The following is a 288,358-nucleotide window of genomic DNA, read 5'->3' as shown; positions in this document are numbered from 1 at the left end:
AGAATCTGACCCTAAATGTCTACAGTGTGTGGCAACGTGACAATCATAAAGCTCTAGATGTCGATGGATCTATTACAACATTAAAACTAAATCCTTCACCCCTCTGCCTTTTATATTCTATTAATGTTATTTTTAAGTACCTGGGTTATATTGCGTTTATTTTTTTCTTTGCATCACAAGCTGTGAAGACAATCAAACAACTAGTATTCTCATGTAAAGAATGGATTCTAACTCTTGGTTGTACAATTTCAACTCCTCTCTTTACCAGCATACCTGAGTTGGGTTTTTGTGTATGTGTTTTTTGCCTTAGCAAGCGAATGTACGGAGAGTTTAACAATTTCGCACACTGCAATTGTGTCTCTATAGCAAGACATCATCAAAATAAAATTAGTATCTTAAATCCTATTATTGCAATAACACTATTTTAAAATTTCTGCTGGTCACTGCTAATTGTAGGGTTGGCATTGAACACAAGAGGCCTGAATTTCTTCACACTGTTGTATTTGTGGATGGGTGTTGAAATGAATGGAGTTGCACTGCTGTAAAATTACTGTTAGTGAAATCAGAATTAGGCCCCTAAGGAGTTTGAAAAGCAGTAAATATGAAAGAGCCATGCACCTCCACAGGTAGGAGGTTAGATTACAGGACTACAATTAAGTGAATGATGTAAGGAACAGTCAAGTTCATGATGAAACAATGGCTAAAAAAAACCCAGGAACTCGTCTTCCAGATTTTGTTGTCACTAAATTTTCAAGGTCCTGGTCAATTTTATGGATTTGCAAACAAAATAAAATTTTAAGAAAATTTAATATCTCATTCTGGGATTATTAGTGGTGAGATTTCTTTGAAATTGAAGTGGAGTTTCCTAAAACACACACACACACAGGTGTGAGGAGCCCAGTCACTTCAGGATTAGCTGTTCCTCAGACAACTCCGTAATGATCTGAAATCTGAAGCTCCATTTGAACTTTTCTACTAATTCAGTAATTACTGCTGTGTCTGAAATTGGCCCCTTTCCTGCAATTACTCAACATGCACTTTCAGTCAAAGAGGTTAACACCTGAATTTAGATTCTAATTAACACCTAAGGTAGACTTTTTGTTTAAAGCTTAATAAAATGGGGACTTTTCCCAGCATAAGATTTTACTAGCTTACACAGGTAAACACACGTTACACCAGTCATTCTTTTTCTGGTTGTCTTGAAAAGCCGCAGAGGGCAGTGGTCAGACAAAGATCAACGTATCACAATTTAAGGGGCTAATTAACATGAGAGCCAGATTTTCAAAGGAGCTCAAGTTGCTTCCATTTGTGCATGCAAATACTTGTGCGCACATTTTACTTTCACCTGTTTCCAAGATAATGGTGCTCTTGTGTAAATTGCACGGAGATGATACACAAAAATTTGTGCATGGAAAGCTGTGTTTAAAATCTGGCCCCAAATATAAAGAGCCTAATTATTCTTAACACTGAACAAATACCTGAGCCATACAAATATCACATTGTTTTTAACCACCTATTTTAGAAGTGGTCTTGGAAGAGAGGGGCGGGGAGAAGAGTGCAGGTGAGGCAGTCAAGGTTGTCTGATAAATAAAATGTATGTGTCTGTACAAATTATCAGTAGAATATGACCACCACATATGGTGTGCCTATGCAATATACGCTCACCTAAAGAAAAGAGGCAGAGCAAAATATTATGGAGACAAACCCTGGGACTCAAGTCCTTCCCCACAGGATACCAGGGATTCCAATTGTAGTAAATTACCCTCAAAGTCTTCATGCAGGCAAACGGTCATTGAAGTCAATTGCTGCTTGCAGTGTTGTGGTAACTGTGCTGGCCCCAGAATATTAGAAACACAAAATGGGTGAGATAATATCTTTTATTGGACCAACTTCTGTTGGTGAAAGAGACCAGCTTTCATGCTCCACTGGGAAGTCAACGGGAGTTTTGCCTGAGTAAGAACTGAGTTAAAAACTAAAGGAGGACTTCAAGATTTGGCCACATGTTAACTACTTCGTTTTGTTTCATGATCATGAATTTGAGAAGACATGATTATGTTATGTGCGTTTTCCAAAACAATCATACAAAAAGTATCACGTCTCCTCTTTTTATGTTCCTTTTAAAGTACATTAGTTACCACAGAAAGCGTTCTCTCAGTGGTATGTATGGAGCTTAGGAGCATCCAAAGGAGACGTATACAGTTAATTCATATGGGCCAGATTTCCCAGAGTCAGCATGTTGGGTGTTTTTAAAAGCTGGCCTTTATTTAGGAGCCTCGATAAGGGCTGAGCTCTTTTGAAAGTCTGGTTCCAACTAGGGTTGCCAATCCTCCAGGATTGGCCTGGAGTCTCCTGGAACCAGCATTGATCTCTATTGAAAGCAATCCGGGAGATTTTAACAGGACATTTTAAGAAAATGACATTATGTCATGTTGGGGAAAAAAATATCCCAGAATAGCTTCAGTCAGAGTTGGCAACCCTAGTCCCAACTGGGGGTGCTGAGTACTAGACAATCTGGCAGGAGAGCGAGGCCAAATTTGTTCAACAAGTTGTTATTTTGCACACACAAAAATAAAAATAAAAATTTTCAGAGCTCAGAACTATTTGCTAAATTGAGATTCCAAGTTTTGGTTGGGGAACAAGAATAGAAATGGGTTTTTTGGACCATTTCAAAATGTGTGATCTCTTTTATTTCAAACCCCTTCATTTCAACTTTCTGATTCAAAACAGCATTTTGATTTCAAGTTTGGCCAGTTTAAACACACACACACCCCAAAAAGCCAAAACTGAAACAAACAAAAAAATGTTTAAAGTTGACTCCGCACATTTCAGTTGATCACACATGAATTTTTTCTAGTTTTTTTTATACGAAGAAAAAAAATTAAATTCAAATCGAACCAGATATTTCACCCCAGATTTCTTGATTCAGCCCTCGAGCCAAAAAAATCCGTTGATCGCTCCATTCTTGTCCTTACTGCTTTGAAATGTATAGCATGATGTGAGAAACAAGAGTTCACAGTGTTTGATAATCATGTCTTTGTACAAAGCCCATATCAAGTATCTTAATATAAATAAAATACAGTTAGCCTATACACCAGCACCAAAAGTGTACAATAAGATTCTAAAGAAAAATGGAGACATTGCAGTGTAATTACCCCTTTGACCACAGAGCAAACCACAGCACAATGTCACTTTATACTCACTGTTTACCCGCAAGTATTTAGACAAAAATCTTATCATCTTATAAAAATATTTTCATTTTTAACCAAGTAATTGAGATACCGCCTTGCAGATAAATTAGAAAATCAGGGCCAGCTCAGGACTGCTGCTTGCATGGGTGGAGAGGAAACGACACAAGACTTCCGCCTTTTTGTCCCGCATAAGTCTCAACTGCACTCAGCAAAGTACAGGGCTATCTCCTTCTGTTGGTATGTCTACACTGCAGTTGGGAGGCACAGTTGCAGCACTTGTCGATGTACCCAAGCTAGCTTTGATTGAGGTAAATCACTAAAAACAGCAGTGTAGCCATGAAGGCACAGGCTAACTGCCCAAGTAAAATCCTCCTGGGACTCTATGTACATAATCAGGCAGCTAGCCCATGTTGCCTCATGTGCTTGCACTGCTATTTTTAAGTGCGCTAGCTTGATCAAAGCTAGCTCAGTTATGTCTACACGTGCTGTCCTGATTGCAGTGTAGACATACCCTTTGCATCCCCAGTATTGCACATCCTACCAAAGAGGGCAACAAATAAAAAAAAGGTGGGGGGGAGATTATGAAAAAGACAGTATTGGACCTGCCTCCCTTCTGCAGAGCAAGCTGTGTGCACTGGTGTGGGGAAAGGCAGGGCCGGCGCTTCCATTTAGGTGACCTAGGCGGTCGCCTAGGGCACCAAGATTTGGGGGGGGCGGCAATTCGGCGGCAGGGGGTCCTTCCGCGCTCCGGGTCTTTGGCGGCAATTCTGCAGTGGGTCCTTTGCTCGCTCCGGGACCCACCGCCGAAGTGCCCCCAAGACCGGTAGCACGGAAGGACCCCCCTGCTGCAGAATTGATGACGACGACCGGGAGCGCGGAAGGACCCCCACCTAGGGCGCCAAAAACCCTGGCGCCGCTCCTGGGGAAAGGGATGCCAACCCCGCCCCAAACTTCTCCTGAGGTGGGCTGGTTTTGTGCTGCCTCCTACTCAATGTGTTTCTCAGGCTACATCTACTCTGCAAGCTAGGGGTATGATTGCCCGGCATGTGTACATCTACTTGCACTAGCTTTCAGTGAGCTAGCACACATATAAATAGCAGCATTGCTATAGTACCATGGGTAGCATCAGCGGAAGTACCACTTAGCCATGCTGCGTACCCACCCACTAGTTTCAATGAGAGCTAGTGTGTACGTGAGCAGGGGGATCGTGCCCCTAGTTCACAGTGTAGATGTAGCCTTAACGGCACAATCTCGCTCTATTGTAATATAAGGGGTGGTCCCCAAGGCTTAGAATTACTCCAGCTTCTAATTTGTATCCTGATCTATATCTATTTGGGCCCAATGCTCAGTTACCCCGTGTCGTGTGTAGTCATTTACAGCTGTGCAAAGTGGGTGTACAATGCTACCAAATCAGAAGGAGGAGAAGAACTGATTGACAGCTTGCTCGTTGTAGGCAGCAGAAAAGGAGAGGGTTTTCAGCTGCATTATAAAAAGGGAGGGGGGAAATGCGTGTGATAGAAGGAGGTGGGCAAACAGCTCCAGACAGCTGATGTGGTGGCAGCAGAGGATGGAATTGAAACTCGCTTTGGTACTAATTGTCAGGAAAGGATGAGATCAGTTTATGAACTAAGAGTTCTGTGCAGTCAAAGTTACAAGCCTGAGTTGTTGCCACAAAGTAGCTGAAAGGCTTTTCTTTTGACAAGATTAAACTTCAAAGAATTGCAGAAGAAGATACACAAGAAGTGGCATGTGCTTTCACTTGATAATGTTTGATCCCCCCTTCTCCTTCTCCTCCCCTCCCCCCAACTCTATCGCACTAGAAATTCTTAACACTGAAGTTGCAACTAAGTAGCTGTGTTATAAGATAAATGACTTGGAGTATCAAAGTCTTTGACCAAAGAAATAGGGCTGCAGAAAATGGATTGAAATAAATGTGAATAGCAGAAAACATTAACCAGTGTTGGAGGCCAAGGTTTTGCAGACTACTTGACCAAAGGACGTGAATACAAAGTATGAGATCAGTTTGTATCTGACAGGGTAGCCCAGTGGGACGGTGTCAGCCTTGCAGAAAACACAGGGTACCAGTGACAAATAGGTGGATTGACCTAGATCGTGTGCATGGCTTAAGCGGTCAGACTTAAGCAGTGCCCTGCATAAACCGCTCCCTGCTGAAAAGGAAGGGGAGGCGAGGCTGAAGAGTCAGTGAATGCAGGATGAGGGAGAGGACAACTGAAGCAGTCTCTTGTTGTATAAGGAGCCCTGTTAAGACGTGCTTGTGTTTAAACAAAATGCTTTTTGCTGATTTACCTAGCAACTGCAAGTTTGGCTCAGCAGACCCCAGCGCTCTTTATCCTGGTATTTCCACTTGTTTGGGAGTTGGCACAAAGATAATTGCTGTTTGATAACTGATGACATTTTCCCCTTGGCTTTTGTTTTAGCATGTCCTCCTGATGGCACACGCTGTTAAAGGACTTCTGTGTAGTGCTTCTGCAAGGGTAGAGAGCAACAGACTCAAGGGATGGGGTGGACTGGATAAAGGAAGGTAAGCGAGATAAACGATTATATTTTCCTTTGGAGATAGTGAATGCAGTCAATAGTCTCACCGTGATCCACCCCTACGTTTAGTGACAAAGGCTAACGTACTTTTACCAGACTGGGGAGCAGTTTGCCGCTTTTCTGACTGCTGTTGTTGGTATCAGTATCCTCTCTTCTCCAGGTGGCAGTAAGCATTCCCAATATAGGAACGAACACAGAACCCCTGAAAAACGCCAAGCAGTACAGAACACCGCAGACAGGCTGCTAAACAACATTAATAAAAGAGAGCATATCATCTCAGCACTCTAGGCTCCATGTTGGCTCTCCATTGATCCTGTTGACGGTCAACGGTCTAAATCTTTAAAGCTTTTTATGGGCTGGGACTGACCTGACTGAGGAAACTCTTCTCCATTCACAGTCAGAACCTTGCATGACAACTGAGCTCCACAGGAACAATGAAGCTCTTTACAAGAGCTTGTGAGTAACCAGGTACAAGGCATTTCTGGCAATCAGATCACTGCATAGAACTCCCTTCCTGAAAAGACCAAGGTGATCATGAACTTCACTGCAAAATCCGTCTCTGTGCCCTACCCTTCCTTGAGCAATTAATTAATAAATGAAGAATTAATACTAGCACTTTCCGTGAGCACTTTGGGACAATATATGAGAGAGAGACACCCTCCCAACAAGAATGATTTTGTTACTTTATTTCCACGTGAGGCACTCTGAAGAGCATGGTATAAAGACCTACATAAACAGATAACTTTGAATCATCCAGTGACAATTATGAACGAGAGAATGCATGTTAGAGGAGGGATGAAAGAAAATTAAGAAAGATTAACTGGAAATAGAAGGTTTTAATTAGACATAGATATCTGTTTCCTACCTGCTTATGCCCATGGGGAACTTGGAAGATAAATACTCCTATTTCACAAAATTCTTACAATCGACAAAAATCATGGTAACTCTCTAAAAGCTATAATAAAATGTGCCAGATGGGTTGTGTTGCAATGGGTTTACACATCATCATGGAACGGATTGTAAGTGAACACAGCCTGCCACAGCACGTTTTGGCACAATGACCAAAAAGGGGAGGGGGGAAGTCATGCAGATGAGAAAACAATATGATGCCCCAAAACTCAGACAGTCTGCAACAGCTCCCATGCATGAAGGTACAGAATTTCCCAACAGCTAATTCAGAATGTTTTTATGTTTTAAGATATCAGAGCTATAGAGAGACACTGCTAATGGCAAATCTGTAAGCTCAGCAGGTCCGGTGCTACTATTAAGGCAAACTAGGCGGTTGCCTAGGGCGCCAAGATTTGGGGGCACTAAAAAGCGGTGCCCCCAAATTTTTTTTTTTACAGCGTTCCTGGGCTGGGCTGCCGGCAGCGCACTGACATGTGCAGCTCAGACTCCCTCTCCCAGCGTAGCGGCCGCTCCATGCAATTATTGTCATTGCTGGTGGGGACAGCGTGCTCGGGGAGGGGGCGTAGCAGAGGTGAGCTGGGGTGGGGAGCCCTGCGGCAGCTCCCTCCCCCCACAGCAGCTTCCCACCCCCCGGCCTGGGGAGCCATGCGGCAGTTCCCCACCCCAGCTCATCTCTGCTACGCCCCCTCCCCGAGCATGCCGTCGCTGCTCCACTTCTCCCGCCTCCCAGGTTTGCGGCACCAATCAGCTGTTTGGTGCCGCAAGCCTGGGAGGGAAGGAGAATTAGAGCGGGGGCGGCGTGCTCGGGGAGGAGGCGGAGCAGAGGTGAGCTGGGGTAGGGAGCTGCTGCACGGCTCCCCGGTGGGGGGAGCTGCCGCAGGGGGAGGGCGCCTTAGGGCGGGGGGAGGAAGCTGCTACAGGGCTGGCGGGGGGGCGCAAGGTGGAAGTTTCACCTATGGCGTGATACTTCCTTGCACCGGTCCTGAAGCTCAGTCATGTATCTCATAGAAGCCAATTCAGCGATTTAAAGGTAACTGCTCTACTCTGGCAGCCAAGGGAACCAGATTCCAATCCCAAACTTGGTCCTTTCCTTCCCTTCCTGGCAACTATTTGGAATGCTGTACAGGTGGTTTTGGGAAGCTGACAACCTGGCTGTCCTTGAAGACAAGACTGGATACCAACCCAGGAAAATCAAGTCACTCTGGAGGAGAAGACTGAATGCTGACCTTCTAGAGGGTCTACTAATATTATTATTTATATTGCAGTAGTGCCTACGAGCCCTTGTCATGGACCAGGAACCCAGTGGACTAGGTGCTGAACCAACACAAGACAAAATATGGTACCTGCCCCAAAGAACTTACAATCTAAGTATAAAACAAGAGACAACAGACAGATAGGGTCAGGGAAGATGGACACAATTCTGCTCTCAATTTGCTTGTATTACCACCATTGACCATAACAGGATTTATGAACCCAAAGATCCAATGAAACCTTGGATTTTTCTCTGAGCTGAAGGCTTTTTTGAGTTTCATCCAGTACAACCCCAAACCCCATTCAGTGTAATAGGCCTTCCTACCTATTTTTTAAATGTACCATTTTGTGTGATGATGAAGAATTCAGTGGGAGTTTTGCCTGAACAAGAATTGAGAATTCCCATAGCCTTTGATTTGCAGATGCATGTACAAGCTTCCCCCCGCCCAGTTTGGATTCACAGAAAAAAGTTTCCACACCCTGAGATTTGCTTTTCATGTCAGGTTCAGCTGAACCCAAAAGACTCAAAGCAAATACATTCCGAACAACTGGCATTTCAATCTGGTTTCATGAGGAAGCCTTACTGATCAGCAAATTCTGCTTGGTTAAACCATAAATGCATATGGTTAGACTACACTGAGAACCTGATACTGCACCATTGAACTCAATAGGAGCTTGGACATTAACTTCAGCGGTTGCAAGATAAAGTGAAAAATAATTTGCACGGTTACCTCACAGAGCAGCCAAGTCTGCCTAAAATCTAGGCCCAGGCTCATAATCCCAGCTGAACATTTTATTGTACCAGGGCTGAGAGTTTTGAGTCTGTAATGTGAAAAAATTCAGGTTTCCTGATAGAAGCTTCTCATAGCCCTCTTAACACAGTGCCAACTCCTGAGTCCTGGCTTGGTTTTCACTCAGTCCTTTCTCAAGAAGAATTCCCACTGAACCCTTGGAAATTCTTATTGACTGTCAGCAGGAGTTTTGCCAGAGTAAAAGCTGAGTAAGCACTTCAGCATCTGGCCTTTTGTCATCACCCTGGGGGAAAAGGTGTTTTCTGAATGTTACAGCTAATAAAGTTATCCCTAAGAAATAAGTGATTGTCACTCATTACTGGGTTGCAGGCCCTTGCATATCTCTGAAATTCAGAAAAAAACAGCATCTCATGAATGAGGAAAATGAATGATTAAGCAATAGGAAAATAATTCTACAATTATTAAGTTATGTTTGGTTACCATTAGTCAGAGTTGAAGATGGAATATAGCCAAGTTTTAAAAGTGTATTACTCATACAGAATTGTGTGCGTAGAAAGTCTTTTCTCCACCAGGACCCATACTATAAACACTGATTTTGGAGACAGGGCCGGCTCTTGGCACCAGCAAAACAAGCTGGTGCTTGGGGCGGCACATTTTTAGGGGTGGCATGGCTGGCGCCAGAATGCCGCCCCTAAAAATGTGCCCCGGCCGCCCTAGCTCACCTCCGCTGCTGCTGCCACGGTGCTCTCAAGCCTGGGAGGGAGGGGGAGCAGCGGCGCGCGAATCAGCTGTTTCGCACGCCGCGGCGGCTCGAGGTCTCCCCCTCCCTCCCAGGCTCTCAAACCTGAGAGGGAGGGGGAGATCCCGAGCGGCTGTTTCGCGCGCCACTGCTCCCCCTCCCTCCCAGGCTTGGGAGCCTGAGAGGGAGGGGGAGAAGCGGCGCCCGCGCCGCGGCCACTCGGAGTCTCTCCCTCCCTCCCAGGCTCTCAAACCTGGGAGGGAGGGGGAGATCCCGAGCGGCCGCGGTGCGCCAAACAGCTGTTTCGCGCGCCACTGCTCCCCCTCCCTCCCAGACTTGAGAGCCTGGGGGGAGGAGGCAGGGCTGGGGATTTGGGGAAGGGGTGGAGTTGAGGCGGGGCCGGGGGTGGGGTAATTAAAGAAGGGGCGGGGGCGGCCAAAATTGTTTTTGCTTTGGGCGGCAAAAATCCTAGAGCCGGCCCTGTTTGGAGACTTAAAGGAGGAGCGGATGAGTGGTTTGTGGTTACAGCACAAGACTTGAAGTCAGGTAGTCTGGATTCTCCTATTCCTGACCAGTGGACTTCCTGTGAGTGAGTGAACCAGTCACAACCAGTGAAAAGCCTAAACTGGTGTAAATTGTGACAGGTCCACTGAAGTTTATGGAGCTGTGCAATTTACATCAGTTGAGGCATTGGCCCTCAGTATCACATGTTAGTTAGAGTAATGCTTACTTAACTCATCAAAGTTTTATGAGGATGTTTTTAAAGTGCTTTAAGATCCTTGGGTGGAAGGCGCTGTAGAAGTGCAAAGAACTAGGCCTTGAATTGAGTGGTGTGGTGCCAGGGTGGTGGCCTAGTGTTTTTCCGAGGCTGCGCTCTTGTTCTCCACTTGAAAACGTGAAATGAATGTAAACTGATACAGTAATGTCTGCCTGAATCTGCAGAGAGCCTGAAACACTCTCTCTAAGAGGTGTGAACTATCCCATTCATTTCAATGTCAGGTGATGGGAGACAAAGAAGTTCAATGATGATGCTTAAATGTTAACATTGTTAACTATTTCACTGCTGTCAAAACACAAAAGAAAGGAGAGGGAGGTTTGCAGATCTGCACAACGTACTCTGAGTGGCATCTCATATTGGTGCCAGGCATGTGTAGTATTTAGGAGGTGACTGCCACTGTTTACGCCAAATCTTAACAATGGAGTCAGAAGGCCAGAGGGGTGGCGCACCACCCAACAGGACATTTCAGACCCACCAATGAGAACCAATCAGGGCCGACTCCAGGCACCAGACAAGAAAGCACGTGCCTGGGGCGGCACATTGTAAGGGACGGCACTCCGGCCAATCTTGGGGCGGCACATTCTGGCCACCCTGCCATGGTTCTTTTTTTTTTTTTGCTTTGGCAGCCTGGTCTGCAGCTCCGCCAGTCCCAGTCCAGCCCTGCAGGGGCATGGACCCTGGCCCGGGGGGGCAGGAACTAGCGATCCCCGCCGCTCACCATGCCACCGGGCTCCCCGGGACACGCCACTCCCAGCCACCTGCACCAGCCTCTGCCTCCCGCGTGGCTCTGAGCCCGTCCCAGCCGAGCCGCCTTTAAAGGAGCAGCTGAGCCAGCAGCTCCTGCAGCCCCCGGGGGCTCCGCCTGCCCGGCCAGGAGAGACACCCCAAGGCCGGAGGGGGGAGCCCCTCTCACCCAGCTGAGAGGCGCCGCCCTTCACCCCCCTGTGAACTGCCTTGAGGGCGCGCTCCCTGCGGCTGCCGGTTTTTGTTGGTTTTTTTTGCTTGGGGTGGCAAAAAAGCTAGAGCCGGCCCTGGAATCAATCTCACAGACACTAATAGGGTATTCAAATCCCCCCAGATAATTCGTTCCACCCCTTCCCTGGAATAGTACAGGCCAGGCCTGCTTTGGAAGTGGGAGTGGGGCCAGGTAACTACCTCCCTGGCTCTAGAAGCTGCTGCTTCTCGCTCAGTTGAGTCAGTAATCACTGAATCAGTTACATTCGTATCATGTTTCCAGGTTTTTCTCCGCCATCAGGAGGGCTAGAAACACATTGTTTTAAAATGAAAGTTTAGATTCTGTTATCGTCTGACTCTGGGAGCTGGGGTCCTAGGCACGTTCCTGTTGTGCCAATGGTGGATCTGAACTCCACTGAGTTGCAGCCAAGCCTACGGGGCCCAAGCAGGGTCTAACCAATCATATTGTGAACATCTACGCCACATGGGTAGCGTCTTATTTTGGCATCACCAGCGGCCAAAGCTCAGCTTGTGGGTGGAGATTTCCTCCCTGCCAGTCAAGCCCTGCAAAATACAGTAGCATTTAATATTACAGAATCTTTTGATAGTATCTTTCCTGTGCTTAGATTATCTCAAATCATTAGACACATCTCTTATAAGAAATGTCCATGAATTACTATTGCTATCCAGATTCTAGAAGGAAGCTGTGCCCAGATTTTGCCCAACATTATAAATTGCCAGAATATAAAGGCTAGGTTTAATTTGTATTAAAAATTACCAGGTTTTACTTCCTCCTCCTCCTCCAATTGCACCCAGCAGAGGCTGTTCGGATCAGAATGGAGCGTCATATGTCAGGAGTCATATTCTCTGCAGACCACACCTCTTTGTTAAAGATTAGGGTGGCCTTGGCTACATTTTTAGAACCCTGTGGGTTGCTCTTGGTTTCCCCGTGCTGCAACACAGCCTCTTAACGCAGTTTTCATTCTGATTTGTTACGTTCTGTGGTTATCCTCGCTGCTTCTATGTTCCAAAAGCAGTTCAAGTTCATTCTTGTCCAAGCATTAAATGCTTCATCCAGGTGTGGCCTCAGCAAAGCTGATAATAATTACGCACTTTCCCTGACCTTTTCCCCAACCTTCTTGTAAACAGGCCCAATATCCACACACACACACAAAAGAGTAGTTTTGTAATATAATACTGAATCTCAAACTCTGTTGAGGCTGCTGTTCTGCACCATTGTGTCTCTAGGAATGCTTTTGACTGCCGCTTTAATGGAGTAAATGAAAGGGTGCAATGCTAGAGATGTAACAGACAAGATTGCAAATTGCATCTTCTTTTCATAAGCCGAAGCTGAGTGTTATAACAACAAACATCTATTTGCACATTGTTTGCTGCGTATCAGGATGTCTGGGGATGTAGGAAATGTTATGGTCCAAAAAAAAAAAAAAAAAAAAAAAAAAAATGATTGGTGATCCAGTCCAAGTCACATCAGCTCTCTTGACTTACAAGAGGCTACCTAGCCACTGTATGTAGCCAATACTTGATTTGATTTTCCCCTTTCACTTCCTTGCCAAATGAACAACATAGCAGAAGTCTGTTTCCCTCTTACCCCATAATGGTTATTCCACATATTAGACGTCTCAGTGAACTATTTGAAGCAGGATGTCTATTTTCAGTGATAGCTCAGTGGTTTGAGCATTAGCCTGCTAAACCCAGGGTTGTGAGTTCAATCCTCGAGGGGGGCATTTAGGGATCTGGAACCAAAAAAAAAAAAAAAATCTGTCAGGGATAGTATTTGGTCCTGCTTAGTGAAGGCAGGAGACTGGATTCAATAACCCTCCGAGGTCCCTTCCAGCTCTAGGAGATAGGTATATCTCCATACAAGGTGTTAATGAATCCCAAAATTGTTTGTGTATGGTCTGTGATGCTATTTAAAAAAAAAAAACATTAGCTACAGAACATTAGAGCTGGGTCTTTAGAGGAGGCCACATTAAAACCCTGAATCCAAACTTCTCTATTGAGTGGAATTTTGCAACACAGACCTATGTTTACGGAGCTTACTGTGCCCTTGAAGTCACAGGCTGCACTGGGGTAGAGGTGTATCGCCATGGCAGGATGGACAAATGGTGAGCATACACAGCAGCTGTACCCCTTTAACATGATACCCCAATCACTCCCTTCCCCCACTGCCATCTCTGTTCTGCTAACTAGTGAAGGAGGAGGAGGCAGGTATATGGGTCCTCTCCTGCCCCTCCCACTCTCAGGTTCCTAGTGCTGGTAATAGCACCAGTCACACTCGCTCTGGCTCATCCTTGGGAAGGACAATGATGAGACTGAGAGCTGGCACCTTTGCATAGGTGACAGAATCACAGGGATAACTGCTTGCTCCCTCTCTGCCCACCGGTACCTCCTTATGATGCTAGGCCCACTCTCGCACTTAATGTATAGAGATATTAAATGCAGTAAACACCATTCCCCAAATACAGAGGCTTGTGTTTTGCAAAGAAAGCTGGTGATTAGTCAGAGTTTGGAATCTGGACTTATAAATTGCATATTCTGAGCCAGATCCTCAACTGGTGTAAATCAGTGTGACTCCATTGCCTTTAATTGGAGCTGGAAATCAGCATAACTCCATTGACTTCAGTGGAGCTCTGCCAATTTCCTGCAACTGAGGATCTGTCCCTATAAGTGCCTAGCTCATAGATAATTTGCATTGGGAAATAACACCAGTAGTCAAAATATTTACAGAAGCCACTTTAAGTTGCGCCATTTGGAAGTTCATTAATAAATGTGTATTTAGATAAGCTGACATCTCCGAGGCCGCAGAATAAATGAGGAGGTCCAGCACAAAGTTAGAACTGAAGGTTAGCAAAACAACTCTGCACACACACAAATGAAATATATAAATGAATGAATGAAAAAAAAAAATCTCCCCATTGAACCTCAGGGGTTCACATTATACACCACAGATCAGGCCACCTGCAGTTCCCTTATGATTAGTACGGCTGGATGCTGCAAGCTACGCTGGAGAAAAGGTTCTCTTGTATTGTAAGAAAGTAATAGGGCCTAGCCCAAGTAGGCCACAGAAACGAACAAATCAAAAGCAGACATTGCACAAAAATCAGCTTCTGATGTGTTCATTTTTTCTGGATCTATGTGGCAAGTTGCCAGGCAGAATCACTTTGCCTTCGCTGATCACGGATGGCTTGCCGGTAAGGTGAGAGGCACGTGGAACATCCAATTCTAAAGAAACATCAAACACTATGTGAAACAAACTCAAGAAAATCATTTTATTTTTGTATTTCTCCCCTAAGCTTATGTGAAAGGTACTGGATTGGAAAGGCCCTCTATCCAGGACCATGTACAGCTTAGACTGTGGCAATTCAAGTTTCCACCACACTGCCCCTCGCCGCTTTGCTTCTGGAAGGGGGCATCTCTGGGTGAGAGGGTGACTCAGTCACCATGCCCATGCAATCCTTGGTCCCTGGTACGTTCCTAAGCCCTATTTTAACTACACAGGAAGTTGGGTCAAGGAGTGGCTTTTGGAGTGCTGTAAACCCATCTTATTTTGATGTGAAAACCTCACAACTTTTACTCAGTAGAGGAGACAGGGAAAAATAAGCAGACAATCCTTTTACAATTTAATCCAAGTAGCTCCAGCCACTCCAGCCATTTACAGCAGTGGGCTGTGACAAAGAAAGAAAAAGATTCAGAAACACTAGATAGACCAACAGCCAGAGATAGAGTATGATTCTTTTGTTCTTCCTCCTCCCTTGGCTCTTGCAGTTGTTGCAAAGACTGGCATCCATTCTGAGTTTATGGATACTTCCACGAATATTAAGTCCAGTCTTTCAGTTTAAGTACAGCACAGAATGCTGTGGGACAATTCTCCTTTGCCTGCACCTTTTGCAGTGGTTTAGGCCCCATTTGTGTGAAGAACTCAAGTCAAGTGGGTAAGTCCCACAGACAGCACAATGAGCGGTATTTGATGGGACTTAAGCATATGCTTGAAGTTAAGCATGTGCCCAGTGCTTTGCTGAACTGTGATCTTGCCCCAGTACAAAGCGTGTGTAAAACGCTCAGAATGACAGCATTTTTGTTTTGTTACAAGTCTGCAGATTGGTGTCTTTGCCAAGAAAGTGCCAGTGATATGCATTACACTTCCTATCTGGGGTCAAATTCTGCTCTTAGATATGCTGGTGTAACCATTACAATACCCTTACACTGCGGGGGAGCCATTTCTTTCATAAGGGCAATAATAATTCTGAGATACCACCACCTGACAGAGCCACCCAACCCTGCCCTCCAATATCCATGATTATCATCAGAAAGAGCATTGGCGCACTGGACACTAGCTGACTTTCTAAAGCATATGCTGGTGCACGGTGAATAAGAAGGAGGTGCTGGGAGATACTCAGTGGAAAAAATATTTAGATTAGATTAAGATATGAGAGAGAGAGAGAGAGAGAGAGAGAGAGAGAGAGAGAGAGGAATGAGCCCTTTGCCTTTCCAACATCCCTTTGATTTATTGTGCACAATGGTATGTTTGTATAGTCTGCAAGTCAGAGCATCCAACACCCATTTAATAGAGGCCACACAGCTATAAATCTCTTCCAAGTCCACACTTTAATAGAATAAAATTAGGTGATCTAAGTTTTGTCACATACTAACTCCCAAGCTCCTCACCAAGAGCTGGAAGCCTGGCAATCTGCCACGTAGGCAGCCCAGGGTCCCTGGGAGACTAGCAGCCCACCAGGTAGGCATCTGAACAGTCCAGAGAGCCTCTTATCTTACCTGCCCTGCTGGCAGGCAGGCAGATGACAGGAAGCTCCGCTGAAAGTTTTGACAGAATTGACACATGCCCACAGAACATTCCAGTTGTTGAACCAGCATTTTCTGACAGAACACAGTTCTCTGAGGAAAATTTTCAATAGCTCTACTGCACATAATCTTCCCAGTGAGCCCACACCGTTGATTTTTATAATGGCAGTAGTGGCTATTTTGTACTTTTCACAATCGCCTGCTTCCTTAGATGTCACATTTCGACGATGCAACAAAATTAAGGAGTTGCAAAGAGTAGATGGGGTTGTCAAAACTGAGAGAAGAGTTCAGAATAGAAGTGCACCAGGAAGTACCTTGAAAAACTGTCCTAGTGCCAAAAGAAAAGTGTTTCCCAGCACACTGTCTTCTGATGTTGATTTTTCTATGCAAACAATGCAAAGCATCCGACGAAGTGGGCATTCACCCACAAAAGCTTATGCTCCTATACATCTGTTAGTCTTAAAGGTGCCACAGGACTCTCTGTTGCTTAATGCAAAGCATGTGAACTGGCAGCAGGGATCTTGTTGTTTAATTTTTTTTTTTTTAAGAGAATTATTTTTAACCTGAGTTTTCCTTAGAAGCTGATGGCTCAATAGAACAACCCGTAGCTGGTGGTCGAGGGAGAAAGAGCACATGTAAGGAATTAATGAACTCCGTGGTCTGGGCTCTCCATCTGTTACAGCACATATATCCCACTCAGGTAGTGCGAAGGGGCACAAACCTGGCAAAGACAGAGCGCAGGTAACATCATCTCTACGAAAAAATTTCTTGAAAGGCTCAGGACTGGCAGAATGGCCCTGTGCTACCCCTCTCACAGGTAGGAAGTATGCTTGGGGGCAGGAGGAGAAAAGGCCATGGCTCAAGCATGCTGCACTCCTACTATTCTCAGACCCAGAATGGACCCTTGGGACTAATGCACCTGAGTATAATGTAGAGCAGCCTTGAGACTGCTCTAATTTATATCGGGATCTGGGTAGGCCCTTGACAGGGCTGAAGATACTGGAAAAGCAAAAAGTGAAAAGCCACCTCCAGACCCACCCTCTATACCCCATTCTTGCATTAAGCGTAACTCAACTGGACCAGAAAATCCAGCCCTATACGTTTGTTGTTAGGATGCCAATGTTTGGTATCCTACATGGGGATAGCCAGCCCCTGAAATGTCTCACTATTCAAACCATCTGCAATAAATACATTTTCTTCCCTAGCAAATTAGTTAGGAGAAAAACATCCTGCCTTCCAGCCCATAGCTCCGGCTGACAGTACCTGTCAGAAAGATAAAATCTTTCAATGAATTAAAGGAGGGGAAAGGCCAATCCCTCCTAGTTATCTTGCTGTGATTTACATCAGTATAATTATATCTTCATTGCTGTGGGAAATTGCCTACACCTCCAGGGAAATGCTACTAGTACATAAGAAGTTTTCTTTTTTAATTACCATAGATCTGCTGCTGTATCTCCGGACCAATTACCACATACTGGGACAAGCCTCGATTAATACAAATATAAGACTATATTGTAGTTTGAGTTCTTTAAATGTTATATTAATTGTGCTAAATTCATCCTAATTACTTCAATGGAGTTACAGTAAGGGCTAGATCATGACATTAAATCACTGGCTTAACCTTATATAACTCTTCCTTTTTCTCTCTAGGATTCTCTTCTGGAAAAATCTAGTGCTTACAGCAGATCTGTGGATTGCACCAAGTGTAATTCTTGTATGATACCTGCTGCCCTTTTAGTTCAAATACTATCACCCAGTTTTGTTTATGTTACTTAGTGCAATCACTCTCATTTCTCTATTAAAAATGTCCTAGGAAGAATATATTATTTATTCAATGAACGTGGCTGTTCTATGTGCCTCATTTTCTTTTCACTGAAGGAGTGAATCTAGTCCTTTTCTGCACCAGCCCTCATGCTGTCCTCAGATTAAAGAATGTCGAATACATGAAGAATATGCAGTAGGGTCATGCGGTTTACTGTCTTGGACATAAGCTGAAAAAGTAAACCGAAGTCTAGCATGATAGGAATGTAACACTCTACCTCTTTGCGATCAGATGACCCAATTATAGCAGCTGTGGTATCTAATTTTGAAAGGTCCTTTCTTTGAATCTAATTTCGTGGCCTAAAGCAATTTGTTTCAGACCAGATATAATTGGCTCCTATGTATAAGGAAGAAAATTTGGGTCATCAGAGTAAACCCCCCATTTAGCAAAATGCTTCAACAGGGCTACACACGTGCTTAAAGTTAAGCACATGCGTACCTTGGCAAACTGGGGATAAACACTGTTTTTTCATTTCCGAAGCCTGACCTGCAATGCACTAAATATGGCAGAAACTGTTTCTATAATGGAAATATTTTTACCTAAGAAACCTCCAGACTGGTCAACTTTTGTGACCTTTGCAGAAACAATTCTTACGGAGAATAATTCTTCTAACAATGCATAATACTGTATAGGAAAATGATGGAAATCCTCAGCTGTTTAAATATTGACTGAATACAACTGAGTGCACTAGTTAATTAAAGGCCCCCCCCTGCAAACCCACAATTTTACTCAAGTGAGCTATCTCAGAGATGCAGTGTTAAGGCTAAATATCACTTTACCTTTTCAATCTTTGATTTATGACAATGTCGCTATAAACAGCATGACCCTTACAGTATTTTTAAATTATTTCTTTGTGTGTGAGATGTTCATATGCATGTGTACCAGACCAAACCATTAGCGAAGGTACTTTATTGTTGGAAAGATGCAATGGGTTTTTGATGCAATCTAACTTGGTAAATGTAATAAGAGGATTGTCTTTTAACATACTGTAATCCAATTTCCAGAAATGGCGTGTGTCTACAGTACAGTGCAAGTATCTCACTCTTTTCCTCACCTATGAAAATGAAAGACACAAAGAAAATTAAACATAGGAAAACATCGTTCAAGCAGCAAAAACAAGACTCTTCCAGATTAAAACTTGCAAGAGCTTAATTTATCCAAAGATGGCACAGACATTGCAATGCAGGGCCTAATCCTGCATTCCTTCTGTACCCATCACTCCCATTTGACTTAAGAAAGGTTTTCTTTAGGCTACTGAGGATATGTCTACACTGCAATGAAATACCCATGGCTGGCCCATGTCACCTGACCCGAACTCATGGGGCTCAGGCTGTGGGGCTATAAAATTGCAGTGTGACCCAGAGTGTCCCAGAGCTCAGACTCCAGCCCGAGCCCAGATGTCTTTACTGTAGTTTTATAGCCCCACAGCTCGAGCCCAAGTCAACAGACATGGGCCAGCCAAGTGTAAACATACCCTGAGTGCCCCACACCTCCCAGGACACAAGGAGCCTCCTAGGTACATGCATTCACAAGTGTCTTTCAGGCTCCTACAGTATCCACCCAATCATAACAAGTGAATTACAAACATACAGGCAGGATTTAACTCTGAATAGATTTGCTTTTGCTGATATAACTTCGACCCTTAATGATACTTAATGTCAGGAGGGTTTTTTTGTATTCAATTAATTTAACGGTCCAGATTTTTAATTTGCATTTCATTTAACTTTTCAGATTTTTAATTTGCCAGATATTGTTTATCAAATATTCATTTTGGAGCCTTTCACTGTATGTACAGTGCACACTCCTAAGTAATTAGTGTGCAGTAAATTAATTCTCTCCTTGTTCCTTCATCAGATATTGGATTAAGAAAACTCCACTCTACCAACATAGTGAGCTAGATTAGGAAATTCCCATCCATAATACCTTTGTTTAATATTTGTCTTGTATATGTTATGCTGCCTTAATGTGATAAGAAATGTTATAGTTAACGCAGAAATCTGTACTAACTCAGGTCGAGTCACATGTATGTTTGAAACTACTGGACCTGAATAAAATTTGTGTTCTCTTAAGGGATCACAGATTTCCTTTTCAAAATATAAAAGGCCTGATCTAAAGCCCACTGAAGTCAATGGGCATCTTTCCATTGATTGTTATGGGCATTAGATTGGGTCAAAAATAAATAACTGGTTATAAATTTGTCCATACTAATATAATGCAAAAGATAAATGAACCATTAAGATTGAGTCTTACAAATCCAGGAACTGTAGCACATGCATATGCACACACATAATGTACAGCCTACTCCTGCAACAGACTATTCACAGTAATAAGTGGAGCTGACCAAATAATGGGGAAAAAATTCCACACACAAAAATCCCATTTTCCCCCGCAATCAAAAAAAGGTTTAGGTTCAAAATTTTTCATCCAGCTCTAGTAAGAAGCAGTGTGCTCAGAAGCAAGTGTTTGGCCCTACCATGAGGATAAGTCAACATGTTATGTCCAAAATTTGGTCTCTGCTTCTTTCTAAAAGTGTGTCTGGTCTATTGGACACGATTAACACTCTTCTTTCACGTGCAATAGCTTCCATGATTATTCTTGATTTCTAGTATCTTTATATTGAACCACATGACCCATTTAATAACCCTGCTAGCTTAATCTACCCGTATCATAAGAACATAAGAACGGCCATACTGGGTTAGACCAAAGATCCATCCAACCCAGTATCCTGTCTACCAACAGTGGCCAATGCCAGGTGCCCCAGAGGGAGAGAACCTAACAGGTAATGATCAAGTGATCTCTCTCCTGCCATCCATCTCCACCCTCTGACAGAGGTTAGGGACACCATTCCTTACCCATCCTGGCTAATATCTACTAATGAACTTAATCTCCATGAATTTATCTAGTTCTCTTGTAAACCCTGTTATAGTCCTAGCCTTCACTAGGCAAGGAGTTCCACAGGTTGACTGTACGCTGTGTGAAGAAGAACTTCCTATTATTTGTTTTAAACCTGCTGCCAATTAATTTCATTTGGTGGCCCCTAGTTCTTATATTATGGGAACAAGTAAATAACTTTTCCTTATTCACTTTCTCCATACCACTCATGATTTTATATACCTCTATCATATTCCCCCCCTTAGTCTCTTCTTTTCCAAGCTGAAAAGTCCTAGCCTCTTTAATCTCTCCTCATATGGGACCCATTCCAAACCCCTAATCATTTTAGTTGCCCTTCTCTGAACTTTTTCTAATGCCAGTATATCTTTTTAGAGATGAGGAGACCACATCTGTACGCAGTATTCAAGATGTGGGCGTACCATGGATTTATATAAGGGCAATAAGATATTCTCTGTCTTATTCTCTATCCCTTTTTGAATGATTCCTAACATCCTGTTTGCTTTTTTGACTGCCGGTGCACACTGCATGGACGTCTTCAGAGAACTATCCACGATGACTCAAAGATCTCTTTCCTGATTAGTTGTAGCTAAATTAGCCCCCATCATATTGTATGGATAGTTGGGGTTATTTTTTCCAATATGCATTACTTTATATTTATCCACATTAAATTTCATTTGCCATTTTGTTGCCCCATCACTTAGTTTTGTGAGATCTTTTTGAAGTTCTTCACAGTCTGCTTTGGTCTTAACTATCTTGTGCAGTTTAGTATCATCTTCAAACTTTGCCACCTCACTGTTTACCCCTTTCTCCAGATCATTTATGAATAAGTTGAATAGGATTGGTCCTAGGACTGACCCTTGCGGACCACCACTAGTTATCCCCCTCCATTCTGAAATTTACCATTTATTCCTACCCTTTGTTCCCTGACTTTTAACCAGTTCTCAATCCATGAAAGGATCTTCCCTCTTATCCCATGACAAAATTTACATAAGAGCCTTTAGTGAGGGATCTTGTCAAAGGCTTTCTGGAAATCTAAGTACACTATGTCCACTAGATCCCCCTTGTCCACATGTTTGTTGACCCCTTCAAAGATCTCTAATAGATTAGTAAGACATGATTTCCCTTTACAGAAACCATGTTGACTTTTTCCCAACAAGATATGTTCTTCTATGTGTCTGACAATTTTAGTTTTTACTATTGTTTCATCTAATTTGCCCGGTACTGACGTTAGACTTACCAGTCTGAAATTGCGGGGATCACCTCTAGAGCCGTTTTTAAATATTGGCGTTACATTAACTATCTTCCAGTCATTGGGTATAGAAGCTGATTTAAAGGACAGGTTACAAACCATAGTTAATAGTTCTGCAATTTCACATTTGAGTTCTTTCAGAACTCTTGGGTGAGTGCCATCTGGTCCCGGTGACTTGTTACTGTTAAATTTATCAATTAATTCCAAAACCTCCTCTAGTGATACTTCAATCTGTGACAATTCCTCAGATTTGTCACCTACAAAGGATGGCTCAGGTTTGGGAATCTCCCTAATATCCTCAGCCATGAAGACTGAAGCAAAGATTTCATTTTGAATTCATTTTGAAATTGAAGCCAGGTTGTCCGAAACATTAGAAAACATCTTGTAGGGAATAATCCTGCCTTCTCAAAGGGATGAATGGGATGATGTAATGGTTGTTTTCCATCTTTAAACTTCTATGATTTTATTAATTTGCTGGTTTCCCTCAGTTACATGTCCTCAACTAGAGCTATGTAGCAAGAAACACCACCCCTTGTTGCAGTGGAATCTGGAATCACAATGTAGAGAGGTAAATAGCAGGATGCGCCAAAGATCTGTACTGGAACCTGTGCTGTTCAACATATTCATCAATTATCTGAAAAAGGGGGTGAACAGTGAGGTGACCAAATTTGAAGATAATGCAAAATTACTCAAGATAGCTGACTGTGAAGATTTACAAAGGGATCTCACAACACTGGGTGACTGGGCAACAAAAATTGCAGATAAAATTCAGTGTTGATAAATACAAAGTAATGCACACTGGAAAAAATTATCCCAACTACACATACAAAATGATGTAGTTTAAATTAGCTGTTACCTCTCAAGAAAGAGATCTTGGGGTCATCGTAAATAGTTGTTTGAAAACATCCACTAAACGTGCAGCGGCAATAGAAAAAGCTAACAGAATGTTAGGAATTTATAGGAAAGTGATAAGAAAATATCATAATGCCACTACATAAATCCATGGTATTCCCACATCTTGAATACTGCATGCAGTTCTGGTCATCCCAGCTCAAAAAAAGATATATTAGAATTGGAAAAGGTGCAAAGATCAGCAATGAAAATGATTAGCGGTATGGAACAGCTTCTATAAAAGGAGAGATTAAAAAGAAAGTTCAGCATAGAAAAGAGAAGACTAAGGGGGGATATGAAAGAGGTCTATAAAATCGTGAAAGGCATGGAGAACATGAATAGGGAAGTGCTATTTACCCCTTTACATAATACAAGAACCAGGGATCATCCAATGAAATTAATAGACAGCAGTTTTAACAAAGCAAACATAAGGAAGCACTTCTTCATCAAAGTACAGTCAACCTGTGGAACTCATTTTCATGGGATGTTGTGAACGCCAAAAGTATTGCTGGATTCAAAAAATAACTAGATAAATTCATGGAGGATAAGTCCACCAATAGCTAAAATGATCAGGGATGCAACCCCGTGTTCCAGGTGTCCCTAAACCTCCATCAGCCTCAAGCAGGGGCTTGATGTCAGGGAATGGATCACTCGATAGTTGTCTTGTTCTGTTTATTTCCCCTGAAGTATCCAGCACACTGTTCACTGTCAGAAGACAGGATACTCGGCTAGCTGGACCATTGGTCTAATCTAGTATGGTCATTCTTATGAGTCTCAGCAGCCTGCTCCCAAAGTGAGGCAAACTGAATTATTTTTATTTAAAGATTCCATAACTCTACACACAATAGAAACCAGAAGATTGATTTTCACTGCAGCCCACTACCTATCCCTGCAGTCCAGGTCCTGCCTTAGGTGACCCCTGAGACCTCTGCAGCCACAACTTATATAAGAACAGCTCCTTACAGCAGTTGTGGGGAACAGGATCAAAACTAGCCTTGGGAACAGCCCACGTCTTCACTGACTGTTTGTACCCTGGCTAGAGTTTCACAGGAACTTAGGAAAGCGTCAGGGTTTGATACAAAGCCACCATAACCTTCACTAAGGAAGATTTTTTTAAGCCACCATATTTTTGCCTTTAATAATAGGGCTTTCACCCAGGAGAATGTGTCAAAGCAGATTTTCAGTATCCAAAAAAAAAAAAAAGCACCTATTGTACCCAACTCTCAATACTATACCCTATCTCAGTCTCTGCTATTTCACACAATATGCTGTGTTTGAATACAACATTCTCCCTCACACCTCAGCTGCTGTCCCTACTTGATCCTGCGGTAAACAAAACTGAGAGAAATGACCTATTTTCTCTTCACTAAGCTTCTGAGACAAAATTTCATTTTTTCCACTAGAAAGTACAGAGTTTTTGTTGTTGCTCTCCCTCTCTGAAATGATGGACTTTCACACTGGGGGTGCGGAGGGCAGGACAGGAGCATGACGTCCCACAAATTTACCCTATGACAAGCTGTTCTCAACATTTCCATAGTAAGAATAGCTTTTTACAACAAAATGAGACACAGCCAAAGCATAAAGCCTCTTTTGGTAGAGAAGAAAGTTGGGAAAAAAAGTTTGAGATTTTAAAAAGCAGAATGCCTCATTGGAGAAGCTTCCTCTCACATTGGTAGCAGCCTCTGGCATCCAAGCATATCATTGCAGTCTAGCACCCTCTATTGACCACATCTTTGGCCCTACAATGGCCTGTCTCTGTCTATATCTTCTGTGGCCTAGCCCACTGGCAAGGACACCTCTTTCCAGTTCTGTCCCCTTCTAGGGTACCAAAAGGCCAACATCCTTACGCTGGAGTTCCCTGCTCCTCTCTCTTAGTCTCGGGGACTGCAGAGCTCTCTTTCTTTAGCACTGCTTCCCAGGGCTTTTTTCCTGGGGGTGCTCCTTCCTAGTAGGTTTCCCCAGGGACTCTGGCAGCATCTCCCATGGATCTCCTTGCTTCTTACAGGCCTTATCTCAAGGCTCCCCCCAGGAGCCTGCCCTGCTCCCTGCTCTCCAACCACCCTTCAACAAGTTTGTCCCATCAAAAGGGAACTTCCCTCACTGAGTTCTCTTCCCTCTCTGGGTAGTCTATCCTGACCCTTTCACAGCTGAGGTCACTAATAGTAATTAAGCCACACGGTAAGAATCAGTGGGAGAGATCTACTACATCACAAACAAGGCTGAACCTGACTCCTTTAAAGGGTCATCCAGCCTGTGACACTCCCTTTCCCCTCTGTCTTCCCCCACTCCCCGTCCAAAAAACCTGGTGCGAATAAGACCCTCCACACAATTCTAGCTGTGAAGTCATAATTAGCTGTTGCAACATTACTGTCTCTCAAAGTACTTCACATAGACTGACATCAACACAGATAGATAAGGATGTCTCATCTCCATCTCTAGATGGCAAACTAAGTACAGAGCAGTCAAATGACTTGCCCAACAGTGTACAGTAGGCAGTTAGGTAAAGAACCCAGGTCTCCAAATTCGCCATCATGTGCCCCATTCACTCTCATGTAGAGTCACAAAAGGGAGAAAAGATGGCTTTGAAGCTAAGGTGCAGGCCTGGGACATAAGATTAGTACTGGTCAGAAAACAGTCTCCCCCTCAACCCCACACTGAAAATTTAAAGCTTTCGGCAAAAAGTTTAAATCCAAAATATTTTGGCTGAAAACTGAAACATTTTGATTCTGAAATGTTGCCTCAGTTCCTCGTGGAATATTAAATATTTTGGGTTTTAGACAAAACCAAAAAATGTTTTAGTTTTGGGGGCATTCAGGGTTTTTGTTTGTTTTTTTAAGAAAAATCAAAAGATTCTATGGAAAGCAGACACTTCTTGTGAGGAAATTTTGTTGAACCAAAAACCCAATCAAAGATAGAAAATTTACAACCAGCCCTATTCAAGAAACATTGGCTTCATTCCTGGTATATGTTGACAGTTAATAAAAACATTATACCTTCTCCCTAACAAACTCGATTCTCCCAAGTGCTTAAACATTGCACAGATGCTACCATACAGTGGTCACTATGTTGCTCAGTATTTTCTCTACTAAGGGTACGTCTATACTTACCTCCGGGTCCGGCGGTAAGCAATCGATCTTCTGGGATCGATCCCGGAAGTGCTCGCCGTCGACGCCGGTACTCCTGCTCCACGAGAGGAGTACGCGGAGTCGACGGGGAGCCTGCCTGCCGCGTGTGGACCCAAGGTAAGTTCGAACTAAGATACTTCGACTTCAGCTACGTTATTCACGTAGCTGAAGTTGCGTATCTTAGTTCGAAGTGGGGGGTTAGTGTGGACCAGCCCTAAGTATATGGCACTCCATGGTGATGCTAGCTACTTACATAGGCAAAATTGTAGCGATCTAAGGGATGACCACGCTGCATTCATAGCGTGCTTTTATTGCAGTTAAAACTGGCATGCAAACATTGCAATGATGCCTAGACACCACAAAGGTTGGGGTTATAAGTAAGCTAACCAAAACTGCAACATGAGATTAAAAAACAACTAACCGCTCTTCTGTCAAAATTATAATACTTATAAACGGCTCCCAAAGTGGTGACCAGATTTTACAAACATGCTTAAGTGAGTTACTCAAGTAAATACGTTACTCAAATCAAGAGCAACTGAGAAGGCTGGTCTCAGTGACACAGATGAGGAAGCTCCTCGGTTTCATTATGTAGAATTCATCTTCATGTCAAGATGTTAAACATATAATGAAAGTGTACGGTCTGTATTTTATCCCGCCATAGGTTCCCTTATCATGTCTTAGGGGAATGCCATATGCCCAGTGTGTCTTGCAGCAGACAGACAAAATATGCTCCTCTCACGCCCCTGCCATGCTCCTTCTTTGAGGCCCCACCCACTGCTTACTCCAGCCCCCCTCCCTCTCTCCATCACTCGCTCTCCCCCACCCTCACTCACTTTCACCAGACTGGAGCGCAGGAGGGGGTACAGGCTCTGGGCTTGGGCGGTGGTGCCAAGGGGTTTGGAATGTGGGAAGGGGCTCTGGGCTGAGCCTGGGGCAGGGGGTTGAGATGCAGAAGGGGGTGTGGGCTCTGGGAGGGAGTAATGCTGCCCCTGCCTGCAGGCTCCACCCCCACAGCTCCCATTGGCTGCAGTTACGTGCTGGCCACTTCCGGGAGTGGCGGGGAGGGCCAGGGTAGGCAGGGAACCTGCCTTAGCCCAGCTGCGCCCCTGGACTCTTAGCACCTAAAATCTCCCAGTTTGGAGTCAGTAGCCTCTGGGAGATGGAGTCTCCTGGAATCAGGCCTCAGTGAAAGTGGGAGGATTAGCTACCCTAGCTAGAGGTCAGGACCCCTAGGTTCAGTTCCCTGCTCTACCACAGACTTCCTGTGTGACCTTTGGCAAGTCACTTAGTCTCTTTGTGTCTTAGTTCCCCATCAGTAAAATGGGATAACAGCACTGCTCTACCTCACTGGACTGTAGTGAGGCTCAATACATTAAAGTTTGTGAGTCATTCAGTTATTACGATAAAAGAGCCATATAAATACCTGAAAGAGATAAGAAGCAACCACTGCACTACTGTTTTCAACTGTATTAATGGACACAGAAAGACCTATGTTGGCCACATATTAGTTCTATGTTTCAGAGCACGTATTCAACAGGAGTTGATATAGTGTGGAATGTGTGCAGCACCATGTGCTGTATATATTACATACATGGGTACATGAGAACTTTTATATTATCGAAGATAACTTGGCACATATCTTTATGGACAAATTATGACCTCCTGGGGAAGGATAAGAAGCAGTGCTGAGCTGTAAGAGGCAGGTGGAGGGCTCTGCAGAAAGTTCCAGAAATCTGGGGTAGTGGGGAACATACCGTATAGCACACCACCTGCCATGCTCAGCGTGTGCCTGACATCCTTTGAACCATGCAGGAACGTTATTCAATATCTTATTTAAGCAGACATGCAAGTACATGCCCTTAATCCCCATCTCCCCTTCTCCTGTGGAGCAGAAGAGCTGGCAACCTCATGAGAAAACATCATTCCTTGGGATTTTGAGCCCAATCCCTTGCCCAAAGAAAAGCATCTGAACTTTTAGAGTCTCCTTCTCAAATTCAATCTCCAGAGATTTTTAGGTTCATCTATCCCTAAAGTGAGGTCTTCTTAGGTATGTGTGACCTGGTGAGTTGCGGATAACTTGAACTGGAGAGGACCTGTAAGAGTCACCGGTGATTAAAATGGATTTCCTTTTAGCTGAGATTCAGTAAAGGCCTGACTCTGAGCCCATTGAAGTCAATGGCATATCCCCAGCTGACTGGAATCACGATGCAGGACCCAAGTGTTGGACATTAATTCTTTGTAACTTTAAAGAGAGTAAGCAAGAAAGAGGCTTTTTACACAGTCCACAACATATGTATAAGCAGCTGCTAAACCTTATTTAATACATTTCTATACCTTCTGAAGGGCTCCATACTTTTGCTGGTGAGCAGAGATCAGCGCAACTGATTGTCAAGATAGACAGAAAAAATAAAGAAGATGAACAAAGGAAGTTGCACAGTCCTTCTGTTAAAATGATAAAAACTAACTATTGATTATGAAGGACCAGATTGTGACTGCCTGGTGGTGAGCAGTTACTCACAGAAGTAACACAAATACATGCAGTATGAGTTACTGCTAACTGGCATAAGGGGGACAGAACCTGCCCCCAAACCACTCAATTAAATCAAGCAACAACACGTCTGTTACTATGGAAATGAGCCTTGTAATACTTAAAACACTGAATGAAGCAACTCACTGTCAACGAATATTGTTTGGCACAACCAATTCAAGCAGCCCAAAAATGAACGCTCTGCTAAAAGTGAAAATCTTCCATGCCGCAATCAGGCAAAGAGAAATAGGTCTGCAGTATCTTACAAGGACAGGACTATGTTTGCTTCTGTGTGTTTTGAAAGAGATGATCAAAAAGTTTAGGCTTGTTTTTTAACTAAAATGTTCAGTTTATTCAGAAAATAGCTGAACAGGATGAAGGGTCACTGAGTATGCCAGTGGAAAGTATATCTTTTGAATTAAAGGATCGAAAACTCACTCAGGCAGAATACTGGTTGCTCTCAAGAACATTATGGGAACTAATGAAAGAACCTGATTTCCTGCCTTAAACAATTAAGTAATCAGCTGCCTTTGGTTACCCCTAACAACTTACACAGACAAGGAGATTACTAAGCAAACAAGCTGCAGCATTGCAGAACCCACAGCCAACGGGAATGCTGAAATGACATGCATTCCCAGCGGAGTCACTACCTTTTCAATTTGAAAGAGAAGGAAGTGGGATTATTGAAAATCTAGGACTTGGCAGGCATTTACAGAGGTGCTCTCACTGATGCAATGTGTTCTTTTAAAACAAAACACAGAAATAACCCTTGTAGTCCGAAGAACATTTCTCCCCCTCCTCCTTTTTCCAGGATGCAGCCCACTGAGTTTGTGATTTCACCATAAATAGGAAGATGCTTATATACCATAATTACATCTCAGGCCCCGAAGAGATATATAGTGGTTCTAAACTCATACAGCATTACATTTCATATTTTAAAATGTTGCAGTCAATCAATACGTTCACGCTGCAGTGGAAATGGATTGTCTTAACCAGTTGGGCCCAGCTTCATCCACAGGATAACACCCATTTTTAAAATGTTTTTTTTAGGGAAAACAGTTTTTAGTTTCCTATGAATTAATGATTCTCACTGGAAGAGATTGTACAATGTGCCATATTTCCTATCAATAACCAAAAAAACCCTTCATGCGTTAGCCAAAAAACAAATAAAAACTTGGCGCGCACAGTGTCTTTACTTGAACCATGTGACTGAGTGCAAAAGAATGTCATATCTGTACCAAATATTCCAAGGTTCAGTGTGTTTCCAAGACAGAGAAGCCAAAAATAAACTAAAAAAGGACAAAACTCTGACATTTCTCAATTAAACGCACGGTCCCATTTGCAAATGGAATCTTTCTATGGGAGCAAAGCGTGGAATCTCCGGGTCCTTTTCTTCAGAATTTACATTTTGCTCCTTCAATTAAGCTTTATGTTATATGTGCAATGGTATCACTTCATCTTCAATGCCAAATCTCACATTTATATCAAGGATTTGCAACTATGTGTTCTTATCCCAAAATAATGGCATGTCCTATGTGAAAATTAGACACGAGTCAAAACTCTGACTCCAAACACCCTTACACTTTATTAAAGTTCTGATTGGATCCTCCTCTAAACTTTGAATCGCCTTGCTCTATAATGGGCGGATCCTAAAGTCAGTTTCCAAACATCCCTGAATGTTAAGAAAGTTCTGTTTGGGATCAGAATGCTGAGTCTCAGACCTATGCCTATTGAAAATGTGACCCTGTGATAAATGAAGCTCCATTTATCCCAGACCCACTATGAAAATCTTCCATAGTAAACAATATTTTCATAAGGGGGGAAAAATCCTTTCAAATATGCAGGATGGCACTAGAATCCAATATATTAGAGGATATATGGGGGGAGGGATAGCTCAGTGGTTTGAGCATTGGCCTGCTTAAACCCAGAGTTGTGAGTTCAATCCTTGAGGGGGCCACTTAGGGATCTAGGGCAAAATCAGTACTTGGTCCTGCTAGTGAAGGCAGGGGGCTGGACTCAATGACCTTTCAAGGTCCTTTCCAGTTCTAGGAGATAGGATATCTCCATTAATTTTATTTTTTTTTATTTATATTGCTCTTCCCACATAAGATGGTACATATTGGGAGGAAGGGGGAGAATACTAGAGACAAGGTCTATGTTGTACCTGTGAATTATATCCTCTCTTATCTCAGTTTGCATGTACATGAGTCAAGGCAAGAATATACATTATATGAATCTATTTAAGGGGGCATTTTCAAAAGTGTTCTCTATTGGGCTAAGTCTGCTCCCACTGAAGTCAATGAGAACTTTACCATTGACCTCAATGGAAGCAGACTTTGGCCAGTGATAGGGGCTTTTGAAAATCCCATCCTAAAACAACTCCGTGATGAACTTTGGCCCACGAAAGCTTATGCTCAAATAAATGTGTTAGTCTCTAAGGTGCCAGATGTACTCCTTGGTTTTTTTTGTAAAATAAATCTCACTTATAAGAAGACCATATAACTCTTTAAGGGCGGGGGAGTGGTATTGTGTGTTTCCATTCATGTTAACAGGCTCTGCTGCCCACTTTTCAGACAACAGATATTGCTGGTAATGGGAACAAGAGCCTGAGAACTGTATTGAGAGCTCGTGAATAAAAGTGTTGTAACAACACTCTGAGGTACAGCAAATACTTTCCTGGGCTTTACTGAGCACTCTGTATCCCCATCTGTGTGTGTTTGGTGATATTTTTATGTAGTCAGTAGAACCTGTCAAACAAAAATTTGAAAGTCAGCCAGTGAAAAAAGGTAACAAAGGTATTCACAATTTGATGAGGGAGAAGAGGAGGTGAAAGAAAGAACAAGTTCTAGTCTCACCCCAAATTGACTGAACACCTAAAGTAAAGAAAAATTAAAATGATCCACTGCTCACTTGAAATCAGAGAATGGAGCATTAGAAGTGTAGAAGGGAATAGTGCTTGAGAAATAAGGTAAATATTCACTCTGACTTACAATTATCTACTAGTGCTCTAGAGACACATTAAACAAACAGCTGTGCAATGTTGAAAATACTTCCAAGAGAATATGAAAAACTGTCAGCATTGCCAAACAATAATATAAAATGAGGGAAATCTTGTAGGTAGGAGACTTGGAAAGTGAAATTTACCGTAAAAATGTATTACCCTCTCTCGTTTTTTTCACAGTATCTATTCTCCTACACCATCTGCCCACCACAGGACAATTCAGTTATTGGGGAAATATTTGCTAACAACAACACCTGGCTCTAATGTTGTTGTTTTGTGGTTAACTTTCCTTTAGCGCTCTGCAATCTCATCCGCGTGGCTCATGCATATCTACAGGATCACTCACGGCTATAATCATATTTTGTTTGGCCAAGGGTTTCAAAAGCAGCTAATGATTTTAGATGCCTTGTTTTTGGATGCCCAGCCTGAGATGTCTAAAAGGGGTCTGATTTTCTGAAAATCCAGCACCTTTAAGGCATTTTGAAGTTGGTCCCTCAAAAATGGAGGCTCCCAAAAATCATTAGTTATTTTATTTGCCCTTTTTCTCGGATGTTTTGTGAGCACTGAGCATCACCACACATGCGTACTGCACTCTGTTAAATAGGAGAGGCCCATAAGGTCCTATATTAGAAAGGGGATACAACTAGTCTTGAATCCAAACTCTGATCTTCTGTTCTTGGCTGTGGGTCAGATTCAACGGATGGGGATAATTTTCCACTTCCATTATGGAATTAGCCAAAAAAGCCACCAAGCCATCTCTCCTCAAGACATTTTGCATGACATCAGCTGCTCTTATGAGATTTCTGATGTTTGGGAGGCCAAACCTCATGAGAGCTCATCTGGCACCACTGGATCCAAATCCAGATCCAAACCCAAACCCACAGTCAGCCTCAAACCTAACCTCAGGCCTGAGCCTAATCAAGATGCAGAACTAGCTCCAAACACAACCTGCTTGCCCCATATAACAAACAACAAACCCATCTCCTAACTTTTATAAACCACAAATCATGATGGAACATCACAGGGACAACACATTGCTTTTAGGACAAGCTGCTGAGTGATATTTTCCTGCACAATATTTTAGGGAGCTGACAATCTCAGTAAGATGTAGTTTTGCTTTCGGCTTTGACAGGTTTGTATCCTGCCACTCAGGATTGTCCTATGCCATACCACTTGTTCGTGAACCTCCTCGATAATTAGTCATAAAGACTGCATTAGCAACTCGTCATGACCAGATCTGGACCCTCGGGCAATAAGTGGTGATATATAGTTGATGACAGTTGTATGAGATTAGGGAAATTTTTGATTTTTCCAAAAAAAAAAATAAAAAATGCAAAGATCTTGAAATTTGACGCATCTTCAGTTTTGCTGGAAAATTTTGTACAGCTCTAGTAAAGACGCATAACCCTTCCCTTTACTTTCCGAAGCATGACAGGAGACTAGTTAGCATACAGATTGGTGCACCTGATTGGAGGCGACTCTGGGTGGAGTTGTTAAGAGATGGAGTAATGTTCTTGTGTCATAGTGCTGAGCATTTGTCTCTCAGCTGTGTTAGCCACTTTTGTTCCCAGTCACTTGGACAGGTTCTTGCTAGAATTTCATCAGTTTTGCTCAGTTTTTCCTTGTTGTGGTTGGGTTTTGTTGGCTGGTTGGTTGGTTTTTTGCTTCTTTGGAGGTGGGGGTTATGTCATGTCATTTAGGCCCAGTTCAGCAAAGCAAAGCACTTCAGCACATGCTTATGCATATTGCAATTCAGCACAGCACTTAAGCATGTGCATTGCTGAATTGGCTGGAATCCCACAAGGCAATAGTCTTTAAGAACATCAGCAATTCTCACTCACACTGAAGAGGGAGAGAGGGAGGAATAGAGGGAGAGTGAGAGATCTTTTACTGTCCAATAGAAAGGGTATCCCCACAGGTCTTACTAACATCCACACCCCAATTCCAAACTGTGGCAGACAATCATTATTACAGGCAACCTCTTGGTCAGACAACGCTTTGATACTAGAATGGTTCTACAAATGAAAAATCAGTAACAAGCTGTGCTGATAGCATAATTGAGATTGGACATCCATGCATGAAGTGTGGAGCCTATGGGAGGGATTTAGGGCTGGAGTACTGTAATACCTGGCTAACAAGTACAGTAGACTGCAATATTAGGTCGTTCAGTCGGAGGAATAGCACTATATCTATCAAAACAATCCATGCAATCTAGTGTCAGAATTCTGAGTGGGGATGACCATATAGCAAAATTGGTATCCATAAAGATTCATAACGACCTAAATATACTAGGAAGGCTAAATTATTGGCTTCTCACAGCAGGAAAAGGCTATTTAATGCACAAGGATGAGAGAGATCAAAGAGGAAAGTAAAAGTAGCAAACAATAATAATGGATATCTTCTGCTACCTGCATATAAACTGATTAAATGCCACAATGTGACAAAAGGTAGAGAAGTAATTTCTCGACATGTTAAAACGATAGCTTTTCGTAACAGAGAAGAGACAAATAGGAAGACACGTATTAGAAGTATACCAGGTAATGAATGGTATAGATTTAAAATGGGTGCTCCTTATCCGCTCTTATTATACAAGGAAAAGGAAACATGCAATGAGATTGAAGGACAACAAATTTAAATCTCATAAAAGGAAAATTAACATACTACACTCTTGTGGCCCTCCTTGCCACAAGAGATCACTGAGATCAAGAGCTTATAAGGTTTTTTAAAAGGATAAGACATTCATATGGATGAATATCCACAACTATCTTAAAGGGGATACTTATCTGAAGTGGTAAAAGCCTTCATAATTCAGGCAGAAGACAATAACTAACTAACTGACAGGAGATAGGAAGAAACTTTCCCCTTTAGGCTAGGTTAGCCAAAATTGTTCACTATAAGTTTTATTGCACTTTCTTTTGAAGTATGTGGTACTGCCCATTGTCAGACAGGACACTAGACTAGACAGACTACTGGTCTCCCCTGGTACGGTGATTCCTAAGTTCCTATGCGGCCTGGTAAAGGAGCCAGTAAACTCCAACGCCATTGAGTTGGACGTCTCAATTACTATTATTAGTAAAGTGCCGACAAAAGGCTTGGTGCCGTGTAAGTTGAAGATACCAAGAAGAGTGCTCAATAATAACGTTCAAGAGCAGGTCATGTGGAAAAGGTAGGGAGGATGACTGGAAACAATAGGAAGGGAGACATTACTCTTGGGGAGCAGAGCTCATGTACATTGTTTTGCCTATTGTCTTTACGTGGTTCATTGCTGATGAAAGGCTTCATTGAAGAAGCATGTAGTGGAGAGGAATTTGGATAAGAGAGGGTGGAGGGATGGCATGCCAGGAGGAGAAGACTAGTTCAAGCGTGGAAGAAGGCACAAAGATGAGAGAGGGATAGGAAAGGAAGGGTTGATGCTCAAGCAGAGAAAAAAGAAGTTTTGAGACAAACAATTACATTTAATTGTGTCCATGGTAAAAGAATAACTAAAGATGAAGAGGTAGAACAATGCCAGACCATTCACAACACTTTCATTTCCATGCCAAACAAAATAGAAGATAATCATGGGGAAAGCATCTTACCTGAGGTCATTCATTATGGGTTGAAACTCACCCTGTGCAGAAGACCTGCACTGCTTAGGTCTTCAAAACATGGCTTCGGAGGTACTCGAGTGTTGCCTTGTACTGACCCTGAACAGGGCTGAATTTCACCCTATAATGAATAATCCGAAGCAAGTTGGGTCTCACACTTCTTCTGCTTATCCAAGAATGGTTATTGACGCTAGATGCTTTAACACAGCCCAGGTGGGTCCATGGATTGCCCAGGGAAGGAATATTTGATAACTAAATCAACTACGCAGCCCGAGGCTTAATCTTCTCAAGAAGGTTTGCCGATATAGCTATACAGTACCGACAAGCCTTCCTAGTATAGATACAGCTTATAGCGCAAGGGTGCTTTTGCATTATAGTTTATACTGGTTCCCCTAACAAGATAAGCTATAACCATCAAAAGCATGTTTGCCAGTGTAACTGCAAACTAGAGCGTCTGCCAGTTAGAAATGTCACCAGAAAACCAAAAGAAAAACACACCCCTCACCAACATTTTATGCCGGCAAAAGCTTTAGTCCTGACCTTAGACTTTCAAAACAAACTTCAACGGTTGCCTGCTCAAAACATATCCAGGTACAAACAGTGTTGAAAATGACTGATCGGTCATATGCGATTCATTTGACAAGAATGGGGGCGTTGAGCAGGGGGAAAGAAGCAGAAAACTTTACCAGAGCCACGTAACCTGAGTTAATGAAATCATATTTAACTAAGGGTGTGTATTTAGACTTGATCTTACCTTGGTGACTTAGCCATTAGTAGGAATTCATTGTTTACCTTCAGGATTCTTATCAGTACTTAGGCAGCGTTTGCACGTGATTTTCAACTGATTGAGCAATGTGCTCTGTGTTATACTGTTTTGAAATAAATGAAACCACAGCAAGATCACAGAGGACTAATCTCAATTATCTAATCTGTTAAAACTGCATGGTTTCTTTTCTACCTGATGCTGCATTAAGGCTTCATCGGTGGGTCTGCTGATGTCAAACTAGATCCCTCTTTCCAGTTCTGTAAAACTAAACCTCCATTATCAATGCATTTGAAAAATTATTTTTCCAAATTGCTTATTCTTAGTTCTTTTAGAGATTGATTCCCAAGAGGTGATGAATAGCTATGATGTCCATGCACTTCCATTGACTTTAATGGGAGTTGTGCATGCTCAGTCTAGACCCATGAATCTCTCTCAGGATCAGATCCTGCGGGTGAATGATGTGATTTAGGCCACCGTTAGAGAGAGCTGGATAGTTGCTAATGTTTAATGATAAGGGAAATAACCATCTGAAGATTTTAACTTTCAGTTGTTCTCTGTTCTTGTTAGATTGTGAATCAAGATTAATCCAATAATTCATAAAGAGAATGTGCAGTGCAAATACAGCTCTTGGTAAAACACTGGGCTAAGTGGCCATTCACAAAGTTCAGGCTAGGAGGGGAAACTTGCAGGCATGCCTCTAGCTTTTGATTTGTACGTCTTCACTGAATATGGAGGGTAACAGCCAAAATGTCTTCACAAAAGTGAACACGCTTCAACTCTGTATATCCATTTTGGAGGTTTTCAAAGAGATGTTAGGGGAAATCTTAGCAGCGTAAGACCTGTTAGATCATTAAAAAGATTATACATTTTTCACTAGGATCTGATGCCTTGTTGCCTGCTTTTTAGCACACGAGCCAGCCCTCCATCTGCATCTTTAAAGTGGCTGGGGCCTTCTGAGTAATCCACATGGGAGATGGGCTTAAATGAACTCTTTTGTGTAAATTAACATGCATGACAATAATTTGTATCACCATAGAACCTAGAAGACCTTGTCATGGACCCAGGCCCAATTGTGCTAGGCACTGTACAAACATAGATAAACCGATCCAAAGCACAACCAGAGATCCATGAGAATGATGTAGCTCACTAAACGGGATTTGGGTTACAAAGAAATTATGACTAGATGCAAGGGGAAATATGCACCACCAACAAAATCCATGCGTACTAACTGGAAATACTGGAATATGGTTCTTACTGCAGATAACATGTATTTAAAGATTAATTGAAAGGTTGGTTTTGGTTTTTTTTTTTTTCCAAATACATGACTAAACTGAGCTATTCTCCCTTTCCTATCTTCAAAGTTTCCTATGACATGTACCATTGATACTAAGTGCCAATTGCTGCTCTAATTAGGCTCAGTAACCTTTATCATTAAGATTCTCTACTACCCAGTGCTTCTCTGAGGCACTACACAATGTATTGCATACCTAGGGAACCAGTACTGAATGAATAATTCAGGAGTAAGTCTCCAATAGAAATATATTAGAGCAGCAGGAGTTACAACAGCTATGGAATTTTCCTTACTGTGTGCATTGGTGGTGGAGAAAGTGGTTCAAGATGGAGCAGATGAACGGTAAGGCAGCTCCATGAGTTTAGGTAGGTCTTCCTGAAGTCTCTGTACTTGCCTGGTGCTCTCCATTTTGAAGAAAGAGCTTTATTGTATCTTTACTGCCAGGAAGTGGTGCAAGTAGTGATGAAAAATAAGGCTTGGTCTACTTCATTAAAAGTTAGGCCGGAATATTTACGTCAGTCATGGGTGTGAAAAAAAATCACACTCTGACTGACATAACTGCCAATCTAACCTCCGTGTAGATGCAGTTATGTCAACAGAAGAATGTTTCTGTCAACGTAGCTACCGTCATTTGGGGAAATAGTGTCCCTACACCACAGAAAAAAAACCTTCCATCAGCGTAGGCTCTGTCGACACTACAGGGTTATACCAGCATAGCTACACCAACACAGTTGTGCTTGTATAGTCTCCATAGCATAGACATGCACCAACCAAAGATAATTCCTCTCCACTTCCCACGTCATAGCCTTCCACAGTGGATATGAATTAGCTGGCACCATTTTCTTCTCTATTCAAAGACATGAATACTCAGTCAAGAATTAGCAGTGGGCAAAAATATGCCTACTGTCGGAGTTATCTGAACATCTTCAGTGTGCAAAATGAGACTCAGAATCTCCCAAGAGCTTGCTGGCTGATTAAATTTTCAGTACTTTACTGCTTCCAGTAAAGCTAGGAATACTTTGTCTGAAGTATTCCAGCACTTCTTTTCCCCAATCTGGCTGGAAACCAGGACGAAAACCACACAAAAATGGAAAACAACAAGGAGAGTAAAAAAAGATGCATTTTTTTTTTTTTTTATTATTCGAAAAGGTTGTTTTGGCTCAAATTTTTGGCAGGGTTAAAATTTTAATCAAAATATGTTCCACTTCCCTAGAAGACAATATATGAATGTGGAAATCCAGAAACCAAACCCCTAAAAGAGACAAAGTTACTGTAGGTTTCGGCTATAATACCTACACAACAGCCGCAACGCCTTTACTGTAATTTTTGAGAGAGAGAGAGCGCGCAAATGTTGCACTTCAAATGTGTTGCACAGAACTGGCGAATGAGTATTCATTCCATTGCCTTGCATCGGTTGGAGTAAGAATTGCTCATCTGGGTGTCAAATACCCTCTAGTGCTAACAGCAAATGGAGATTTTCCTTTTGTGCTAATGGTAGGGACCTTTCCTTTTGTAGCAGGAGGATTTGAGTTCCATCCCTGCTGTTACCATGAAATTCCATATTGGCCGCAATGGACAAAACATCAGATATGCAATCCTACAGATTTGTTACAATATATTATTTCCAGCTGGAATCATTTGCTAATACACCTCTACCCCGATATAACACTGTCCTCGGGAGCCAAAAAATCTTAACGCGTTATAGGTGAAACTGTTATATTGAACTTGCTTTGATCCGCCGGAGTGCGCAGCCCCGCCCCCTCAGAGCACTGCTTTATCGCATTATATTCGAGTTCGTGTTATATCGGGGTAGAGTGTACATAATTAAAGGAAAATGTGTTTGGAGTTTTAGAAATTCATGCTGCCTTGATGCATACCTTTTCAATAAACATATTTGTATTTTTGGCATATAACCTCATAAAAACGGTGATAATCTCTTTGATATGCTCTTATTTTGCCATACTAATTTTACATTTAGTAATACAACAAAGCAATTAGTTAAACCATAAAAGATACAAACTCAGAATAAAAATTCATTTTTTAAAATCTATCAACCCAAGAACGCATCCTGCAATTGTAAAGCAGCATGCCTCACCAGTGTTGTCATGACTCTTGTGTTATTTGGTGTTTTTCATAAAGCCCCAGCTCCTGGAATCCTGTGATTGCATGTCAATCTCTGTTTTCATTTAAACTGAAAGTAAGTTTTTCTAGCCCTCATGGTTGTAGAGAAAAGCTTTAAAATGTGAACCTCGTACCATAAATGCTCCAAACCCCAAAGGCATGTAAAAATAAGAAAAAGAACCCCAAATTATTTTTTTCAATCTCATGATTTTTAAGCTGATCTCAGGATTTGGGTGGGTGAGGCTGACGATTTTTAAACATCTGGAGCTAACAATAATGCAACCTACCATTGACGGCTCCTTTCCTCAGAGCACGTGTCCTATGCACTCAGCAACAAACAGGGTCGGCTCTAACTTTTTTGCCGCCCCAGGCAGAAAAGGAGAGCACCACCCCGCCATAACACCCCTCCCAGCGCCGTACCACCAAACCCCCACCCCCAGCGCTGCGCCGGGCCACTGAAACCCTCAGAGCGCTGCGCTGCCCAAACCCCCGCCTCCCCCCCAGCGTCTCGCTGGGCCATCCAAACCCCCGCCCCAAGCACCGCCCCGCCCAACCCCCTGGAGCACCGCGCCGGCCAAACCCCCGCCCTCCCGAGTGCCGTGCCAGGCTGCCCAAACCCCCTGAGCACCGCGCCGGCCAAACCCCTGCCCCCCACCCTCCCCAAGTGTCGCGCCGGGCTGGCCAAACCCCCGAGCGTCACGCTGGGCCGGCCAACCCCTCCCCCCCCAAGCGCCGCGCCTTGCCGGGCTGGCCAAAACCCCGCCCCAAGCGCCGCGCCTCACCTCGCCGGGCCAGCCAAACCCCCACCCCCCGAGCGCGGGGCCGGCCAAACCCCCACCCCCCCAGCGCCGCCCCGCCCAACCCCCGGAGCGCCGTGCTGCCGAATCCGCCCCCTTTCCCCCCCCAGAGTCGCGCCGCCGAAACACCCCCCACACTGCCCGGCTGGAAAAAAAAAAAAAAGAAAAACCCCTCGAGCGCCCCCCACCACCCCAACATTGGCCGCCCCTTCTCAGGTGCCGCCCCAAGCACATGCTTGGTCGGCTGGTGCCTGGAGCCGGCCCTGTCAACAAACATGTCACCTGGTTGCCATGGGGCCTGATCTGGCACTCAGTGAAGTCAACGGGAGTCTTTCCATTGACTTCAGAGGACTTTGGAACAGTCCCTTTGCGCATAAACCAACAACACAGATTAGTCTGTTGAACATTTGGAGGGCTCATGCCATACTGCCTGCACAGGAGGAAAATTTTCTCTATGCCCTTTTCACCCTCCAGGGATCAGTTTACAAGCCAGGATTTACCCACAAGGAAATAACTGACACTGGCAGACCAGGTGGCAGTCCCTGCCAAGGTCCCCATGTCTCAGCTGAACGCTGACAAATATATAGTCTGGCTCATCCTGTGTGTTAGTATTGTTAAAACAGGTAGTAGGACTATAACAGTGTGTTCTAGACTTTACTGAATGCTTGTGAGTTGCTGAATGTATTAATCTCACTTATAACATCTGTATCCCAGATTGTAAGGCAGTATTTAAGCATTTGTACAGTAAGCCTCTGTGACTGTAAATCGGCAGACAGGAGAGGGACATGAACTATTGTAAAGTGCTGGTCCCCAACAGAAGATGTTATGTCCTCGCCAACAAGGCAGGTCCATCAATGCCAGACAGACTGACTAGTGTGTACCATTAAAGACGACAAAAGACTTTGTTGCTCTGCTTCCCTCCATCCCATTAAGATGAATCATGCAAGTGGATTCCTCCCATCAGATGAGTTTTCTGCTCAGAGCATCTGGGAGGAGGGGAATAAAAAATCCTAACAAAAAGTAACTGTATGTCTGTGCTGCTTGGACTCTGGGGGTCAAGGTTTCTAGGCCTAAGCAAGGGATCCGCAGTTGCTTAGACTGGATTAGCCCTAAAGGACATATAGAGCTTGCTTATTACAGAAGCTTCTGCTACCTTTTGAAACTTAAGATTGTAACTTATTTGCATATCTCTGTTTACCTGTTTAACCTTGTAAATAACTTTCGTTTTCTTTTCCTATTTAATAAATACGCATATCATTTATTATAGGATTGGTCACAATCCTTGTTATTGGAATGAGATCTAACGGGCAATTGACCTGGAGTGACTGGTCCTTTGGGTCTGGGAGTAACCTGAATATTGCTGTGATTCTTGGTATAAGGGACCAGCTATCACAAAAGTAGACTAACCTGTGTGGCAAGACAGATCAGAGTACCCAAGGGGGCTGTCTATGATTCCATGTTAAGGATGTTATAGTGCCTGAGGAGTTTTCACTTGGTAATTGGTTGGTGAAATCTAACTACAGAACTCACAACCAATTTGGGGTTTGTGCCCTGGTTCTTAACTGTCTGCCCTGAGGTTGGTACTTACACTCAAGTCAGTGCAGGACAGCTTGACAATAACTTCTTATGAATCCCTTTTATGAAGAGGGCAAATTGCAATTACACATGAGACTATAACGTAAGTTTTTGTCACGCTGCTTCTTCATTTCTGCATGTTTTATGTATACGTGTCTGCGTATAAACATGCTTATTTTATTTTCATGTAACTAGTAAATAAGTAATTCCAATGCTTGACCTATTAACTTGCCCATAGTATCTAATAGTCTTTCTTCCTCTCTCACAAAATGATATTGCAGGACAATTCTTCATGTATTTCTTTGCAAATGAGGCAGATGAGTGCTGTGTCATGTGCAAGAGCAAACTATACAAATAAAAACATAGGACAGCACAAACACATAGACACACCGAGAATGAAAAAACCAACTTAGAACAGGTCTCTCTGCACAGAGGATAATTAATTAATTGACTGACAGTGCAAGACAAAATATGCCCTATTCATCCCAAGGAAAGCAAATGGGCCAAGAAAAATGGAATGCTCAAACAGAGGAACATTGTTGACAGCAAGGTGAATTTTCTTATTCTAAAAATTGCATTCTAGGCACCAGTCTCAGGGGGTGAGTTCAGGACTCAACTCTAATCTTGATTCTGCTACTGAGTCATTCATTGCATTACCTTGAAAAAAAATAATTTAATGACATAGTGCCTCAGTTTGTCTACTGTAAAATGGGTATAAAAATACAAGAACAATTCTTTCCAATATTGCAGGGGGGGCAGAGAGGCTTAAGTATTTAAATATTATATCCCTGGTCCACTTAAAGACAGTTTGAGTCTTAGTGATGCAACAGAGATCTTTGCAAAAGTTATATAACATTTGCGAAGATCAAATAACTGTTATGCAAGACCCAGCCACTATGGTGATGGAGGCAGATAAGAACCTAGCACCTGGTCCTGCAAAGACTTGCACGTGATTCATTTACTGTGAGTAGCCCCATGAACTTCAGTGGAACTACTCACAGGGTGACACAATGATTTAAGCCGAAGGGAGTTTTGCCACTGAACTTCAGCAGGGGCCAGGATTTCACCCGCCGCACTTAAAATTAAGCCTGTGCTTAAGTCTTTGCAGGATCAGAGTCCTAAATAGAACAAAATGTAAATAAACAAACTAACTGTGGGAAACAGGAAATTAATAATAGATACTGTAGCAGAATTCACTGAATGAAGCAGGTGCAAAACAAAAAATAGAAATCAAAGAGGCAGATGACTTCACTTTCTATTTTTAGATATACTGCAGTTCCTTTAGGAGCCTTACAGTAAGAAGAGCTGGTGGAAATGCATATACTAGCTTCAATGTAAGAGCTTTTGACCACAAAAAGCAATATGTTGAGTGCAATAAAGCTAGGTAACTATGTTGTCTGTCAGAGAGAGAGAGAGAGAACACTGTCACAGGCAGTCACACCTTATCTGTTATTATTACACCATAATTCATAACAGAATTCAAATGTATTTTATGCTTGAAACTGTCAGTCAATGACAAGGCAAATGTGATTGTAAATTGCCAAGTGATATCCAGCGCAATGACTCATAGACTCATAGACTTTCAGGTCAGAAGGGACCAGTATGATCATCTAGTCTGACCTCCCGCATGATGCAGGCCACAATAGCTGACCCGCCCCCTGCCCTTGACTCAGCTGTTGAAGTCCCCAAATCCTGTGATTTAAGGACTTCAAGACGCAGAGAATCCTCCAGCTAGCGACCCCCGCCCCATGCTGCGGAGGAAGGCGAAAAACCTCCAGGGCCTCTGCCAATCTACCCTGGAGGAAAATTCCTTCCCGACCCCAAATATGGCGATCAGTAGAACCCCGAGCATGCAGGCAAGATTCTCCAGCCCGACCCTCTTTGAATGGGGCAATGGGTATAGCCACCATGAAAAAAAAAAGTCTACACTCAGTTTCTTTACAAATGCCCCAATTTAGCGATCAAGCAGCTATTAAATGCGCCAGGATAAACAAATTGTTGGGTCATTGATCAGCCCGACTTTGTGAAACATCTAAGGTGGTGTGTTTGGAAAAGGATACACCACTGAGGAGCATTTTGAAGTAACTCGCGAATCAGCTAACCCCGTGAAAAGATAACTCACTTGAGAATGATATAATTACTTTCAGTTTGCTTAAAGCCAAGGAAAAGTTGACACAGCGATTAAAAGGAAAAAAAAAATGAGTGAAGGAAAAAAATAGAGTTACTTTATAATGCCCGAATCCAGGCTATTTTGAGGCCTAGGCTCTGAGCTTATTTGAAGAAAGATTATCTTGACAAATTGGATAAACATTTTATGCATGACAGGACGCTGATGGAGAGTCTGTTCTGCAAGCACACCTGGTGATAGTTTGCTTAGTGTGTGACCAAGGTGTTCAGCTAACCCTGAGTCCTCCCAGGGTGCTTTGTTTACTATTTGACAGGTATAGGCAGATCCAACGTCTAGGCCTTAGTAACAATTGCTGCAGTTTTAGCAGATGCCTTCTTTCCCCCCACCCCCATGGATAAAATAACTCTTGGCTAGACTAGTCCACAAAAGGTTCCACCAGACTTTAACAAACAGTTTGTACTTAAGGACTGTACTGCAGTCTAATGTGCCTCAGGCCAATAAAAATGGCAAATGCAAATAAAGGCATTATGTCCCACTCCTCTATTGGTTCACTCGTGCATTCAAGTGTGCGCTGGAGAGAACTGCTCTGGCATAAAACATTTTCACAGAACTGAGTGCTCAAAAATAAAATAAATAATAATAATAATAATCAGGGGCGGCTCTATGTTTTTTGCCGCCCCAAGCACGGCAGTCAGGCAGCCTTCAGTCACGCGGATTCGGCGGTGTTTCTGCGGGTGATCTGCTGGTTCCGCGGTTTCGGCGTACCCGCCACTGAATTGCCACTGAAGCCACGGGACCGGAGGACCTCTCGCAGGCATGCCGCCAAAGGCTGCCTGACTGCCACCCTCACAGCGACCGGCAGGCCGCCCTTCACGGCTTGCCGCCCCAGGCACGCGCTTGCTGCGCTGGTGCCTGGAGCCGCCCCTGATAATAATAATAATAAATACCCCACAAACCAGCTAACGAATTAACAGAAAAACAAGTGATCTTTTTGCAGATTGTCGGCCTGATTCTCTATTTCCTTGCATCATGCATAATTTTTTGCATCAGTGCAAAGTTGATGCAAAATGCTAACAGATCAGGTCAGTGCAATTTTGCACTGACTTTGAGTTGGTGCAAATGACTCTGCGTGATGTAGGGCAATGGAGAATCAAGCCCTAGGCAACCAGAATGTGTGTTGTTAGGGAACTTTGTTAGCTGAACTATTGAAATACGCATTTGCCTTGGTGGACACCTAGGAAATATCTTGTGTTCTGCAGAAATGCGTAGATCAGTAAATGAGAAGTAGTTAGGTTCCAAATTGCCCCTGATTTCAACTGCCGAACTACAATTATTTGCAGGTACCTTATCTATCTTCTCAAACTGCAGGCATTCTGAACTAGTACATCTGCCCAATACATTTTCATCACTACTGAACGTATAGTTTCCAGAAGGCAGTAATATAGGAAGCAGCATCCTAGCATCACCCATTTGTCATTCATAAGAACAGCCATACTGGACCACACCTATGGTCCATCTAATCCAATATCCCGTCTCTGACACTGGCCAGTACCAGATGCTTCAGAAAATGGTGCAAGAAACCCTGCATTAGGCAAATGTAGTATAATCTGCCTCTCACATTAGTTCTCCTCCCAGTGCCTTATAGTTAGTAACTGACGTGAGCACTGAAGCAGGAGGCTTTATCTCTCCCAAAATTTATGTTTCCATTAACTATGATATTCTGGACATTCTTGTAATCCATATAAACATCTAATCCTTTTTTTTATCTTGCTAAATTTTTAGCCTCAATCACATCTTGTGGCAAGGAGTTCCACAGTTTAATTATGCATTCTGAGAAGAGTATTTCCTTTTAGCAGTTTTGAATTTACCAATTTAAGTTTAATTGAATGTCTCCTTGTTCTTGTGTTATGTGACAGGGAGAACAGAAGTTTTCAATCTACCTTCTCCAAGTCATTCTTTCAGAGTCAGAAAAAATGCAGTTTTAGTGGGGAGTGAGGAGTAAACCCATAAATTCTTGAAAACGACACAGTGACTTTTATGGAGTTCAGCAGCAGAATTGACCCATTCAGAGCACTAAAGCCTGTTTGGAATTACTTCCCATTTGACTTGTCTCAGGTGCTTTTTGTTAATGAGACTGCACTTCTCCCTTTCCCCTCAAGCATAATGTGTAGCCCATCAAGTAAGACACAAGTAGCAGACAAAAGCCCTGGATTTGAGAGTGACATTGAGATTACAGCTGTTCAGACTGGCAAATAATAAAGCATAGAAAAAGGATCATATAAGAATCTATCCTTTCCAAATCAGATGAGCATTTTAGGTCAAAATCTCCCAAGAAGACTATGTCAAATCCAAAACCAACCCCTAGCTCTGATTTGGCAACGATCCAAAGCCCTAGTCTAAACTTAACCCAGATGCAAACACTACCTCCTTGGCCCATCTCTACAACCAAACCAATGAACGGAGTAGAGCAAGCAGATAATTTAGCATTAAAAAAAAAAAAATGAGGGATACATGGAGAAATTCAGTCATTTAGTGACCTGTAACAAAGTAACCCAAAATGAGTTTTCAGAGAAGAAGACAGAACATTGGTTGAAGTTTTGCCAGTTCATTGCAGAACTTTTGATAGACCAGTGATATGAAAATACGTATAACAAGTACCAACAAAGATAAAAAAGGAGGGCACACTTCATCTGTAGGCAGCATGGTATAGTTGATAGTGCACTAGACTGGGACTCAATAGACCTGGTTTCTAATCCCACTACAACCGCTAGCTTATTGTGTGACCTTAGGAAAATCACTTCCTCTTTGTCTCCATTTCCTTTCCCACCCTGTCTTGTCTATTTAGGGGGAGATTTTCAAAGGCATAGATGGGAGTTAGGCACACAAATACCAACTCTTCTGAAAATCCCAACCACAGACTGTAAATTCTTTGGGGCGGGGGACTGTTTCTTACACTGCTTATGTACAGTAGCACCGTGGGACTCTGAGTTCAGTAGGAGTCCATAGATGCTGCCGTGTGAAACAAATAATTACTAAATTCTTATTGAAATCAAATTAGAGAGACAACTGTCAAAAAGTCGACATATTACATAAGACTGTTAATATCATTTACTAGACTGAGACATGACCAGAAGAGTGGTGTATGAGGATACGGATCTGCAAGACTAAAGAAAGAGCAGACTGCATAAATCAACCATCAAGCACACTCATATTAACGATTCTTCCCATCTGATCAATAATGAGGAACCGATCGCTGCAAGCAGAAGGTGTCCTGCAGCAAAGCAGGGCACGTAATGCAAGATTCAATCTCAAAATGATCATAGAAAAGGCTAAGAAGCACAACCAACATCATGGAAATGTTTTAGAGAGAGACTATTAAAAACCAACAAATTAATTAGTCTCACAAAGCTACTCTAGCGGAATTGCTTTCCTGCACCACCTCTATCAGAACCAGAAAGCAGCAGTCAGGACAACAAAAGGACATAACATAATGGCTTTCCATCAAGAAAGACGCTTTGTCAGGGCTGCATTATGTCACTACATCTGTTCAGCCTGGAGACTCAGATGGTAATACACATTTCCCTTGCAGCTTAGAATGGTAGAACTCAAAGTAGAGGAGGCAGATGCTGTCATCTTAGATACCATGGTCCTAATTTACCCCATATATATGCACATATTATTCCCATTGACTTCAATGGGAGATGCACACTCATAGTTGAAGGCAGAATTGGGCCCAGTATAGGAAGGCTGTCATTAGAAAGTGACATAGAAACAAAGAATAATCAAATAATGGAAACAAATATAATCAAGGTTGTAGCACTTATAGCGGACACAAACAAGAAGGTAAATCTGCCCTCAGAAGTAGTTAGGTATCTACATCGTGCCCTCAAGGTATAGTTAGCTGATGAGAGTTGTTCTTGTGATGTAATCCTTTTAGCTTGTGTTTCATTAGCTGAGTGTGTTGTCACTCAACATCCAACCCTCGGTGGCTTTTCTTTTCAAAGTGACTAAAATGGGATTAGAACACTAGTTATTTTCCTTAGCTAGATTAAATCAGTTAATAAAAAGCAGTTATTTTTGTATTTACCTTTGATTCTGGTCCTCCATACACAACAACGGTAGCATTTATTGATATCAATAAAGCTAGTGTACTGTGGATTTACTGTGTATTGCGACGTCTGCTATTATCTACCTACTTATACGGCCACCATGCAATTTGAGTGCTTCAGAATCATAACTGAATGGATCTTTCTAATACCCCGTGAAGTAGGAAAGCATTATTAAGACATTTTACAGATAGGGTATACAGCCATAGGGAGACTGAGTGACTTTCCCAAGGTCATACTGAAACCCTTGACTACAGCTGGGCAGTGAATCCAGATCTCACCAGTGCACAAGACCTAGTACAAGAAAAGGCCACTGGATCATCTAGTCTCAAATCCTCTCTTTTCCAGAGTCACTCTACACAAACAACATGGAAACCTTTTGGCTGCCCTGATCATGAATATCCCCAACGATGGCATCTCATCCAGTGGGCACTTGCTGTTACTGTTGGAACCTGTCTTTAATATCCCACTGGATACACTACTTTTTCTTGCCATTTGTTCATTCATTCTCTCGCCTCAAATTTCACTCGATTCACAGTTGCAGCCAGAGGGTTAACTTCATATAGCGAACACGCAAAAATCACAGACTTCCACATTTCCCATGCAAAAGCCATCTTTGCACAGAAAATAGGCCCATTCTCAATCAGAACCCCCCCTTTTGCTCAAATATTCAAGTATTATATAGCAAAATTTCCCAAGAGAATGGTTCCAGTTTTGAGGTCAGAGTGAAATGCAAAAAAACAAACAAAAAAACCTGTGCCCTTGAATTAGTTGTGCATTTCATTACAAATGTTTCTCATACTTCAGGGGAGCATGTACTCCAGCACTGAGAGATGGAATTCAGGCCATGATATTGAAGAATGACATTGTAAACATATTTAGCTTATACTTCTCTGTAATAAAATTTTTAAGTAGCATGAACTATTAAACAGAGTAGATTTAGGGTAAAAGTGTCAAAAGCACCTACATTTTCAAAAGTCACTTAGGAGGCTGTCTCATTGAAAGTCAATGGGACTTAGGCTCCTATGTTCCTAGTGACTTTTGAAAATTTTACCCATAGTAATGTTGTCCTGTCATAGAAAAAAAAAAAAAAATGGACTATACTGTATAATTTTTAGCCACATAAAGAGTGTTAATGAAGGCTGGAATTGCCACCCTCTCTCATTCCATGGTATTTAAGGATGTATCTTCTCAGCACATCTATCATAGGCAGTTAACCCAAAGACAACCAGTCCTTTATAAACAAACGGTCTGATCCCCATTAGCTGGGCAGACACAAGTATTTGAATCAGATCCCAGAATAAAGGAAAGCCATTGTCTCATTCCAATACATGCCATGAAGAGTGCCTCACACGTGGATGTTCCTTAGATTTAGAGGGTGAAATCTAATGAAGGCATTTTGCAGGATGGTTTCTGCCAAGCAGCATAAACTTTTCCTGGCTATAGGAAAGGGGAGACCACGTGAAGAAACCAAATGCAGATGAGGCAGCTATGGACATTGCCAAGGTGAAAAAAGGGGTAATCTTCATTACAGAAAGATGGAGCTACGTAGTCGCATTCAGCATAAACACACACACTGTACATCTAACTATAGGAGATGACTGGCTGATCATATGAAGTGACACTTACTCTCACTGATAAAGACAGCACAAAATAAGAACGAAATGCAGTCAGTAAATATATCTCTCTATACACCTCTACAACGCGACCCGATAGAACACGAATTCGGATAGAACGCGGGCGGGGCTGCACACTCCGGCAGATCAAAGCAAGTTCGATATAACGCGGTTTCACCTATAACGCAGTAAGATTTTTTTTGGCTCCCAAGGACAGCGTTATATGGGGGTAGAGGTGTATATCAATATGTTTGGAGTCAGGGTTTCTCATGCAAGGGACATTGTGAGCATCTTCTCCCCTCCACCCCCCAGACTTGTGTTGAGGTCACTGGCAGCAAAGACACCAGAGAGTAAAGGCCTGTTGTCCTCCATGCCACACCAGACTGAATATGAGACAATCACACCCTGCCCTATTTGTAATTTAAGGAGAGATGAGACAGAGCCACACAGTTTTGGATCCAGATCTGAACTTCCCCAAAGTTGAGTGGTGTTCTATTGAGGGGTTTGATTTGGCTCATTATAGAGGCAGGATGCCAGCCAGAAAATTCAGAACCAGGTCCAGATAGAAAAAGCCTACTACATTTTGTGTGTGTTAAGATCTAAAGCCTCTCTCCTACTTTTAACTTACCTCCCTGAAAATGGTGCTTTTTTCATCGCAAAGTGCTTTATAAAGACAAGAAAGAACTATAACCCACATTTCACAGCTAGAGGAACTCGGACACTGTTTCAAATGGAGAATTTGTTCTTCGCTACTACTGTATTCTTAAAATCTACTATGTAGCTTTGTGGCACAGAATGCCTTCGGCCACATCCCACTTCAGAAGTGGCTGCATTTTAGTGATAAGAGAACAGATCCCTGCATAATCACTCTGTGATTTTAGGAATGAAAGCTGCTATTAAACATAAGTCTATACTCATCTTTTGAGGGTACCATTTAAAGTGGAGATACAAGCCAAGCATATACCATAAGCTGGTTGTGTTCTCAGAGACCAATATCTCCACTGAGATCGCAAAGAGAGAGGAGTGAGAAAACAACACTGGGGACTCTTTCACAAACATCTGCGAGTCAAGCCATTGGCACACATTTTAACCTTACTTGTTCAGCACGGTGTTTGCAGTTAGACACTCGCCCCCATGTTCTTTCTCCTACATGATTGCAGACGTTCTAACACCAATGCAGTATAGTAATATTTATTTTCTTTGAATGTGAATATAAGCAGTGTGAGGAGAATTAGAGCACTTTCTGTCTCGGATTAATATGAATATCGAACAAGCGGTCAGTTCAGGTTGTGGTGAACAGAGAGTGCACATCCTTGATTAACTGCAGACAACATGAGTGTTAACCTATACTTGACAGCTGGTACTTACTTCTGAAATAATAAGAAGCACCCATGACTGATTAGCTTGGCACTAACCAACCAACCAACCAATGTATAACCCAAAACTGAAAGCAATCATTTTCTCCAAAAATTATGCTTTGCCATACACAAGTGAGTCCGTTTTTAATATCCCTTGAAAAAGCCATATACACATCCAGGAGGCATTCACATATCATTCAGTTTTAGGCTTTTATAAGCATCTATCAGAAGGCACTGCACCTAGCAATGGTGAAGCCCATTCCTCCTTCGCACCTAAATTTTACCCACCTCGTACTAAATAACTTAAGAGATGCAAATGTTGATCTTTTTTGTTTTTCTGTTTCATTCATGGGAGCCAAATTTTACCCTCAAGAATAATCTGCCTCCTTCTTATCCCCTCATTCACTCAAATTCCCTGTTGTCTCGCTGCTTGGTGGTTGTTGTAGTGTATTTGCACAGGAAGAACAATAAGAGTTTATTACAAGCCTGAACATCGCAGGGCCGGCAGACAACACTTCAGGGATCAAGAATTCTTGTACGTCTGACATTGCTACTCACCCACCAGCGAAAGTATGTTATTGAGTGGTCTGATGGAAACAAATAACAATATCCTGATAGAACTCCATGTGAAATGTTGACCCAGGGAATATAAATTGTACTTCCTTGGTGTACGTCTGTCTACGCTGCATGGCCGATAGCAAGAGTCCTGCTACAGGTGGTAAGGAGAGGGGTTTAAGCAGGCTTCCAAAGTTCAAATTGATAAGTACTAAGCATATCACACCAGCCATCTGCACACACCTAGTCAGATCTGCAGGCCCTACAGATGCCAGGTGAGGAGCTGAGGGAGGTTTTAAGTTTCACTGTGCCAACTCTCCAGTGTTCCATTCCCATTGGAGTACTTGGATCATTCTCTACAGTTTGGTCACTTGGAGCTGGCCAAGAAAGAAATCTCTTTGAATTTCACAAACGCCTCCAAGGGAACTCCCCTGCCCCACTTCCCCAACAACCCCCCCCTTTTTGCCCCCTTTCCAGCCACAAGCAGCCCTGGAACCTTCCTACTTACTACTGCTGTCTTACCATGGCTGGTGCCCTCCTTTTTCTCCCTACGGCTGAGCGGCCTCCTCCCTAAGGTCTTCTGGCTCAGTCCAATGGCAACTCCCTGTATCGCATCTGCAGTGGAATCCCAGGATTCATTAGGGAGAGGGAAGAAGGACTAAGGAAGTCTTTTAAGTGGCATTATCAAATATTCCTGTTGTGGGAACAGCCTCTTCCCAGGTCTGTAGAAGATAACATACTGCAAACCCAGGCTCAGCCTAAGTGAATTTGAAGACCAACGTGAATACCTAGCACAGTGCTCTTTGTTTAAACATCAGTTCTCCATTTCAGTGGAGGCTCAGACTTCCCCAAACGGTCAAACAGAAATCACTGTATTTTTATCTATCTATCTATCTATCTGTGTGTGTGTGTGTGTGTATATATATATATATATATACATATACACACACACACACACACACACACAGATAGATAGATAGATAGACACACACACACACAGACACACACACACACACACACACACACAGAGAGAGAGAGAGAGAGTCCAATGTGTCATTTTCGTCAACAGGAAGAGAGTTGCTATTTGTGAATGTAATAGGCATGTTTATAGCATGTGACGAATATAACCCCATGAATTTAACTCCCTCCCTACTAACCAAAGCACTTAAGCAACTTCCTAAAGTTGTTTAAGGACATGCTTAAAATTAAGCATGTGCTTAAGTGCTTTGCTTAATTAAGACCAGAAAGCTGAAGTATCAAAAAAGAATGACTAAGCAGTTATTTCTTTCACACATCTAGATTCAATGCTCCTTTAAATTGTATCTCCCTTTAAGACAAAAATCACCTATAAGAAGGTTTGACTTTAGTCAACTAAAATCATTCCACATTCAGATGATTTTGTTTTTCTTTTGCATATGCCAGTGTCTTTCACATAATCCACGAGCAAATAGCTCTATTCTATAGATGAGAAATTATAAAAGACCACGTAATCAGCTGACAAAAGAACTGAAAACAACCCCAGAGGAAATGCATAGCTGTTCTTACCAAAAAAAAAAAAAAATCACAATGTGCTGTTCTGTTTGCCTCCCACTCTTTGAGCGTATACTCCTGACATTTCTTGTCTCATAACTGGACTTTATGAATGAGATCCGTAGGTTGTTTTCTGGTGAATAATCATAAAGGGAAGGGGCATAGTATTACTGAAGAGTGAGCCTTTTGCTCACTTTTACTGTTTGCTGACCAGATCTGAGTGATTAGGACATTGCTTTCCCTCAGCAGCAAATATGAATCACAGGTCACCACTGTATTAAAGACTGAATTGTTACTCAGTCTTGAACAAGGATGCCTACTAAATTAAGAAGCTATTGTAACCTGAAGTAAATGGCACAGGGTTGTGTTTAGGGGTGGTTTTATGCAGTTCACTTACACAACTGAATGTTTGTGTACTTATCCAAAGGCTAGCCAAATATCTTTGGGTCTACACATTGGTCTAGAAGTCTCATTAAAGGAGGTTGCCCATGAAAGCTATCATGTGTCCTGGTTCCAGATGCACCCAAAAATACTTTATGAACAGCCTCTCCTATGGAATTTTGCTGCTCCCACTTAGAGTGTATTTTCATACACATCATATACAATCCACACATACATCAGACAGACGAACACACTGTATATCCTAGAGAGAAGGCATACGTGATGGTGTGATATACAGAATTCACCAGTATAAGTTTGAGATTTCCATATTACTCATAAGTAACAGAGCTACGAGTGAGTCATGTAAGTTTTCCCAAATGAGAACTAACACAAGCTATATGTTGGACTGTATTTGAAGTGAAATAGAAACTTCCAAAATATATTAAAACATTTATTTAGTCACAAAGGCCTGCAACTTCCTAGCTTTAACTTTTGTAACTCACATCTCCCACAATGACATATGGTGAATGCAACTGCAGAAAGATGCAGATGAACATTTTGGCAGAGAGCAGTTGTAAACTTAATATGATATTCAACTTTCAGCTTGTGTAACTTAGTAAAAGAAACCAATAAACAAAGTAACAGCTCTTCTGATAAATATAAAAATTAGCAGGAATATTCTACAGCAGGGTTACTGTAATGTTTTGGAACATTACTGTAGAACACTGCCTTTTAAAAAAAAAAAAAAGAAGCAAGTTTTTATTGCATTTATTTGCCTTTTTAAAAAGGTAATGCAGATATTTCTGTGCATCATGAAAATATTTCCCAGAGTCATCCAATACACATTTAAATATGATCATTTGAAGACAAGTTTTCTAATATCTGTTAAACAGAGTTAAAACAGGGTCTGTGTCCTATTATCACTGAAAGACATTAATGGTTGCATGATGAATTAAAAAATGCATTAACAAAATTAAGACACAACCTTTTAAAAAAGGAGCAATTTATCACGGCAGTTCCATGTTAAGAATACTAGATTAAATCCTGGCCCCACAGAAGTCAATTGATTTTGATTTCAGTGGAGCCAGAATTTCACCCACTGTATTTAACTTGCTTGAATTTGGGTTGAGAAGTGGAGTCTTGCTATGTTTTAGGTGAGAGATGCTTTAACCATAGCACCTGCTGCCGAATGCAATTGACTACACTTCTCCATGGGACCAGAACACAAACTTCTTGTGTTTGTTCTGAGTGGGGGAGGGATAGCTCAGTGGTTTGAGCAGTGGGCTGCTAAACCCAGGGTTGTGAGCTCAATCCTTGAGGGGGCCATTTAGGGATCTGAGGCAAAAATCTGTCTGGGGATTGGTCCTGCTTTGAGCAGGGGGTTGGATTAGATGACCTCCTGAGGTCCCTTCCAACCCTGATATTCTATGATTCTTCTGCCATTGCCACATGGGAGTTAGAATTTACAAAAAGATGTGGTTGAGGTACTGGACCTCACATGATCAGGAGGAAATCATAAACAAGGCCACACCTTTCACCTACAAGACAATATTTTTTTAAACTATTTACTTTTTGTTCCATTGGATGCCAAATCCTGGCTCATCCAGAGAAACATTTGACCAAACACCAACATGCTGATTCTGGGTATCTTCCTAGGTACCAAGGTTCTTTCCTTAGCCACTAATGATTACACTGGTTATTCTTGATGTAACACCAATTTGGGGTGTGTTCTTGACCTTTTCTACCTAATGGTCCTCCATCATCACCCTCCACAACTTTCTAAAATCTCTGTGACTTTGAAGGAAGTTTAGCTACCTTTGAGAGCTTAATATTTATGCAAGGACTGCAGCTGCATCTCTCAGGTAAAGAGTAAGAATATAGAGACAGCTGGCTGGTTCTATATCCTGTTGATCAATAATATAGCCTTGCTATAGTAGCTAAACAGGGATGTTTTTGATAATAAATGGGAGACACCCCAGGAAAAACTGGGGTGCTATTGGTAATTATTCTGGTGATTCAATAGTTGGCACTCTTTCTGCTGAATCCTTATGGAACCAAAGCTCTGATTCAGCTAAGCATGTGCTGAAGGGCTCTGTTGAATTGGGGCCCACAGTCCTAGCATGGAGACACTATGCACCAAAGGGGATGTCTTTTAGATGAGCTGTCAAACTGAAGTCCTGACCACCACTGATCATCAGAAGTCCCATGGAACTTTTGCAAGAGAAGAGGTGCTTGCTAAGCTCCAGGTTATATACCAAGCAAATTTCTTTGTAAGGTAAATAGGAGATGCTTATCACCTCAGAGCTGAGCAAACAGAGGAAAAATTATTCACAAATATTTGTTCAAATTCAAAAGCAAATTTTGATCCAACTGTATTTGTGACCCTTTTGTGTTCACTTTCTGCAAACATCTGAGCTTTTAAACTTCACTAGCACAAATATTCATGAAAAGTGAATTTTAAGCTTCAATGCTTGAACATTCACCAAAAGTGAATTTCAAAATTCTATATTTTATTGTGAAAATTTCAATTGATGAGGCACTGGCTGACTTATGTAACTCACCAGTCAGGGAAAAGAAACAACACAGGACTTAAAAACCAGCATAGTGCAAATTCCTTCCCTGGGGATGGCACCTTGACGCAGTAGGAAGGTTTGTGTATTCTAATAACCTGGAGAGCTATGCCAGTGGGAAGTTTAACTCCTGGTAGGGCTACCCATGCTGGATAGACCAAGGCGTAGGGATGAGACAAAAAGCAGTGCACTGGTCCTCCAGGTTGGGAGTTCAGCGATTGGCCAACAACGTAACCACATAAAACAGTTAAGTTATAGAAACACAACGAGGTCTCCATTCCAGCAAACGGCAGGATAGTTGGAGATGAAGGAGCCTTGTTTGTACCCTAAGTGACATCTGACAGCGCAAGGAGTATTCCAATTGTGCAAATTGTGAATATTTGCCATTGATCAACAGTCTGCAAACTATGGCTTCTTGCTGAACTGTGAATAACTCTCGCAATGAATAAATGTAAGAATTGTGTGTTCTGTTTGCAAAAAGAGAAAAAAGGCAAAATTAGTTACATAAAATTAGCTACAAGTTATTTCCCCAGCTCTATGTCCTAGATGTGTCCCATAGAGAAAGAAATACATTAACTACCTTGACTGTAGAAATGTATAATTACCATTTGCTTTTTCAGCTGCTGATTATAGTTGCAGAGTTTACAAAATCATATAAGCCTTTCCAAACAGTAGCATATATTTTTAATTGTGCCGGCATACTTTTAAAAAGCAAGGAAATGGGGTGGGGGGAGGAAAAGCCAAGGAGGAGGAAAAAGGAAACATGGGATAAGAAGTGATGTCAGAGAAGATTCAGCCACCTCATAACCTGGTGTAATTAATAGGTATGATCTGATCTATATATTACTAGAAGAGTTATGGTCTTAGCTAGTTATTTTCTGATTTGTTTATTCTCATATGGTCAAACCAAGTTACCATTACCAGCAACTAAATACAATAAAATAATGTTGTGCCATTTTTTCTGCTGAGAGATCAGCTGGAAAACAAAATAGATCCATCTTGCCCGTGTTTCTGCCTTATCCTGATCTGGACTGATGTGTCCTCACAAATATATATTTCCACCAAAAGTGGAGCTGAAAACTGTGTGCTGGTCCCACCATAGGCCAATCATTAGCTGTCTGACCGACTGTGGAAGCAAAACTTTACTTAATCTGATGGCAAATAACGTGTATTTCTCAAGCAATTCCTACTTTGACTAATCAGTCAGGCTGATGGATGTTTAGCACTTACCTTAATGCATATTTTTGCCTTAGCTAACATTTGTTAAAACCGAATCAATTACAAACTAGAGATTACTGGGCTGACGGGGCTTTCATACTATTGCAGTTGACCGTGCAATTGGGTTCCTAGGTGACAGACACTGCAGGGCAATCACTTTTCTACACAGTCAGGCAGGGTACTCCATTCTTCAGCGTTTACCCAATGTACTCTCTTTAGGACCCTTTTTTTTTTTAATTATTCCTTTAAGTTGTTTTTTAACCATCTGAAGAGAGAGTGTGTTTTTCCCTTTCCTGGTGAAGGAATACCTGCGTGCACACCTGGGTACCTTCACTGAAGCAGGTGAGCCCTTTCAAGTGTCTGGCACAGCAATGGGGAAGATTATAACTATTATCTTCATGACCTACGTTCAAACGCTGAAGCTTTGTGTGCCTCCACAAAGGGCTGTTAGTCAACATGAAACAGAACGTGTGGCTGTAGTCAAGAATACACTGGAAGTGTTCACAATTACTGCTTTTAATCAAAATGATCCCACGCCAAGAGCATTGTTGCAGTTAAGTATTTTATGAAGACATAGGTGACTAGTTCTTCAATGGATTGTTTTCTTCCAGAGGCTCTGCTAAGCAGCATCGTTTTGCTAGCAATTATTAGGAGGCTGTTTTCGCTGACTCCTCTGCTAGAGAAACATCTGCATGATCTTTGCTGCGTTCATAAAAAGTTGTTCTAATACAGCTCTGATTCTGCAAGATACTGAGCACCTATTGGAGTCAATGGCAGCTGAAGGTGCTCAGCATGTTGCAGAATCAGGCCCCTGGTGTGACCAGAAATATAGGTAAGAAGAAATCAAATGCTTCTGAAAGGTCTAAAACATACAGCAAATGAATGTCTTTAGGGGAGAAATCCTATTAAACTTTAACCAGGTAAGTGGCATAGGAAAGTAGGAGTTTTTCAATTAGCTAACTGTCTCTTGCCTGGAGCTTGAGTTTCAAATGTTACAACGCAGCGATGTTACACTCCACATCTGTCAACTAGAATATTTACAGCTTTCCAATTATTATATTGCCAAAACTCCAGCGGTAAAAGTTGGAGTGTATGCAAACAATGAAGATAGTCTGACATGATGTACCAAAATAAGGACACTTCAATCTGGAGGCGGTGTAGGGGAGGGTTGGTGTTGGTTTTACCTTTGCTTCAGATAAAAAGGAAAACTGTGTATTTGGGGATTTAACAACGGAGAGCGAAATCCACAGCTGGGGTAAAACAGTGGGGCACCATGGAAATCAGTGGAGCTACACTGATTAACACCAGTTGAGGATCAGTCAGGGAGTACTTCAACTGGAAAGAAGGATTTTGTGTCCTTTCTGCACTAGGTGGTCATTCACAAAAGTTCAACGGTCCCAGAGCACTCTAAGTTGTGCCAGTTGCTCATAGCACCAGGGGACTGTTCCAGTAGCCCGGAACTGCCCCGGCACCTGAGCACTTTAGCCAAAACCCCTACCCCAGGCACTGGCAGAGGTAGGCATAGGAGTCCAGGTCTTACGCCACCAGGGATTCACCCATGCTGGGAGAACTTTAGATCCTCAGCCCACTTTAGACTCCCACCTCTAATCAGACCATGCTGCTAGCCTCCATCACCCCCTTGTTACTTTTTCAAATAAGTACCTTTGGTCTTTTTTCCCATGCTGCCCCTCACACTTCAGAGGAGTTCCACCTACAAAACTCAATCGCTATCCTATTTCAAGCTTTTCCTTAAAACGTTCCTCTGCTGTGATGCCTACAAAAAAAAATTGAGAACAGTCAGGCAGATGGTGTGATGAGACTACTGCCTCATCATGCTGACCAGTACTGTCTCATTGTATTGTCCCATCAGCCTGTCTGTATCCATCTGTTGTCTCTTGTTTAAAATACTTAGACTGTGAGCTCTTTGGGGCAGACACCGTCTTGTGTTCTGGATTTGTACAGCACCTAGCACAATGGAATTTTGGGCCTTGACTCGGGCTCTTGGGCACTATGGTAATACAAGAAATAAAAATAAATAATAGGCAGCTGAACCCATCAACTGTATGATCACTTTGCACAGACAGACTGGAACAAAGTATCTATAGTATAAGCCAAAATATGGGCCAATACGTCTGGATGAACTAAAGATGTCCTATACTTCAGACAAAGTTTATCCAGAACGATAGTGAATGGACGCTTATTCTCAAAGAGAACAGTGCAATTCATTTAACTGATTGGCACACACACTTTCTGGCCTCCTCTGTTTTAATAAGGTAAATGAAAACTTTACCCAAGATATTATTTATGGAAATCTAGGATGGAAGGGGTATTATACTGAGCGCGGATATTTTCCATCACTTTGTTCCAACAACAGAATTTCACGTTCTCTAGGTGTACAGCTGAGACATCCAACACTGATGGCTATAACAAGTCACAAAGAACAGTTGCCATGTGACGAAATAGAGTAAACTAAAAATCATACTGCAGTGGGTGAAATCATGCTTTATGCAGCGAATCCTTCAAATGATATTTACATTTACATTTAAAGTGTAAGATGTTTACTTGTGTCTTCTCCTCAGAAGAGCACAGATTTTTTTTTCCAGACACACTTGGCTCAATGCAAACACATCTCTTTTGTAATCAGCCCATGCTGACCCTGTTTAGCTTGAGGTCAGCGACCAGTGGCATCTGACCTGCAGAAGTTAATGCTACAGAACAATAGATTGGGGTTGGCAAGGCCTTATCCTATTACCTTTTGATACCAAATTAATTGTTTTTCTCTCTCACAATGATTCTCTGACCCTTTCAGCTATATGTGTGTTGCCAGCAAAGAGTGATGGATTAAATTTAAGAGAGTACATTTCCTAACATTGTTTTGCAGATTTAAAGTTATTTAGATCTTCCTTTCTGTGCTAAGAGGTTTAAGAAGATGCTTCTGAGTGCAGACCATTAGATGGGTAAAGAGAAAGAGGAATTTGAAAATATAATTTACCTTGGGAGTTTCACAAGGCATTGCATAATAAAACTCAAAAGAAAGGCATCTTCACCACACAACTGATTACAAAGAAAAACAGGAATTGGGGCAGAGAAAGAGAGAGAGATTTTGAGATAATCTATGGGAGGAAATTCGAAAGAGTGCCATACAGTAGGCCTCTCAATTTATTTGGTACTCAAAGAAAATATTTCATTTATGGAATAAACTCAATTAGTCAGAATGGTGCTGTCTGTGGAGAAGGTAATAGGGAAGTTCTATAGGATAATGGAGGTGTTGGAATGGGATGCAGGAATAGCTTACCTTGTGAGCCCTATGGCTTGCTATACTTTAAAAAAAAAAATCAGCGCTGGAATCCTCTACAAGACAGTCATTTGCTATTCTGTGGTTTGATGGGCTTAGTCCCCTTGCTAAGCAATCCCCACCACCCCCTTCCAGTACCCAATTCACCTCTTCTCTCTTCCAAGTCTTTTAATGTTAACTTAGTTATTGTAAGAAACAGATTTATTTTCTGTTGTTTGATGGTTACATTTTTAAGCTGCTGTAAGGAAAAGCATTGCACAATACCTCAGGTGTGGATATGTGGATCTTTAGAAAGCATGGACCAAACCCTGAAGTTCTTAGTCAATTTTTACTCATCCTTATCCAATTGATTCTGGTTGACTTAATTTGGTGTCTGGAGCTAGGACTTCTGAATTTGGCCCTATATCCTTTTCTCTCATTGTTAAGTCTTTGCTGTATTGTGTTCTAATTTGCGTATGAATCCTGACCTGGAATTAAAAAAAAAAAAGTAGGTTCATGTGACTTAACATATCAATGGTCTCACTCTCTGCAGCTCCAGGGAAGCTATTCTATCATATTTTTAGAGAGAAGTTTTGCATCTGGCTCTGGGTTTGACTGGGAGTATATGGCAATTAATAAATGCTAAGGGGGAAATCAGGTCTTTGCCTGAGAGTGACCACAGGTAAACACTCCTTCTATGAAAAAAGGAATAAAGCTGACAGAATATTGGTCCGACAATTAAGAAAGAAAGACCTGAAAAGAACTATTTGCCTGACCAAAACTGAAGGACAAGCACGTAGAGTCCCAAAAAGATCCTAGATCTCTTTCACTATTTCTGTACAAACTCATATGCCCCACAGTATCAAAATGTGAAGGAAATTGTTCAATAATAAAATTTCCTGCCTAGGCCAATTGAAATAGAGAACTTTAGAGGAACCTATTCAGCAGAAGAGGTTGGAAATATAATTATAAGTCTTAAACTCAGAAAGTGTCAGGTCCAGATGGCTTCTCCTACAATTTGTTCATGTTCTTTATAAAAGAACGGTCTCTCTGATCTGTAGAGGTTTTAATAATATGATAGGCAAATGAAAACTTCCTGACAGCATGTGACATACCACACCACAAAGGTCAAAACAATGCCTCCTATCAGCTAGTCTTGCTCCTAAATACAGATAAAGGGCCAGATCCTCAACTCAGGTAAATTGGCAGAGCTCCATTGATTTCAACTGAGCTATTACAATTTGCACAAACTGGAGATCTAGTCCCAATTCCACCCCCCACCCCACCACCCCCTGAGTCTTGGTTGAATGCATAGCCAAAGATTTTCAAAGCAGCCTAAGAGAATTAAGTGAAATTCAATGGGATTTGGGTGCCTAACTCCCTTGGGCCACTTTGAAATCCTAGCAATAATTTCTAAGACTCTGAGCCTACAAACATTTATGCACATGCTTTATATTAAACACGAATAGCCCATTAAGCATGTGATTAGTCACGTTGAAGTCAGTGGGACTACTCAATGTGCTTAAAGTTTCATGGCCTAAAGTTAGTTTATTTCCTGCAGATATTAATCAGACAACCTTCAATACACCTTAAATTGTATATGCTTGACCTAGTCAAAACCACAGGAACTTGTATTTATTATCTCTACATGCAGAGAAAGATTTTGACTGGGTTGAGTGGGCATCTCTCATTGGGTACTTAGACAACTATAAATGACCTCTTGAGGTCCCTTCCTGTCCTAAGATTCTATGATTCTACAATTCTATGAAAAGGGATATTTAAGAAAGAATAGAGGTTCATCTAGAAACAAGAGAGAGTCAGTGAAACAAATGGTTACAATACAAAGAAAATCATAATACGTGAACTAGTGCCTACCTTTATCAATAGTTATCTTTTCTATCTAATAAAGTAGGTTCCCTCCAACCCCCAAGCTCAGTCTGTTGCAGAGCTGACTGGCTTCAGAGGAACCAGGATCCAAACTTGCATGAAAACACCCCTGCTCCACAAGCATTCTGTGTTCTACTGAAACTGTTTTTTGTTTCTACTCATAGACAGGGCAATCCCCTGTCTTTTGTAGTGATCCTTTTTTCACCTCTAAGTGGTTTTGATTGTTTGCAGTGTCTCAGGTGATTTTTCATTGAATGTCTTGGGATGGCGCAAGGCTACACAACTGAACCTTGTATTACACAACCAGCTAACTAGGGTGGGGTGACAACTCCCTCCTACTTGAACGATCATCAGTGAGACATATCCCCTGGTGACTAACTTTTACTTCAAGTCCAAAAAAGCATACATTCAATATAGTTATATTATTTTTAAATATTACCCGTACATATGTCTCACAATGATTATGAGTTTTGATAAGATAAGAGCTTTTAGTAGTTATCCATAAAGGGTAACATGTAAGGTAAGTGCCATGCAAGACATGTATTTGATGTAGCGAGCTTATCAGGACTGAGACAAGAGTTGTTTGCAAAGAACAGGGAACTCTTTGCCAGGGAGCATCTCTGTCACAGTTACCCTAGAGAAAACTTGTAATAAACACCTCCTTTTATCATTTCCAAATTATATATACTTTCAGTTAGACACTATGCCTCCAAAAACAGAAAATAATTTTTTGTGTACTGAGAGAACTGGACATACTTTGTTTAAATCCAAACAGTAGAAAAGGGTTTAGAGGAAAATATGCAGAAAGTTAAATTTTCTAAATAAAATTTATTTGAAAGACATAACTGATAAACGGGAAACAGAATTTCATAAGAACCTAAAGAATGGACATCTAGACATTTAGGTACATTAGAAGCAATACAAGAGAAATATGGACTCAATTCTGCTATTTACATCAACAGAAAAACTCCTATTGACTTCAGTGGTCTGGGAGTAAGCGCATAAAATTCTCCATTGATATAATTGCACTCTTTCCAAATTATCTGCAATGAAGCTGATAAAACTCCAACCACTACTGGAGGAAGTGCAAGCATGCAATTCGGTTCTGTGCTAACTTGTGCCTTCCTACGACAAAATTCTTAACGTAGTCAAAGCCATAATAGACAAACCAGATGGTTAATTTCAACCACATGAAGTCATTTTGGGCACCAACAACCCTGCCATAACTAGCTACAAAAACCAAAAGCTGGTAACAACTGTCCTTTTATGGAAGGTTATAAATTTCTAGTAGTTCAAGGCCCCCACTGTTGCATGGGTGAGACAGTGGGGCCAAATAATCCACCAGTCTCCCTCATTCAGCAATGGAATTGTTGTAAGCAAATTAGCTGTAGAGTAAAGGTGGTGATTGGGTGAGTTACCACTGATATCACAATGGTCTAGCACACTTGGCATGGCATCAATATTTGTCTTTTTGTAGCTATACACAATCAAAATGGCTGTGAATTTAAGAACTGGATGGTAACAGACCGTGAAACCCAGCGATGATCCAACCTGGTGATATTATGAACAAAAAGAGCTCTCAGCCACACTTGCAGCTGTTGCTATCACTTCTCACTGACTCAACGGACCTTCTACGCTTCAGAATGACACAGAGACAGGTGACAATCCTAGAATCTTATCATACAGACAGACTGACAGACATTGGAAAAATTCAACGCCATTGTCTTTTATTGTCGACCTAGAATATTAATGAAATACTGTAAACATGGGCAGATTAACACCGGTGTTTAAGAAAATTGAGGATTTTAATATATGCCTTATTGCCAAGCCAAAGTGTTAAAAAAAATTGTGAGTCAGGCCCCGAAAAACCATGAACTGGGGCTTGAAGAGAAAACGCCAAAAATCACAAGTGTTGCAATCACACTGCGACAATGGCAACACTGGCCTTTCTGAAGCATGCCTGGGACTATCCAGGGTGAAATCCTGACACCACTGAAGCAACTAGTAGTTTTGCCATTGGTTTTGATGGGGGCCAAGATTTCAACCTCAGAACGTATGGACTAAAAACCCTGATCCATTTCCATTGATTTCAGTGAGTTCTAGATCAGGGTGCGGAGAGTCACCACATAACCTGTGCAAGAGTTAAGTCCCACATGAGACCTATTTTAACAGCTTAAAGGCTGCACAGACCTTTATGGGTGCAGAAAATAGGGGTGAATTGCACCCACCATTCATTATGGAGTGAACTTCCACAGCATACATGGATTGAAACTCACCATCCAGATTGAAATGGATTATGAAAGCAACTTTCAGACACATTCCACATTCCAGACACATCCCACATTACCACACTGTACAATTGTAGGCACAACCTGCTGTGGCTTAATAGAAGGTTAACATTTGATTTCTTTTTAAAATTAAAAAGTAAAGAATGTATCAGACAAAAGGATCTAGGCATTTACCTAGTCGAGGTGCAACTGTGTAGCAGGCAGATCCCGGTGTCCATATTTGTGGACTTACTATAGGATATTCCCTGAGTTATAATTTTCTCATTTTAAAAAAAATGAAAATAAAGAATCCTTGATAAAATGACAATAAAAAAATATTGATATCAGTGTAGCCATAACCCTGAGGTTACAATTTCCTAGTTTGCCAGTCAAATTAATGTATGTACAGTAGATACTAACAGTTAAAGTGTTAAATAAACATCCCTTTATTTTAAGGTATTCTCTCACAGGGCCGGATCTAGTTTCCACCAAAGTCTTTGGGAGTCTTTCTATTGACTTTAATGGGTGTTCAAGCCCTCAGAGAGAGAGAGACTCATTTACTTTTCTGGAGATTGGATCAGGCCCTAAATCAGGTGTGATAAAAAAAATAATTGGTAATTAGAAAGTTATATAAAGAAGATCCAAGTCTCTGATCCCAACGATTGCCTCTCCATCTCTAAACAAGCAGTATCAACATGTCGCTGTGACATCCTTATTAATCCCACAGAAATAGCTCATGATATCACAGAGGGTTTATTATCACCGGCCCAAATGAACAAAGGGCAAGGCTAGAGGGAAAGATGCATTTATAGGAAAAAATCTCCAGCTCCTGACAAATTGACCTCGAAAACAGCCCTGCTTGTGTGGCAACCTGCCAGGAACTTGGAGGGAGGAGCATAGGTCACAGGAGGGAAGATGTTGGAGGATCCAGTTTGTATGCATGGTGATAGAATACTAACTGCAGCAGTTGCAGCACCTCTGTGAATAGTTCTCTTAATAAAGAGCCAATTTAATTTTAAGGATAGAGTCCTTTCATATTATTACCCAGCATGTTGTACATGAAACAGCTTGAAAAATTAAGGAAGCCTGCTATTGTCTCACTGAGCATGAGCCACCAAAATTAAGGTAGTAAGGGAATGCTGTGTCATCACAGGCCTCTAGCTGTTCCTGAAGCAGTGTGGCCTACTGGACAGCATACTAGAGTAGGGCCACGTCTACACTACCTGCCAGATCGGCGGGTAGTAATCGATCTATCAGGGATCGATTTATCGCGTCTCATCTAGACGCGATAAATAGATCCCCAAATTGACGCCCGTACTCCACCTCGGCAGGAGGAGTAAGCGGAGTCGACGGGGGAGCCAGGGCTGTTGACTTGCCGCCGTGAGGATGGCCAGGTAAGTCGAACTAAGATACTTGGACTTCAGCTACGCAAATAGCGTAGCTGAAGTTGCGTATCTTACATCGATTCCACCACCACCCCCCCCCGCCCAGTGTAGACCAGCCCCAAGAGTCACAAGACCTAGGTTCTGTCCTAGGCTCTGTTGTTGGCCTGCTGGGTGACCTTGGCAAATCACTTCCCCCTTTTGTGCTTCAGTTTCTCTAATGGGGATAACAATACTGACTTCCGTTGTAAAGCAATTTAGATCTATTGATGAAAAAAGGTGCTATGTAAGAGGGAGGTATTATGAGTACTGCAATAGGCTTTCAAGGGAGGTTGTGGAATCTCCATCACTGGAGGTTTTTAAGAACAGGTTGGACAAATACCTGTCAGGGATGGTCTAGGTATACTTGGCCCTGCCTCAGTGCATTGGGCTGGACCAGATAACCTTCCAGCCCTGTATTTCTATTATTACTCAGCATAAACTCGGTGATATTGTCATTTTCTACAGATCAGTTTCAGAAATTTGGTTCTGATTTCCACTCATATATCCACTTTCCTTATAACTAAAGGATTCACGCAAAATCTTTTGCTGAAGTTCTTGGTTTGACAGGCAGGGTTTGATCCTGATCTTTCCGTTGATGAACACATTTGTACGTTTCCACCAGTGTAAGAACAGCAATATAATTTTGGCAAATGCTGCGTGCGCCCTCTCTCTCTCTTACACACACACACACACACAGATCCTTCATCTAATCCAGTCCTCACTTTTCCTGCTGACTTGCCCAATGCCGTTTTATTAAAACTCCAGCTCTTCTAGCATTCAGCTGCATGACTTCTTACATGCTTCAAAATAAATCACTACATTGCTCCTATCCTAGCTCCCTTGCCCTCCGCTTTCAATTAAATTTAGAATTGACTTTAAAGATACAACCTTAATGTATGTGGTTCAAAATGACCTTGCTACACCTTTTCTCACCACCTGTGACTTCCTGAGCAGGGCTCTTGTACTCCAGTGCATTGTTTAAAACCCAGAAACATGAATTTGCTGTAAGCTCCTGTGGCAAACTACAAGTCTCAAGCTGTTTAAAGTCTTTAAAGGTATGTCCAAAGCTAAAGTGTACTCTGCAGAGAGAAATCTGGGAGCCTGAATCTGTCAGCATTCAGAAAGAGATTTAAAACCTTCATGTGAGTTAAACGCTTCCTAATTTAATTCCTGCACTAACAGTGCAGTAATCAGTATGTTTTTATTACAGCATCACATTAATCATTATTAAAGTCATTACACAAATTAATAAGGATAAGTTATGCTCAGATCTGAAGCCACCGAAAGCAGTTTGTACATAGAACTTATATTTTGCTGCTGCTTTAAAAAAAAATGAACAAAAATACAAGCTACATTATTTATTTGGGCCTTTAGTAAATTTCTGGCTCTACAACATACTAAGAGACCATCAGTGCTCCCCAAAAGGTTACCGTACTAGTGACAGACTAAGAAACTCTGATTCCTCAGCACTTCTGAAAATCAGACCCTAAAGGTCATATATTGGCATGAACATCACTGTGAGTTGGGTAGAAGGATCAAAGGTGGTACATTTGGCCCTAACTATCAATTCAAATGCAGGTGCCTATACTTTTAGAACACCCCAAAATTAAAATTGGTTACTCTTGCAGTTTGGTTTTACAGAGCAGAGTAGCACTGATCCTTTCATCCACTATTGTGGAACATGCCTGGTCAGTACTGTGATGGGAGACTTCAGATGATCCAAGATGCTTGAGGAAGTGATGCTGAGGTGACGAGTCAATGAACCATGCCCCAGCATGGTGGCCGGAGGCACACTTTGACAAAGCACACACACAAAAGAGGCACTTTGGGGATTAAATGGAAATAGAGGTTTAACTCAGCGATCGGTAAAGTTACCCATATTGTCCAGCGTCTCAGCTCAAGTCCACCTCAAATAATTACATTCTGACCTCTCTGTCCCTGAGAACCAGTAGCTAATGCACTGGCATGAGAGTCAGGGGACCTGGGTTCTATTCCCAGCTCTGCCACTGACCTGCTGGGTGACCTTGGGCATGTCAAGGTCAAGATCTCGCTCCCTCTGTTTCCCCAGAACGTACATACACCTTTTGTCTTGACTATTTAGAATGTAAACTCTGCAGGGCAGGGATGCAGTGTTGACAACTCATGATTTTATCACGAGTCTCACAATCTTTGCTATTTTTCTTAAAGCCCCACCTCCTGGAGTCTTATAACGGTAGCTACGGCTACACTAGGAGCTAGGGTAGGATTCCCAGCTCGCATACATATACTCGCACCAGCTCTCATTGAGCTAGCAGGAGTATAATTAGCAGTGGAACTTTGGAAGGATGGGTAGAATGCAGCAGCACAGCTTAGCTCTGCCTAGAACAAACCCACCTGAATGTCAGTACATACCCCGCTGCCCATGCTACCATGGCTACACTACTACGTATATCTACGCTACCTCAAAGGGAGCTGGTGTGAATATGTGTAAGTGAGCTGGGAACCATGTAGACATACCCTGTGGGATCACTTCAGCTTTCATTTAAAAATAAGAAAGTTTCTAGCACTTGTGGTTGTGGAGAAGAGCTTGAAAATATGACCCTAAATCAGGGGCAGGCAAACTTTTTGGCCTGAGGGCCGTATCGGGTTTCGTAAATTGTATGGAGGGCCGGTTAGGGGAGGGATTGTGGCCCGGCCCCCACATCCTATCTGCCCCACCCCCCCCCGGACTCCCGCCCCGTCCAACCCACCCTGTTCCCTGACGGGACCCCTGCCCCATCCAACCACCCCTTCTCCCTGTCCCCTGACTGCCCCTGGAACCCCTGCCCCTGCACCCCATTCAACCCCCCCTCCTTCCTGACTGCCTCCCCGGACCCCTGCCCCCATTCAACCCCCTGTCCCCCCCTGACCACCCTGACCTCTATCCACACACACACTCCCCCGCTCCCTGCCCCCTTACCATGCTGCCTGGACCACCGGTGGCTGGCGGCGCTAGAGCTGCACTACCTGGCTGGAGCCGGGCCCAGGGCCGGTTCCAGGCACCAGCCCAGCAAGCAGGTGCTTGGGGCGGCCAACGGAGAGGGGCGGCACATCCGGCTCTTCGGCGGCGGGTCCCTCGGTCCCTCTCGGAGCAAAGGACCCGCCGCTGAATTGCCGCCGAAGACTGAAGTGGCAGCGGTAGAGCTGATTGCGATGGCGGCTTTTTCTTTTCCTTTTTTTTTTGCACTGCTTGGGGCAGCAAAAACCCTGGAGCCAGCCCTGGCCGGGCCACGCCGCCGCCGCCACCACACAGCTCAGAGCACCAGTTCAGGCCAGACTCTGCAGCTGTGCTGCCCCAGGAGCTCACAGCCCCGCCACCCAGAGCATTGCGCCGCTGGCGGAGCGAGCGAGCTGAGGCTGCGAGGAAGGGGGAACAGCGGGGGAGGAGCCGGAGGCTAGCCTCCCGGGCCAGGAGCTCGGGTGCCGGGCAGGACTGTCCCACAGGCCGTAGTTTGCCCACCTCTGCCCTAAATGCTCAACCCATAAAAGCAAATAACCTAAAATTCATTAATTTAAAATCTCACCATTTTTAAGCCAAGATCATGATTTTGGGGGGGAGAGGGCGGACTCATTATTTTTGATTGCTTGGAGTTGGCCACAATGAAGACTGTTCTTACCATACATTTGTATAACACCTAATACAGTGGGGACCCCACTCTTTGTTGGGGGCCAATAGATTCTACCATAATAAACCCTGGAGTTTCATTTAAAGACCTTATTCCTCAGGGTCTTTCTTAAAGTGTTGCTGGTCCCTACTGAAATAATTCATTGAATTTCTGGGGTGAGTGAGGTCATCTATACAAAGAGTAGAGATGAGCATGTGGACAGAATTTTGTTCTGGATAATATTTAGCACTAAAGCAGCTACGTAGTTTGTGTATATTCAGTGTATCCTCACCAAACTTACAATGCTCATTCTTTGAGTACAGAATTAATTTCACAACCATTTACAAGTAAATCCATTCATTAATTTGAGCTCAAATTAGTTTTAAAATTAACTTACCACATTAAGCTAAACCAGTTTAAATTGTGTTTACACTGATTTAAGTGCCTCTATATAAGTTCAAGTAGGTCAATATTAAATCAGTTTAGTTACACCAGTGAAGGTTTACTGATATAGATCAGGCCTTGCTGTCTTTTCAACCCTTTCCCAGAATACAAAGGGATTTATTTTTACCTCTGCTTAAAGAGTTTTCTAGTTAACCCCATAATGCAGTGAACAGCTGAAGTTCTAAGGAAAGACTAATGGATCCCAATGAAGTTAAGAGACTCTTACCTGAAGGACGAATTCATGGCTGTGTCTTCTACTGCTCTCAGATAGATAGTTGTTGTTAGGCCCCAGTCAGCCTAACTGTAGCTAACTGAAGACAGTTGCAGGTAGAAAGTGAAGCACTATGGGAGTTCTGTTAATAGCCCTACAACAGAGAGACCTACCAAGCTGGTTTAGCTGTATTCTTCCGTGAGGAAAAGCTTCATTCATGTGATGGGCATCATCCTGGTTGACAAACCAGGGACCTCCAGAGCTAGAGACATAACTCTACAGCTTGAGCTAAAGTACCGAACTAATCTCTATAGCTAGAGGTTGTACCACCTTCATATCCCCTGTGGAGGAAGCACAGAAGAGGACACACAACACACACTGATCAGTGGGTTACACTATCACTTACTCATGTTAATTTTTAAGCACCTGAGTAGTCACAATGAAGTCAATGGAACAATTTGCTGCTTAAAGTTAAGCATGCCTGTAAATGTTTTTAGGACTGGGGCCCCTCCCTGTCTCTACTGGATGTTACAGGAGTGTGCTAAATCTGTAGATATGGAAATAGCTAAAATATGAAGTAGATGGCGCTTAAGAAAATGTAGCACAATTCCTGGGTTTTGTAGGACTGCTTGTGCTAACACTTCTTCTTGTGCCTTGCAAATAGCAGCTCCTTACAGCAGCTCTTCACACTGGGGTTTTTCCACTGGTGGGAGCTCCGCTAATGCACAGCCCCAGTGTAGATGCATTGAACTTGTGAAAAAATTACACAATGTGGTGTGTCTCTACTAGGGGTTTGCACTAGTGACACTGCTGAGAATTCTAGTCCAGACAGGCCCTTAATCACCAATTACTAATTATGGCCCCAAATCTATAATCAGATTTGTTAGCATGGCTTCCTGGGAGCTCTGCCCAGGGGGAAGTGCTAGCAGATCCAATTGCAGAATCGAGGCCATAGCATAGTGCTGTATGTAGCTATAAATTAGAAAACGGGTGATGCATTTGAAAGGATTTGCATTCAAAACAACTTCCTTCTCAATGGTATAAACATTTCTACAAAGGACTGTTTAAAGACCTGAGATTCATGAGGGTCATATTAGCTTTGTCCTCCATTTTAGGGTATTTCAGATTATATTTGTAATTTTATTTCCCAGTCTAAAATATTAATATTTTAGTCCAATGGAGCATAGCAAAGAAGTTTAGTTCCAAGGGATCTATCAAATGCAACACTTACAATCTCTAAAGTGAGGTTAGATAAAAAACACAAGAAGTCCTCAAGATTTTGGATTGAAATAAACCACCAAACATTTCTCTTTGGCTGGCAACAGGTGTATTCACAGTATGGGTTTCCTTATCCACAGGCATTTCTTTTATAACAAATTCAAGGGTATTTTTCCCCCTAAGAAAACTTTTTCTTGCAAAATGTTTAAAATGTTATCAGCTTAAAAAAAAAAACTGTTGTAAACTGATGGGAAAGGAGCCCACTGGCTCTAAAGTTACCATCCCTAAGTCCTGCACTCAGTTCTGTTTGGGGCCATTGTTCTGAGTAAATCATCCATTGAAAATCAAGCCCTCCAGCTCATTATGTATTCTGCATCTGAGATGACCAGAACTATTTCCTGCAGCTTGGTTTGGGTGCTAATTACCTGCTCAAACACCTTGTAAATACCTCTGTAAACCTGTCACAGGAGGGAGAGAGCCCACCTTTTCAGGCTGCACACTTATTACATGTTCTCCTTTCAACTTCCTGGTTTATGTTGTTTAAAGCAGGCAGATAGCTCAGCTCATGGCCTCTTGTTGTTATGAAGTGACATTTCTCCCCCTCCCTCTCACCCCCCTCTTCCACCCCTCCGGCCCCAAAGGCTAGTCTGCTACTGGCTGGATTGCAAAGAAATGTTTACCAAAAGAAGAGGAGCCATTTATTCCCACAGAGGGACATGAGCAGCTTCTTTCTTTCCAGATTTGGATTGAAGATATCTTCACACTCCCAGCAAATAATATCCAAAACCCATTTTGAAAATCCAAGAACTGATGGTGAAAGAAACTCTAGCAAACTCTCTGTCTCTCAAAGTGTAAAAGCCCAAGAAAGGGGCGGGGTGTGGGGGGAGAACACACTTTGGATCTGTGGATTAGACTCAACATTTAAGTACTGTAATTATTTTAACCATCCTGGCAAGAAAGAGATCCCCAAAGTTGCTACTGACAGATAGGATGAGATCCCAGACTAATAGTGTAATTATGCAGAGAGCGGATTCTGAAGCTGCAAGGGAATGTTTTTTTCAGAAACGCTGTTGGAAATGTATAAACACTGAAGCTGTGGAACATTCCTCTTTTTCTCACCCACCACCAAATAAATAAAAAAAACACTGAGCCCTTACAAAAAGAGTTTTTAAAACACTGGGCCAGATTTCCAGCAGGTGCAATCCATGGAGTGGTACCGATTTATACCAGCAGATGATCTGGCCCATTATATCAGTATTTTAGCTACAACCGAGATGGCCTGTCTATGCCTATGCACTTATACCATGCTCACCATCAGAGCACAGAAGTAAACTCCACTTACAGGACATAAAGTAAAGGTTTCATTTTTAACAAGATAGCATCTAGCCCAGTCTCTTTAAAGTTGCAAGAGGCGGCCATGTGATGGTTTGGTTTTGTACCCAGCATATCCAGAGCGGCAGGGCTATTTTTCCCTTGAGGAGCTAAAGGTGAGGTCTGTCTGTATGTGGCACTGTGGTATAAGTGACCGCTGTTGTGGAGCAAAAGGAAAAAGGACCGTGAAGCTTAAAAATTTTGCAAAGAAAAAACAATCCTCCTGCAGACTGCAGTAAATAAAATAACAGCAGTGGGGTGATTTGCAACCATGTAACGGGCTTTTGTCTAGGTCTATTTCTCTCTGCCTTGAGGGTTTCTGTGTTCCTTCTCCGCAGGATCTCAGTGTTTCGCCCCTCAGCTACAAAGGCCCAGGGCTTGAGCCCCTCCTCCAACTGTTCACCCCCAATTTTGCCCATGCTGAGGCTTACTTACAGCAGACTGAAGAGTTTCGGTGGGGTGCAGGGCACTGCAATTTAGGATTTCTGTGGTACAGGTTGAATTTGCAAGAGTGCATCTGTAGGACTCACTGGAATTAAAAACAGCCTTTGCTCAGCTTTTTAACTCTTTCATAACTGATGTGGTTTAGAGTCTCTTGGGACTTTGTTCCCTAACAAATACAGATGTGTTTAATATACGCCAATATAATCTTACCTTTTTTTTTTTTTAAGCTGCTGGCTAGCGTGTGTGTGTGTGTGTGTGTGTGTGTATGTCCACACAATGTCCCAGGTTTATAATTTCACTCCAGTGGGCCTGATACTGAAAAGTGCTGAGTGCCCCCAACTCCCACTGAAGTTGATGGGAGGTAAGGGTGCTCATTGACTCTTAGCAGGGGTTGAGCACATCATGCGAGGACCAGATCCATCGCGCTGGGCACCTCCTGCATCCAGAAGTGTGGATTGCACGGTCTGTTTCTTTTCACTCTTATACAGGGAAGTGGGATCAAGAGGTTAAATGGATATGAAAAAAGGGTGCACTACACCGATAAAGGTGTCTGAACAGCTTTCTAGCACCCTGCCTCCCTGACTCACCTTATTTCAAATCTGATCTGAAAACATCGTTTCCTCCCTCTTCCTTTGCTGTCATTTATTGTTTAATTCTGCAACTGTCTTATTTAAGGCAGTAGAGCATTCAGAGGGCTACAGATTTGCATGTGGAGCACTTCTACAAAAGCTGTAGTACTGGTCTAGGCAGGCAGGGCGGTAAAGTGTGTTGGATGGAGCAGGCTGTGTACATCCTCGTTGTGGGGAGTGTGTACGAGAGAGACAAGTATGGGAACAGGCATACAGTGATAACTTCAGCTTGCGGGCCCCAGGGGAGATTCAACAAACAAACAATCAAACAACCCTTCAATTGTTGATGCTTCTGGTACTTAATCATGCAGCTTGATGGTAATCAGGCCCCAATATCAGTGATGGGGAACTTACAGGTGCCTTAGTCTTACCTTCCCCAGTTCAGGTTACTGCCGAACAAACAGATGAGCAAGCCTATAAAGCAGGTTGCAAACTCAGGCCCGGATGTGCAAAGATTATGTGCAAATGCCTGCTTAACTTTTTTCACTGTAGTGACGTAGAAGTGAATCACAGAATGCAAATTAAGCCAGTGCATAGGATAGGTGCCTTTGGCCCCCATAACACACTGGTACCAGCTAGGAAGGGTTCCTGTGCCCATTCAGAGTCTCTTTTCAGTGAATAGGCCTTGTCACTGATGCAGGGGGTCCGTGTTAGTGGATTATGAAGCAGGGCTGGGGTCTCAAGTAAGAGCTTAAAATTATTACTATTTATTTATATGCTGTAGCACCGAGAAGCCCAAGTCACGGACCAGTGTCCCATTGTGCTAGATTCTGTTCAAACACAGAATAAAAAGATCCGCCCTGGCCAAGGCTTCCAATAGTCGCTAATTTGAATTGTTTAAAAAAGTCAGGAAAGTAGGTAACATTTTTAAGGCTATATTTCTCCTAGGAAACTGAGGTCTGACCATCAGAGATAAGATCTAAAAAAGGAACTTGACTTCTCTTTGCAACAAACATTGAGGACCTACCTAGCCTGGTCTCACAGCGGTGTTTAAAACTGTTTCTCCCAAACCAGTTTATAACACCGTTTTGCTGGCAGCTGTAGATGGTCTTATAATTATTTTAAAGAGACACTGAAATCTAGTCAGTTTCACAAAAAGAGCTACAAACTCCTTCCCTGAGTTCCTGTGTGTGTGTGTGTGTGTGTGTGAGAGAGAGAGAGAGAGAGAGAGAATTGTTTTCTCTTCCCATGTTGCTATGTGGTTAAACCCCCACAAACTGGAAAAAGTAAGTCAAGTGAGTGCACAGGGGGAAACTGACTTTACACAAAGTGCTAATAAATGCACAAGTTAAGCAATGTAAAAACAGAGAAAGTTTTTCTCTAATTTCTCAATTTCAGTGAGACTAAGTGTCACTCGTAGCACTAGGTAAAAATCACACAACTCCAAAAAACTTCTGTGTCCCTTGAAAAACATTCCAGACTAGAACTCCTTGAACTGGGGCTGAAACGTGGTTTTTAATCATAGTTCTAACTACAGCCAGTTGAAATTTTGTTGTCAGAACAGGTTTCCATCTGAAAATGCAATTTCATTGAAATTGAAACATTTCGCGGGAATGTGTAAATTTCGACAAAATTCTCCAAGCCAAAGTGTCAAAACAAATCATTTAGACTTTCTTGTTTTGAAAACGTCAAAATGTTTCATTTTGGTAAGGTAAAATCATTTCATTTCAACTTTGATTTGTTTAATTTCATTTTTGAATTTTGTATTATGTTACACAATAAATTTTAACATTATATGTATAGCTATTAAATTGAATATTTAGATATATTTTGTATTGTATATTATATTGTGTTTTGATATCAAAACTAAACATTTTGACTTCAGTGACAATGAATATGACAATGACAATCTACACCAGTTGAGCATCTGTCCCTTCGTGTTCTGCACCAGACACGTAAGCAAAAGGAAGAGACACAACTTACAGAATGACCTCAACCTGGATGCTAAAATTATCCCACCAATTTTGTGCACCAAGTTTTTGTGTATGCAAAAAGCTTGAAGTGCAGCTGTGTGTCCAAAATTGAGTGGCTAACGACCCTGTTTGCACAAGCACATCCATTATTGTTTTGCACAGGACTTGAGCTTCAAAAATACACTTGCAACGGCTTCATTGTCCAAATCTCGGCACATCATTTTGAAGGCAAATTTGGAAATGCTGGCATAAGAACTTGAGTTTCCTCTTCAAGTCAGCTACTGTTGGAGTATCATTTATATGCATCCTCTGAAATAAACAGTTTTTCTCTCCCTTGTCTTTGAGCCAGGCATGAATCGCTAAAATGTTTTGGAATGTACGGTCTATCTAAGGATAAGAGTACATGTATAGCAGGGCATCTAACTCGGGGGATGAGGGAACAGCAGTTCAAATACAAGGCTATGTGGTGGGAAGAATATTGGGCTAACAGTAGGTGTACAGAAAAACAAAACATGAGGAACTGATTAAATCAAAAGTCCTGATCCTGCTCTTCTTAATCAGGGACTACTGCCATTGACAGCAATACAGGAGCAGGCTCCATATACAAATCTATCAATTTCATAAAAACACAAAAAGACTAAGACAAGAAAATCTTTTTAATATTATTTGATCCATTTTTTAGAACACTCAAGAAGGACAAATGCCACCTGATATTTTTATTCTGAAAATATCTTTGCTTTAGTCCTTTACAACATGAAAACAGATAAGATACAGATTTACAAACAAAACAAGATAGGGAAAAATACAGATATGCTTTAAAAAGTCAAATGCAGTTTTAAAAGTGGTTGATTCGATCAGAAGAGGATGTGAATGTACAACTGTAGACATTCGGAAAAGTTGTACTTTTCTGACTATAATAGTCTTGTCATTTGCACAGCAGGCAAAATGAGGCAAATGGGAATGAAAGATCTTTTTGTACCATTCTTCATTATTTTCAATTATTAGTTTGATCACCACTAAGTAACAAGCGTGGGGCTCTTTTGTCTTTTTCTTTTTTTTCATTCTGCCCTAATATTCAGAATGGTGCAAGTTCTGACAATTTTCTTTCTGATATTTAAAAGACATTATCAGGATTACAGGATGTGATCCTGCTCACCCTCACTCATGTCAGTAATCCTTACTTAGCCAAATTGTCCCATGGAATAAGAGCTGGAAGACTGAGTCCCAGTTTTGGGCAGTTGTGACTATTGGGTGAGTCAAATGTGTCATTTGCTCACTGTCGATGTTTTCTTCTACAAAGAGGCTGTCAAGTTTGAAAGCAAATTAAATACACATTTATAAGCAACCTTATTATCATTACGCACTATTTTCCAAAGGCCAGAGAAATGTCACAAGCAGTACAGATTGGTTATATTCCAGTGAACTCTGACCAGCAAAACTGTTTTGTTGGAGACCTTCTATCAGCAGTTCTGGTCACTACATGTCAGTCAGCCAAACAAACAAACACTACGGTCACATGCTCAAATGCACATGACAGCAGCAGATGTGAAGCTGTGAAAGGACCCTTTGCAGTTTAAGCACCTGCAGGAATTTCAGAACCATTGGAATGCCTTCCACTCTAATGCATCTGAACCTCCTGATACAAAGAGCCCGATCCTGAATGTCACCCCAGCTCCCACTAAGGTCAGCTTGGCCCCAGGTTGGCAGTGAGAAAATAGCTCCTGGAATTTACAATATTCCATCCCTATAGTGACAGACAGTGGGGGTGCTTCAGGGAATAAGGACAGTGCTGGCAGCACAATGCCTCACACTTGCTTAGGCGGTGAAAGAGGGATTCATGAAATAAGCAACAGGCCAGGCTAAAAAAAATAAATACATCCCCATTATGTATTTAAAGTTTGTGTTACCATTAAACCATCCACCATTAAAACTTTAATTTGAAAGTGCAGACACCAGCTATAGTCCACATATATGTATGGCGTTGTCAAATTACTTCCTACATTTAAGAGTGCACAAAAGCGCATGTGATTTACTATTCATAATGTTTTCCATCAGATAGTTTGTAACTGATCAACAAAAAGAAACTATAACCCTCTGATAATCTTTCTGCCCATTTTAAAAATTCTGATTATAAGCCTCCACATTATTTTGCCTTTCATGTCTCACATCTGAATTTCTTTACTTTAAAAAAGGTTACAGAAGAGATTTATTTTATTGGCAAGAAACACTCAGTTAGATCATCCATTAAGAGTCATTGTCAATGAATCAGCCTGAGATGGAATGCCAGCCAAGGGTTAAAAATATCTTCAGACCCTGATTCTCCTCTCGCTTTCACTGGTATAAATCAGGAGTATCCCAATGAAGTCAACAGCTTTACTGGGGTAAAACAAGTGTCAGAGGAGAATCAGGTCCTTAAAGTTTACTGTAGTCAAATATGAGTTGGAACGCCGCTCTGCTGACACAATGCTTTAAAACTACTAAAATAGTAAATAGTTTCCATGAGAATTCAGATGTTGAATGTCTCTTAAGGTTTGAGGTGTTTATTGTTTAGGCAAATTATTATTATTTACTTTCTTTACTTTCCAGCCTTGGGGGAGCCTTTTCTATCTTATTTAATTGCCCCCTGTGTCAGTACTATGGTCAGGGGGTTATTTTGTAGTTCCAACTGTGAGGCGAGTGGCCACATAACTTTGTCTGACTTATTTAGGTGTGTTTGTGCCCGGATTCTCATCTAAGTTTGAGGGAACATGGTCCCTCCCACGATGTCATATCTATCTAGAGTATTCAATCAATTTTCTGGGCTCAGATATTTGGTAACCAAGAACCATTTGTCACCATCATTGTCACTAACAAATTAGTAATTGTGGCATGGGTGTGTGATTGCAGCCTTGGGTCAGGGCTCTGGCCAGTGGACTAAGTCTGTCAATAGAGTGATTTGTTTGTGTTAATTAGTGTCCAATGTTACAACATTATTTCATGTGAAATATATGAACGCTTTTGGAACATCCAGTTTTCTGTCATCCGTTATCATTCACCTTGGTTATGCAGACAGCACATTTGCATTGATATAGACACAGTAATTTCAGCATGTGTGTGTATGTTCGCAGTTCTAGTTGGGAAGAGAGCAGTCAGATGCCAATAAATGCCTCCTTAACAGGACTCTAGCCAAAGACCTGGGAATATTTCAGCAACTCTCTTCCTCTCTGGTAATTAAGCACAAAATTAATGTAATTCTATTCCTTTACTGGTCATGGGAGCTGACAGCAGAAAGAAATGGGCCTCCGTGCTAAAAAAATACTTATTAGGGTCTATGCAGGTGCCAGTCCTACCATGGGCACCATTTTCACAACCTGGCACTTCCACTAGAGGCAGATCTTAGCGATTTCCTAGAGAGATCCAGCAGTCCTTTGGTGGCTAGTTGATTGGGATATGGTTTTGTCCAAAATGAATTTCATTTAGTCATAAAACCACAGCACTTGGCATAACGGGGTCTGGATCCATGACTGGGGCTCCACAATATAAATAATAAGTAACCATCATTTTTGTTCCAGGCCTGAAATTCATTTTCCATGATCCAAAGCAAATACATCAAGGGGGTGAACATGGCAAATCCAAATTCAGCGACTAATACCCCAAAATAGTCATGAGTATCTTTTCTCCACTAATGGTCCAGCTCCTAATATATGCAGTGCTATACATTCCACTTATTAGACCCATCTTAAATGGGTGCGTATATATACTTTTAAACGGGAAGATAATGGTGAAATTAGATATTTATTAGAGGTGATTAAACATAGAGGAAAAAATCCAAATAACTTTGCCATATTTTTTTCAGTTTTGGGTAGTATTTTTTTTTAAACTAATAAAACACTTTTTAAATCTTCTAGCCAGCTCTACATCCATAAACATCATTTTGTCCACTCGTGAATATGCTATTCTCTTACCCCTCGTGTTTAAATAAAGTATAGATCCATTACATTTCTCTATCTTCTTGCAGTCCATGTGACACTTTGTTTACACGCTGCTCCTTGAGATATGTGTAACGGCCATTCCACAGCAGGACAACTTCTTTCAGAACCCACCACATTCTTATGCGGGAGTCTACAGTCGCTGAGTGGCTGCTTTTCTTTTCCTATTCAGCTAGTGTCTACATTTTTGGTTCAAAGTGAAACTGTCCCGGACCTCAGAACCTCCAGAAAGCAAAACTAGGGAAAAAAAATCAAGAAACAGACACTGAGGGCACTAGTGTATTATCAGAAAGAATTTCTATGTGCTGGGCTGCCCAGCAGCAAATTAGAAAGTTTTGGCTCCTAAGAATGAGTTGTGTTGTTTGCTCCTGCACACTGCAGCTGCTCTCCCCCTCCCCCCTTTTTTTGGTGGTTTATTACACACAAGCTACTAATGAATGGGAGCCGCTGTTTTACAGTACACCACGCTTACAGGACTTATCTCTAGGCCTACCACAGATTTGACTGATCAACAGCAGGGCTCCGCCATCATAATTCTTCCTAGAAACAGGAGGATAAAAAGGGGTTTGTTGGAGGTTGGCTGGGTCTGCAGAGAATCCTGCCTGCAGGGCCTGCTGATGCCATCGTTCGCTGCTATGGTCTTTGGCCTAATAAGGTACAGAAACAAAGATTGTTCACTTGTTCAAAAATACTAAAGTGCCCGAGTGACGGAAAGTGGAGAAAGCAGGGCACTCATCCAAGTGGGATTAAGGAGGCAAGTGCAACTTTATAGGGCTGACTGGGTGGCACGGTGAATATCTGCCACTGAAAAATCTAGTCCAAACATAATTTATGACATGTCATTCACAGTCAGAGGTGGCTGTCATTAAGAGTTAAGTGTTGCATTGTGTTCAACTGATTCTGATAAGAATTCTGTAAGCTGCTTATATGTTATCATAACTCATGAGGAACGAGCGAGAGTGAGCGGGGACACACGGCAGAGCAGAAATTGAAATGATTCGCCACTCTGCCGCAGGAGCAAGCTGGATTGCTGCGGCCTTGGTGTAAGGTAGATTGCACACATCTAAGGGATGCTACAGTGGAGTAGGATCTAAGAGCCTGATCCTGCAAATATTTACTGCCAGGCATAGGAGCCGAGTCAATATTGGTGTTGCAGCCCCTTTGCACCAGCTAGCCTGGCACAAAAGGACCAAAGAGCAGGCATAACTTACTAACACCCCCGCCCCTCCCAGTATAGGGAGCCTATGCCTGGTGCAGAGCTGGCACCCCCAGCTCTGCATCGCCTCCACAGGAACCCTGGGCAGTATGGAGGTGGAGTGAGGGCCTGGCCAGGGTGGACCTGTGCTTCAGAAATTCTGCACCCCCTACAGTGGCCCATAATGGTCATCGTAGCAAAGGGGCAACTTAGGGCTGCCTTAGCATATGCTGAGGGCCAAACTGGCCCCTCTAGCTCCTGACAAGGGGAGGCACAAACTGCCATTCCTCAGTCCTGTGCCGTGGTAGTATGCACTACGCCCAGCAGTAAGTGTTTGCCGGACTCGGCCCTTAAGGGTATGGCTACACTGCAATAACATTCCCGCAGCTAGCCCATGAGAGCGGACTTGGGCTTGCAGGGTTTGGGCTGACGAGCTGTAACACTGCACTGTAGATGTCCAGGCCTGGGCCGGCGCCTGGGCTTTGGGACCCCGCAAACGAGTTGATCCCGGCAGGTGTCATAATGAGATGAGGCTAAAATGTTTCTCTGACGCTTCATGCAAGTGGCCACAAGGGTACTGTAAGCGTAGAGCTGGGGGAAATAGCCATATTTAGAGTCGGTACATTCATGTTTGTGAGGCTTGACAAAACTGGAGGAGAAAGTGGCTGTGCCCCCCAAAGCCACATGTTCCAGCTGGTTGAGCACCCCCTTACATAGCTCACAACTGAATGGAAAGGCACGCAAACAACTTGCTTTGCTGCCAACAATACTACTGAATGGTTTAACCAGCAGAGCTTTGAAGAGACGTATGACCATCTGCTCCATCCCAGAGAACCCCTGGATGTCAAAGGCAAAGCCCCGTTGAACTAAATGGATCCGTCCCAGTCCAATTCAACCGTATAGCCACATTAAAAAAAAAGTAAATTTATTCCTAAACCCAAGTCTTTCTATATGTGGGTAGAGCACGGATGTAATAAGAACAATTCGCACTTACATGGTGCTGTCCATTTTCATACATGCTCCTTCAACAACAACACGTCCTTCAGGTCCCAAAGCTCAATTGTAATTCCCTCGTAGTAGGGCTTCTTCAGTGTAACTTGTTCAGATACAGCACGGCTAGAACGACCATGATCATATTATGCTCACCGAGGCTGCCTGTCAAAAGGGTGGAAGTGGTTTGATTTTTAAACTGGAATAGCTGCTTTTTAAAGCCCTTAATGGATCAGGCCCTGGCTATGTTCAGGACCTCACCCATCAGGCCAAGGCTTAAGGAAATGTGTGCTCAGACACCATTGCTTTGAATTCCCACCATTATTTAAGTCAGTCAAGGATCACAACTTTGCTACGCTGTGGCCACCTCCATTTCAGTATCTCCTATTCACATTTATATTCATAGTTATTCCCTCCCCTTTACCCTGTCTTTACCCCTCACTTTTTCAGCCCTTCCTGTTTTTATATTCTTACAGAGTGGTCTTTTGACTTCCCTCTGTATTTTATATTATTCTGCTGTGCCTTGCTCTGAGAGCTCTGGCACAGGGGGCGGGGATGCCTTAGAATTAAAAGTATTATTGTAAAGTGCTTTCCAACTAGTAATTAATCATCATAATACCCTGGTGTGGTAGGTGAGCATTATTATCCCTGTTTTACAGAAGGAAGCAGTGAGGGTCAGTGCAGCAAGGGCAAAGAGTTAGTCAAATATAGGATTAGAACTCAGGAGGTCTGATTCCTAGGTTTGTGCTCATATGCTAAAGCATCATTAGAGGGTTCGGCCAAATCCCACTTTTAGCCAAAGGAGGAGGAACCTGTAAACATCATTGTTGCAACATATTGTTACAGGGGAACAATAGTGTGTACTTCCCCAAAATGCAACTTTGTCATGCTATATGACTGGTGATCAAGGGTCGCCTATCTGCTCATAAGCCACTTAGGATATCGTCTTAAAGAATACTACTTCCTGTGTTCCTTGTCGAAATGCAAATACCTGCCTTTGAGGCGACAGGTCAGGGGGGATGCAGGGTTGCGTCCCACCCCTTCCCCAGATTTGCTGCTTGGCTTGTACTGAGCATGCTCACACGGACTGAGCATGCTCAGTAACACTGCTGAAGTTGGCTGCCCTCACGCTGCCCCCACACCATCAGCAGGCACAGATCATCTCTCTCTCCGTGCTGCCCTCATTGTGCTAATGTGTGTGCATGGCCCAACCCTCAACCCGCTGTTTGAGGTGTGCAGCACTTACAGCAGGTGACAACAGCAAACCCTATGAACTCAGGAAGTGCAAACAATTACATGATGGCTGCTTCTTTCATGAGAGTGCTGGAGGATAACATGAGAATCTCCTGGCGGCACCCCTGTGCTCCCAGCACACCTACACAGAGGCAGCCATAACTTGCCCCAGTGTGTAGGAACGCACATAGACAATTACACCATAACTTGACCCAGTGTGTAGGAATGCACATAGACAATTACACATCCAAGCATGCTTATGTACACAAAATAATTAATTATATATAGAAAGACATCTGTGCATGCATTTATCTATTGTGCATTCAAAACTGTGTGTGCGTTTGTGTGCATGTGTGGGCACGTGCATTTATCTGGATCAGAGTTAAGGTGAATGTAAATTAGGTGCCATTTTTTCAAAAATGAATATTTTTATCACTGATTCCTAAGCCCCTAAAAAGATTCTTGGTTTTGCCACTCTGACTTCTACCTGAGAACCTGAAATATAGATAGAATAGGAAATTGATTGTGCTTCTATACATAAGGGAATATGGAAGATCAAAGCTAGTCCAGAACTTGCATTTTGTAAAACTGAAGCTTTTGCAAAATGTAAGATTAATTGCAGTTATTTCTCTTTTAAATCCAGTGCCAACTGTTTTCTTTAAGTAAATATTCCACCTTAGTGTTTGTAGTATTGTGTTTGTGCATGAGAACCTGAAAATGAAACTGACTAAAATATCATGATAAAAAACTGAAATTCACTAGACTATTTCCAGTGTCCAAACAGAGAGCAATGTAAAAAATAAATAGTAAAAATAGTACAATAAATATTTAAAAAAGTAATATGAAAATTTAATACACATAATCCAAGTTATTTGTAACATAAGAGACTGTTTCTTTAGTTTGACCCACCAGTGACACTTTCAGTTATGAGATCACAGTTTACTAGCATTCTTATCCATTGTGTTCATAATCTAAAATGCCAGTTGCAAAAGAAAATGCAGCTACAACAAATCATTTTTGATAATGCACAGTTTAAATTTTACAAAGAAATAGGATCTCCCTGAAAGACTGCAGTATAATTCACTTGAAACAATACTATTTAAAAGAACAGCTAGTATTTTATTCTTTCTTGTATGCCAGAACCACTCTCCAAAGGACAGTTTCATCGTTTAATCTGGACATCAAGAGATTAAAAGAAAAATCACATTTTCAGTTATGTCTCTTTTTTTCTAGGCAGCGAATTTCTTAATAAAACAATCTTTTTCAACATGTAAAGCAGCAGCAAATTAAGAAAGGAACTTGAATCAATTTTCCAGGCAGTGACACTACCACTTTAACAGATTCCCACTGTATTTGGTTTTAGTTGCCAGAGAAGCCTTGTTCAGCCTATTTGGGGGCCCCATGAAATGCTGCAAGCACTACTGAAATGAGTACTTGTCTTTTGTTGTGCTGCATGCTAGCACCATACAGTGCTGAGCTGATAAATCCACTTTTTCTAACACAAGCATTTTTCAAACAAAACTACCATGAGACTGATGAGTAATGCCAGCTTGCCAAAAACCCACACACACCACCTCTGTTGACAATGACAGCTGTTAAATTCACATATTCACAAAATGAGATTTGTTACATAACTAGAAACTACAAGACTGTGCAAGAGCAACTAAACAGCAAGAGAAATTGCTAACCAACAATTAGATTACTAGGAAAATAAATAATACGATTTGGAGGTATATTAGCTTGCTAGTTACCATTATAAAAGTAGCACTCTGCTTGGTATATACAAAGGTTATTGGGCCCTTGAGAACATGCATCATCAATCGCTTTGTAGTTTTGTTTAAACAAAGCTGGTGTGAAGGGGGAAGGGAGCATATCAGCACTGCCTTATAAGATGTGAATACAAGGGAAACAAAAAGCCAAATGACAATATCTCTATGGAAGAAGTGGTGTCCTAAACCTAAAAGACTAACAATGTGTCTGAAGAACTAAAACAAAGTAGAGGGGAGATTTAGGTTGATTTCATTCTAACAAAATAACAATGACAATGACTTTTCTCTTACATAGCACCTTTTATTCAATGATCTCAAAGCACTCTATAAAGGTGAGCATTATTATTCCCATTTTACAGATATGGAAACTGAGTTACAGAGAAGTTAAGTAACTTGCCCAAGGCCAAACCCAAGGTCAAACAGGAAATCCGAGGCAGAATGCGGAACAACACCCATTGTCTCTTGACTCTCCACCGTCTGATCTAATCATTGGCTCACACTGCCTCTTACTACAATCAATATTTCTATAATTGTTTTGAAAAAATGTAATCAAGAAATATGGGTCTGAGGCAGGATTCAGGTTGGGAGAAGAAGAGTCACTGAAAGATTCCAAACAATGGCACACTGTGGAGTTGGTGCTACAATCCAGAAAAAATATCAGTGCTGAGAAGATGGAAATGCCTATAAGATCCTGCCAACCCACACATGTTGCTGCGAATGCCAGAAAAGGGGTACTGAATATGGTTGATCTGGAGGTAAATCAAAGGGGGGAAAACACTGGCTTTTTTTATTAACAGCAATTTTTTAAAAAAATCCTGTAATTAAACCACTAACCTCAAGTTCAGTAGAACTTTTATATATCTAAAATAATCTACACTTCCATTGTATATGCCCAAAGCATAATTTACTTGTGTCACATTATAATGGGGATTGTAAAGATTTGTTTCCTAATCAGGATTTAACATAATGGGGAAAGAGCACACAGAAGCTTTGCATCAGAAAGTGTGTGTATAACGGCTATACTTCAAATGAGGGCTAAGATTATATGATATGCCCTCTCTGACTCAAACTCTCCAACAAGTTGCAGAGGGAACATATCCTTTATAATCTTATGCACCATCAGGATACACAGCTAAATCACAGACCATCAAGAAAAACAGAAGTTAAAGTTTCAAGGGCCGTGTCAATTGGGTTAGGTTGTATATAATGACTACTTCATGGTATACCTTTGACAACTTAAACGGAACATTAAACTGCACATCTAACCACAACCAGAAATAGAAAACACTTCCAATGTGAAACGTGGCCAAGTTAATGTTGCTCTTTGGAACCTTAACTTTGTGTTTCCTGACTCTGGGCTAGATAGTAGCAGGCTCTGAAATGTAACACAGTAGGTAGGGAGGAGTACCGAACCTCCCACAATTTGGGATGGCATGAAGGAGGTTAAAAATTCTCACCTTTGCTGCTGCTAATGTTTGGTTGGAGACAATCTATCATTTGTATACATGATGGCTGAATCTTCACTATGGAAAAAGATAAAGGGCTTTTTTCTCCACTTCCTGTGTTTTCATTTGCATCTGTGCATTTTATATCCACTTTGCTCAGGTGCAGATGACTGCATGACATGAACAGACAGACGATAATCAGGCCCCAACCCGATTTTGTTTTAAGGAAATGTCCAATTTTTCAGGTTATTCTAAAATGCAAGTAAAATTGCAGAGAACCAAAGATCTTGGGATTCACTTCTTTATTTCCGATGCCAATTATTTTTGCCTGTTCTTGATGGTAAGGCTGGGGCAGGGGCTGGGAGAATTTTGATCTGCGTCCCAGGGAAATACTTACATTCTCCATCATGCAGACTGTCTTAGTGGCAGCCCATGTGCTTGTTAGGCAGGACGGGGGAAATGTAGAATCATGCCCCAAAGGAGATGAGGATATAGTAAGCTCTGCTAAAAATCATTTGACTGCTCATAACTCGCATTTTTAAATATGTTTTCTGTAAACCAAGCAAAGGCACTAGTCCTCATTGAAGAGTATGAGCCAGATTCTGCCAGTCTTATTCCCACAAGGAGTGCCTCTGAAGTCAATGGGCCTTCTCATGTCATTAAGTTGTTTTTGCTGTAGCCCTGTTTTAAAAAAAATGTGTGATTAGTATTCACTAAGAAAACCATGAAAGCATTTACCCCGGACTACAACAGGTGCAGGATCAGGCCCTAGCTTATTTGGGGCCCATCTCTGCCACCCTTACTCACCCTAAGTAGTACCTTACGTCACACCAAGCCCCACTGGGCCAGATTCTGCCACCCTTATGCAGATTGACTAATATCTTATTCCACAAATGTTCCACTGATTTCAATGAGACTTTTTGCAGAGTAAGGTACTATTCAATGTGAGTAAAGGCAACAGAATCTGAGTCACAGTAACCAAAAGGAGCATTCGCAGAGTAAAGCACTATTTGTTGTGAGAACCAGTCTCAGAACTGAGCCTTTGGGTCAGACTCTGCCACGCTTATTTGTGTTTAATATCTCACTCTTTTGGCATCTCCAGTGGTTTCAATGGGGCCACTCGAGGGGGAAGGTACTAACCGAACGTGAGCAAGGATATTGGAACCTACTTCTTATTTACTAGGCATAGTAAGAATGATTTGGGAAAACATTCCTGCTGGGGTGAGTTTACTTAATTTTTCCTAAGAATGGGACAAAATAGTTACACAATTGACTTTCTTCACAGCAGTTTTAAGGTCACATATGAAATTTTAAGAACATTGTTCGACTTGGTAACTGTACTTTTCCTATTCCACATAGCCCCATTTCTGCAACTGAATAAGGATTACTCAAGTGAGTAGGGGTGCAGAATAGGTTCCTTAAAATAGTAATAAAATAGGACAATCTCAGTAGGAACCCAAAGCAAAAAGCTACTTGCTGAGAAGCTCAGGATTATATACTTTGTTACCTCTGCACAATAATAGCCCCAAGAAAATTCTGCATTTCTTACAATGGTCAAGAGTATTTCTTCTTGTGTATAGGTATGATCTTAGCATTGTTAGAATTCACATGTAACCAAATTTGTGGCTTGGCTATTTGTTTTACAAAACAGCAATGGACATAGCCTGTGAAACCAGCAGGCCTTTATTACAGGCTATTTTTGCATGTTATTTAATTTCCTTCTTTAAATAAAAAATTGCATCTATTAAGATTATTTTGAATCTAAAAAGGCTGCCCATATTAAAGAAGTTACTTCCTTAAATAAACAACCTGCTGTTTCTGTGGTGTTAAGAAAATATCCAGTCTTTATAGACAGTGCCTATTTGGCTACAAATCAGCCAGCCTTATTTACATATTTGAAATCCAGATGCAGAGGAAATACTAGGTTTGGTTTGGAATATACAAAGGGCTTATTTTTCACATGTTAACATTCAGAATATTTAATATAAAATAGCACTGGGGAGGGGGGAAAGGGCTTTGCTGAAAAGGTTTATAACGGAGGTACTCAATGCTAATAAAAACTTTTCACCAACAAGGTTATTTTAAAAAATAGTTTTTTAATATGCTTTTAATGACCTCTACTCCTCATACCTACCTCCTTGCTTCCAAAATTGTTTGTACTGTCCCCAATAACACTCAGTGGAAAGCTGTCATTCCTGGCTAAATCCTTACTTAGGTTGGATGCTATGCCTCCGTTAGACAGGGTCAGAAGGTCACAATCGATTTTGGAGACCACCTGGAGAGTCCAGGCCGTGAACTGACTCAAAAAATTTATATCAGAGCTGGAATGGTCCACCTCCCAGGGCTAGGCCTGGCCTACCACTCCAACTGCAGGATGGGGCCTGCCAGGCCCAGCTCAGAAAGAGGCCAGAGTTGTTGACCCTGTTAGCTGACCTCTTCAAACTTCAGGAGAATTTTTCTGGCAGTTACCACGGTGACTGGGCGCTCCAAGCTTATCCTTCTTACTGAAAAAAAATTAAGAAGAAAAAAAAAATGTTAAAACCTACCTTGTAGAGATGCCTATCAAGAATCAAATACATAAATGTTTTAATTGTTTGCTTCTTACTTGGACGACTCTAACATTAATTGTTACAGTCAAACTCATCAAGAAGGCAGTTAAGCTAAATAAAGTTTTAATGTGCATAAAAAAGTAATGTTCAATATATCAAATGAGCGGCATTTCCAAAGCCAGTATGCCATAAATGATACCCCAAGGATTTAGTGTGGAAGTATAACATTTGTTTTCCTTTTTATATCTGCCTTCAACCTACCAATATTTCTTATTGATATCAGAACAAATTGAGAAAAAGATCAGCAGAGGAATCTAGTCTCTCTTTGGCTGCTATTCCCTTTGCAAACCAATTGTTTGATTAAAACATTATTGACTATTAAACAATGCATTGTTTTAGTCTCTTAAGCAGAAAACATGTGATCCATTTCATCTATAATGAAATATTACTTAGGGAGTGCTAAGAGAAGTTGTCAGCCAGTGTTAATGTTATTTATTTAACATGTCTTTCACACGAACCATTTCTCAATTAAAAATTTACCAGGTAAGCAAAATGTCTTGTTGTTGGGGGAAAATGCTTTAAATGTGATATATTGAAGGGTCAGAGAAGACACTAAGCAAAACAAACTAAGTGTGTTCTTTATTTATAAAATAGTGAGCAAGAAAAATATTGATATTTCTCCATTTTCTGAGCAATATCACATTATACATGAAGCTTATATGTAAATATATGTCTCAGACGTCAACACCAGACACAGAATCTTATTGAAGGGAGCAAAGAATGGTAAACTAGGTTATATCTGCAATAAAATCCTACTTTAGGGCTTCTGGTGGCAAGCTGTCAATCAAAATTCCTACTCCTCATTTCTGGAGTACTGTTAAACAGGTTTAATGATTGCAAATTTAATGTTTTGTCTGGCACCTGGTTTTGAAGTATCTTTTTGTTGTTGTTGTTTGAAGAAAGTAAAATATTAATATTCAAATTGTTGCTCTACGGCGGTTACGCACTCATTTAACTGTCCCCTTCCACCTCTGATAGTAACATGGGACTGGGTGTAACTGAAGAGGTTTCTTCAACATCAGGATATCTTTGGACTCTATGAGCGAAAAAAAAAAAGGAAGGAGATTTGGTTTGAAAAGCAAGAGAGAGTTATATAACAAACTAGAATGTCTTTTGTCCCAGTTTCATTTTTCATCTCCACTGGGGGGAAAACCAGACAGATGTGTAGTAACCTACATTTAAAAAAAAGTGAATACAAGAAATGTAAAGGACTATTTTAACCAAATCCTCTTTCTTTCCTTCATAACCTGATTCAGCTGCTTTAAAATATTCACATGCCTAAAACACCGTATTTTTTTTAATTGTAATAGTTTCAAGTCATTTTAAATTAATAATGAAAACAACACCTCAAGATCCCTTTCCAGGGATAGGTTATAGAAAAGATCAGTCTTTGAGTAACTGATTTTTGTATTGTTTTTTATTGTAGATCTGTAGGGTGGTTTTATTTTAGTTTTTGTTTTTATGTGCCTGCTACAATCAACTGATTGATTAATGTACTAGTGAGAAGAAGGAACAGAGCTACAGGGCTGTTGGGTTTTTGTTTTTTAATCTTTTCTCTCACTTTTTTTTTTTTTTTTTTTTACATTCCTGCTGAATAACACTGTACATGTAAACATGTGGCTTTCAAGGAGGTAGCATGATTTATGAAGTCATGCTCAGGGCCAGCCAGGTTGGTGACTCAGAGGAGACTATGATGCCAACTCATTCCCTGGTGATAAACACTGACTGTCCTTCCCACAGCCAGGCACCCCTGGCAGCCTTATTAAAAGACTTTGTGGTTGGCAGAGCATTGAGTACTAGCGCAGGAAATGAGGTCCTCTCCGGTTTAGTACAGAGATGACTGAAGTTCCAGAAGGCTGTAAGCAAAGCCAACGTATCCTGAGTCACCAACTTTAAACTATAGGGGACTCTACAGTTCTCAGTTTGAGCTGGGCCAAGAATCCTGCTTTCCTTGCAGCCCAGAATCTCTCATTGATTTAACTGAACACTTTGCAGACTGCAGGGATTAATCAAGAGAATAAGTCAGACGTGTTATTTGTAGGGTGGAAGGTCATGGAATTTCTATCTCCCACATTCCTCCCACCGAACTCCCTCAAAAATCTCTGCTCCCTGACTTTATGCTCAGTAACTTTCCAGCCAGGGAATGTATGTCTTTCCCTAGCCCCTACAGAATTTTCTGTATTTTGCATTATGTTTTGCTAACTATATTACAACAAGCCATTTATCTTGGTCTATAGCTTGGGGACCTTTTGTATGGCCTCCCTTCTTCCAGGAATTTCACATATAAATCACAGGAAATAAGGAAATCTTTAAGACCAAGTGGGCAGCGTTTTTTTTTATTGTAGGCATTCAGAAACCATATGAATCTGCAATTGTGGAACCCATTTTTGGTAAAAGGCCCCCAAACGAGCAAATAACCCCCTGGGAAGAAGTTAAAATCTCAGGGTGCATTAGCGAGTGAGGATTCTGATGGTGTGTGTGACATTTTTCCAATCTAAAGTCCCTCCATGCTATTGCAACAATAATATTTAGACCATGTGGGGCTCAGATTATTGCTCTAATAAATTGTTTTTATTGGTTCATTGTGGCAAATAAGCCCCCGATTGATTTGTCTCCTAATCAGCATGGAGAATGCACTCCGCTGTAATTAAATCTTGTGTAACAGGGCACTCTGTGTTCGCTTGTCTCTTAGCTTGCAGTGGTATGAAATACAGTACATCAAACGGTATACTGTACGCGATAGGCACCGTGCCAGCCCAGAGGACGATTATGCTCGCTTGCCTTTAGTGTGGTTACAAATTAGTATAGCTTTACGATGTATGTAACTGCGTGCATCGCATGGGAGCAATATGGAAGTTACTGGAGAAGGGAAATGGCCAAAGATAAGGTCTTGTCTCTCTCTAATTTCTATAAAGGTTTGGCCTTTAAAGACTTTAAGTTTCTTAAAATAGCTCTGTGATCTTGTATTGCATCCCTCTCTCCCTTTCTAGATCACCCGGGGAGAACTTCAGGCGTCCAAGAAGTTTCCTCTCTTTCCATAATCAACTTTTTAGCTGCCAGACAAGCTAAATTCTCGCTCTTGCTGGGCCCTGGATGGTGCTAAGACGCTGGTACAGAAAAAAGGTGAATGCAAAAGACCCTCCGGAAGTGAACCAACTTCGAGATTCAGTTCTCCTGTTCTCTTAGGCTCTGACAACGGATCTGCACAAAAGTTACAGGTGTTATTTGGTAGCGTCACCTGAGGATTCTGCCAGTCGCCATTTGTTTGCTGGTCCTTTCCAACACGCCTCTTCCCTATTTGATTCCCTCCTGGGGATTTCTTTCCACCTCGACACCCAAGTGATTTTTTTTTACCTTCTTAAGCATAGAGAGTAGATGCAATCTCGCAGTAATATAAAATGTAAATCCGGAAAGAGAAATTGGATTTGTTTAAGGGCTGATCTTAAATCAAATTTTTAAAATCCCCTGATTTTGCTTTCACGTTAATACTTTGATCCAGCCTTTTAATGCAACATATTGGATGTAACCGATTCGGAAAGTTCAAACAACATTGACGTGAAGTTTGTTGTCCGATTGGGAACATCCTCTTCGATTTCTAGGCCTTCAAAATAGTTTGGAACTTCTACGGACTCTCACACTCACCCCCGTCCTTGCACACATCCACTTAACACACCTATCGAGACACACACACATACACACACACACACTTTGTACACCTATAGAACTAGCCAATACATCCAAACAGCAGCAGCACACTGGATTCCCCTCGGAATAACACGCTTCATGCTTAGAGACAAAAGTATGCGAATAAGCTGTAAGTGAAATTAACTAAAGCCAAATCATCTCCGGGGCTGGGAGGGGGAACCCCATCCACACGGCCCAAGTCAGTGTCCAAGCTATTGGGAGCGCTCCCCTATTGATTGGAATGGTCACTGCTTTAGGGTGATTGAGGACAGATTAATGCTTCTATACATTAATGCTCCTTTCTTTCTGGCTTCCCTAGCTCTGACTACAGGGAAGCAGGCCAGCGGATAATTACCCCTCAGTGCAACCCTCAGAGCTGGCCTAATCCGAAAGCTCAAGTGCCCGTAAGTAAAACTTCAGGAAAAGTTATTGAAACTGACAAATACAGGGTGACAAATAATCAATAAAAGCCCAGTTCGACATCCTTTATTGTTTTCAGGCACTAACAGCAAGTAATGAAACCTCTGCGAGGACAGAGGGAGGGGGGTAGCCAGGGACTGGGAGCTTGTCTTTTCTGTTGGACAGTCCCCAGTTCAAGAACCCGCAGCATATGCAGGCCGGTCACTCACTTATCAAGCTTAATAAATGACCGCCTCATATGGGCTTCTCCCACGTTTGTATCTGGGTCCCGCAGCTTCCATTTAATTTAATTGGAATCACTTTAATTCTTGTATCTGGCTACCATCCACATTAACTACTAGTTAATATTCTACGTGTACATTCTAGCTACCGCGATATATATAACCATATAGATAAATAGTTGCTTTATAAGTGTATTGGACATACATACGGACAGTTATTCTCTGTGTATATATATAATTCACACACACACACACACACACACACTGTATTGAGAGAGACAGAGAGAGTTGTTTGCCCTGGAAGTTTTACAGAGCTATTGCAACCTAACACATTATATTCCTAATTAAAATTTCAGTCCTTAATCTCCCTAGATTTTCAATGTTGTAATTTCTGAAGGTTTACAAAAGGACAGTGTGAAAGCGGAACTGGTTCTGTCGCCTTCTCTCTCTCTCTCCATGAATTAAGTTCTGATCTATCAGTTTAAAGACTGTACATAAAGTTGGTTCACTTTCAGTGAGGGATTTATTTTTTGTTAAACTGGAGGCTTCTCGTGTCTTTGAGCTTTTGAGCTGTGTAAATGAACTGCAGTGTCACATAATCGATAGGGAAAACTCAGCTGTCACAGATCCTAAAGCAGCCTCTTGCCACAGCAATAACGTGATTTGGCATTTCAAAGTTTGGGAACGTGCTGTCTGGGCGTCTAGGGGTCGGTGAAGAATATCTAAACAGAGAGATGGAGGCTGTCTACCGGTGCAAACCAATAACGAGGAGCTGGAATGACCAGAAATGCCAGTTTCCCATTACTCCCCCGCCCCGACCCTCTCGCACACACACTCATCACTATGTTTTTTATCAAGCTTTTCCTGCCCAGTTTGCTTGCTGCCGTTATTTCACCGGTAAACACTTCCCCGGCAGCTTCCAAACTTTTTGATCCAAATCAAAATCAGGTGCAGTCCTGGGCATCGGAATTTAAACAGCGATTACACCCAAAACAACCCCGAAGCCCTGTAAGAATTTATAGCAGCGCCTTTTGCCCATCTTCCACACAAACCCAGACCACTGAGTTAAAAAGAAAAATCACGAGTGACAAGAAACAACGAATCTCTCGGGGGGCAGTAATACAATGTGGGTGACACTTGGTTAAATCCCAGACTCTCTCCGAATCCTTCAGGAGTTTGAACACGATGAAAATCCAAACCTCTTTTCAAAGCCAACTTTGGCTGACTTTCTATAGAGCTGCTGCTCTGTAGCATATTCTCATATAACGCATAACCTTCTGCGCCCTTGTCATCACACAGTTGTTGGTGTCATTAGTAGGGAGAACATGTTAATTCGACCATGCATATCAGTGTATTTTAATATGACACAGACAGAGAATCGTGACGTGCTAGATTATAGAGCAACTAGAGAATATTTCAGAACCGGTGAAAGGTTGCTCTCGGAAATAATGATCTGGTTAGCCTGCGGCAAAAGATCCATGTAATTCAGAGTTAACGCTCAATGTTCACCGGCCATATCTCCTTGTATCTCAATATGGAACAGCACAAAGGTTTGAAGATAAATTTATGAAAGAAGCAGACCTTTGCAGGCAAAGATTTTCCCACTGAAGATGAGATTTTTAATTGGCTATTTGGTTGAGGAAAGGAAGTGTAGGAATTGAACGTTCTATACTATTGGCTAATTGTTGTCCATAGTTCACTGCCTATACACACACCAACACTTATCTCTGTCTATACACACATAGATGTACCCAAGAAAGTAACTCACACAGTGTGTTCAGATATAAAAGGTTTGAACTTCATATTAGGAAGCTCTCTCAGAGGAGCGATAAACTTCTCTTTGGTCAGGCCACAGTATTTGATCGTATCTTTATTTTATGTTTGTCCCCACCACAATGGAGCCTGGAGGCTGAATCAAGAAATAGGATTCAGATCGTTTGATCTGACACGAGGAAACTTGCGTTTGTAATATTATAACACCCTAGAGGGAAAAAATCAGACCACTGTTGCTGAGACAAGGAGTGTGCTTAAGTACCACTATGTTTCAATCCCCATTTGGATATAATTTAAGTCTCCTCTGGCTCACAGTAATACACTCTCCAACCCTCGAGCTGTCCAAAAAGGGGATTTAATGAGGCCGAGTTTATACACTTATATAATTTAGAGGATTCGCTGTAGCAGTAAAATGACAATTGGTACATGTGTAGTGCAAAAGAGGTGAAATCCCATCCAGGGACCACATTGCTCATTTCTGAAGGAGCTGTCATTTCCAGCAGGGGGGACACAATGAGAAGGCCAGGAGTGATGGAGCTCTGATCTCCATCAAGGAGAGATAACCACCTGATTAAAATAGGCCTCTTGTTCTCTCGTTACTCGATCGTCGTGTGAACTTACCTTATTTACAATTATAGGCAATGAGTGAGTTCCCTAGATTGCAATACACCTATAGCTCTGGTTTATCTTTGTTATCAAGATCATCTCTTGGACAGAATTCTGGACAACTCACAATAAAGGAGCAACACAAATGCTCACAGGGACCCATCTATCTGCCTATACGGAGACATATATACACATGCCAAGGGTCATACAGACACGCATGTATAGTTATATCATTGGAAATGGAACAAGTCAATGCTTATATGAAATAACTGCACAACTGCTCCAACCAATTTAAATTACTATTGTATGAACTGGATCAAAAATAACCAACCCCCAGAAAGCATTCGATTATTTGTTTTTATGAAATACCATATATTTTTTAAAAAAATCCTTTCCCGGTAGATTTGACCATTCTTTTGATAATTTCCTATTTCCGGGTCAATCTGGATCTGGGGCGTTTGAACAATTAAACCGGACAGGGATACACATCTATCCTGAGATGTAATGTACTTGGTTCTCCATTTTACTGTGAAATGGCACAGTGTGTTTGCCGGATTATTATCCCACCACTGCTTGTGCATTTGTCTCTTATGTCTAGTGTCTGTCATTACACAAAGCGTTTTGAAGAGCTAATTTCAAAAGACAGAAAGTATACACTTACTATAAAAGTCATTAAATTAGCATGACAAGCATAAAGTTCCTACGTTATAATTTGGTTATAGATCTGAAATCTTTACTGCAAGGATAAAGACTACAGCGAGGCACTAATACAAAGTTAGGACGATGATCTGCCGTGTACAATATGGGAGGATTTAGGAAGAATGGGGGGAAAGGTTCTTGTTTCATCAGCCTATTGGTTGGTAATTCACTAAGTAGTGAGAAATTATCTTTGTTTTCCCCCCACCCCATCGCGAGGATCCGATCAGAAAGTCTTACAGGGAGGTCTTCTACACAACAGGTGTCTGTGCAGGTGACCAAAAATTATCGATGTCTTTCATGGTCAAGAATATCTAATTTTGAGCAATGTATATCTAGCACCAGCCAGGTAATAGTTAACTCGCACAGGTAGGAAGCAGACGCTAAAATGCAAAGAGTGTCTTAAAAGCTGTCGTTGACTTTTTGTGCAGATTAGAAACTCTAATAAATCCAACTTTTAAAAATAGCTTCCTCTGCGGGAGAAGAAGTGAAAATCCACTCCTAACTAACAGAGACATGTCTCCATATTACTTTATCACACTAGTCTTAGAAAATACACACCGATTTAGTAGTGGCACATTTACTGCCCTGGCATGGTATCGAATATACTCCAACTTCAACATTACACAGCACACGGCAGTTTTGGCAACGTTTGGTTCTCAGACTAGCTGCCTCCCTGAAATAGAACATTTCGACTCGGATCGAATTAAAAGAAAAGAGAAGCCATTCGAAAATCTCTTTTAAAATCGTGCTCCCCAATGGTACTGCCCTGATTGAACCAGCAGGTTTAAAAATCTGTTTTCAGCTTTCATTTTGCATCAGGATCAGGACGTGAACTGATTTGTTTGGTGTTCACGAAGCGCACTACAGTTTGTGGATGCCTTCCATTTCCCTTCTCTTCTTTAACCGTTTTAATGATCATCACTGACCTGTTGGTCATACCTACAGTATCAATGTTCCTTTAGCAGGCACCTCACCGTTGGTTTCTTTTCCCCTGCTATTTAACACTTGCTACCTTTGCCATTAGAGTCCTAGAGTGACCCCCCTGGGTATATCTGAAAGAAAGACCCTCTGCATTCCAACACTGCCTCCTTACCAAAGTAATAGCAAAGGGACCCATTCAGACACATGGACCACACTGAAGCATTAATTAGGCTGATGAAATCCATAGAAATGTATGGATTCAGCATAATCGAGTTTCTTCTGCGGACGATAGTTAAGGAATACGTGAGCAGCTGGGAGAATAGAAAGTACTGTTAGGGTGAAGTCATGCATGTAATTGAGTATATTTAACATAACCATTTTAATGATCGGTGATTAAAAGTGCATCTACTTAAATTGTATACCTCTGCAATTTGTCCATATCAACTTTAGAGCGTTCACAAAGAAAAGGTCGTCATATAAATTTATAAACAAGATCCCTTACTGGCTAAGCATGACTCCAGCAGGACAGATAAACTCTCTGCTTCGGCAAGGGAGGGGAGGGAAGGAGGCCTTTTGCTAGAAAACAGCTACACCAGTGTGATATTAATTAATCACTGTTTTGGCCCTTTTTCTCTCTAATGCAGTCACACTATTAGAAGTGCATAATAAGTGAGTTTTCTTTTCATCCGTAATTATTTATAACAATTAGATCACTCGAAAAATCCTTGGGGTTCTTTCACGTATTAAAAGAGCTGCTTCTCCGTTATTTGACAAGATTTTTAATTTTAAATAGGAGGTTTCCCCGCAAACTCTTGCCAGCCATCAAGCAAAGCAATGATACGGGGTTAAACTTCTCCTTCGGTTTAACTTAATAGTATCAGAGTTTACATACTGGCGGGGGACAGATGGGAAAGACTTGGGGAAGACAGAGATGATGGGCATGTATGTGTCTCTTTGCAGGAGATCCCCACAGCATGGGAAATTAGCAGTTGAAATCTGCCAGTGGGGACTATGCGCCACAAAGCCCACGCGTTTGGAAGGCTGAGTTTCTCTCGCTTTCCTATTCACTCTGTCCAGGCTGGATGCAGCGAATAAATAGACTCATTGTGGAGCCTATACACAAACCAACCCAGCCCACCCCACTCCCCCGCCCTTTATGCTTAAAAAGCATACAAATCTGCAATCGCTTTGCACTAAACTTTCCTTCTCACTGTACAACGCCTGTTAGAAGGAAGCGCGCGGGCACACACACAAATACACATATAACAAGGAGACAGGGTCCATGCTGGGCAAGTTGACCCCAGGAATCTACTAAAGGCAGCACTTTTCGCCTCCTGAGCGCATAGATTCGTGTCCATCTCCTTACCGAAGATAACGGTTTCAAAGTGGCAAGATATATTCAGACTCTTTGCTAAAGGTTGGCTTGGGGGGAGGAGGGGGGAGAGAAAGAGCGGTTCATTTAAGTTTATGGAGGAAAACGTAAATCAATTCCTAATTCCCCCCCTCCAAATATAGCTGTAAGGTGAATTCCATTTGGAGACATTCCATCAAACGCAGCCCTCAGTTTCCCCATCAGAATCTTGCACATCAATGTACGTAACCTATAAATACGGAGGAGACGAGCAGGGCCAGGGCATTATTCCGTGCAAGAGAATTTGCAACCTTGAAAGCATATTTTTCTTCTGGCTATGGTGGCACTTAGACGGTAATGTGGGCAGTGAAACTGGGGAGATTTATATCTTTTGGAAAGTAGGACGAGCCAGATGGTAATAGCGTCATTAACAAACAAACTTGGGATGCGCAAGTGAAGCTTGAAATTGGGAAAGAGATCTGGAGAACAAAGGGGGCTGCTGTTGAGAGAAAAGCCCCTCTTCTGCCGGCCAAAGCTAAGGGCACATTCTGGAGGGGCTGCTCCTACCCGATAAACGAGGGCTTTTTCCTCCCCTGTTGTGACTGAGAAAGGGCAGAGAAAACTTTTGCAATAGGCAAATGTGGCATTTATTTATGTGTAACCCTTTGTCGTCTCAAGTGTCCCAAATGGGCCTTTAATTCAAATCCCCGGTTTGATAGGGAGGGATTGAACCTCCAAGTTTATTTTATAGAAACAAAGCGCCGCTTGTGCCCGTTGAAGTGCCGCGAGTTCAGTAATTATTGGAAAGTTGTTAATAGTATTAAGTAAATATTAAAAGAGTCGCTTTTTCTGAGGTGGGGAGTGGAAATACCTGCCGGATTTCTGCGGTTCTCTCAATTTCTTTCAGCATTCCTGCTATCTGGGGGAGGTCATGAAAGCCAAACACCACAATAAAATACTTGTACATCATGGCGATATACAGTGCACCGGGTAGAGACATAGTCTAGGTTTGTATTTATAGACAGTCTATAGTTGTGTTTCATTCTGCACAATACTTCGAATGCCTCGTTTATTCATACATTCACCCAGCACACCGGACTTCCACTCACGGCTTATCCTAAATTCAGTGGGAGTTTTGCATGAGTAAGGACTTCAGGATTTGTGAATGTCAGTCATACATACCTATATTACTCACCCACAGAGCTCATACCTACACTGACACACGATAGAGTCCATAAGTACGGTATACCCCAGCGAGTACAGCCATCCACAAGGTATATTACATATGGGGGGGGGGGATCTCTATTGAAATATTAACGTTCCCCCCGAAAACAATATAAATACTAAGAGTTCCTTAGGAACCCTCCCCCCCTACGTATTAAAGATTTTTCCCCTGAGTAGAATTGGTGAGTATTAGATGATCAATAGTTTAATAGATGTTAACAGCTCCCAGTTGACAGACATATGCCCAAGCTCTAGATTTTTTTTTTTTAATGTACTGGAGATCTTTAAAAGCCCCGAGGACTTACCCTTAAGGCATTATTCAAAGAAAAAAACCTGAGACTGGCGGTTCGTCACAGGCAATTGTGAAGGGTTTCAAAGGGCCGATCAAACGAGTTGGAGAGTAATCTACATTAAAGTCCGGATGGCAGTGTTACAACATGCACCTGCAGGGTATTTGCTATCCGTGCCCCTTACAGAGCTACAAATCACCATTAGAGAAAGCTGCTTAAGCTTCCTCCTTGCTTCTAGAAAGACTTACTCGGGCTACTTCACTTTGATATTTATACGTCTTGTTATTGATAAGTACGTTAAAAAAAAACCTCCCCCTCGAAGGCACTCGCAGGCATCCTGCAGGACTCTTGTAAATAGGGGTATTTACTGCAGGACTTTAACGTCTCCTGGCCAGGAACATATGCGTCTGACTCTAACAGTACTGTATAGCAAATCGATTCCCTTTCTGATTTGCAGACGCTCCTGGCTCACTTTGGCTAGTGTGGGGCGTTGTTGTCTTTCCACTTGCTTTGCTTTACGTCGAGCTGCACCTTGACTCTGGAGAAACTGGGAAAGGGAGAGATGGTAAATGATAAAAGACAAATCACAGTGAAAAAAACTGTGTGTGTGAGAGAGTGAAAAGTGCGTGGGAAATAATGGCTATAGGAACAATAAAAACGACAAGAGCCTGCTAGATGCTAAGACACGCACATTTGTTCGCGGTTTAATGCAACAGAATCTATCAGTAGATCGGCTCTCTGCTCTCCGCACTCGGGCACCCGGTGTAACCGAGGAGACAAGGCAGCAGAGGACGTATCGGAACGTTAAATGTCCGGCCGGATTTTCTCACAGTTGCGGGAGGCGCAAATATGGAAATTAGCTCATTATGGAGAGGGAGTGGCAGTCAGGAGTCCCCCTCCGCTACCCCCCAGCCCTGGATCATCGAAGTATGAAATAAACCAAATGCACAGAGCACCCACTACAGCCACACAAAAAAAGGGGGGGGGGATTTTAGATTTCAATGAGTATTTAGTCTTGTTTGTATCTTGGTAAGTGATCATTAGTTTTAGCAGTGCCGCAGTGGTTACTGGGCTATTAACCATTTGCACGCTAGCAGGGACCTCATGGCTGTTTACAAGTTATCTGGAGAGCAAAAGGGACTCAGTCAGTACACATTCAAAAACAAAAACAGAGCAAACCGCACTTGGCTCCGCAAGTCTATTTTTAATTTTAAACTCTGCATTCAGCTCCCATTTTCTAGACCTAATCCAAAATTAGCAGCATTTCCCCCCAGTTTATGTCAACTGAGGAAAGCAGAGTTGCGAAACAAAACAAACAAACAAACCAGGGAAGGTGATTAACACGTTAGCAAAAAAAGAGACAACATTCCAAGTGCATCGTGAATCGTGTTAACTGAGCGTTAGAACGCAGGGTGCATCTGAACTTTGGTTCTAGGGAGTCCGAGTGCTTCTATCTTCGTTTGTTTGTTTCCTGTCTTTTTGATACTTTAAACTGAGTGGATTTTTGTGGGGAAATCTGGTGGCAAGCGTGAGGAAGAATAGCACTTTAGTTAACTGTGACGATTTATTTGAAACGTATCCAGCACGCCGATTGGTGTGGCTGGCTTGGTTTTGCTTACAAGCTGGTAGTTTGTTGGAAAAAAACAAAAACAAAATGCGGTGGTACCAAAGACTGTTTGGGAACCCTTCCTACAATGAGCAGGTGACAGCTCCCCTAGGTACGTCGAGTGAGTGGTAAACGTGTGGTGCTGAAATTTAAAAAAGCGAGCTTACTGTCTTGATACGTAAGAGGATTTCGCTGCAGTTATTCTGATCGCTTGTTATGTCAAAATTTGCAAACAAAAGGAGGCAAAATATTCTGGACTCTGGGTCTTTGCTCCCTCTCCTTCCACCCTGGGATGTGGTGCACTGCGAAGAAGAATGCTATACATCACCCTTAATCTCCTGCTGACTGAACTCAATAGGGCATCAAAGCTCGCATTGTTTAAAGCTTGGGATGAACGAACAGGACTAGGCAGAGGATTGCCAACTCCTGTTGGGGGAAAGTTTTCCAAATAAACTATTTTCGGTGGAATTACATTTCGGGGGGGGGGGCGATCTGTCACCCCCGATGAGCTGTTCCCAAACAGGTAGTCGTGCCAAGCACAAAGAAACACACACAGAAAAGCGTTGGATATGCGGCTTAACAACAGTAACCTACAGCAAGTGGAGGGGAGCATGAGGTCGGCATGGGAAGAGAAGCCATCCTCATGCCACTATAAGATGGTGCTGTGCATCTCTCCACGCAGCGCGCAAAAGGACCCCCCTTTTTTACATCTACTTGTCCTGGAAAGGGAATTGGGACCCATCTTGTTCCATGCAGGACTCAGCCGAATTAGGGGTTTCAAAACCAGCCCCTGCTGTGTACTTGCAGTGACCACTTTAAGGGTGGGAACCAAGTTTCCTGGTTTATATGTATTGCCTTTGGGTGACTGGGTTACTGATTTAGGCATTTTAATATCGCGTCTTTGAGGAGCCTGTAACTTTTGCACAAACGAAGCGAGGGTAAGAAAAATCAAACACTGGCACTCGGCCCGTCACCAGAAACGTAACAGGTAACAGAAATGAACACAGACAGGGCTACACACTGCCGGCCTCTCTACCGCAGCTAGAGACAGAACGGGCATCCTGGCAGTTTTCCTGACATTTACAAAATAGTGTCATGTGGAACTTGCAAACTCTCCAAACTGTTACAAAACAAATCTTCCCAGAGGCCGGGGTGCACGTTTCCTTATGGATAAACAAGGTGATATTAAACAAAACCCCAAACCCACCCAAGGCTGGCAGGAGAGAAAACACTGATAACCGGAGCAGAATTATAGCGTCTTGAGCCAGGCACTGATCTGATGTGCGGGCTTATACTTCCCTGTTAAATCTGCCATATAAAGTGCTGTATAGCAACCAAGGGAAAGGGGTGTATTTACTTCTGGAAGATTTAGGTTGTTGCTAGGATGTGAGAACAAAAAATCCTTAATAAGTCTGGGGGGGGTGGGGAGCTGGGGGAAGGGAGGGGGTTATAAGGTTTGTCACAGGGAAAAGTGCAGACATCTGCTGGAACTTCCATATCTAAGCTGTTCATTTACAGGAGCCAACTTCTGAAATCTCCACAATTAGATCTGCATTGTTCTTTCTCAACAACACTGCCTAGAAAGAAAAGGTCTTCTCTGTCGGGGCCAATCCAACGAAGCGTTTGACGTTATTAAATAATAAAGCGATTGTGATTTACATTGTTGTTCAGAAAAAGGGCCAATTATCCACTGTTATGTTGCCATAAAGATCATATTAACTCGAATTAGTAATCAAACAATATGCTAGCGTTAAAAGTATAGGGGGGACAATGCGAGTGTTACTGTTGCCTCCTCACTTTTACTTGTAAAACCATCGGCAAAAATGCACTTGAAAGATGTGCAGAAGCTTCAGACTAAAAATAACAAAAAGCCAGAGAGGGACCAACGTGTGTGATGAATGGTCTCCTGTGTTGATTGTTTCCAATTAATTCAAAGGCACCCAAATCTCATATTGATTTCCAGTTTACAACTGTTTTATGAATTAATTCATCCTCCTAAGTAATATCAAAGGGACGTATTCGACCATGGTTTGTGTGCAGTCTGGCTCTCTGGGTTTTTTTAAGAACTGCAATGACTTTAAAAGACCTTTGTTTTCAAACCAACCATGAGCCCAAATACAACCGAAATGTAAATCCAGACGCCCATCCTTGCACTCGAGTAAATTTACTCTTCCATAATCAAATAATTATTTTTATTAAGGCCGTTATTAGGTTTATAACTCGTTCCCCCACTTAAATTTGTGCAACCAACCAAGGTAATCTAAATAGGTTTGACTTGCCCCATGGGTACAGAATGTAAGCATTAATAAGAAGGATTAATTATGGGTGTGTATCAATAGGACACAAAGGCTATCAAGTAGCACTAGGGGGAAAGAAAGTGGAAAACTATAGACGGGAAGCCTGGATCTTGGAGCAGCAGTAGTTTGCACGTCCTTGTCGCAGATTGTATTTGACACCAGACGCAGACCTAATCCGCAAAAATAATGGCGCCCTAACGCAAATCGACCATTTTTTAACAGCCACGGTTGGGTAAAGTTGATGGTCTAAAGAGCTTCAACTAGTTGGCGGTAAATAAAGCATACATTAGCGGGTGTTTCGGGGAGCAGTCGGGGACCAACAAAACAAAAATCCACCCTGCGATACGATCAGTAATCTGTTTTTAAAAAATCTATACTACCTTTCCTTATACATGTACACAAGATCTATTCCCCGTGATAAGGATGACAAGATTTGACCCCTGAAAACAAATAAGTCACTTATTAGAATCTGATCTTTCCCCTCCCCCCATGCAATTTATTGCAAACACGTTTTGTTATCAGTTTGGGGGTGGAGGGGAGGGAGGGAGGCAGAAGAAAAAACTGGCTTACTTAGAACTCAGTAATATCTGGTTAGCTGTCAAATCCCCTGTTTAACAGTATTCAGCCAAAGAATGGCTTTGCAAAGTGCTCCAGAAGCAGATGCTATTTGTTACCACGATTTAAAAAAAAAAAAAGTTTTACAGTGACATGGTTTTTTTACAAGCAAACACAGAGCAATTTTCCTCAGCGCAATGCATCAGCAAGTATATCCAAAAGGGTCTAATCTACTTCTTGCAGGAGCGGCGCAAAAGAAACCAGCAACACGAACGAAGAAACTGAGTTCCCAGGGATGCTATGAAAATACCGTCTCATTGACTTCCCCCCCGATCGGAGGGCTAATATCATATGTAATAGGAGAGGGAACAAAAGCGATCAGAACCGCTTGCTGCAGAGTTAGCTCTTATTCGTTGCATTATTCGGCGTAGTATTTGAGTAACCAAATGTAACCATCTAGCTTCTTATAAGCAGATTGTCCAAAAAGACAGAAACAAGCCAGGAAAAACCCAGTCCGTGCCGGGTTAGTACGAGGGGAAACTTTTTTATCCTTGCATAAAGATAATTTATTAAACCAAAATAGGAGACAGGTTATCTCTAAACGGGATTAATAGGAGTTGCTGTATAGGATTAGACCATCTCATCCATTTAGAAGGGTGTCTCTTCCCCTCTCCCCCCTCTCTTTTTATTATTATTTTTTAAAAAATCTTTCCCTATTAGAAGCACTTGGAAACCGCGTTTGCTTAATCGAGTTTGATGCTCTGTCTTGCAATAAAAGGGGACCCGTTTTCAACCTGTGATTAAAACATATCTGCCTGCCTAGAGAGCCCAGCAGATTCAAATGTTGGTCCGGAGTCACAAATGTTCATTACAAGAGAACCTAACTAGCGCTACTGTATAGCCACTTTGTGAACTCAGGACTGTGGAAAGGGTTGGGGGGTGGGGGGGAGAGTATGAAAGTGTGAGCTGATGCCATGCTGGCTGGCAGTGTGTGGTCTATTGTAGGGAATGTGCTTTTTCCACTGAACAGAGAGCCCCCCCCCCTCTTCTCCCCCCAGCACTACTGCACCTGCACGGGATCAGGGAGCTGCTGCCATTCACCACATCAACATAGAAGACATCTCTGACAGCACTCAATTCATTACATTTCTTCCTGCTTTTCAAACCAACACACACACACACACAAAATGAGTATTGCCAATCAGGACCAGGGGGGGAAATCTTACCATACTTTATATTTGCCACTCATTTGGGATTTCATTCCTCAAAAAAACTCACTTCTCAGCCAGCTACAACTTTTTAAGGTAAAGGAATCGCCCGACTAAGCATTAGGCACAACTGCGTCACGTTTCTCCTCTCTCCCCGAATGCACAGACTACAACTCCAGGACGTAAAGTAAATTAAAACTTTGGGTCAGAGACTCAGGCGGCAGAAAGTGAATCGAGAAAGCAGGTGATTTATAGTCCGCCCAAGGGAAAGAGTTGCAGATTGATTCATAATTCGTGAAGCAAAGCAGCCTGGTTTGAGAGGGGAGGAAAAACCCACCCAACCAGATGAAAGTGTTCCTAAACATTTCAAACAGTTTTGTCACAGTGCAGAATATTCCCATCTAGTCCTTTGGCCTCCCCCCTACCCCCATACAAGTGTTAAGAATGACTGCGAACTATTTAATACCTGAACCGTCAATAAAAGTATAAAGAAGCTGGGGGCGATAACATTTCATCTGTCCAGTAAGAAAGTTATGCAAGGGGAAAAAACTCTCATGCAGAGACTTAAATTGGGGTGTGTGATTTTCATTTCTTAAAAATCCATTTCCCAAGTGCATTTGGAAGAAAGAAAGAAAAACCCTCAGGATTTTAGCTTCGAGTATTTTAACTCTACTGAATCTGGGCATCAACTGATTGCAGTGACTCCAGCGATTAAAAACCATGATAATTCTTCACTTGCATCTGAAGAAGTGAGGTTCTTACCCACGAAAGCTTATGCTCCCAATACTTCTGTTAGTCTCAAAGGTGCCACAGGACCCTCTGATGATAATTCTGATTATTTCAACCCAATTTAAAATCAAACCAGAAATACTGATTTCAAAGACCTCTTATATCATAGCTTCACCAACCTTTTGTATACTGATTTCCAGTGTTTTTTTATCCCAGAACACGTTTTATTTTAAACTGAAAGGGATATTTTTCTCCCAACACATTTTTATCTATCGCTGGCAAATGCAAACAGCCACGTGTATTTTCCCACAGTTTCGAAGTATCATATGCCCTAGTTGAAATTCTGAATAAAAAATAAGTTAAAAGGAGCTCTGGCCTACCTTATCGGTATGAGAAAATCCGAGTGTCTTGTTTCAGATTTAATATGTCTATATTATAAATAATTAAGATACTGTCATTTCAAAAGTCCCTCAACTGAATATTTATTGGTTTCTTCTGAAAATTGAAATCAAGATGTGTGCCTTTTGATTTACTTTTAATTTGACTGGAGAGTCGGAACTAAATTTGTCTATGTTCCTGTATTTATATAGACCTTCCAGAAGCCCAAACTCGAATTCCGAGAAGGCGAGATTGCTTTTTAAGCTAAAACTAATAATTTCATAACTGATTCCCATTCAATCTGGCGCCGGTGACGTCACGGGGGGTATTAGCATACTAGGAGACGATGAAGCCAGTGTGGCTGCAGTTGATAAGGCCCCTCCTGAGGAATTCGCTGCTTGTTTTAATACATTAATTATTTCTCTGTCTTCCGCGAGTTTTGCAATTTGTAAGAGCTTAAAGGCACCATCATTTCAAGAAATGCCAAAAGGACACGTTTAAGAGCTTCTTACGTGGCAAAAGGCGCCCAGAACAGCAGCACTGGAGCTGGTGATAGCCCAGGGAAGAGTCTATTTCTTGCTGTACTGTTTGTCTAGCATATAGCACAGAGGTTTGTTGTGCATGTGTTATATCGGGCCTAAGTTTACATAGCATAGAATCGATGTGGGGTTTTAAAGCGTTACCAGGTCTATTTCAAATTAACACGCTCAGGGGCCTGACCCTACAAATCCTTACTCACTTGAGTAGGATTTAGTCCCCCGGCCAGCCCTTCTGGACTCTATGGGACTCTTCGCCTATAAAATAGTCACTCCCGTGAATAAGGGTTTTCAGGATCGGGCCCATAAGCTGGAGGATCTCGTGCGCTTGTGTCTCCCCCTCCAGACAACCCTATCAGCCTTCTATCTCCAACACGTGTTAAGATGTCGTTTGCTATCCAATGCCGAGTGGGACGCCATTAATCAAGAATTTATTCAAAGGCGCCCACATTATGTCAGCAGCATTAATGAAGTGAAGCTTAAGAAACTGATAAATGTTCGGCCAATCTGATCAGAGAGTCAGTCAGAACATGTGTGGCTCTTTTCAATACTCACCAGACGGAAATAGACCAGAGGAAGGGGAAAGCCCTGACTGCCAGTGCCAAGCCCTGTTGTTACGTGTGTTTTTTAAAAGCACCGTTCGGGATCCCAAACTCTGTGGATCTGCTGCCTTGGGATGGGGTGGAGGGTCACCTTCCCTGCTTAAGGGGTCACCAGGGAATGGAAAAAACTTCAGCGGGTGTTGTGCACGGCTGGGGAAGAGGTAGCGCACGGGGTGGTTAACTCGACTCGAATGTATAACGATGGATTTCCAATAACGTTGGAAAAAGACTTCACACTTAGTTCAGCAGAATGTAAATTCAAGGATGCTCCGGGCCAGCTCCCAGGCTGTTGCCAGCAGGCACCTGGTGCAGGCATGTGGATCTCGGTGTGCAGGGTTTGCCAGGACACGCTCTGAGTATCGGGCACTTGCTTTGGGCTTTGCCTGGAGTCTCTAACCAGCGGCCCTGCCTAGGCCACTGACGTCAGCTGCAACTGGTCCTACCGACTCTGCAGCTAAACTCACCCCAGCTCCCAGCTGCAGTTTTTGAATAATACCCCCATCCTCGCTGGGAATTACAGACCTACGCGCCCGAATATGTAAGACAGAAAAAAACACACAAACATACGGGTTGAGATCTCTCTCTCTCACACACACACACGTTATGCATATACATCCTATACGCACACCTTAACATGGGTAGGTGGAAAATGCGATTCAGCAGTATTTAGTTATTAATAGACGCTCCAGGAAAGATTCACCCCCTAAAATAGGTGGATTAGGAGCTTTCAAACAATCGCCTTTCAACTCGAAAAGAAATAGAAATCACTCCAAATCTAAAACGTTGCCCTCGCTTATACTTTATTTCATTCGAGGAGAGAAACAGGAAGGCTGGAAAGAACTGTAAGAGCTCTGCCAACTGCGAGTGATTTGAAACGCCATACCTCGCGATTGTTTTTTTCCATTCGCACTTCATGCACTGCAAGATAACTCACTAATATAAAATCCTAACCGGGTCACTTGAGATATGGTTTACTCGAACGATTATCCCCCAAACAGTGATCACACCTTAAACCTCTCCTCGTTTTAAACACGGACATAAAAAGGCCCTTACGATGCAGATTTAAATGTACCGGGAAGAAGAAAAAAAACATCTGTAGAATATAAGAACGCTTCCCACATCAAATAAATGTGGAAATTTGGAAACATCAATAGATGTTTCTAAATTGTAATGAATTGTTTAGCGTGCTGTCTCTCCCCAACACACACATAAAAACGCAAGGTATGTTGAAAAACACTACAGACCTGCGGTATATTCGGAAAGCACACAGCTAAAATTCACTCTGAAAGGTTTTTGCAACGTCTACCCTGTCTACTTGAAGCGTACAGCACCTGCAAGCGAAAATAATCATCTGGTCTCGTGAATTTAGAGCGAGACTGCGACACATGAAATATACAAGGTGAAATTAGCCAGGAATATTCTTCAGGTACAAACCTAACAGTGCGCGATATCAAAAGGAAAGGGGTTAGTTTCTTCCGTGGCATTTTGATTCGCTGTACCACAGAGAAATATGCAATTTCTAGCATTTCATTTTTTTTAAAGGCTGAAAACAACAACTCACTTCTGTGCTGCACCTCGTTGTCAAGTGGACTTGGTTCCTCAAAAGCAAAATATGACCAACTCTTGAAATTCCCCGGGCATCATCAGAAAAGCTGGTTTTAATTACCAAAACTTAAATATCTGTGGTGCTAACTAGCAGGCGATCAAACCGCAATCAAACTTCAATCTCTGAGCAGTTAGCTATAAACTGTCAGCAATTGAAAAATAAACCTGGTGCACACAAAGGCTCTGTTTAATTTTCGTGTTGTAATGGCTCTAAATGAGGACCCCATCACTATGCAGTTAAGCGGTATTGCATGTCCCCCTGAGGCGTTGATCAGTTCTTTTTAATGTGAGAAAACTGGCAGCTCGAAACCCGTCAATGGAGCTCCCACAACAAAAGTCCTGAAAAGCTGAATGAATTGGGTTTGTAATTACTGCTTCCCGCTCCCCCCTTGCAGCTTATCTCATTCATTCAACATATATTATTGTCACCTAATCTCACGCTCAACCTTTTTTAGTATCTACTTCTGCGGACATGTTTGTGGCAGAAATTATACCAAATGAAAGTTTAAAAAAAAAAATCTCTCACAGCAACCAAAATGTGGAAACGAATGTGTCAGGCAAGGCTGGGTCAGCTTTAAAAAATTCACAGGACTCGGATTTCCTGCAGTCTAAATTGCAGCATTTTGAATACATCATTGCAAATCTCCTAGGCTGCTCAGCGTGCTCTAGATTTTAATATTTGAGTTAGATCAGGAGTGAAATAAATGAAGTGTATCTAATCATACCTATCACCATGGGCCTCTTTCTTTCATAATATATAGTGTTTAAATGGCTGAGCGATCTACAGCCTATTCTAAAGATAGCTATACAGGTCTCTTCTTGCATGTTAGACATAAAGAGATATTAATGTTGTGATGCGATACATTGTGATGATCATACGCAGCCCTTGTTCTCTGACAAGAGCAACGGGCACCTTAAAGAAAAATATGTTTTCTGTCAAGAAATGTCATGGAAAAAGACAGCCGTTTTCCCACTTGGCGGACCTTCCCTATTTGTGTATTTAAATCGCAAGGCATTGCTGATGGGAAAGATTCTCCCGAGGGTTCCTACTGTAAGAATTTGTCGGTTGTAGAAATAAGTACAGCTATTACAACCAAATCTACTAACAGTCTAAATAATTAATTGAACCATTGCTCTTTGACCCTTAGAAAGTCCAGTAGGGACCCGTTTGTAGTAATAATACCCCCGAATGAGCCCTTGTCAAATATTCATTTAGTGGTTAATGTGAGCTATTTCCCCCGGGGACAGTCTGTAATACCAGCTTCCCAGCCTTGGCAAGAAACCCTGCTAATCTACTTCTCCAGTTCAGCAAAATATTTTCGCCCCCCTTCCTTAAAATGTTGTAAAAAGAAAAAAAAATCACCGGGGAAACTATAATCTTATCCTGAGGTTCATTTCTGCTCTGTATAAGGTTAGCGAAACATTACAATAACACTCTTTGACCGAGCACCAAGTGTGCTTTAAAGAGCACATACAAATTCAGAGGTGAGTGAATACACTGAGCAACTGAGTATCAAAATATGACTAGTAATCAAAGTAAAAAAAAAAATACCGGTACGACTACTGCACATTTCAGCTAGAATAAATGATAGCCTGGGGTAATATTTTAGTTGAAACAAATCATGTGATTGTTTAATGTGTTGAACTGGAAATTAGCAATGGTCAATGCCATTCTTCTAAGTAGTAATTTAAAAATAAACCCATTTGGCTTTACATACAAAACGGGGTTTTTTTGGTATACACTTATCTATCTGTTTATCTCCAGAATCGTTCAAAGAGAGATCAGACTTTTTTTTTTAAATCTTTACATCATATACCAAAAGATAAGTTTAAGCAATTTGTCAATATAGAAAAAGTTGCTGAATTCACTTAGCATTCATATGTGGCTTAGTGTATTTTGTTTACTTGTATTACCTCGCCTTCTGTGTGTATTTAAAAAAAAAGCACAACATTTCAAACTACCCCCCTCGAATATTGCTGTTAGCACTTCAAAAAGTGCCCATATTGTATTGTTGTTAATTGGCTAAGATTCACAGTGCGTTTTTAAATGAATTGCGATATCGATTGGGTTTTTATTCAAAGTTCTCTTTTATTCAGATGTGTGAGCGAAAGCGGGGAAATGTACTTGTTACCACGTGAATAATCCCTAGATGCATTACAAATGTTGGGCAACTCTGGTAAATTCTTTTAGTCTTTGCATTGAGAAAGAAGAAGGGGTGGGGGGAGTCTTGTAATCTGGAATAATAGCTGTCCCACCAAGTACATCATGGTACAAGAAATATAAGAAAAGGGGGCAAATAGATCTAAAATACATAAACAGTGATCAAAACGCCACATCATCTAGGCTGCAATTTTAGTTTTCATTTGGGCAGGCAGGGAAAGGTGTGGAGGCCAGAATAATTTAAGATATATCACTACCACAAAAAAAAACCAGTCACCCCGGTAACCCCCTTTTCTGAGCTGAAGTGAAATCCAGCAACCAACACTCAAATACGATACCTATAGTTTTAAAAACACCTGACACACAGAGACACAAACACAAATAGAATTATAGCTTGTTCAATGCACTGTCTGCTTAGGTAAGACGTAAAACCCTTTCCTCACAATGTATAACACGTTCTTAGGGGGGGAAATGCATCTACTAATGCATCACTGTAGTTTAAAGAATCCACATTTCTTGGCTCCATTTTTATTTTAATCTTTCTTATTCCTTGTGCGTATCTAAGGGACATCTCCAGTGTTATTAGTTAATATTAAACGCTTGGGCTTTAAAAAAAAACGGACTTAAGTTTTCACGTATGTGCTGCCCTGCATAACATGCCCAGTGCTCTACAGCCCAACTTTACTGCACTTTGCACACGTGAAGTTATCATCCTATTTTGCTCTACAGATAGATTACCCCACACTACTGGGGCCAGAGATTCGTATAGCTCAGAAGCATAATCATGGTCATCTGCAATTGCGAATAGAACGGTACAAAGTAAAAATCTACCTCAGAGAGATGGCTGTGCTCTTCTTTTATTTGGCTGGCGCGAACGCTTCTCTTTGGGGTTTGTTATCATCTGCAGAGATTGTCCGAATTTGGGCTACACCGCGCTGGCAAGTTAAGAAATAGGATTCAAGAAACAGCTGTGATATAGCGTGAAAGTCTTTGGCCTATGAGTTTGTTTTTTAATCTTTCCTCCCCCCACCACACATCACACACCCATTCTACCCTGGAAAAATAGAGGAGTGGAAAGTCGATGAAGCCACAAACAAAGCTTCAAGAAACCCTTGTCAGTGCAACCCTCACAAACTCTAGTTGCAGTTTTCTTGCTATTGTATTATTATCCTCAGACAATTAAAGGAAAATACCCTCCGCCTATATCTACCGTATTCCCAAAAGAAGAACACACGGGTTATAAAATAAATCAAAAGCGCAACGACTCTTTGTTGCCTTTTCAGTCCCTCTAATTATGCTACTACTTTCCATTTAACTTTAAATCGATTACAAGACTCCTGTTCAGACCACAGCCCTTTGATGGCAACAAGTGGTCTGAACCCGCAAAGTGCCCAAACGTTCTTTTGCCCCTTCTTAAAGGGATGGCATTTACATATTGTAAGTTGCAACTTCACATTTTTTAAATCCAAAAGGAGCAGTTCAGTTGGTCAGACCTAGTTATGTAATGAAAGATATTTCATTTTACAAATAAAGGTTTATATTTTCATTTATCTATATTGCTATATTATTTATAATACTAAATTGACCACAGTGACATCTTAAACTGCACGGATCCTTAAAAAAAAAAAAACATTTTGCATTACAAAAATAAATCCAAGACTCAAACGTAACTTCAGTGTCCATATGTTGAAAATTTATTTATCTCAAACTGTGCATAATGGAATAAAAACTTAAGTTGAATATGTACCTGTTATAAGGATGGTATTAGTTCAAATATATACATGGACTGTCGGCAGACTGATTTCAAATAATACAGAGCCGAATCTTTAAAATACAACTACGGAAAATGAGAAAAAAGAACTTAAAATATCATCACAATAAATTTACAGAAATATTACAAACCATAAGAAAATATTTCAAAACACAGTAATTTCAGGGTTTTTTGTTTTTGTTTTTTTGTTTTTTAATCTGAACAGGATGAAGTTTGGAAACAAAAAAGCTATTATAAATTAGCAAATGGTGTGTGAACCTGCATGGCAATTTCTGCTTTTTAACAATAAGTAAAAAACAAAAAACAAAACCAAAAAAAGTACAATCTAAACTCTTGCCCTTTTATAGCAAAACAATTCAGTGGTTTTGCAAGTACTTATCCTACCCTTTTTTGCCTTTTGTACAATTTCTAAAACAATTAAAATGTCCAAATTTTGTAAAATAATATCCACTCTTTCTCCAGCTGCTATAAATTCAGCTGCAGTTATCACAATGCTCCAAGTAGACTGTTTTTATTTTTATGTTTTGTTTGTTTTTATTAATTGGCAAATTCTCAAGTTTTTTTTTCTATCTAAACAATGGACATTCTGATTGCCATGTTTATTTTGATAAATACTGTACAAAAGTTGCTTGCAAATATTAAAACATTTTTTTCTCGTCGCTTTTTGAGACTAGCTCTAAATATTATTGGTAAAGACTTCTGCAAACTTTCTGCAAAGTTCCTACCGTTTCACTAGAACTTTTTAAAAGTTTTGTGTAGTTTCTTCCCCTCCAGAGCTATACAAGTTCCTTGTTGGTTTTATGTATGCCCTCCCCAGTTTTCTCTGTACAAAAATAGTCCAAAAAAAAAAAGTCCAGAATCTCTAATAAAAGTGTTTTGTTTGTTTCTTCGTTTTGTGTAGTTTTCCTCCCCCCCCCCAACCCTTTTGTCTTACATATGTGATAGAGGAAGTGTGCCATTAATGGCTGTACCAGGAACAGGTGCACTCTGGTAGTGTTGGGACATATGAAGTCTGCTTGGGGCAGCTGGTTCTGGTACTTCAGCACCTGGTAGATACATGCTGATCATGTCCCGAAGGTCCCCAGCTTGGCATGGAGCCCTTGAATGGGAAGAAGAAGTGACTACAGGGGGACTCGAGCTGGACTCCGTCTTGACCACCGAGCCCATGGATCCCAGGGCCATCCCCGGGGTCCCTTGCTGGGAGTAAGACATGCTGTAGGTGGGCGATCCGTTCATATAAGTCTGCGAGCTGGTCATGGAGTTGTACTGCAGGGCGCTCACGTCGTAGCGGTGCATGGGCTGCATCTGAGCCGCGTTGTGAGCGTTCAACCCCGGGTGCTGTGGGTAGCCGAGCTGGTCTTGCATCATCCCATAGCCTCCGTTGGTCCAGCCGTTCATGTGAGCATAACTGTCCATCCTCTGGTTCACCCCAGCTCCCAAGGTGGCCCCAACCCCTACCCCAGTGGTCATGGTATTGGTGCCCGGTGCCAGCAAGCCCCCGGGCAACGTGTACTTATCCTTCTTCATGAGGGTCTTGGTTTTCCTCCGGGGTCGGTATTTATAATCCGGGTGTTCCTTCATATGCAGGGCTCGGAGCCGCTTGGCTTCGTCAATGAAAGGTCTCTTCTCCGCCTCGGATAAAAGTTTCCACTCCGCCCCGAGCCGCTTGCTGATCTCGGAGTTGTGCATCTTGGGGTTCTCTTGGGCCATCTTCCGCCGCTGGCCCCGGGACCACACCATGAAAGCGTTCATGGGTCTCTTGACCCGGTCCGGGCTGTTCTTCTGGTTGTTGGCGGCCGAGTTGGAGTTGCCCGTTCCTCCCCCCGAAGTTTGCTGGGGGGCGGGAGGCTTCAGCTCGGTTTCCATCATGTTGTACATTCAAACGGCTCTTGCCTGGAACAAGCCTTCGGCAGAGAAGCGAGAAGCAGCCGCAGCCTCACAAAGTCCCAAGCTGGACTTTTTTTGTTGTTGTTTCTTCCTAGGGAGGGGTGTGGAAGTGGGGAGGGGGACTCCCCAAAAACACACACTTGGCTCAGGATTAGAGTTTTCCTCTTCCTCTTGGCTGATGGATTAATAATAATAATAATTATTATTATTACTGGAGCCTTGGTTAAAAAAAAAACAACAACAAAACTTCTTCCTCCTTTCTCCCTTCTCCTTCTTTCTCTTTCTGTCTCTCCACCTCAGTCTTAAAGAGCCAGCAAACTACTTTCCCCCCTTTTGCAAACACACACACTCTCTCTCTCTCTGCCTTGACAACTCCTGATACTTTTTTGAACAAGTTAATAGACAACCATCCATGTGATGGGGGCTTGTCAGGGAATAAATGTGTTTGCCCTGGCCAATCAGCGCGCGCCGGCTCCTCCACTGAGGACAAGCCTCTACCCCTGGTTTTGCATGAAACGGGGCGGGGGCTCGGAGCCGCCGCCGGGACGGGTCTGCGGGGGGAGGCGGGTCCACGGCCAGGCGAGGCAGCCACTAGGAAGCCTTTGGAGCTCCTCTGACAGCAACAGGTCACGCACGCCTTGGGGAGGAAGTGGGTAAACAGCATTGTTGCTACATTTAAAAAAAACACAACACACAGACAAACTTGGTATTACTCGGGAGTGAGGGGAAACGGGAGGGAGAAAAGCCACTGGACGGAGGCAGCCCGGTCTGGGCACATACAGCGGTGCCAATCTCGCGCTCCTTCCAGAAACCGACCAAAACTCTGTGCACCCCTAGGATGCTCCCCCCAGTCCCCCAACATCAAAGCCCCCCGCTGCAGTGATTAACACACGGATCTCTCTAGTGAGTCTCTCTCTCACACACACACAGTCGTTGCAAAGGTGGATGCTCGCTCGGCAGCACAGATTACATCCCTAGCGCCGGGGCTAGGCTGTTTGTGACTCCATTCCGATCAGTCCCACTCCTGGGGAAGGTGGCGAGGCTGATCTCACGTTTGAAGTCCTTTCTTTTGTTTCTCAACGGCAGGGGAAGTTGGATCGTGTTCCTGGGGCCCAGGGTTTGGCTGTATCCTCCCCCTCCCCCCCAGGTCTCAGGCCTTTCTCCATTCAAACCCTGGAAAACAACACAAAGCGTCCCCCACCCCTACGTTCAAACCTCTCAGCCCCCCCCCGAAAGGTTATTTAAACAAGGGGGGGGACCACGTGAAATAAAGGGTATTTCAACGTATCCATCAGCTCCCAAACTGCAGGATCATCCAAAGAAGAGAGAGACTGAAAAACAAAAAGTACAAGCAACCCCCACCCCCCCAGATCTGTACTGGAAGGGGATCGACCCCCCTCACCCCTTATTTCTCGGATCTAAAGTACTTTCGGTGACTGTCCCCGCCACCACGCTCTGCTCGGAAGTGCCCGACCAGCCTGGCCCAGGTGCTGGGAGGGAGCGTGGAGGTGGGGCTGGGTTGCGGGGAAGTGGGTAGGAGAAAGGGGGCCAGGGAGAAGAGTGGGGCCTGCGCCTTGGACTCGGGAGGGTAATTTTAGACTCTCCCCCATTGTCCCGATGTAAGGATTTCAATAGGTGGGAGCTCAATGCTGGAGAGAGATGGCAGCACGTCCGTTACAAATAGGTAGTTTTGTTTCTCTTGTTGTCACTACACGGCGCCAAACAAAGCCCCGGCTAAGTTTACTTCCACTCTCTTGTTGGGATCTTTGTTGCGAAAATGCACTTGACTACAAAGCAAGAAAGAAAAAAAGAAAAAGAACAAGCCTCATGCCATTTCTGTTCTATGAAGTGCTTAAACGACCAGGGGCTTCCCCCCACCCCTATTCCACCCCACCCCACCCTTCCCCCTCACCCCCGTTTCTTCCTGCGACTGCAAATGTAGCGATTTGTATCGACAGGCACGTTTCGTTTGTTAACTCGGAAAAATAGATGATTTCCCCCCCCCCCCGTCCCTCTGCTCCCACTTCCCCCTTTCACGCCTTTTTTGTACCTGTGCCTGTGTGAACGTTCTGAACTCGGGCTCTCCAAGTCCAGGCGGCTACATCTGCACCCCGCTCATAAACAGACTTCTCCAGCTTTTTAAATAAAGTTTGTTTCAACTAAAAGCATTGGGCGAGCGGAGGGCTGAGGGTAGGAAAGAAAAAGGGGGGCGAGCTCCCCCCATAATAGTAATTGTATTTGACTCTTTAGAGAGACTCACATATTGTAAAATCTTCTATATTTAAACTGTTCATCGGATTAAACCAAATGCTGAAAGAATGACTTGGAAACACACACACACAAAAGGAGACGAGACATATCGAGAGGCTGCCCTGTACTTTCTGAGCTGGGGGTTTCAGAAATGGGGCTGCTGCGCCCCCTACTGGTAGATTTACCTCCCGGAGAATGTCCCTCCTTTTACTTTTAAAAGGAAATGTTTTGAAATAATAAAGGGAAAGGAAAGAAAAAAAACGGAACCAAATAATTATATGTAATCTAAATAATAAATAAAACCCAACAGTACGAATGCATCTTTTTGTGGATTATGCAACTATAACCTATCAGAGTTAATGTGTTTAATTCGAAAACGTACAACTAACCCATAGAGTGATAGGTTCAACCATAGAAAAATAGGTGCACATGCTGAGATTCAAGATATAAACGAATTCTGATTCTCCAGACACTACCGAAGGCACACCAACTATTTACTTTGCTATTGTTTATGCTTTAGTCTGCACTTGATAACATTATTCCAAAAAAGCTTATGGATAATTAAGTTTGAAAAAAAGGGGTGGGGGTGGGTGGCAGTGGTGTTTGTTTATCCTAATAAATTGGTCACTGATGGTTGGTGTTATACAAGCCAGTCTTATTTTTATTCTCTGCTGTAGTTACAGAGGCAGAATCGGTTGTAATTTTGTGTGTGTGAGATCCTCAGCCGAGGCAACGCAAGGAGTGATTTTACACATAACTAGATGCATATATTTGTGCCTGAACTCTATAATAACACAGTGAAGAGGTTAAAGTGGCTGGCTTGGCTCTTTCTTAATTGCATTTACCATATAAATAAGGTATGGAAATACCTAACAATTGTTTTATCATGAGTATTTACAGCTTTATTTTAATTAACGGTGTTTTACTTATCAATGCAATAAACTATCTCTGGCATATATACATAATAATGTGCTATAGAAAATCAGATAAAAGCGATAGCTCTTTCAGAAAAATTCCCCAGTTTCCTGTGTGTGTGTGTGTGTGTATCTCCATATATCGGATTACTGGCTATTCCTCTAAACAATATAAAAAACATGAAATCGGAGTACCTCAATCTTAATTTATTAACAAGAATAACACCACCACCACCACTCTATTGAAGAACACAGACATTTTAAAAGGGAGGCCTGTTTAATCTGAATGGATTTAAAAATCGTTGCCTTTGGTATAATTTATGGAAATGAAAAGTGCTTACGTTAAACAAATAGTCTGCAAATGTTCTCAGCGATGGATTGTAAAGCACAGGCACGTTTATTCCTAGGTTATGAGTGTATTAACAAGAAAATTGATGTTAACTACTTGGATTTTTATTTGTTTACTTTTCTGACACCGGCTCTACCCACCAATTTCTTATAAAAGCCCTGAAGATACAACCTATCGTGTTAACTGTAAAAGAAATAATACCTACATATTATTTTTGTACTGACCCCACTAGTAACAAATTTAAAGCAGTCTTGTGGAGATGGAAGATTGCAGCCCCATTTTTTGTCCTTAGCTGCAAATAGAGGTTTAACTTGCAGTAATTAGGTGAGAACTAGCCAAGCATCTTACTATTATGATGCTTGTTAAAAACGCTTCTTTTCTGCATCTGCATTTGAGTGTGTTCCCCTCCAGTCTTAATCTTCTTATGGAAATGAAGGCGAACGGCAGGGAACCTGCAGAGACTTAGAGAATGTCCTTGTTAACTGGAATTTCTCAGCATTGCTAATTAGCAGAGTTTGACGACCACCAGTATTGGGGAAAGCTCTGTTTAGCCACTCACAAACCCTTCCGAGGAAGAACAGACTAATTTTATTTTGTAATTAAAATCTGAAAAGGCCTATTTGACAGTTAGGGCTATGAGAGTTTTATCTCCCTGTGAAATAATTACTGCCTTGATAACTCAATTTTCTGCAAAATGTCAACTGTGAGCTCCAAAAGTTTTAATTTCATTACGTTAAAAAAAATATGAAGACGAAAATGTACAGAAAGATTTCCCCCCCCCCCCATCCCCTTCTAATTCTGGAACCAGTTAACTAGACAGGAGAAGCTAAAGTTAGCCAATGGAAGTTTTGCCACGTTCACTATAACCCAATCTCCAGTGACTTTAAAATAGCACATGGCAAGTTGTTGTAGTGCTGATGAGTAAAAGGTGCGGGGGGAATACCCTAAAATATTTTTTTTTCCAGAGGAAGGTTCCCAATTAAGAACACCAAGGAAGGTTCAGGCCAATACTGATGGAGTTCTGTTAGGGAAGCTTTGTTCACTTACATCCATTAATAAGGATGGGGGTGGGGGATCATTAACCTGTACTGAAGATATTACAAGTATGAGTTAAGCTGATTAACCATTTTCTTTAAATACCGCGATGTCATGAAATCTTAAAAGTATGATATATTATAAGGAAAACAGACAATTTTTGTGCATTCCTTGAAGCAACGGATTATTAAAACAACAACAACTAAAAAAAGCGTCTAATATTGTATTTACCTTGCTACATTTTCAAGGAGGGGAACCCTCCCAGCCTTAATCACAATGTCTGAGCAATGAAAGGCACCGGAATAAACTTCAAAACTTGCTTTAGAAATGACCTACTTTAGGGTGACATACCAGCACCCTTCTCTCCAGTCTGAGTCCTGCTTTCTAGGAGATTACAAAACCCACCCCATTTTCAAAATTCTACCCCTAGTCCTGTGGGTAGCTTGTTTGTTTCTGGGGGGAATGAGGATGCGTTGAAGGGGAATTATTTGGCGGGGGGGGGGGGAGGAAGAAGGGACACGCTGGAGCAACTTAATCCACCCTGCTTACATTTTAGATATTTTTTTGATTATTTAAAACTGTTTAATCTGCTTTTTGTTCCTGTCTGTCCAGCAAGCAGCCCGATTGTAATGCTCAGAAGTGGTATTATATGTACAAACGAACAAGGGTGTGTGTGTGTGTGTGGGGGGGGGGGGGGGTGACAAATGTTTCATCCAAACCCAATTTCACCCAATAATTTCATTCAAGGACTCTAAGGACCCTTGAAAGCTGCGGAATGCAGAGCAAGCTCCGCATTCCTCCCTTGTCCCCTCTTTCATCCTAATTCTCACTAATGAAATCTAAAAAAGAGCACACGTGCGACCGAGAGGAAAAACTAACTATATTGAAAGTGTTCACTCCTGCGAGCATTCCAGTTGCGACAGCACAAGAATTCGTGATATACAGAGCGATCAGATTGCCTGTGCTGGGAGCCTGGGACTAGAAAGCGATTTAATTTAAATCCACTACCAGAGGTTCCAGTCGCCTCATCTGCCACGGGAATTTATTTCACCGCAATGCAAGTTGCCCATTCCAAACAAACAAACACCCATCACGATTATGATTTGATATTAAACTTGCGTTGGAAACAAACAAGCAAAGCCCTTGAAATTTAAAAAGACCCCTTCAACCAGATTTCTCCCTTCCTCTAGTGGAATAAGAAACAAAATAAAACATCCCAAAGCCTGGATATAATTTAAAATAAATAAAATACAAGATCAATAGACAAGCCTACTCCCTCTCTCTCTCTCTCTCTCTCTCTCTCTCTCTCTCTCTCTCTCACACACACACACACACACACACACACACACACACACACACACACACCTGTGAGAATAATTTTCAAAGGCATCTAAATAAATATCCTACCGGTTGACCAGACACTCCTCTGCTATTTATCATAACTAGCCATCAGATTTTTAAAAATCCTTGAGATTTTCTCCACTCACCTAGGAGATAATATAATATAATATAATATAATATAATATAATATAATATAATATAATATAATATAATATAATATAATATAAACGAGGGAAAGCATAGTTGAGTGTAGGCCCTTTACTGTATATATAGACCCCCATTTAACAGGATCCTTGTTGGCAGTCTATTTAAAGTTATCTTTCCTTCCTGGTTTTATAAGAACAAATGAGTTTTCCTTTCCCCATTGTAACTGAATGAACTCATGTATGTTAAACACAAAAACCCTCTCCTGAAGAACGTTAACTGCTTGATTTAAACCCACAAAAGCAGGAACATTCAGAATGAAAGGTTTCCAATTCCTCTTTAACTCTCCCAGTATTGCAGAAGATGGAGGATGGGGACATTCTCTGAAAATCTCAACCGCTGGACATGGATGAGTCCAATCCAAATATAGTGTCCGTTGCTTAAATGTGGGTTTGCGATTTATTTTATTTTCTACTCTTTCCCCAGGTTTAAGGAAAATGCTTTTAAACACTATGTGTCAGTAGGACCATGCATGGCATCAAAATCAAATGAGGTCTCCTTTGGACTCAGTACAGTTTTGATGGAATTTTTATGGTTCTTCCATTGAAATCATGACTCCCAAAGAAGCTCGTACAATTTCAATGGAAATGTCTGAGGCACAGCCTGAGGTACTTCAAGGTTGCTTTTCTCCTCAGTGCACCTCAGCGCACCCTGGGAGCCTGGGGCATGGTTTGAAAAAGTACATGGTTTAAAAAAAAAAAAAAACTTCCAATGATTCACAGATCACTGACACGATCATCCATAATGCAACCAAGACGGTGCCTTTTATCTCGCTGCGTTCTTCATAGTCCTTAATTTGGGGATCATTGACAGGACAGACGATAATGTCTCTTTCAGAACTGTTATGATCTAGAATGACAATCTCTACATCTAGTGCATGGGTTTATTGACACCATAAGCTCATTGTGTCACGTTATCCTTGTGATTTCAGAACTCTCCAGCGACCGACTAGCGATGGATTTTAATTCACATTATAGACTAGCTGTCTTTTATGTAAACTCATTTTTAAGGAGTATTTAATCTGTAGAGCATACAGACACATTTCCCATTTATAAAGTGCCCTCCATTCAAGGATCTCAAAGAGCTTTAAAAATATTAACTAAGCCTAAGAACCGTATGAAGTAGCATTTCAAAGAGGGGTCCAGAGAGATGAGAAGTAATTTGAACAAGGTCGCCAAGCTGAGGGTAGAATCCAGAAGTCCAGACACTCTCCGTCTCTTGGTCTAACCACTCATCTCTCTACCTTCCTTGTTTGATGAAGAAAAAGTCTATAAAAGTGAGGGCCCTTGTTCCAGAGCGAGGTCACAACTATCGGTGTGTGTGTGTGTGTGTGTGTGTATATATATATATATATATATAACAGACGTAACAAGCGAATTATTTTTGCCAAACAAAATGATCTGGACACGGAGCTTCTCTGATTTCTGTAACTAGAGCGGTCCGATTTAAATAAACAAGTGGGTGAACCACAATACTTATGTGTCGATTTTAAGAGCTTAGCACCTTGAGTCAAGATGCCTTTCAGATTTATAAGGATGCCCTAACTCCCACGGAAGTTAATGGGGGTTTTGCAGTGAACACACAGACTGTATTGTGAAAGGTGTTCCATCTGGAGCGACATACACTGTCCGAGGTCTTTGGGTGATACCGATGAGACTTCCCAGATATGGTCCAAATTGGCAAGGATGAGTGCTCTGTGCATGGTTCTCACACGGGGCCCCGATATTCTATTTGCACTAGCAATGCAGGAGAACAGCAAAGAGTTCCTTGTTATTGAGGGAGGATGCGAAAAAGCCGGATGAAAATAGCGTTAATGCTTGGTCCTTGGGAATTTCTTGCCGTGCCACAAGAAGGCGGCTGAGGGAGAAGGGTTCCAAGGAAAAGTAAGAAAAAACACCCTTGGACATTGGCATTTAAAGTTGGTTTTAGATTGTGTTCTTACATTATGTTTTCAGAAACACTGGAAATCAGGATCCCTTCCTAACTCCAAAGGAAAAGAAATATTTTATCTATAACACCAAGAGGAGACTAATAAATAGAGATTATATTTAAAGCACCATTATTCCCAAAGAGTTTTCCAAATGTAGGGCCCAATCCTAACTCAACGGACCTACTCGCGTGAGTAAAGCTTTGCAAACTCAGGTCCCTCAACTGATACAGACTATGTATAGGAAAATCAAACTCTAAAAAACTAAATTTGGTTAAAGCAATCACTCCTGAGCTGTGACTTTATAAATCAAAATTTTACTGGGGGGGGGGGGGAGAGGGCGAGGCAGTTTATGGCCCAGTTATAAACCCCTTTACAATAGTTCTTTGTAAGAGGAACAGTAACAGCACTTCTCATCGAATTGAGTTAATCATTCACTTTTCAGTGAGAGCTACTAAAATTTTTGTAAACTGTCTCCTGATGTTAAACATTTGGGTATAAACTGCTGTGATTTTTTTTCATTTCCTGTAATAATGGTCATTGACATATAATATCTCTGTTTATAGCTAGCTTGATAGCTCTTGACAGGTTTATATAGATCTATACCCTTATCTTTGCTTAGTTAATTTCAAAGTTACACACTCAGTGCATGCTAACTAAGAAAACAGTTCACAGGAAAAATGAGAATTCCGCTGTACCGTGTCTTTGCTATTGTTTATAGAAAATACAATGTCTTTATTTTAGGCACTCTAACTAGAAAACTGCTTTACTAGGCTTTCAAGCGAAGAGCAAACCGGGAAAAAAATGGAGAAAACATATTCAGTATAATAAACACTCACTTTTTGGGGGAGATGCTATTCATATACAATAGCTAAAGTGAAAAGCTTATTGGGAGACCAACTAATGTAAGACTCATTCAATTTTAAAATTGCTGCCTTATAACTTTGCTCCAAGCTGCCAACTGGCGATACAAAATAATCACAATTTAGCAGAAATAATTTGGTTTCAATTAGTGTTTCTTCTAAAATGCAGTACAAAAAAACCTGAATTGGGGTATTACTGCACCTTGCAAATACAATAGTTAAATGAGTTACATTGAGCTACCCAGAGTCCTATATCAGCCAAAAAGTTGGGAGATAATGTAGCACTTTCCATAGATTTTGGTTAATCTTTTCAAATCATTGAGGATTTTTAATTTGACAAATCAAAAGGAAAAAATCATGTCTCAAATGATACAGTTAAACTAACACTTCTTCCTCAAATGTATACAGAGTGATTGTGGGGGGGAGGGTACGGGGGGGTTTAAAACATGGTCTATTAGGATATATTTTCCAAGTAAAACTGAAGTGTTAAATTCTAAATAAAACTATCTGCCAATACTGGCCTCTTCTAAAATATCTTGAGATGAAAAAGATAGCAAATGCATATGCCTATTAAAGGTTTGAATTTTATATATAATTAGAACTATTGGATGGCAAAATCATTACATAATTATTCATTTGTTTAAAATACTAGCAAATGAATTTGTGTTTTAATCATGATCTGGTATCCTAATATAGAGTATCAATTAGGGTATGTAGTGTTATTGCAACTGCACAGACACTCAGGTTGTCAATATCTAAGTCTGAGTTAAAGTAACACGCAGGAACTAGAAGTGTTAAAACCAGTGTTTACAAATACACAGGGAAACGTCTTTGTTTAATTTACAGTTATTATTAGTTATTATTAATGCATGTGATTAATAATAAGTATGTATATGTATGAGAAAATAAACACAAAGAGTGGGCAATCTCCTCTTAGCGATTTCTGGTTTGGATTATTTGTTCACCTTGAGTTTTCATTGATTTTCCATGTACCTTTTTAAAAAAAGAATCCAAAACTTTTTTCGGACAGTTCTCTAACCTTGACTTCAATCTCTTTCACATCATCTCATTTTAATTGCCAGTGTATTTTATCTTTTTTTTTTCTTTTCTTTTTTTAAGGGAAAGAAAAGCCATATAAGCCCAGATCACAAGGTTCTTGCTGTTCCCATAACGGACACTGCGCAGCTCCCACCGTGTCCAATAGGGGGCGCTGAGATAACCTGCTCAGCGCCGCCTCACATCTGAGTGCAGCAACAGCCCCGGAAGAAGGGGGGACAGCTTGGAAGCTTAGCAGGGTCGAGTACAGATCTTTAGTCTTCATGGATAAAAAGAGATTAAAGGCTAAATTCTTTTTTGTATCAATTTTAACCAACTTCGAAAATGTAGAGCTTTTATCCTTTGATGTTTCCTAGAAAGAAACTGTTATATCAGTTGAGAAATTACATCGTTTCAGAGCCAACAAACCCAGCCATGGAGTGGTAAAATAATTTAATTAAAAAGTAATAATATGAAGACCTGATCTTCTTTAGAGGGACTTAAAAGCTGACACAAGCAGCCTCCCCTTCCCTTCTCCCCACTGTTTCAAATGTTTTCTGAATTGCCATTACATCTGATTAATTATTTTTTAAAAAAATCAAATAACTCTTGATTATGGCTCTTATTTCATGGTTAGCAAGTTTGGGGGTGTTTTTTTCTTCTTCTCCCCCCCCCCCGTCTTTCCTTTATATTATTCCTACATTTCCTACAAATCTACTCTAAAGAGGCAAGGTACCATGGCAAAGCCAAATCATTTAAAAATAATAAATCTACACCCATTTATGGTACCCAGCCTAAATACAATTGTGACTGGCTCCCCATTTCCCCCCCCCACTACAAAAACTCTTCACCTGTATTTAAATAGCATGTCTTTAATTACAGCAGTTGGGGATGTATGAGGCTGAAATGAAATTAGCAGTCATTACCAGTCCTTTAACTCTGTGGTGCTTTTGATCAGCACTAAATTAGCTTCCCAGTCCTAACAAAGGCTCTATAGCAAGCAGTGGGCTGTAAATAAGACAGCTCGACCTGCCCTCAACACCTTTTCTCTTGTCAATCACAGCTCAATCATTCAGCTCGAGATTAACCTTTATCTATCACATTCTGGGGGGAAAAAATAAATAAAAATCTCACAACTTTGCTAGCGGCACCTAAAAAGAGCTTCCCGCGAAATGGTATCATAATTAGCCAACATGTCAAAAATCTGCCCATTCCAAATCAATGTGATGTGTATTAGGAGGCAGGAGAAGATTCAGGTAGTTACATGTATTTCTCACTTCTCCTGAATGGCCACCCCTCATGTAGTGATCTGCTCACGGAGAATCCCCGTTTCTTTCCTGCCTTCCAAGATTTATTTTAGAGCGCCTGTTTTGGAGGACCGGGGATGGGGAGAAATCTTAGCCTTTTTGTAAAGGCGTTACTCTGCTGAAAATAATCAGTTTGCTCTTTGCAAACCAGCAAGGGGGGAAAACAGCTGTCTTCTTGGTATGAGTCAGGTAGAGGCTAATCTTCAAGTTACCATTAGGGGGCGGGAAAGAGCAGGTCCTAGCCTTGTACAGCTGGAAGCTTGCCAACGAAGCTAGCCGCTTCAACATACTATACTTATATATTCTCAGGTAATATCCCCCACCCCACCCCCGTGTATTCCCCTCCACCACACACAACACCCCTTCCATGTAAGAGTCCCCAAACAGCAGCGATTTCCCGGAAACCAAATTAACAGGGCATCAAATGAAGCAGCACGATCTCTAAACCGGTTCCTTCCAGGTAAATGTACATTCTACAGTTTTGATCAAGTTCTAGCCCAGACTTCCTCTCTCCGTATCCTGCAAAGGGGTGACGCCAAATCAACCAGCATCGTTTTAAACATCCAATAGGTGGAAAGCTGACTATCACCTCTCTTTGCTCAGAGATGAATAGGTCACAGAGCCATTTGCGCCACATACGGGGGGGAAGGGGGAGCTTTTGCAAGGCAACTCGTCCTGCCTAGCATTCAGGATGCAGTAAACTAATGCACAATTTCACTTGAGCAAAACTCAGACGTCCACAAGCCATTCCCAACATGTAATGTTTCATCCTCAGATTTGCCATTGGTAAATGGGGATATTTCCAGATTTTTAAAGGTCTCAGGGAAGCGGGGGGGTGGGAGAGGGGAAGAACCGTGAATGTCAAAGTTCTGTTGCAGCTACTTACATGTCCATGCCAGATCAGGGTGTTGTCTAGTAAGCAGTTTGATTGGCAGGATAAAGCGAAAGTCCGCGTGGACTCTTGAGTTCTCTTCAGCCCCGGGGGTTTGATCACTTTTCACCGGACAGGCAGTTGAAGGAACCTTTCACATCCCCTTCTCTTCTCTTCTCCTCCTCCATCCAGGACAGAGAATGAATCCATTTCGGTTTTTCTTCCCCCGGCTCTCCTTCCGTTTGCCTACACATCCTCCAAATCCTAGCCCTAGCTTTTAACTGCAGTCCCTGGAACAAGAAAAAAAAATCGTTTATGGTTTAAAAAATCCAAATGGCTGATTTGTGTGTGTGTGTGTGTATTATAAGAAAGCCCCCACAACAACAAAAAAGTCACTTCTCTGTCCTCCACCGTGAAGCAGAATAATAATAATAATAAAAAAGCTTTATATTTTTGCAGTGGGTATTCAAAGATAATTTGATGCCATTGTTTCTGCTACAGATGGTTCTTTTTAATACAATAACACTGCTCTTTGTGCATACTACACACAATAAAAATCGAAAGCGTTCTCCTGAATAACCATTTTGTTCTCGCTTGTATGGGGCCAACAAAAGCTACCGTGAGGTAATGGGTTCTGTTTATTGAAGCCATAGAATAGGGGTTTGATAAAGATTTTTTTATATAGGGGTGGGGGGAATAAAGACCTCGCAAGGTCGAACTGATCTCTTCATGTTTTTATTATTAGTATTACTAGCATTTTCACCAGGAGATTTATTTCAGTTGCAGCTGCAGGGTTTTCCCCCTCGAGTACTAATCAGCCCAAACATCTGTTTATTTTAATTTGGGAGATCTGCAGTTGTATCCATAGCTAAACATCTAGAGTTTACGAGAGAGTGGGGGCAAAGCAGCACACAGGCGAAGGCATGGCAAAGGAGTGACGGAGAAACCAGGCTAAGGAGAACCTATATCTAATCTTATCTATCTATCTGTGTGTGTGTGTTGTTTTTCAATCTGCTGTCCACGCACACAAAGGCATAAACTGGTCCTAACGGACCTCAGGATTACCATAAAGTATTTTCAATCATGTTAATAGGCAGGCATATATCTATCCCCACACACAAGCATGGTACAGAGCCCCCACTAGTCTGATTAAAACATGACGCATTCACCATCAAAGTTCCTACCGCTTCTCAAATTGTTTCTGTAGATAAGGATAGTTAACTAGTCTCTTCTCCGGTGCCTTAGGGTTACCCTGACGTGTATCTCAACCACCAGAAATGGAAAGTTAAAATGGATCTAGGCTGCTCTGGGATCTACCAGAGTACGTTTCAATTGCTAACTTCTGCTTAGTAATGAATACATTAGCAACACTAAAGCATGATATTAGAGGGAAACACTAGGAGGCAGTTTTTTATTTGCTTGTAAGTTGTTTCATAGGTCAAGAATTCTGCATCCTTAAGTCGCCTCGTCACCTAATTTTTGGATTTGGTTACGGCTGAGGTCTGTATCAAGTGCAAGGAAGCCCCAAAGCAAAAGAAAGTGCTTAGACAATAGGTCTCTGCGGGAAAGTTGTTAGTCAGTGCCTGTGTTTGTCTACCTTTCTATAGGAATTAATGCCACAGCTCTCTGTGCCTCTGTAGCCCGGACTGACAGTAATCCACCTCTGTGACTTCTGCCCTTTGTGTTTTCATAAAACTAGGCTCACTTGTAGCACGACAACAGCCCAGAATAATGACTTTAACCTTCAAACGTTCTTTAATTAGCTTTTTCAGCAAAATAAAAGATGCTCAAATGAGCCCTTTGACAAAAATGACCTGCGCCTTCAAACTCCACTTTCCCTTTTGGAACTAAAACGTTATTGGTTTAGAACTCATCTGAAGTCATCTAATAAGGGATTATTTGCGAACTGTTACTGACACGCCAATTACAACTTTTCCTATGGAATGATGGAAACACACATAAGCATCAAAACGGGAAATGAAACTATTTGCACACGGCTTGTTTTGCAACAATCAGTTTTAGACCTTAGGGTAAACATCTTAGCGCCAGCTTGCTCAGAACTAAGGGGGGAAGACGGAGCGGAGCAGTTTAAAACTGGTTGGATCAGGGCAAACACCTCATGAGAAATGTGGACGGTTTCCCCAATATTTATAAAGATTACTACCTATAATCGTGACTTCAATAGTTCAACAGTTTAAGACAGAAATATAGACACACATCTATATTTATATATTATACAGATTCTCAGAGGGTCTGCGTTGCGAATGCATATGGATAGTTTTTATTTTACCAGCTTAATACCTGTAAGTTCATTTACATCTAGCTTCGATCCGTTCACCTGCAGCTGTATTTCGCTGAATCTTCTGTAATTTTGCAATACTATTTAATACTACAAGAAAAAATAATAAGTGAACACAACACCCCTAAAGTGCACGGGGCTAAGAAAATAGTGTAAATACTTCACTGAATTGTAAAATTCAGGAAGTCATTGACAAACGTTATTTTATTATTCATTCCAGTGAAGGAAGTAGCCTAATGACAAATATGGCATTTTCCCCCTATCTACAATGGTCCTTTCGGTTAACTTTGAATCAGACTCTGAAAGCCTGATCGAGGAAACATGATTCATTCAGACAAAACCTCCTGTGACTCAGATATTCAACGTCGTGGTGAGCTACTGTGTACAAATCTTGGTAGGAGTTAACAGGAAAATTAAAAAGGCACTCCAAATAATTATGACAAAGAGATCACCAGAAAGGTAGGCGGGAAATAGGAAAGCATCTCTTTAGCCTTAAGCACGCATTTGGGTTAAATCTCAATTTGTACATAACCGGAAATGAAACCATTAGTTTGTAGGGACAGGGTTGCTGCAACTGATAGATGTGTATCAATATATAATACTTTCTGGAGAAGAGAACAACCACAAGTTGGATTGGCTTCTAGAAAACAGGTCTCTACATGTATTTTCATTCCCTCCAGCTCAGGTTTCTGGCTCAGACACACAGTGGAAGCATTCACTGCGAACGAAAGTTTGTTTCCCGTCCTCTGCAGTGTTACTAAATAATTTACCAAATCTTGGCTTTTACAGCGCACTCTTAGCTCGTAATAACCCCGCGAGTCCAGGAACGCAGATAAGACAACAGAGCACTCCAAGGCTGCGTAAAAATGTTACACGTGCAAGCCCAAAAGAAACGAAACATCTGTTTCATATTTGTGCTCTTTTCCTTGCTTGAATAGCTGCGAATGAAGAGTATCTGCCCAATACCGCTAAAATGTGCCAAGGGAGTGAATAGAGCCACGGGGGGCTTACCTGGAGTGAAAATACTGATCTCTAAATTAAAGAATGGAGGAATGTGTTTCTGTAACTAGTTCCTTGCACAGTTGCAGGGTTTTTGCACGGCTATCATGGTTTTTTTTTTTTTTTTTTTAGTCTCTCCGTAGTTTAATCGAACTCAAATCCACAGGCAAGACTGTTCTATAAAATCTAGGTCCAAAGCTAATCTTCCCACGGGGAATTAAGTTGGTCGTTAAACGGGACAAACCGGTCATTATTTTTAAATGTGGATCGGTGACAAAGGGGTTGAAGTTTAATACCAGCGGGTTTCTCTTTTAATCGCAAGGTGCACATTGGCTCTCCGCCACCCTGGACATCAGACAGTGCAACCAAATGCAGATTTCCAATAGTGCGGTTTGAAAAAACGCTTTTTTTTTAACTCGTTATGTGCAACCGAGGTGGCAGCGAAATAGCCGGAGGGCACAAAAGTGCAGGGAATTTGGGGCACCCTGTATAGATCTTCCTTCCCGAATTTGAGAATCATCCTAAAGAGTTTTCCAGGCGCCCGCACTCAAAATCAAATCAGCATGATGCAGAAAGATGCCCCAGGTTTTAGTTTTAAAACTTCACATGATATCTCAGAGGGAGACTGCCGAATTACTACGGTACAACTTTAGGGCGAGACAGAAGAATCCAACTGTCCCGAGTCCTCCTCTCCCGCAACTTTCTAAGCACAACGTGGTCCTCCACTCTTATAGGGATAGTATAATCATTTGGACAGCACGTGGGTGTGAGAGTTGCAGCCAAACTATCTGATCTGTTGGTGATCAGATAACATGATTAGTCTTAAAACCCAAGGCACCTAAGACCCGAGGCATTTTGGAGCAGAAAAAAGGGAAGATACATACTTGACGTCCAACCTAACTATAGTGGAAGCCGTTTTAAAATATGTCAGTGATAAATGCTAAGGGAAAAGCATGACCAAGGGCCAGATCCTGCCGCCTATATAGACCCGCGTCATCGATAGTCAGGACAGGGGCTCATTGACTACTTCAGCGAGTAAAGATTACTCAGGTGAGTAAGGGCTACAAGATCGGATCTCCAAAGTATAACCTGCACACGTGTGCGGTAGTAGGATTCAGTACCAGAAATGGGGCGGTTAGCCCAGTTTCTAGGCATTTTTTCCATACTGAAGTTCACACTGCGTTTTAGAATGGTTTTTTACAATATCCACCTTCGGTTGTGTGTTGGAGGGTGGCTTTCAAAATACAGTCATTAGCATGATTATATTTATTTCCTTCACTTTCACAGGAGACCGAGAGATTAAAAGTACTTTTAATGGCATAACCTAAACCTATAACTTCACAAACTGCAGCCGAGTGCCTCAATGCTACTTTCCAATTAATGTCTTGAGGTGCTTAGCGAGACATTTTTTCCATAGATGGAAAATGGGCCCCAAATAATCACTTCCAGTCCTTCTTAGTTCACTTTTCATGAAAGTAGCGCACAGGTTTCCAAAGAACCGCTTTGTGTGTGCGTGTGTGAAAAGACACAACCCTTGGAAAGGTCATAAAAGCCCCCCCACAATCCTATAGTGTTAAAATAATATTTGTGAAACACCGAGAGCGCCCTTTTGTCCTAGAATATGATGGCAAAAATTTCCAACAAGTTAAAGGTAAAGAACAGATACAAAAGCAGCTTTTGTAGGGCTGTCGGTTTGAAGACACAGACATGTCTTTCTCCGTGTAGAAATGCACGGCGCAATTTTAGAAGTGTTGCCCGAAATAAAGCAAAGTGCAGAGTTTTTAAAGGGTTCGGTTTTCCCCCTGATTGCTAGGACATACCTGAGAAGTCTCCTTCTTTTATTACCACAACACATTCTTCGCTACAAAAAGTCTTGCCACCAGTTGCTATGGTTAGCTATAGTGTCAAATGTACCATTAAAGAAATGTAGCCACTTACTACAGCACAGAATTTCTCCTGGTAGAAAGACGAAGAGGTCCAGAAGCCTCACATACTGTTTAAGCCTTTTAGCACATTCATTCCAGGTGCGCGATACCTTTATATACCAGTCTCTTTAGATGTCAGATACTTGTTTCTTTAGATATTTCACTGCGAATGTTTGGGCTTGTTTTGCAAACTAATAATCGGCTAAAGTTTTCAAGTGAGTGAAATATAGCGAATGAATTCCTATAAAGGTCTGCATTAAAGAGATGCTCGTTAATAGACTCCAGAGCTGTGTACCTGTGTGCATAGGTAAACACTCGTTATATATTGTATATATCACATACACAATATTCACTATACATAATCTATTAAGATACATATTATATATAGTATTATACATAGGAAATATATACATATATACATATGATATATGTATATATACACATGTGATATACATATATATGGAGTAGATTATTATATATTAGCCAGGAGGAAACTTCCCCCTAGAATTTGCAGGGAAGGATCACACCTTAGTTGGAAGTGGAAAGCATTTAATTGGTAATGTCCTATTTGGCCCTTTTCTTGATCTGTCCACCTACCTCGGTTAAGAGATAACGACAATGCGTTGAGAGTTCTTTCACAGATGTTTATCTCTGTGGTTTCATATAGTTTCCCATCATCAATATCCCATTATAGGAACATAGATTGATCATTTACATGGATCCCTTAAACCAGGGGTCGGCAACCTTTCAGAAGTGGTGTGCCGAGTCTTCATTTATTCACTCTAATTTAAGGTTTAGAGTGCCACATTTTAATGCTTTTAGAAGGTCTCTTTCTATAAGTCTATAATATATAACTAAACTATTGTTGTATGTAAAGTAAATAAGGTTTTTAAAATGTTTAAGAAACTTCATTTAAAATTAAATTAAAATGCAGAGCCCCCCGGATGGGGGGCCAGGACCTGGGCAGTGTGAGTGCCACTGAAAATCAGCTCACGCGTGTCATAGGTTGCCTGCCCCTGCCCTAAACATTACATGAGCCATGACCGGCTGCTTGTGAAATTCAATTGGAAACGTCATGTACCAAGCCCTGCTTTTGAGAACCTCTCCTCATGCTTGCAGTCAGATTGTTCATTCCCAGTTTTTCAAGGACTGGGTTTTACATCCAGACACTACAAGGCCAAGAATAGCAAATGAGGACTGAGCACGTGTCCAGCATATTGTACACTGCCTCCCTTCCTCTTTCCTTCAAACAGGTGAGACCCCAAATGGGAATCCTGCTTAATGGTTTGAAACCCTCCATCAGTGTTAATCGTACAGTAGCAACTTCCGGGTTCCTGATATGTCATGCTACCTAGATTACAGCTGCTTCAAAGACTATTTGATAATGGAGACTGAACAATGTGCAACCATGAGGAGGCTCTCCAAATCAGGGCATGGTAGGTGAGGTTTCCAATTGAATTTCACAAACGCACCGTCTGGTCAGCAAGTCATGGCTGCATACAATGTGTAGGAGATTCATGTAAAAGATCAATCTATGTTACTATAATGAGTAAATGAGTAAAAACTAAGGGGACCATAGCTGGCACTGAATTAACCAAGTATACAGTGGGTTAGGCATCAGCCACTGCTGTCAAACGCAAGGCACAATAACCTAGGAGGAGGCAGCTATACAAGAGCAGATGACTGGAATCCAGAAAACCCCAATTAACCTCATTACTTATTACAAAACTCTACTATTTATAGTCTGATTTTCCAAAAAGTTAATTTAAAAAAAAAATCTGTTGGACTATTATATCACATGTTTTGCTCAAATCACCCAAATCAGCATTGCCCTTCTTAAGGTCAGAGGAATGTATTTTAAAACATTCATATATTAAATAAATATGTATTGTTATTTTAATAGGCACTGTGGATAGTTTAATTTGTATCTGTATTAAATTAAACATATGGTGAACAGGGTATAATAGATTTTCTATAATTTAGCTGCCAATGTGGCAACAGAAGCCAGTTACTCTCACCAGCAGACTTGTCAGTGGTTTGTTTACTAGCTTATTTGAATTAAAATAAAGCTTCGCTTCTGCTGACTGCACATCATTATCTATGAGACCATAATCCTGCTAGCAAATCCTATATCTTCCAGAACTGGCTCTTTTGTTTGGGATTACTGAGAGCTTAGCCTATAACAAAGAGGAATAAGGCATCCCTCTCATCCTGGTAATTAAGTGTGGGGAGTAATTTAGAAACAAACCCAGAAAGATGTACAATTTGGAGTTATATTTCTATACAGAATTGAGGAACAGGAGAGGCCAAACACTGATTATGTTAACATAATGTTTAAACTATTAAACTACTGTACTACAGGAAGCCAGCTTTTAAAAATTATTAGCAACCATCAATAAAGTATTAAGTTGCTTTACACAAGAATGTATTTTTTTAAACCGATCTAAAGGTATGTTGGAAAACTTGGGTGGAGCTTAAAAACTGCAGACTATTTAAAATCTTATATTTTATATATACACATACACACACCTTTTACAACTTCTCACTGAGCAATTAAAGAACATAAGTTAATGTGTGTTAAGATGGTATTTTATTTTATAAAATTCTGCAGCTGATTAGCTGGTTTTGAATAAGAATATTGTTTAGGAGACATTCTGAGCACACTTATTAAAATGTTGTATTTTCAAACAGCAGAGATATGTATTTTCTTTTGGATAAATAAAGAAGTGGTTCGAAATTGTCGGGATTTTACACCCATCTTGGAAATAACCCCAACATTCAGGAAAGAGAATGGAGTATATTTTAGCCACGGCATAACTAGACAGTCAAAACTAGATCAATAACATAGAGATTGTGCGACTCTGGGTACATTCCTGTAACCCTGTTCTCTCTCTTTCTGAAATGTTATACATAAGTTGTAGAATTTCACAACGAGGTAACAAAAAAAGGGGGGGTACTTGGTACTACATAGATAAACAATGCCTATTTGCAGAAGACAAGTAAAGACGGGTTGATTTATGAAAGTCTTCAACATAATTGTCACAGATGGGAATTCTGAGGACCTCTGTGAGACCAAACCAGGCCCTAGTGAATTATAAAGCAGGTTCTTAGACTTTAAAAACATTTAGGCAAAGTGACAGTTCAGAACATCTGTTAGCCTTCTGTCTGAGTATACACTGGATGTCATGGAGTGCACAGCTGTAGCCATTTTCTGTTTCTTTTTGCCAACATCTGTCACAGCAGTACAGTAATATAGGTAATTATCAACACCTCATATAAACTGCTATTTTAATTTTTTGAATAAGTAAAATTAGCATTATAGCCTTTTGCAAAAATAAATAAATAACATAGAGAAAGAGATATAATATTTCCCCCTTTGAAGACTGAATGACAGATCTGATCACTTGGACGAGTGGAAATTCAGAAAAATTCTTTGCAATAAATAAGGGCCTTAGGGTAACAAAACAGAATTAGGTGAGAACTAGAGAACAAGTTTAAATGCTCTTTCTCTCTCTCTCACGACATCTGAGTCTCATCTGTCATAAACAAAGATCAGTAACAGGAAAAGATAGGAAACCACTAATCATCTATGGTTTTCACCATGCAAAAGCAGCTGTCAAATAATGTATGTTTTACCACAGGAACAAAGTCAAAGGCTCATCAGTACCAAGCAATTTTACTGTCAGTTGGTCATTCCTTTTCTCAACATCTGCAATAAGAAAAAAGATCACCTTGCAATGATGCAGAGGACTTCCATCCCCCTGGCCAGTGATGAACTGGGCAGGGTAATTATCAGCAACACCTATCAGAACTGAAGCACACATTCCAGAAACAATTGAAGAGAGAGTACGGTAAGAGAAAACCTTCAAAAAAGTAACAGGCCATCAAGCTATTTTTTGCAAGATCACATCTGGTAATTTCAAATAAGAAGATATAGAGGTACCATTCTTATGGACCACTGCCAATTACTGAAGACCGTATACTTCATCACAGGCAGCATGGCGAGGCTTTTCAAAAGTGACTAGTGATTTTTGGATGCCTCAATTTTTGGGTGTTCAACCCGAGACACATTACAGAGGGCAGGTGCTCAGAAGTTTTTGAAAATTAGGCCCCTTTCAGGTGTCTCGAGTTGGGCATCCAAAAATCAAGGCACCCTAAGTCACCAGTCACTTTTGAAAATCTTGGCCAACATATCCAATTTTACCCAACATAGTAGACAGTATTTTAGTTGGCAGTACACAGCCTGGTCTTGGAACAATAAGGCAACACAGTCAAGCAACAGTTCTGGAGAATATGTCCGTCTGTAAGTCTATATGTAAAGAACGAGCCTAGTGGTAGAAAATAAAATAATCATGTTGCAGACAGATTTAATTATCTAAGCATGTAACGTTATCTTAACCAACTCATTACGCTTCCTTTGTTCACACAACAAAAGAACAGCACTTTTGTTAGAAGTTGTAATTCCAGAATGTTTTCTAGTATGTTCAAGACTGGGAAAGTGCTGTCATCTCTTTTTAGAAAGATGAAGTGTATGGAACAAAGTGGTCACTAATGTGCTCTATTTAGTTCCTGAAGTATAGTCTAGAAGAAGACCTGCAATTGCTAGATCCTCTGTGCCACGCACATTCTAAAACATCAGCCCTGGATAAGAGGAAGGAAAAGCATTGGGCAGTAAGTTTCTGAAGTCACATAGACTTCACATTTTGAATTTACCCCTAAAAAGGGGGACTTTGAAAGAGATGTAATGTTGTCCAGATTGAGAGAGGGGCTTTGCAAGGAAGTCAAAGAAAGATTTTTTGGAGGGACGGGGGAGAGTGTGTGTTGATCTATGAGAAAAGAAATAGCAAGGGAAAAGAAACCTAGAAAAGAGAGAGGGAGAGAGTGTGTGTATCTGAAGTAGGCAGTCAGGAATTAGCACCAGTGGACAAGTGAGAGAGTGAACCTTTTGAGTGTGTTTGTGTGTTTTTACAGGGGAGTTATTCTTTCCATGTGTTCCTTTTTAGGGAACTCAACATTAATGTAGCTGTAGGAGTTGATATATAAGGCCATGCGCAGGACTTGCTTTAAAATTCTGGACCATCTAGCTAGGTCAGCAGTTCTCAAACTTCATTGCACCATGACCCCCTTCTGACAACAAAAATTACTACACCACCCCAGGAGGGGGGAACGAAGACCGAACCCGCCTGAGCTGGGATGCCTGAGCTCAAGGGCTTCTGCCCTGGGTGGGGGGCATGTAACCTTAGCCCTGGGCGGTGGGGCTCAGGTAGGGTGACCAGATGTCCCATTTTTAAAGGGACAGTCCCGTTTTTTGGGACTTTTTCTTATATAGGCGCCTATTACCCCCACCCTCGTCCCGTTTTTTCACAGTTGCTATCTGGTAACCCTAGGCTCGCGCTTCAGCACCAGGCAGTGGGGCTTGGGCTTCAGCCCTGGGCCCCAACAAGTCTAACACCAGCCTTGGCGACCTCGTTAAAATGGGGTCAGGCTCACTTGGGGGTCCCGACCCGCACTTTAAGAACACCTGAGCTAGGTTGATCTTGCGACCCACAAGCCCAAACCTTATTCTCTCCCCTGGATCCTCAGCCTCCTTCCCTCCCTTCCCCAGTTACTCACATCTCTCCCCCCTCTTCCCAGGTCACTCACCCCTCTGACATCTTCAGGTTCCTCATCTCCCTCTTTTATTGACTCCTCAGCACTCGTTGCTTGGCCCCTGTCCTTCAGCTTTCCCCCTCCTCCTCTGTTGCTTTACACACAGACGCACACACGGCAGCCTTGGCCCCACTTCATACAATCTGGAGCCCTGGAGAACAAAATTCAATGCCAGGGACCTTCTCCAGCCTGGGTTCAAATCCCTGTGTGTGGTTTTGTGGCTCCCCAAACAGCATCCTCAGAGCGCTACCATCCTCCCAATGAATCATTCCCACTGTGGTTTCTCTTGCTCCTCTTTAGTGACTATGCAGATGGATGTTTAAAGGGATTCTGTCAAGTTAAAATTCATATTGTAAACATTTCCTTCCTTATGTTACTACTATCATCTTTGATTTCAATGTAAAGATTTTAAAAATACTAATTTATTTTTCACCACTTATGCTTTTGTTCACTTTTTGCATTCCTCTCCCTTGGATAACGAAAACAGCCCATTTAGTTCTACTTTTCTTTATAGGAATTAAGTTTCTAGTCAATTGCATTTTCAGGTTGTCATCTTCAAGTACAATACTGAAATGTATGGATTATAAATATGGCAGGAAAATATGTTTCTATTTAAAATGCTGCTTCTATTGGTTTTCTTTTAAAGACTGAAATATTTTTAGTGTTCCTGTTTTATTAAATTTAATATTTGAATCAAATTTGATATGACAGCATACCTTCAAAAATCACTGATCTTCTTTTTAAAAAAATTCAGGTGCTAATGTTCTTTGACTAATATTACACACTTTACCCTCCCCTCTCAATAAAATTACTGTATATGGCCCCATTACCTTAGCATCTGAACACCTGATTCAAATGTCTAAGGTTGTGTGAGTTATTGCAGAGCACATAATAGGAGATATGTTTGCCCACATATTCACTATACTACTAGTATTTATTTTAAGAGATTGCTTTGTAAAGAGCTTTGCAACTATAGACTATAAAAAGTGCTATATAAAACACAATTCTATTGAATTCAAGAGAGGTAAAATAGGAAAAAACAAACAAACCAACTTAAATTTGAACCATTCCTCCTCCCCTTAATCAACAATAATAATGGTGGAACAGTCCATTATCACTCTTGCATTCAGCAATGTCTGTCCTTTTAAAAGAGGCAGTGGAATGTTAGGCTAATAGAGTGATCTGATTGGCTGAACATTGTTAGGTATTTTATAATTGATACTTTTCAGCATCAGCACAAAGGTAAGGGCTTTAGCCTTGAATACTGCCTACTAACAATATGCTTGCATCCAAAAAAAAGTGCTAAATGTATTTATTAAAATAAACACTTTAAAATAGTCTTCTTTTCATACAAACTCATTATCTTACAGTATGTGTAAAAGGTACTTTTGTCATCCATGGTATACAATCAGCTTCACACACACACAACACACACAGATACACACAGAGATGCCCATCATATTGCATGAGACTGATTCATCTCATTAGGTTTTGTAGTTTAATTCTCCAATTCTTGTTATTTCAGTTGGAATGCATCCAGATCAACCCTCTTTTCTAAGATGAAATCAAAATATTTCAAGGCCACAGCCACCATGTAATACAATCACATCCAAACATCGAACAGGATGTTTCCTATGTTTTAGAGGCTCATAGTTCATGTTCTAATAGAGCCAGGGCCATAGGGATGGCCCTTTGGCACGTCTAGGCCACTTACAACAGAAAAGACAAGAGAAATATGTTGTGGGTATGAGTGAATTTTGCCACATTCAAAACAGGCAGCAGTAGCCAGATGGAGAATTCCAAGTGCTGTTGCTTTCACAATTCCTGGCCAAAAAGCTGTTCACTAGCCCTTTACCATGTTAATATTTCTGATACACTTGAATATACAGGCATAGATAAGGGAGGAAAAAGGAAGGGGGAACAAGGCATAACACTGCCACAAGTTGTGATTTTTGCACTGAAGCAGAGAAAGGGAGGAAAGTAATCCCACTAGTAGAACGAGGTGACTAATTAAAAGACTTAGAACATTTTAATGAATAAAACTGGTGAGTTTAGTTCTCTATTATTTGTAGGATCCTGTTACTTTTGTTTTGCAAGTATTTGGATGACCACCAATTTATTCATGAAAATGTTAGATGGAGGCTTCACAAACTCTAATGGAAATCAGAGATAGTAGATGATCTCCTTCTGGAGACAGGGGAAGATCAGGTGCCCGTCTTTGACACCATTGATCATGGTGTGTTTTTTTACTTGCCTGGAATGGATAGTGCTGATCTTAAGAGGCTTTGTTTTCACTGGATGACTATTCCCAGATAGTGGTGCAGAGAGGTTGGTCTTTTTTCCTCTAGGGCAGTATCATGTGGAGTCCTTCAAGGACCTATCTTGTCTTCCCTCCTGTTCAATGTGTGTATGGGGACCTTAGATTAGCAAAGGGGTACAGGCTGCCGTGTTTTCAAGAAGCTGATGACATTCAGCTCTGTTTCTCTATTGCAACTGACTCAGCCTGTCCTGTTGAATGCTAGACCTAATGACTCAGGGAAATTGGGAGATGGAAGGGAGTGAGCTGGCTGAAGCTCAATCTGTCTAAGACTGAAGCGATGCTGGTAGTTTTGGGGAAGCAGACAGAAGATTCGATGAAGATGATTTCTCCCTCTTTGACTGAGATACGTTACTCTTATTAATGATGCATGTGTGCAATATTGGATTCGCAGCGGCTGTCAGACTGTCATATTGTGGCAGGGTCCCAGATCACTTTTACGGTCTGCACCTGGCTAGAAGACAGGAGGGGAGTTTTATGCTGGGCTGGCTATTTAATTGTATTTTTTTGTTTGTCTCATTTATGACAGGGAGTCCTACAGCCTTGGTTAGGCAACCTTTTTTACTTTTGGCAAAAATCTAAATAAATAAGTGAGCTTTCACCAGAAACGTTGTACTGGGGGGGTGCTTAAGCAGTGAGTTGAGCCAAGTTAGAAAGGAGAACTCTCTCTGTCCTCTCCAGATGATTAACTCAGCCCTGGTCCTGCAAGCACTTAAGCATGAGTCTAACTTTAAGCATGTAAGTAGTTCCACTGACTTCCATGGGATAATTCATTTGTATATGGTTAAGCACATGTGTGTCTGCAGGACTGGGGCCTTGATGAGTAAATCTGAGGTATTGCTCTGACAGTAGCAAACATCAGAAATTTCTCTGCGTGTGTGTTTTGCCACTGCTTAGCCATTCTAATAATCTAATATCATATACAAAATGTCATGCCATTTTGGATTTAGCAATAGGCAAATTTATAATCCAAATGAAAATTCTTGTTATTGTTCTCACTCATTCTGAAGAAGCAAAACACAGTATATTGAATGTGGAATGTGTATATTTACACCTATAAGATATTCTAAAATGCTGTGTGAATATATTGTTTATGAATGGGGTCAGAAGATAGCCTTGGAGACTGAATTACTTTTCCACAGAACAGTCTCAGTGCCTGGGCAAACTTCTACATGGTGCCCCTGGCAATGTACTTCAGCTCTGGCCTGGAGGGTATATCCTCTGGATAATTCAGTCTCTTATAACCCATTCACTGTTTGGCCTCTAATATGACTACCAACAAGGGTAGTAATTACTATCAGACTCTGTTCCCAGTTATCAATCCCCTACACCATCCATTTTTTCCTTACCTGATTGCCATGACATTTTTCATGTATGAAGATGTTCACATGAACCAGGGAATGCATTCTGTTTCCATTTTTTGTTCTTACATTCCATTTTCCTCCCATTTGCCATATTCCCATTGTATTAATTGAAAATATACATTTCAGTAGATGAGAACTGAAGATTGTGTAGCTTGGTGGACAAAGAATCTACCTAATATCTCAAAGATACTAAATTCAAATACTGTTAAGGAGGTACAAGTTTTAAAATGTCTATTTACTTTTTTAAATCAATAGTTGTAGATTAATGAACTCACCACTTTTCTGGAGGAAAAGTGAAAAAGGAAATTATATTTTATTCTAAACTTTCGCCATTTAAAAAGCCATATTAAAAATAAAAGCCCACATATAAACAGCATGTTAGAAAAAGGTCAGTCACTTACATGGTCAAGTCAAGCAAGACATCATTAGGGCTAACTTGGCCTCCCCTTCTTGTGTTCATTAACCCACAAATGGGAGTATTAAGCTGGGGAGGGAGGGAACCAATTTAGTCATAACTGTGTCTAGCTAAACATAAGCATTTAAGGGAGCTACTCTCAGAAGTGCTGTGCACCCTATTAATTCCAAGGGAAATTGAGGAGCTTGAGACTTCATAGGTGCAGGTTTTAAATGGCTTTAAATTTGGCTGCTTACAGGTACACAGTGCAGACTGAGAAGAGCAGTATGTCCGTGTACTTCAGGCCACGTCTACACAACAAGATATGCTGAAATAGCTATATCAGCAAACCCGCCGAGTGTAGATACAGCTTGTACTGGCAAAAAAGTCCTCTGGCTGGTGTAGATTAGTGGTTTGGTGAGAGAAATGAGATACTGGCAAAAGCATTTTATGCCGGTGTAACAACATCTACACTACAACTTTTATCAGTATAGAAATGCTGCAAAAATACCACATCTCTAAGGGACACTGTTTTACCATACTACCAAACTTCTGCTGTAGACCTGGCCATGGTTTATCAGCATTTCCCTTTTTAAAGGGTATATTATTCAGCCTTAACATGGATTTAAGAAGAAATGTAGCATACAATATCTTAGCAACAGGTATGATTTAAAAAAAAAACACATATCAAACCGTCTCCACTTCTTCTTTCAAGCTATAACCTGCTTTGGTTGGCAGAGGAGGGCACTAGGAGTCAGAACTTCTGGGTCGTTGTACAAATTCTGCTACTACATGGGAAGTAGATGGATTTTTAATAAATCCATTTAAGATGCATTTGTGGAAGCCAAATAATTCAGACTCACTACACAATATAATTTGGTAAATAATGTGCGATTCTAAATGCACACACACACAAATATATAAACTAATAGCTAAAAAAGAGCCATTATTACTAAGCAATAAATATATGTCAGAATGTTACAATTACAAAGTCTCCAAAATTATGTTGAAATAACATTAGAAAATAAGGGACAAGATAGTTCAAGCAGAGGTTGAAATTGAATTTGTAACTGTATATGGTAGAAATTGTAGATATGGTTCCTCTCTGAGATGATCTTACACACCATGGGTGAAATCCTAGTCCTATTGAAGTCAGTGGGAATTTGGCCATTGACTTCAGTGGGATCAGAATTTCACCCCATGTGAACTAATAAATAATAATATATGGAGATATATCTATCTCATAGAACTGGAAGGGACCTTAAAAGGTCATCAAGTCCAGTCCCCTGTCTTCTGCTCCCCCATGCCCAGAAGTGGCTTTATACGGTCTAGCTCTGTTGTACTTTGCTTCTACTTGGGCAGTGAGGATTCCATCTCCCAGTCCCTGCTATAGCTGGGCTTTACCTTACAGATTTAATAGCCCCACAGTGTGGGAACTGGCAAGTGACCATTAAACCTCAAAAAATTGGGCAGCTGAAAGATATATACACAATGGAAATTAATAGCTTCTTCTGCCTGCAATATATAAGATACAAGAGCATGTATTGGAGTCCACTCCTGACTAGCTAGCCAGAGCTATAATGCCTGCATCTACTCTGGTCAGCTGCCAAGAGCCTCTAGCCATAAGGAGTTATGGCAGATGAGCAAAGGAATAGCTATCGTTCATGCAACTGTTACATTCACTATAGAGCCCAGTAGATTATCTGCTGCTAAGAGTGCCCTGCACAATCCATATTGTGCCTGTGTCTGGCCAGAAGTTCATACCCTGGAGTATCATGGCTGGATCAGAGGGACTACAGGGCTTTGTAGGGCAGATAAAGTGAGGGAGAGATGGAAGGAAGGAAAGATGAATGAGGCTAAAGGAATGGGAAAAGATCAATGAAACAGTGCCGTGGGAGGAAGCGGGGGTTGGCGGGGACAGAAATCAAGAGAATGAGATTGAGGCAGGCCAGCAGGGGAAAGACCTCAGGGAATCGAGGAAGGTTGGAGGGGAAGAAAGGCAGAGAATCCATCCCTATTTGCCAGTTTGAAGGTCAGCAGGATGGCGAGGGAGGGAGAGACACACAAACACAGGAAGGCCCTGCAAAATCAGGAAGCCATGAGGAAACAGGCTAAAGGGGACTCTTAGAAATGACGCGTCAAGAGGAGGGTGGAGAGAGAGAGACGCAGTGTCCAGGGGAAAGAAGGAGAGAGAAACGTGAAAGGCCTTAAAGAGAGGGGAGCAGGCCCACTGGCAGCAATTCTGGGCCCCAGGGCAGAACAAACAATGGGCTCCCACACACGCACAAGCCGCGGACACGGTCCGCCTGACATTTGGGTGGTGCCCAGCAACCTGCCGGCTGCACTGCTGGGTGTACTCTTGAATTCCAGCATGGCCAGGGCTTCCGCATGCCCACCCAGTAGGGTTGCCAACTGTCTAATCGTGCAAACCCAAAGACCCTTGCCCTGGCCCCTGCCCCCAGGGCCGACTCCAGGCACCAGCTTAACAAACAGGTGCTTGGGGCGGCCAAGGGAGAGGGGCGGCATCTGCGGCAATTCGGGGATGGCAGGTCCCTCACTCCCTCTAGGAGCGAAGGACCTGACGCTGAACTGCCACCGCCAATCGCGGCTTTTTTTTTTTTTCCAATTGCCGCCGTCAATCACGATCGCGGCTTTTTTTTTTTTGCTTGGGGCGGCAGAAATGCTGGAGCTGGCCCTGCCTGCCCCACCCCTTCCCTGAGACCACACCCCTGTCCCGCCCCTTCTCCGAGGCCCCGCCCTTGCCAACTCCATCCCCCCTCCCTCCATTGCTCGCTCTCCCCCACCCTCACTCACTTTCACCAGGCTGGAGCAGGGGGTTGGGGTGTGGGCTTTGGGAGGGAGTTTGGGTGCAGGAGGGGGTGCAGGCTCTGGGAGGGAGTTTGGGTATGGGGTGCGGGCTCTGGGCTGGTGTAGGGGTTTGGGGTGCAGGAAGGGGTCAGAGGGTCAGCGCTTACCTCGGGCAGCTCCCGAAAGCAACTGGCACACCCCTCTGGCAGAGGTTCCTAGGCAGGATCTCCATGCGCTGCTGCCCGCAGGCACCGCCCCTGCAGCTCCCATTGACCACAGTTCCCAGCCAATGGGAGCTGCGGAGTTGGCGCATGGGGCGGGGGCAACACCCGGAGACCTCCTCCCCGTGGGCCGCAGGGACATGCCGGCCGCTTCTGGGAGTGGTGCGGAGCGAGGGCGGGCAGGAAGCTTGCCTTAGCCCTGCTGTGTTGCCGGCTGTAGCAGCCAGGGGCCCCCGGGCCCTCTTAAATCGCCCAGGCCCTCGGGCAATTGCCCCCTTTGCCCCCTCTCGCCCATTGACAGGCTTAGAGGGGAAGTAGGGGAAAAATTTGGAGAGAGATCTGCAGGAAGAGAAAGAGACTTTTTAGTGCTGAGTTGGGGAGACTCAGAGGAGGTAAACTGAATTTTGGATGAAAGAAATATTATGGGGTGAGTCACTGGAGAGAAAGAAAGTGTGGGGGCCAAAGGGAAATCCATGGCATCTCAGGTGGGGGTGGAGGGCATTCCTGCTGGGGGGCAGGAAAATTGCTCATAATGTTCCCTGGGGTAGCATAACAAGGGAGAAAAACTGGCATCTTTACCTGGAGGTGTGTACTACCTTTCCAACACCATTTGAATATCAAGATCATTTGATCCCTCTAGATATTGTCTGATGTGGGAAACCTTATATTGGAGGGATAAGTCCATTGCTCCTTGATCCAAAACCCAATGAACTTCAGGGTATGCTGCATCACCCAGATATTTACCCAAGTTTTTGGTAAGAGAGGGACAGGATAAGGACTAGCAGTTGTTGATAAAGAGGGGTTTGCTTTGGATTTTATTTATGATACGGTTCATTTTGCGGGGAGCTCTGAGGTGAGATGCTGCTGGGTTTATATTTTATTAGTATCCAATTATATTTCTGATTAACGTTAAAGGCCTACTGACATTTTATGTATAATGTTATTCATGTAATAAATACAGTGAGCAAGGAAGGTGGCATGTGATAAGAATGGAAAAGTGAGAGGGTAGGGTGGACAGCTCAAACAAAGTAACAGCATCACTTGTTCAACCCTTTCTCCCAACTCTGTTTGGACATTTTCCTTTTATTCTTATCTAACACCCTTTCAGCCAGCTTTTTTCTTGCAATTAAGTGATCTCCCACCAGCACCTGCTGTTATTAAAAAGATTTTGAAACAAGAATGTGGTAAAACAATAGTAAAACATTTGTCTTGTGTATTAGTTTTTTTTAATACAATGTTGGGCACATCTGTACATGAACACTCAGGAAAATTAATTCAAATTAACAAAAAGTGTGAGTTTAAAGTATATTCGTTAATGTGAAATAAACACCTGCATGGACACTCTCAGTCAGAAGTAAAGTGGCTTTAATTCACTTTAGTTTAATTCACTTTACTTCCGAGTATGTCTACACTACAGAGATTTATACCGGCATAGCCCCATAATGTAGATGCAGCCTACATCAACAGAATGTGTTTTTCTGTCCATGTAGGAACACTACCTCTGTGGGAAAAGTTAGCTCTGTTAATGGAAGACCTCTTCCGTCAACATAGCTGAGTCTACACTGCTACGCCCTGATCAACATAGCTATAAGGATATAACTTTTCAGTGTAGATCAAGGCTCTGCCTAAGAATGTCGACACAGGGGTTTACTGCAGTTTAATATGTTTTAAATTCATACCTTTAGTTAATTGGGTTTAACTCTCCTAATGTCTCCAAGTAGATGTATTCTTTTGGGGCTTGTCTTCACTACGGAGCTAAATCGGGGCTGCTGCAATCGATGCAGCGACATCAATTTAGCAGGTCTAGAGAAGACATGCTCAATCGATGGGAGAGCGCTCTCCCATTGATTTCTGTACTCCACCTCAATGAAAGGCGGAAGCAATGTCGGCAGGAGAGCATCTCCCGTCAACTGTGGGCCCTGCGGTAAGTAGATCTAAGCTGCATCAACTTGAGTTACGCTACTAATGTAACTCAAATTGCATAGCTTAAATCGACCACCGGCTGTAGTGCAGACCAGGCCCTAATTTCACACCACAACTATTTTGACTTATAGCAATTAGAGATGGAAAATACTTATCAGGCCATCTAGTGTAGTCCTCTTGCATGTGTAAGCAGGGTCTGAATGAGCTCTCCTCTGTCATCTAGTGAAGAACTAGGGGAAAAGACTTCAGGAGCAGACTGTAGTTTCATGGACACACCTACTCTGTCTAGATGTTCTGCAGACAGAGCTGCTTTGCCCAAGTGGGGTCATGACATTTTGTTATCCTTCTTCTTTGAGGAAAGGGCAGCAAAACTGTACTTAGCAGGCCCTGATTGAGGGGATCATCCTAAACTGAGCTTTACTTGTTATGCAGGAGGAAGGGATGCCAAATCCCAATGAAAATCAAAGGGGCTGGAGACAGGTGTTCCTATCTGAAGGTGTGGACTCTGCCAGAAGAATCCTAGACACCATTTGACCCTCCCCCATCCAGTGTTCACAGGAAGAGCTCATTGGACCCAACGGAGAGTCCTTGTTTCTGTTCAGTGATTACTAGAGCTGAAAGCACTGACAAGCAGGTCTAGGACGAAGTGTTAGATCTAGTGTGGGGACAGTACTACAGTGCGAGACAAAGAAGAGGCAGCAGCCTAGAGGCTCCCCATCCCCCGGTGAAAACACTAAGAGCCAGGCTAAACGGTGGAACCTCAGGACGTGGAATCGCAGAAGCGGCAGTGAGCAGGAAGCCACAGCAGTGATAAGGGTGGCAGAGCTGAGCGGTAGCAGAGAGAACAGCAGCAAGTGGCAGCAGAGATAGCAGCAGCAGCAAGCCAGTTGTAGAGGTGGCAGCAGCAGCGGCATTGGTCAACACCCCATCCCCATCTTTCAGGGATGGGAGAGGAACCCACGTGAACACACCTCTGAACTCTGGGTCTTTGCTGATGAAGGACAATCACTGTGAGTGGGGTGCAGCAGATAGACAGGAGTGGCATGGCAAAGGGACAGTCGTTCTTTGGAATTTCACACCACAAAGTGGGAAACTGAGGCACGGGACACTGCCCACCGTACTGTGGGGGTGAGTGTTTGCTTATGGTTACATGCTTTTGAATTGGGGTTGTGGTGTTTTCCCAAATTAATGCTAGGTTCCCTTTTCCTTTTATTAAAAGTTTTCTTTTGTAATACACAACCTCGGTGCTTGCAAGTGGGGAAGTATTGCCTTTGAGAGGTGCCCAGGGCTGGTGCTTACTTTCCCCAGACTTCTGGGTGGGGGCGCAAGCCAGTTCTGTTTTGTATTAAGAGGAACCCCTAGATATGGAACCCGGCCCTTGTTGCTGCCATCTTTACCTGGCATAAGCATTTTTCATCATATTGCCTCTATATAAAGCCATGGTACATCCACATCTTGAATACAGCATGCAGAGGTGGTTGCCCCATCTCAAAAAAGATATATTGGAGTTGGAAAAGGTTCAGAAAAGGGCAACAAAAATTATTAGGCGTATGGAACAGCTTCCATATGAAGAGAGATTAATAAGACTGGGACTTTCCAGCTTGGAAAAGAGACGACTAAGGGGGGATATGATTGAGGTCTATAAAATCATGATTGGTGTGGAAAAAGTAAATAAGGAAGTGTTATTTACTCCTTCTCATAACACAAGAACTAGGGGTCACCAAATTAAATTAATAGGCAGCAGGTTTAAAACAAACAAAAGGAAGTATTTTTTCACACAACACCCAGTCAGCCTGTGGAACTTCTTGCCAGAGGATGTTGTAAAGGCCAAGACTATAACAGGGTTCAAAAAAGAACTAGATAAGTTCATGGAGTATAGGTCCATCAATGGCTATTATCCAGGATGGACAGGGATGGTGTCCCTAGCCTCTGTTTGCCAGAAGCTGGGAATGGGTGACAGGGGATGGATCACTTGATGATTACCGGTTCGGTTCATTCTCTCTGGGGCACCTGGCATTGGCCACTGTCAGAAGACAGGATACTGAGCTAGATGGACCTTTGATCTGCCCCAGTATGGCTGTTCTTATGTTCTTAAGAGTTACATTTTTGGGGGCTCATGCAGGATGCTGTGTCAGTACCCCTTGCAAGCACATCTTGAATAAACCATTAATTTGGGGAAACAATTTGGTTATAATGTTGGAAAATTACAATTTGTATAATGGCTGTATACATCTCAGAGGATTGGTGCAAGGGAATTAATATTGACCCTAAGAACTGTCTTCTAGTAACACGGATATCTGAGGCATTTGATGAGGGCTCAATTGAATCCACTTTTTGGGCAGCCACCGAAGCCTCCGCAAGTGCAGAATCAATGGGCACTTGTTTATGAGGGAGGATGGTGCCTTTGCAGCACTGCGAGCTGCCAGTGCAAGTCCTACAAGATCCACGTGAGATAGCGGTGGTGGGCAGCTTGTGAAAGCTGGTGGCCTCTGAAAGGCAGCCCCCACCACTTCCTGCTTCAGAAGCAGAGTTGTTAAAGAAAATGTCAGCCTTCCTAGGCAAAGAAAGACAGACCCTGGCTGATATGCTGAGTTTGTTGGGCCTTGACCCCGCAGGCCCAAGCTTGGGGCTACAGCCTCACCCTATGTGTGGGCAAAAACACTGGGGCAAGCATGACAAATGGTTGTGCTGTTCCATCCTGAGTCAAGCACCTATCATAAGTTAAAGTTATTCTCCGTCCATTGCAAGGGTAAAGCTATTTTGTGCAGAAGACAGCTTTCTCAGGTGTCTGTCCAACACAGTGGAAAAAATTCCCTTAGGATCTAAAACCCACCTCAAACATCACCATTCTCCATTCCTACTGCTAGGCACACTTCTTTGACCTTGCTTTCAATAACAAATACAGTAGACATACAATAAATAAATAAAAAATACATTAAGAAACCCAACTCACATACTTTTCCCTTAGAGAGAAACTGGAGGAGGGGGAGAAAAAGAATCAGACATGACAAATGCTAGTCGCATCGTTTAATGCATTACTGGAAGGCACTTGGATATTATGGTGATGACATGGTATAAAACCCTGAAGAGAATAGAATCCAACGGGAGAGGCTGAAAGACCAAGCAGGAGGCAGAGCTAGTGATGAGAATGTCTGAAGACATCGCCCTCAGCTCTGGGTCCAAGGAAAAGATGGTTTCTATATTTTTATCAATTTAGATACTTATGTAGGTCCCCATAACTGTGGCATCATAGAGCCTCACAAATATAAATAGTCTATCTTCAGAACATCCCTCTGAGGTAGGGAATTGTTATTATTCCATTTTTTTCAGATAGGGAAATAAGGCAGAGAGAGACTAAGTGACTTGACCACAGTCGCATAGAAAGTCTGTAGCAGAACTAGACACCGAACCCCTTGTTTGCAAATGCAAGACTGTCCTCTCCCCCTTGTAATTGGACAACTCCCTCCTTTTGCCCCTCTAATGCACAATACCACCCTCGCTCATTGAAACAAATATATCTTTAACATATTGCATAATTGTGATTAATAATAGGCAATGACACACTTAATATTATTTCCACTATTACAAAACTCTTCTGAATTACAACACATAATAAATGATTATAAATTCATTTTATCATACACTTCAAATCTACAAATCTGCCCCTTCGGTGTTTTTTGTTAATATGAGCAGCAGAGATTTGGAATATATTTATATAGTGTAACGTTTCTTACATGTAATTGGAAAACAGCGTAACGATTCTATTCAGTTTATTTAATGAAGCATTTCTGAAATAGTATATACACTGTTATATGCATAGCCACACACTATCCTGTATTTACTGTTGATAAAAAGCTTTTATTGATGCAAAAAACATAGCTATACATAAGTGTACATCTATTTTTAATTTTCACTAGAGTCTTTCTTGTTTCTAAATGAAAGGGAAAGAAACCTTTAATAATGTATCAAGCTCTTTTACTCCCTGAGGAACTCAATGACATACAAATACAGACGTTTGTGTCATATGATCATGCCACATATTTGGCACAAATGACTTTTTAGTTTGGTTTTGATACAGCTACCAAAACATTCAAGGTTCAACTTACAAATTGAAAATTCTGCAATATCTGAATCCCTCAAAAATCAAAATAAAAAGTGTGAACAATATTGATTATTTTTTCTTTGATCTGGACACACATCCATGTGGCAGGCAAGCCTATAAAATGGCAATAATAGGCCAGATTCCTTGGTTTGGCTCAGCTTGGCTCAAAAATAGAGGTGGTAGGAGAGGAGGAAGGGAGTGTTAAGCTGCCCTTACATTCTTCCAATCCATAGTCCCAAATGTTTGTTTTGGCAACCAGGGATTACTGAGGTGTAGGGACTTTCTGATAAAATTTCTTTCTCCTGGGAATTCTTGCAACCAGAGAAGAGGTCCCAATATGCCTGATCCACACTACCCAAAGATTACCCTTGCAAAAAGAGAATCCTCAAAGGACCAACTCCACAAACTTTCCTGCTGTTTTGCACTGCAGGAGAATCTGGCCCAAGGATTGCAATACATTTAAGACACATATAAAGTGAACAGCAAGTGGTAAGTGGTGTCCAAAATAACAAGTGGGGCTACAAGAAGCAAGAGCCCCTCCACACTCACCTCCAGGCTCTTACTCTCTCCAAACGACACCATTTTTCAAGACGTCGTGTAAGCAGAAAAATCCAAGAAACCATGTGCCCTGAGAAATAGCAAAATAGTTCTGAATACATTAAATAACATATTTAATCCTGGAAGGTACTGAGCATAGGGCAAGTGAGGCCAAACCATGGCTTGTGAGCTGCATGCGGCTGTTACAGTTAAACCGCAGAACCCCTCCACAGTCCCTCATTCTCTGCCTACAAGACTGAGGGGTGGGGAGCATGGAGCTAGGGGCTTCTGCCCACAGGGAGAGGGAGTCTCGGGGCTTCAAACCTGCGGGGCATGCCTGCCGGGGCTTGGGGCTTCAGTAGGAGCGAGGCTGAAGCCCCGGCAAGCGCCTCCCGCAGGAGGCAGGAGCCCTGAACCCTGGCAAGTGCTTCCTACAGGGGGCAGGTACCCCAGCAGGCACGTCCCGGCTCTTGAACATCTGAAGATTGTCATATGCAGCTTGTAGGGTCAGTAAGTTTGGCCACCCCTGCCATAGGGAGTTGAAGGCACTCCACAACTCAGAGGTGGCACTCAGCAATATGGGGTGGCTAGAGAACAAGAATTCCATCACCGTGAAAGATTTTCAAATTCGTTTTCATTCCACACCTGACAAAACCAAGATCTTTCAAAAAAATTTTTTAAATAAACAGGAGAGAGACACCCACCCAGTGATGAGGGCCTTCAGCTGGTATGTGGGAGACTTAAGTTCAAGTCCCTGCTCTGCCTGATTCAGATTCTCGCTCTCTTTTTTTTTTTCCTTCACAAAACCATTGAAAAGATTTTGGTTTTCTTTTGATTCAGAGCAGGGATTTGAAGCTAGGTCTTCCACATCCCAGGTTCTCCTGACTGAGAGCGTGAGATTGACTCTATAGCCTGGTCGGTAGAGCACTCACCTAAATCAGGTACAGAAGGGACTTCAACTTAGATCTTCCAAATCCCAGGTGAATGCCCTAACCACTGGAGGTGTCTCTTGTTCTCCAGAAATTCCATCCTGGACCTCAGTAAAATTTCATCAAAATGGATACATTTCCATGAAACATTTCTGTTTCAACAAAACAGCAGTTCTTAACAGGAAAAAGTTTGTTGAAGATTTTTCGACCAGCATTTCTCAGCTCCTCACAGAATTGGCCCTGAGCCCTACAGGATGTGTAGCTGAAGTTAGCATGAGAAACTGCCCCCATGTGTTGACAAACATACATTTGATAGGCCCCTCATAGCTGCAGGATACAACTTCACACTGGAATATTCTTAAAGAGAAAGAATTTGTTTTAATATATAATATTTTAAAGGCCATTCAAGGATAATGCTATTTTTAAATATTACAAAAATAACCTAAACACAAACTAAATGCTCTTCATGAGCACCTCTACCCTGATATACAAGTTTAGGCAGGTACAATTTTCAAGTACAATATTTGAATAATTCGCCCTTCTGTTCACAAAAAAAGTCATTGGTAAAATACAGATGAGGTGCTAGTCATATGGGGTGAGTGACAGAATGGAACATGCCTGAGTCCAATTGTGAACTCTATTCTGTATTATAACCTCCATTTTGTACTAGGACCTCTATTTTGTGTTATGTGCTGAACACATCTAACCTTGCCCAAGGCAGGTTATTATGGTGTATTCTAGACAGCTACCCTTTCCAGGAAAGGTGTATGACACCTCAGTGAAGGATCAAAGAGAAAATATCAAATCAGATATAATAGGGGCCATCAACTTGGACTGACTCTCTCAACGACTGACTCTCTCGACTACTGGCCTATCCCCATGGAACGATGTCTTTTCTATACAGCAGCCCCCAGGGAGGTGAAGCCAGACTGGAGGAAAGGACTGGAATTTTCCATCCAATCACATGGGAAAGACTGTTTAAAAGGGGTGCTGTTCAGATTGTGGGGGCATTCATTGCCACATGCAAGAAGAACTGGCTAGAGAAGACAGGAGAGAGATTCTGCCTTGCCTGAAATGCTGACAAAATTTTGGATTCACAGAAGGGATGAGATCAGACTAGGGGAGGACACATCTCAGGACTTTTGTTATTTTGCAAATACCTATAACACACTAATGTTTTTTAAGAGCAAAGTGACTGTGATTAAGAAATTCCTTTGCTAAGTCTATATTCCTTGCATCTCTGCCACACTGTCCCTGAAGAGGCTAAACTACAAACCAGGAGTTCCCACAGCTAGGTGGAACCTTGGAGGAGTGTATAAAATGACAGGAGAGAGGGGGCTTAGGAAGTCTGAGGCATTGGTTTAAGGACTAGGGTGGCTAGACTGTGGAGTCCCACAGGGCTTAGATAAGAGGTCTGTGCCTGGGAGTGCACCTTAGAAACAGTGACTAGACTCTATCCAGACTCGGAAGACTTAGAAGCATGTGGGACCCAATGGCTTGTGACCATCCAGAGGGGGACTGGGACAGGTTGTAACAGGGCTTTGCAATTCTCACCAGCAAACATGTGTCAAGCTACACATTTTAGTGTTAGCAAATATAGTTCCTTCTACTTTCAGTGCATGGCCTGTGGCTTCTAATGGGAAAGATAGTATAATTCTTTCTCCTTGTTACATCAAGTTTACTCCTACTGCTTTGCTTGAACTATGTGGCTGATCCACATGACCACTGGGGTGCATTTCCCAGCTTCCATGGCATATGACAATGTCCACAGGGCTTGATTTTTAAAAGTGAGCATGCAAAGCTGTGCATGTTTACTAGTCTGTGGTTTGTGTACACACAGGCCTGTATGCATGTGCAAATCAGGAGCTGTAGTGCAGAAGATGATAGTGCACGAGCAGTTTGTTACTCTGCCTATAATGTCTAACTCAACTGTGAGTTGCAATCACATTTTAAATCTCTATTTGGGTTGTCTTAGGGCTTTCTTTATTGTCTCATTCAGAAATATTGTTCATATCATCTAATGCCAACTCACTGAATTACCTGTGTAGAGCAATTGAAAACAATTTAAAATATTCTTTTTAAAAACAATCAGTTTGGTTTTAGAGGTTGTGAGCCAATTAAAGAGAGGACTGAATTAACCAGTTACCAAAGGTATTTCACATACATCAAGGTGAAAACAGGTCCATTTATCCTTTTGGGAATCCTTTTGTGCATACGTGGTTGTCCTTTAAATCCTAGCAACAATCATAAACCTTTACCTATGGATCTCAAATTGTTCAGCCTCACCACACCACTGATGAGGTATTTTTATACCAATTTTGCCAATGGGTAAACGGAAGTAGTGAGAGGTAAAGTGACTTGCCCCAGATCATACAGTGAGTCAGTGGCAAAAGCAGGAATAGAGCCCAGCAGTCCCAAGTTTATAGTCACTGAAGCATAACAAGGATTAGAGCAGTGGTCCCCAACGCAGTGCCCACAGGCGTCATGGCGCCTGCCGGGGCATTTATGTGCACCTGCCTACTGACAAGGGAGTGCTTCCGCCGGACAACCCACCGCCGAGGAGCACGGCCGCCGGACAACCAGCTGCCAAGAAGCGGCAACGCCAAGAAGCATCGTCGCTGAAATGCCGCTGCTTCCCGCCACGCTCTTCTGGGAACATGAATATACTATTGCAACAGAAAGGTTGGGGACCACTGGGCTAGAGAGTGGTTGGCAATGTATAGGAAATGGAGCCAACTGCCCATGAAGTCCATGGAAAGAATAACACTGACTTAAATGAGAACTAGATTGGGCCCCAGGTATGCAGAACATGCCCAAGGAGCCTGCCCCACCTTAGGTTGGTCCCAAAAGGCCAGCTGCAATTGCAGCTCTAGTTCTCCCAGATCACAAGGACTGTCCAGGCTGGTATGAGGAGGAGAGGGCATCAACAGAGACAAGAGAATAACCATGTCTCTGCTAGACTATGTTCAAAGCAATGTTGCCAATAAAAAAAGAAAGGCTCTTAGTTTTCTGTTTGTGATTACATTGTTTTGTCACTGCTGTCAGGATGCTCCTATGCAATATGAGCCTCTCTGATGACACCTGCCTGTGTGTGTTTCATTTTTAGTTGAATTGAATGTACAGCAATTAGCCACTCATTCTTCTCGTCTCTTCTCTGGGTTTTGTGCAATCTCTTTTATTTACTAAATGTTGGCAAGCCTTTTAATTTTGGACCTTACCTCCATAAAGACAACACTTATTGCAACTTTTCCTCCCCCAGTCCAAAACCCCTGCATCAATTTTCTTCAGACTGTGCTTTGGAAGATGACAGTTTATATATTTGTACACACAAGCAAATATGCTAATATGTTCCAAATATGGACTGTGCAATCATATTATCATGAGTTTGGTGCAATGCTTTTCTGGGCTATTTCTTCTAAAAATAAAACACTCCAATTGCAAACAATTTATATCCAGCAAAATATTGTTTGAACCAAACATATGGCAGATTTGGGGTTTTTTAATTCAGGCTGGAGAATTTTTGTTCTCAAGTGTTTTTTTCCATTAAGAATTGTTGCCTTTTGGGATTGATTCTCAGCTCTGAACATGACCATTACTCTCATTGCCATTAACGTGACTTACACATGAATATGGCTTGAAGAATAAATTGGCCTTAGGTGCTTCAGACCTATGGAACAATTTCATGAAACAGTTCATGTTGTACAGCTGCTTCGGCTGTTTGTATTTCATCCTTGAACGTCGATGAATTTAGCATCTGATTCCGTGATCTTTACATGAGTACCCACATGATGAGTATTCACATGAGTATGGGATGCAAGATCAGAACCATGGTCCATTAAGGACACTATTTATGTTAAGAAATGGGTTTAATAGGAATAGGTAAAATGTAATGAGACACTTTGCCTAAGAAAAGAGAACTGAACTTCAGTAACCTTTCTTTGTAATAATGCATGAGATCATCTGAACACATACTATGGTTGTTCAACAATTTAGATATAGCGCCCCAGGATTAGAACTCATGATCCTGAGCTGTGAAAACAGAGGTCTCTACTTGTTGAGCAAAAGCAGAAGCTCTGCTTACGCAGCTTAATCATCCGACAGAGTTAGTAGGTTGACTACTTTATTTTATGTCTGAAAGATAATGACATGCATCTTCTTCTATAGTTTATTCCCAGATATGCCAGCAAGGCTGTCTAGATGCTAGAGGATTTTGAACCTTGGGTCCTTGGGGCTTCATGAAGCAGCTCTCACATTTTCACTAATCTCTTTTTTCCTAGTGCTATACATTTGTAAAGAGATGCCATATGGCACTTATACAGAGAAATCATATGGTGTGATGCCCTTTCTTTTTTAATTTCACTGGCTTTCTTTTTACATTTCTCAAGTTGCCTTCACAGTTGATGAACAAAGTCCTTAACCTCTTGAGTGCTCCTGGACATCCACTAGACACCCACCAACATGACACTTAAGTTGACTTTTGATATATACCGGATGTCAAGAATGCTACTCTCATTCAGTTAAGCAGCTGACTGATTAGCATCCAGACACAGTGCTGGGAAACATGTATTGTAGCACCTCAGAGTTTAGTGAATATATAACATAGCTGCTTTCTAACGTCTGAAAGAATGAGTTCTGCATTGGCATCTAGTGCTCAAAAAGATAGAGATCTCAATGCATGGTGTTATATGGTTAAGAGTGCATAAGTAGAATTGAACTCTGTTATACAAACTGCACTTTTTTGTTGATTAAATCCTATTTGCTCTCATTTTTTCAAAGAAAGCTGAGTGACTACCATGTTATGTAAGCCCCTTTTACAAGCTAAGGAACAGAGCTACATTGGTTTTATGCAAGTTAAAAGTTTTTTATTAATGTTATGAATTTGTTTTTCATGAATGTGCATTAGCTCCTGCCAGAAGTAGTGTAGGGATTCGGACAGGCATTTAATTAATTGGGAATTTCATATGTGATCATGGTCCCTTTCATAAGACCACATGAGATACATGAGATGACTGTTAAGTGGAAGAGGTGGAATTTACAATCTCCCCTACTGTATTTATTATTTTTTATTTTCCCAAAGTATAAAAATGTTTCTATTACATATCTCTAATACACCCAATACCATACAGCTAGATTCACATAGGTCCATATTCAAAATATGGTCTTCATTTGTGCCTGGGCAGCTTTGCCTACACACAGAATACTGAATAACGTACACATAAGTGTCACTTGCACATGCAAATAATGTGTAAGTGTGATCATTTTGTATATGTAAACATGTGCATGTATTTGTGCATATACAAAAAGAGGTTGGGTTGAGGCCTCTTTGAAAATATGACTCATAGTATCAGCAGTGACAAAATAATTCCCCCTCAAAACCTTAAAAAACCCTGCATTATTTAATAACCCTTCTACCCACCCCCCAAAAAAATCCGAATAAAGAGAGGCTTTGCAGAGTGCCCTGGCAATAATAAAACCAAGCACTGACAGCCCAAGATGGAACAGAGTTCCAAAGTTGAGGACCCTCCACTGAAAAGCTCCTGTCTCATTTCCCTAAAGGTATAATTTTAAGGGCTGGCCAGAATGAATACCACATCTGATTTCAACTGTCAAGTAAAAGTACTAGTAAAGATGCACAGCCAGATGCCCACTAGTGGAAATCAGTGTGCTTGTATCGACATCAGTGGAGCTCGGCCAATTTAGACTAGCTTACGGTCTGCAGTTTTTACGCAGGCCACACACTATAAAGAGATTTAAAGTTTAAAAATCAGAACCTTGATCTGCATCTGGAAATGAGTTGGAAGCCATGTCTACAGTCCAAGGAGCTCAAGTTAAATATGCTCCAAGAATTTAACAACACTAAAGTAGATGAGTTGAAGTTTCTAAGGGTATGTCTACACTGCAATTAAAAACCCATGGCTGTCCGTGCCAGCTGACTCGGGCTCATGCGAAGGGGCTGTTTAACTGCGGTGTAGACATTTGGGCTCAAGATAGGAGAGTCCCAGAGCTTGGGGTGCAGCCTGAGCCCGAACATCTACACCACAATTAAACAGCCCTTTCGTCTGAGCCCCACAAGCCCAAGTCAGCTGGCATGGGACAGCTGCAGGCATCTAACTGCAGTATAGACATACCCTAAGTGGCCTATCAGCCTAGCCCCAGATATAGCACAAGACAATAATCCAGGCTGGAGGTGACAAGGCATGATCAAACGGTGCTGGTTATTTAAATGTGTTCCCTTGTAATTTCAGATCTGCATTCTCTCCTTCAGGTGAGTGATTAAGAAAACAGAAAACTGCGTTGTAAAGGACAGATGAAAATATTGTATAGGTAAAATATATAGATATCCACAAAAAGATTTTACTTCATTTTGGCTCTTTATCTTAATGTATATAATCAGATAAGTCTGAGGCATCCCTTACCACACAGCTGGCCAAAAGCCACTTACTGCAGGACCCGTATGTTGTACATTTTTCTCTGCAATCATATTACATTTCACATTGACGGATGTGCTCATATTTCTTGGGCTATGTTGTGGCTTCAGATGTGCACATATGATTTCAGTGGCAGTTTTCTGGGCATATCTGAAGCCAGAATCATCCATTTTTATGTACAAATTAAATATAGCTTTGATTCTTCTCTATGAACTTTAGCAGCTGTTTCATGACTATGATTGAATGCCACATTGGGTCTTCCCTGAGTAGCTGCATTTTAAAATTCTGATTACTTTAAAAACATTTAAATGAAGAATTTAAGTTTAGAGATGTAGTATAAACTACTTTTGAATGCCAGAGAGGTAAGTTAACCACTTCTTATGCTTCCCCATTCATTCAGAAATGTATACATTTTTCCTGCATCCCAGAGTGCAATTCTTACTTGTTTCTTTTTAAAAGCCTCAAATACATTTGCTTTCTCCCCATACCATATTTTTTTTCAGAAGCAAAGTAGTGTAGGGTGTCATCCTCAGTCCGTCACAAGCCTGTTACCCAGAATCCAGGAAAAAGTTTAAATTTGGGTGCTTAAAGTTAAGTATCTAAGGGGGAGATTTTCAAAGGCACAAAGGGCAGTAAAGAACCTTACTCCCCATTATCCATATTTGGGCAATACATAAAGATGTTGAGCACCCAGTTGAAATTTGGCCACTTATTTAGGTGCCTAACTTTAGGCAGAATTTGACCTTCCTTGAATTTGAATTTGACCTTCCTTGCATATAATAAATTTGATTTAAAGTGACTTGGTCAAGAAATAGCTACAGGCTGGAAAACGCTTCTTGGTGCTAGTAATGATATTTTGGACCTAATAAGACATCAGCTGGTATCTGCCTTATATCTAGACTATCTTTGTTTATCATTCTGTGTGTTCTTTTGCAGTTAGTATAAATAAATAAAATCATAAAAGAAAAAAAGTCTGAAGTTAAACCAATACAAATATAATACCAGGACACCTGAATTCCTTAGTTCAGTCAGATTTAGCCCATATGGTTTTAAAGTAATACCAGGAGTTTCCAAGACACAAACATTTAGTAAAATTTTATATTAATGCTGCAGTTCTTATGTTCCTGCTTGCTTACTATGGAGTTCAATTCAAGCTCAGTTAAATCTATAAAAATCAATATTGAGTATATGTATTATGTGACAGTTCCATCTAAAAGTATCTAGTATAGAATATGGGCCAGATACAATAGAGCAGCCAAGCACATGTAATTTATCCAACAAATCTAAAGCACTCCCACATTGATTTTTGCAGTTTTCTAGCCCCTAGTCACTGAGCAGAGAAAAAATGGCTTACTCAGAGTGTACTAATACTTGGGGCTACAAAATGTTCATCTTAAAGATCTCTGAGTCGGGGTTGTCTTTTCGTTACCTTTGCTGATGGGTTTTTTAGGTCATTCTAGTATATTTCTCCATTCTGAAATGTTTTCTAGTATGGTAAGAAAATAAAATGGATTTTTAAAAATGTTCTAATCTGTTGATGATTTTTTCCAAATTTATATTGTGCTAATGAAATGTTTTAACTATTTCCAAATGAAATTATATTGTAATAACCACGAATGGAAAATTGTACATATCTAAAAAGATGAGCTTTCAGTAATGTACTCAAGTGCATAATTTAACAACTAGAATAAAAGGGACACCAAAACATTTTTGAGACTACAATTATAATTTAAAAAGTCATTGTTAAAATGACATATATATATATTTGCAGTATAAGATAATTAACTTTCTAAAGTGCTTTCCATCATAAGAAGATATAAGCAAATTTATAAGGTCACTTTTATCCAGAAATGATAAATGTGAGGATTCTTCAGTATATATTAGAAGAATGTATTTTCTATTCTATTCAAGTAATCGGTACAATTTAGATTTTTTTTTTAAATAGACCTGGGCAGCAGGCTATGAAATATACTCAGATTAAATACTTGAAAACCCAAACTAATAAAAAAAATCCCACAGTGTCTGAACATATCCAGGATTTAAGCATGTTGCATGTCTGGAGCTTTTTTCTATTTTATTTACTCATAAGTATCATTAATACCAAAGATCTACAACCTTTCGTGCCATGTATGTCACTCTCTCTCCAAGTCTTTAGTAGTTGCATGCTTATCTATTTCAGTCAAATGTATTTCTTATCGAAAAAAAGAGTGAGCAACCTGACAATACACTGTTATCGAATTTTTTCAGCTGAGACCCACATGTCATTCAGCATTCAGACATGCTTGTGCTTGATTGATGGATGGGTTTGTGACAAATAAAACTAGGATCAACAGCTTTGCACCTTTTCCCCCATCAGGAACCAGAGTAAAGCATAACTCTGTAACAATGGCAGGATTAGGGATGCATTAGCTCTCCATCGACCAAAACCATCCATTCCCATCAATACTTTGCACTTAATAACCTGAAGCTATGATAAGAAAACAAAAGAAGGAGAAAGGGACAGGAGAAAACAAATCAATAGAAGAAGGGAATGTCTGAAAGATGCACTGTCCAAATGAAGAAAAATTTTTGCTGAATTGCTAGGATAATGCCCCTTGACAAGAGAACAATGTACTGTCAAGGTTTATCAGTGAGGAAGCCAATTGGCACAGTGTTAAACACGGGTTTGGCATTTGAGTGGTGGCACTTATTGTGAATATAAACTACATAATGCCAACATGCAGATAATATCTACAGATATTTGTTCAATATTACCAGGGTGTCATATATCCTTAAGGATCACAATTACATTTCACAGTTTTCTGAGCTGGATCCAAACACAGGGCCCGATTCTGCTCCCATTGAAAGGAATGGGAACGGTATTGGGCTCAACATTTTCGACTGAACTCTGTGTTAAAAATAATATCATTTCTATATGTAAATAGATCTTTTCCTCTTCAGTACTTATACCTTATCTGCTCTGACAAAGCTGATGTGAAAGACCATGAACTGGACTGGTATTAAGTCCAAGCAGACCAAGAGACATCTTGTGGCCCCACATCCAGGCAAGCTGTGAGGCCAATAGGCTGGCCCTGGGAGCTAATGTGAAGGGGAGAGGGATAGCTCAGTGGTTTGAGCATTGGCTTACTAAAGCCAGGGTTGTGACTTCAAACCTTGAGGGGGTAATTTAGGGATTGGGGGCAAAAATCTGGGGATTGGTCCCACTTTGAGTAAGGGGGGTGGACTAGATGACCTCCTGAGGTCCGTTGCAACCCTGATAGTCTATGAAAGTAATTCACTGACAAACCCATTCACCCATACTGGGTATGGCGGAGGAGGACGCTCATAGCTTGATCTTCCTGTCTCTGGAAATTTAGGATCCTACTCAGGAAGCTAATGAAATACATATTTAAAAAGAGTTTATCTACTTTATTCTTCAGAGACTGCTTTTTATTTCCAAAGCACTCCCATGCTGACAGGGTAGTATGGGAGGAAACTGGGGAATGAATAGCCTGTGGTCCCACTGTTAAAGGAGGGAAGATTTGGGGATCTCCTTCCTTTCTGAGCCATTTGCCATAAAGAGAGATTAGGCCAGTCCTGGAAGTAGCACATAGCCCCAAGTGCTCAATCAAGCACACTGCTTCTGCCTAAAGCCAACAATGAATGGCTGCTGCTCTCTATACTTTGCACCTGAACAACATGGATGGTTGCTCTTTTGTTCCTCCAGGGAATGTTTTGTCTTTCATCCACTAATATGTTACACTTTTGTTCTTCCACTACCTATTCATTCTAATTACATATTTCTGAACTTGGTGGGAACAGATAGCACAGGAACTGAGGCTGTAGATTACCACTGCTGACATTCACATTTACTTAGTCAAATGACATTTATTAAGGTAGGGCTCTGATTGCCTATAAAGTCCAAACTACAATTATAGAAGTAACAGAAAATATTGTGATAGTTTCCTTCCCCCATCTTTTTTTAGAAGAACTGTTTAATGAAAGAAGATAGTATCAACAGATCAGTCATTATGCTTTTTAGTATCCCCACACTAGACAACTGATCTTCAACCTTATGCTTCACAATATGTGCTAGATGTGGTTGGAAGGATAGTCCAATAATAAAGGCTCAGGATTTGGAACTGTGAAAATTGGGTTCTATTGCCAGTTCTGACACACACCTCATGTCACCTTGGGCAAGTCACTTACCCTTTCTTTGCTTCAGCCTCTGCGTCTGTAAAATGGAGGTTATAACAATTTCCTACCTCAGATCAGTCTATTCACCTAACATGATGACACACATAAAACGTACAACCCATAACAAATGAAAAGAAATTTCATAAGGGACAGGCGAGGTTTCTAGAGGTCAATACATTATTCTTTACAAATCCCTTGATGACTATGTGAAGCTATTGAAAAGATACAGAATTAAACAAAAAAAAAGCCATTGGTGTCTAAAGAAGTCGAAAGGGAGTAAAATGAAGTGGAGGACAGTAATGGCAGATAGAGGCATAAGAGAGTATTACAAACAAAGGAGAGTTAAAAAGAAGCAGAACTATGAGAGGAAACAGACGACAATGAACTTTTCAGCTTTGTCAAATACTGAAAGCTGGAGCTTTGGAAATTTATCAGTTAAATTAATTATCATCTTCTTTGATAAAATACTTTTGCATTAGTAGCCGCATCAGGTCTATGAAACAATATATTATTACGTGTCATGTGCCAGACCCCATTATACTAGGCATTTGTACCAACATATAACAAAAAAATAGTCCCTCTCCTAAAATTGCTTACAAAACCACACAGGTTTTCTTTTTCCAGGTGCCCTGCACTGCGTGCACACCCCCAAGCCACCAGACAAAGCACTATTCCTCAATCCCATCTACAGTTTTATCTAAATCTGTGCACAGCAAATATTGACCCTCTCAACTTCCCCTCTACTCTTCCTGGAGGGAAAGAAGGCATGATCCGGTAATGGTTATTTCCACATATAGGGCCTTACAAAAAGCAAGGCTAATTCTCCTTGGCATACAGCAGAAAGCATCAGAATGAATCCTCCCTGAAGTATTTCTGTATCCCCTAGTTCAGAAAACATCATGAATGAAAAGTCAATGCAGTATAATGTGTGTACTATAAATAAGTTTATAAAAATATGTAGGAACTTCAGGATCTATTTGGGGGGGATGGGGTATACTGAACCTTTCACTTTTATTTGTACATCCTAGCTTCAAACCCAACCCAGGTCAGGAATGATTGAAAGTTACTAAGGGTACGTCTACACTACCCGCCGGATCGGTGGGTAGCGGTCGATCTTTCGGGGATCGATTTATCGCGTGTAGTGTAGACATGATAAATCGATCCCCGATCACTCTCCTGTCAACTGCTGAACTCCAGCTCGGCAAGAGGCGGAAGCAAAATCGACGGGGGAGCCACGGCAATTGACCCCGTGCCGTGAGGCCATGAGGTAAGTCGAACTAAGATATGTCGACTTCAGCTACGCTATTCTCGTAGCTGAAGTTGCGTATCTTAGGTCGATCTCCCCCCCCCCCCCCCCCCGTGTAGACCAGGCTTAAGTTATGATGGCCTGTGTGAAATGGGTTTAGTTATCTCACTCTTTTGAACAGATGTTTACTACACAAAAACCACGAGAACTGGTGCACTTTGAAAGTCACTGTTCAGTGGCCAGACTGGAATGGTGAGATTGAATTTGCATGGAAAGAAACTGCTCTCCCTTCTCAGTCTAGAATTAGTCCCACCAGGTCAGGCTTTAGGCATCCTGCCAGAGCAGCATAGAGAGCATTGCTTGTTCCACCACCGGTCCTATTATATTTGTGCGATATGCTCTTTGGTTATCAATCCAGCACCTTTAACAAGCACTAAATTCACACCAAAATTATTTTTTAATAATAATCCTTAAAAATTCCATATTTCTCAGTTTGAAGTCTACAAATCCTAAATATTTACACTTTAAACATTTTGTTTGCCAGGAGAACTCATGAAAAACACTAACATTTTTATTTCTAGAAATAATTTTTACTTAGTCCCCAAAATGTATGTTCTAAATAGAACACCTAAAAAAAACCCTGCTGCAAATAGGTACTAAGATAAAAATCTCTTTGATTGGGTTTCACCCTTTTTGTGGTTGTTTTTTATGAAGACTGAAGAGAACAAGTTTACTGGCAGTAAATTTACTGTTTCCTGAAACAGGAAATACTGGTGAATATTCACGGATAGCAAATGTTGCGTCTGTAAAGAACAGCATTCATATTGGAAACCTCATTCCAAGAGTTATATTCATTCATTCAGGAATCAGGAAAAATTCTATGTGATTTATGTACCCAAACAAACCTACTATCAAAACTTAAATTTTGGATATTAAATACAACAAACTGCTCATGAACAATCTTCAGAGCAAGAAATATTTACAGAAATTATACAATGAATAATTGCAATTCAATAAATTTAAGAAAATGGTGAGCTCACTCACATGGACACACACTTTTAATTCAACAATACTATCACCCTCAATGTGCATTATCAAACCATTGAAAAACATACTTCAATGCACAACCTTAATGTCAACAATGATATAAAAATTTCAATCTCAGGCCCCGATCCTGCAACTGATTGCACATGGGTCAATCCCTGTATTCGCACAAAAGCCCTAATGAAGTCAATGCAAGGATGTGCTTGCCCATAGCCAGCTGCAGGATTGGGGCCTTACCATGTTCATATACAACACAACTGACAGAAAAAGAATGCAAAGTTAAGTCCCAGATAGGTGATTTTTAACAATACTTTTATAAATCAGAATCAGACAAACACACTTAATATTTCTTACTAAAACATATATTTCATCTTTATATTGACATTATGTATTTCATAAGACCTCCAAAAAATGTACCATCTTATCGTTTGCAAGTACAAAACTGGATGGGGCAATGGAGACAGGCAGCAGCAGGAGAGGGTAGTGAACTTGTAGGGGGACACTTGTTGGGATGTGGGGCAGTGGATAAGGGGACCTCCCAAGGCCTTCAAGAGGGCCAAGAGAGGAGCACCTGTCCAGTTCTGTACACCTGAGGAGGCCTTAGGAGGCGAGCAGTTCTTCTACAACTCTTAAGTCAATAGGAGAGGAACTCCCCACTTACAGACTTCCCAAGGGCCAGAAGCCTGTCTCTGAGAGCTGATTCTTGCTAATAGCTTAGCCAGGGGAGTGCTGAATCAAGTAAATGGCTGAGCTCTAAGGCAGTCCTTTGGAAGAAGAATGCTTTCTCTGTCAGCTTCCCCACAGGTGACTCATCCAGAAATAACAACTTGTATAATCCATTCCCCACCAAAAGTAAAATCAACCACAGGCTGCTCTATTCATCATAATATATATTTTACAACTGGGGGGAAAACATTACATGACAAACACTGCAACATAAACTGAAGTAATTATGACTAACACTGCACAAATAAAAAAATAACACACTGATAAATGTTAAAAGCACCTTATGCTTTAGGTTTGGCTACAGTCTAGAAAAGAGTGAGTTTTTAAATCTCAAAATTTCTTAGGGCTTTCAGAAATTGCTCTGGAATTTTTCTGCTAAAGGGATCCAAAACCATTTAGATTAAACAAAAAATAAGTCTTAAAGAGCTAATTTTAGTCCTTATAACTCAAATCAGTTAAAAGATTTACTTAAAAATTCTTTACAAAATAATTCTCCTACTACAAGAGGAAGTGCTGTAAATTTGGGGAGGACACACTATGCTCTTCATACATAATAAAGAGGTTAATCCCTGCTCTAAGTGCAAATCTCAATGTATCTTTTACGATGGAGCTTCTGGGGCACTTCCATAATTAATTGCTTCTGCTGTTTATTTTGTATAAGTGATGATAATGATCAGCTTGTGATAAAATCATTTCCACAGCAGCCAATCATTTCCTATCTCACTGCAGATAGGGAGTGAGCAAGCAGGATTAGATAACCAGGATCCCAACCCTGCTGTGACTTATACAGATAGAAGAGGGTGTGGAAAGGCTGTGCCAATCCTAGCAGATGAGCACCCTGGCAACTGCAGAAAAGTATATCCATTGCACCCCAGTCTTATGCTTTCACATACAGGGAGAAAAGACACAAGGTGTGGGCAGGAAGTAGGTGTGTGGAGAAACTGTTTTAGATTATTTCCTTATTTTGGCCCCGGCCCTACAAGTGTGATGGTGTTCCTGGAGCAGAAAATGTATTACTCCTGTATTACTTCAGGCAAGTAATAATTGATGATACTCACCTGAAGCAGCTGCCAAAATACAGCACAGGGATTAGCACTGTTGCACAGCTAGCTGCTCCCGTGAGTAACTTCCTTCCTGCTGTGAGACAGCAGACTCAGGTTTTTGCAAGTCCAGGATTGGGGGCCACGCTTTCATCCAAATATCATAGATTAGGCTAGGCTCACTTGATGGTTCACAGTGGTCCAGACAAACCTTTTTTCTATTTTAGTTTAGTTGGATTTACACACCATCTCCAGCCGTCTGATTTCTTGTGGGACACATATAAAAATCACTGAATCTCACATGGTTTCCACCTGAAATCATAAATTCACCCAGATTTGCAAGAATCTTGACCACCGTTTGCAAAAAAAGGTTCATGAATTTTGGTGAACCTGGCCCAATTTTTGAATTTCGAAGAAAACCTGAAACAAGGCAAATGTTGTTTTGTTTCAGGATTCATTATGTAATTTTCCCTTGGCTCCAAGCATTAGCAACTCTTAAAAAACCAAAACAATCGTGCAGTACCAAGACAGGCCAAGTTCCATTCTCTTGAATTCAGACAAAGAGTGTGACTGTTTTATGACACTCCCTTAAGCTCCAAGAAAACACTTAATGGGCAATTTAAAAGAGCAGGCTTAAAATGGATGTTAGTTTGAGGTTGTGGTCATTGATATAAACATTGGACCTAACCCTGTGAGAAGCTACACATCCCCTCTACACTGGGACTTGTATGACTGTAGTTATCCACTGATGCTTTAAAAAACCCCGCACCCCAATCTGATCCCTGTAACTGATACCTGTAATCCCTCATAACTCAAGCCGGACCCCAGATGTACAGTACCTTCCCTCTTAACTTGTGTATATTTAATTTTAAACATTAACTTTAATAAATTTTTTAAATCTGAGTGCTCTCAACTCCCACTGAAGGCAGCTTGATGGGCATAGCTTTTACCAAATGTTCACATTTTCTGCTTCTCTCCCCTTGCATGTGTCAGTACAACAAAACAACAATGGACTGGGTGATGCCACAAACAGAGAATCATGCCTTGCTGGTGTAGGTGAATATCGAAAAATTGGGAAAAGGGAAAAATTCCTTTGTGCAAGAATTTCTCAATACCCCAATAACTACTTCTGAGCAGATAGCTAGGAAAAAGTCAATGGGTTTATATACTGTTACGTTTGTAAGGTATCAGGTTGAATATAAGAATTCATTCTTTACATGAATAAGTCAGAATCCAAAATAGCATTTTGATAGCCACAGGGCATGGTCTAGCAGTTTACAATATATTAGCCAATTGATCTGCAAGTCTTCATTTGGAATTAAATTTTTTTCTTAAGTGGAACTAAATGCATATGCTCTAGAGGGTTTACCCAACTTCTGAAGGACATGTGCCTATAATAGGCCTTTCTCATCTCTGTCTTGTTAACAAGTATATAAATAAGAGAAGGCTTCAGTAATTGGCTCAGAGTTACTAATGAATTAATTAACTTCAGTCTATTTTACCTAACCTTTAATAATAAGAATCTTTTTTTTTTTGGTCTAGCAATAGGCCTGACAGGCTGAAAAAACAGACATGCAGCAAAGCTCTTGAAAATTAATGAGAAACGAGGAAAGAATCAATGTACATTCTGCTTGCAGAGAACTGACACAAAAAAAAGACACAATAAACCATGAACAAACACAGTCAGTTTAAAAAATAGGTTAGAAAAAGTGGGCAAATTCAATTATAGAAGTAATTAGAAGATACAGGGCAAGGCTGCCTTTTGGGACCGTGCCAGAAAACATGAATTAATAAGAGTGAATAGAAAGCGCCCATGTAGTAATTAAGAGGCAATCACCTATGGCAATGAATACCTTAAAACACGCTACAAACTATTAATTCAGTGATCAAAAATATTTTTAGATGATTAATATGGCAAATTTGTTTTAAAAGACTAATTTCTGGAAAGATATCAAGACAATAGCACACTATTTGTGCCTCTAGCATTTATATAGCTAATTAAATTTTATAATTTGCAACAACATTCGGCATTATCTGAAAACAGTAAAAGCAATATTTCCTTCACTAATTCTTTATTATAGCGGCTTCAAAATCAATAAGTTAAGACTAGATCAACTTCTTTTTTTCTTTTCAATATACAGGTGCCCAGCTCTGATTGTTTCATTTCTTCAAATTGATTTTTGTTGTTGTTGTTGTTTAAAAAGATACATTTACATACTAATTTTCAGCAACTTCAAATTATTTCTGTACCTGGAAAGAGATTTCAACTATAATTCACTGGATACTAAGCAGGAGAAATGCTCTTTGATGGGTTATTTGAGCATTCGAGGTGTTTGTGCTTGGTCAACAGAGGCTGTTTCTTCAGTATGGCATAGCCCTCTTCTTGGGATCCATTGAAAGGGGCAAGTTACAGTGAAGTGTATTATAAAGTCAACAGCAGTGATAATGATCTGCTAGAGGGGTGGTATCCAGAGCCCTATACACTAATTTTGCAGCAAACCGGTAAATGCTTTTTTTTTTTAAACGCAGGACCTTTTTTTAGGGCCTTATTGCCAACCCAGAGCTTTATAAAAGTTAACAGAAGTCCTGCAAGATTCCTCTGAAATGGTTGTCACTAGTGGTGGCTTACAAAAACCAAAACTACTGAGATAGCTACTGGCTAACTGATAGGCCTCAAAATGTAATTGTAAATAGGGAATCATCAATGAGAGGGTGTGTTTCTAGTGGGGTCATGCAGGGATCAGTTCTTGGCTCTGTGCTATTTAACATTTTTATCAATGACCTGGAAGAATACATAAAATCATCACTGATAATGTTTGTAGAGGACACAAAAATTGGAGGAGTGGTAAACAATGAAAAGGAGAGGTCACTGATATAGAGTGATTTGGATCACTTTTGGTAAGCTAGGTGCAAGTAAACAATATATGTTTTCATATGGCTAGATGTAAAGGTATACATCTAGGAACAAAGAATGTAGCCATAATTGCATGATGAGGGACTCTGTCCTGGGAAGCAGCGACTCTTAAAAAGATTTGGTGGTTACAGTGAGTAATCTACTGAACATGAGCTCCCAGTGAGATGCTGGGCCAAAAGGACTAATGCAATCCTCAGATGCATAAATAGGGGAATCTTGTGTAGAAGTAGAGAGGTTATTTTACCTCTGTATTTGGCACTGGTGTGACCGTTGCTGGAATACTGTGTTCAGTTCTGGTGTCCACAATTCAAGAAGGATGTTGATAAATTGGAGAGGGTTCATGGAAGAGCCATGAGAAAGATTAACGGATTAGAAAGCATGCCTTATAGTGATAGATTCAAGGAGCTCAATCTATTTAGCTTAACAAAGAGAAGGTTAAGGGGTGATATGATCATAGTTTGTAAATATCTACATGGGGAACAAATATTTAATAATGGGCTCTTCACTCTAACAGAGAAAGACATACCACTATCCAATGGCTGCAAATTGAAGCTAGACACAATCAGACTGGAAATAAGGTGCAAGTTTTTAATAGTGAGGGTAAATAATCATTGGAACAATTTACTAGAGTTTGGGGTGGACTCCCCATCACTGATAATTTTTCAATCAAGATTGGATTTTTTTTTTAAGAGATATGCTCTAGGAATTATTTTGAGATTATTTTGGTCCTTTCTGGCCTTGGAATCTATGAATCTATGAGAAACAAAATCTATTGAAAGGTGTTCATGTTGGAAGCCAAATAACACTGGGGAGGACCTTTTTTAAACAATACTTCACCATTTTAAAATTGTAGATTGCAGATATTTATGACTTTCAGTACAAGATTTTTCTCTAAAGCCCGTCTATACTTTCCGCTGTGCAGCAGCGCTGTGCCGCTGTAGCGCTTAGCGAAGATGCTACCTATGCCGATGAGAGAGCGTCTTCTGTTGGCATAGGCACTCTACCTCCCCAAGAGGCAGTAGCTGCATCGACAGGAGAAGCCCGCCCAGTGACATAGCGTTGTCTACACCTGGGGTTAGGTTGGTATAATTACGTGGCTCAGGGATGTGGACTTTCCACATCCCTGAGCGATGTAATTACGCTGACATAAGTTCCTAGGGTAGACCAAGCCTAAGTTTACTGCATCCTAACAAAAAATGGAGATTCAAAACAATGGCCTGAGAAACAAGGCCTATTAGGTTAATGATGGGTTTCTAAGTGAGTTTCTAAATTAAGACTGGGGTTGCAGGGTTGTTCTGTGGGTTTATTTTACTGGAATATAATCATTTTGAGGAATGATTATTTTACATAGGCATGTAGATGTTGCCCTACCACACAAGACCATTAGACAGATACTGACCTCTGACAATGGACAATTGTGACACTGGCGGACAAGGTGCCAGCTCGTGCCAAGGCTGTAGGTGTCAGCTGAGCACTGACAAATTCATAGCTGGAAATCAGGCCAGCTCACCTGTATCTCTGAAGATAGGTGCTAGACTGTAAAGATGTATTTAGACTCTATAAAATGCTTGTAAGTTGCTGCATGCATTAATCTTACTTGTTATATCTGTATCCCATGCCGTAAGGTAATATGTAAGTTTTGCTTTATAGCTGTAAAAATGCCTACTCTGAACCCAGGCAGGAGGAGTGGTTCCCCACCAATCAAGAAGGACTAACGAAACTGAGTGGGTCATTGTGATGCATCACGATATGAAGACTGGGCTAACGGCCATCTCACACCTGTAAAGGTGCTACGTGCAAGGAAGCTCGTTCCATCAACTTGAATTCTGGAAGAAGGAAATAGAGATAGCTGACATGAAAAATCTTCATCTCTTTGCTGTTTGGACTCTCAGAGGGCTGGAGCTAGGAAAGAAAAGCAGAGATCCTCAAGGTCAACCTGGGTTAGCCCTAAAAGATATTCAGTGCTGACAGATCACAACTCTGCCACCTTTTCGAACCATAGACTATAACTCATACATGTGTATATGTTGCCTGCTTTAACCTGTAAATAACTCTTTCAATTCTTTTTCGTAGTTAATCCTTAGTTAGTTTACTATGCGATTGGCTACAAGCTTTGTCTTTGGTCTGAGGTACAAATTGACATGGGGTAAGTGGCTGGTCTCTTGGGACTGGGAGCAACTTGAATATTTGTGATCTTTGGTGTAAGCGACCATTTATCGCTAAGTCCAGTTTGCCTAGGTGGAAAGGGGGACTGTCTGTGACTCCATGGTAAGACTATTACAGTGCCTTAGGACTTCACATTTGACACTGGGTTGGTGAAATCTAATTATAAAACATACAACCAGTTTGGGGTGTCTGCCTGCTTTTTGACAGTCTGCTCTGAGGTTGGCACTCATGGTTGTGAACCACTCCAGACAACGTGACACCAATTATCTGATATTTTATTGAAAGCAGGGCTGGATTAAGGCATAAGCACTGAGTGTAGGGACTTGATCTGTGAAATGAGATCAAAATTTCAGCTTTCATTCAAAAAAATCATACTTCTAGTCATCATGGATACAAAGAAAAGCTTGAAAACTTGACGTACCTGTAACTGATGCCTGTCTGAGTAGGTGGGTGAGGTATACCCAGCTTACACAGAGCTCTTCTTCATGTCTCTCTGAAAAGCTTGTCTCTCTTACCAACAGAAGTTGGTCCAGTAAAAGGTATTACATCACCCACCTTGTCTCTCTAATATCCTGGGACCAACATGGCTATAACACTGCACACAAGCCTGTCTGAGTATGCAGACATCTTAAAACCATAGCTCCAAGAGGTGTGAATGGCCCTATTCATCTTAAATCTGAAACCTGCTGCCACCCCAAGGAAGACAGATGCCACGCTGCAGGGCTGGGATCAGTATATGGAGGTAGGGTTATGGGGGGGGTCCTATGTAGGGTGGGTCTACCATCCCAGATTGCCTTAATATGGCCCTGATTGAAAGGTGAACTCCTCCCACACTCTAAATATACAATACAAGATGCATAATTCTATCATATGGAGGGGAACCTTCTGGACCCTTGTAGGCAATTAATGTATCTCTTGAAGCATTAAGGTTTATTTCTCTTGCATCTCTGTGAACTTTCTAGTGTAATTATAGGTTTTATTTCAACTCCTAATGAACGTTATCTAACTTTCTATCTAACTAACAGAAATAGTCAGTGCTGTAAGTAGCATAAGAAGTATATACTTACTAGGTACAGACAAACTTCTTTAAACGATGGTAAAATATTCTGATTTCATAGTTCACAAATTTGACCTGAACTCAGACCTCACCTTCTTACCCTCATGTTCCTCCTAGGAAAGATCATATATCATGGCATGAAAGACAGAGCAGAGGGGAAGTCAGAAAAATGCAAAATATAAGAGGTGGGAATGTGCTGGGATAGGACAGAGTCACAAAGAAACTGAAAAAAGGAGCAGAAAAATATTTCTGGGAAAAAAAAATGCAATCTATGTTATACATAGCCAACTCACTTGTGCCAGTCTAACTTCTGGAGTGTTCTTCTTTCTTTAATAAAAAAAACAAAGTTTTCTCTGTAGTTAAAAATTTTTTTTGGTGAAGTTGAATTTCCCATGAAAAATACACAGATTTAATCTACAGGCAAAAAGGTAGTAAACTCAAAATGGTTTGGTGAATGCTACAAAATGCAGTTGAAGAAGTTTGCCATGCCTTTAACTACAGGAAGTCTCGATGGTTCTAGTCATGAGTTGTTTTCTTCTAATATGCTCAGGAAGAAAATAAAACTGAATGTGTTATAAGCTACCCACAATATGTTAATAATTTATAATGCTGTTGACAAGAACTATTGTTGAGGAATGGCGTGTGAACTGAGAGCAGCACATGGATGCTGTTTTAGAAGGGGTGAATGGTCTAACTTCTTGATCAGGAGGTAACTGGTGAAGTTGAGAGGTGATATCTTCCAGGGTTTGACCCTGGGGCAAAATCTTGGATCTCTTGGCAAAACTGAGTAAAAGGGCCTTGTGCAGACAACCCTCCCCTCCCCACTAACCCATCGACAAGGTGCAAGACACCTATGCAGTCACTAACTGCTTCCTCAGTACTCTCCTTACAGGGATGCTTTGGCCAGCAGATCCACACAGCTGTCATGTAACTTTATTTAGAATCCTAAGAGATTTAGGAAACTTTGTCCAAGGTGATGTGCCCATACACTCGAAAATAAATATAACTATAGGAGGATCCAATGTTGGAGCTCCCCCAAAATGAAGTCAGTCAAAAACATAGTTATGGTCAAAAAGAGAAGCAGTTTCATTCTACTTATAGACACCTATAGAGAGTCCCCAATCATCATCTTCATGGACTGGCAGTCACATTTTCCATTCTCGCAATTACATTTCCTTAATTATACACCCTGACTTACCATAATGCACCTGGCAAAAAAGATACCACCTTCCTTCTCCTAGTGGTAGATCTTTACAAATGATAAAGTCTAGAAAGGCACTCTGTCCCAGATTCTTAAAGGGAGTTAGTTATGTCAAGAGGACATAGGCACCTAAATGCATTTGAGGATCTGGTACTCTGGCCAAAATTTTCACACTTAAGAATCTAAGGAGCTATGTAAGCACCCAAGTTTGAAACTTTTGGTCCATATTCATGTTAGATCAATGCCAGCTGTATTCCCTGCTGCCAGCATAAATCTCTACCTAGCCTCAGTGGCTATCTAACCCACTTTCCCATGAGAACCATTGAAGCAAGAGCTAGCACTATTGCAGTAGGGACTTCTGCTTTAAAAATTCCAATACAGATTCAATTAATTTAAAAAATGAATGAAAAATGCTTTAACAAAAAGGAAATTTTCTTTATTTTTTGATGGGAGCATGTTGTAAATGGTTTCTGAAAACTAAATAAATTGCTTTTGGGGGTTCAATTCCGCAATGAAAACCTACAAACAAACAAAACAAAACAAAACACACAACACACAAAACAAAACATATGTGGGGAAGGGGCCCAAAACCAAAACCATTTCATGTTTTGTTGAATTTATTTTATGGGAAATATAATACATTTCCCAACCAGGACGTTGAGTCAGAGGAGAGAGGGAATAGGAACCAGCTGCAGACAAGTCTCAGGCACAGAGCAAGGAGGTAAAGATGGAGCAAGGGTCTGTATGAACAGCTGTTTGTTCAGGACTTCCCTGTGTACTAGCGAAGCAAGTGGGAGCTGGAACAGTCAGGCAGCAGGAGCCAGTTTGGCTTAAAAGGTGCCCCTAGGGTCACAGCAATGAAGTGGAGCAGGAGATGATAAAGCAGGAACCAGTTTCTGGTCAAGGGAAAAGAGCTGAATGGGGGCTGGTACAGGATTCCCACTTCAACAGCTGCACCCAACATCAAGGAGTTTTCAGGGTAGAGACCAGACAAAGCTTTCATGTTAAGGACTGTGACAAACAGTACCATGAATATAAATGCCCCCTAAAGCTTAAGGCCAAAACATTGAGCGAGATTTGCAGAGAATACAGGTAAGGGAAGTGATCGGGGAGTAACTTTAAAGCTCTTCACTGATCCTGGTGCTGTGCAGTGCAGTACACCACTCTCTTGTGTAGTGTTAAAGCTATTCTAACCTATGCCATGTGATGACCATCACAAGAGGGGTTGAAAACACAGGATTGACATAGCATAGAGATGACCCGAACACATCCTTTTCTTTTCTAGGACAGCAGCTGGGAGAGCATATGGCATAAGTGCCCTGTGAGGGGATGTACCAACCCCATGTGGGGCCTGAAGGAGTTAAGGAGAGCCTGTGGATGCAATCAGCCACATCTCACTACACCTGCAGTAGTTGTCAAGCCTGGAGGGAGGAGACAAAGAAGAAAAGCCCAGCTCAGTGGTGGCTGACTGGGAGAAGGAGTAGACGTCTTGAGCTAGCTCTGGGAAGGAAGGTGTGGCTGGGGCCCGAGCTTAATTAGAGACTATCCAGAAGCTGCCTGGAAGGAAGGATCAGCTGGGGCTAGAGCCTAACTAGACATTCCTAAGTGTCAGAGCCTTCTTAGGGCAGGTAAGTCTGGCATAGGGCCGTTGTGTTTCTTTTGGCTCCTGCAGAAGAGTCAGCCAGTGAAGAGAGTGCGAGAAAGACCTAGCTGCAGGCCACAGTAAGAAGTATCCCAGTGATACAGCAGAGGGTCTGAATGAACACAACCTATCTGTTTTATACAGGGTCCCTGGCCTGGAACCCAAAATACTGAGGCTGGAACCCAGGGTGGGACTGGTTTTCCCTACTAGCCCACGGAAAAGAGGGCATGAAGACTCCAGATCCAAGGGCTGGCAGGCCCCAAAGCTTGAAGTTGGATTGAATCTCTGGGGTGACATTGCCAGATTAGTGGCATGTTGAACTTGGGTTTCCCCAGCAGAGGTAGGATTAAAAGTGATCTGGCCAGAGGGCCGACTCTCAGGAAGAGGCAGACCACTACAGGGCCAAAGCAGCTGTCGACAGAGGGCACCGAAGGAGGAGAGCCGCCACTCCCAGCCCAGCCAGCAGGGGGTGTTCTGGTTGGTGAGTTACATGCTTACAAGCCAGTTTGGCTCTACAGCACTGGAAGATCACTCTGAGGCTGGGCTGATCCTCCCTAGGCTGGGTAAGATGTCTCTATGTACAGATTATCTCACAAAGTGGCCAGACCACAACAGAGGATCTAACCTAAGATCTTCTAGTTACACAGGAAAAGCCCAATAAGAAGCCAGCATGGTCAAGGACCTTTTTTCAAAAATTTCAGTTCCGTGGGAAATATGTACAATGTGCTACATTCAAACTCGTATCAGATTTCAAGGGGTGGATCATCCCCTCCGCCATACATGCTTTCATGCTCCCTTTTCCTCTCAATACACAAGCTAATACCTGTCAATCTTCCATAAATTATTTTTTTGCAAACCCAGTTTATGAGGGATCTATCTGCCACATTATGCTGAGCAACCTCAGATGACTGACATGAACAGAACTACTAGTTTTAGCACATTTTTGGGACAAATTCCTATCTAGTCTATGGCATTAAACCAGGGAGGAACTTAATCTATTTACTTTAAGAAGCAGATCTTTCATAACAAATTGTGTGGTGTGCTTGCTGTCCTTTTTATGTGCCTAGTTTCTTACAGTGTAAGCATCACTGCTTGATCCTTTCCTCTCCTGAACATAACACACAATACTAACACTCAGTCAGAAAACAGTCAAACTAAAGCTTTCTTTAAAGGGTACTCAGGAATGCTTGCAGGATGTACTTTCCCCCTCAGTAAAGGTATATCCTGGATTTCCAGTTTGGGAATAAATTTAATGGGGAAGGGGAGGGGAGACCAGGGACTGAAGAATTGTTCAATACCTTCACAGAGGGTTAGAAAGCTGTGTTTTGGGGTATTTAATCCTGATCCCTCACTCCCTGTCGTCAGCTATGCCCTACTCCCCAATGTCAGGACTGGCTCCAGGTTTTTTGCCGCCCCAAGCAGAAAAAAAAAAAAAAAAAAGCTGGAGTGCTGCCGCCGAAGCAAAAAAAAAAAAAAAAAAGTGCTACCCCTTGAGAAGTGCCGCCCCAAGCACATGCTTGGAACATTGGTGCCTAGAGCCAGCCCTGCCCAATGTGAACATAAGGAGAGGTACAAAGCTGACAGACTTGACAGAGATAAAGAGATTAGAAGGCAGAAGCAGTTCACCTCCACCCCGATATAACGCTATCCTCGGGAGCCAAAAAATCTTACCGCGTTATAGGTGAAACCGTGTTATATTGAACTTGCTTTGATCCACCGGAGCGCGCAGCCCCGCCCCCCCGGAGCACTGCTTTACCGCGTTATATCCGAATTCGTGTTATATTGGGTCGTGTTATATCGGGGCAGAGGTGTAGTAGCGGAAGAGAGACAGAAATGGATTCCAGTACCTGATCTACTCCTCCAATGCCTAATCTATTCCTCGTTTGGCTAAGAAGAGAGTGGGTATGCTCAGGAGGCAGACCCTGACAATGAATGCCATCAAGCCCAAGGGGGGCAGCACGGAGGCACTGCTCACATGCAGAATCTTTTCTTTTGAACTCGAGCCTCCAAGCTTTTTTTGTGGATCCCAAGAGGGAATCAGGAGGACCACAGTATCTCCTCCATTTTATCCTGCCTCCCCTTTACCAAAGAGGGGATAGGTAGATCTGAGTCCTTATGCCTGGGTTTTTAAACACATTCAGACCCAAACTTCTTTTGATTCTAGCCATCATGCTGGACAGTTGCAAAGCCCCAAGTATTGTCTCAAATGGACACCATGCATCAAACAGTGAGGCCTTCAAAATCTCCTCCATTTGGAGGACACAGAGCTAAGGCTCTCAGTTTTTCCTCACATGAGCAGTGAAGTGAGCACAAACAGTGCATCTTGTTAGTAAGGGTATGTCTACACTACCCGCGGATTGGCGGGTAATGATCGATCTATCAGGGATCGATGTATCGCGTCTCGTTTAGACGCGATACATTAATCCCTGAACGTGCTCCCAGTCGACTCCGGAACTCCACCAGGGCGAGAGGCGGAAGCGGAGTTGACGGGGGAGTGGCGGCCGTCGATCCTGCGCTGCGAGGACGCAAAGTAAGTCAATCTAAGTCAATCTAAGGTACGTCGACTTCAGCTACGCTATTCTCATAGCTGAAATTGCGTATCTTAGATCGATCCCCCCCCCCCCACACACAGTGTAGATCAGGCCTCAGTGACCTCTTCCCAGCAGCAGGTACAGGGGTCAGTGACAAACACCAGGCCATTGGAAGAAAGGCATCATCTGAATCCAGTTTTCTTGCCAGATTCAGCAATACTATTGGAGTGACACATGCCCAACAATAAACCCTGAATGTGGGTAACTGATAAAAGTCCAGTGGCCATGGGAACCTACCTGCAGAACCATCCAACAGTATGGATCTAACCAAAACCAAACTATTACCACCACACTAACCAGAATCATAAAACAAAACTAAAGCCAGTTAAAAAATGAAAATCTATTTTAGCAAATAAGTAAATAAATAAAACTGAAATTTAAAAGGAGTTTCATTTTAAAGTGTCTGAAATTGAAGCATTTCTTCATTTTTGCAAAATATTTCAGTCTTTTTAAACAATTATTTATTTTTATAAAATATATTATCCAAACGTTATTGAAATGGCAATTGACCTTTCTCATTAGTTACTGAAAACTGGGGTTTTGGTATATCAAAAATTTCAATTGACTTTTGATAATGTTTTCTATAAATGTTTTAGGTGGTTATTTTTTTAAAAAAAAGTAGGATTTTTTCCACTAAAAAGAAAAGATTTCTGAAATGTCAACAATTTTCTGTGAATAACTTTGTTTTTTTTTAAAAAAGGTAATTTTGAATTAAAAACATTTTCATCTGGAAAATTTCAACCAGCCCTCCAGTACAAGAAAACTAAAGCTAACGTGGACAACACAGGCATAAAAGAAGTAACAGAGTACCTGCAACAGCTCAAAGATGGGGTTAGGGCTGATGCTCTTTTCATAACCTCACACCCAGCCTTCAATTCTGCTATGGGGCATGTGTGTGATCTCAGTGGTCACTGCTTCCCCGAGGTGCCTGGTTTGAGTGTTGTACACTCAGAAATGGGTATCTCTATAGAACCTAGTCAAAGGAAAAGTTTTACGGATGTTCACCCCAAGATGGTCCCAAATCAAAACTCCTAATCTGAACTCTGCACATGAAAGTTGAACAGGAAGAATCAAGAACCGGATCTGAATCTCTTAGCTAGCCTTATTTTCATAATCAGCCAAATGAAAAAGATACTGGGACCAGCTGTACTTCCTGTAGTTCTTAGTTTCTTAACAAAGCTTTGCACAGGTCTAGGTGTGAAAAGGAACATATCAGTTATTAAGTAACTATATTTCCCCTAAATAATTCCAAGAGGGCTGTTTTTGCTTTCCCCCAGTCAGAAACAACATAACACAAGTCAACAAGGCTCAATTGACTTCTTTAACTCTCTCCAAACTTCAGAGACTAGTATGGGAGGATTTCTTCTGAATGGGCTGGCTGATAGGAAAGAACAGTATACAATAGGGAGAATATACTGAAAAATGAAACAATACAAACAACCAGGAAGAGCAGAAATTCATAACAGCAAGTTGAATGGATAATTAGAGGGGCAAAAACAAATGGTGATTATTTTACTTGGTGCATTGCTGCTAACAAAGGAGTCTGCAGCAGACAAGAGAAATGTTGAGTGTGCTACTAAGTGAGGAAATGGAAATGGTTGATTTGTTAGCTCTAGAACTTTAGTCCCCCCACAAAATATCATAACTGCAGGGAGCCCCAGGCCCTTTAAATCACCGCCGGAGCCCTGCCACCGCTACCCTGGGGCAGCGTCGGCAGGGCTCCGGCCGCTGCGGGGAGCCCCAGGCCCTTTAAAGCGCCACCCGAGCTCCTGCCAGAGCTCTGGTGGCGCTTTAAAGGGCCCAGGGCTCCCCTGCAGTGGCAGGAGTACCGGGCCCTTTAAATCACTGCCGGAGCCCTGCCGATGCAACCCCAGTGGCGGCAGGGCTCCAGAGGCGATTTAAAGGGCCCAGGACTCCCTGCAGTGGCAGGAGCACTGGGCCTTTTAAATCCCTGCCTGAGCCTGGCTGCCGGAGCCCCGGGGACCCAGCAGCCGGGCTCTGGCAGGGATTTAAAGGGTCCAGGGCTCCCCGCAGCGGCTGGAGTACCAGGCCCTTTAAATCCTTGCCTGAGCCCTGCCGCCCCGGGGTAGCGGCAGCAGGGCTACTGTGGTGATTTAAAGGACCCAGAGCTCCGTAGTGGCCGGAGCCCTAGGCTCTTTAATTCGCCCCTGAGCCTGGGGCTCCCAGCCGCCTCTGCAGCTGGTAGCTCCAGGGTGATTTAAAGGCCCTGGGGCTCCCAGCCCCAGCCGGAGCCCCAGGGCCTTTAAATCTTGAAAGGCCACGCCTCTTCCAGCTGAGGCCACGCCCCACCCAGGACTCCGGCGTACCAGTAAGTCCTTTAAGTTACTTTCACCCCTGTCTATAAAACGCTTTAACCCAACCTTTTTCCTCCTTGTTGGTTGTCACTTCCCACTAACACCCAATGGGCTTCCTCATCTCACTCTTTGGAGATTTCCAAAGACACAAAGGGGAGCGAGGTGCTCAACTCCTATTAGGTTTCATTTCACTGTCCTTTGATTTGAGCTTTGACTGAAAGTCAAGCGGCAGTTGGGGCCCTAACTCCCCTTTGTTCCTTTGAAAAGCTCTCCCACAGACTGCTCAGTTGCCTGTTCCTGAGGTGAGAAACAGCAACTGACAGGTGGATTGAGAAAGGGAGCATATCTGTGGGTCTAGGAGAACGTTTCCAGTAGCAGAAAATCTGGTGAGATTTGCCCTAGACAATAGGCTTCACCTCTCATCCTTCTAGAGACTGGAAATCCTCTGTGATCTCTGGCTAGTGTCTCTTAACAGAACCCATCTCCCAAACCTTTAGACCACCTTGTCTCTAGGTGTCATGTACATCGAACTGGAATATATATACGGATTAAATAATTAATCTACCCTCCCTCATGAGGGGAGAGATTCCCAGAGCCTGGGCTCCAGCCCAAGCCCAAACCTCTACACTGCAATTAAGCAGCATCACAGCCCAAACCTCATGAGCGTGAGTCAGCTGACATGGACCAGTCACGGATGTTTAACTGCAGTGTAGACATACCCAAAGAGAGTGACAAATTAGTAGGAGAGACACTCACTAAGCACTTCAGAACCAGTTTCTATTTCCTCAGAAATTAAAGGACAAGACAGATACTGTTCAAATCATATAACAAATAAAAGCTTCCTTCTTTCTGATGATGATGATAATTTGTTCTTCAGCCATTCAAAAAGCTCAGAGTTTATACTAATATTAATTGGGTTAATTTTGAAACCCAACTATGTACACAGATTTGTTCTTAGTATCACAACAAATCAGTAGCAGAGCCAAGACTGGAAGCCTTGATTCCCATTCTCTTGCTTTAACTACTTGCTTCCCTCATTCTCCTTCTCTTCCCTCATTTCTTCAGTGCGGTCACAATTCGGTGTTTGTTCGCACCAAAATTACCTTGGAAGTGACTGTGATATCACAGGCAGAGTTGTGGAATCAGTGAATGAATCAAATAGAACAAGAGGTAAAGTAAAAAGCCACCACAAATACCTTGATAATCGGCAAGATTAAGAAAGAAATTCAGAAAATATACATAACAGTCGAATGAGGGGTTATTAGAACCTAATATTTAAATTGATATGAGAGCAGAGGTGGGGCTTTTTAATTGCTAATATTAGATGTGGTACTTTGATAACTTGCCAGATTCCTGAAGAAGACAGAACAATATATAAAATTGGAAATCTCTTAAGATTTGCTTAAGGGACAAGCAAAAGTCAGTCTGTGGATGGAAGTCACTATCCCTGGCGGATGTAGATCCTCCCACTTTAAAGAAACAAGTAAAACTCTCTCAATTGGTGCAGCTAGATTGGGGAAACCTAGGGGACTGAGTTCAGAGACTAAGGTATTTCTCTGCTCTTTATATGATTTGGGACATTGTTTGCAGGTGTCCAGGTACATAGAGGAAGATCTTTCCTTCTCTCTCTTCCCCATGTCTTGGTCTCTCCAGGCCCAGCTCTCTTTTCAGGGCCAATCTGCTACCCATGATGTGCTGTGAAGCTCTATTTTTTTCCCTCTCTTTGACTCTAAGGTTTCGCATGGAAAAAAACAGAGGGATAGTAGCTGAGATGTCTCTCTTGGCCTCCTCGATTTCCTCTGCACAGCATAGGCAGAAAGAGGACCAGAGGACATGACCTAATCCAGGAGGCAGAAGAAACTGATAGAAACATCACAGTAATTGAGAAACCAGAAATAGGGGAGGATGTCTCTGGTTCTACTGTTTCCATGTGCTAATTTGTGGCACACAGATCTCCCCATCTGGTCTCTCCTTGACTGTCTGCCTGCTCCATGTCCCAGTCTTCTTGAAATGATAATGTGGCCAATATGTCACACTAAACTTCTTCAACAGAATGACAGCTAAATTAGCCAGTTGGACTGAAGGAGTGAGGAACCAGGGCCTGATCTTGCTCCCTTGAACTCCATGGGAGTTTTGGCATTGGTTGCAATGGCAATAAGATTGGATCCCGCAAGTGAAAAGAGATTGAGATAGTTTAAAATGGTCACTTATAACTGAGGGTCATCCACTGGAGGTAGGTCTTAGTGGTGGTTCCAATACAGTTTAAAAAATAGCCTTGAGATATAGCAAACAATTATGCATTGGGTAGCTTAAAGTCATGGTGAGGTAATTTAAGAAGCCTAGGACAGTCAGGAGGCCTGAAATTCTATTCCAACCCTGCCACCAAACTGAAATGAAACATTGGACAAGTCCCTTAACCTCTGTGCCTCAATTTTCCCAAGTGAGAAATGGGGATAATAATATTTATCCACCTCTGAAGAGTGCCTTGAGAGTATTATTTTTTAATTAAAAGTAAAATCTTATATTGGGGGTGGGGAGATGCTCTTGGAGGGAGAGTGGAAAATGATAACATAGCTGAGTGACTAACAAATTAAAATGGGGCATTCTTGGTTCCACACCAAATATGCTTAAATATTGAAAGACAAACAAAATTACTACGAAGTAAAAATAAACACAACAATCACCAGGAGTGTATTTGGAATTTGTATTTGACAGGTGCCACCATAGCCTGAGTGTTAAACTTTGAACTTCCACTTCCCTTTGTGCCTGATCCTTACATAAAATTAAATCATTTATTTTAACAAGGTGCAATGCACCATCATTTCCCTTTTTCTCTCAGCTTGAGTCTAGGCCACCATTTTGTTGTTGCTATGCAAAACAAACAATCAGCAAAATGGTAGCTATTAATAATACAATGAATAATGATCTACGTAGAAATCCTGCCATAAGCACCAACAGCCCATCTATTGCCAATGTCGGTGTTTCTAAATAACCAGCTTTGAGTTTAATCCACACGGTGCTACCAATCCCCAGGAACAATGTACAGAATGTCTTTAGTTCTGCATATGCTATATGCATACTGAATACCCTAAGATCGCAAAAAGAACCTACTCATTTGTTGCTCTATATAGACTTTCAGTAAAAATGGCCTATTATATGGACATCAACAGCAGTGCTGACAGGTCTTATTTGCCATAACAGAAGTAGGATAATGAATGACAGCCATCAGTCAGCAGGGAGGAATGTCTGATAAATACAGAAACAAGTAGTACCAGATTGAAGTGGGCAACATGTTAATGCTATCGTCACACATACAGTCCCCTACTACTAGACTTCTTTCCACTGCTATAGCAAAAGCAGTATCTAACTCCTGAATGGAATATTCTGCTGTTATGTGTCTGAAGCATCCTTCAAGAATTCTTACATAACTGCTACACAGAAGGCAAGAGAGACAGAGAAAGAGAAAAGAAAAAAGACAATGTAAAATATTTATGTATAGATTATATATTGATGCATATAAACATCAGATTGCACATTTGACTTTTTAACAACTTCACAAAATTATTGGATTAGAACAAAAATCAGTATCCCAAATACATAACTATCCAAGCACAAAAAAGAAACTGTTGACTCGTATAAGGACAATAACTCTCGCAAAAAATGCCCAATGTCCCTTTTACTCTGGCCACTGCCTGTACAGCTATCTAGTTTAGAATTAAAATTATTTTCAGATTGAATTTTGCTTTTAAGAATGGTGTAAATACTTGTTTACTTTTCATACATGCAGTCAAGTTACCAACCTTCTCATATATAATCATTTGAAAACTTTATTTTCCAGTAATTTATAAGCACAGCACTACTCACGGACTTCAACCTATATTTAGTTATACTGGATGTTCTCTCTTATGCTTTATAGGAACTCGTTTTTACAAACTCAATGACAACCCTTGAAAATGCTATAACTGCATATGAAGATTTCTCTTGTAAAATAGATATTATATAGATTACAGAAGTATTAATTTTCAATTTTCCATTTAAATTTTAATTCTTGTCATTTTTGTTTTACAGCATCAAACATTAAAAACAATGTACTGTTATTTAATCTTTCATTAAATCTCTATAAAACTGGTCCACAGTGAAGGTTTTTATCCATACAAGTACTAGTGAGCTTAATTAATCATACTTCATTGTAGAACTTTAAAATATCTTGTTAAAATTCTTCTTGTAATTTATTTTGAAAAATGCTAGACAGGTAAAAACAAAGGTCAAAAGTCACATTGGATAATAGCTGATGGTTTTGATAATGCTAATTATATATTACTAAAGAATAAAGGTAGAAAGGGAAATATGAGCACTAAAAGAAAGATAAACATCCCAATGCTGGATTTAAAAGAAAAAAATAATAAATTTTTTTAAATGTCTTTGTAGCTCACTGTCATAAATCAAAGACATAATGAAGCCTGAATTAAAAATGTCAGTTTCTGTGAATGTTGATAACTTGGTTCTTTGTTGTACAAGTCAAAATGTGTCTGTTTGATGGGTTAAAATGACAGTCTGAAAATGGGAGAAGCTGGAGCTAAAAAAAGAAGAAAAAAAACAAAACAAAAAAAGACTTATAAAAAGTAGGCCCATAATGCAGTACTTTAAGGGGAAGACCTGTAGGGTAGGAGCCAGTATCTTTAGGAAGTAACCAAGCAGCACTAAAAGGCAATGTCCATGGCCAATCAAAACTATTTCTCTAGCTGCTGGGGCTCTTGGATCTCTGTCTTCACACTAGACTGGAAACTCTTTGTACTAATTGCCAGACTGTACCAGATTTTCTGGTTCAGTTCCATCCTATAATTGACTGACAATGATGGGCAAGGAAGGGGAAAAATTCAGGCTCACCACTGCAAGCAGAGGGTCAGAAATGGTTTCATAGGGAGCACATCATTGCTTGGCACTAAATGCAGGGTTAAGCAAGCATCGTCTGCACTTTCTTCTAATTCCTAGGTTAAAAAGGGATGGAAAAAACATTCAAACTGTAGCAGGGCATGGATAGGATCTTGTAAATTAATATACCCTCTGTAAAAATCTTTCACAAGAAAAGGAAATGCCTGAAAGGGTCAGGAGTTTTTGGAGATTGGGCTATAGTTGCAGATATCATTTTTTTAATAATAAAAAGGGGGAAAGTTATAATTTAAGAGTTGTGAAATTATAAAAACGCACTCATTCTACAACAGAACACACTTGTCTTAGTCATAATCAAGTTGATGCTTATAAACCATAACTTTACCATGCAATTAAAGCAATTTACAAACCTAAGCACTGAAAATAACCAAAGTGCAATATAACTTTTAATGAAAAAGCTAGGAATCTAGTAATATAAAGTACACACAAAATATTTTAAACATGTAACATCCACATACATTCAGTATGTACATATTTCACTATTGTGCATCTAGTGTAATTCACAGCAGTTAATGTACATACTTAATTGTACAATTTGTTTCTAATTGTTAAGCCGATTTAATAAAATATAGGGAGAACACAATACTAGAGACAAATAAATGAGGGTTTCTTCAAGAACTGGACTAAGGACAGTATCTTTCAGACCATGTATCTTATTTACTCCCAATTGTTGCCTGCCAACTTTATTTCAGGCAAACAGCACCCCCAGCAGAATATCCATCAAAATATTTAAAGCACAGCACCAAAATCGAAAATGGAAAACAAGCCATTATGGCAAGGCAGTTCAGAATCATATATGATCATCTGAGCTATAAATGTACCGGAAATATGCCCTCAGGTCATACAAACATTTTCCCCATACTCTTACACTAGTTTTTGGAACATACAAATGTGCAGAACACCTGTGCCAGCAGTACTTCATTGTGCAAGTCACATAGCATCCACTTCAGTTTTTAGTTACAAGTCAATTACTGTACAAGGAAAGGTACATTTCATTCAAATCTATCTCCCCTAACCTCTGCACCCCTCACTCCAAGAATGATTAATTTTCCTGGTAAACTCAAACTTGCTACCCTAGCTTGCCCTCTACAAACGTTACAAATGAGTGATACACTGCAAAGTTTCAGAGCTAGGCCAATAAAGTTAGCATCTTATAATCACAGACAGCAGAGGAGTTAGGCAGAATCTTACCTTTCAAACCCTGAACAGAGCTGTCTTTTATGAGGCCTATACCAGCTGACAAGTCCTGGGACATTCTCAAACACAGTACCCATACAGGTGAAATTCTAATAGGTGGTAAACACCTGAGAGCAGGACAAGAAGACTATAAGAAAGAAGAAACCAAATGAGTAAAATGTCTTCCCAGAGCCACAGTCAGCTCTTGTGCATGGGGAGTTACGAATGCACTGGCTATAGACTTTTGTCCAAAGCTGTAGTGTTTTTTTTTTTTTTTAAGTGAAGCTAGATTAGTTCATACAAAACTCAACAATACAGCACTGAAACCCATTGTTGATATTCAACATTTTTCACATAGCGGAACAGAATAGACAATACGGTATCTAGGAAACCATGGGCTGGATTACAAACTGATGATATCTCATCCTTCTGGAGGGCCTGTAATCCTTTTTATTACCTACCACAGCAAAAACAAAACAAACAAACACAAACATCTCCACCACAGCATAAACCATCCAAAATGAATATTATTGCAACTTTGACAAAAAACAGAATGAATTAAAAGGAAACCTTTTGCCTAATCCCTAATAAAATGAAATAAAAAGGAATAGATGACTTTCAGACAATTTTAATAACTGCGAAACACGCAGCATTTGGATACCAGCACCCTGGAACTAGTTTTAATAACTTCCTAACTATTTATTTAAAAGTAGAGCTGATCCCTGAACTAGGCCTGATATTATTTCTTATACAGCTTTTGCAATTTAAAAGTTGTAATGTATTTCATGAATATCTTAGAGCATTACAAGACTAGCTATATTCCCTTTTATAAAAAACATTACTTGTGACTGGGATTATTACTGCATGTATAGTAACATCGGAAATAAATGATCAGACTGGATCCTGACACTGAACAAAGAATTATTCCAACTCAAAAGTCAGTTTAACAGTCTAGCCTAGTTTTCAACATTCATGGTTTCAAGATGCTTCATTACTGACTGCGTTTTAACCTGTTCCTGCAATGCTTTAACTCACCACAATAATTATAATTAAATTGATTATCTGTGTTATATTTACTTCTCTGTTAAATCTTTTAATGTTATTAACCTGCCAGGCTCATTCCATTTTTACACACTCCAGTTCCCATATTTTCCTTAAAACCCCAAATAGTCTAGGTAGCCACAGAAGTCATTGTTCCTACCAGTTTCTTTTCATCACTTCTGCAATTGACCAATTGACAACTGATTGATGGTTATCTTTTCACTTCAACAATGAAAGAAATTACCATCACTATAGCTATGTACAGTAAATGCCGCCAGAGTAAATTACATGATTCTAAAATTCTCCTTAGCTCACTTAGTAAAACATCAACACAAAAAGTTTCTTTTTTGCCTCTCTTCCTGTACTGCAGATTTGGCCTTTCCTGTCAGCTTCAGAAAAGAACTTGACAGCTTCTTTAAAAAGAGGAGTATAAAAGAACTTGAATAAGGGATGGCACAGGGCCGGGCTAAGGCTTCCATTCTCTGCAAGTGGCTATTCTTTGCACTGAAAAAAAAAATATTAGGCATGTGAGTACAGATAAGCCACATAAGAATACCCCAAAGAATATTCCCAGTGACCTTGAGATTCTGCTGCAATTCCTTAACCATTCTATGTTGGAAGAGCTTCATGAATTCTGAACTTTAGAATGGCTAACTTATTTCAAGTATGTGGAATTTATTCTTTGTGATTGTGTGTGTGGAGGGAGAAATACTCCCACAAAATTAGAAAGAAAAAAAAAAAGTTTGGCACTATGGAATAACATAACTTCAATGACTGCAGAAGTACAAGGATAACTTTATGTCATTATGAAAGAGTCAAAATTGCATAGTGCTGATGGACAAGAGTTTTAATTTAGCCTAAAAATGAAAGTTTTGATTTTTATCTAACATTCTTTAGCTCCAGCATAGCAGGATATTGAAGATTTTTTTTATGACTGTACATTTGAAATATATTTTAGGTAGGTTAAATATACTGTTGAGAAAGAGAATGAATGATTTATTAAATGTTATTCCTTCTCTGAGGAGAGCTTTAAAATACAAACAAAAATAAGATAATTATTCCCTACTGAGACTTTGTATGTCCATAAAATTTATTTTAGTAAATATCAAAAGATAATTCTAATCCTATTTTTGATGCCCAAAGAGATTTTTACAATGATGTAAGAGTCTTTTTTTAACAGTACAAAATTAAATCATAAATAGATCCCTCTCCAGTCTAAATTATGCCCTTTAAAACTACTTAAAATAATTATTGCAGCAAGAGTCTTTGACAGCACATTGCCCTTCACTTTTGGTGCCACCAGACTCTTTGTTGTTTTTGTAGATACAGACTAACACGGCTACCCCCTGATACTTGACACTTTTAAGTGTAATTCTTCTATTGTTTTGGTTGCAAACAGAGTCAAGTCTGGTCAGTCTTCAGGCTTTTCCAAATAATTTATTCTGAAGACATAATTCCATACTAGTTTATTCTCTTCTCCCGCCACGTACCCTCCTTCCAAAGAGCTAGGTGCATAATGGGGAATACTGAGGTTCACCTTCTTGTTAAGTATCAGTCATAGGCCACTGCTGGAGGCAAGGTATTGGACTTGATGGTCAACAGGTTATATATGGTATGACAAATCCTACTCAAACTTACTTTATTCCCGCACATCCCTCCTACAATAGCTGCTAAGTGGTGTTTTACCATAGCCCAAGAGGATGGAATATATTGTACTATGGACACACCCTTCCAAGAAGTGTCCAGCAAAGAGTTATGATAGTAGAATTGCCAGTCCTTGCCTTCTGGCCCTCAATTGCAGGCTTGGCAGGAGGTGCCTCAGCTCCAAGAGCTGAAATCCCAAGCCTGATTCTACTACATGGTAGTACAACATGCTACCGTCCCTGCCATCAAATTACCTCATCACCTTAGATATGTATTCATATAACAGTAACCTCTTTTCCCTCTGAACTTACAAGCAGCATTAGTAAAATCATTCAGGACTACTGTGTCCTGTTCCAGTATCCACACTTCAAAACACACCTTAAAAAATTGGAAATGGTTCAGAAGAGAGACAAGAAAAAGTCAAGGTCTGGAAAATGTACTTTATAGTGAGACGCTTATTAAGATCAATTTAAGAGGCGATTTGATCATGGTCTGCAAGTACCTATTGTGGAGGAGATTTCTGATAGGAGAGAGATCTTTAATCTAGCAAACAAAGGTATAGCAAGATCCAAGAGCTTGAAGCTGAAGCAAGAAAACTTAAGACTAGAAGCTAGGAACCAATTGTTAACAGTAAGGGCAAACTCCATCACATGAAGTGTTTAAATCAAAACCAGACATCTTCCTAGAAGATATGCTCTAGCTCATCAAGAAGTTATTGGCTTGATGTCAGAATTATTCAGTGAAACTGTACGGCCAGTATTATGGAGCAGGTCAGACAAGATGATCACAATGGTCCCATCTGCACTTTATGAATCTACATATATTAAGGGGTTGAGCCAAAAGCCATTGAAGTAACTTTTCCCCTAGTAATTTTTAACTCTGATAAGAATAAAACTAATTGAGATAATGCACTCTCTATTGAAAAAAGCTTCTTGTATAGAAAAGTGTGTTTTGAAGTCCTAACCCTTTACAGTTTTCACTTAAATTGTGCATTTAATTAATTAAATACATTAGCAAAAGCAACTATATAATGGTGTAATTTTTACATTAATCATAAATATCTATTTAAAAAAGACAAATGGTGAAATATAAGTATTCTGTGATTGCAGAGGGTGAAGGGAAAATGGAATATTTAAATAAGCTACTTATTCACTATTTCTTGGACAAGAAATGTACTCCTTTGGGGTTATCCTCCTCATGTTGTACACTGAAAAGTCTGCTTTCAGATCTGCACAGCTGATCTTGTTACCGGTATTTTGCTCTGCATACAAGAACAAATATCCCACTCCAGAGATGTCAATAAAAGTTCCATGCATGCAGGCAATGTAGAACATTATATATTAAAATCTTTATGGATTTGCAGAACACCAGAGCCAACCAGATCTGAGAGCAGAATTTTGGTTTTAGTTATGCCCGTATGAAAACCCAACACAGTTTACATATGGGAAATTCTAGGGCTGGATGAACATTTTTATAATTTGCAATTTCTATGAATTTTTCATTGAAATTTAAGCAAAAAGACAGCCTGAAAATTTCATTTACTTTTTTTTGCAAAAATGATGTCCCATTTTCCAACAAGCTCTGGAAAGTTCAGTGCAGAACCAGATGTGAACACTGCAGTTCTGGTCTGTCTTTCTAGACTAAACCATACATAATTATGTTCTGTTCCTTCAATGGTATCAAACTGTGATAACATACAAAGGTTGTATGATGATAATGCAGTTGAGGAGACCTTTGGAGAAAAATGACTTAATGCCATCTCCCTGGGCTGCTATGAAAGACAAATGCTTCGTTGGGGTATTGCTGCAGACACTGATAGTGCAGTTTGGTGTTTTTGATGATGCCACCTCTGTGCACCAATGGTTTCCAATGGTGAATAGCTGGGATCTCATCACTGAATAAAAAGATTAAAGAATATTTATGCTAATTAGGTTCAATGGAGGAAAATTGTCATAGACAGCAAGTTGTGTGTGTGTTGCGGGGGTAGGCAGAGATTGAGGGATAGCTAGGAATGATGAGGGAAGAATGAGAGAATCAGGCTCAGAAGGCGAAAAATTGAGAGTCTTAAACTGTTTACTGATATAATAATAAACTCATACTGAGGAGCATTAAAATCAAAGGTACAATTGTAATTAAAACATGCCATATCTTAGATAAGCATTTTTCAGAACAGTCCTTTGCCCACTTTGAAACTTCCACAAATCAAGAGTCTTGAACACTCCTAAATGAAATATACTCTAGACCTGTGGTTCTCACACTAGGGCCGCCGCTTGTTCAGGGAAAGCCCCTGATGGGCCGGGCCGGTTTGTTTACCTGCCGCGTCCGCAGGTTGAGCCGATCGTGGCTCCCACTGGCCACGGTTTGCCACTCCAACTCAATGGGGGCTGCAGGAAGCGGCGCAGACCGAGGGATGTGCTGGCTGCCACTTCCTGCAGCCCCCATTGGCCTGGAGCGGTGAACCGTGGTCAGTGGGAGCCGCGATCGGCCAAACCTGCAGATGCGGCAGGTAAACAAACCAGCCCAGCCCGCCAGTGACTTTCCCTGAACAAGTGGCGGCCCTAGTTTGAGAACCACTGCTCTAGACTAGTTATGTTTTTAGCTGTTACTGAAATATAAATAAATAATACACCTCTAACCCCGATATAACACTGTCCTCGGGAGCCAAAAAATCTTACCGCGTTATAGGTGAAACTGCGTTATAGCGAACTTGCTTTGATCCACCGGAGCGCGCAGACCCGCCCCCCCAGAGTGCTGCTTTATCGCGTTATATCCGAATTCGTGTTATATTGGGTTGTGTTATATCGGGGTAGAGGTGTAATAATTTTGACACTGGAAAGAAAACTCCAGTGATTATTTATAACACAGGTACATACTTTAACAAATAAACATTTATTTACTAGACTCAAATAATCACTAAATAATTTATCTTATGTATAAAATAAAATATTAAAAATAAGAAGTAAAATATAAAAAAGATGATATGCTTCCCAGACAGAAACAAGTTTGATGAGGCAAAGTAGGAACGACACATCTGGCTTTCCCAGTAGAAAGCATTTGAAATCAGAGACTTTCAAAAATGTTATACAGTAATTGTATACTTTTATTTAAGAAAAAGTTTTCATTACTCTGAAAATTATTTTAAAAACTTAAGTTAACTAATAAGAATGAACATGATGGAATTTATTCTTCATAGTGGTAAATCTCTGATTTCCAGTCCTTTCTAATGGAAAGACAGTTATATCAATATTATTTTGCATCATTGGATTGTCAAGATGGTGGCTTCTTGTTTGGTTATTAATGATTCTCTTTTATTATATTTTAAGACACACATTCACTGGATTGGCTACTTTCTTGTAAGTGACAGGAAAGGTGGGGCATGGACACTTTACCCTCCTGTAGAAGTAGCCATGTACACAATTGAGATCAACAGAGGTTTGCTGCTTCCATCCACTGTGGTCCCTTGGCAGCCCAACTCCTGCATGAGGATTCTATGCTGTGGAAGGTGAACATGGCAAGTTAATGTCAACAGAGTTATTGAAATTACCTGCTAATATCCTATAAGATGTTATCACACAGAGATTGTTGTTTCTCCTCTCACCTGTGTCTACCCATTATCACAGAATAAAGCTTCTTCAGGGTCAGGGAATTATGCCATTAGGGCAGCATTCCCTCCTTCCACATAAATCCCTGTCTGACCCTTATTCTCTGCCTGTGGGGACAAAGGAGACGTTGTATGTGTATTAGGGTTGCCAGGTGTCTGGTTTTCAACCAGAACACCCAGTTGAAAAGGGACCCTGGTGGCTCCGGTTGGCACTGCTGATCGGGCTGTTAAAAGTCCGGTCGGTGGCACAACGGGGTTAAGGCAGGCTCCCTATCAGGCTCTGCGCAGCTCCTCAGAAGTGGTGACATATCCCTCGGCTCCTAGGCAGAGGTGCGGCCAGGGGGGCTCTGCACACCGCCCCTTCCCTGAGTGCCAGCTCTGCAGCTCTCATTGACCAGAAACTGTAGCCAATGGGAGCTGCAGGGACGGTGCCTCCGGGTGAAGGCATCGCGCAGAGCCTTCCTGGCTGCACCTCCGCCTCAGAGCCGAGGGACATGTCATCGCTTCTGGGAGCTGCCTGAGGTAAGCGCCGCCCGGTGCCCTCCCCCCTCCCGCACCCTAACTCCCTGCCCCAACCCGGACCCCCCTCCCACTCCCTGAACCCCTTATTTCTGGCTCCACCCCAGAGCCTGCACCCCCAACCCAGAGCCCTCACCCCCTCCCATATCCCAATCTCCTGCCCCAGCCTGGAGTCCCTTCCACACCCTGAACCCCTCATTTCTGGCCCTACCCCAGAGCCTGCACCCCCTAGCCGGTATCCCCTCCCAAACCCCAAACCCCTGCCCAGTGAAAATGAGCAAGTGAGTGAGGGTGGGGGAGACTGAGTGACAGAGCGAGAGGGATGGATGAGCAGGTGTGGGGCCTCGAGGAAGGGGTGGGATGGGGCGGAGTCTCAGGGTAGGGCAGGGTGTTCAGTTTTGTGTGATTAGAAAGTTGGCAATCCTAATGTGTATACCTATTCACATACACACACACACACACAGACTTACTTCTTCGTAATGGGATGCAGTGATTAAAATATATTTATAGACTAAAGAGAGATTTTCCTTTTGGTATTACATATTAATCGTGACTGTTCTATACCATAAAGTGAATTTTGAATAAAAGTCCAAAACCATCATCATTTCATGGCTTCTGGTGGGATGTTTCATTTGGTTTCATGGTTGATGTGAAACATTTCACACATCTCCTATAAAATAAACACCTAATTCCTATGCACACCCTTGATAAATAAAGTTTCATCACAGCATTTGAAGAAGCAGTTCCTTTATTATTTTAACATACAGGTGTGACTTAGCCTTAACAATTCAAGTGTCTTGTGCTTTTCAAGCCATGGGAAACAAATTGACCCACATCACCAAAGAAACCTCAATCTATAAAAACCCTATGTAAATAAAAATGTTTACTCTTCAGTGACTGCATGAAGGGGCAAGTAACTGTGGAAAAGATGAAAATTATCACACAAGGAAAGTGTCAGCAAGTGATCTTAAATCTACTATATCTTGGTGGGGCAGGTTGACAGCCATCATAATGATTGTTCCTAAAATAAATACTGCCACCCAAAATGCACGATCAGCAACACATGTATGTCTAATAGATAGACCTACAGTAATAAAAGTCTATATTATGGATCTAAATGATAAGCGTAGATGAGACACAGCATTGCTCTTTGGAAACACAAAGCTATTTATAAATGCTAAGTACTGTATTATCAATATTATCATCAAAGGTTCCATTTATCAAGGCCTTTTATTAGCACTAATCAGCATAGTTTCTGAGAACCTACAGAGAGAGATACATTAGACAAACTTCTTGAAATGCTGTATAACTCAGTGAATGAGTCTGCAAAATAATCTGCTATTTCATAGAAAGCCAATGCAGCCTATAAAGTAATGGGTTCAGTATGTTCAGCTCTCTCTTTCACATGAACTAGCTTTTAAAAATATTTAAATGTCTTTAAAAATAATCTACCCTTAAACCCTCATCCCCTTTATGCTTTTGAAGGTAGACATTACAAATGCATTGATGAGATGATTAAATAAAATATTTTCATGACCTCCAATGCTACTTTATTAAACACTAATGTTCTGTCAAACAGAAAAAACAAGGTGATATAGGACCTAAGATTTCTGGAAAGATACCTGTTCCAAAACTGGGTGCACCAGTAAATTACCCAACACCTCATAAAGTTTGTCCAGGATATTGCTATACCTTTCATAAATACCCATTTCAACTATGCACATAATAAACATTCTGCTAGCAAGGCAGCATATATCCTTCAAAAATCCATACAACTCACATATTTGTCAACCATCTTGTACAATTTTTCTTTTTAGAACTTCCAGTGACAGGCTCTCACATGCTCCTTCTTACTCTTGTTACCCCAAAAAAACCTTTGGTGTAAACTTGAGACCTAGTCCTCCCATTCCCACCTCCCATCCAGTTTCTAGGGAATGTGTGTGGTGTCTCTTTGTTCCCTAAGTGGTCAGCTGCCTCATCAATGGGTTGAGGTTCCCCACACCCCATAGAACTATTACAAGCAGCAATTCTTTGGACCAAAGGGAGAAATATGTTAGGGCTGCCTCTCTCTGAAGGATCTCTCAACCATGCACTGCTTTTAACAGCAGAGGGTCAGGCAAGAGAGATTCTTCAAACCTTCCCATTGCCAAATTCCTTTCTCTTTCCCACCTCCCTCTGGGGTTGGGACCCACGGACTCCAGTGGCCTAACCTCAGCTTTTCTGGGGGAGGGGGAGAGAAATATTGATCTCCCACCCCACTGGGATGACCTTTTGCTCCCCATACATTGAGTCAAGGTAAGCAGAATCCCCTCTCCCACCCAGCCCAGGGATTTTTGCATTTTCACAGATCATGGAGCACTCAGAGTCGCCAGAAAAGAGTTCCCCGTCCTTCCTGGATGTAGTTGCTGTTATCATCTCTCAAGCAGCTGTCTTACACCCTGCTTAGGCATTTCCCATCATGGGGTGCACCACAGCTGTCCCTACCTTTGGCTGGAGACACTGCCAAAAGTAGGGATACTGCCTATGGCTCCCTGGTGAGGGTAAGAAAATAGCTTATTTCCCTGATTTGGGCTTTAGGACCCCGAGAATTGTCCTTCAAGTCAGGAAGTCTTGTCACTCCCCTTTCCTCAGGTATTTTTTTGCATACACTGAGAAGCTAACTTGATTCTTCCTGGATACTGGTGGGGGAGTGCAGTGCCCCCTCCCATTCTATTTGCATTTTGGCTCACACAGTTTCTTGCCCATCTGGAACTGAGGGGACTTGATTTACCCCTTCTACTTTCAAAGCCATAATGTCATTCTGCAAAAGCAAAGAATATACAATATCTGACAATATTCCTCCAACCAGGACCCGACCATTCCTGGAGTATAGAAATCTGTGCTGTAGGTAGAGTGAAGACTTTTACCCATGGAACTTTAATCCACATTTCACACCCAGGGAGCATTAGATGGGGTTTGGAGACATGGGGCTTAATATAGTTTTAGCAGTCCCAGTATCCCTCCATTAACTATCACCTTCCTCTCCCACTGACAATCTGATGGATCTGCACCCAGGAGAGTGAAGCATGACATGTAGGTGGTGGTTTGGAGTGTGAATGGTTCAGCAAGACCATTATATGACATCAGCAAACGGGCTATATGACTCCCTCCCTCTGGAGGTTCAGACACATGAGGCAACTCTGTGAAGTTGGGGGGAGCTGCCTTCACATCACTGTACTGGTGATGTGGGCATTCACAGGCAAAGTAACCCTTCTGGCCGCCCTGCTTTTCCTCACCCATCCCAGAGCTTTTCTGAGGGGGTTTCCCTCACCACTGCATGTGGGTCTCAGCTTGGGCTTGATCCCTGTCCTCATTCCATCCCTATTAGAGTTTCTACGTAAACCCAAAATGACTCTCCACATACTAATCTGCCAATTTCCTAGCTACCTCTCTACAGTTTTTGTCTATTAACCATGATTTCAGGTTGGGATGGCAGAGTTCACAAAACTGTTCTATACTCATAAATTTGCAGGTCTCTTTGACCATGTTAATTCCCCAAACAGTTCCCCATTTTCTTACATAATGCCCAATTTGAGTAATTTGGAGTCTACATCCCCTCCTCCACCTCCCAGGACAAGTACATGGGACTTGGCTTCACTTATTGGATTAGGGCTTTGAAGGTGCAGCCTCTCCATCTCAGGCTGATGTTAATATTCCACGTACTTCTCTCTCTCTCCTCATGAAAGAGCTGCTTCTGCTCTTCTCTCTCATACTAGGACTGGTATTCCCAGCCTGCTCTCTCTTGTTTTTGGTCTGCAAATTGCTGGGTTTCCAGACACACTTGATCCCTCTCCAGCTGCAGCTTCTCCTGCTCTACCTGCTAATCTGTTGTCCACACCTCTTGTTGCAGCAGTGTACTTTGTCTGGACAGCACATGGTTACTGCCTGTCAGCCTCTTCCCTGTTTCTCTTCAGGGGCTGGTTCCAAGACTTTCCTCGCCTGGTGGACCCTCTGCCAATGGGCTGGAAGTTCCCTACAGACCCAGACCATTATTCCTCTTCTGGCCATCAAAATATAGCAAATTTATTAGCTGTGTTTTCGTCCAATCCTCTGTGTTGAGCTGCCTTTTTCAATCAGCCAATTTCTCTTAATAACTCATAATTGATTGTCCCGTTTCTCTTTTCACTATCCCTTCCCCAAAAAGACTACTGAGACTTATCTCTGGGCATTTCCTTTCTAGGGTACTTGCTTTCACGGCTTTTGGCACTCATGCAATTCACATTGTTACAGAGTAACACACGCCACCACCATATATGTTACAGTTCAGAGCAATTGCACCTCTAAGGTCCAGCAAGGCCACCCACTCTAGGCTTCAGGCACCTCAGCTGTCACCTCTCTTCAGTGGAGACACGTCTCTCTCCCTCTTGATGGTGAATTTCCAGGCTGTTCTCAGACTATACTGTGACTTCCCCAAGTCAGACTGCCTAAGATGGCATGCTTCACTTTTCTCCTCAGAGATGGGAAACAGTGTAATTGCTCACAGTTAAACTACCACACAGCCCCTTCTAAGCAAGCACATTTATTCTTACGATAAAAGGATTACAGACAAAACATATCAGTGACAATAAAAGAAACAACACACAGGATAATAAGCTTACCAGAGATCATCCCCTGACTCCAACAAGGGCTCTGCCCACTAAAAGGCCTTCAAACCCCACCCAGGGGGGTTTCTGTGGTTACCAGGTCATGACTCCTTTTGCTCAGAACAAGAACACAGACTGAGCCTTCCAACCCTTCCCAGGAAGGACTGGGGCTTCCTTGGACAGTAGGTCCTATCTATTTATTGGATCAGAAAGAAGGCCCTGAGTCCATTTAAATGTAGGCTGTCTATCCAAAATTCCTTTCTTTGTCTGTTGATCCATGGAGAATTCAGTTTGAACTAGCATATGTGAGTCTCTCTCCAGGTGATGGTAATTCTCTGGAGTTTTTACAACTTGAGTGAATTTGCTTACTAACGCCTCTTCCCCCACCCCCACATTGTTTTTAATTCCTGGAGGGCTGTAGTCCCTCTTCCTCATGGAGTTACATACAATCCCTGGCCCACAATGATCTATAAACTTAGTTCAATAAGGTTTAACTTAATTAAGATTTGCCCATGCTATTGGAGGATATTGTCATATCTGTCACACCATGGTTGCCAAGCAGCCATTCATTCACCTCCCAGCACTGATGAGGTCATAAAGATAAACCCAACAGGAGATGGACTCACAGTTGCCATAAGTATCAAATTAGCTACCAGATTAGCAATCTCGTCTGCTTTGAGCTGGTGTGAGAGGTCTTCGGAAACCTTTTGGTTCAAGTGGGGCAGTTAAGGCTCTGAGGATCTAAATGGGAGTTAATTTTTTGTACTTCTTATTTTGTTAATTCTCCGACTTCTTTTTTTTTTCTGTTTGGGTGCATGAGTGGGAATGGTGTCATTAGTGATGATTTAGAAGTGGCAACTGCTAACATGGAAGAGAGTGAGTGTCTTAAAGACAAAAGCAATTCCTTCAGGATCTTAACGTTCTGTTGTGTTAGCTGCTTTTGGAGAAGGTAAGCATGGCTGCTGTCACAAGACTATATTTGCCCCACAAATATGGTGGACAAAGGGATTTAAGCAAGCAGTCAATAGACCATTCTATTGCTGACCAGACAATAGAATCCACTGCTTACACAGTGAGAGGAGGGGAATTAGGCATATTATTTGAGGTCACTGTGTGGTTATTAAGCCATTAGGATATAGGATGAGGTTGGGACAAAAGTATTTACAGCTGCCATCCATCCTCAATTCCTAATTCCCCCCTTCATATCTCTGCAGAAATGAAACAAACTCTGTACAAAGGAGGGGGAAAACTAAAAGAAATAAGAGAAATGAGGAAGAGGGCCACATTGGAGCCATACCGCTGGATAAATCTGACAAGGAGGATCAGCAGAGAAAGGGACAAGACCACTGGAGCACTGTGTCCCTGGGTGAACACGACCATGGAGATGCTGTAATTCTGGCTGCTAAACCAAACAGCATGGAGATTCAAGACAGCTTAAGTACTGTGCACTTAGATATGCACCACAATGAACAGAAGCCGGAGCAAAAACTTCTGAGTGCAGTGTCCCTGAAGGTGCATTGTGAGGAGCAAAAAAGAAAGGACAGACAGGACTACCTCAACAACTTGTCTCTGGGTGCACGATATGAAAGGGGAAAGCAAGGAGGACAAGACCATGTAAGTGCTGTGTCTGAGGGAGCAACCACCAATGAAGAGCAGGACTATCAAAGTGTACCACACAAGGAGAAGCAACAGCCTATGGGAACTGAACACTTTAGTATCTTGTCTCTGGGAGTAACCTATGAAAAGAAAAAAACAGAAGGACAGATACATGTGAGCTCTCAGTGCAAAGGTGCAGCCTGCAAGGAGGAGCAGGACTACCATGGTATACCATACAAGGAAGAGCAACAGCCTTTGGGGCCAGAACACCTGAGTAATTTATCCCCGGTTGTAACCTCTGAAAAGAAAAAACGAGAAGAACAAGACCATGTGAGCACTGAGTCTGAGGGTGCACCCTCCAAAGAGGAGCAAGACTGTCAAGGTATACCACACAAACAGGAGCAACACCCAAACAATTTATCCCTGGGTATAACCTATGAACAGGAAAAACAAGAAGGAGACCATGTGAGCTTTGAGTCTGAGGGTGCAGCCTTCAAAGAGGAGCAGGACTTTCAAGGTGTACCGTACAAGGAGGAGCACCAGCCTTTGGGGCCAGAACACCTGAGTAATTTATCCCCGGTTGTAACCTCTGAAAAGAAAAAGCAAGAAGAACAAGACCATGTGAGCACTGAGTCTGAAGGTGCACCCTCCAAAGAGGAGCAGGACTGTCAAGGTGTACCACACAAGAAGGAGCAACAGCCTATGGGACCCAAACACCCAAACAATTTATCCATTGGTATAACCTATGAACAGGAAAAACAAGAAGGAGACCATGTGAGCTTTGAGTCTGAGGGTGCAGCCTACAAAGAGGAGCAGGACTTTCAAGGTGTACCATACAAGGAGGAGCAACAGCTCATGGGAGCTGAACATTTAAGTATCTTGTCTCTGGGAGTACCCTACGAACAGGAAAAACAAGGAGAAGACCATGTGAGCTCTGAGTCTGAAGGTGCAACCTACAAAGAGGAGCAGGACTGTCAAGGTGTACCATACAAGAAGGAGCAGCCTGTAGGACCAGAATGCCTGAGCACTTGGTTCCTGGATATAACCTATGAAAAGGAACAGCAAGTAGGAAAGGACCACGTAAGCTCTGTGTCTGAGGGTGCATCCTGCAAGGAGAAGCAATACTACCAAGGTGTACCACACAGTGAGCAGCAACAAGTTAAGGGACCAGAACAACTGAGCATATTGTCCCTGCCTGGAACCTCCGAGGAAGAACAGCAAGTCAGACAAGACCACTTAAATACTAGAAGCCTAACAGCACTCTATGAGATGGATAAGCAGGTGGGACAGAATCACCAAAGCAACTTGTTCCTGTTTGTGCCCTATGGTGAGGGGAAACAGCAGGATGGACAGAATCACCAGAACACTATGCCCCTGAGTGTGAGTGTGTCATGCGACAGTGAGAGGGAACTGTGGGAGGGACAGAATCCGCAGAAGATCATGTCCCTGTATGTGCCATGTGAAGAAGAAGAACAGCAGGAGAAACAGGATCTTGTAAACGCCATGATCCCGTGTGTACCCTGTGACAAGGGGAAACAGCAGGAGGGTCAAAATATCCTGTATACAATCTATGAGAAAGAGATGAAACAGCAGGATGGACGGCAGGATCAATTGAGACCTATGTCTCTGTGTGTGTCCTGCAAGGAAAACGAGAAGGAAGAGGAGGAACAGGATCTCTTGAACACCACATTCCTGTATGAGCCCTAGCAGGAGGAGCAGCAGAAGTAACATGACCACCTTGGACACAGCTGGACTGTAGAAAGCAGAGGACCACAGGAGGGATGAAATCACTTGTATCTTTATGAGGAAGAAATACAAATTATTTCTACTGAAATATGAATTGTTTGAAAGCTTTTAGCACAAAAGCACAATACAGCAAGGATGGAAAATAAAACAAATTGGAATCAATAGTTCCACAGTTATATGCTAACAGATACAATAGCTTAATACCCTACAGCAATATGGTAAAATATTAAAGGACCTGTACCACAGGCCTTTGGCAGGGATGTATTTCTGCATTAGATAATTACAAGACTAACATTTTCAAAAGGGGGTTCCCTAAAGTTACGCACACAAAAAAGGTGGCCTGATTTTCTGTACTGAGCAGTTGCAGATCCCATTGCTGTTAATGGACGCTGCAGGTGCTCAACAATTTTAAACCCTAAAGTTAGGCACCTAAATCCATATTAAGACACCCCAGAATAAGTGACCGGGTGTCTGATCCTGCATCATTGAAACTGATGAGAGTTTTGCCCTTTACTTCAATGGGAGCAAAAGCAGGCCCCTGATTTTCAATGGTATTAGCGTCCACAGCTCCCACTGATTTCAATAGGGGGTGCAAGTGTTCTGCACCTGGGAAAATCTGGCCATGCATTTAGGTCCTTAAGTGTGGTTTGAGGAATCTAACTTTTAGAGAGAGCCAAAAAAAATTAAAAGTTTGAAATTTCAGCAAAACATTTTCAAAAACCTGTAAAAATGTTCAGTAATAAATGGTCACCATTTCCCATAAACTCTGCTGACTTTAAGGCCAGTATTTTCAAACTCAGGAGCCTAGAGACCGGATAGCTTTTCACTAAAATAAGAATGTCCATGTTTCTCTGGAAAGGGAAACATAGAATGTCAGGGTTGGAAGGGACCTCAGGAGGTCATCTAGTCCAAACCCCTGCTCAAAGTGTGAATTGGGAGTGCTTTGTTCCAGGTGGGCCTTGAGTGGGCCTGACTGGTATATAAGGGCAGTCAGCAGTGAACCAGCTGAGCGGCGAACAGCAGAGGCTAACAGAGGGAGTTCGCCTGGGGAGAGCTCACTGAGGCTTTCATCTGCAGGTTTCTCTGAGTAGTTCCTGCAACAGCTGAGGAAGCTCTTAAGAGGACGGTGATATGAAGGTGAGCAATCAGCTGTTGTAACCTGCACAGGTTGTGCCATTTTTGTCTTTCTTCCACAGGACAGAAGCGACTTTGTCTGTACAAAGTGCAAGCTGGTCTCCATATTGGAAGAGAAGGTTCGAGGGCTGGAGAAATGAGTATCAACTCTGCGTTGCATAAGGGAAAATGAAGATTTCCTGGACAGATGTCAGGAGATGCTTCCACGGCCACAATGTTCTGAAGACTCAGAGCAGACGCAGCAGGGACAGAAGGATTGTGAAGAGGTTTGGCAGCATGTGACCTCCAGAAGGAGAAAGAGGCACGTCCATGCACCAGCAATGGAGATACAGGTGAGCAATCGTTTCCATGTTTTCTCTACAGGTACTAATGCGGACAGTGGACTAGATGACCCATCTGAGGGAAGGCAGCAGAAGGAGACTCCGCCAATTGGAAGGCAAAAGATGCACTGTCCTAGGGATGGGGGTTCCACGACCACTACTCCCAAGAGGAGGAGGAGGGTGGTGGTGGTCGGGGACTCCCTCCTCAGGGGGACTGAGTCATCTATCTGCCGCCCCGACCGGGAAAACCGAGAGGTCGGTTGCTTGCCAGGGGCTAAGATACACGATGTGACGGAGAGACTGCCGAGACTCATCAAGCCCTCAGATCGCTACCCCTTCCTGCTTCTCCACATGGGTACCAATGATACTGACAAGAATGACCTTGAGCGGATCACTGCAGACTACGTGGCTCTGGGAAGAAGGATAAAGGAGTTTGAGGCGCAAGTGGTGTTCTCATCCATCCTCCCTGTGCAAGGAAAAGGCCTGGGTAGAGACCGTCGAATCGTGGAAGTCAACGAATGGCTACGCAGGTGGTGTCAGAGAGAAGGCTTTGGATTCTTCGACCATGGGATGGTGTTCCAAGAAGGAGGAGTGCTAGACAGAGACGGGCTCCACCTAACGAAGAGAGGGAAGAGCATCTTCGCCAGCAGGCTGGCTAACCTAGTGAGGAGGGCTTTAAACTAGGTTCACCGGGGGAAGGAGACCAAAGCCCTGAGGTAAGTGGGGAAATGGGATCCTGGGAGGAAGCACAAGCAGGAGAGCACAAGAGGGGAGGACTCCTGTCTCATACTGAGAAAGAGGGATGATCAGCGAGTTATCTTAAGTGCCTATACACAAATGCAAGAAGCCTGGGAAATAAGCAGGGAGAACTGGAAGTCCTGGCACAGTCAGGGAACTATGATGCGATTGGAATAACAGAGACTTGGTGGGATAACTCACATGACTGGAGTACTATCGTGGATGGATATAAACTGTTCAGGAAGGACAGGCAGGGCAGAAAAGGTGGGGGAGTTGCATTGTATGTAAGAGAGGAGTATGACTGCTCAGAGCTCCGGTATGAAACTGCAGAAAAACCTGAGAGTCTCTGGATAAAGTTGAGAAGTGTGAGCAACAAGGGTGATGTCGTGGTTGGAGTCTGCTATAGACCACCAGACCAGGGGGATGAGGTGGACGAGGCTTTCTTCTGGCAATTAGCAGAAGTTGCTAGATCGCAGGCCCTGGTTCTCATGGGAGACTTTAATCACCCTGATATCTGCTAGGAGAGCAATACAGCAGTGCACAGACAATCCAGGAAGTTTTTGGAAAGTGTAGGGGACAATTTCCTGGTGCAAGTGCTGGAGGACTCAATTAGGGGCAGAGCTTTTCTTGACCTGCTGCTCACAAACAGGGAAGAATTAGTAGGGGAAGCAAAAGTGGACGGGAACCTGGGAGGCAGTGACCATGAGATGGTCGAGTTCAGGATCCTGACACAAGGAAGAAAGGAGAGCAGCAGAATACGGACCCTGGACTTCAGAAAAGCAGACTTTGACTCCCTCAGGGAACAGATGGGCAGGATCTCCTGGGAGAATAACATGAAGGGCAAAGGGGTCCAGGAGAGCTGGCTGTATTTTAAAGAATCCTTATTGCGGTTGCAGGAACAAACAAACCTGATGTGTAGAAAGAATAGTAAATATGGCAAGCGACCAGCTTGGCTAAACAGTGAAATCCTTGCTGCTCTTAAATGCAAAAAAGAAGCTTACAAGAAATGGAAGATTGGACAAATGACCAGGGAGGAGTATAAAAATATTGCTCAGGCATGCAGGAGTGAAATCAGGAAGGCCAAATCACACTTGGAGTTGCACCTAGCAAGAGATGTTAAGAGTAACAAGAAGGGTTTCTTCAGGTATGTTAGCAACAAGAAGAAAGTCAAGGAAAGTGTGGGCACCTTACTGAATGAGGGAGGCAACCTAGTGACTGAGGATGTGGAAAAAGCTAATGTACTCAATGCTTTTTTTGCCTCTGTCTTCATGAACAAGGTCAGCTCCCAGACTGCTGCACTGGGCAATACAGCATGGGGAGGAGGTGACAAGCCCTCTGTGGAGAAAGAAGTGGTTCGGGACTATTTAGAAAAACTGGACGTGCACAAGTCCATGGGGCCGGATGCGTTGTATCCAAGGGTGCTAAAGGAGTTGGCGGATGAGATTGCAGAGCCATTAGCCATTATTTTTGAAAACTCATGGCGATTGGGGGAGGTCCCAGATGACTGGAAAAAGACTAATGTAGTGCCCATCTTTAAAAAAGGGAAGAAGGAGGATCCGGGGAACTACAGGCCAGTCAGCCTCACCTCAGTCTCTGGAAAAATCATGGAGCAGGTCCTCAAGGAATCAATTCTGAAACACTTAGAGGAGAGGAAAATGATCAGGAACAGTCAACATGGATTCACCAAGGGGAAGTCGTGCCTGACTAACCTAATTGCCTTCTATGATGAGATAACTGGCTCTGTGGATGAGGGGAAAGCAGTGGATGTGTTATTCCTTGACTTTAGCAAAGCTTTTGATACGGTCTCCCACAGTATTCTTGCCGCCAAGTTAAAGAAGTATGGGCTGGATGAATGGACTGTAAGGTGGATAGAAAGCTGGCTAAATCGTTGGGCTCAACGGGTAGTGATCAATGGTTCCATGTCTAGTTGGCAGCCGGTTTCAAGCGGAGTGCCCCAAGGGTCGGTCCTGGGGCCGGTTTTGTTTAATATCTTTATTAATGATCTGGAGGATGGTGTGGACTGCACTCTCAGCAAGTTTGCAGATGACACTAAACTGGGAGGCGTGGTAGATACACTAGAGGGTAGGGATCGGATACAGAGGGACCTAGACAAATTAGAGGATTGGGCCAAAAGAAACCTGATGAGGTTCAATAAGGACAAGTGCAGAGTTCTGCACTTAGTTCTGCACGGAAGAATCCCATGCACTACTACAGATTAGGGACCGTATGGCTAGGTAGCAGTTCTGCAGAAAAGGACCTAGGGGGTCACAGTGGACGAGAAGCTGGATATGAGTCAACAGTGTGCTCTTGTTACCAAGAAGGCTAACGGCATTTTGGGCTGTATAAGTAGGGGCACTGCCAGCAGATCGAGGAACGTGATCGTTCCCCTTTATTCGACATTGGTGAGGCATCATCTGGAATACTGTGTCCAGTTTTGGGCCCCACACTACAAGAAGGATGTGGAAAAACTGGAAAGAGTCCAGCGGAAGGCAACAAAAATGATTAGGGGTCTGGAGCACATGACTTATGAGGAGAGGCTGAGGGAACTGGGAGTGTTTAGTCTCCAGAAGAGAAGAATGAGGGGGGATTTGATAGCAGCCTTCAACTACCTGAAGGGGGTTCCAAAGAGGATGGAGCTCGGCTGTTTTCAGTGGTGGCAGATGACAGAACAAGGAGCAGTGGTCTCAAGTTGCAGTGAGGGAGGTCCAGGTTGGATATTAGGAAACACTATTTCACTAGGAAGGTGGTGAAGCACTGGAATGCATTACCTAGGGAGGTGGTGGAGTCTCCTTCCTTGGAGGTTTTTAAGGCCCGGCTTGATAGAGCCCTGGCTGGGATGATTTAGTTGGGGATTGGTCCTGCTTTGAACAGGGGGTTGGACTAGATGACCTCCTGAGGTCCCTTCCAACCCTGATATTCTATGATTCTATGATTCAAAGCAGGACCAATCCCCAGACAGATTTTTGCCCCAGATCCCTAAATAGCCCCCTCAAAGATTGAATTTACAACCCTGGGTTTAGCAGGCCAATGCTCAAACCACTGAGCTTCCCTCCCCCCCAACATAGAAAAAGCTATTTCATATTTCTGAAAATAGGCTGCTTTGTTTCACAACTGATCTTTAATCATAAGGCCTCTTATACTGCAATGATATTTTCTACAATACATTACACAGCATCTTCACAAATACAGTGTAGAAGCAAAAGTCTAGGACACTTTTCAATCCTCTCTCATTTTTGCTATTTACATAGAAAGTAAACATTATAATATGTCTGTATTTTGATTAGAAAAAGGCTTGAACCAAATAACAGATCAGAACATCACAGAATATCTGAGAGTGAGGAGTTAGCTAGATCCAGATTTGAATTTTGTAATCTTTATATAATGAGTTGAACCAAAACCTGGGATCTAAATAACCTGAAGTTTGGGGTTCTAAAGATCTAGTTCTGAATTTTGTGGCTTGGGCTAATATTTAACTTGGATAGACTCTACAGATGATGTACATATTCAAACTAAGCAACTAATACTGTGTTCACTACTCTGAATGTGGTAAAAATGTCTAGATGATAGATGGATAAGCCTATATGCAAGTAAACTGTTAAAAACAACAGAACAGTTCTAGTCTAACCATCCTGTTTTCATTGGTACAGCACTATCTATCTATCTATATACATATACACACATACACATACATACACACACTCACATACACACATACATATGTACCTTAAAATAGTTACATATATATATATATATTATTTGATTAACATTATGTCAGTGTTCAAGAAAGTAATGTAGTTATAATGACAAAAAGGTTAGAAAGTACCAACAACCCTCCAAAGATTCTTTCTGCCATTGTTAATTGTGGCCTCGATCCTGCAATTTACAACATACTGATGAACACCTGCAGCTGTGTAAAGTCTGATTAATACCAGTGAGCACCACATTTGGGGCACAGATGAATTTAAAACCCAATCTGGTACAAAAGCTATACAAGATCACACATTAAAACACTGCAGTTTGCTGGTAGGAAAGACTACTAAACATGAAATATGATTAGAGCAAGCACTAAGGATAGTCAAAAAAATTTATATATATATGTATAAACACAGATATCAGATGAGAAATTATAACATTTCAACAATGATGGAACAGTTGAAATTATATATGATATTTAAAAAATAAAACAAAATAGAATAAAATAATTGTGTACATCATATATACACAAATATATGTGTATAATATATATGTGTATAATATACATGTATGTATAGTATATATATATTCACATACACACACTAATCTCTAGACAGAGAGGCACTTAAACTGAACATTTTCAGGCATGCAAAATTAGAGGTTACATTTGAAAATTTGTTGCTAATCCAGCAAAGCATGGATGCACGTCAGTGGAACTATACATGTGCTTACCATGATTAAATGCTTTGCTGAATCAGGGACTGAGGGCCTGATCCTGCACCAGCAAAATCAACAGAGTGTTTGTCATGCACTCCAATGCCTGCAGGATAAGGCCCTCGGTGACTTGCCAAGGTCATACTGTAAACGGCAAAATTAGCAATAGAACCTATGTATTCTGACTCCCAGTCTGATGCTTTAGCCAATGTGTTACGTTATTTCCCTATACAAGTGTATGTGAATATTACAACCACATATATGATGATATATACAAAGACACACAAGTTGAGATTTAGTTCTTAAAATATTATTTTGTCAGAGGAAATAATGCATATTGTGTAAATATATACAAAAAGCTAAGGGAGGATTTTTGTTGTATATTTTGAGAATTAAATTTCATGTCACTACTAGCAATATATATTTTAAGAAATTAGGTTTGACTTATTAATGCATATAACTTGCAGAGGATATATGGGATGTAAAGAACTGTTATGTATGTCTAGTTTTATAAATAAAATTATAGCAGTAGCTCATAAAATTGCAGGAACTACTTGAATCCTAAAACTGCAATTGATATATTTCTATTTTAAGACTTCTAGCTATATATACAGTTTCTTTTACTCAGCTGAAATAATTCATACAGCTTGGATTGCAAAAAGAAAAAGAATACAAACAAACAAAATTTGCAGGATTTTATTTCATATTTTCACCTGCCAGGCACTGACTGCATGATCATTGGATTTCTTCAGGAACATTTCACATCCCTGGGGTGTGCCAAACAGTAGCTATAATGCAAGACATAAGAGTATCATATGATGTGTTTATTATAGCCATTTCTCTGTAGCTGCCACATCAGAACCCCTCTGAGGCTTGATAAAAGTTTGCCAAAAATAAAATTCAAATATCATTTTAATCAAAACAAGATAAAGAGGAGATTAGTGCCACCAGTGTCAACACCACCACTTCCAAAACATATGCTCAAATAAAACATGAAAGCTTCAGGGGATTGGTTTTTGCAAGCTTCAGTAGTTTACACTTCCTCTCTTCCCCAACTCTATGTATTATTAAAATGCTGTCGATGTGTGTTAATGACAAGCTTCATTCTCAAAGGACTCAATTCACTGAAGAGGCACCATTAACTTAAAATTCAATGCAACTGAAAACAAAATGTATTTACCTAAGTTACTAATATTTTATTGTATTTTATTTATTGCAATTTATAAGACAACATAACAAGGCATTCATTTACTACTCTGGGTGCCTTTGACATTATTTAAAACACCAATATAACAAAAGAAAACAAACCCCACCAGCAACTCCTTTAAAGCCCCTAGCATAACTCCATCCCCAACACAGCCTACTAGAAGAGCTTTTCTGTATCAAACCTTCGTCCCTTATTTACACCCTAAATTATTCAAATGGAAATAATTTTTATATCAAATTTAGTTTTTCCAGACCCTGGTGTTTCTTCCCCTCTTTTTTCAGTTTGAACAATGAAAATAATGACAAATTTAATTTTTGTTTATAGTCTGTTTCACTTTCAGATTCTCGAGGAGAATGTAGGTGAAAAATGTGCTAAAAATAATTAGCTCACTTAGAATTTAAAATATGAGGAGCTTTTTAGACCCAGTGACATAGCCACCCCCATAAATACTCCCTAACTTTACCGTCAAGTTCATTCTCTTAGACATACAAAATACTCCATAGTCCATTCGAATGAGAACATTTCAGATATTACACAAGCTAAGAAAAAGTTTGGACCGTAAACTGTTCTTATCATATAGCATTAAGATACCCAGATAAGAAATAGACACATATATAAATTAGGGATATGGGATAAAAGACAAATCCCAGAAATTTTTTTTCCAGAATTCCAACAGGTCTCAGACCAAAGCTTTATAATAAATTATAAATATTATAAAAGGTTTGGTATTACTTGTTTTTCCAATTTTCCAATTTCATGAGCCTTCATGCTTCTGACAAGAACTAGAAACTGAAGTGCAAATATAACCCCAGAAAAGTTTTCTTCCTGTATTTCAGAAACAAAAAAGCTCAGAAAATCTTAGAAGAAAATCTCTTTCTCATAAGAATCTCAGATGACTTTTGCCAATCTAGGTGGTTCAGATTATTTAGGAAAATTTGGAGTAAACAAACAGATGCTGGATTTCTTATTCACAATTTGAGGTTCACCTACCAGTAATATGCAAAGCACAAGCCTCTCACTGTGAAGATTTATGGTTTATATAAGACATTCTTCTGAATACTTTTGCAAGAAACATGTTTAATGGGATGCAGAAAATAACTAACCCACAATACTTACATGTAAAAAAATTAGTTCAGAACATTTTGATACATGATTTGTCACGTTATATTTAAATCCAACAATTAAAAGGTTAAAACTAGTTCTGAAGTTGAGAATGAGTTTAATCAGAACACTACGTGCTATTTTTTTCTGAAAGTCTAAAGTGTATAGGAACAGACAAAAATGACCCATTGTTGCTATTAGTGTTATATCTTGCACCTGTATCTATTTTCATCTGAACCCTCTAAGAAGAGTATTGATAGAAAAGATTGATGGTTTCTGAAATGATTATACTGCTCTTCATATTTCACTCTTTAGAATTTCTCTTACTAAAATAAAAACATTTATTAAGGAATTCTCAAGGGTGTCAAACTCCACAAACCAAACATAAAGAAAAAGTTAGTCAAACCCATGCAAACTGAAACTGACTATTTACATACACCTCTACTTATCTGGTACACACTGCCTGCCTACCACAAATAATAGGAAGATGACAAAGTGTTAGGCACTGGGAAATTTACAGTTGTGTTAATGCAGTTCAGAATATGCATTCTACTATTGAATGGGTTTCCATCAGTAAATCTGTCTCTAATAAAACAGCCATTTAAGAATGTAGATGAAAATCCAAACTTCTGGCTCCAGATAACTTTGTGGTTCTGGAGCATCTTTGCATTTAAAAGTGAACCTCTTAGCCTTATGCTGTTAATTTACCATTAGACAGGGATTTGGGGAAAAGGGTGTTTGTTTTGTTATGTTATTGTTCCATTAATTGCTTGAAAACTCTGGACCAGTATTATATAGTCAACGGCAACAAAATATCACACCCACCTATTATTTCCTTAGGAAATTCAACCAAGAGCCTGTATTTGCTCTCTAGAGAGGCAGGCCAGGGTGGCTGTTAGTGATATGTTTTACACTGGATGGAAGGGGACACTTCCCTCAGCCATCATTGCTAATGAACATATGGTAGTCTGCAACAACGCAGAACTATTTAACACCAGTGTTCAAACTTAAGAGGAATGAGGAATCATAGGAATCTCAGCCAAGGCAAACCAAAAACAAATAAGGCAAACCAAAAACAAATAAAAATCCCCCAAAATAAATAGGAATGTAAGCTACATCAAGGGTCTTGTTCAAAGCCTCTTCCCTCAGAAAAAAAATCCATTTTGTTCAGTGACAATTTTGTCTGTGTAGGAAGTGCTCAATCAAGCTTCCACACTGCATCTTCCTGAACTTCTGTGAAATAACAACACTCCTCTTGCTTTGTATGTGATTGGCTGTAAAAACAAGATTGTGGGCCTGTTTTTCAGTCAAGGCCTACGAATTAGTGTCCACTTACACTAGATTATAAACTCTTTGGAAGAATGCCTGTTTGCCTACATGCTTGTACTGTGTCAAGTACAATGGAGCCCCCATACTGATCAAGGCCTTTGGACAGTAGTACGATGCAGATAATAACATGTGTGCATGCCACTTACTAAGTATACAAAAGTGGATCTGTAACCATCCATTTGTCCAGGGAACGTGTAAAGTTTGTGTATGAAAAATAGATATACAAAATGAGAAACTAGCTAAAAATGTTGCCCTTTAAAGAGCATTTGTTATAATTATAATTATATGTATATATGTATGTATTATTTATATAATGTATTTTTCTGTCAATATTGTCATTATTCCATATATCGTTATAACATGTATATATATATTTTATATACAGGCATAATGTAACAACTCCAGTAGCATTTGGCATGGCCCATTGGTGTGGGTAGTTAAAATCACTACAGGGGCAGAATTTGACCACTTCCTCTAGCCTATGAGCTCCATTTCTTGAGCCAGCTGCCCTTGAGAAAGCCAGCTAGATATGTCCATAATTGGTAGAGTTAGCCAATAGGTTTTGTCAGGTGTTCCTAAGCAGGGCCGGCTCCAGGCACCAGCCGACCAAGCACATGTTTGGGGCGGCACCTTGTAAGGGGCGGCCAATCTTCGGGTGGTGGGGCGGCTCTCGAGGTTTTTTTGTTTGTTTGTTTCAGCAGGGCAGGGCGGCGCTCGGGGGGGGCGGGTTCGGCAGCACGGCACGGGGGGGGGGGGTTTGGCGGGGCGGGGCGGCGCTGGGGGGGGTTGTTTGAGGGGGTGGGGCGGGGGTGGGGGGGGGTTGTTTCGGCGGAGCAGCGCTGCTTTTTTTTTTTTTTTTTTTTGCTTGGGGCGGCAAAAAAGTTAGAGCCGGCCCTGTTCCTAAGCGACGTAAGACTGAAGCTGGACTTCTACAGAGTTGAAACGTGGGAGTGGACCTTCACTTCCACACAAACTAGGAGCTCGACAAAACTAAAGGTCTGCTTCTGCGGTGCTCCAAAAGCCAAAGGAACACTGATTCAGGCTCCCTCCATCAGTCCATTTCCCCAGGACCTCTCCTTGCTCAGCTTCAGTTAACTAAACCGCTGAACACTTCTATTATCTGAAGTGTGGCAATATCCTCAGGTAACGTTGGCCTAGAGGACCTGACTTGAGATAATGGGGTTTTGGATAACTGAGGGTTGCACTGTATATTGACAGATACCGTAGGTACCCAACCTTGAAAATGTTGGCATTGGTTGTTAAACTCCTAAAAGGGTGTTATAAACTAAAGGGAGCAAAAGTAAACACTAAATAAAAACAGTTCCATTTTATGAGTAAGGGATTTTAGACACCCAGAATCAGGATTCATACATATTTAATAAATAAGCAGAACGTTATTAAACCACTTCACTTTTTAATGTCATCATTACTCATGTTACCCTGTGGGCCTCCAAGACAAACATAAAAAATTATAGGATGATTTCTGTATTAAATACTTTCAAAATGCTAAGAAAAGACATTATGTTAAAATAAAGCAATACTTTGGTGAAAGCACAGCATTTGAACACAACATATAATTTTCACTGTACTGAAATGATAAATGAACTGGGTTAGTCATCTCCACACAAAAGAGAGATCAACACCAACAGCCTTTATTCTAGCTCATGCAGTGACATTGATCAGGTACCAGGAGTTGCCTCTTGTGATAAGATTATCTTCTGAGTGTTTTGAAATACTATATTTTGACTGTTTCAATACTTATACAAAACTTACTTTCATCAGGGTATGAAACTGATTCTAATATGGAACCCTCAGTCATGAATTATCCTTGATCAAAGTCATTATACTGGGAGAATCAAGTTCAAACTCTGAACTATTACATTAAGAAATTATTGAAAGACTTTCTATTCACTGAAAGGTTTTCTATTCTTTTCAAACATGTTTTTCACAACACCAACGTTTATGGAAAATACAGCATTAGAAAAAAACTCAAAGCACAAGAAACTGTTTTTCGAGGAGCATGACCTAAGTAAAAGAGATACATCTCTGAATTGGCTGAATCAAGGGCAGAATCAAAGTATATGGTTTATTGCAAGACAGAAAAGCCACTTCATTGTAAAGCAGGATTTTGTGTATATGTGACAATGAAATTGTATATCAGGCAGTTTATTTTTGGCGAAACAGATGCAGAACTAATTTGATGGTTTATTTTGCAAATATTTGGGTTCTTCTTTATTTTCCCAAAATTTGAATAGCATCTACTATTCTTGTTACAGTGAATATATAGAGCTCAAGTATATCTTTTTTGAGAGACAAGTTCATATACGCAAAGCACAGCAGGTCCACGATAACCAGAAAGTCTGTGAGAACTCCTTTAATATCCAGTATATTTGGAAGAGTATGCAGTGGAAGTGACTAGAGGGGTTATCAGGGTTAGCCTGATCATATGGTCACAGCTAGGACTAGATTTAAGCACATTCTGTTAGTTCATGGTATCTCATTCTAGTTACCAAACTCTAGACTTCATAATTATTCCCTATCCTGAATTTACCAACTCAAGCGAAAACTCAAAATGTTCTGCAGAAAGCTGACACTTTGCATGAAAAAGATCTTTAGTTGGAAACCCCATTTTCTGTCAAAAAACAATTTTGTTGGAAAATTTTTGACCAGCCCTACTTACCTCTTAGCCTCATTCTGGACAAACCTAGTGTGCTGCATGTGTGCTAATTTGGTAGTTCAATCAATGAGTTATAGAAGAGAACATATTTTTCAGTATTGTAATTTTCCAATGCAGATTCTGTTGAGGATTTTTTACCAAAGATTTACCCCGTTTACGCATGATGTCAATGTCATGCTCGCTGGAATGGCTCGTGAGCAAGAATATCAGGGCAGACTGTTAAGAAGCAGGGCACAAACCCCACACTGAGTTGCAAATGAGTTGCAGTCTTAGGTTTCAGATGGTGATAGAACTGCTGAAATATGCCAGATCTGTAAATCCTTTAGGGCTAACCCAGGTTAATCCTGGGGATCAATTGTTTATGTTTAGGAAGCACAGAATCGTAGGACTGGAAGGGACCTCAAGAGGTCATCTAGTCCAGTCCCCTGCACTCATGGCAGGACTAAATATTATCTAGACCAGGGATCAGCAACCTTTGGCCCGCGGCCCACCAGGGCTGGGCCGGTTTGTTTACCTGCCATGTCCGCAGGTTTGGCTGATCGCGGCCCCCACTGGCTGTGGTTTGCCGACCCAGGCCAATGGGAGCTGCGGGAAGCGGCGCGGGACAAGGGATGTGCTGGCTGCGGCTTCCCGCAGCCCCCATTGGCCTGGAGCGGTGAACCACAGTCAATGGGAGCCACGATCAGTCGAACCTGCGGATGCGGCAGGTAAACAAACCGGCCAGCCTGGCGGGCCATGGGCCAAAAGTTTCCGATCCCTGATCTGGACCATCCCTAACCTGCTCTTAAAAATCCTGAATGATGGAGATTCCACAACCTCCCTAGGCAAGTTATTCCAGGGTTTAACCACAGTGACAGTTAGGAAGTTTTTCCTAATGTCCAACCTAAATCGCACTTGCTGCAATTTAAGCCCATTGGTTCTTGTCCTATCCTCAGAGGTTAAGGACAAAAAGTTTTCTCCCACCTCCTTGTAACAACCTTTTATGTACTTGAAAACTGTTATTATGTCCCCTCCTCAGTCTTCTCCTCTCCAGATTAAACAAACCTATGCCTAGAGACCTTGGCATGAGCTGACACCTGGTCTACCAGCCTCACAGTTTAATAACCTTAATCTGCTAAGTGTTTTGTCAACATGCTCTGTTCTTTACATTTAAATTTTATTATTGTGCTATGTTGATAATGCCATCTTGCCATGCACACCTTGAGTAGACAGAAAACACATGCTCTTTATTCAGAGAAGAGTTGAAAGAGCAATACATTTTACTGCTTACACTTTACCTTGCAGATTTACTTAAGGGTTTTTTTGCGGGGGAGGGGAGAAGCAAGCTACATTTTAATCATATCACTATAAAATGTCAAAAGCATCAGGTGAATAATCTGAATTCTTCTTAACCAACAGAAATACAATACAACTATGTATGGAAGTTGTCTGGCTTTAAAGTCACAACAATAAATTGCTGTGAGAACTTGCTTTAAAAGCACTGTTTATGATTTCACTACTGTGTTGCAAAATTGAACATTAATGAAATCATTACAAATACTCAGGGCCGGCTCCAAGCACCAGCCCACCAAGCTTGTGCTTGGGGCGGCACCTGGAGGGGGGCGGCGCGGCGCTCCGACTCTGGCTGCCGGGGAGAGCAGAGCTGCAGCGGGCTCGCCGCCCGGGAGAGCAGAGCCTATCTTACAGAGAAGGCATTAGGCCTGTTGCACTCAAGTGTGTATGTAGGGCATTACTATACATGAAGCAGCTGAGTGACATTCTTGATCCCATATCTATTGTCTTGTCTAATTCTTGGGCCACTAAGATATAACAGAGATTTAATTGTCTAAGTCCCCTTGGGCCAACATGGTGGGGCAAATTACTGGTGCACAGAAAGAGTAGTTCTTTATTTGTATGAGGCTTCCAATGTTTACACTGCAGTTAAAAACAAGTTTTCAACAATCCTGAACTACTGAAAAACAATTTTAAAAAGTGGGGAAAAAGCCAAAACAAACCACCACCACCCCTCACCACACACACACACACACACACCCTTTGCCCTAAACTGAAAGGCAATCAGAGACTTTGATACATCTACCAATTTAGAGATACAAGTACATGTTTTACTATTAATTTTAATGACTGAATGTGGAGAAAATGACTTTTTTTGCAGGCAGGTGATGGGGCAACTGTTGGAAGGACCCATTTCCCATGAGATTCCAAAGATTTCATCAGCCTAAATGATAATGAGCCGTTTTGGTTGAAATGAACTGATTAGTTCCTTCCCCCTGCTATCCCCCCGCCCCCCCAGCTGCTGTTCAATTAATGGACCACTTTTTAAATTTTCAAAATGAAGTTCATGGCTCATCTGTTTTTAATTTTTTAAATTGCAAACTGATAAATACTTTTGATGAATTCAGCCACTTGATGACACAAACAAAAATAGTCTGAATTCCAGATCTGGAAGGAGTAAGTGTTAACACTTAGTAAAAAAAATGCAGCATGAAAATTTAGCAGTAAAAATATTTCTATAAAAGGACTAATAAAATACAGATGATTAAAGTAACAAACTGGTGGGGGGGAGGGAGGATGAAGATGGCTCTTAAATTAAAGGTGAGGTGTTTAATCCAAATAACAAACTATTGTTGTCAATGAATGATCTGATACAAACCGATTTAGATAATACAAAAAAAAAATAAACACACAATTTGACAGCCACCCTGGATTTATAGAATCATGGGATTAAATGCTTTCCACTTATTCAAAGAGGATTAGTGAGGATACATTTATTTATTTAAAGCAGATCTTTTACAGAACTAGAGAGTTTACAATGATATGGAGTGATGGAAAATAGAAAATCCATATCAGCTTTAGCTTCTATCATTCAGCCACAGATGGGAAACTGCTTACAATCAAATATGCAACATACTGTATTAGCAAAAAGTATAGAATAATCTTAAACTACTTAGTCATGGAAATAGAATATTGAATATGTAAAATATTTGTATACACGACTTGTACTGAAATCTAATAAAATTTGAAACTATGCACTTAGATTTAGGACACATTTGTAAAACAGAATCTATGACATTGGTGTAAATTTGGAGTAACTAAGATCACCCAAAATATATTAAACAAAATCTAACATGAGGAGGAAGATGTTTAGAGACTAAAAGAGAAGACTAGAGGTCAGAACTTCTGAATTCTACTCCAAGGTCTGACAGAGGCTCACTATGTAGCCCCAGCTAAGTCAGTTAACCTCTCTATTCTTTAGCTTACCCATCTGTAAAATGGAGACAATACTTACCTTGCAGGAGTGCTCTAAGTCTTAATTAATTAACGTCTGTAAAGTGATTCAAGATCCTCGTATTAAAACCTTCTATACATGCAAAATATCTAACAATCATAATAATTCAACAAGTTTTTAGAGCATTTCTATTTGTGTTGTAGAAGTTTCAGGGCCCGATTTTCATCTGTTCTAAGGTTTCTTTAAACCACTCTGGTAGTGCAAAGAGGATCCATTTCAGGCCCGTAGAGTGGTATAAAATGGTCTTGATTTTGGTTTGGGGCCAAAATTTGTACAGCACCTAACACATCTGTGCCCTTCTGACTGACAGTTCTGGGTGCTACCCAAATAATATTCGTAATGATAGCAACAACAAATTATGTTTACTGCATAATATGACACAAAAACCTACAGCCCACAACAGAACCAAGCACTGTGAAGAGTTATCATTATACATTGGTGAAAAGATCTCACACATTCCAGAAGACTTCTCAAACAGTATATATCCACTCCTGCTATACCAGCCAGCAAACAGTCCACCTGCATTCCCAGAATTCAGTACATACACTCCTTAAGATGTATTAGAAAACCTAAAGGAGTCTCAGCCCAAACCTGTGAATGTGACCTATGCCCTTCCTGGCTGGTGAAAGAGTCATGGGAACTGGTGCTACTCCTGACTGAACTAGCCAACACATCATTCAGAGAAGGGATTTTCCCTTATTCCTTCAAATACGCAATAGTGCAACTGGCAATGATAAAACCCATCCTAGATATCAGGTTTCTAGCCAACTATCACCCAGTATCAAACCTGTTCCTGAAGAAGCTCATAGAGGAGCTAGCGAAAGGCCAACAAAAAGCTCATCTAATTGAAGCTAATGTAGTAGACATGGCATAATGTGGATTGAGGTCAGGACATATAGAATGAAAACTGCTTTAGTAGCACTAATGGATGATCTCCTGCAGTCAGTGGATGGTAAGTAGTCATCCATTCTCATTCTCCTGAGCCTCTCAGCAGCATTCAATATTGTTGACCCTAGCATACTGTAACGTTGCATTCCATATGCTTTATGAAAATATGCTTGGAATCTTAATATAATGTAACTGGAATATGCTTTATGCAAAAGGTCTCTTGTAAGGTATCAAAAAGCTTATGATCTACTGAGTGTGTTCATCCTATTTGTATGTATGTATCATTCTTGTATCTAAAACTAGATATATGAAATTAACTCTGAGGTCCTATTGTATTTATGAAAAGTGTGGGCCATTAATGGTGGTTTAGAATCTTGATGGCTCCCACTGACTAAGACAATTGGCTGTAAATGGCTGTTTACCTGCAAGCTTTCCTGTGTACGTGAGGTGGGTAATGAAGAATAGGTCTCACAGGACATGTGACCAGGTCACATGATACTGGAATCCATCTTAAGCCTGGTGCTTTTCCACTTAGAAGGAGGGGTGGGGACCCAGAGAGATAAAAGATTCCTGCCTTATGCCAAAGCTATAAAAGGGGGTGGAACAGAACAAAGGGGTCCCAGTCATGTGAATCCCCTGCTTTTTACCTAAGATGCCTGCTGGAATTAAGAAGGGCTGTATCAGGGGAAAGGATTGGTCCCACACTAGGAAGGAGTCTAGTCTGTGAAAGAAGCTTATTGGAACATCTCTAAGGGTGAGATTTACCTGTATTCAGTTTCTTAATGTATTAGGCTTAGACTTGCATGTTTTGTTTTATTTTGCTTGGTAACTTACTTTGTTCTGTCTGTTATTAATTGAAACCACTTAAATCCTACAGCTGTGCATATCTCTCTATCAGTGTTATAGAGAGTGGACAATTTATGAGTTGACCTTGTATAAGCTTTGTACAGAGTAAAATGGCTTTATTTGGGGTTTGGATCCCATTGAGAACTGGGTGTCTGGGTGCTAGAGACAGGAGTACTCGCTAAGCTGTTTTCAGTTAAGTTTGTAGCTTTGGGGGCATAGTTCAATCAATTAATGGAGATATCCTATCTCCTAGAACTGGAAGGGACCTTGAAAGGTCATTGAGTCCAGCCCCTGCCTTCACTATTAGGAGCAATTACTGATTTTGCCCCAGACCCTAAGTGGCCCCCTCAAGGATTGAACTCACAACCCTGGGTTTAGCAGACCAATGCTCAAACCACTGAGCTAGAACTGTAAGGGACCCTGAAAGGTCATTGAGTCCTGCCCCCTGCCTTCACTAACAGGACCAAGTACTGATTTTGCCCCAGATCCCTAAGTGGCCCTCTCAAGGATTGAACTCACAACCCTAGGTTTAGGAGGCCAATGTTCAAACCACTGAGCTAGTATATTACTGTTCAGACCCTGGGTCTGTGTTGCAGCAGGCTAGTGTGTCTGGCTCAACAAGACAGGGTTCTGGAGTCCCAAGCTGACAAAGAAAACGAGCTCAGAGGTAGTTTCAGCACATCAGGTGACAGTCCCAAGGGGGGTCTCTGTGACCGAACCCGTCACACAAACTACATCAAGAAAGATGGCAGAGATCCAGGGGAATGAGCTAAAATGGTTTAAGTCCTTTCTGGAGGGATGCACCCAAACAATACTGATGGGAAATTGCATGCCTCCACTAGATGTCTCACATTTAGAGTTTGTAGCCTGATCAATTATTGCAATTATAAAATAATTTATCACATGCTCTTTATTCAGATGGCTACTTAGAGTTAAATTAAAAAGATGAGAGGGGTGGAACACACACAAACTTTATAAGCTTTAGTTAATACAGACGAATATAACTGAAATCATAGAAGAATATAATAAGTATAAGAATATGATAAATTCAGTAAAGTGTTTTCCTGGATTGTTCATGCTTACAACTCTATGGAGACCATTATAAACAAAGACGGAAGAAACAGTCAATGGCGTATGTCAGGAAAAAGGTACTGATTCAGTTTGCCCTGTCTCAGGATCTGACAAATGCAAATTACAGGGTCAAAACTTATATCTTTATACCCTCATCTTAGTACACCACCAGATATCCGTGGCCATATTCAACCTATTCTGTGAACTGGGACCTGCCCTTTGCCCATGTGTGGTATTTTGGGTGCCCAGAGTTAGATTTCCAACCACTGACATAACCTATCTGCATCAATCACATGCTTAATAAATCTCATACATCAATGGGGTCACCACTATAGTTACCTCATTGCAAAATATCCCAAACATTCTGTTATTTACACAGTTTTGTGATGTACCTATTCTTCTATAGTTACTTGTTATGCAGCATGCCAGTATGAAATTTATAACCTCAGGTCAAACCCTGGGGCTTACTTTGACTAACTATTTATCAGACCTGTCATCCAAGCCTGCACTCTAAGCCCTTAACACATAATCTTTAATAGCCAAACCTATATGCACAGTTAGTTCTTCACATGTTGTTACACCTTTAATAAAATTCCTTATTATTTCTATAAGCATGCTTTGCAGACAGATTATAGTTTGATCAGAAATATAGAACATCACCATAAAAATAAGATCTGGTCAAAGTCAACAAGTCCCACAAGGATCAATTATTTCACTGGTCCTATTCAACATCTACGTGCAGCCACTAGGGGAACTGGTCAGATGACAAGGACTCAAATGCCAACAATGACACACCCAGCTCTACCTATCCTTCACCACATACAACCACATCACTACCACCAGAATAATCTAAACCTTCATCCAGTTCATGGATGAAGAACACAAGGTTGACGCCCAACCCAAGCAAGACAGAAGTTTGTCTGGTGGACAGAAGAAAGCACTTTAAAGAGTTTGCAGTCACTTTGTAATCTTCTTGGATTGATGGTACACACACATAACAGGTCAATTCAGTGCATAGTTTAGGAGTGCTCCTAGATTTATTGATGGTGCTAAGCTCTCACAAAACATATATATAAACAACTGAATGAATGATTTCATTAAGAAATGGGAGGCAGGAAAAGCCAAGAGTAGCCATGTGAGAGCTTAGCACCATCAATAAATCTAGGAGCACTAGATTGCACACATAATTCGCCACCAGGGAGAGGATGAGCGAGACAACAAACTACGTGTGAAAGACATCAGTCACATAACTTAATGCACTAGTAGAAGGTGCTCAGATATTACAGCGATGAGGCTGCTATAAGAATCTATAAAGCACAGAACTCTTCTGTTTCCATTTCCCATTGTTATTTATTCATGCCCTCTTTTGTCTCCCAATCTCGCCTACTTTAAACTCTGTCCCTTTCCATTCTCTATTTCTTTCTTCCCTTTCATCTCTTCTCCACCCATCTTCTCTATATTTGCCTCTGTCCTGAGTTCTCTAATTTTTCTTTTCCATTTTGCCACTTTCTCAGACCTTTCCCCAAAAGATTAGTACTGACCTACCCACATCCCCATTTCCAAAGAGTGGAATGGAATCAATCCCTTACACTGTGCTGGGGCTGTATCACTCATAATTACCTCCAACACAGCTATTCTACTTCTAAGCCATTCTAGTCTCTGCTGTTTCATTCTTCACAGGTACTTTGTGTTACCCCTCAGCTTCCATGGCTACTCGTGGCTTTTGGTGAAGGATAGGTAGAGCTGGGTGTGTCATTGTTGGCATTCATTCAGTCATTTATGATTCATCAACCTTTCTATTCTTTTCTCTGACTAATGTGATTCTTCTTTAACTCCTTTTATTACCCACCTCTCTTACCAATCCCTGTCAGAGCTGTGCAGCCAGTATTAGCAGATATTGACTTCAGCGGAACTAGATATCAATGTCTATTGACCCAGGTGAAGCTAAGATCAATTTTTTTACCTCAAGGGACAATACCTCAAACATGAATCCAACTGTTGTGTACATTCAGAATATATTTATTAGAACTATCTGGAAACCTGACCATTGTGGTCATGAATACAATAGGTCTAATTTAAAACAGAACAGCATCATCAACAACCACCACAATTAATATTCTAAGAGGAGATGAAGATACACATCTGAAAAAGGAGACAGAGTTAGAAGTTTGTAAAATAAACTAAGCGTCTGACCACTCATCTCCACAGGAAAGGTCTAAGAGCCGCAGATCACTACCTGAGAAAGCTCCCCATCTAGCCCCTAGAAGAAGTATGTTGTCTTCTGTCAGCTGAAGTGTCCCAGCTGTTCCATATGCTGTTCCACAGCCCAGACTGGAAGACAGTGTCTGATTTTTTAAGTGGTAGTTTGATAAAAGCTTTTTAGGCATTTCTTATTTCTTATCAGCAAAATTATTTGTATCAACCCATCATATTCTGCCTACAACTTAAGACCCAGTTTTAAAGTTAAATAACTTCATATTTACAGTCATGGAAAGCAATGTTCCATTGGTAAATCAGCTAACTCCTTTTTTTCCAAAAAGAAGATATAATAAGAATTCTAAATACCTCAGTACATCTTCTCTGGAGAAAGTAAATACAAATAAAAAAAAACTTTTTAAATAGTAAAGACATCTTAAAAATCTTTAACACAATGGAGCAGCTGTTACTGAGTTTACTTGATGGGTATATCCTGTCATTAGGGAAATCAGAGGCCTCTTCTAAATACCTTTTTTGTTTGGTTGTTTGTCAGCTCAAACACTGATTAGGTTCTTTTACAACCACATTGTTTGTTTGCAAAAATGCCACAGGAAAAAATCTTAAGTAGCAACTTGAGCTCTGTTGAGGCTCCAGATACACATAGGGCTATTTTCTTAAATTCATATACAGTGGATGATGTTACTAGGATAAAAAAATCAAAAGTGCATAGGAAAAAAACTCGAGGGGTATTTTCAGTGATTGGTGTACACAAGTGAAAACAAATCTGTTTAAAACAGAAGGCCTAATCCTGCACTCCTTCTAGGAAATACTGACATTGCCATTAATGGGAATTTTTCCTCAGTAAAGGAAACGCAGGATTAAGTCTTGAAAATAACTCTAGAAATGAAAAAAACAACAACCCTGAGTCTGAATGTGAACTATTTGACAGAAGGAACTTCAACAAAGGGGTCTCTGGGACACAAGGGAAGGTTCCTTTTTTTTTTTTATATCTTACCATAGACTCTGATGTAACTCACAGCTGACCAGAACAATAGTATGTAGACAGCAAGCTGTGAAAGCCTAAAGAGAATCCTCCCCATTTTCATCTTGAAAAATCCGCATCTAAATACACCATCTGCCAAGTCCTACCCGGAGCTGGTATATTGTTGGGTATTCTGGATATCTCTGGGCAGAAACAGTATGCAGCGGTCTTCTACTCTGCTATGCAGAAAATCCACAGGGGAATAAAGAGATGTGTGTGTGTGTGTGTGTGTGTGTGTGTGTGTGTGTGTGTGTGTGTGTGTGTGTGTGTGTGTGTGAGAGAGAGAGAGAGAGAGAGAGTGTGCATGCACATGTATATATGCATAAGCCAAAAGGCCAGAATCAAGCATAAAATTATTATTTTAAAATGCGAGTCCAGTAATTTGCCGGCTTCAGATTATGAAGCAGGTCAGTTTGGGTGGTAAGTTCCTGTTTGCAATTTAAAATTACGCTATGAAATGTGCAAAAATAGCTGGGTAACATATTGTGGCTGGTGATTTAACTAAAAAGAATCCTGCATGGCATTAAAAATACAAAATATTCTCTGAATTGCATTGGGAAATTTTGAACAGGTAAACTTACAATGTCCAGAAAAGGTTACTATTGCCATCTAACAATTTGCCATGAAGAGGGAGAGAATATATATACACACACACTTAATGCCATAGAGGCTGTTATTTATATCACCAGTACATTAGAATCTAGAACTGGAAGGGACCTTGAAAGGTCACTGAGTCCAGTCTCCTGCTTTCACAGCAGGACCAAGTACTATCCCTGACAGATTTTTTTGCCCCGGATCCCTAAATGGCCCCCTCAAGGATTGACCTCACAACCTTGGGTTTAGCAGGCCAATGCTCAAACCACTGAGCTATCCCTCCCTCAATGACTCAGTGACAGTAAATATTTCATATATGTATTCACCATCTTTTTCACTTTCTCATCAGAGAAAGAGTTGAGAGAAAGAGGGGAGGGACAGAGAGAGTATTTTGTTCACACTTTTTGAGGAGGAGACATGGTTCATAAGCTTCTTTGGAAGATGTATTTTTTTTTTAAGAGAGACATGAAGATGGAGAAGATGGAGGAATGGTGGACCAGGCTTTTCAGCCATTGTGGGCTGCACGGAAGAAGACATTGCAGTCAATAGGTGTTGGATGGGCTCTTAGTCATGAAGAAGAGCAAATGGGGAAGCACAGGAAGAGAAGAGGGGAGAGGTAGGCAGGAGCTAAGTTGTGGAGGGTGCTGAAAGTAAGAACTTATTTATGAGGTAAGTGGAAAGCAGAGGTGGTGTTTGAAGAGGGGCCAGACATAGAATGCAGGGAAAGGCAAATGATTTTTGTGGCAGCATTTTGGTTGGATTGAAGGAGGAAGGAGGCCAGGGTCTAGGATGTTCAAAAAACCCTCAGTTTTAAAAATGAAAGAGACACTGACATGACTCACTAAAACCAGGTACTTCATAGGACAGGATGCCAAAGCATCTCATCCTAACCTGCATCATGTATTTGATTCCTATCCTGGGCCTTTCACAAAAGAAGGTTATAGTTATAGTTATTCCAAACTGTGAGGTGCTTTTGGGGAGACCAGATTGAGACCTTCAAATTCATTTCATTCATCACAGAGGTAATGGTTCCTAAATCCAGGTGTCCAGAGGTAAAGAACTAATGCTTAATCCTGTACGCCATCTAGATCCTTCCTTGTAACACATACATTTATGGTCTTCCTTAGAAGAATCTGCCATTTTTTCAAAGAGAATTTTAGTGTTTGTACAAGGTTCTAGACGGATTGTCCTGGAAAATGACACCCTGCATTTATCCATAGAACAAGTGAAACAATGGTCATGGCAATGCCAGCTTTCTCACACTTTCCTTTCAAAGGCCATCAGTCTTGACCTGAGAGTAGCATATTCTCCATCCCAGGTCAATAGGTGACCTGTTTGTTGGCAAACTCAGCAGAAGTACACAGCAACAGCCATTGGGCTTTTGATGTGAACATCCGTCCATGAAAAGATGAGTTAATTTTACAGTGGCCACCTAATGATTATTGCCCACAATCAACCATAGTAACAATGTACAAAAACAAGACTTTTTCCACATTTGCATTCCTTTTGTTTTAAAATGAATATTTACCTTCTTGAAATTATGTTTTTCAGTCTGATTTCATTCAGCAGATAAACATACATTTCATTATATACATAGCTTGACAAAAAGAAACAGGAAACCATTTACTTAAGTTAAAACCCTCACATTATTATTGTTTGCAAAATATACATTTAAATAAAAGTGTTCAAAGGAAGCTAAAGATGTCAAAAGCATTTACAGGCTGAATAGATCCCCGTTCAGATTACACCATTTCACGTAATCCAAATTCATACCCATTGTCACTTAGGTGAGCATTACGGCTGTTACCAAACCCTATACAAATATTCAGATTTTTGTTTTTCCTGTCATGCTGAAGGTTATCTCCATAGTTGCTCTGAAAAATCAGGTGACAACCATTTCCCATGATGCTTTAAGGGCTGTCAAGCTGTCCATCAAACTGTCACCTGACCAATCGTTCCCATGGTTCTTTTAGACTTCTAGTATGATAAATTGAAAGGCACTATTATCTGCCTGTTGTGAAGAGGAACTGCTTAGGCTTTGATAAGATATCACTAGTCCCAGGTGAGAGGAGGCTGACAGCACATCAAGACAAGAAAACACATGGAAACAGTGAACATAGGAGCACAAGGATTACAAACAGCTGTTGTCATTATTTATTACCCCTTTCCTTGGTTTTAGTTTTATACTTGTCCTATTGTCAGTTCAAATACAAACATTTCACTTTCTAGGCAGAAAATCTTAACTGTTGCTATTTTTACAGTTAGTTATAGCATGAGAAGAAGTATTTAAAATATGAAAGAGATCTTTAATAGACGGTTGTGTTACCTACCTTTTTGATACACCTTGCGCTTTCCACCATTGTATTTGAAGTTTTTTCTATGATTCTCGTGGTACAATTATGTCAGAGGAAAATGAGAAACCCTGGAAGATATGAAGATATTTTTAAAGCTCAACACCTATTTTCATTGATATCTGTGTTTATTAGGAAGACCTTCAGTTCACAGTTTTTCTTGCTGATATCTCTGATCTGAGTTTTTATATGAACATCCAAAGTTAGCTTAGGAGGTCTCAGACATAAAACAATATGTTGTTATTTACTGTGAGTTGTTAAGAATAAAAATAGTTGGTTGCTAACATCACCACCTTGTGTACAAATATTTTTTTGCATGCAGATTTGTAATGTGATTAGGCAGCAATGTAATTTCATTAGGCAGCAACAGAGCCTCTCAATTACAAAGAAGAACATTTAAATAATTTTGTAAATCAAAAATCTCAAAAAATTCTTAATTTTTAGCCTTTTGTGTTTGATCAACCACATTGCTACACTCCCCTGCACTGAGATTAAAAGTAAAGCTGCCATACACAGTGAGCAATTTGTATTCACGAGGATAAACACTAAGAATCAATGGCACAGTAGTTCAATAAAGTAACAAAACTCATTTCTGAAGTACTAATAAAGGTTGGATTCATAATTACAGCATGTTCAGCCAACTTCAAAAGCCTGTTTTCCACTTGGTGGCTCTTTTGAGAAACCACCCCAGCTTGTTCCATGTAGGGGGACTTTCCCCCGCAGAATCTCCAATTTGCTCATATTTAAATATGGAACCCACTTCAAAACATTAACCCAGTATTCATCCACTGCTATGAAACAGGTCCAATCATAAGTACATTGAGGTTCTCCATTCATGAGCCAGGTGAAAAGGCAAGTGGTGAGGCACACAAATATTAAATAGTGAATTCCATAATAAGTGGATTTGAACAAGACAGTTTCCTCCATCCTTTTGTCAAGCAGAAAAGCAAGTTTGGTCTCAGTGAAGGATGTTAGCTGAGATGGAAAGACAAGAATGAAATAACAAATCAATTTCCCATATGCTATAGAAACAATTAGAATTACTTGAAGGGAATCTTAGCATCACTGAACAAACACACTATATCAGCTGTTGTTTGGTTCCGGTAGCACCCACAATAGTACCTTCTAGGCACGTCCCAAAAACAAAATAGCATAGTCCCTGTCCCCCAGGGGCTCACAATCTACAGACAAACAGACAAAGGGTAAGGAGAAGGAGTGCAACATATACAAAGAGTGGTCAAAATGGTGATTGACCACACTGGTAATAAGTATCAGAGGGGTAGCCGTGTTAGTCTGAGTCTGTAAAAAGCAACAGAGGGTNTATAATTCTGCCCCTCCCTATTTATCTGCCCATGTCCTATTTCATGTCACCCACTGCCCCCTCCTGTGCTACCATTTGTCAGCTTCTCATACTAATATCTGTGGCTTCTTCCACAGGACCCGCAATGCATGGAATGCCTTCCTGGGCTCATCTGAAAAGCCCTTATCCTCTCTGCATACATGTTCCTCATGAAGATCCATTTCTGCTCTGATGTATATGGGAAATGAAAAAGATACTATGTTAATATAAATAACCTTATTACCAGATAAAAAGCAACAGAGGGTCCTGTGGCACCTTTGAGACTAACAGAAGTACTGGGAGCATAAGCTTTCGTGGGTAAGAACCTCACTTCTTGCATCTGAAGAAGTGAGGTTCTTACCCACGAAAGCTTATGCTCCCAGTACTTCTGTTAGTCTCAAAGGTGCCACAGGACCCTCTGTTGCTTTTTATCTGGTAATAAGGTTATTTATATTAACATAGTATCTTTTTCATTTCCCATATACATCAGAGCAGAAATGGATCTTCATGAGGAACATGTATGCAGAGAGGATAAGGGCTTTTCAGATGAGCCCAGGAAGGCATTCCATGCATTGCGGGTCCTGTGGAAGAAGCCACAGATATTAGTATGAGAAGCTGACAAATGGTAGCACAGGAGGGGGCAGTGGGTGACATGAAATAGGACATGGGCAGATAAATAGGGAGGGGCAGAATTATAAAGGACTTTGAACAGGTTGACAAAAAGCTTAAACTTGATGCGGTGGAGTAGAGGGACTCAGCAGAGGGATTAAAAATGGGGATGATGGGATTAAAAATGGGGATGATGGGGTCAAAGCAACAGATGATCTTACAGACAGTTTTTTTGCATAGACTGGAAAGAGAAAATGAGTGCATTGAAAAGGCCAGAAAGGAAGAGGTGACAGAGATAAAGAGGGGAAACGATAAGGGCCTGAATGAGAATTTTGGCTGCTGGGATGGCAAATAGTGGACAGATCATAGAGGTGTTGTGAGGAAGAAGCAGCAGGATTTGGACATGACTAGGAAGTGTGGAATGAGGGAGGAATCAAAGATGAATCCCAGATTATAAGTAACCGAGGGGACAGTGATGTTGCTCTCTTTATAACTAGTTTTCTTAATTAGTTTTAAGACACCCATCACTGCAGTATATAGGTGCTATGCACAGTGATCCACTTATCAACTGTCCTACAGTAACAGACCTCATTAGCAGGAGAAACAGGATGGGTGTATATCATGCTTGCTTTTCTGCAAACACCACACATGAACACTTCAACAAGGTTTTAGTCAGTTTTCAGCAGTAGGCTGTATGGCACCAAACCCAATAAAGTTCTGTCTACCTCCTACTGAACACATCATTGTTTTTCCTCTTCCCATTCCCACCCCAATCTCTCCTACTTGCTGGCCAAATAGAACTTGAAAGCAGGAAAAGGGACATCGATGACAAAACTCTACTGCACCCTTCATTGGTGAATTATTACGTTGCACTGAAGAGTCATTAGAGAAAATAATCCACCCCAAGGTCATAAAAAGTCTGTTTACAACACTGCCGCTCAGAAAGAATTCCCATTGCTAACAATGGAGGTTACCCTGGATGTGTTGAATAAAGGCCATAACTAAAGGGAAGGCATCTACTGCTGACCAACATCATCCCTATTTTCTACTCTTTATAACCTGACTTTCCCCCTTGGTAAAGATGAGTGACGGCAATCAAATATTGAACTATATAAAATACATGAACTCTGAGATATCCACCCCAAACATGATTCAAAAATCCATCTAATCTCTGCTCTGTATTAACAAACAACAAATAAGAAAAAGTACTATTGAACTGCGTATATAATAAAAATAATCCCCTCATTGTTTACAAGTAAAATAAAGCATCAGACCTCATTAAATCAATTTGTCAGCATCTGTTATACAGCACCAGTTGTCACATGACATCAAAAGAAAGGACAAGGAAATGAGAAAGAGAAAACAATCCAGGAGGGAATGAGAAGATTGAAGGAGGGCAAAGAGCAGAAACAAAGAAGGAAGGGGTTGGCTGAAGTTAATCTGAGAAAGAGGGGAGAGGAGCAGAATAGGAGAGGTGCCAAGTGTTTAGGGGAACTTGGTCTTTGTCGGAGAAATGTTTCTCTGAGTGGCCTTAATATTTTGTTAACTTTCTCTGGCTTGAGATCATCTGTCTGTCACGGGTACTTACATTGCCCTCCTTATTGTAGTCTCTGAGCACTTCACAATCTTTAATATAGTTACGTTCACTACACCCTGGTGGGGTAGGAAACCACTAATTACAAATAGGGGACTGAGGTCTAAAGAGATGAAGGGTGAAATTCTGGCCCTCTAAATATCAATATACATATGCATTTTTCCATTGATTTCAATGGGGGAGGAGAGGGGAGTCAGGATGAGTTACCTAGGGCGGTGGTGGAATCTCCTTCTTTAGAGGTTTTTAAGGTCAGGCTTGACAAAGCCTTGGCTGGGATGATTTAATTGGGGGTTGGTCCTGCTTTGAGCACGGGGTTGGACTAGATGACCTCCTGAGGTCCCTTCCAACCCTGATATTCTAGGATTCTCTGATTTTACCCTAAGTGACTTATGCAAAACCACCTCAAAATCTATGACAGAACAGGGAATTCAACCCAGATTTTCCAAGTCCGAGTGCGCTAAATCACTGGCCCACCCTAAATCACTGGATCACCCATCCAGTGCAAAACCCCAATTGCTTCTTCTGGGATTGTTAGTTTCTCTGTAATAAATGTGAAACCAAGTTTTTTCCCCGATTTGTGAGGCAAGAAGGGCTACATTCTTCTCAGTGAGGCTGCAATATTTTAAGTAGTGCAATGACCATCAGCATATGGGTATTACTCATAACTCAAGAAAGAATAGTTTAAAAGAAGCAGTCCTGGGATACTTTAGAACTCCATAATGATGATGCTTATGTTACTCCATATGCAAGTCATTTTCTGGCTTGATCAGAGGATATGCAGTGATGCTGGAGGTGTGTGGTTGCATCCACCACTGAGAGGATGACTGCAGGGAGCCTTAGTACGAGCCCCAAAAAATCTATTCAAGACCTTTTTGGGGGGTTAGTCATAGATTGTTGGGTGAGCAGGAATAGTTTTCTACAATAGAAGAGTATGCAGTATGTGTGTTTTTCTTGACAGTTTCTTTTTCCAGATCACTCTTTTCTAGGATTGTCAATCAAACACTCAGTCCATATCAACTCTGTCCTCCTGTACACAATCTTTCCACCACTTTCTTGTTCTTTGTCCACACACACTGGTCTCAAAGGCCTCCCTAGCAGGATTCTCTACATCCTTACTTTGTATGCGCCCATACCAGGTCAGCCTCCTCTCTTGCAGCTTCTCCCTGATACCGCCAACCTCCTCGACCTCATTTCCACTTGTGGTCCAGCAAAGTCACCCCGCTCACTGTCCTCAATTGTCTCATTTCAATGAATGAATTTGTTGAAAACTCAACAAATCTTCTCAAGTGCCTCTCTTTGGTTGCCCATGTCTCTCATCCATACAGAAGAACTGGTCTCACCATGGTTGTGTATAGTTGCCCCTTAAGTAGTCTGGGCATCCATTTATCATAAAATTACTTCATTTAACTTGTGCCAGAGTTTCCCCCATGCTCAGCAGCCTTGCATGCAGTGCTCTGTCAGCTTCTAACCCGCCCCCAACATACTTTTAACATTGTAAGCTGATTTAGGCACTGGCTCTCGATTTTGACATTCGTCTGTTTTGGTCATCCACACAACTTCAGTCTTCTTTTTTTTTTTTTTTAAATTCATTTTGAGGTCACCAGTTGTTAAATTTCCTGTTCCAGGTATCGATTGCCTGAACCAAATCATTTTTATGACAGTTTCTATAAACATTTTTTCTTTCTTTCAACAATCTCATTTTGGCTAAATAAAAAAGGAGGGAGGCCAAAGGACTTTGTTGGGAATATGAAGATTCCCTGATGCAGCAGCAGAGTACCTTGGGGAAGATATCTTCTGTGCCTGGAGTATGTGATTCAGTAAGATGAGTACAGAATATACTAAAAGAATAAAATGGTTAACCCATTTCTGTCCGGATGGATCCCTTTGGATTTACAAAATGTGATTTTTCCATACATAACAATAACTGATAATATATGTAGTAGACACTAGATATGTTTTGAAAGTGGGCAAAAAATATGCAAGAGAAATTGGAACATCCTTAGAAGGCTAAACTGAAAATATATGGGAATGGAAGTAGTCGTCAGGAATAACCTAATATTATTTTTGTAGACAACCTACTCTTTTAGGCCCTGATTCTGTAAACACTTATGTATACAAGCAACTTTACAGATATGAGTAGTTCTGTTCAGTATGACTACTCACATACATAAAATTACCCATATACATGAGTGTTTGCAGAATTAAAGCCTTTGGGATTTTTTCTTTTATATTAGAAGAGGGTAGTAACAGAAATATTACTCAAAGAAATCCCTCAACTAATTCAAACTTTGATCTAACTATTTCAGAGCCTGGTACAATGGCCATGCTCAGTGGGTCCATTGAAGAGAAGGATAACTAAAAAAACCTGTTTTTTCTTTAAAGAATATTACCAATTCAGTATAATGCTGTGAACATTAGGAAAAAGCCACTTTAATAAAAATAAAATTGCACATCATGCAACAAAACAATCGTGATTTGAAAGACCCTGACAAAATTAAACAATGTAATATGATCTCTCTTAACTTCATTTCCCATCCAAAACCAGAAATCATAACAATAAAGTTTTATACATAAGCAACTTTGTGAGCTGAAAGAGGACAATGTATAATTCCTTTCCATGCACTGAGCCAAAAGAAATGAAGAAAAAAATTGATTCTTCTCTGTTGGCCTCCTATGTAAAATTTTTCTCCTTATCATCTCATCTAGTCATATCTTTCTGCAGTTTGAATTACCCTCTTTTCCTCAATCTGGTAAGGCAGTGAAAGGATGTTTGTTCTGCTAATTAACTTTATTACCCTGATAACTCCCTGCAGCCTTTGACGAAAACAATTACCATTCCTCCTTTTTTTTAACCCCACTAGCAAAAAAAAAAAAAAAAAAAAAGGAAGAAGAAGACTATTAATTAGAAACGAGGCCTCAGTCCCTGCCATGTTAGCCTGCCACGTTCTCAGACCCTCGAGCGGGATAGCATTACATTGTCAGTAGTAATTTAGCTCTCATCTGTCTCTGCTAATTATTGTCACATTCATCAAATTCATCAACAAAAGTGCTCTCAGAAGGATTGCATATTTGCAGTTAATACAGCATAAACTGGTATTACCCATCACCACATTTGTGATGATGAGAGGGACACAACTTATTCATCCCTAATTAGAGCAAGCTGGGTAATTAATTATACATTCCGCCTTATTACTTCTGAGTTCCCAGATATTGTTTGTCTAAAAAGGGGGGGGGAGAGAGGAAGAGAGAGAAGCCTGAAAATGCAAAAAAAAAAAAAAAGGAGAGAGAAAAAATGTGTGATGTGTTTTGTCACATGTGCTATGCCATAATTCCCACCTGACAAACTAGCTGAATCAGTAGAAAATTGCAAGTTGTCAGCAGCAGAATAAACTGCTGTAATAGCTGATTAATGATCAGCACCTGTGACAGGTGCTATACAGGACTGTAAACTTGGTGTGATTAACAGTCACTGGACGAATAAATATTAGTGACAGTCAGTGGAGAGCAAGTTTGCTTGTTTGCTTTTGTGTTAACAAATCTCACATATTAAAGTTATTGATATTTCCAGTGCAGGCACTTTCTTTTTGGCAATTATCTGCCAACATTGGAAGAGTGCATTAATTCAGTATGTTTGTTTCTACTTTGCTAATTTCAGAACTAAAATTCTGTTTTGACAAGATGACCTGGAGGGGTTCAAAACTGCAAGCAACCAAATGTAAAGGATTCACATATGGTTTAATCCACACACTCCTGATAATAATACAGTCAGTCAAAGTCACACACACTCACACTCTCTTTCAAGGAATGTTGTATGAAAGAGGGAATTTAAAACATGGAATGAAATTGAGGGCTCAGCCCTCATTATTAAATACGTGAATGGTTATCAGGTATACTTCATTTCCGTGGCTCACTGACATTTCACTGGCTACATCACACGGTGAAATGTTTCATCATAGACAATTTGGCTCTTACTAGATACAAGACTTGAAGTTAGAAAATCCCTATGATATATAATAATGGGACATGAAGCCTATTTAATTCAGGTTATTAGAACTATGTCCTACTGGACTGCATAAAGCCATCTGCTCTAACCTAACCCTTTCCTTGGTTACATAAGGCATTGCTTTGATTAAATACATATGACATATATTATGTAAAAAAGTTATCTACCATAAGATTAAGAAATTGCTGTGACCACATGTTACTGACAAAAGATCTGTGAAAAGACACAGAATCATCCTCAGTGTGCAAATAAAATGGGCCAGCCAGCCAGAAGCCAATGGAATCAGCTAAATGCAAGGTGGCTGATCTTGCAAAATGTAGAGTAACATGTGCCCACTTATCTGAGGACATTCTCAAGCCCTACACAGGGAGTTATTCTACCACCAAATAAAATTTCACTCTTTTACCAACTCCACCATTCATATGTTGAAGAAAAACTTCTAACTTACAAGTACAGTGTTGCTACATACAGGAGAAAAATCCTGGGTTCGTGACTAGCTGAACACAGTCATATGATCACTACTACACAAAGGTCAAACTGAAGTAAGGAACAATGTAATCAAATAAGCAACATATAAAACAATCTATTACTTACCTCTCCCGGAGCTAAATAGCTGTATTTTATGGCCCTCTAAACATATCTATTTTCCCTTTAGAATGTTAGCTTAAAAGGAAAACCTACACTTTTGAAAAATCACAGTGCTAATGGAGCAATTTCAAAGTATTCAGATTGTATGTCGCAATATATATACTAACTTCTCGTATCAGTGAACGTCAGATTTATTGTCCCTTAAGGTAAATATATTTGCCTATTGGGTCAAAAAACCTTGATATTTTTACCTCAAAAGAAGCCAATTTTTGCTATAAACATATTATTTTATATATACTGGTATATATTATTTGATACCTAGGTTTTATGGTGATGAGGACATTAGAAATGATAGATAGATAATGTATCAGTACATGTGACAGTAGCCTGAGAAAAAAGCCAACAGAAAATATATCACACTTTCTCCTACCTGAAGGAAGGAAGGAAGGAAGGAAGGGTTTTTTTAGTTATTGCAATTAGAATCTTTTTTTATATTACAGCACAGTTTTCCTTTAAATGCCATGAGGTTCAGCATTTTTCAGCTCCAGGACTTAATTTTTATTACAAAGCTGCATAAAATAAGTGGAAGCAACTTAAACTGATTGATAAACACCTTTCTCAATGGAGGAGAATTGTGAGGGATGGGTTCAATCAATGGACAGAGTTCTAGCAAACCAAAAAATGGTTAACATGAACTGAATTTCCATAAACTTCAGCCTCTCTCTTTCAGTGGAAGAAATGAAGACACTGGATGCATTTAAACACAGAAAACAATGTGAGTATTCAAACTACAAGCCAATATTATTGATTACTCAAATAACTGTCTAGGTACAGCTAATAACTTTTCCATGGATAACACAGTTTTGGGCATAATCCCGAGAATCTACTAAATGAAAACATAACCTCAGAACATTTTAACTATAGCCAAGGTGTCATTTTCATTCTTCCATTTCCATTCACACTTCCTTTACCAGAAATATCATACAATTTCTGAATGATTTATTATATCTAAACAAGGAATTAAAATAAATTTTGTGAAGCAAAACTTTGATAGGTAGAATACACACTTTTCTGTGTTCTGACGCATCTTTACTGAAATGTTCTGAAATCTTAGACAAAAAGTAATGACTTGAAAGCTTGATGCAAATTACATGTAAATTTGCCAGTACAGATACATAGCAATCTGAATAGGCAGCAGTGCAGCTAGCCAAGAGTCTAGGAAGGAGGCCAACCTCACATCCAGATGCCATTGATAGAGACACTCTGGGGCATCTATGTTTCCTGCTGCCAAGCATGCCATGCCATGAATTTTTGAGGGGTTTTAAGACCACGAAGAGTTCTATGCTCACAATTGATAAGAAAATACAGCACCACATTCCATCTATGGTGGAACTCTCTTATAACAAAGAGATTTTATGGTCAAACAATTTCCCTGTAAGCAGTTTCTCATTATAATTGAAATCGCAATATCCTCATTGCACTTAACTGAAACTAAAAGCTGATGAAACAGTTGTTGTGAAAATTCATGCAGTTTTTTTGCCCATTCATTTTGCATGAGTTTGCACACTACTCGAAGAAGGAGAGATTATTCACCTTGTGCAGTAACTGTTGTTCTTCGAGATGTGTGTCCTTATGGTGCTCCATTTCACACCTCTTGCACCTTTAACCAGAGATTTTTGGTAGTAGTGCCTGTTTAGGGTGCACGTGCAGGCCATTCTTCCTTGGGCCCTGTTCTGTGGCTACTGAGGGCTGAGTGAATGAACCTCCCTCAGTTCCCTCTCTACCACAAAGTCCCCAGAGAAAACTCCAAAGCAGAGGGGAAAGAGGATGGGTAGTGAATCACCAATAGGGGGACACATCTTGAAGAACTCCAATTACTGCACAAGGTGAGTAATCGTCTCCTTCTTCGAGTAGTGTCCCTGTGGGTGCTTCACTTCAGGTGATTACCGAGCAGTATGCCCAGCTGGAGGAGGTGGGATTTGGAGCCAAGTCCAAGACTGAAGACAACACAGAATTTCCTATGTCAGCATCTGACCTAGAAGAATGAATCACTGCATAATGCTTGGAAAAGGTGTGTATGGAAAACCAAGTGGCAGCCTTAGAAATGGCCAGAATGGGGATATTCTCTGGGTGGAAATGGACAAACCTTGGATCTATGTGTAATAGTCATGAACAGACTGGGCGATTTCCTAAATGACTTAGTTTTGTCTAAATAAAAGGCTTACACCCTTCCTAACATCCTAAGGGTGTAAAACTGCCTCCTCTCTGGACTGATGAGTCTTGGGGCAGGGGTGGGGGTAAGAGAGATGGAAGGTGGATAATCTGGTTGATATGAAAAAATTTAGGGTGTGGATAAAATTAAACTTTGTCCTTGAAAAATACCATAAATGGAGGATCCCCCTAAGAGCCCCTGTTTCTCCCACCCTATGAGCAGAGGTGAGAGCCACCAAAAAGGCAGTATTCTTAAAAAAACTAATGAGGAAGATGTTGCCATTGGCTCAAAGAGAGGGCTTAAAATCATTTAAGTACTAAATTAAAATCCTAGATAGGCATGGGTTGCTTAATTTCAGAGAAAAGTTTCCCTAATCTTCTCAGAAGCCTTACAGTTGTAGGAAGGGTAAAGATTGATAATAACTCTACCGCTGAATGAAAAGCTGTTAGAGACACCAAGTGGACCTTGATAGAGCTCACAGATAATCCTGGTTTTTTTAGCTGTAGGAAGTAATCAAGGATGATTGAGAGGGAAGAATAGTCAGGAGGAACACCTCCTTGGACACTCCACAGGCTGAACATTTTCCATTTGTGGAGGTAAGTGTATCTCGTGGACTCCCTCCTACTATTCAATAATACCTGTTGAACTTCCTTAGAGCAAGTTGATTCTAGTGATGCGAACCATTGAGAAGCCAAGCTTTGAGACAAAGTATCTTCAGGTGGGGATGAAGAGCACAGCCAGCATCCTGGGAAAGAAGATAGCTAGGAACCAAAACCTGTCATGAAAATAGTTCGCTCAACTATAACTGAAACAATGTGGGATTTAAATTGTGTTTTACTATCAATTAAGTTGCATTACATCTGAGTTAATCATAAACAGCGTTCAACTTTAGATACCACTTTGTTCTGAAAATAGTTAGTAATTTTATTAAATCTCTAAAATACCAGTATTCACAAGAGAAATGTAAACCATATCCACTGATCTCAGAACTTGCAGGAAAAGATCTGAAGACTGAGAGGAATAAATTAATTTCTGTATGAAGCAAGTATGCTAAAAGTCCATATACCATTTCCATTTCCTCTGTGAATAGCACAATAGCAATAAGTAATTGGCCACCAGAAAAAGTCAAATGCAGTTTATCTTGACACAAATTTACAGTATTGGAAAACCCATCTCTTTCCATTCATCCCCAAATGAGAGAAGCAACATATATTACTGTCCCTCAGAAGAGTGGAGAATTTTGGTATCTCGGACACTGTCCTCAGGACACCCAGTACTATAAAGCCACTACGTTACCCTCTGCCTCAGCAAGAGTGAACTTTGCTAGGACTTGAACTGTGTGTCAGCACCATACCACGCTAGTCTGTTCATCTTATCAGCAAACTCCTCAAGACACTGCCAGTCTTTACCTTGCCTTGCAGGTAACAATCAGTAAACCCCAGTTCCCGAATTCCCCAGAGACATCTCTCTGCAGTGTCCAGTCCCTCTCAATGGACACTTACAGAAATTATTAAGTTTGCTGCCTCCGAAGAGACAATACATACACCAACCTGTTTGTTTAGCTGAGGACTCACACTTTACTCAGGTGTAACAGCACTGAGATGATTTTGTAATAAAACATGACTGAGTTTATTAATAATGTGGATGTAAGTGATACCAAGGAAGCATAAAAGAGAGAGAAAAGGATTACAAACAAAACAAAAATAATTGTCATTGTCTATGGCTTACAAAGCTTTACCCAGACAGGTAAATCTACATTCCTTTGTCTGAGGCAGGCTTGTTTATCCACTGCCTCCAAAATCTATTTTAACAACACATTCCCAGCACACAGACATAACTCTCTATACACAACCCATATGTACATCATGCAGTGATATTCATGCCCAGCATGTCACCAGTTTTTATATGATACCTTACATGACACTGTTTGGCTAAATATTCTGACAAGACTATCTTGAGTTGGCACAAAGGGGCTCTTAGGTCACAGTACCACAAATCTCTACTAGAAGTCTACTCCAGATCACATATGACTCATTTGCTTTCCACTTTTAACTTGTCCCTTAAGCTCTGGTTCCTAACAAACCAGAGCAATAACTATCAGAATAAAATTAGAACAGGGCAAATAAGCATGGGTTCCTCTCTCTCTCGCTTACTGCTTACTCTTTGTCACCTTGAAAAAGACCTGCAAAAATTCTTGTTGCAGAATTTAAAACTGGGACTTCCTGACTCTTCACTATCTTCTCTCTCTTTTCTCTCCTCTAGACCATTTACTATACAATCACACCAGTACACTATCACCACATACACAGAAGACGCTGTTGTGTTAATTTCAGTGAAATAAATGTACACCACTACCAACTCCAGATTTTGCCTTGATTCCTTTGTCTAATTCCTTTTCACAAACTCTTAGAAGATGCAGAGGCTTTGCAAGAGCAAACTTTTGTGACTCACCTGATGAAGATGAAAAATTATCAGTTTGTGTAATCTAACGGTTTTGATAAATTTAGCTAGACACCTTATTTCAAATCATAACTTTTGTTTACAAAATCATATAGGGCTGTATTGCTCCCTCTCCAGCTGCACTGGTGGAAATGGCAGCATTAGTGCATGATCCCCCATCCTCAGGAGCCTATAGATATTTTTCCTCATGTTGAGATTCATGGGTAGTGAGAGGGTGGAACCTGGGGTACAGCCATTATATGGCAGGTTTCAGAGTGTTAGTCTGTATCCGCAAAAAGAACAGGAGTACTTGTGGCACCTTAGAGACTAACAAATTTATTAGAGCATAAGCTTTCGTGGACTGTGGACATTATATGGGGCACACTTCACTCTGATTATGGTGAAATTCCAAGCAACCACCCATGCAAAAAAATTAATACATTAAATCTCCTGTGTCTTCTACAAAAAGAAGGCAATGTGCAAGTAACCCATGATATTTTAGGGAGCTACATTGCCAATAACAAGAGGCTGCTAAGGGAGCATCATGGAGTGGCCTAGCTCTCCCATATTACAACATGGAAATCTGCAGGAAAGCTCCTTGTTTCCCTGCAGAACACAGGACTCCATGTGCCCTGGGTCCCAAACATGAGATTGGAAACCTCTCCTCAATGGGGAGAATAGGAAGGACACTACAAAGTGGTGACCTTTTCCCCTTCCTGGGTCTTCCACAAAAGAGGACAATTCTAAATTAAACTTCTGTCATGTTAGAAGACACAAGGCACTATTCAGTAAGGTCAAACCTACAGTTTAAGCAAAGAGGTCAAAGCTCATCAGAATGACTGAGTTCTGAATGACTGGTCACTCTCCGAGTGAGGTAATATTTCTGCATGCCTCACAATTTTCCATATATTTTCCAATCCATACACACAGGAGTGTTGAATATTACACTTCAAAAAGTTCAACTCTCAAAGAAAAATCTTTCAAACAGAAGGATCAGTATTACCCTAGATGTCTTCAAGAGAGAGATACAAAAACATTTTCTTAACTATAGCAACATTAATTGCTCTACAAGCGCCAATATAAGTATCATCATAGGAGCTGGAACTAAGGGTGATGGGTTGAAGTGGTTTCCATCATATACAGAGTTTACAATTTGGTTCAATGACTCTCAGCATCCCCACTATACAAATTGTTCTAGCACCCCTGAGTATCATCACGGAGAAATCACTCTAAAAGAGATGTGAACAAATATATTAACATTCATCAATGCAATCAGCAGAGTTAAACACTCTATAGCATGAAATAATCTTATCAGACTTCTTATATGACAATGTTCTGGATGAACTACAAATGTGTATGTGTGATTATTTAGTATTTGTTAAGTAATAACAGCATACTTGGAACTGTCTCAGATACAGAAGACAACAAATTCTAATCTTAGTTGTACCAGTGTATATCAGAATAGCTCCACTGGCTTCTACGGAGTTAATCTGCATTTACACCAGTATATTTTACAGTGCTGTCCCTTAGCAGTAAACAGCCTATGTAGACAGACAGCCACACACACATTGGAGGAGTCTGTCTTAGAGCATTTTTTCCTCTTATTAATATCAGGGTGAGGAAGGCATTGTTAACAAGGTCTTTTTAGGTCTCATGGACATGAGTCATGTCATGACACCCTAGCAAAAAATGCATCTGAGTGTGACCAACATGTAGCAAAGTCATCGTAATGTTAATAAAAACTGATTACACTACTGTTTAAAAAAAAAACCCCAATATTTAGATTTCTTTTACCAAAAGCAGTGAATTAGTCAACTGGGGCAAGAAATAAATAAGTAATGTTGCTACCTCACTGTGACAGCCCTTGCTCCGGGTTGGTTGGCAGGCTGCCTAGTGATCAAGGCTTAGGCAGGTGATGTTCAGAGAGGTTGTTGGTAGGGAAGCCCAGGCTCTCCTACCCCACCCGGCTCCAACCCAGGGCCCTTTGAGTGCTATCAGTGATCTGACAGCTGGGGATGCTTAAGGTGGCCCTCCCTGGGCCACTTCCTACCACCTCCCTGCATTTGTCCCAAGGTCATTGTCTGGGATAAGGCAGCATGAGGGTTGTCTCCTCACCACAAGGCACCTCCTGGTGGTGGCATGTAGTGAAGTCTTTCTTGCCTCTTGGGCAGCAACTGCCTCCTCCTGTGGCATGGCCCAGCCTCCTGGGCCAACTCACTCCAAGAGCTTTCCCCTGCTGGGGTAGTCCAAATAAGAATAAAGGGGATCAATCAAGTCCAAAGTTCATATGAGAGGGAGTGCTTCCCTCTCAGACTGTCTCTGCAGGCCCTCCCTTCCCTCAGGGAAGGACGTTTGAAGTTGTTTGCAGTTGTTTAAGGAGAGGTTTTGCCTTCCCTCAGCTCGTCTCTCTTGGAGCTGCAGGTAACGGGTCTGCTCTCTTCCTTGGTCTGCCACCAAGTGAGCTGCTCCCCTGCCTTTTAACTCCTCCTCCAAGTGGTGCGTTTGCTATGTGTGTGGTGGGGTGGGGCTGGCTGAGCCCAGAGTAGTTCCTTAACCCCTTACTGCTCAGTGTGGGGTTTGTACACCCCATCAAACTCACATACAGTTGATCATGTCCACTTTCTGTGTAGATGCACAAGGAGATTGAGAGAAGGCTCCTAGAGACTGAACTTTATTGTCAGAGTCTGGCCACTCCTGCTCAGTACTCCTACATAACTGCTATGCATCCCTTAAATGGACCTGCTTCCACACCAAAACCATTTTATCCAAAGAGAAATCCCTCCATTCCATTCTCTTCCTCAAGGTGTTTCAAACACTACAAAAACCCAGAAAAAACCTCAATGTCTCAACTACAGGATAGATGGGTAGTTTTCAGATAGTGTAACAAGCATTATTTCCTAGAAAGGGCCTTAATTTTCATGGATCCTCTTTTTAGAGTGTAGAGAGGTGGTATTTAGTTAAAAGTCATCAAGATCAGTATAATCTACACTGGCTGTTAAACAAGCTAGCAAAATTGTTTTAAAATCTGTTTTTAAGAAAGCTCCGGTAACATAGTTTAAGCATGGTTTGCCTTCATAATATAGACTAGGAATAAAAATTTTAAAACTGCTTAGCAAATCTGGGGTCTCTTCTAAATAAGCAGAACACAGGTGGAATCCTTATGGAACAGTTCTATAGAATTTAACAGAATATAATAAGCTTTCTATAGGTCTGTACTATACTATCCTAGAAAGTTTAATAGAAAATTATAGCCCTGCTATAGAGTTCTAGAGGATGGTTCAAAAACACATAGAAAGGATTTAATTCTCTATTATATTCTATAGGTTTCTGGAGTAATTTATATAGAACCCTATTAAATGGCCCTAAAATCCTTTTGGCTTAATCCCTAACATAATTTGTGGTTCGTCTCAACTAAGAAATGTGATTGAGTTTAGGTCAGGCTTAGATAACATGAGAGCTAAGCCTGACCTACACCTTGATCTTTTTCCTAGTGTAGATGCAGGGTATCAGATTTATCTTGATTTGAGCTACTCATAATCTTAACTGGATTAGAATCTGAAACAAAATCAAAGTAAAGGGGTGTTATTTTATATCTACACTAGTAGATGTTCCAATTTAAATTGGGTTTAAATAGTGCATGCTAGCTCAGCCTTACCTAAATTTGAGCACATTTCCTAGTCAAGACAAACCCAAATAGGACTTTTCCATAAGGGAAGAGGTGCTGGGATCATACACTATTCACAAGAGAATGTATCATGTTGCTCAAAAACAAGCCCCGTGGCTGGTAAAAGAGTGACATTGATAGACACATTGAAGCAAGAATGCATTCCTTGAAAAAATGGTCAAACTCCTTCCGTTGAGTTTTAAAGAAAATACCAAAGGTAAATTCTTACTTCTACTCTTCTCTGAAAACACACTTTATCCACAAACACACAAATCCTAGTCCTTTCGTCAAAGAAACAAAAGTTAAGTAACTAAATACAATTATAAAGACTGTGGACCTCCAGGCTCTATGTGCATTACTACATGAAGCAAAACCACAATCTGATTGTTACAACCGCTCCACTATCTCCCATGTTTATCATCATTACTCCTCATGTTAGGTCTTAACCCAGATTGTAAACTCATCAAGGCAGAGACCCTGGACCTGACTCTCCTTTCTTTTACACAAGTGTATATCAGGACTAACACCACTAAATTAATGACACTACATGAACATAAAACTGTTCTAAGTGACTGGAGAATCAATCCTATATCTAATAAAGCACTATGCACATTTACATAGTGGTATAAATACCAACAACCACTGAATGGTGGTTTAATTCTATTTAATGACACACCACTGGAGGTGGCCAAATGTTGCATTCACTTTTAGTCATTTGACCCCTCTTCAAATTCACTTTATGTAAATGAGACATTCCCAACTAAAACTATTTCCCCTAACTTTATATTTTTTTCATCCTTATCATGAAACCAGAGCAACAGCCTCTTAAATCACCAGGAAACTGAGGAATTGTGTTTTCTGAGCCAATATAAATAGATGTTACCATGCAATGGATGAAGCAAATTGCAGAGACCGAAGTAATTAAAGTTACCTTTAAGTGCACCACTCCAACTTTTTATAATTAGTTTCTAGTCCGTTTCACTTGCTAGTTTGGCAAACAATTGCTTCCATTGGAATTTTACAAAAATCATGAAAACATTCTAACAAAACCTAAACCAACCTGACACATTGTCATTATTTATTGTGATAGGAAAACTTCAAAAGGTTTGGGAGTACTATTTGGGAAATCAGAACTTTATGCGACAAAACCAGGGAACTGGGAATCAGAACTCTTGGATTTTATTCTTTGTAGAGATGGGACCAAGCCAAAAAGTTGGATCTAGAGCCAAACTTCCTAAAAGTTCAGAAGTGTTCTGATCCAGGGATAATAATGCCAAAAAATATAAGCACAACCTCTGAGTTAATTTCAGCAAGAATCATCCCGTTACATTTTCCCAATATTTTTGCAATTATTTTACATTTTTTCCTCATGCAGCCTTGAGATTTTTTCTACCCACCACATAAAAGTTAATCGTAAACAACTTGATTTACTCAATAAACAGAGAAACTGTATCTCTGTTCATGTTCTTAAACTGTATCTCTATTCATGGCCCTATTATTGAAGTATAAAATATTCCTCCATTCTGTACTCAAAAGTACATAGAGGCGTGTGACATTAACAAAAAATGTTCAGTGCAACATATATGTAATTTCAAAATTAGGGGCAATTTTTGCTCCTCAAACATCTTGATAGAAGTATTGAGAATACCTTTTCCTATGAAAGTTTAATAGCAATGCTTTGGAAAATGACATTTATGGTACAAGAAATCTGATTGGACAAAAGGAATTCAACACTCACGTCCAATCTATGTATCTTCATTATCCCTCTTAAAGAACAGAATTCAATGGGAGTTGTGCCTGCATCAAACTCCAGGATCAGACATTAAATGAAGCAGAATATTTCATATGATTAATTATTATTATTAATTATTATTATAAAACTGTAAACATTACATTATTATGCATTTTTCCTATTAGATGAGATGTTTATTAAAAAAGCCCACACACTAGTCCCAAAAAAGAGGATGGAGGAATTGCATACATTCACTAATGCTGGTTTGATGGCTCATACTGGATTGGGGCTCAGTCCTTCAAGCTTTGGAGAAATTCCTGGAGGTGCAGAGCACACTCAATTCTCATTGCAACCAGTGGCAGTTGAAGATGCTTAGTATGTTGCAGGATCAGGCCCTTGGAAGGCAAAAATTCACTCACCTTCCCTGAATTAAAAGGTACTTTCATTATATTTGGTTGGAAACCTATATCTATGTTTGTTTACTTTAGCTCTACCAGTAGTATTAAGTTGGAAAATGCTGTTAAAATGGCTATATCTAACCAGATTGCAAAAACAAGATATTGTATTGGCATGTAATGTCTCAGGTTTCATAATTTAGTCAACCTATACATTACCAATACAAACGAAGGGCCGCACCTGCCTGTCTTTGATAGACTTTTTTGAATATCACTGATTCATGAATATAAATAGTTATGGGAAAATAAAATGTATAAAACCAGACCTGGGAACAAAAATCTCCTAGAGAACAACAACTCTGAAAGAATCTAGTGTCACATTCCTTAGAATGTCAGATTAAACTAACATGTGCCAGTCAATATTGGTACACTGTGACCCTTGATGCCTCCTAAGCAAAACTATTAAGTCCAACATTTTCTCCTGTAAGCACTTATCTGTAAGGATGGCTAACATGTCCTCTGAAGCAGATATTGAAACTGATTGGACAATAGGTAGATACCAGACAGGGGCCTGGGGGCCGACCTCTAGAAATAGGGGGAGAAAATCTTAATCTGCAACACAATGCAGCTCTCTTGAAACCCTATCATTTTCACTTCCCATGTGTCTGCTGCCTGACTGTGAATGGATTTGAAAAGGAATGGTTAGTGCTGAAAATTGGATCAGAGCTAACATTCTCTCATTTTTATCAGCAGCTGCCAAAGGTCATCTGACATAATAGCTGATGAATTCAAGCCCAGTGGATTTCATTTGCAATTTTCAATTTACTGAGGCCTCCAAACCCCACAGTGATAAAAGCTTCCCCTATCGTGGCCTGTCACAAACATCAAGAAACCGCACAAACCCACAAGAAAGAAATAGGAGAAAGCTGTGCATCATCACAGTTACAGATAAGGAGAACAGGAAGAAACAGTATCATGTAGAAAGGTGTAGAGCGGCATGTGTGGTTGAGTCTCTAAATGCCAATTGTAATGAAAAGACTATGAACAGCAATCAAGTAACTTCTGCAGAATAACATCATGCTTTCCCCCCAACTCCTCATTTGAAAACTGCCTTCTAATCTCTTGCTTGACATCCTGAAGATAAAAGTGAAAATGAAAAAAAAAAACCTGTTTATTTAGACGTGGAAAGTATTGTAGAGTTGATATATTTACTGTAGTTTTGATTTACAAATGCATGCTATTAAGAGTCCCATTATCAGAGAAATGGGATGTCAGCACAAACTAAAAAATGCATTTGTTTGCTGACAGAGAGATTGTAGATCTTTACTCCTGATCTACAGGGAGTGCAAATGAACTCCAATACTGAGAGGTAGGAGGCTATAGAATCAGCACGCCTAACATTTCTCTCGCATCCTTGAATTATTCTAGTGAAGCTAACTATTTTTGCCCAAAGTCTTTGCAAGATGAACCTTGTGAAGAATTTGCATGAGATCATATTCTCAGACATAAACAAGTTCAGGCTTTTCAGAAGGGAAATAATAAAAACAAACCAAAAACCACAATAAAAAAAAAAAAAGAAACCCCATGATTCAAGAAAATGATGCCTTTTAAAAGGCCAAGCAGTTCATCAGCATCTTATCCTACACCTGCCAATAATGAAAGAGAGAAGCCACAATTTCAGATGTGAGTGCTGAAAAAATTCATTTCAGACATTAGCATCTGGATCCCAAAGATGCTGAGTTTATCCAGTCAGAGAGCGATGTGTGAGGTTAACATCTGTCCTGTTTGTGACCATAATTTCCAGCTCATAGGCATGTCCTCTGGTACTAGAGAACTCAAGTATCTCTTCCCAGTAACCCTGACAAGAACCTCCAGAACAAAACCAGACAACACCCTTCCCCCATCCAGAATCATCTGGCTGGTTCTTGGGCTTTAAAATCAAGGATAACAACCATTCCTGAATGATAGTTTCAGTAATGAAGGGCACTGGATACTGTGAAAAAAACAACATTCACAAAAATCACTGAGTACAGAAAAGGTAGTTACAGTGAATACTGAGACTCACCACCTGTTCTTGAAATGATTCGATTAGTGTATTGCTCTTTTAAAAAGTTATGGCAAGAAAAAAAAAGGTTATTTTTTATTGCAGCATTCTCTGTTGCTTACCAGTAGACAAATCAGTTGTTTTTCTAAATTGTGGCAGGTACCGGATATAATGTTTTAATGATATCTACCTTATAGTGTTTCTTCCCTTCTCTGTGTCTTCTAACAGTAGATTCTTGACTATTGCAGGAAGTTTGATTTTAAGGTAGAAAAACACTGAAAGGGAGAGAATACTGTGGAAGGCAAGTCAGTTGTATCCTTAGATGGCATATAAACAGAGAAAATAGATACTTATTGTTTGGATAATCTCCCCAGATTCCTGGTTGATTTTGTTGAGTCAGTACCAGCCGTCTGTTAGGGTAGCACTGTACTAATCCATCCTATAGCATGCCAGGAAAAAGTCAACTCTTCGGCTTATAGGGTCAAATGGAAGAGATTTTCAGAATATTACACTGTTTACAGAGAAAGTAAACGAGAGGTGGCTCCAACCTATAATGTTTCGAACCAGAGCAAAACTAACCTGAAGCTCAGATCCAAGGTTGTGGTTCAGTCCTATCTCTGGTAGAAACTATTGGATTACCTGAAGGAGCTTCTTTTTGCAAGTTATTTAGCCAGTTGTAAGCATAGATCCAATATGCACATTGTTTAGCTCAAGGTTCATATGTTATCCGCAGAGCCATAATGTTACCCCTTAGCCATCCTGTGTTCATCTCAAATAGCTCTAAGATATATCTACTCTTAAATCTTCATCCCAGGTTTACACAGTGTTATGTGCTACTGCTAGTTTTGTATCTACTATGAATATTTATTATTACTATTATTTCTTTTACAATACCTAAAAGTATGGTAGGCCCTTTACTGAACATATAGTATATGTGATCCCAGACCCAAGGAGCTTACAGTGTAAATAAAGATATGCCATTACAAACAGACACAAGAAAAATAAAGGGAGAAGGGATGGTGAAATGAGGACAACAGTGACAAAAGAATTGCATGGTTGCCTAGAGATGAATGGGTTTTTACATGGTGAGGGTTTTTTTGTTTGTTACTTTTTTATAAATCTATCTATCTGAGGTTTCATACTGACACCCATCACTTCAGTATCTGAGCACCCTCTATGTAAAATCAATAACAATTGAAAAAAACCCTAGTTGATTTTGTAGAGTTTCCGTAGTTCTTGTTTTTTGTAGTTGTGGTGTATTTTTAGCTAATGTTCTAGTTATATTGAGAACACGTAAGGGTTTTAAGTTTAGTTTTTCTTTTGGGTGGGAAATCAGTGTTGAAGGAGGGAAGGAGATGGTGGAAATGGGGAAGAAACAGCGAGTCTCCTTTTGCAAATGATCATGGAGATTCCTCTGCAACCATCAGCTTGTGTGGCTGTCCAAATCTTGATGTTAGTGTGTAACAACCATCAGTGCTCTTAGGCCAGCTCATATGCTCACTCAGAAGAGTTGTAAGAGGGAAGGGTTACTTGTGAGTTCACAAGTAATGGTGAAGTTGGAGGTAAAAGGCATGGCCTTTAAACTACCCAGGGAAATCTTAAAGATTGTGGAGCATCCCTGTCACATTGGGGCAGTGGCACTGAGGGATCACCTGTACACACAATTCTTTGTTCCCACTCTGGGAATACAGCTTCATTTGGTCTATGATCTTGAGGATGAAAATTTGGCCTGGGAATCCAAGATACACCCCTGCCTCCTTACACATCACATCTTAATTTGGCTCTGTCTCCATTCAAATGACTGTAGGGTTGGGGGCGGGGAAGGGAGGGATTGGACATAGCTGGAAAAAGTTTGTAGGCTATATGAATTAATACATATGATAGTTATGATTTTGTTCTTGTAACTTTTTCTACAAGGCCCATTGTGCAGGGAAAGAGCTTTTTATTTTATACGGATTTGTTATTTGTTTTCTTCTATGTACTCTCCAGTCAGATTATCCCAGATTTTCAGGAAAAAAATGTCCCTAGGAGAAATCTCCAGGTATCCCAATTTATAGCAGGAGACTGGCAATCATAACCCTACTAGGGAGAAGCATAATACACTTTAATGCTGCAAATGCCTCTTCTTTATGGGATTTGTCTTACCTGGTGCCAGAAAAGATATTAATACCAGTGCCAACATCTTTATTAGGGTCCCTGGTGCCAGCAGGAAAAGAGGATTTTGTGATACAACCACCCCCTAATATTGCTGACTCAAGGTGGCCTATATTAAGCTAAGCTCATCTTATTCTCTTCTGAGTGCAAGGATGAAATGCTTCCTGATGTCTGTTTAGTTAGTATCCCTCTTTTCCAATATTTTGAGAGGTAGTACAGTCTAAGCACATGAGATTCAGTAACTCCTGGGTTATAATCTTGGCTCTGTCATTGGCAACATGTATGGCCTTGGTGAAGTCACTTAACTTCTATGTTTCAATTTTTCCCTAAATGACAAAACACCTACAAAGCTATTGTGAGAGTTCCTGTTTGAATATTGTTTTGAAGATATGAAGCAATAAGTGCCAAGAATTCTCAGCATTCATTCATCAGTAATTTGTATTGATCTTATCAAAACGGTGTCCTGGGTCCACCCTCCTCCTGGAATCATACACATCTCACGTTCCAAGAAAGCTTTACCTTTCCTTTGAGAGGAGGGAATAGCTAGAAGGAAGAAGGTAATTCCAATAGAAAAGAGACTGATAAGAGTGGTATAGGGTATGTAGTCTCAGCTACTGAGTTTTAGAGAAAATATAGAAAACTCTCTTGCATACAATGATAGACAGATAAGACAGTGAGGAAGAAGACAGAGAAAATAATATTTTATTCAATATCTCCAAGTTCTCATTGATCATTTTTGGCAAGCCTCCTATTTCAAAGGAAAAGATCCAGAAACATTTGATATTGCAAAGTCAGATGTGACTTCCACGCTACAGTTTTCAAAAAAGTAATCCGTTACTGAAAAAATGCTTATAAAATTACTAGAAGCCTCGATATGTCCTATATAAAGGCTAAAAATCCAGACACATGAAATGAAAATGGATAAATTAAAATGTACTTTTCATATTTAGCCACTGTGTTCTGTCCATGAGCTACAGCTGAGCGGATTAGAACATTTACTGACATTAAAACAATGTAGATTAATACATAGCTGGAGTGTTATTAGTCTAGCATAACTGAACACATTACTCGACAATATAACCTCAGTCTATTTATAGTAATTCTATTTGTATTAAAAAGATCATGTTTAAAATTATATGATTTCATACACTCTTACATCAATCTTTTCATTTTAACTAGCAAGTTATTATTCCAAAGCATTTCCCATCCATTCTAAATAAATCTGTAGGAAGTTTGGGGCTATAATTTGCTTAAACTCTGCTTCTCTTTAAATGCATGTTAAATTTTATTTATGAATAGTAATCTCTAATATTACACAGCCTGTGGTGTCATTTTTCTTCAACTACCATCATCTGAAGAGCTTTACAACAAACAGTATTGGCTTCACATATGTTTGGAGAGAAGCATCAGTTTTGTCCACATTGTTAAATACACAGAAACATAATAAGAGGGTCCAATCCAGAAAGATGATGAGTGCCTTCAGTTCCCAATAAAGACACTCAGCACCTTCTAGGATCAGGCCCAGAGGCACTTACAAATATGCTGTAGGATACCTCAGTGACCTTCCAAGATTAAAAATGGAAAGAAAAGAGTTTTCTTCTACCCCTAGCCTGCCTGATTCTGCAAAGGGTTGAATACCCTCCTGGGAGGCACTGATTACCCTAAAATCAAAGGCAGTTGAGTGTGCTCAACACCGTCCAGAACTGGGCCCTAAGAGAGTAGCAAAGATGCATGTAAGTGTGAGTAGGCACTGGCCAACTGTCAGTCTAAACAATAAGACTCTGAGATAGTTATGTTGATCATGCATTGTAAAGAAAAGTGTCCAGAAACCAGTGAACATTTACTGCAATAACACAGCGATCAACCTTAACTATTACTGTGTATCATCTGGGGGTGTTGTAGTAGACAGGGCACTGGCCTTTCAAGCCAGGGGCCCAGGATGATGAAAACATAATCAGTTACTCCTCACCCTCAGAAAACAGGATGACAGCATGATAAAGCTTGCACTACAGCAGCCTTTACTATACTTTGATCACTTAAATTTCAGTATGAATTTACTCACAAAATGTTAAGAATGAACATATAGTTTGTACCACATCTTTATTCCTGGAGAGAAACGTAACTGTAGCTGCTTCCATTATCAACACTTCATACGGATCATTTAATTACAGCACTGTTACATATGTACATATAATGTGTGTGTATCAGTCAAGTGATTAACTAGATAGGATTGTTAAATAGCCTCATTTAGGGAATAATTTTGATCAAGAAGTAACCCAAATCTGTTTCTTCATATCCAAGGAAAATATTAATTTGATCATTGAGATTAAATTTAAAATAAATACATTATAAAGCTTATTTTCTGGGCATGGAAGAGGTTCTCTATTTGTGTTTTATAACACTTTGGAGTTGTTTTATCTATGGTGAGCCTCTACTAAGCATAAACCAAAATATTCCACAAGGGTATTACCAAATACTTTGTAGAATAATTGAATATATTAAATATCTATTCATCTGTTGCTATAAAAGATAGTTTAGCATCATAATTAGAAGAGGGTATATTGCATTATAACCAGAACTACAATTGACACATTGTAATGCATTGAAAAACAAATCTGGGACTTTCATTCTACTTTGCTGTCTGCATTTCACCATGTCAGAGTTCACTAAATGTGGATTACAAAGCTTATTAAACCACAAAAACTTCAATAGCTAAAGATATCTTTGAAAAATGCAAAGCTCCTTTTTAAATTTATTTTTTGGCTAATTTTTTTAAAATGGCATGAGAAAAAAATAAATAATAGAAAAGCAACTCAAAATGCAGAGCCCATTCCTAAGTTAAGTCTGAAGGCCAGATCTCAGTTACATTAGCCTAACTTCACCATATGAATAATACCAGCATAAATCCAATGGAGTTACTTTATTTATGTCATCATAAAAATAATAATACCACCTATCTCTGTCATAATGTTTTTCATCTGAGCATTTTGGAAAGGATGTAAGTATCCTTATCCCCATTTTACAGATGAGGAAACTGAGACACGGAGAGAAGTCAAGGCTGGGATAGACTCAATGTCTGAGTCCCAGCCCAGTACTCTGTTCATTAGGCAACACTCCTCAGAATCTTGGCCATACAATTTTTGTAATAATAAACTCAACCCTGCAGTGCGTATACAAGTAAAACTCCCCTCAATTTCAGAAGAAGTTTTGCTGAAATAGGAACTGCTGGATCATGAGTCTGACTTAAATCCGTAAAAGCAGAGCAATTCAGTCTGCAGTAGAAAACTCGCGTACTCTTAGTTTAAAAATCCTGGTCACCATCCACAGCAAAATGGAATAATAAGAGAACTCCATATACTTAGAAAATAATATACACTGAAACGTTACCTACCTGAAACCACTTCAAAATCTCTTGCTTCTCCTCCTGACTGCCAAGCAGAGCATGAGTTTCCTCATGATTACCCCCTAAGAAAATAACAGTCTCCAACCTCTAATACATTGTATAGGGTTATAACCTCATTGGGAACAGTGCACATGCCTCTGAGGGAATGATCAGGCCCCTGCAGTTTTCCTCTTGCCGGCCCTTGTGTGTCCAGGTACTACAATTCATAGGATGAAATAATTTGGGAGGGGTTGGTTTTGTTTCTTCAGAGAGACCTGCCATTACTTTGCACATAGTGAATAAAGGATGTGGTTTTAATTGCAAAGTGTGGTTCATATATATATTTTCATTCTTATGCATCACCACCAGGAATAATACTTCTACTGCAAACTGAACGACATCTGGCCAACTCTACTGAAGGCTAGCCCATTACACCATTTGCAGTCATTTTTCAGAGCAGAACTGTATTTTACCTCTGATTTTCCTTCCTTTTGTGGGTTCAAATCAGATGTTTAAGGTTGCTTCAAAGTATCCTGAATGTTTAATTTCCATCTGTAATTTTCATTTCCACAGTAATGATAAAAAATTAAGCAAATCTCACTGGAAGTGTTTCAGACACGTACGTTCTAACTTTGCCTATGAGATTTTAATGGCTCCTTTGAAGCCAATAAAACCCAATGAAGAAGTGTATGAGAACGTACAGTACCTGCTAATGTGTACTTAAGGCTCCTTTAATTTGCATATTATCAAACACAATAGATCATAATGCTACACTCATGAAAATATGCACTTAGGGATGCTTAATGTGTGTACTATTGACACAAAACACTAGTAACAGCTCTATATATCGTCCCCAAGAGTGCAAACTGCAGGGAATCCGTAATATAAGAATTACCGATCCATGGTTAGGGTTATGCTTAGGTCTCTGAGGCTGTATGCATGCATTCAAATGCCACATGCTGAAAAGGCTATGAAATTCTGTTTACTTTTTAAATAAAGTTACTGTGCACATGACTAGTAGTTCTGTGCTCTTCTCCTCAATATATTTGAGATAGTTTGTAAAAAAAACTATATACAACCCTTACTATTAACATAAGGCAACACGATAACATTAAGATATATATTTAAGAAAAGCCACTATACTGTGTGTTTGGCAGGTATAAACACATCTTTTGTGTTTATCTATCTTGAAAGAGCTCACACAAAGCACATGTGACTGTATCAACACATATTGAATTTATCATGGAAGACTGACAGTATCATCACAATCATGATATTTAAAAATCACAGGCTGCTTTCAGTCCTAAAGAATAGAGTGACTGATTGCCATTGACTAACAGGTTTATATCATTATGAGGTTGAGGCAGCTATCACTATGAGTTCATCTTTATAGTTTCTAAGACATAGGGGCTAAAATCCTGGCCCTGCTCAAATCAGTGGCAAAACTCCCATTGGCTTCATTGGGAGTGATGAAATATGAACATGTCATATAATATGCACAGAGGGCTTTCTACACAAGCTGTATATGTTATAAATGCTCAGATCTGATGGTAATGAAAGGCAGACAGAAGGAAAGAATGAGAGTAAGACTGGGCATTGTTGTGGGTTTTCTTTACTCAGATCCTGTACCTTATAGGCCGTATAAAGGTCCTGAGCCTTATGGGCCACATCTCCAGCTGGTGTAAGCTGGCATAGCGTAATTGAAATAAAATATTAACACCACCTGAGGATCTTGCTCTGTATCTCTCAAATCTGCTGAGATTAAAAAAATCTGTTTGTTAAACTCCTCATCTAGAAGAATTTTTGCACCTAATCTCCTGCAGCATTTTTTTTTATTATTCATTGAAGAGCCATCTAATTTTGCTTGGGTTTGTTCTCTCAGTTTGCTACCCAGGATGCCCATTGCCCATGAAAATGGTTTCTGAATTTTTGATTTGCTTATCTAATTGATAGTCCCCCTTACTCTCCACCCATTTTTGTATGGTGTACCCTTCGAAGCAACATACAGCACGTGAAACTGCATGTTCAGACTTGTGCCCTTTTTGAACACGGATTCAGCATCTAAGTTCTTGGTTTCAAAGAGTGGAGATATATTATGGTAGGCACAAAATTATTTACCCTGTAATTCCTTTTCTTTGACATTATACAGTTGTAATAGCCCACAGCTCACCTTCCTCTTCCCTTTGAGTATTGGGTTAGCTCTTTTAATAGTTACGCCTGTTCAGTTACAAACGAACTCAACATCATTGGACTGATTCATTTTAATGACATTTTCTGGACGGTTCTAAATTCTTTAGCTTGCTTGTCTGCTTCTGGTCTTTCTATTCCTGACGTGAGAACTCTGTAAAATTTTGAGCCTCCATTTCAGTGGACAGCTCCACAGTTTACTCACTTCATGGAGAATTTAGCCTATTTTGGTTTAACTTTCTCTCACTTTCATTTCCTCATAATGATATACTACATCTAATGTTTATCTTTGATCAGACTTATTCAACAGATAGTAACAGCTTTTGTTTTTAAAAAGTGACCAGAGAATTGCTTTGCCATCAAGAGTATAGTTAAGATGCCTCATACAGCTCTGTTTTTCTGTACTTCTCTCATTCTCTGCCAACTGGTACCTCAGTCTTATTGGTATCCAATAATAAGCCCGATTACAGCTAGCCCTAGGAGACATGACAGAAAGAGAGTCCTCATCTTGCATTAATTGCTCATATTGAAACTATGCCACATCTCTCGAAGCTAGATGTTGCTTAGTATCCCTTTGATATGATAATGACATGCTTCTTAGCAGATGAATATGCAAATTAAAAGCAGTAATTTGGTGGCATGCACCTGCTGACACTGCACTACTATGCTTATGTGCTCCTCTGTAACACTGCAGCTACACAAAAGCATCACAGAGGTAAAATTAAATTCTAATGTCGTATATATTAAACAGATGCTTCCACTTTTCTTTGTATATCTACTTTTTTTTTTTTTTTATAAACAGAATTTGCTATTGGAATCTCAGTTCTCCCTTCATGCAATTAGTGGACATTTATGTGTCATACACAGCAATGTACTTAGAGACATTTAAGGGCTCTGTTTTTAAAGAAATGGCTTACATGCACTACACTCTCAAAGAGGAATTTTTTTTCCCCTTGGTAATAGAGCAGCAGAGGATTTTAATCTTGATGCACAAAAGACTTTCATTCATAAAAGGAAAATGTACTTGAGTACGGCTGCCTGTAATAGGAAATTTCTGTAGTAAAGATACTACAACAATATTTAGTTATCCCAAACTTCCCTCACTCATTACAAAAGTGTGCAAATAGGTTTTATGAATGATTAAGGTATGTGTGTTAATCACACAGAGCCAATTTCTGCTCTGAGATATCCACACGTAGCTCATTTAGACACAATTAAGGTGTTGAATGAGAAGGTGGAATTTGTCCTAAATTGTCAAGTTTCTCAGAATCACTGCTGTGGTGAAGGTACCTAACTGTTCAGTCCTGCAAAGTGCTGAATAAAAATGCTGGGGTCCCTCAGTTCTCAATGGCTTCACTGGGAGTTGAAGGCACTCAGCACCTCATAGAAATATTCAACAACTTGTAGGAATGATCCCTAGGAAAACTAAGTAGTAATCTAATTAAAGGGGAGATACAGCCAACTAAAATGCTATCAACGCCTGTAAAGTCTCCTTAATAAACAAATAAGCAATTGAAAAGAATTGCACTGCTTTACTTTTGGTTCCTAGGTCTGTTAAAGTAAAGACTGGTACATGGTAACCCCAATTCTACTACTTATATATGTATTTCATTTAGGAAATATCAGATCGTTTGTATTCAAACAGAAAATCAAACCACATATAACTGGTTCCACAAACAAGTTACTTAGGTTTCAAGGAACGAACCACTGTTGGTCTCTAAGTGTGCCTTTATCAAATATCATTCACAACCATCTAAATTCCTCTCCAACTTCCTTTATCTGGTATAAATGTTAATTCTGGACCCATTTGTTGACAAGGAGGGCAGAACATGGCAGCCCATCATCTAGAGTTGCCCTTTATTCTGTGCTTTATGTTGGCTGGTTGGACGTGTCGCCTCCCTTCTCTCAGGGAACTAGTTGAGTCAGGGAGCTGCTGTTCTTTCACCTCTGCCCGCTTATACACAGCAAGCAACATTGTTGCCAAAAAACACGTTGTCTTCATGGCTGAGGAGTAAGTTGCTGATGAAGCACTAAATCATCCATACTTTATTTCCTTCTTCCATGTCCAACCTTTATTCCTTTCCATCTGATCACACGCTTAATTTCTATTTGCCTATTGTCTATTCAAAATTAATAAAGGGTCTCTTTTAATTAACCTCAGCCCAAGTCTCTGTGAATATTTGCTCCATTTTGAGCAATCCTGAGTGCATACATAACAAGATGATCTCCAGTTTATTTTATTTTATTTCTTTAAATTAAAAATGGCTCTACAGAAGATTGTAAATATGCAGGATTCCAAAAGCTTTGATCAAATGCTACTTAAAATAACTAAAAGATGTTTCTAAGGATTAGGGAATTTTTTTTGATAGCAACATTCGTGAAAGTGAAAAAACAGAGCTGGTCAGAGGCAAAAACAGACACAAATCTCCCATCGTTGAACCTCCATCCTGTGCCACCAAAACATTCCCATACAAAGTATTGGGCCTTTAAATGTCAGGAAATTTACAGAAGTTATTCTAATTAAAAATAGGTTTGATACTGTGAGAAAGAGCAGACTAAGACAATCTCACTGACATTAATACTACTCTTAAGGGGACAGAAATGAAATGCAAGGACATAGGAATTTATGTTAAATACTGTAAAAAAAAAGAAGCATGTACTTAAGGGAAAGAGCAATTGTTAATTTCCTAAGCAATCTTGGTGGATTTTCTTACATTGAAATGAGGCCAGATTTGTACCTGGCCTGATTTGTACCCTGTGCAGCCATGTTGAAATCAATGGGGTTGTACAAGTGAATATCATTCAGTGCTACAATGGCTGAGAAAAAAATAATATATGAAGTATATTACAGTACAGTATTATAAATAGCAACAGAAAGTTCAAGAAGCATATATGGCTTCTAGAGCTAGTAGGACAGGTATTTGATTAAATTGGTAACTCAAAGGAAGAAATGCTTCGGTATGGAGTTTCTTGGCTTCTGTCTGGTCCCAAGATGTCCTGTATAAGAGTCACTGCATGTCTTCACCTTCTCAGACCCATTTTTCTGAGTTTCCCAAATACAAATGTAATATATGATCAACTCCAGATAATATGAACTACATATTGTAAGTGGTTTTGGTATGTCTAGAAGGACCAAAAATATTATTTAAATTACCAGCAAACTTTCTTTAAACAAGCCTTGCTACTATGACTTTGTATAATGCAAATTGGGAAGAACACTTGGAACACATAGACAAGGCGATTCCTTTAACATTTAAAGTTATTTTTACTCAATCCCAGCAAATATAAGTAAGAACACAATGAGAAAAGATACATGGATTATGTGTATGGCATCCAGAAATCCACAAAATACAAATATTACATTCTTTCTTCACATCATTATATAAATGAGAGATGTTTGTGTTATTTGTGTGTACAATGCCTAGTACACAATAGAGTCTTAATCATCTCCAGTTGGGATCCTTAGGTGTAACTGCAATAGAAATAATAAAATGATAATAATGGAAACACCTATTAAGTCATCAAATCTTTGCTCCTGTAAATGCCGGATTGTTCCTCTACACAGTATTTTTTAGGGCTTTATCCAGTTCAGTCTTACATTTGCCACACCAAGGGGCTTCCCTCACCTTGGAAGGCTACTATTCAATCTAATACATCACACTGTCAGTAAATTTCCATTATATTAATTCAGAATTCTCTCTGTCAATGTCCAGGTTTCAACCTACCGATAAACATCTGTGTTTGGATGATTTTTCCCAGACAAATTAACCTGTCTTTTTTGCACCTGAATATCCTTTTGCAAGATTTTTAGATGGAAGTACACTAAACCCTTTTGCATTACTTCCATGTCCTTAATGGTGTTCACACTGCTTCTCAGTTTTGCATCATCTGCAAACTGAATTAACAAGCTTCTCTCTTCTGCATCTTAGGTAGAAACAATATTGTTTATAGTGGTCATTCTTCTCTGAATAATCCAGTACACACCTCTCCCTGTTTGCTAGAGTGATATTTATGAATTCTCTTTTAATGATCATCAGCCAATTTTCAATCTATATGACAGTGCTCAAAACCCAGACAATCTAAATAAATTTTGAAACTAAAATTTCATGAGACCCTGTGGTCCATCTATTTTGCAAATTCATCTCCATCTTTTCTGAGATTTTAATTCAACTAACATATTTACCAAAGATGACCGAAAATACCACAAACCTTAGAATATCTTCAGAACTCCTATTACATGCATGGAAGGCAAAAAGCCAAACAAACAAACAAACAAAAAATCCCCTGACATAAATACAGTCAAAGCAAATTAGTTTAAAAATATAAATGGAAAAGGTCATGGAAAGTTTTCTGCAGCTTAGAGTGTGATTCTCATTTCTTGGGGCCCTTTGCACTTGCTTTGAGGCTCCTTGTTCTATTCTCTATAGGTTCTTATACCACACACATTACCATGGTTTCTCAGCACCCTTACCTGCCAGAGTGGTGTAAAGAGCCTTCATGTAAATGAGAATCAGGCTCCCAGTATTTGAGTAGCGGGAGACATTTGTGATTACATTTCTAGCAGTATTAGTTGTCTCCCTGATCTGCTCTGGTCCAGAGGATAGTATTGCATTTGTCTTCTAATATGTCTGACCTCCCATCTACCATATTTGTTCTGTTATAAACTAGAATTTGTATCCATTAATATATTTATAATGCCATTTATAAAACATGCATCTTTTCCTAAGCAGCAAAGGACATTTAAATTAACAAAAACACAACTAAACAAAATGTATTATCCTGTCAAGAAATGGCTGCAATAAACACATTCTGTGAATTTACAACTAACCCTTTGCCATAATAGAAACACAGACATGAGGGTAACATCTTCAGACCTAATCCTTAGCAAACTAAATGCAAAACGACCACCACTTAATGGTGCATTGAAAGTTAAACTCTGACTCCTTTGGAATCCTGGGAGAAGTGATTTCCAGAATCACGGGCTCTTCCACTGAGAACACCATGTCAGCATCATCATAGACTATTAGCAAACCAACTCAGATGATCTCAACTTCCATAACAGCTCACGAGGAGAGAAGCTGTCTCAGAGGCTATATCTATATTACCGTGGGATCGACGCTGCTGTGATCGATGCACCGGAGGTTGATTTAGAGGGTCTAATGAAGAACTACTAAATCGACAGCAGAGCGCTCTCTGGTCAGCTCAGGTACTCCACCGGGAATGAGAGGAGTAAGATAAGTCTGACCTAAGCTACATCAATAAGTTGACCTAAGCTACATCAACTCCAGCTACATTATTCACGTAGCTGGAGTAGCATAACTTAAGTCAACTTACTGCGGTAGTGTAGACATAGGCTAAGAGACCTAAGACCTGAAACAAGCAGAACTTTAAAGATTACAATCAAGTCCTTAAATTACACCAGAATGCAAAGAGAAATCCAGGACCTGACCCAGCTCCCATTGAAGACAATGGAAAGACCTCCTCTCCCGCCCCCTCCCAATTGGCTTCAAAGGGAACTGAAGCCCCAAATGCAGAGCTTGCAGTAGTAGTGTAACATACTTTCTCAGGTCATCAAGTGGTCCCACAGCCTTGTGCACTAGCTGAAAAGTCTGACTAGCCCCAAATAAAATGCATCATGGTAAAATAATGCAATCACAGGTCAAAAAGGCACTAGAGTGACCAAACAGCAAATATGAAAAATCAGGACGGGGGTGGAGGGTAATAGGAGCCTATATAAGAAAAAGACCCCCAAATTGGGACTGTTCCTATAAAATCGGGCCATCTGGTCACCCTAAAAAGGCACTGATGGTTCTGGCAAGAGTCACATCCTAGCAAAATAGCTGCAATCATCACAGCAAACATAGATGATAAAAAAAAGCATTTGATAATCATCTAAAAGCCTAAGGAGCACCGGCAAAAATGGAGATTTATAAAAGTAATTGTGGATCCATTCCTGCCATACACCATTTGGAAAATGTTCTCAGAACACACACTTTATTTACAATTCTCTTCTACTGGCCAGTAGGGGCATAGGAAGCCATCTCTTCTCTCTGCAGACAATGCTACCAATGGAATCTGCTCAGGCTCCTTTTGCATGGTAATGGAATTCAGTATTAAACCAAAGTAAAATCAAAACATTTACATGCATACACTAGAAACAGTTTATGTTATTCCAGAAACAAATCTTCAGAACTATTTAGAGACTAAAATTCTTGCAATCTAATAAACAACTTGGCTTCCGCCCTTTATATCGGTAGATCATTTTTGCAGAAAAATTAAAACAATGAGACTGACTGATTCCCACTATTTATCATGAATTTGAGCAGAAGAAGAAAACAGGTTTAAAGCAATGATAAATGTTATCACAAATCATCAACATTTTCTATAGATCCTCCTCTCTGAGCAGATTCACATTTCATCCCTAGAGTCTGCATACTAGATTAGATAAAATAAAAGATTTATCTAGTACTTTACATTAGTTTATAGTTTCACAATTTGCTCATTACCCCTCAGAGTAATTACTCTAAATAAATGTACCTCTTGTAGAAGCTTTAATGTTAAGATCAATCCCCGAAGCTACCCTAAATACCTTAGTCTTAAATAACTCACATTTGTTATCATTAATAATAATTATGTGAATTACGGTAGTGCCTACAGGCCTCAGCCAGATCAGGGTCCTGTTGTGTTAGGAGCTATACAAACACATGAGGACCTGCAGCGAATGCTGCAAGGCCCATCTATATACCCAGGCTTTTAAGGGCCATGATGACCAGGGACAGATCCAGGCACCGGCTTACCAAGCAGGTGCTTGGGGCGGCCACTTCGGAGAGGGGTGGCACATCCAGCTGTTCGGCAGCGATTCGGCGGATGGTCCCTCACTCCTGCTTGGAGCGAAGGACCTCCCGCCGAATTGCCGCTGCAGATCGCGATCGCGGCTTTTTGTTTGTTTGTTTGTTTGTTTGGCTGCTTGGAGTGGCCAAAACCCTGGAGCCAGCCCTGATGATGACAGCTGATAATTGGGATAAGGGGGAGAATATTGTTTGGATTTCACTTAATAAGTACCCAGATTTTCTGATTTTGTAAAATGGAACAGCTGTCTATTCATTTTTTTATGTGATTTTAGTTTAACGGGTGGTAAAGGTATGCCAGAAAAGAGGTCGTTTTTCATCTGTAGTATTATCTGAAATGAATAAATAATTATAATGTTCTACAGAGATTTCATTTGGGGTTTCTAAATAGAATTAATTCTTTAATGCTGCAGCCATAAGGGTCCACATTGTATTGGAATAAAATATTAGTACAGTTCCGTGAAGTTTAAATTTTTAAACTCAAGTGCATGCACTGTATATCATCAGATTTTTTTCCCCTAATGTCTGAACGGTGGAGAAAGGTCACACTTTGGATAGAAAAGCAAGAAAATCATTGACCCTTTCTGCTAGTTGACAGAGTAGCACTGACATGATCTTCAAAGTCTGCAATGCTGCCCTATGGATTCAGAAAGGGAAATTGTGGTAAACATACTCTTCACCGTTTCCTCTCCTCCAGAACAAAATCTAAATGGCTCACAAAACATATATATCTTCCTACCACTAGGCAAACTCTGCATTAAATAAGCTTCCCTCATATGGAATTAGCTCATTTACAGGCTAAAGAGAATAAATATTAATATAACACAGAGTAACAATGCTTCTCAATCCAATGAGGGATACATTATTAAACATATATAAATGGAGAGCATGCTTAATAGTAAGTTATTAACAACTTTAATCAGGCATGATTAACATTGACAATGATTTTTGCTAATATAATTACATTATGCCTAAGGAATGGTTTTCAGTTACGCATTCCATTGCGCTTTGGGTATAAGGTATCTAAACTGTCCCACAAAGATTCTGGTTCAGAGATAGGGTGACCAGACAGCAAGTGTGAAAAATCGGGACAGGGGGTGGGGGGCAATAGAAGCCTATATAAGAAGAAGACCCAAAAATCGGGACTGCCCCTATAAAATCAGGACATCTGGTCACCCTATTCAGAGAACACAGAAGGATTTACTACATTTACACATCTACAAACTGCTGAATACTTATGCCCTGGGCCTGATTTCCTCTAGCATACATTGATGTGAATCAGGAGTAATGTCACTGAAGAAAGTGGAGTTTCAGTACTTTAAGAGTTGTGTAAATGAGGGGAGAACCAGCCCCACTCATGTTTTATTAGAGTAATAAAATGATGAACTAGCAGGCTCTCACTGGCAGACAAAAAATACATGTGTTTTCCCCCAAACATGTGTAAATCATTGTGAGAGCAGATCCTTTGATTTAGAAAGTATTAATAGCATTAGTAAGTAACCATACTGATAAAGAGTAAATTTATAACAGAAAAACCATATTGCATTAATACCATTAAACATCAATTAACGTAAACAGCTTAGGGTCTCAGCGCTGTCACTGGATAACTGAATGTACAATGACATACTGTTACTAATTCACTGACAGTAGAAAGCTGTACACAAATAATCCTACAGGCCATTTCTCACTGAAAAAATCAGAGTAAAAGCTGTGTGACCATTCACTTGACAGCAGCATGTTTGTCCAACATTATGTCAGATTCTGTTATTCATCTTTTTTTTTGTCCAACACCCTTTGCTCAAACTAATTGCTGGTGCTTCTACTGACATGTCATAGCCCTGTGATTCCTTGTCAGCTTTACTGACCTCTTTTTGGCTTGAGTTTCACATTTTTAAAGGGGAAAAATTAGACAAACATACTTCTCAGTTTAGCCCACCCACACATCTCTGAGCCAACAACTCTTCAGTGTGTGGTTCACTACACATTAGTTTCACCTGACTGCTTTTTACCTGGTGCGTGACCTTCAATTGAAAATTCCAACAGCATGCAACTTGTCTTTGGCAAATGAATTGTAAGTATGCCAGCTGCCAGATGTCTTCATTTTTAAAACACCTTCAAAACTGCTTTCTGGCACCGATCCACAAGCATAACAAGCTATGCTATAACTGCAATTTCCATGCTGTGTGCAAAAAAGGGGAGGAAACCCAAGATGTTTTGCTTTTACATCTCTAAGAATAGCACAAGGCAAAGAAGAAGAAAAAAAAACCAAAAACACAAACCACATTATTGATGTGCTGTGTATTTTGGGGAGAGTTTTTCCAGTACATAGAGCATGTCCAAAATTTACATAAATGTTCAGCCTAATTAAATCATTGTCTGAAGTAACAGATTTGAACAAAGGGATTCCCTCTGTACCATGAAAACTAATGTCTGTGTCTGTATGTGTGGAATAACCAGCATATCTTGAATAAGGTTGAAAAAAAGCTGCTTGCCAAAAGCATTTGAAGGCAGGGATCTTAACCAGATTTGTGCAAAAGTTTTGTTACAAAACCTGAAATTATATGAAGTTCATCTGTTTTTAATTGGTTGTTGTTATTTTAGTTTGGTTTTTGTTTTAGAATTTGAAATTCATCCCAGGATCATGGAAAGTTTCACTAAAGTTTGCAAACCTTTTCAACAAATCTGGACTGATTTGTAGATTTACACTAAAATCATACAAGACTAATTTTCCAACAGATTTGACATGAAAGGTGGCAATTTCAGTTTCATTTTGCTTTCAGTTTATAGGATCATAGGGATGTGAACCTCTGCAAAGTGAAGGAAAGTCTTGTGCAATTCTGTTCTTAATAGAGTCTATGCATATCTAAATTTATGTCTGCCAAATGCATTGCACTCATCTGGAATGCTGAAACATTGGTCCCAAGGATGAAGTATCAAGAAACCATAAGTATGGCTTTCTAGCAGGACTTTGCCTTCACTTGAAAATCATCTAAGCTGAAATCTGGCCACATTAAAAAGAGTTACAAGATGTATCTCTCTGAGAAGGCTTTCAAATGAATGCGAAACCCATGATACTCAGCTGACTGACCAAATATCTCTTGTAAAATAGATTGAAGGGAAGGAAGGAAGCATAGTATATCTGATTCTCTCTCCTGGCTAAGTTAACTGTCTCAAGTTTAAGACATCTAAATCACAGTGATGAGTGCCCTATAAATGTGTGCAATAAAATAAATTAATCTCTAATTGGCTGTGAAATGTTGGGGTATATTTCAAGATGCTGTACAAAAATAGATTATATTGCATTAATTTTTAGCTCTCTTCAGTACTAGGATTGTTATGACTGCAGTGCTACAAGCTTCCAGGAGTAGAAAACCCAGGTTCAAAAGTAATAATGTAAAGTAAAGATACTTTAGTGAAAAGGCAATTCTGTGAATGGATTTTTTTCAATGTAAGTAATAGCACTGCTTTATCATGCTGACCAAAACTGTCTCATGGTTTCCTTGTGCTCCCAATCTGCCTATCTCTATCCCCTGTTGTCTCTTGTTTTATACTCAGATTAGGGTAGGGACTGTCTTTTTGTACAGAGCCTAGCACAGTGGGGTCCTGGTCCATGACTGAGGTTATATTCCCAGATTTTAAGGCCAAATGTAACCATTATTGTCATCTAATCTAACCTTCTGCATAACACAGGCCAAAGAACGTCACCCAATAATTTCTTCATCAAGCCCATTACTTCTGTTTAAGTTACAGCATATCTTTAAAAAAGATAATCAGTCTTGATTTAAAGACTACAAATGATAGATTCTCCATCACATTACTAGGTAAGTTTTTCAAATGGTTGATTACCCTCAATGTTAAAAATGTGCACCTTGTTTTTAGATTGTATGTATCTAGCTTCAGCTTCCAACCATTGGAACCAACCTTTTTCTGCTAGATTAAAGAGCCATCTATTACCAGACATCTCATTCCCAGAAAGCATAGGAGCTTGAACCTGTGTGCAGTAATTGAGGCTTGAACTCCTAAAGGCCTTGTTGTAATCAAGGCTGGTTTCAAAGCTATGGAAAATGTGTGTGTGTATATGGGTAGTATAATGAGAGGAAGCAAAAGTACACTCAGAAGTTGGTTAACCCATTTGCTGTGTATTCCCCTGTAGGAATGTGAGAGAAAGAAAAATATAAGGGAGTATACCTTTTATATTGCAATTTCCATTTCTTCTACTTCCAACCTGTCTGCCCCATTTCTGACAGCTAACACTATGCCTCCCTAAGTCAAAATCAAAACTCATTGTCAACTAATTTTGCACCAGACACTTTTTGGGGGCCTTGGTTGAGACTGGCCAATAACATCCTCCTGATTTGTTTTTCTGAGCTCCCAGTCTGCTTCTGTCCGCTATCACTGCATTTGACTTCCCTCCCACATGGCAGTGCAAATGGTTTCTACCCTTCCAGCCATGATTAAGACTCTCTGTAAGTGAATCTATGCAATATAGTCTAGGATGGAGTGATCCATATCTTTTACTACAGATACTAAGTGCATCATCTCTGCAGCATGCCTCAGATCTACTAAGTTGAGGGAATGGACAACCTAAAGTCATTCACAAACCTAGGTACCAAAGAATAACAACATGATTAAATCAAGCCATCGACCCAGCTCTATTCCCATTTTATCATTAAAGTAATAGTTAAGGGGCATGTATTTTTCAAGGAACCAGTTTATCTTAAAAACATTTTTTCTAAGGAGCATATCAAGACATAGATGCATGCAAGGGTCATGTTTAAGTAGATCTGAGGAAAGGCATGTAAAACTTAGAATTTACCTGAATCAACAAAGATCTTGTCTACACATGGAAACTAAGGCCTGGTCTCCACTACAAAGTTAGGTCAATGTAAATTGCCTTGTGTTGACTTATTTGTTCATATGTCTTCACTCAAATTTTTCTCCAGCCAACATAAGTACCTTTTTACAATGACACAGTAATGCCTCCAACCTAAACAAAATTGAGCCGTGGTCAGCATAGGTCAATGTAGTGTCAGTGTACAGACTGTGACTTATATTGACCCTAACAGTCCTGCAGCAGCTGTCCCACAATGCCCAACAATGACCACTCTGCTTATAATTGTGAACCCCCCTATCCCGGGGTCACAGAGATTGGAAGCCACCCTCCCTTTAAAGCCCCTGTATATTTTTGAAATGCCTTTTCCTGATTGCCCACATTGGCGCACACACCTAGCATCTCTCTATTGTCGTGTGCAAGTGCCTGACTGACCATGCTGGTTCCACTCACTAAACACACTCTTGCCTGGAGTAGACAGGAAGTATTGGATCTCCTGGGCCTGTGGGAAAAGAAGCTGTGCTGGCACAGCTACGAACCAGTCGTAGAAATGTGGACATCTAGGAAAAGATTGCATAGGGGATGCAGGAGAAGGGGTATGACAGGGATCAGCCACGTGAAAGTGAAGAAACTCCAGCAGGCATATCACAAGACCAGCCAGGCCAAAAACAGATCCAGTGACGAGCTGCAGACCTGCCACCAGCACTCTGTAGACCATCATGGGTATCTCCAATGAGCCTGAGACACAGGGCCTGTTACCCAGGGTTTTTAGAACCCAAAGCAGTGGTAACTTAACTGTTTCACTCCAGGCGGTGTCAGGAATAAATCAATGAGAACACAGTGCTTCTGGCTGATGGAAGATTGATACAAGTAAGTGTGTTCGTATCTAAAACTACTATTTATTAGATTTAAGCACACAGACAGGAGTAATAGGTGTAGGACATCTCAAATTATGACCTAAAATCTAAGGTATTATGATGTAATTAGCAGCAGGTCAGCAATGGCCAGTTGCTTCCCTGCCAGGGAATAGAGTGTCACGAAAAGGTCTCTCAGAATAGCTTCAGAGAACTGCTCCAAATACACTCTATTATCTAGTCTTTTTATAACTAATTTTTACAACACACGTAGTGCATAGTGACCCCTACTAGGTCATCACTTCTCCTAACTTCAATCAGCTACTTATCAATACAACATTCCGAACAATCTTAGCCATAATAAGCTTCTATATCAAAAGCACCCAAACTCAAGGTCTCCATCCACTTGTTTTCTTTCAGTCTCATAATTTGTTGGCTCTCCCCCCCGCCCTCCTCCCATTCTGATTAGCAGAAACTACAAGCCTGCAACTAGTATTTGACCTTGCCTCCAAAAGCCCTGCTTGTCCAAATTAACCCTTAACTATGTGGTGTTCTATTTTATTAATTCATGAAGGCTCAATGTATACAATGTGGCTGCAATTGGACTGATCAAATTCTGGGGTAACACATCCCTTAATTCCTGGGTTACAGGCCCTGCCATAAACAGCAAAGTGTGATGGGGACAGAGGATGGAGGGGCCAGCTTGCTACGAATCAGGATCTTTACAAGACTCCAGCACAGTCTACCCAGTCCCACCAGCCAAGCACAGACAAGCCTGATGATGAAGGGGAGGTAACCTTGGGAAACTGTATATATGTATTTTTCCTTACATATTTAACTATAAAGATAGCACCTGGCCCAATCCTAAATTAGCAGGACACAGGTATCAATTTTTTGTTGTTTTACTCATATGAGAAGAGGTAGCAGTACAACAAACAGAGGTAGAATTGTGATCTGCTTTTCATTCTCCTAGAGGGTTATGCAGGGAAGGGGACTTGTGGAGCAGTTTGTTTATGTACACAAGGATGTCCCTTGTATCCTCTTAAGAGATCTCGATAAAACTTTCATGGAAGTACTCTGCAATGCTCTCCCAAAAGTTTCTAGGAATGGCAGCCTTATTTCTTCATCCGCAGTAGGACGCTTTCCCTATGCGATGACTTAGGCAGGCATCATTGCAGTAATCGGGCTAACAGCATACATTCCCAGGCAGCTTCAGGACGCCAGCCCCAGCTGTGCCTTTGTTACCCTTAGGAATTAGAGATCAGCAAAAATCACCACCCACCTATGGAAAACGATACAGTACCCTGTGCTATTGCCCTGACGCATACCCATTGAAATAGGGGCCAAACTATTCCCTTCTCATTTCCCTCCCCCTCATCCCTGGCAGGCCATACTCACCATGGCTGAGACTGAAAAGCGGTACAGTGTATAGGCGCTTCAAAGCTTAAGTATCAATAAACATGTCTTATTTCAAATTATTAAAGAAATCAGGGAAGGAATTTCTGAAACATAACTTTCATTTTTGGTTGTGACTTTAAATAAATGATACCTCAGTCTGCAGCTGCTGCCATTGTGGCCTTGAAGGGTTCCCCCTCCACACCCATGGAACACCTGACTCTGATGAGGAGGAGAAAGAAGAGGACTATGGAGGATATGTTCAGTGAGATCCTGCAAGCCAGATGGCTGCATCAGATGGTGAACAGAGGGCCTGGAGGCTGAATACGGCAGACAGCATGGTGAAGGAAAGAGTGGACAGAAGAAACACTCAGGAGCCCAAGCAATAAAAGGAGATGGAGAGGGAGATGCATTAGGACATAATGGTGTTATAAAGGAAACAAACGCTGCAGACTCTTGCTGACCTACAGGTCCAACAATCATGGGCTCACCTCCTTTTGCAGTCAATGGAAAACTAAAATTTAGCACCTCCCTACACCCCCAACATTCCATGTGGCATCAGGTGCCACATTCCTATCGCTACCACTCCAAACCAGCTACAGTAAGGAGAGCCAGAGCTTCAAATACACTGACCTGTGAGAGCCATGGTGTATGTGTAGCCAAAGTGGACAATAATGTTTTCTACCTTTCTAATTTTAGAGTTCTGTTCCGTTAATTTATTTTAGAAGTTTGCATTGTATTTTATTTTTAATTGCACGTTATATTTGCACTGTTTTTGGTATGCAATACATTTCTTTTCTTTTTTTTTTAAATAAATTCATCTTTATTACTTCGCTACATATGCTACAGAATGTCTAGCTCTACTTAAAGCACTTGCTACTTGCAATTGTACAGGACCCCAAAACCCACAGGTTCAGGGCAAATCACAGTGTAATAATTATAAATGTACCGCAAGCACTGAACAATTCATAGGTGTGTTAAAAACAGTGTGATATTCATAAACACACACCAAGCACAACACAATTCCTAAGAGCTCCCAAAACTTCAGGATCAGGTAGAGCACAGTCCACCACATCACATTACTGTGTCTGGCCATTAAAGTGTTCTTTCAAGGCCTCTCTCAGCTGCGTAACACTGCACTGAATGCTTCTAATGGCCCTTGTGTCTGGCTGCTCAAACTCAGCAGATAGCACTCCACCTCTGCTCTCCGCCCTGGTGACAACTTTTCCCCTTTTGCCTCACAGATATTATGTAGGACACAACAGACAGCTATAACCATTGGGATAGTTTTCTCATTGAGATCCAATCTTGTGAATAAACACTGCCAAGGTCCCTTTAATCTATCAAAAGCACAATCTATCAAAACAATTGTCATTCTGCACTTGCTGAACCAGTAGTTGAATCTTTCCTAGGTGCTGTCAAGGTGGCCAGTGTATGGCTTCATGAGCCAGGATAGCAAAGGGGTAGGCTGGGTCCCCCAGGATCATTATTGGCATTATAACATTGCCAATGGTAATCTACTGATCAGGAAACAATGTCCTCGCACACAGCTTTAAGTCCTGTGTTCTTAAAGATGTGAGTGTTATGCATCTTCCATGACCAACCCACATTGATACTGGTGAAGCATCCCTGGTAATTCACCAGTGCTTGCATAACCATTGAAAAGTAGCCCATTCTATTGACAGTTGGTTGGTGCCAAAATAGGAATATGCATGCCGTCTATCACTCCACCACAGTTCAGGAACCCCATTGCTACAAGTGCATCCTATATGTCCTACACATTGCCAGAGTCACAGTCCTGCATAGTGAGAGATGATTAATGGCCTTGCACACTTGCGTGACAATGGCTCCCACTCTGGGTTTTCCATCTCCAAAATGATTTTCCACTGACGGGTAGCAATCCAGCATTGCAAGCTTCCAAAAGTACAAATGCCATTGCATTTCAACTGTCAGTGCAGTTCCCATTCCAGTGTCCATGCACTGGAGGGCTGGGGCGAGTTTGGCACACAGATTCAGGAATGTGGCCTTTTGCATCCAAAAGTTCTGCAGCCACTGCTCCTGGTAACCTCTTTATGATGTGATTCCACCAGTCAGGCCCAGAATCAGCACTCCACCACCACCAGCAGTTCCATGAACACAGCCAATAACCTTGAATTGGTTTTTGCTATGTCCCTTAACTATCTGACCTTGAAGAAATCATCATGTCTCCTGTTGTTGTGGTTCTCGCTGTAGCTCTGCAAATACAGGAGGATCATTCATCCTGTGTTTGCAACATTCATGACAGAGATGGTGGGCAGCAAACAGTGCCACACAACATGAGTTTGTGGGATTTTAAGAAAAAGAGACAGCCGCATGAGGGAATTTGAACCATTGTTCCCAGTCATTCCTGCACAAATTGCTTGTGCCCCAATATGTATTGTGAAAATTTCCCAAAAGATGGTGAGCAGGACAGTGGCTAGTTGCACACTGGGATAACTACCCATGGTGCACTGCACTCCCGGTGAGTATATGCGGCACTGACACAAGCTGGCAAGCAGGCATGCACATGACTGATATTAACTGCAGCAGCTTTATGCCGATGTAACTTGCATTGATCAAAGTGTGTACTGTAGACATGGCCTCAGGAAATTGTCTAACATGTGAATTAAAAGTAGATTAGTTAAACTCCTGTGAGAATACTCTCATTTAGAAATAAAGTGGTCTTAATTTGGTTTGAATGAATTCACTTTGGAAGGGAATTGAACTAAACCAATAATTTTCCTGAGTGTCCCCATGCAGACAAGGCCAAAGGTGTTTTGCACACATTGTTAGTTCGCTTTGATGTAGTCCTGTTTCAGTGTTTCTGAGTCTCAATTACTTTCCTACTTCACAGCAATACATTAACATTTATGAGGAACTAAAATACTATGGTAACGTAGGGCCACATCAGTTCCTAGGTCACATGTACCCATACATCATTACTGATGCTCTCAGCCTTTATGTGAGATGTGACCTCTTTTCCAAGCTGATTTTAATCCATTTAATATTTATTTTTTTATTTTCCTTCATCACCTAGAAAAGTGCACTTAGGAGTGTGGAGAAAGAATGAATCGCTGAAAATCATTCTTTGCACAAGGGAAAAAGAACTTGCTGACATTCTGTCAAAAAATGCCACATTCACCTGGAAATGACCCCCCAGTATTTTTTATTAATAGAGTCCTTAAATGTGGATTAGTGCACAATGTTTTGCTTGTGTAGAGCATTAGATTAATTGGCAATAAAAATATGCCATTATAAATCACAATGTATTATCTTTTCTATTTGTACCAACAAACCTTCCTATTGCAAAAAGAAAATGTTATCATCCCTGCTATTAACATTTCATATCTTTATGAACTGAAAGACCAAGATTCTCCCAGGCTACACAGAGAGACAACATATGGAGTGTTTAGAGTATAAATGCTTAATCTGCTAATATCATAGAAAATATTACACATTAATATATTTTAAAGAGACACATGCATTAAATTTCAGATTATGCTTGTGGTTCCTGACTACCTCTAAGTGTCTAATCCTGCAAGTCCAACATTTTACATGTTAGAACAGAACTCTCCCCTATCTAACTTCTAAGAAACTGGAATTTATCAGCTTTTTAAACTGGAATTTATCAGGTTTTTCACTGGGGTATTGCAGAGAATGTATCATTCCAAAGAGGGAGAAAAAGAGCAAAATATAAGAACATGTAATAAGATTTAGGGCCAGGTCCTCAGTGGGTGCAAATCATTGTAGTTCCACTGAGGACAATGGAGTTACGTTGATTTATACCAGCTGATGATTACCGTCTTCTAAATTACAGAACTTTATAGTCTAACAAATAGTTACAAGTTTTAAACTAAGATTTAAACAATTTCAGCAGCCAAGAATTGGCTTGTGTTCAAATTTCCCCTAGCAACATCAATACACGTCACAGACACTTACTTATACAACAGATTACACCAGCCCAGTTTATCATCAGCAGCATTACAAAATATCTTAATGGAAAAGGAAACTGCTCCAGAAATTCTACATAATATGTCAAAGTCAAGATCTATTGTAAGCAGGTCCAGCTCCACCAAGGACCATTGCCAAGAAAGCACAATTTAGGCGATGGTCAACATGGTCAACAGACATATCAAATCATGAGAGATTGCAATAGGGGATGACAAATCAGTGAATTTTGGCTTTTCTTTTGTAAATGAAAGTGGTGTAATACCAGTCACAGGCTGTATTGAATTCTTTTCGTATTTACATTTTTTTAAAAAAGTGGCTTTATGACTCCATTGATTGTGATTAGAGATAACCAATGCCAGGCATAGTAACTCTGCCTTTTGGCATTGAAACTGAGTTTTCTAATCTTTGCAGTGTTGTTGTAGCCCTGTTGGTCCCAGGATATGAGAGAGACAAGGTGGGTGAGTCCAGTAAAAGATATTACCTCACTCACCTTGTCTCTCTCTTTTTCTAATCTTGGCATTTGAGGATTCCTAGCATGCATCATAGCCCAAAAGTGTGCAGTGGCATCAGCAATAGAAATGATGAAGAGCTTTGGAAGATCAAAAGTGATCATAATGTGAGATTTTGTACAATTAGACCCTTGAAGCAGTTCTCATGCCCTAAACTAAGTACTTGGGAACTACAGGCTGCTAAAGGCAGGCTCTTGGTGCACAATACTGTAATATGCTTGGGTTATTGTTAAGACTTACACACTGGCAAAAAGTGGGGCGGGGGGGGGAGAGAATCCAAGCCTGTACATACATAGTATCATCTTTGGGAAAATGCTTTGCTGAATATTGGGGAAACTTCACATCCACTAATTGTTTTATATAGATAACTTCCTAATAATGGGGTAGCAATCCATCCAGGAGGACTTCAGGCAATTTACCCTAGTCATAAAGGATTCCTTATGTGTAGGGTTATCAGATAGCAACTGTGAAAAAACGGGACAGGGGGTGGGGGATAATAGGCGCCTATATAAGAAAAAGTCCCAAAAAACGGGACTGTCCCTTTAAAAACGGAACATCTGGTAACCCTACATATGTGCTAAGTCATTAACAGTTATTTATTTGTACTGTGAAGAAAGTCCTTGCAATACCAATTTCTGCAGATAGCACAACTGCAAGGACTTTCTTTACAGTACAACACATATTCTGATCGTAACTGTATGAGAAAACAGACACAAACTAATGAAACATCCTCATAGCCCTAGTAAATAAAGAAAAGGCTACCAGCTCAAATATGGTAACAAAACTCATAATAAATTCTTGATTATCAAGTACAAGCTTCAACATACTGTTCACCCAATTAGTTAGGTAGGCTTACAAACACCTCCAACCTTTCTGTTCTTCATGAAAAAGTGGACTATAGATTGTCCCCTTTGAGCACCCTATTATACTTCGACCACTCTCATGGCCAATCTAATCACTCCTGTCATGAACCTCTAGTGATTCTTTCTAATTTACTTCACTATTTTCCTCCTATTCTCACCTACAGGTCTTTCTGCTCATTATCTTTTTCTGTTCCCCACCTGCTGTATCATCCTAATGGCATCCAATTGTCCATCTATACATCCCAACACCCAGCCAGTCTGAACTTCCCTGATACTACCATCCTATTCTTCTTTTCCATGTATTTTTTAATTTTTTCCTATTCTTTTGTTACCAGAAGACATTCCAAGACACTCCAGCTCCCCCTTTACCTTTCCAATCTCTCTCCCAATCTCTTTCTGAGTTATCGGAACCTAGATTTTCCCTTTCTCTGTTATTCCATTTTCTCCATATCCTTTTTACACTCCACTTATGCTCTATTTCCCCCCAAAAGATGAATATTTTAGTAATGCTCCCTAGCAGAGATGTCCTTACTTACAGTCCTAATCCTGTGTACTGTCCTTAAGGTGACCAGATAGCAAGTGTGAAAAATCAGGACCGGGGTTAGGAGGTAATAGGTGCCTATATAAGAAAAAGCACCAAATATCAGGACCGTCCCTATAAAATTGTGAAATCTGGTCACCCTAACTGTTCTTATTCTGTTTGTGAATATCTCCTATTAAATGGAAATCTACCATGGATTGAGGGCAGTGTATATCTGCCCCTAAATTTGTCTTGAAGCTGCAAATCAGCTGAGTGATAGCTATTTAGTTTTGAAAGGTATATTTATTTGCCAGGTGAGGTTTTTTTAAGCATGCCATCTTCAGCCAGTTACACTGGGTCTTTAGGGTATCAAATGTTATTTGCATGCTAACAAAGAAATATTATTTTCATTAGCAGTCCAAAGGGAGTTCATCTCTACTTTTCAAATACAGTCATACGTATTTTCTTAAAACTGTAGAGAAATGGATAGCCCTAAAAGCTGGGGATGAACCTTCGTCAACTAATGCTTTTTCATAACTTGTTGGTGAGGATGGTCAACTAAAGCAAAACTTCTGTCAAGATCTATTAATAGAGAATAAGGATTAATAAAGGATTATGTCATAATGAGTCTGCCTGCAGAGTTGCTTCAGTTCTTGTCCTTTGCTGCCAAAATACAGTTCTCATTTCCAGCAAACAAAGTCTATCAGAGAGAAAGCACAGAGCCCCTTTAGAACTGGAAAGTCCTGTGCATAATAATGAATGCCTAACTCTTCTTTTGCCAAAGCGCTTCAGCACTTTCAATGTCATAGGTCAATGCAGTGATTCAGTGGGGGCCTGATCCTTATCTAAGCTTTTGCAACAAAATTAGAATGCGCTGTAGTCTTATTAAAGAAATGTTTGTTCCACCATCAATGAATTGAAAAGAAAGCAGCTCAATGTAGTTTTGCAAATCACAGCAATAAACTGCTTGAATTAACGGCTTTATTACAAATATTTAATTATTCTGTATGTTAAAAATCCAGCATTTTTAAATGTGAAATTAACAATATACTTGATAACTTATTCAGTTTTTCATCTGTTTAAGAGGGTTTTTATTAAAATATTGACTGATATTAGTTGCCATAAAATTAAAATGCATTTTTAAAAAATGGCAAATGATTCACTGGCAGAAAGTAGTGCAGATCCAAGAAAGTGAATAATAGAAACAAAATATAATTTGTCATAAACGAATAGTGTAATATGATGTATGCCTTATTAGCCGCAGACAGATATCTCCCTGCACATGCTGAATTAATAATATATAAACACAATTAATAAGTAAATTAAGGCTGGTCCTATTAGTCATAGTTTTTTTCCAATAACTTTCTATATGATAAGGAAAAGAAAAATGTCTCTATAAACTTATAATTGTTAAACTCATATCTATTGTATTTTAGTTTTATTGGAAAATTCTTCCTACAGAATTCATTCTACTTTAAATACTAATGTTTTTGCAATTGAAAGTTCCTCCTTTGTAGATGACAATGATTTAAAACAATTAAGTACAAGGAATAGATAGTATTCAGGGGGAAAAAAAGTTATCTTCAGTGGGAAACCCTTATGTTAGTCCTTGAAGAGAGACATAGGCCAAATTCAAATTGGATTTTGGTTTATTAGATTAGTGACAGCAAAACAAAAGAAAAATAAAGTTATTCCTCATTTTAGTTGGGTGTCTAAAGAAAATGTAACCAGCGACTATATTAGGATTGAAAGGCAGAATACAAATCTCGAAAATTAGAAAATTGATCAACTGGGATATGCATCAACAGAGAGATTTCATCAAAGCATTGTAACAGTCTATCTTCATTTACTGTTTAGATACAGCTAATCTACATCACTAAATTGACCATTCAGTAACTGAAAATCTGCCATGTAGGTCCCGACTTTTCATAGCGGCTTTTAAATATGTATTCGGTAACTACAAAGTGCTGAATATATTTTCAGTCTTTTTATACTAAGATTTACAACTAATGACCTTAAGCAATGTCATGCATGTAAAACAAAATTATGAGACCACCCTGGTTTGAACAGAATTAAGGTATAGAATCATACTTCATTCTCATTCAAATTTAGTAGGATAGAACAAAAAAAAATCCATAGTAATATAGCTAAACCTATTTCATAGTTTTACTTTGTACAACATGCCTCTTCACTTGTATTTTGCTATTACAGGCTCAATATAAGTAGACAATTATCTAAGCTTAATGCCAAGAATGATAATGCATTGAGCACATGCAAAATCCTTGTGCAACATCAACTATGGCCCGCAGGGATAAAACATTTATCAGTTGCTCCTTAGAGCACTAGTGGCTTGAAAATTTGGCTGCCCATACTGACATTTAATGAAACCATAGTTTTAGCTTCATTCAGAACCGAACACAGCAAAGCCTGATACCAGGATGACTCTGTTGGCAATCTGCCTTCCCATACCCACATGCACTGCAGGCTACTTTCTGTCCCACTACTTTCAATGAAAGAAGTCCTTTTACTTAACTGCAGTAGTTGGCACGCTGCCCCTTTCATGGACCAAACTAACCGTCATCTTGGATGTAACAAATTAGTACATTCTCAGAATAATAATAAGTACAGACATGAAAACACTATTGTTTTTACTTGGAAATGAAGTAACTACATTTTAGCAGGGTGACTTTTTCAGTTCAGCACCACAGGCAAAAATAAATCTTATAAAAAAGAATGGACAATTATAGGAGAGATGAGACAGTCTTAGCTGTGGGTTCAGAAGTAAAAGAGCTGCTTAATATACTGCCTGTAGAATATGGTGCAAAACAAAATTTTGAATATCAAGCAAGTTATTTGTCCATTGAAATACTATTATGCAACGATTTAAAAGGAATTTCTGAATGTTTCTGCTAGCAGATTTAGAAACTGATCAAGAGATTTCCACATGTAAAGTACAGAAGCTCTTAAGTAATTTCTTTGCTACAATAATAAAACATCTTACCAGATATATTAAAAAACATCAGAGATAAAGATTAAAGGAAGAACCAGGATCAGGTTGAATATGAAACTATTACTATATATTTAAAAAATGTAAAGCAGTAACTCAGATGTTTAAAGATCTATTTGAATATATCTTTTAACTACAAAAACCTGAATATTGCCAAACCTAAAAGATTTTACATTTTAACTGAGGGCTGCAACCATTGCAAAATATATTTTCTCTCAAAGTACAGTATATACATTTCAGGACTAGTCAGATCTTTTAAAAATAATAATACTTAATACCTATACAGAGGCATTCTAAACATTTGATGAAAGTGAACTGAATGTTATTCTGGATATTCTGGCACAGACGTTCTAGGCCAAATTCTCTAAAAAGTATAGATATTAAAACTTTCCTGTATCATAGTCTGATATAGTCTCAGCTTTCTTATGAAACTATGATATGGAACATTAACGGGGATTTGAATAACAAGTGCATCCTTTACTGTGTATCTTCTTAGCTGCAGATAAGAGTAAATTAGTGTGAAGTGCCAACAAGTAGAAAGATTAAAACAAATATTTCCTGCAAATATGCTAAATATGTTTCCATTTTAAGATTCATGTTGAGTTCACACAGATGAAAAATCAAACCTATAAGTAATACATATATTTAAACTCAAACTCTAGCCATTTTAAATAATTCAAGGTATTTTATGTAAAAATGTAACAATTTTACTAACTTTCTAGTTCAAATGAGTCCAAGAATATCTCATTATAAATGGAGACAGTCCTGAAAAAGCAGCCAAGCATGACTAAAAAGATCACTCTTTTACACAAAAAAATAGCCTTCTTATTTTACCCTTTGTTGGAAAGACATTTGGCCAGCCACAGGGGAAATACATAATCTACTTTTATATTCAAATAATATATTTCAAAATTCGATGAGTACAAGGACCTTAAAACAATTCTGGGTGGAATATATAAGACATAGGATTATGTGATCCTAATAACTGAATTGTTGACATGGTCTGACAATTACTTGATGAGTGTTGTGGGGATTTTGTTTGTTTGTTCTGTTTGTTTTTGAGAGTATGTGTTCAAGGATTTTGCCCTTCAGTTGTGTTTTACTTTTTTAAAATGCACCATAAGTAAAATACCAGCTGAAATATATTGTATATTAAAAAAACAACATATATAGATGCTAGTTAGAGTTATATTAGAGTATTAATATGAGGATTCTACACATTTTTCACAAGGGGATTTTTCATAATCCTCTGATATGATATATGATGCAGTTATTACAGCTGCATTATATATCATATCAGAGGATTATACACATTTTTCAGCAAAGCAGGATTAATTCTAGTTAAACATGCATTCCACCACATAACTTTTTTGGTATGTTATAGCACATCATTGTAACTGTTTTTTAATAAGATAAACACCATTGTTAACATATACGGATAATCTTACATTTACATGTTTACATGAGATATTCAAACTAATTGAATTTTGAATGATTTGCTTTTTGCACTTTTAAAGATTAGTCAACATCTTAATTAGTACGGACCCTAACTGATATGTCAGTTTGCTGTAGAAAAGTTGTTTTTAAGGTATTACTGCCAAAGGTTAAGAGTCATAGAGGATAGCAACAATTGATGCTTTTCTCTTCACTTTAAATGAGAAGACTGTTATTCAGTTTCTCAGTACCAAGGATTATGAAGATGAGAGTACTATACATCCCAGAAGAGGAAAAGCTTAGAGTAATTACAGTTCCCTTGTAAGTACTGTAGCACTTTACTGTTGGTTTTCAAAAAATAAGTAGTGTACACAAATCTCTATTCCTTCCTAGTTGTATGAGTTTCATGCTCCTGAAATCCACTAATAGATAAAAAATGGGGAAGTTCATTAATATAATGTCACTGTTTAAAAATCTGAATTTGATCATTCACAAAGATATATTTTTTTTGTAAAATCCTACTGAATACATTTCCCCCTTACGTCCCTCAAGATAAATAAAGACGGTACAATATCAGGGCATAGGACTGAGAAGTAAAATGTCAGCGTGACTTGCACATTCATAGTTTCCTCTGAGCTCTTTAGGTTTGCACAACAGAGCAGAATGAATATTTGTGCTAACCACACATTTTAGCACAAAGAATCCAATTCAGAGAAAAAAAAACTCATACCATTTATGGGGACTGTGCACTTTACAATAAATGATTGTAAATGCTTTATTCATTCATTAGAGGTGACCCTTTATAACTGTTGTTTCCAAGGACTCTGATCCTAAGCCCAGCGAAATCAAGAGATAGACTCTCATTGAGTTCAGTGGGCTTTGGATTAAGCCCTTGAAGTCCCAAATTAAAAATATGTATAAACTATTAGGCAAAGTTGGAGTGCTTAAGCTAAAGTTGCATAAAATATCACAATCTTGATTTATCAATCAGCAAATATGAGGCTTAGACGCAACTGTTTCTCAGTTATTCAGCAACAAAGGTACATTTTAAAAATACCAGCTGATATGTAATAAGAAATAATTAGTACATCTAGTACTTTACATGGTCAAAGTGCTTTATCCACCTTGCTGTCTCTGTTGTGATGCTGCGTCCAATACCATGGTATCTGAGCACTTTTACAATCACTAAATAATTCTCACTAATGCCTGTAATAAAATATTATCCCTATTGTACAACTGTACAAAGTGAGAAAGAGGGTACTCACAAAAGTGATAGGATTATCTGTGCAAACCAGGTAATTTCATATACAATTGACTAATTATGTGCCTATGCATGTGTAGTTACCTATCTATGCAAATTATGCATGCAGTAGCAGTTGAAGGCACATTTTGTGCATACAAGTTCCTAAATTGCATGAAAACCATGTCCTAAGGGACTCGTCCAAGGCAAATGAGTACATCGGTGTCAAAGCTAAAATTGGAATTTAGGAGTTTATAAATCCCAGTCTGGTGTTCTGACCACTAGGGCATGTCTATATGTGATACTCTATACAACTTGAGATTTATATTAATTCAGACATAAAGTATTGGAGAAATATGTTTTCCTACATGTCCAGTGAACCTCTTCACTTTCTATTATGATCAGAGGGAAAATATTGTGGTTTTTTATGTCTTTAATAATCATTTTAAAAAAATGTTTTTCATACTTTCCCCAGTATGAAGTGAGATGTATAAAAGGAGAGGATGGAAGATTTGAGAGCTAAGAGACAATTAAAATGTATGTACTATTATGCAGCACTACAGCTCCTTCCTTTCCTACTATTTCACTAGTGCCTTGAGAATGCAATAAAAAAAGATAATATATGAAACCCCACATAAATTCCAGCAGTGATGACGGATCAGCTAAACAAGTGGTTCCCCCTGTGCCCAACTGGTTGCAGCTCAGACTGCATACTCCAAGAAGAATGCCAAAGAATGCCCAAAACGTTGCCTGGGCTCTCTCCATTATATAGCACTGCTTTGACTGCATTCACAATAATATGTAACCAAATGATTTTCAAACCAAGTAACAGTACCTTGACGTTTCCAAAAGGAATATATTAAAATAAAGTAATCAGCACTTTTAATTCAAGGATTTAAAAGCATTTTACCAAAGTTGGAAACATTTAGAAAGGAAAGTGTCTGTCCTGAATCAGAGTAAGTAGGATTATATTCAATTAGCTTCAGTATAAGACATTGTTATCAGCTCCATATCTATAAATGAAAAGAATAAACTTTCTTGATTGGTAATAGAACAAAGACTACAGCATTACTGTGAAGCATTACTGGTTCTAATGTGGGCCTCTGAGCGTCACTAGATGGTGTTGTAGTGTAGTTTTAATACAATATGCAATTTTTATAATGGTTTAAGGCTGATTCTAATTAAAATTTACCCCTTTGTAATGACTGTAGGTATTATATTTGAGATATGACATTTTCATATGACTATGTTAACTTTAAGTACCATAGCCTGGGTTTTAATTTTTTATCTATTTTAGAAGTTTATATAATCTAAGCCTAACTCAAAGAAAGAGTATTTGCTGAGCATTTTGAAAGTGAAACACAACACAAACTGAGGCAGAGGCCTTGACAGTTCATCAGCCAGTGAGAATCACCAGCTGAGGGTCCCTTCTTTGGCATCAAAGGCGATATTAAGTATCCCCAGTAAGAGGCTGCAGGATTCAGGAAATAGAAGATTCTATACACAAGCTGAAATAAGGATCTAAGGGGAAGAGAAGAAATTGTAAATAGAAACAAAATGGGCTGTGTGATGTCCTGACATGGTATTGAGGAATGAAGATTTGATTCTTTCCTGAGACCCAGACTGGAATAGCTGATCCTGTATCTCTGTCAGCCAAATTAGCTGTGTCAGCTAAGGGACCTGCCCAGCTTTAACAGTAAACCATTTTCGGTTCAGTGGTCACTGACAAAATGAAATTGTTTGTTAATTTAAGCTCTGTTAGAAGAATCTCCTTTGTCCAATGACTTTCTCCCCAGCCACTGAGGTCTATCTCATCAAGGAACACGCCTAGAGACACACTTTCCTTCCCAAAACCGAGTTCTCCAGTAGTCATTTGATTCTATAGTTCAGCTCCTGGAGCCAATTTGTCATTCTGACATTATTAATTACAATCTTAACTTTTAGAATTAAAATTTAACTAGTGTGAAATCCATAGTTTTATCTGTGAATTAGAGATTGAGGTCTGAAAAAATAGAGCTACTACAATCTTCCAGCAATATTCTACCAGTCAAATAGAAAATCACTAACGGAATTAGTTATCTGAATCAAATTCTTCTCCATTAGAACTTCATTTATTTTTTGCAAGCACTTACTTGAAAGTTTGATATTAAAGCTGGATTAAACACATTGCTGGTTATGTACATGGATAACTTGCATTGTTTTGTTAACACCGTTATTTCCTCAAAGTTAAATGATTATTGAATGAGGAACAAACAGCAGATATTAGTGTCTATTTTTAATTCAGTTATTACCAACATTTAGGCACCACTGGCATTCACAAAACCCCTTCTCACCTGCCGCCTAACCCTGTTGGCATCTAAGTTTCCACCTTAAAGTCCCCAAGACACCTAAATTTTGGCACCTGCGCATGCACACAGCCATCTAAATCCTAACACTGTCCAGGATTTAACTCATGCCTAAACCCCAGTAGGATTCACAAACTAGGCATTTTTCCACCTATCTTCCCTTCAGGGCCTGATCCAGTAGATAGGCGCAGAGCACAGCTAAATCCATACAAAACAGGTGGAGAAAATGGGAGAAGAAGTGGTACCAGTGCCCCCGATAACTTTTAACCCAGAGATTAGATCACTCAGACGGTGTGGGAGACCCAGGTTCAATTCCCCCTCTTTTCCCCCTCTCTCCTCTGATGTGGAGAAGAGATTTGTACTTGGGTCCCACATCTCCCAGGATAGTGCCATAATCTCTGGGCTATAGTGTCAGTCTAGGGCAGTGATTCTCAAACTTTTTTACTGGTGACCCCTTTCACATAGCAAGCCCCTGAGTGTGACTCCACACCCATCAATTAAAAATGCTTTTTTATATATTTAACACCATTATAAATGCTGGAGGCAAAGTGGGCTTTGGGGTGGAGGCTGACAGCTCGTGACCCTCCATGTAAGAACCTTGCGACCCCCAAGGGGTCCCGACCCCCAGTTTGAGAACCCTTGGTCTAGAGTGACCAGATGTTCCGTTTTTAAAGGGACAGTCCCCTTTTTGGGGACTTTTTCTTATATAGGCACCTATTACCCCTCACCCCCTGTCCCGTTTTTTCAGAGTTGCTATCTGGTAACCCTATGTCAGTCTAACTTTTGCTCTGACCCAATTAATGCATTACACATAATGGAACAGCTTCTAAAGGGGAGCAAGAGAGAGACCTGCCCCAGAATATCTCATAGCTCAACTGCAAGGGCACTGATCTGGGAGACATAAGGTAATAAGGGGGCCACCATCACCACCTTTTCCTCTTCTCAATTTTCTTGGAAAAGGACTGACCTGGCATAGGTGCCTGACTCCAGGAGAGGGTTCATGCTGTGAATCCTGAGTGATGATAGGCACCTAAGGGTATGGTCCACACTGTGTCTGGAAGCGAGCCTCCTAGCCTGAGTCCATAAATTTGCACTAGCAGAGCTTGCACTAGCGCACTACAAGTAGTTGTGGAGACGTTGTGTTTTGGGCTGGCGTTTGGGCTCTCAAGTCATGGGGGACGGCGCTTGAGAGCCTAAGCCACAACATCTACGCAGCTATTTTTAGCGTGCTAATGCAAGACCTGCTAACACAAGTCTCACTCCCAGATGCACTGTAGACACACCCTTTGTCCCTTTGAGGGATGGAGCTTAGGCCACACTACTATTCTTGTTATTTTCTTCTTAACCAGCTCCCTGCTTAGCATGCTGACTTTTGTGAATCCCATTCTTAGGCCCATAGCTCTCTCCATGCATTGTACAGGAAGCCCGGGTGCCTGACTCAGGGTTGTGAATTCCATGAGGCAGCAGAACACTACAATTTAGGCACTGCAACACTGCAGGTTACAGCACCTAAGTCTCCTGCGTGAACCCCACCCTATACACTTTAAGCCATTTCCTTCTTAAAACTGATTTTTTTTTAAAGTCTTTATATTCTTAAAGGAACTCACTTTAAGTTGCCTGGGCTGACTCATCAGGTTGACTTGACACATCCTCCATATCAGTAGCTCACCCTTTTAAAAATAAACAAAACAAATATTATGAGACAAGTTTGAAAGGGTTAATCCTTATAATGCTCAGGGACTAATCTGTCTACATTAACTGCAACTGAGGAAGAGACAAGTTAGTGGCTTCATTTTCAAAGCTGCGGATACTTGCAACACCCATTAGGGATTAGACCCAGAGGGATTAGAAACCATGAGGCGTGACTTTCGGATTTCTGTTCTAACCATTATACACAACACTGCCACTCATCGTATACATGGACTTTTCCATGACAGGTGTTCAAAATTCTCCCAAAACTTGGGATACCTTCAGATATTAGTGTGAGTTGGAAGAATCCCATTTCTCAACTTTCCATTACAGATAATTAATTCCTCTTTTCTGCCTCCCTAATTTTCCATCAACAGCCCCCATTTAGCGACAGATAATTCTGTGTCTTTCTTCTTTTGACTGTGTGCAAGGGAGAATGACTGAGTGGATAAGTGAGGTAGAAAAAGTGGGGGAGTGGAAGGGGAAAGTTGGAATGGAGTAGAAAGAGATGAAGAACAAGCAAAGGTCAGAGCAACGAAGAGTAACAAGAAAAGAGAAGCAAAGAAAAGTAAGAATAATGGGGAAAAAAACAAGAGGAGCAGAGCAGAGGAATGGAGCAGGAAATCAGGTAGTATTTGGAGCAGCTAGAGATAAAAAAATAATTAAATTATAAAGGAGCTGCTCATGCAGTAACTGCATAGAAAATAGTAAAGAGACTGGAGTTGGGAGAACATTGTAAAGGGGGACACACAGAGCGGTTACTACTGTTAAATCTCAGTGCCAGCACTCCATTGTAATATGTCCTGGATACCATGGGGGGATGGAAGTGGAGAAGGATCAGATCTTTAAATTATAAGCACTTTTAGACTTACAGGCTACCTTTTATTACATGTTTGTACAGAGCCTAGCATAATGGGCCCCCATCCTAATTTGGGGCATTTAGGCACTACCAAAGTACAAATAAGTAACAAACAAACAAAAAAAGTCCTCCCATGAGACAAACGTCTCATGTTTTTGTTATGACAATCTAGTCACCCTAATGAGAACACGAGTGCAGTAGTGTCTCAAAGCTCTACAGAGCTAGCAGAGACATGGGGGGAAAGGCGGGGGGAGGGAAGGAAAGGTGAACCCTCTGTGTAAAGGAGTGGCCCAACAAAGGATTATACAAGGCGGCTTACATATAAATTGTTCATGGATCCTGACAATCATAGCAGCAGTCTTGGACACTATACTGTGAACTACAAGTGATGCTCCACAAAAAGTGCCACTAGCATATTTTCTAAATGTGATCAATGTAGGCAAAAGAAGATACAACCTCAAGTCTGCTTCAGCATAAAGATCTGAAGTTCTCCTGCATAAGTCACCGACTAGGCACTACTAGAGTACAAATAAGTAAAAACAAAGAAGGGTTACTGTTACTGTTTACCAGAAGCTGGGAATGGGCGGCGTGAGATGGCTCACTTGATGATGACCTGTTCTGTTCATTCCCTCTGAAGCATCTGGCATTGGCCACTGTCAGAAGACAGGTTACTGGGCTAGATGGACCATTGGTCTGACCCAGTATGGCCATTATTTATGTTCTTATGACGATTATGAAGAAGCCATGCATGGGAAAAGGATGGACATATGCTAAGACAATGGGAGTCAAGAGGTCTGCCTCTGTTTCTGGGCTGGTCATAAACTGGGCCAAAATTTGATCTGACTTAGGGCAAAGATTTTCAAGAGTGTTTGGTAATTTTAGATGTCTCCATTTTGAGGTGTTCCGCTTTAGACACTTAGTACCAGCTGATGGAAACTGGAAAAGCCCTGTCCAAGTCTACAGAGCTATGCTGATTTACACCAGCTAAAGATCTGTTCTCTACGGCCTGATTTCTAGAGGTACTGAGCACCTCCAGGTCTCATTGATGCCAAGTGCCAACTATGGATATTCAGAACCTCTGAAAACAGGCAAGAAGTATCTCAAGTTGGGCTCACAGTACTGGTGGACACTTTAAAATGTTTAGTCTTAATATCTCTGTGCCATAGTTTCATCATTAGTAAAATGGGGACAAGAGTACTCACCTACCTCACAGGGGTCATGTGAGGCTAAAATAAAGGTTAGTATAATGCACTGAAGTCTTTAGAAGGAAGGTGCTATCAGTGCAAAAGTATTATTACTACTACCATGTACATAGTTCATTTCAATACCAGCAATGTTAACTTTTGACAGCGTTGCTATTATTCATTATATTGTATTTTAATTTCACAGCTCTGATAGAGCACCTGCATCACATTCACTGTTCTTTTCTTTCCCTCAAGATATTGTATAATTTATGCAAATATAGTGCTTTAATGATGTTAGTGTACAGTAAGTCACAATATAAAGTATCTAGGAGATAGAAAGTCTCCAATCCTGCATACACTTATGTTCATGAGTAACTAAGTAAAGTAGTTCCATTGAGTTAAAAGGGACTACTTGTGTGGAAAGTCCCTCATGTGCATACGTGTTTGCAGGACTGGGGCCAAGGCTGGTAACAAGAATAGGACTGAAATAAAAAATAGCTTATTGGAACTTTAACCTTGCATTCAGTATAAAAATACAGAACACATTTTTTTCTATTCTTTGCTTAAGTGCAAGATTTGCCCTTCCTGTAATTCTGGACTTCAAGTAATTCAAAATCAACTTGGAAAAGCTCTTCTCAGTTTTAGTCTCAGAATCAAAAAATGTGCTTCAAACATGTATTTTCTGAGCAATTCAGATATAGTCAGTAGACTACAATACTTTTCAATAAAATAGTAATCATTATGATACTGTTTCAAAGTTGTGATCACAGAACACAGGAGTGAAAG

General features: G+C 40.8%; 1 protein-coding gene across 7 annotated transcripts; it reads right to left on the bottom strand.

The window, feature by feature from the left end:
• Positions 1-76,397: 76,397 nt before the first annotated feature.
• On the bottom strand, positions 76,398-227,719 carry SOX2 (SRY-box transcription factor 2). 7 transcript variants are annotated; one of them, XR_004647093.1, is made up of 7 exons: positions 187,743-187,950; positions 127,604-127,878; positions 89,830-90,004; positions 88,494-88,863; positions 86,757-87,040; positions 81,917-82,077; positions 76,398-79,964 (listed from the first exon to the last, which is right to left on the bottom strand). XR_004647093.1 is itself a non-coding variant. In XM_034781436.1 (3 exons), the coding sequence occupies exon 3, from the start codon at positions 115,481-115,483 to the stop codon at positions 114,536-114,538; it is 948 nt and encodes a 315-aa protein (XP_034637327.1). In that variant the 5' UTR covers positions 115,484-115,667; positions 127,604-127,878; positions 227,663-227,719; the 3' UTR covers positions 113,506-114,535. The 7 variants fall into 7 exon arrangements, 3 of the variants coding, with proteins under 3 accessions (XP_034637327.1, XP_034637325.1, XP_034637326.1); XR_004647094.1 differs by lacking the exons at positions 76,398-79,964; positions 81,917-82,077 and adding an exon at positions 112,666-112,769 and having other exon boundaries at positions 85,195-87,040; XR_004647092.1 differs by lacking the exons at positions 76,398-79,964; positions 81,917-82,077 and having other exon boundaries at positions 85,195-87,040.
• Between the last annotated feature and the right edge of the window lie 60,639 nt (positions 227,720-288,358).

Source organism: Trachemys scripta, chromosome 9 (genome assembly GCF_013100865.1).
Source record: "Trachemys scripta elegans isolate TJP31775 chromosome 9, CAS_Tse_1.0, whole genome shotgun sequence".
NCBI lineage: Eukaryota > Metazoa > Chordata > Testudines > Emydidae > Trachemys > Trachemys scripta.
This window is presented reverse-complemented; position numbering and strand designations above follow the sequence as displayed.

Coding starts and splice junctions, on each gene's coding strand:
- SOX2 (XM_034781436.1), bottom strand. CDS start 115,483: ATGTACAACATGATGGAAACCGAGCTGAAGCCTCCCGCCCCCCAGCAA.